Source organism: Pararge aegeria, chromosome Z, assembly GCF_905163445.1.
Source record: "Pararge aegeria chromosome Z, ilParAegt1.1, whole genome shotgun sequence".
NCBI lineage: Eukaryota > Metazoa > Arthropoda > Insecta > Lepidoptera > Nymphalidae > Pararge > Pararge aegeria.
Window position 1 is genome coordinate 23,499,815 of NC_053208.1, and position 250,202 is coordinate 23,750,016.

The 250,202-nt window shown below is 36.2% G+C and overlaps 6 protein-coding genes and 1 non-coding gene across 8 annotated transcripts; 4 read left to right on the forward strand and 3 right to left on the reverse strand.

The window, feature by feature from the left end:
* Positions 1-12,912: 12,912 nt before the first annotated feature.
* On the reverse strand, positions 12,913-51,435 carry LOC120636174 (carnitine O-palmitoyltransferase 1, liver isoform). Its single transcript, XM_039907517.1, has 17 exons — positions 51,180-51,435; positions 46,575-46,732; positions 32,607-32,743; positions 31,844-31,952; positions 29,165-29,332; positions 28,379-28,500; positions 26,131-26,329; positions 23,874-24,073; positions 23,065-23,243; positions 19,909-20,042; positions 18,733-18,758; positions 18,497-18,559; positions 17,691-17,869; positions 16,724-16,929; positions 15,483-15,681; positions 14,666-14,826; positions 12,913-13,876 (listed from the first exon to the last, which is right to left on the reverse strand). The coding sequence occupies exons 2-17, from the start codon at positions 46,713-46,715 to the stop codon at positions 13,766-13,768; spliced, it is 2,334 nt and encodes a 777-aa protein (XP_039763451.1). The 5' UTR covers positions 46,716-46,732; positions 51,180-51,435; the 3' UTR covers positions 12,913-13,765.
* Positions 51,436-52,500: 1,065 nt separating this feature from the next.
* LOC120636493 (WW domain-containing oxidoreductase-like) lies at positions 52,501-56,227 on the reverse strand. Its single transcript, XM_039907998.1, has 5 exons — positions 56,212-56,227; positions 54,604-54,857; positions 54,337-54,516; positions 53,975-54,242; positions 52,501-52,849 (listed from the first exon to the last, which is right to left on the reverse strand). Exons 2-5 carry the CDS (start codon positions 54,816-54,818, stop codon positions 52,628-52,630), a joined length of 885 nt encoding a protein of 294 aa, XP_039763932.1. The 5' UTR covers positions 54,819-54,857; positions 56,212-56,227; the 3' UTR covers positions 52,501-52,627.
* A 3,316-nt stretch (positions 56,228-59,543) lies between these two features.
* Positions 59,544-74,229, forward strand: LOC120636085 (ubiquitin-conjugating enzyme E2 G2). The gene is made up of 5 exons (XM_039907375.1): positions 59,544-60,048; positions 63,345-63,426; positions 67,050-67,168; positions 68,804-68,944; positions 70,995-74,229. Exons 1-5 carry the CDS (start codon positions 60,003-60,005, stop codon positions 71,114-71,116), a joined length of 510 nt encoding a protein of 169 aa, XP_039763309.1. The 5' UTR covers positions 59,544-60,002; the 3' UTR covers positions 71,117-74,229.
* Positions 74,230-76,213: 1,984 nt separating this feature from the next.
* On the forward strand, positions 76,214-85,584 carry LOC120636084 (autophagy-related protein 13 homolog). Its single transcript, XM_039907374.1, has 6 exons — positions 76,214-76,627; positions 78,514-78,865; positions 79,244-79,430; positions 79,618-79,783; positions 80,161-80,292; positions 85,027-85,584. Exons 1-6 carry the CDS (start codon positions 76,451-76,453, stop codon positions 85,249-85,251), a joined length of 1,239 nt encoding a protein of 412 aa, XP_039763308.1. The 5' UTR covers positions 76,214-76,450; the 3' UTR covers positions 85,252-85,584.
* An 11,034-nt stretch (positions 85,585-96,618) lies between these two features.
* LOC120635962 lies at positions 96,619-120,316 on the reverse strand. The gene is made up of 21 exons (XM_039907174.1): positions 120,019-120,316; positions 118,273-118,424; positions 117,033-117,219; positions 116,387-116,501; positions 114,830-114,960; positions 114,142-114,270; positions 113,236-113,365; positions 112,124-112,263; positions 109,692-109,846; positions 108,748-108,932; positions 107,781-107,944; positions 106,388-106,613; positions 103,783-103,894; positions 102,302-102,418; positions 101,834-101,945; positions 101,030-101,160; positions 100,215-100,322; positions 99,163-99,293; positions 98,083-98,143; positions 97,240-97,443; positions 96,619-96,717 (listed from the first exon to the last, which is right to left on the reverse strand). Exons 1-21 carry the CDS (start codon positions 120,314-120,316, stop codon positions 96,619-96,621), a joined length of 3,087 nt encoding a protein of 1,028 aa, XP_039763108.1.
* A 2,256-nt stretch (positions 120,317-122,572) lies between these two features.
* Positions 122,573-228,710, forward strand: LOC120636234 (nostrin). 2 transcript variants are annotated; one of them, XM_039907611.1, is made up of 14 exons: positions 122,573-122,774; positions 192,589-192,784; positions 208,697-208,782; positions 211,923-212,066; positions 213,284-213,365; positions 213,494-213,624; positions 216,950-217,141; positions 218,061-218,196; positions 219,469-219,633; positions 221,201-221,353; positions 221,913-222,065; positions 222,796-223,132; positions 224,035-224,187; positions 226,397-228,710. In XM_039907611.1, the coding sequence occupies exons 2-14, from the start codon at positions 192,704-192,706 to the stop codon at positions 226,510-226,512; spliced, it is 1,929 nt and encodes a 642-aa protein (XP_039763545.1). In that variant the 5' UTR covers positions 122,573-122,774; positions 192,589-192,703; the 3' UTR covers positions 226,513-228,710. The 2 variants fall into 2 exon arrangements, with proteins under 2 accessions (XP_039763545.1, XP_039763544.1); XM_039907610.1 differs by lacking the exon at positions 122,573-122,774 and adding an exon at positions 130,534-130,644.
* Trnad-guc lies at positions 197,294-197,365 on the forward strand. The gene has a single exon. It is a non-coding gene; the product is annotated as a tRNA-Asp (tRNA).
* Positions 228,711-250,202: the final 21,492 nt, after the last annotated feature.

Sequence of the window (250,202 nt, forward strand, 5' to 3'; positions counted from 1 at the left end):
TGATCATTAATTTACACGCAATAAAATTTAATGTAGTTTAGCTAGAATGCCTCGAACCCTGTTTCTTTTGAGTTTTTGATATAAAAAAAGAAACTATCTGCATTATATGAGGTTATTGTTTCCAGTGATTAAAAATTATGTTTCTTTACTACTAATTGTTGATTTTGGAAAATTATTGGTGAGTCGTTTCTCCTAAACTACATACAAAAAAACTCGGCTAAACAATAAACTAAAACTAAAAAGAATTTAGTTTTATGTCCATAATATAATCATTATAAAAATAAAACTCCATCATTTAAAGCATTGGGCACGGGTCCTCTCCGTAGGGCCGTACTCCGCCACGCTGGCCAATTGCGGCTTGATGGACTTGTCACGCCTTTGAGAACATTATAGAGAGCTCATGCAGGTAATCGTAAATCAAGTGATATTTAATTGCTTAAAACGCACATTACTTTGAGAAGTTAGTGGTGCTGGGGTTCGAACTCCGTCCCCTCGAAAGTGAAGCCGAAGTCCTTAACTTATTGTTTTTGAAAATTTTATTCGTTGAAGTATAACTTCATTTTTATTACATTTAAGCGCGTTGCATTCGGAAGAAAATAATTCGTCTTATTGCCATAACGCGCCAAAAGAAGTACAACTTCAAGCGGGGGTATAGAGTTTGCGACTCTAAAACGCAAAGGTTGTTGTTGCGGTTCTTTTTACTCATACAAAAAGAATTCAACTCATATAACTATCATCACATTTAATGTTACTCAAACAATTATGAAAGTCTGAATGTTATTTCGAATAAGTATTTGAATATGAAATGTTTTAATCCGGATAGAATTGGGAAATCATTCAAATGCACTTCAAATATCAGCTTTGAGGAAAGTAGTATTTTTTTTTAACACCATGCCTCCGAGGGCAAGTTAAGCCGTCGAAACCGGTTCTTGTCAATGGCAAATGATTTAAGATAGAATGACATCGTACTGTATGGGCACAATTCGTGAAGTAATGAGGCGGTTTCTTGACGGCTGGCGAAATTAGTATATTGTTGAGATCTAATTCCAAGGTTTTGTGCCGGCTAAGTCCAGCGTCTCGTTTGATGTAATCGATCCAGCCAACCAGTTGGAGGTTCTACTAACGTTGAAAATCTATAAACAGGTGGTAGAGTGATCGACACTGCAACACCTTGGGACTCTTTACCTCTTTTGTTAATGAGCGAAAACTAGATGTTAAATCTTGCTATTATTTGAGGTGCTTTTAAATACCAATTCTACCCTAAGGTAGTATTTCACTATATTATGGATGTATTTTAAATTGATGTGTCAAACGATTTTTCTAAAAATTTATAATAATTAGTGGGAGTTTTAACAATTTATTAATGAAAGGATAACTTTGCTATATTATGCCCTTTGTACTTATACGTTATAGTTTTCACGTAACGACAAAGTCTTAACTATGGCCTAAACGAAAATTTACCCGTGAGTGTATCGCATAGGATATTTTATTGATATTTTATTTTTTACACATAGAGCCAAATGCAGTAAAATTTTCCGTTCGAGAAATATTTGTTCCTACGTCCCAAACTTAATATTCTAGGCCTATAAACTTAATATTATTCTAATCGCGCCGTAAGGTCAATATCTCACTGGGATACCATGGCGGCGGCACCGTGGTTTCTTTAACTACCATACGAGAAACACGATCCAGACACCAGAATCGTTAGTTTCAAATGGACTTCGAAGAGCTCTTTGCATTGCCAAAGAGATGCCAAATAAATCTATGCTCATTTATGGTGGCGCTACTAAATTGGTTACGCAACCAAGAGGACACCAAGTGAGCTACCTTCCATATAGATGTATACATTTTGTTGGTGACGCGACTGGTTACGCCACCACTGGTGTCCTAGTGAGATGGTGACTTAAACGTGCATTCCTTTCCATCGAGAGGCTATTACTATAATTACCCGAATACTCAAAAGATCTAATTTAACTGAACAGAATTAAAACATTTTTTTTTAATTGTTATTTATTATAAGTGCGATTTTGTTAACTTTTTTATGGTTGTTATTTTTATATTGTTTTTGTTTTGCGTTACATTGTATTCGTAACATAAGTTAATATTTGACGCATTGTTAGAGATTAGGTAACTCGCACACTACGCGGCCAACCGCACTTGGTTTGCAGAAGTTATTATCAAAGTACGGCTAGGTCGTGTATTTATTTATTAGGCTATACATGAATATAAAACTCATCAATCATAAATAGACCTCTCTGATAGTCACCAAGGTAAGTAGACGGGTTAGTGAAGTACGTTAGGTGCATTTTAATCTGCCCCAACGACACGGCAAACTTATGATGATGCAAGAAATATTAGTTCCAACCATCGCTGGAATGCGGATACTTACAATATTACAAATTCATTACAAAACATAACATCAACTACTTAAAATCGTTAAGAAGGTTTTTTTTTTTAAATAAAGGAGCTTGCATTTAATTTACAGATACCTTTGCTACTTGCTTTTTTTGAATCCATGGAATAGCGCTTGACTGTAATCACACATGAAAATAATTTATGATGCGACCTAGGATTGAGCGCACTCGATGCCATTTCACTAATGGTATATATAACATCGCGCGGTCACTGATTATAGAGATTAGTTATCGCGAACCAAACGGTCTTAAAAGAACACTGGCTGCGCAGTATATAAAAACTGATTTCAGCACAGTCATAAGTGCGGGGGTATAAGGGTTTGCTCGGGATACAAACGTGTATCCCGAGCAAACCCTCATGTTTCTACTTCAGATAGTGCTACTTATTAACCACCCAACCGTCAAAGACGTAGCGTAGCGTCTCGATGCAAAGTAGAAACCGATTTTGGGGTATGGTGAGATGTTTATGTATACAATTTGCAGACAGGGTATACCAATCTTGTCGTAGACGTATGTGTTTAAAATAAGCTGCTACACCCCTAACAGATTAACCACAAGGTGAGGAAAAATATACGGCATATTGGCCTCTAAGTATGATCGTTGACGCATAGTGTGCGAGGTTATTATGTGATAATACCGTACCGTAGTATTATAGATAACTCTGCCAACCGGGGTATTCACAACCACTACTGTGAGAATACACAGTAATGTTTGTGAATACGCGCGCATGTCCGTACAGTTATGTAAACTACTTAACTATATTAAGTTAATTTTTACTTAGGGTCTCGCAAATAAACTTAGTGACGTCAGAAAAGTTATGCATTGTTTTGACACACTTTGAATTATACTCGAACCAATTGACTGGCTCGACGACCTCCCTGGTTTGATTCCCGGCAAGGACAAATTTGGGAATTATCAGAGCGTGACGAAACACTGATAACTAACACATCCGACGGTATTCCAAGTTTATCAGTGATTCCATCAGAGTTTAGTGAACTTACATTTGCAGATTATGGTCGAACTCCGCCATTCATGCTAAAATCCATTTGGTGCTTTTTATCGATTAGTTTGATAAAACTTTGGCTCTTAAGCTTCTGGTGCTCTTATTTATGGATAAAATTATAAACAAAAAATTTAATTTTTGCTGCTGAAAGCTGTATATTGAGAAATCTCCAACATGATACATTATGTTGTACACACAAAAACTAAGGAGAATTGATAAGGTCAAAGATAAATATATGTTGGGCAGCAAGACATATAAGTCCAGCCTAGTTAAGATTAGAGATTTGTTTACAACAAACTGTGCACTAATAACTCTAGTTTTTTTTCCGAGTAAACTGTCACAGATGCAGTTATTATCTATGGGAAAATGTTGTGATTATGTGTGGTTTGCGCTCGCTCAATACTCTGTGTGTCCCTCAATCCTCACTAATGTTTTAAATGTGAAAGTATGTCTGTTTGTCCTACCTTCACGCCCTGACTAAGCAACCGATAAACTTTATATCTAGCATAGTTTATAAAAAATAATAACGGACGAAGAACGCGGCGACAGCTAGCGAACCTTTAAACGAGAGTACGGGACACACTCTATTATTCACTACTCTATAACTTTCAGTTTAGTTTAAAGATTAATAAGAACATAAACTTTTTAAAACTATTTTTAACATCGAATTTTCTAAGTAAGTACCGCCATGTTTATATTAATAGATATACTTTTACTAGATGTAATTGATATTCAATACTGTACTTATTCTTATTTGCGCAGTCGTATGCTTTACATCGGCTGGCGAACCTATTTTCCTATCGTGATTCCGTAGTAGCAAAACAGTTTGATACTGTTTATTTTGTAATACAAAATATATATATCCAATAATCTAGTATACTTCATTTCCGTAGTTCCACTCGGCCATTATGATATCACACTTGAATGTTTTCTCATTATACAATTAATTTTCAAATATATATCACAGACAGAACCGAAGAGTTGACATTGAAACAGGTCTAAGATATCCTTTAAGGATTTTTTCCTATTATTCTTAACCAAAAAGTAAAAAATAAGTCTAAAATAAGTGCTAAAATTAAGTCGAAATGTTGTGCCAAAATTAAATCGTTAAGGAATTATTACGTCGGTCTAAAAGTAGGTAACATTGTGAATGTATGAATCAATACTCTTCTATTGTACACCGTAAAGAAGTCTTATAATAGATACTAATACAATAGAATAGAAGAGGTAGAAGGAACAACTGTGATACGGCTTGCACAAATTTCTTACCTGTCAAGTTTGTCAGGGGATGCACAAATACCTTACTAACTTTTAAAGTAAGGTGGCTATGGGACAGCTACTAGAGGCTAAGGAATGAAATTACTTTTTAATCTAAATGAATTTCATGTGATTCTCATTATATTCTTGGTTTGCAAAATATATAAACGATACATTTTGTTGCTTTTTAAAATAAAAATTTTATAAAAATATTTACTTGTTTTTTTATATTTTTAAACTATTGGACGGCCCAGTAAAATTCGTATCATTTATCGCGCGGCGTAATGGGATTAATGTCAAAGCATAGTTCAGCGGCGTGCAGCTATCTGAAGTGGAAATTCCCATAAAAAATATATTATCCAATTTTAGCTGTTCTTGTTAAATCTTGGCATGTAACAAAAAAAAATTTCAAATCGGTCTAGCCATTTTCCATATATATATAGATACAAGATACATGCCGCAATAGGTAAATTAAGATTAGATTTTATTTATAATTAAATTAATACCTTCATATTTGTAGCCCGGTATCCAAAATTGGATCTGAATGACATCATGTTGACATTTCTATTGGCCTGCTACTCGCCGAGATTTCGAAAGCGATAACAGCGACGCTGACGAAAAATACAGGGTACCTTGATAAAAGGTTATGGGCACATTATCACAAGGCACATATGTAAATTCGTTGTTCTTAGTGACTTATTATATTAATTAAGGGCATGTGTCATTGGTTCTTGAGGCAAGATTTGTATACAGAAATTTGCCAAAAAGAAAAGAACGTGCAAGTATAAAAGAGGTCAATGCGGATACATGTTCTTCTTTTCTTTAGTAGTATCATAGTATAATAGAGGTCAGTGCTGTTTCCGTCATGACGTAGTCTATGACTATTCTAAGAGATGGCGTTGATTTATTCGAAATTCACGACTTACGATATAGTAGAAATAGTTTTAGAAAAACTAGACGATTTTTGTATTGGGGTCCAGTCGACAAGTTGAAAATGGTACAAAATAGAGATACTGCTCTTAAAATTACGTGCGATAGCTCATTTGATCCGGAATGACTTGTATCTGTGATGCCGCAGCTGTGATTAAGGAATGTGTTTTTTTCAAACCATTCGTGTAGGATTTTCAGCAAAGAAATTCTTCGCCCGTCACTTCGTTTTCCTTAGATGAGATTGGAATGAATATTTTGAGGTTAATAATTAGAGGTTTTCGAAAGGGTCTGTAGGTATTAAAATAAAACAAAAAATAGAAGCTTCATAATATAATTTATACAATATTTATTTACAATAAACTGTTGTAAAACTTAAGTAACAAAGTGTTGTGATCAAATTTTATAAAGACTACGATTATTTCACGATTTATAAAGATAAATTTGCTTAAATTTGCTTAAAGTGAATTATTATTAGTAACAATGTTTCATAATAAGGCCACTATAAAGTAGTGTTGTTTTGTACATCATTTTGTAATAGTTAAAACTAACTCTAAGTTGTTTAGTTTAGGCTCACGCATGAGAGAAAGACAATTGGCTTATTTTTTACGACAGTGCATCACCAAAGGGTAAGCTACTAAGCTTGTCGTGGGTTTCAAGGCCTCATAAGCAAAAGAAAGCAGATGGTGATGCTCCTCACAATAGAGTTAAAAGCAAATCTCTTGCGAAAGTCAGCGTAAAATACTGCGCTCCTTTGCTATTATATATATTATATATATATTACTATTAACTTTCCTTTTCCCACTGAAATCTAGCTGCCACTGCTATGAAGCCAGGAAGAGATTATCAACACGCCGCCACGCGTATATAAGTAGACCCTATAAGGTATAAACATATTACACATAGTGAATACGTGATGCGTTCGCATTATTAGTCATACTGCAGCATACATTTGTTTTTACTGAACACGCGTGGCGTCTCGTGGATGGCGTGCTGTATACATACATAGCCTGTGACGTAAAGGTCCAGCATTACAGCTACTGTGTACTCGCACAGTACAATGAACAGATACAGTAGTTCGATACCTTTCATCTTGTGGTAAATGCCGACATCGTCAAGATAGCGTTGCGACATAAGGTGAAGGTAAGGTACCTCTTTTGCCCGCACCACCCCCACTTAGTCGAACCTCTATACTTCCTCTGTGGTAGTACGACTCCATGATTGTGGCATTACCTTCTGTCAAACTACGTGGCTATATATATCTGAGCAAGCAATACGCGCCGTGTGGTGGCGGCAGATCAGAACTCTCTCCGCTGGATTCGTACGAGGCGACTAAAGGAATATAACGGAGAAAACTGACAGCCGCGTTTTCTGTGCCACTACTACCCGATTGCCCAGCTTAGTGATGATGGGCAAAACCCTGGGAGAGGCCTTAGTCCAGCAGTGGCATTTACAAGCTATTAATGACGATTGATGAATACATAACGGTCATCGACCACGTACAGCATCTTGCGTAGTCTATTTTTTAGTTGCACTGTATTATCTCAGTATATGAAATAACACATTAAATGTAACTACATATTATAATATTTAACTAGGACATAATAAAAATATGGTGGTCTCACGTTGACGCACTCCAAAGCTATCCAAAGCGATACTCGGATGCTAAATAGGAAATTCACTCAATCACTATTGCTATAATCGCAATTAAATACAACGTGTGCAAAGGTAGGTTCATTGCGAAAGGCAATCGCTATCACCTTTATATTTTATAATGAACATAGGAGACAAATTGTAATTGCCATCGTAGAATCCAGATTAATAATTTCTCAAAACTTTATATTGCTTGCGATTGCGTTGCGCAATTACCTCGACCACCAAATTTGTATACTGTTAACAATTGGAGTTAAATAACTTATTAATACTTCTACAAACAGAATATATTTTTCTAATGTACAATAATAATAGGGCGGTTTTATTTATTTAAAAGATATATGTAACATACAACAGGGATAACAATAAGAGTTAAAATTATTGATTATATATGCTGCCATTAATTATTTATCGGTTTTATAGGTGTTTGTGTTATTGCACTTGAATCTAGAGTTACTTTCACTGGATCAGTGAAGAATTAAAATGACAAAATCGTTATACAATATGACTCTTTTGTCGCCATACAACAGTGATCCTGTTCTAATCTCGGTAAAAAAATAATTTTATAGAAAATTAAATTAATAGTTTGGTGTATAAAAAGAATCATATATCGAGTGTCAGTGGCGCGTGGCGGCGGGCGGTATTATTTCCATCAATTATGGTCGTTGGTTGCAGCTCAAAACATATTCGAATAGGTACTTAATTAGAGAAGCTTCTTTGTATCTAAATGCAGGAATTAATGTTTTTTTTTTATGACTGGTGTAGTAAACTTATTTTTTTTTGAAAATTGATTAAAGTAACTATAGATCGGACAGATTTAAGGGACTGTCGACGATAAAAACATAACGGTGTATTTCCATATAATGAACTTATATATTACAGAATATGTATTCTGCAACGACTCGGAAACGCTGGACCGATTTTAATTGGAAAGAGTGATTTAAAAATAGTACAAATCACGTAAACCATCATTATAATTTCAACAAAGCGCCATAGTAACTCTCAAAAATACAGGTTGTATATCAAAAAATACAATGGTATGTCAATATGTTAATTTTAGCCTTTATGTTATTAAATTTATTTCAACTGTGATTTATTTTAGCACTCACACCTTAACGACACGACTAATTATTCAATAAAATATAATCTTAATTTTATGAAAACATGTAAAATGCATTTAAAAGCAACCACGACAGTAAATTTACAATAATATGACATCGAGAACTCACATATGCATAAATGAGTTCATACCAAAATGTAGAAAAAACGTAAGCAACGTTTCTAACTCGGTAGCAGTGGCGTGCATAGAGGGTATGCACAGGGTATGCAGATGATATAAAATGAACAAACCCCTGTAGGAGTTATAAATACTAAGGGAAGGCTTTTTTTAACTCTTACAATGCCAATTCCTAAGTTTTTTCTAACTCTTCCTGGAGATTTTCTTCATTTTATATCATCTGCATACAATCTATGCACGCCAGTGCATATCGGTTGTTATATGATGGATATATCAAAATCATGAAAGAAACGAGCATTTAAAGTTGGCTCGATTATTTACCTATATAAGTCGACCCTGAACACAGTCAGTCATTGAGGCCAATCTAAGGAACCCAAACTCACCACCACCAACAGTCGACCACTTCTGATTTAATCATCATTCATCATTTATCATTGCCACTCTATGGTTCACCGTAGTAACATAATATGCAATTTTCATCTAAATCGTCTGCCGGCCCGTCCTTACGAAACATATTTCGAAAGACATGAACTAAGTAAGCTGAACAGGATGTCGAATAGATTACAAAAAGCTAGAATATGCAATATTCGTTTTCGAAAGGCAAATCAACCTAAGTACAAGATTTGCTCGTTCGAAGTAGAGGAGTCGTCCTCGAATTATGGAAGTACTTGAACATCGGAGTAAAATGGATCTTATTCGCATGGCATTAAAGCTCAAATATGCCTACACTTCTTTACTGCAGACAGTAAATATAAATCAGAAGTACAGGATTTGCGACTCTAAAACGAATCACATTAGGTCAATTTTACTTTGACGATGCGAAAACGACTCTTCGATTGCGAGCGAGCTATTGAAAGCGTCGGAAAAAAGAAGGCAAGGTGGAACATGGAATGGAAGGCTGGAGACAGTTTTATCTTCTGAAAGCGCAAAAGAAGGCAGTAAAGGTTGAACATTTAGAGATACTAAGGTAGGGCAAGGGCCACAATTCTAACTAATGGAAGCCCAACAACAAAAGTGAGAAAGGTGAAAAGTGAAAAGGAATTATGGAATCTCCTATTTCGAAAGGTACATTAGGAAATTATAACTATTAGGTATCCTAAAATTTCGAGTACGACTCAAAACTGCTTCAAGTAAAAAAAAGCAGGAAACATAAGTCAAATGAAGCATTTTCTTTGTCGAAAGGTAGATCGGGCATTTTATACTGATGTTTCCGTTTCACCTATCCTGGACTCTCGACTTCAGCAAAAAAGGCTCGAATTCAACCAATAATTCAAACAAAAAAACCTTGTCATGTCTAACTAATAATGTTAACATTGGCGTTTTAAAGGGCAATGTTCAGAGTCAGATCTGTGCCAGGCCAACTAAGTGACTTTTGGTAGACTCGCGTATTCTCGCTAGCAAAAAAATGAAAACTGAACCCTCTGTGATACCCTTTTATGCATTTGTGAGTGACGGACCTGACAATGTAAGCATCAGTAATGCTTCCACAAAGTAGACTAAATATGTACTTATTAGCAGAAAACCATAGCACGGTATTTACGCTTTAGTTGCGAGGGCGAAAATAATAAAGTAGATTTTTTATTCATTTTTTCTAAGTAATTCCTTCAGGCTATGTGTGGAAGGTATTATGAGTTTTTTCCAGAGTCCAGACAACTTATTTGTCTCTAGTACGTTGTACATAACTATCACACGCAGAAATCTTGTTAATAATTGTTAAACAACAATATCAAACGAAAATGACAAACATTGATAATGTTGACGCTGACAAATCTTTATGAACCTGTCACAAAACATAGAAACAATTTCATACATAACAAGCGTGGAAGCACTCTAAACCAAATATTAATGACAAAGCCTTAATATAACTGTATAATCAAACAGCACTGATTTGATGTATAACTGTTATGATTTATAACTACAAAAATAGCTTTCTTTTGCCTAACAAAAAAATATTAATTAAAAAATTTTTGAAGTGTGCACTGAAAGCTTAAAGGAAAATATTAACGCAGTTTTTTATTTTAATTTGAGAGAAATCAAGAATCAACCCGATAAAACGCGGCTGATGGAGTCCCATCTCTTTTGCACAATATAGAGGTGTGCGAACGTTAAAGGTAGAGAAAGGACGCCTATTATATAAAATCCATTCTTCAACAGCGCGGGTTATAAAACTTTGAAGTTACTCTTCAAGGTTTTATAGCACCGTTTATAAAATCATGTAATAAATAAAAGTCAATCAAAGAAATGTTTTTTCGAATAACCTATTTTTTTGAAGATTGAAAGGTGCTCTTAGATTTATGAAAAAAATTAGGATATTTAACAATATCCGAAAATTAGTACCATTTAAACTATAGCTACATATAAACATTATATTTTATAGATATACATGCATTTGATCTCTTCTAAAACAAAACAATTTTTTATACTTATCTTAAATAATTGAGATTAAATGTTATCAAACAAACAATATGTATACACACAGATAGAATTGAATTTTCTGTCTTAGATTTAAATATACCTGCCTCTTTTTTAACAACTCACTTTGTTAACATTTTGGTCTGTTTGTCTTTTAGTCCAGGCTACTACTTCGAAACCGCTGCACCAATAACGAAGGCATACAGGCTAGTAGGTGGAGAGAACAAGATCGGGTTTGCTATGTAGCTGTTCATAGAAGACAAAGCCTTTTTTTTAAATCCCTCGGGAACGTAATCCTTATGATTTTCCGGGATGAAAGTATTCTAGGTCCACCTCCATATATATAACCCGTGCCGTGAAAGAACAGTTCTATAAAAGACTGTCGATAACATGCTCTCTGTTGCACATGCAAGTGAGATAGCATGAGTTCTTTCACGGCACGCGGTTTGTACCAAATGTACTGAAGAATATGTTAAGAGAAATATTTATACACAATTAAATAAATTACATTTAAAAAGAAATATACACCTTGACCCAACCTAAGCTTATTACTTGTACTATCTAATGATTATTCTTTATAATTTAATTTTATAAAGATTTATAAACAGATTGAATATTTTTTTATATGCAAAATATTATTATATTTATAAATATTGATTTTTAATATGTAAATATTTTGATATTGAAGCGCCAACAAGTTGTGATGGCATTGAGACTGCGTGCTGGACATGTTCCTCTAAACAAATTTGGATATCTTATGAAAAGGGTCAGTTCACCTAAGTGTGAAATTTGTAATATAGACGAAGATGTCTTGCATTTGTTGGGGGAGTGTGTTCGGAATAGGCCAATGAGGGACCAATTAATATGTAAATTTAAAATAAATCTTCATGATGTGGGGATTTGGCAAAGTATCCTGGCGGCACCTTATTCAGAGGTAGCCAGAATTCTATTAGATTTTAAGTTAAGATAAGAGAAAGGAAGTATAAATTTTTGTAAAGGGAACGATGGGGCTGACATTCTTATTGTTAAGAAAAGTCCCGAATAAATAAAGAATAAAAAAAAAAAAAAAAAAAAAAAAAAAAAATATTTTGATATGCACGCAACCTATTTTTTCCGTTTAGATCGCTATTTATCCTAATCGATAACGACCGATGTACGTAAAAGTTTACTCTCAAGAAAATACATATCTCTTTTTACCAAAATATATATATGCATAGGGTGACCCTTTCGAATAATTTCCCTTTGCAATTTATTTGAGGAACCGCAATTAAATTTTAGATCTAATAGAATTTTACTAAGAGCTTTCTCGCAAGTTAATTAGGGAAAATCAGATTCAAGCTCAAGTTAAAAATTTAATATTTGATATACCCTCCAAGTGTAGTTATAGATAATTCAGTAAAAATATTATATTATAAAGAGTTATATTATAGAGTAGCTTACTAAATTCCAAGTAGACATTTCTTTTTTAACGGGATCTTTTTAAAATATACAATCAATTTTAAATTTTAAGACTTAAGGGCACTTGGGAATAAATTTCATGCGACAATAGAAAAAATCGAACAATCGGTCGCAATGGGTCAACCAGATATACACATAAATGTATAATAGTTTATGAAGTTTTATATAAAAAATACTCGGAATAAATTCCGCTTACGCCTGCTATCCACCAACGCGGAAACGTGTGGCGAAGATATGTTTCGTATGTAACCAGTGGAGTTTTTAAAACTTCTCTCCGCTTAGCTTTCACGAAGACAGGTTGCTAAGGGAGTGCCACCTCGTTACAATACTGTGTAACAGTAATGTCACAGATGGGATACCCTTTAAATCGTAGTTAACTTTCACGCGAACGAATAAGTAAACGCAGTAGAAATTCACACACTTGCCACCCATATCAAGTTTAGAGTTTTACTAGATGTCTTATACGCTTTTGGGATCACTCTTCCGCGATGATCTCTAAAAGTTATTGGAAAAATCCTGTAAAAACGCCACTCTTAGCATCCGTTTCCGCTTTGTTAAATAACGGGTCTAATAGTGCCTCTCCATTAGAGCTGCTGGATACTTTTGAAATTGACCTAGAGCATTCCTCCATTTTAAGCTTAGTGTGGTGGAGTAGGATCCAACTGAGTTGTTATTACTCACGCAAACTTGAGATGTGCGTTCGAGATGTGCAAGCGTGGTGACGGCAGTTCAGAATACAGTTCTCACCACCCCTCCCCTTTCCGCGGGTGTTGTACGAGACTAGGGGATATAAAGGAGAATGGACAGCAGAGTCCTTTATTTTAACTTGAAAATATCGCTCGCACATCTTTACTCTCCACTACACCGATTTGGTGACAAAGGTCTAATGTTATAGCTTAGCATCGCGTCTCAGCTCCAGTGGAAAAGCGACTTTATTTCTATAATCTGATCTTTCGCAGAAACTAAACATTCCTGTACAACTATTATGTTGATAATTGTCTTATACGTATACACCAAGAATACTATTGAAAAGTGTTATATAATAATAAAACATTTATATTACACCATTAAAACCCACAAGAAGTTATGCATTTCGTGTGTGTGTCGAAATCATGATTAATGACCAAATACACGTCGGAGAGTATAGTGGATATGACTCCCGCGAGTTAAAACCTTGTTAGAGACATGAATTATTATTATTATTAATATTACAAATTAAATCACAGTTTAAACGTTACAATAAATGTAAAATCTTTAAGAACGGTTTTACAAGAATGTTTACTTCTGTCTGTTTAACACCACAATATCCTTAACATCTAAAACAAACTTAATATCAACTAAAGCAATAACAAAACTGCACAATATCTATCTAAAATTATACTATAGCCTAAAACAAAGCGCACACTATTTGTTTTTCTTCTTGTCGACGCCGTTGTTCAGTTTTTTGTACTCGGCGAAAAGATCGCGAACATCTTTCAAAGACTGCTCGATTTGTTGCACGAAATTGGTTGAACTCTGTAATCGAACGTAACGTTTTATTTCACTTATTAAATAAATAAATAAATAGATATACTACGAAAATACACACATCGCCATCTAGCCTCAAAATAAGCGTAGTTTGTTTGATGGGTACTAAGATGACTGCTGAATAATTTTATGAATAATATAAATACATAATTATAAAATACAGATAAACACCCAGACACTGAAAAACATTCATGTTCAACACAAACATTTTCCAGTTGTGGGAAACGAACCCACGGCCTTGGACTCTGAAAGCAGGTATTCCATCTACGGAGCACAGTGTTGAGTGTTTTTTTTTAATTTGAACAGTAAGAGAAACCGATTAATGTTATGGCTTTAGTGAAACTGCCATACCCCAAACAGGTTGGCTCGCCACCATCTTACCATCAGATAAAATTGCAGTCAAGAATAACTTGTATTAAGTAAGATTAAAACTCAGATAGATTGTATCATCCTTTTTTTTATAACTTGTCTTATAATGTCTATAATCTTTTCGTTGCTTTTTAGTGTAAAGTATGTTTTAAAAATATAAAAAAAAAACAAACAAATTAAAAATATATTTTCTTGTGTTTAAAAATAAACGACTTACACTAAAAAGTTACAGAGATTGTTAAGTGCCGCTTAGTTTAGATGTAGGTAACTAAGTCCGGTCCACCCCTTTATATCATCTAAACATTTTCGTCTCTGACGTCCTGGAGATCTCTTCCCAACAATTTTACCTTCTAGTACAAGTCGAGTATAAGAGATACGATATATAACTGAAAAGTGTTTATATCATACCGTGACTGGGCAGTTAACTTTGCTGGACACGTGGAAGAAAAGAGTGTCTTCGCCCGCAATGATGTATGACACGCCGTAACCGTCGTCTGCCACCGGTCCGAACCCGCCGCCCGCGCTCACGCATTTCGGGTACTTTTTGAGGTCCAGTAGGCTTGTTTGACCTGCAGAACGCAAAGGTTAGTAAATTAGCCCTAATTATCTGTTTATAAGTTTTTTTTGACATAGTTATAATTGACGAGCCAGGAAAATGTCTAAGATAAGTTAACCTGATGTTTAGTTTAAAACCGTTCCCTATGAACAGAACAACACTTAGAAGAAGAAGAACCACGTCTTACATAGTGCCCGTTAAGCCCCATATGTGTCTGTAATTACACTACCAACCACGCCCTTCAGACCGGAACACAGCAACGCTTTTTGGCGGCAGAAATAAGCACGACGGTAGTACAATCATAAAAAGCTCTACTTACAACAATATCTAGAAATGTAACTTACAAAATCACAAATCAAATTAACATGGGTCGCTGATAAGATAGGCGCCAGGTTCATTGATCACTTCTCGCAGGAATGGAGAGTGAAGTTCGACGTACTTGGAGACTAAATATACGCAGAAAAACTGTCGTCAAACCCCTCTTTCTGTTATGACGTCCTGGTAGCCACCTAATGGTTCGATCCAGTACAAAAGTAACTTACCATGAGTCATCTAGCTGATAGACAGAAGCCAGGGTTGTGACAGTGGGTAGTCCAGTTCGAGGTTGATCGAGGCTTCCTAAAATGACGCCCTGGTAGCCGACTTGTGGCGCGAAAAAAAGTAACTTACCATGTGGCGTCTGACTGGTAGACAGGCGCCAGGGCTCATTGAACACTTCCTGCAGGAATGGGGACTCCAATTCGAGGTACTTGGAAACGACGTAAAGGCAGAACAAGTGTCTGTCAATGCCTCGCCCGGCCATGGCGTCTTGGTAGCCCAACTGGTGACGAGCCGCTGCCGCCCTTAAACGTTTCACGCGTTCTTCGACCTGCGAAAAAAACACGTCAGTACAAACAAACAAACGCCGTAATTGTTGGAGTGACATGTAGGGATAGGGAAATTATGGCTTATTTAAATGGTGGACCTTTATAATCTTAACGACAATGCTATTTGGTAAAATGATGTTGAGAAAGAGCAATCTGCTGAGTTTCTTGCCGGCTCTTGTCGGTGGAATCTGTCTTCCGAACCGGTGGTAGAGTCACTACAAACAGACTGACTTGACGATTCAAAAGTGCTTATTAACTGGGCCTACTTTAAATAAATGAATTTTGAATTATTGATGAGTAGGGTAAGATAAACTCTTAAAAGTTCTCTTGTAAATATCGCTTCGTCGAAAAGACCACTTTTCTAGGTTCTGTTATATGTCGGGGACCAATGCGTGTGGGCATTGTGGGGATTGTGGGCATGTTCTTCAGCATGATCTGATGATATGGTTGCGGGTACTCGGGCAAATAAAACACGAGAAACCGATTTTAAGGTATATTGCACACTATAGTTAAACTGGGTATTTCACAATAACTAACGTTGATAACAACGGATTTGGTGCGGCGGTGTAACTACCGACCATCCCATACGGAGCTTACAACTCAACTGCCTGGAGGGCACCAACCCCACTCTCGAATACGACAACTGATCACGCCTGCCACACGAACTCCATCCAGTTTATGATAATTAAATCAATTGAGGGATGCAATTAACCAATACTAAAACGTGATTCGGTAATAGATAACTAGATGGCGTTGTTAATAATAACAACTTTAATTTGAATCTCCGACATATATATATATATATATCATAGCCTATAACAGTCCACTGTTGGATTTAAGGCCTCTTCTAACAGGAGGGTTTACGCATAATCTCCGCGCTGGGCAGAAGGGTTGGTGAACGTAATAAATGGTAGTAGTAGCAAAGAGGAAGCTGCTGCCCGTCCCCGTTATATTTCCTTAGCCGCTATTCATGGCGTATTATAAAGTTTTCAACTGATATTACAAGGCAACCCTTGTTTAGAGTTTGTAACAAGTTTAACTCACCGATGTGGTAGGATCCTGCATAGCTTCAACCCAAGCACAGCTTTCCAGAGTACAGGAACGCACAGTCTCAGTACGACCTTCACGGTACAACCTCGTCATAGACGCCTCGTAGGTGAGACAGAAGCGATTCGCCGCGCGGAAATATGATAACTGAAGTATCATTTGGATGAAAGCATCTGGCGAAATGTGGCAACTCTTCATAAAACCTGATAAGAAAGATGGGCATACGATTATGACCTTGACGATGAAAATGAATGCTATTATACAAATTTTAAATCAAATAACTAGAACTTTCTAGAGTAAAACCCAGTGCTATAGATATAAAACGAATATAGGAATGACAAGGCTGAGTTTATGAGATAGACATTTTTTCCTTAGCCAATAAACATGAGGATACGCAGTTTCCGGTCAGGAATAGTAACGCTTCAGCGACGCGGTTTGAAGAATTCACTGCCTTCAGCAATTACTCGGAATGTTCTCGAAAGTAGCCCAGTGTCATAGACAAAGCCAGGGCATTTAATAACGTTTAACCGACACGGTAAGAAATAGTAACTGATGTCAGCAAAGTCTTAAAATGTTCTCGATTGAAACACATTGTCATAGACTTAGCAGAAAGAGATAGAAGATTACTATTTGAGATATTTACCTTTTCCGTAGCCAGTAAACATGAGGATGCGCAGATCCAGGTACTTTAACAACGCAGTAAGAAGTATTCACGGCCGTCGGCAATGACGTCGAACGTTCTCGATTGAAACACATTGTCATAGAATTAGCAGAAAGAGATAGAAGATTACTATTTGAGAAATTTACCTTTTCCGTAGCCAGTAAAAACGAGGATGCGGAGATCCAGGTACTTTAGCTACGCAGTATTCACGGCCGTCAGCAATGACTTCGAACGTTCTCGATTGAAACACATTGTCATAGACTTAGCAGAATGAGATAGAAGATAACTATTTGAGAAATTTACCTTTTCCGTAGCCAGTAAACATGAGGATGCGCAAATCCAGGTCCTTAAGCAACGCTTCGGCGACGCGGTACGAATTATCAACTGCCGCAAGTAATGGCTCAGATAGATCCCACGCTAGCCGTACGGGCGGTGGCGGGGGTGCCGCAACTATGCCACGTGCGTTTCCTGCTTCGTCGTATCTGAACAACATAAATATTAAGTTGCTAGATAGCAGACAGGTGAGCATAAAAGTTTGCTTTAATAGGCTTTGAGTTGGCTTAATAAGTTTTCCTTAGGAAGACAGAGGAAATATCATAAATATATAATCCCTACTAATATGATAAATGTGAATGTAAGTTTGTTTGTTATGCTTTCACGCGAAATCTACTGAACGGTTCTTCATGAAACTTTTTATTCATATTCTTGGAGGTATTAGAAATAACATAGTATACTTCTCATTGAAAAAACAAAATTACGTAAGATAAAAAAATGTTTGTGAAAATATCTCAAATCTCGCATATGACTATTGACATTGATAGAATATTGGATAGATTAGCGTTACTTTGCGGAATTCCATGATATATTAAGAAAAGTTTATTAAGATATATTAATTTTTCTGGCGCCATTTTCAAATGCTAAGAAGAATAATAAGGTCGCCATTGCAGGCAGGCAGGCATTGCCTTTCTTTTTATTGTTTTTCTTACTTGCGTACTTGGAGAGATTTGTGTATCAAATGCCTTCCTTTTTATTATTTTTTCTTATTTTCGTACTAGTAGAGATTTGTGCATAAAAGTCCGAGACCATTAAAAGAAAATAACCTAACTTACCCGTATTCTAATTCCGACCAGATAACATATTCCCAAAGATGGCCCATAACGGGTGCGTCCGCCCTGAAACCAAAAATTATACTATATCATGTGATTTAGCATTTCGATATGACAAAGTTTTGCATTAAGTTTACCTAGCGATGTTTTTTTTAAATTATTATAAAAATCACTAACAATGTAAGTTATACTTTTGAAATAGATATTAACGAAAGACTATCCTAATGCATTCAACTCACCACGTGTGTTCAGTATTAAAGCCAACCTGAAACAAAATTTTTGAGCTTTAGAAATATGCCTAGGTATTACAAATGGGGTACTAGGATGGCATAGGCTTAAGGAAGCCCGAAAGAAATCTCGTTTCCATCTAAATTTGTATTTTTCAAGTTATACTTCTTTAGCGGCGTTAGGAAAATATCACGGGAGTGAAATTATACGATGTAACGAAATGAGCGCGCACATGGTTAATAATTTAATAATTTATTATATTAGCTATTAGTAGTATGTACTTTAGTGTGTAAATTTATGTATTGTTTATTGTAATTGCGATTTCCCGTCTCTCATGTATATTCCTATCGTTAAGGTTACCTGGCACAGATCACTTTTAGTGATAAGGTCGCCTTTTGCTTTTAATTTTTTTTAAGTATATTTTTAATTTCTCCTTTACTACACAATAAAGATGTTTAAATAAATAAATAAAAGAAATAAAAATGGTAACACGATTTTAACCGGATGCGAAACCGAGTGAGAGGGGAATACATCGTCCGCCAGCTCACATTCTGAGATACGCGTGCACACCATCACTTTAAACCAAAGTGACACTTTAAGTTAGCTACAAGGTTTGACAGGGCTCATTCCGGTGATTGAATTGATTCAATTATACAGAAATATCAAATTTTAGTGTTCAGTGAAACATGGTGGTCCGATAATGTGATAACTGTATAATGCGTTTCAATAAAACTTTCAATTTATTTACCTTTTTTTCTATTGTTAGTGTCCATATTATTACAAACGTGGAATCAGGCGCATCTTGTTACGCCAAAGAAGTATAACTTGTAACGCGTGTACACAGATGTTTTTTTATTGTATTTATTATTGACGGCAAATTGGCGCAGTGGGCAGCGACCCTGCTTTCTGAGTCCAAGGCCGTGGGTTCGATTCCCACAACAGGAAAATGTTTGTGTGATTAACATGAATGTTTTTCATTGTCTGGGTGTTTATATGTATATTATAAGTATTTATGTATATTATTCATAAAAATATTCATCAGTTATCTTACCCATAACACAACCTACACTTACTTTGGGACTAGATGGCGGTGTGTGTATTATCGTAGTATATCTATTTATTATTTATTTGTCTATTGTGTGTAGATTTTTATTGTATTACACTGCGAGTTAGCAGCAGGTACTTACAGAGCCGTCGGTACTGAAGCAGAGATTGAAGGACTTGTCGAACCAGCGGTCGTATCCTTTACCGTGTAACAACACATGGCCGTAGTTGTCAAGCCGAGTCACGTCTTGGTCATCAAAGCCGTATTCCGAGTCATCTGTATAAAACAGTAATGTTTTATTACACACGCAAGATATCGCACTTATCACGATACTTGCTTCCTGTATACGAGACGTACTAAACTTGCATAAAAGACACTTGCTTTCTGTATATGAGACGTACTAAAATTGCATAAAAGACACTTGCGACATGTATACGAAACGTTCAGAACTTGCATAAAAGATACTTGCGGCATGTATAAGAGACGTCCTAAACTTGCATAAAAGACACTTGCGGCATGTATACGACACGTCCTAAACTTACATAAACGACACTTGCTTCCTGTATACGAGACGTACTAAACTTGCATAAACGACATTTGCTTCCTGTATACGAGATGTACTAAACTTGCATAAAAGACACTTGCTTTCTGTATACGAGACGTACTAAACTTTCATAAACGACATTTGCTTCCTGTATACGAGATGTACTAAACTTGCATAAAAGACACTTGCTTCCTGTATACGAGACGTACTAAACTTGCATAAATGCCACTTGCGACATGTATATATGAGACGCACTAAACGTGCAAAAACGACACTTGCTTCCTGTATACGAGACGCACTAAACTTGCATAAAAGACGCTTTCTGTATATGAGACGTACTAAAATTGCATAAAAGACACTTGCGACATGTATACGAGACGTTCAGAACTTGCATAAAATACACTTGCGGCATGTATAAGAGACGTCCTAAACTTGCATAAAAGACACTTGCGGCATGTACACGACACGTCCTAAACTTACATAAACGACACTTGCTTCCTGTATACGAGACGTACTAAACTTTCATAAACGACATTTGCTTCCTATATACGAGATGTACTAAACTTGCATAAAAGACACTTGCTTTCTGTATACGAGACGTACTAAACTTGCATAAAATACACTTGCGGCATGTATACGAGACGTCCTAAACTTGCATAAACGACATTTGCTTCCTGTATACGAGATGTACTAAACTTGCATAAAAGACACTTGCGGCATGTATACGAGACGTCCTAAACTTGCATAAACGACATTTGCTTTCTGTATACGAGACGTACTAAACTTGCATAAAAGACACTTGCGGCATGTATACGAGACGTCCTAAACTTGCATAAAAGACACTTGCGGAATGTACACGACACGTCCTAAACTTACATAAACGACACTTGCTTCCTGTATACGAGACGTACTAAACTTGCATAAACGACATTTGCTTCTTGTATACGAGATGTACTAAACTTGCATAAAAGACACTTGCTTTCTGTATACGAGACGTACTAAACTTTCATAAACGACATTTGCTTCCTGTATACGAGATGTACTAAACTTGCATAAAAGACACTTGCTTCCTGTATACGAGACGTACTAAACTTGCATAAATGCCACTTGCGACATGTATATATGAGACGCACTAAACGTGCAAAAACGACACTTGCTTCCTGTATACGAGACGCACTAAACTTGCATAAAAGACGCTTTCTGTATATGAGACGTACTAAAATTGCATAAAAGACACTTGCGACATGTATACGAGACGTTCAGAACTTGCATAAAATACACTTGCGGCATGTACACGACACGTCCTAAACTTACATAAACGACACTTGCTTCCGGTATACGAGACGTACTAAACTTTCATAAACGACATTTGCTTCCTGTATACGAGATGTACTAAACTTGCATAAAAGACACTTGCGGCATGTATACGAGATGTCCTAAACTTGCATAAAAGACACTTGCGGAATGTACACGACACGTCCTAAACTTACATAAACGACACTTGCTTCCTGTATACGAGACGTACTAAACTTGCATAAACGACATTTGCTTCCTGTATACGAGATGTACTAAACTTGCATAAAAGACACTTGCTTTCTGTATACGAGACGTACTAAACTTGCATAAAAGACACTTGCGGCATGTATACGAGACGCTCTAAACTTGCATAAAAGACTCTTGCTTCTTGTAAACGAAACGTCCTTAACTTGCATAAACTACACTTGCTTCCTGTATACAAGACGTACTAAACTTCCATAAACGAAACTTGCTTCCTGTATACGAGACGTACTAAACTTGCAAAAATGACACTTGCTTTCTGTATACGAGAGGTACTAAACTTGCATAAAAGACACTTGCGGCATGTATACGAGACGTCCTAAACTTGCATAAACGACATTTGCTTTCTGTATACGAGACGTACTAAACTTGCATAAAAGACACTTGCGGAATGTACACGACACGTCCTAAACTTACATAAACGACACTTGCTTCCTGTATACGAGACGTACTAAACTTGCATAAACGACATTTGCTTCCTGTATACGAGATGTACTAAACTTGCATAAAAGACACTTGCTTTCTGTATACGAGACGTACTAAACTTGCATAAAAGACACTTGCGGCATGTATACGAGACGCTCTAAACTTGCATAAAAGACTCTTGCTTCTTGTAAACGAAACGTCCTTAACTTGCATAAAAGACACTTGCTTTCTGTATACGAGACGCTCTAAACTTGCATAAATTACACTTGCTTTCTATACACGAGACGTACTAAACTTGCATAAACGACACTTGCTTTCTGTACACGAGACGTACTAAACTTGCATAAACGACACTTGCTTTCTGCATACTAGACGTACTAAACTTGCATAAACGACACTTGCTTCTTGTAAACGAAATGTCCTTAACTTGTATAAACGAAGCTTGCTTCTTGTAATCGAGACGTAAAAAACACTTGCTTCTTTCTAAACTTGCATAAACCATATTTTAATGCACTTTTCTTTTAACATTTTACAACATACTTAAAATTATAAGTAATAAGTAATTATTATACTTATGAATTATTATAAGTATAGATTTTTTCTTTTTATAGATTTAGTTTAGTTTTTAATTACTCTTTTATGTAATAGTGAAGATGGGTCATAGTTACCTAATAAAAAAATATTATATATATATATATATATATATATATATATATATATAAATATTAAATTATATATATATATATATATTTAAGTAGACAATAAATTTACCTAGTGACACGTGAAATGCGGCCCGCTCGATGCAGTGAAGCGATGTTCTGTTGTGTCCACGTTGGAACATAGTTTGCCTGACGTGCGCCCATTGCGACCTTTCTCCGGCAGTTAGCGCTGCGATCTTCATTTCGCCCGGCGCGGGCTCCGATTCGTCGTTCAGTATCTGTTGCAACTGGCTGCAAACCGACCGAATGAGCATTAGGTAAAACGTATTCTTATTGTATATTGGATAGAAGCAGGCGTTACTTTGCGGAAATCCACGATATATTATATAAATTAAGCTTGATTTGCTATACTCCGCGAAAACCAGGAGAATCTTTGGTGTAAATTATAATGTCATCAATCCTTATACTCCACACCAAACAGATCTTCGGCAATGTACCCTCTACGCAAGTTTTGCTCCAAAACCGGAGCATCCTCAGGAGAACTTTACAATTAATAATTGTTAATCTCCTGAGGAAGAATTGCACCACACAGATTCTCCTTCTTTTCGCGGAGTATAGCAAATGAAGCTTAATTTTCATAATATAGTATTCTTATTGGTCGATGAGTAACATATTACGTGATTTCATTGGTCGATAGATACTACACTACACAGGAAATATCTAAAAAGTCATCAGACATATGGCATCTTCGGTTTAGGTGGCTTTTACTGATTTTTATTTAAAATACCGAAAATTGTGTGTTATTTTTTATTAGCTTTAGATTACCATTCGAAAAGTTTCAGCTATTAAGCGTTGCCTTATTGGACGCTAGTGAAAACGGGCACGACCGACGGTCGTTACCGAAGCCGCGGCGGAACTCACATCTGTATCTCGGCCGGGTTCAGCAGGCGGCCGCGCGAGTACACGACCAGCTTGTAGTACTTCCCGCGGCAGTGCACAGACACGTGCGCCGAGTCCTGGTAATGCACAATGCGGTCCCGCTCCACTCCCGGCACCCGCGCCGTGTTGAACAGCCGCTCGTACTGCCACGAGCAAAGCGGCACCATGCCTTGGAGCATTATCTGGAGCAAGCGTAGCGGCAACGTTTATTACTGCACACCATTTTTTTCTTCACATAAAGCAGGGCTTCCCAGCCTGGGAGCCGTGGAAAGTACGGAGTCGAACAAATGTTAAAAGAAATAAGGAAAAATAATTTTGACGTGACAACGTCTTATAACACGATGGAGCCGGCTGCACGTACGAAAAAACATGACTCATGCGGCGTTACCACGCTCTGAGGCGTTCCATTTTAGGCTTGAAGTGCAAGCGAGAGCGCGGAACGAGCGACAAAGAGGCACAATTCGGCAGCGTTCGACATCTGTCTCCCTCCTATTTGAGTGAGCGATGCAACAGCTGCTATACAATAATACATTTACATCTTTTCGTCAAGTATGAAGTGCAGTGAAAAGTGAATGTGGTGTCAATTGTTTATAGCAAGGATACTTGCGGCGATAAAGGTAATGATTCTTTCAATATTAAATATATTATGTACATTGTAAAAAAAAATCATTATTGTATTTATGCATACAAATAAATGATTTCCATTTACCTCCCTCTCTATATCCATACAAAATATCTATATCAAACAAAAAAAATTAAGTTTTTTTTTTTAAATGCAACCATTCCATCGGTATTTTCTTATGACGTTGTCACGTTCAACTATCGTTAGTTAACCGACTTAGCAGACAACCGATATTTTCTGATAGTTCTCGGTTTCACTTTGTCAAATTGTGCGGAGACCACCTAAGCTCAGCAATCCCATTGCTGAGGTAGTTTTATGTTTCTCAATTCTTTGTTAGAATTTATTCAAAGTCAAAGTCATAGTCAAAAATTACGCTATTCAAGTTGGCCACTAGGTGGCACTTTTAATGCGTACATTACATTACATTGCGTATCATAACAATACCTGAGCAACAAGTACGTATTTACTTTAACAAGCTGGTTAGACCGCGGGCGCCGTGATTTTTTTTTGAACTTGTTAGTAATTATGTAAACATATATGTAGTAAATAATATATATGTAAGTAATATGTATGTATGTAAATATATATATGTAAGTGCCTGTATGAGGCCTACATGAATAAAATGATTTTAAATTTGAATTTTGAATTTAAGCTTAATTTTCTATACTCTGCGAAAAGCCGGAGAATCTGTATGGTGTAATTTATTATTTCTTCAATCCTTATACTCCACACCCAACAGATCTTCGGCAATGTAACCTCTACGAACGTTTCGCTCCGAAAATTATTGTTAAGAAGTAACAATTATATTGTAAAGTCAACATCTTCGTTGAGTTTAGAAAATTAAGCTTGATCTTCAAAATATCCCATGCTCAAGTTTTTATGTCCCTTATAATACAGCAGTTGCATAAATAACCAGTAAATAAATAATTAACAGGCGGCCGATTGGCGCAGTGACCCTGCTTTCCGAGTCCAAAGCCGTGGGGTCGATTCCCACAACTGGTAAATGTTTGTGTGATGAACATTAATGTTTTTTAGTGTCTTGGTGTTTATCTGTATGTTAAAAGTATTTATGTATTTCATTAATAAAAATATCCATCGGTCATCTTAGTACCCATAACACATGCTACGCTTACTTTGGGGCTAGATGGCGATGTGTGTAGTGTCGTTTATTTATATTTTATTTTATTAAATAACTAGCGTACCCAGCCCGCTTCGCCGGACTAGATTTTGCTTTATTTTATTTAAACAATAAACTTACATAATTAAATATTTAATTTAAGTCTCATAATATATTAAATCATTTATTTCTCTCCGTATTCATTCTCTTGTATTCTCTTCTCGAGCGGGTGAAGATCATTATCTACACCCATGTACACCCAACAATAGAATATCATCATAGTAAATAAAAGCTGTATTTGACAGTTTGACAGTTCAAAAATAGGAGTGCTCCGATCGTCACCAAACTTCACAGGATTACTCGCCAGGTCAATCCGGAAATTCCCTTAAAGTTTCATTGAAATCCGTCCAGCCGTTACGGAGCCTATACGGAACATACCGACACACTTTCTCTTTTATATATATAGATAGATACGAGGTCAGTGATGTAATAGGACTGACCGGTTCTAGCTCCTGCCTCTCGATGAGTCTCCGGAAGCACAGACAGTAGTGTATGATGGTAGCGGCTCGCGCAGCTTGCAAGCGGGTCGGCCTCAACAGGGTGTCAGTGCCGTAGAAGTTGGAGTTCACCATCAGCGGTGACCGGCCGCGTAAGTACACGTACTCTTCCCACCAATCTGACACGTAGTTGCTTGACCACCTGCGGGGATTAAGTTGCGTCAAAAGAAACCTTAGAAACAAGTCCTGAATCGGTGATATTAGGTAGTCGTCTGAGTGCAGAAAACCTTTGTGGGGCTTTTATAACTATGCTGTTAGGAGGAAAATCGATCAAATCCAATGTCCTATAGATGCTTTTGCAGATCCTATGGATATCAGCATTGGCGTGCATAGAGGGTATGCACAGGGTATGCAGATGATATAATATGAATAAAATCTCCAGTACGAGTTATAAATCGACGGCCGATTGGCGCAGTGGGCAGCGACCCTGCTTTCAGAGCCAAGGCCATGGGTTCGATTCCCAAAACTGGACAATGTTTGTGTGATGAACATTAATGTTTTTCAGTGTCTGGGTGTTTATCTATATATTATAAGTATTTACGTATATTATTCATATTATTATTCATCAGTTATCTTAGTACCCATAACACAAGCTATGCTTACTTTGGGGCTAGATGGCGATGTATGTATAGTCGTAGTATATTTATTTTATTTAGATACTCACAAAGCTGAATGTTTGTACTATCGCGCTATTTAGATAAATACTTAAGGGTAGGCTTCTTATAACACTTACAACGCCTATCTATCCTCAAGTTTTTTTAACTCGTACTAGAGATTTTCTTCATTTTTTATCATCTGCATACCCTGTGCATACCCTCTACGCCACTGGATATCAGCTCGTGATATGAGCAAACGCAACACGGCTGGCAAGGGCAACAGACAATTATCTTTCCGGGGAGAGGATAAAAATGTATCTTCTTCCACAGCTTTATCAACTCTCAGAGTTTTCTGGGTGCTTTTATACTCACCGTTTAGATGTGTTTGTTTTGTCTGATATTTTTTTTAATTTTTTATATTAACGATAGGCCAGCGCAGCGCACAATAATGCCCGTTAGAAAGCTATGATGAGGTCTAGGTTGGAGCACGCTTGCCTAGAAAAAGCCTATTCACTCTAGCCTTGAATGAAATTAAAAAAAGAAAAAGGAATGCCGCTCTTAATCGCCTACGTCGTGTCTATAATGTACTTGGCTCGCTCAAATAACAATATTGATCTATTTTGTCAAAGGCCAAATTATTTTAAATTTGTGCTATTGTTTTTGCTTAGTCAAGCAAAGCGGACTGACCTTTTGGATCATAATTTTTTATATTTTTTTACTAATTTCTTATTCTTATATCTTGTCTTGATTAGAAGCAAAACATTTGTAATTTTCCTTTAATAAGTATTGTGAACAAGCTTTGGGTGTTCCTTTAGTCCTACTAAAATTATAAATGTGAAAGTGTGTCAAAGTCAAAGTCAAAAATATCTTTATTCAAGTAGGCCCATAGGTGGCACTTTTGATGCGTACATAAGAATTACACGGTAGTGATATGATGGCGATAACCCCATTCGTAAACTTAAAACTAAAGGGTTCCAAACGCGTCCCGGTCCAAGAAGAAGCCCACAACAAACTTAGCCGGGTGTTTTTTTTTTTTGTTATCACCATCTCACAATGTCATTTTAAATTATTAGAAGAGCAACCTGGTTAGAGCAATAATTTACACCCAAGCTTTTTTATCGTTTACGTAGTCCTTTATACTATAATAGGACTTTTCTATAAGCTTACGGTTAATACAAACTTTGAACTTTTACGTACATTAAATTTTTAAATATGTACTAACTATACACTGTCATTATTTTAAAATCTTTAAATTTATCTCTCAATGACGTGGATGTTTGTTACTCAATCACGCGAACGGATTTGGATGAAATTTGGCATACATGTAGCCTTTGACATGGAAAAGAATAAAGGCTACCTTTTATCCCGTACCCTTAAGTAGTTTTTGAGGGAAATTCGAAAATTGTTTACGAGCTAAGCGGCGGGCAGACCGCTTTGAAATTTGGTGTGCATGTCACACATACACCTCATCTATAGACATACATTTTTCAAAGATTAAAAATTGTTAACCAGCGAAGCTTTAGACCCAATTCTGAAGTCCACACACATGAAGTCGCGAGCAGAAGCTAGTAAATAAATAAATAAATGATAAGTACCATGACTTGAGGACCAGGTATCTCTGCAACTTGACCGCAATTCCTTCTTCGAACTCCTTAGCAAGGCCTTCAACACGTCTGTAGTTCTCGTCATTCAAGAGTGGTTGCACGCTCAATAGATACTATAAGATAATAATTCACTGTTTTTAATCCATTCGATAAAATAATAAACGACTTATTTTAGAAAAATCTGTTTACCAAGTATTAAATTTTATTTATTTTTTATGAGGCTTAAAGGGGTTCTATTATATTTAGGGAGTTACGCCCGTACCTAGGAAACGCTTAATTCGGATGCCTAATGATTTAGATGTTTCTTGGAGAAAAAATACGTTTCACCAACTCTTACATGAGGCGCCATCGAAAGTTACGACCGCCGATTTGCCGGTGCGTATTCTTTAAGGAACTCGTAAACTGACATTTAACAGATGAACAAACTATAAAAAAAATGTTTTTTTTTGTTTAAATATGAGAATGCAAACACAAGAACCATAGACAAGTTAGGTTATATGAGTCTCCTAGTGAAATCGATTGGTGGAAGGTAAATGCAGGCCTGGGAATCTTCTTAGATTTGGTGTTACTACAACGCCTACATTGCCTTTTCTGTTGTTAGTGAAAACGGGCATTAAGATTTATGAAAGATGCGAAAGGAAATTTCTTGTGTAACAGCGAAATATTTTAAAGCAAACTAGGTGAAGGGAAAGTTGGTTAAAAGGTTTAAGCGGTCGTTCTTTATCATAAACAAAGATCTTTAAGAGAGTAAAAAGAAAAATTAAAAAAAAAACTCACCCGTCGCATCGTGTCAGAAACGTTCGGCAGCGGCAGTCGTGGCAGTGACCCTTGGAAGCTGTAGAGACGAGGTTTGTTCCAGCCAGATAGCACCTTGACCACGCTGGCCCATAGCATCGTCTTCAGAGACACCCTCGAACCGGGCGCGCGAGATTCATACATCCAGCCCTGTGTAAAGCACTGACTTTAGACGAAACCCAATATTCTTGGCTTAAGCGGTGTGCTTGCGAATGTAATAATTTGCGTTATTTTTTTTTCGTACAATAATTTCCTCCTTTTTTTTTTAATAGTACATGAATTTTATAAATTTAAAATGCATATAAAAATGCAGAGAGCGCGCTAGAGTGCTCACGTCAACAACTAGTCCGCATTATAAAGTGTTTTAAAATTATACAATTGAATTAAACAACTTAAAAAGTGCATAAAGGTGAATAATTATTACCAGTTTACGTGACAAAACGTTATCCAAGCTTAAAACCAAAAATATGTGCAGAAAAATACAATAACAATGGGTAACGGTCAAGGGCAGGTAGCCATAATACAAAATCAAGTGAGCGATGAAATGAAGCAATAAAAGTTGTACCAATCTGATTAATACCGAACTTCGAAGTGAAATATAAACTGTGAATAATTAGCAAGATTTAAATAAAAGACTAAACATAATTATCATCATAACCTAAAAACTATAAAAATGTAAACTTATAAAACAAATTTGTAAACGAAACTGCAGCGTTTCCTACTAGATGACGCTACAGTCGCTATGAGACTGATGTGAAAGGCATATACTAATTTCGGCATCGACGGTAGGAAAGCCGTAGCTTAATTGGAGTCAGCGCTCAGGCCGCGATTGCCAGGGAGTCGCAGGTTCAAATCCTGTCGGTTCCGAAATTTTTTACATGTATTTTAAATTTATAAAATTGATAATTCCTCCAAGTGTAGGTAAAAACACTAATAAAAATTTGAACACGAATGCCAGCATAAGGGGCGCCAAGAAAGATATGGATTTACATAATACTTTTGCCGCCCGCTGCTAACACGTATATGGCCAGTACAATAATATCGATTTATCTCGAAGAATTTATTTCATTAATTTTAAATCTAAAAGTCTATGCTGCTGTATATATGATGAGATACGCTAGCCTACAAATGAAATGAAAATGTATGCTTTCACATATTCATCATCATCATCATATCAACCCGCTACTAGGCACGGGTCTCCTCCCTCATTGAGAAGAGGGCTAAGGCCTTAGTCCACCACGCTGGCCCAGTGCGGATTGGTGGACTCCACACACCTTTGAAAAAATTATGTAGAACTGTCAGGCATGCCGATTTCCTCACGATGTTTTCCTTCACCGTTGAAGCAAGTGATATTTTAATTGCTTAAAACGCACCTAACTTAGGAAAGTTACGAGGTGCGGAACTTTCTGGTAACGAGGTCCTGGGAACTCGGCCCCTCGAAAGTGAAGTCGAATTCCTACCCACTGGGCTATCACCGCTCACCAGTACCTTAGCATAAACTTCTGTTGAGTATAAAACATGTGCCAGAAGGTCTCGATCTTCGTTATAAATATTTATAATTTTTTATTTTCGATATTCAAATTAAACATACAGTGCGTGTGTATTTGCGAGCGCTTCTCATATGCAGAACTGTGTAGTACGTGTAACCAATAAAGAAACAATTGACGTTTAAAGTTTAAAAAGAATACCACTAGATTGGAAACTAGGTTTATTGCAATAATGTGCTATATTCCACCAAAAAGAGAATCTCACCTTGTGCATAAGCAGAAGTTTACAACATATTGTGAAAGAATATTTAAGCTTAATTAAAACAACTGCCAATCAAAAAAAAAACAAAGGGCAATAAAACTTTTACATAAGAACTTTTTGTAAATCGACTGTATTTGTTACCAGCGTAAACACTATACCCGTATGTGTAACTATCAGTGGGCGAAAAATATAGAAAAGAGTAAAGAGATTTCAGATTTGAATCGATTGGCGTTTAAAGTCTTAAAAAAACAGTGTTTTTTACGCGCGATTGAAGTAAAACTTTATCATCATTTAATTATTGATGATAGAGTAAACTGGGACTCCGCCATTTTATTTAATATTCACTATTTCATTTTATATTCTATTTAAAATTCATTAATATCGCTTTCACATTTTATAAGTAAATATTATCATTTGTTAAATAGAATAATTAAGAGTAGAAAATTGCAGGTTAGATCAGCACATATCAATAAAACCTTGTCATTGAATATTCAATAGAAAGTCGCAATCGTCAGAAAATTTACTAACAATTTATTTATTACAAAAGCAATAAATAAACAAATATAATTAGAGATTCTCAAAAAACTTTGCAATTTAAAATATTTTTTTTAATACCATTGAATTTTTATTCACTTTGCTATTCACAATTGATCCGTTTGTAAATATTTGAAATAAATAATCCTTATTGATTATTGATATAAGTCAAGAACCGTGGAGTATATGACATATATTTACGACCAATCCAAATGATTATTTTTAAATAGCGGAAACTACACAGACAAAAAAATCTGAGCTACTCCCTAGTCGCGCCTAAATAAGTTCTACTTCAAAAACACCGGTAGATTGGGAACTAGGTTTATCGCAATAATGTACTCTGTTCGAAAGTTTCATCTAACAAAAAGCAAATCTCACCTTGTACATAAGCAGAAGTTTAAGCGCGTACCGCATCAGAAAAATAACCGACAACCACATCGCCAGGGCGGCCAAGAGACAGGCGATGACTTGCCACATCGCCGACGTACTGGGAAAACAAATAACTCAATTATTTATTGGAAATGGCATTTGCGTGACTTAGTTAAAATTACAGCTGAAATCTTGTCTTAATTTGACAAAATAAAAAACAATTTATTTCATGTTGGCATAACATAAGCCCTTTTGTAATGACAAGTCAGTCTGTTTGTAGTGACTCTACCACCGGTTCGGAAGGCAGATTCTACCGGCAAGAAACTCAGCAGCGCTCTTTTTCAACAGTGTCATTAATAATCGATAGCCTATAGCAGTCCACTTCTGGAGTAAAGGCTTCTCCCAACGGGAGAGTTTGGTGGTCGCAGCAGATGCTAGAAGTAGAACAGAGGATGCTGCTAGCCGACACCCGCGGGTACAGAAGGGATGGTGGCAACGGTACTCTGATCTTTCCGTACTCATTTACGGTTAGCCTTTTTCTGCAATCTCACCTGCTGCTAAGAGATGATGCAGTCTAAGATCGTAGAGGGCTAACCTGTTAGGGATATGGCAGTTGTATTAAACCCATGCCCCTGATCGGTTTCTACGCGACATCGTACCGTAACGCTCAATCGCTCAACAGCACTACTTGGTCAGTTAGGTGGTGGTTGTCACCGGGCGAAAAAACCTACGCGGCGTGGTATCGATTATTTGTCGGTCGGCTGGTTCTCACCTCGGTAGTACAGTCAAGGCTTTCTGCACCAAACCAAATGGTATATTGAGGCCGGCGAAATGCGCCGCCACCAGCACGGTCCATAGGAAGTACAGCGACTGGAGATGCCCCGGGTACACGCCATTATGTATGCTGTTCTGTGAACAAATTAAATACATACAATTGATCAGCATGATCTTCTTTTGACGAAATCCCCTGCCCGAATGGTGAATACTGTGATCTTCTTTTATTAAACTCTAATAATAACCGGAAAAACGGAACTATGCCAAATATAGGAAACAACTGGTAAAAACTAAATTAATTAACCAATTCGGAACTAAAAAAAACATATCGTCAAAAAATCTACACACATTACAATTACAGCTGGTTAGATTAAATATTGTGTATGTATTTAAATACCACTGGCTTTATAAAAGCAGGACTTTAATAATAAATTGCGGCAAATAGAAAGCAAGCCATTACGTCAATCAATTATTAAAAACAATAATAAATAAAAAAATACTACGACAGTAATATAAAACTAGCTGACCCGTGCAACTTCGTTGCACCAAATTGGTTATTACCGGAAAACACGAATAAAATTACATTTTCTAAAAATGAATCCTAGCTAGATCGATTTATCGCCCCCGAAACCCCCTGTGTACTAAATTTCATGAAAATCGTAGGAGCCGATTCAGAGATTCCAATTATATATATATATATAAGAATTGCTCGTTTAAAGATATAAGATATGCAAGCAAACTGCAAGAAACGTAACAGAAATAATCAAGTAAATGATACTGAAACGTCAAAAAACGAAAAGAGCTTCTACGGCATCCCCGGTTTCCCTGAAACAGTCGCGCCAATACCCCTGTATGAGGAAAATAACGTTCAGAAACTCAACCCTAATGTTTATTTATAGTTAGATTAAACGTGCGAACTCTATCATTGGATAATAGACTAGTGGAAGTTATATGCAATTGGAAAATTGAAGTTGGATATCATTGGCATCAGCGTAGATAGAAGGGAAAACAAATCTATTGAAGGTGATACCGACTGCATACTGCAGGGCTAGCACGGGCAGGAGATATAAATTATATCCCCCGATTATATCCTCTATCAAGGGATATAATTATCTTTTCCCCTTGCCAGAGCACGGCAACAGGGGAGAGGATAAATTTATCCCCGTTTGACATTTCTCGTGGATATATATCCCCCGCCCATAGCATGGGAAGAAATGAAAGGGGAAAGACTATCCTTTTTTGACATTTGAAAGAGACAATTTTATCCCCGTCCTTAGACGTGGGTTTAAAATTCTGTTAACGAATTAAAGTCGAAAAAAACATGTCTCGTGCTTTCTGGGGCTCTTATTATTCAAGTGAAATGGAGAAATCTGAACGAAAATTACACCGGCGATCTATACGTGACGCCAGTAATCCGTTCGAATTTCCCGATGCAGAGTTCCAACACTTGTTTCGGATGGGTAAAAATTGTGTGCTGTACTCGTGCGAGGACCTTAAAGAGGCACTAACCACTAAATGCTGTCGATGGACTACCAGTGCACATAAAAGTAAGTTGTTATTAAGTACCTAAAATCACCTTGTGCAAAGACATCATCTATATATGAACGTAGGTTTAAAAAAAAGCATGGCTAATCACTTTTTGTCTAGGTTCTCACATCTTTAAGGCTATTAGCGGACGGTAGTTATCAGCGGGGACAGGTCAAGACCATGGCTGTTGCTCAAACAACAGTCAGCAAATAACTGACCCAAATTACTGGAGCTATTGTCAGTATGTGAGTATATATAGGTACTTACTTCCTAATAATTCTCATTAGTAAATATAAATCCCATCCTGTTCAAAGTGCAGTGATGTGATAACTAGTTTTCACTTTATAGCCGAGTGCCCCTTGTACGTGTTGGTAAGATGGGAACTACAAGGTAAGGATAGAATAAGTGAAGAAGACCTAGCAAACCTCACCTTAGGGGATATTGTTAGGTTCACCACAGAGACTGGTAGGTTTCAGGGGGGACCCTGCCGGGACACCAGTAAAACCTGTGTCTCAAACATGGGGAATAGGGTGGAACGGTCCTTACATAGGACTGATCACCCGTCTGGCAATGGCAGACATCCCCTCATCAAATATAGATATACTTACTTTAATAATAAAATTATTAGTCAGTACTTAGTACTTCAGTATAAGTACATAGCAAAGATATTCAATGCTAGGTACTTTAATTATTTTTCATTTCATTTTAGACTAATGCCAAAGTAGATATTATTCCCGGGAACAGACTCTGGAGATCCACGATAGATGTTCAACTGGTAAAGACAAATTATTTAGATCTAGAGTTTATCAAAAACTTAAACAATCAAGTAAGTTAATAATTTTAAAATATGTTTTACAGATTGTGGTGTGTGTCCATGACCAATTCATATTTATTAACTCTAAAGTAAAATATGAAAAGATACAGCTGTATGAAAGTAGAATCGGACAGTACTACATCTTATGTATGTTTTAAATAAAATGTGCAAACTTTCAAAACTTTACTTATTGTTGCCATTTACTAGTATAAAAGGGAAACAATGCAAATCAAAAAAAGTTACACACCTACCTATATCATTATATTATACTCCTCATAATTACCTAGAAATTACATGCCTAGGATTCTGCTGCATATGTTGTATACGACTAGTCTGGTAAATTATTTATATGAATATACAAAAAACAATGTCTCATTATAATAAAATTGTTTATTTGAGGAATTAGTACAAAAACTTGGCAGTAGATACTGTATTTAGTAATGAAATATAAGAAAATACAAAAAAAAATGTCTGATAAATTATTTAACATGGGCATGGGTTAATCATCACGTCCAAATTACAATGTAGAATCCTACATATGCATATATTTCTATTCAACATTTTATTAAAATCTTGGAGAAAATCTGAAAAAGCAAAACAAGTAGGAATTAATTTACATGTTTAAATAACAAAGTAGAATTTTATTGGGGACTCAGGCTATGCTCTAGAGCCTTGGATGATGACTCCGGATTTAGAAGCTGCACCAAATAGTTCTCCAGAGAAGTACACAAACTGGCACTGCCAAGTAAAAAACTGTGTGGAAAGGGCCAATAGGTACCTCAAAGACACATTTCGCAGCTTGGGGATTGACTGGGTGCTTCATTACAGTCCCGAAAAAGCATCTCCACTTATATATGCCTGCATAACACTTTATAATATTATGCATCATTATAGGCGTGTATTGTAAATATATACTTTAAATAATATTTAAGTTCCCATAACTTATTATTATTGGGCACATTAATGTTTGGTAATATTATAAAATTATATCTTATAATAATGGTTCCTTATAAATCATTGATCCTGCATTTTCACATACAATTTGCCCTACTAATTTGGGTCAACAGTATTGAGCATAATATAATTTGTATATTTCAGAACTCTAATGGAGCAAATGACAGTAAATTTTGTAAATACGAGCGAAGAACGACATCAGACATCAAATATGGATCAAACAAGATTGTTAACAGTTGCTCGACAAAAAAGAGAAAGATTTATAAATACATATTTTAATTAATAAAATTTCTAAATTAACCTTTTCATCCTTTTTAATTCATTTTTGTGTGATAAATGAGCATCCTGCATTCTTCCATCTATACCTACTCTGGAAAATAAATAAATTCTTCACTTGGTTGACTGTACAGCAACATGTATACTATGTATATGTTGCCTGTGGTGCTGCGTCCCCGTGCTGTTGCAGCTTTTTTAATGTCCTGCCACGTCTGCAAATAAAAGAAAAATTATGCAAGACTTGTTTGATGCCAACAACACTAATAAATAATTTAAATTTTTTGCACTTGCTTACTTTACCGCAAAATTGACTTAACTGTTTCCACTGATTGACCGTCCCGTCTGGCCCATGCTCCTTCAGTAATGACTAAGACTTGCCACTGGGAGTCTTCCCCTTTTGGCTCCTAAGAGTTCCTGTGAATTCCCCAGTGGCAAGGTGGTTGTGGGTTGGCATGAAATATACCAACATTTGCAATTGTATTTTATTACTTCTTGATCTGAATAAACACAAATTTGTCAACTAATGGGCCATAGAAAAAGGCAAGCACAACTTTAAATAAAATAGTACATGATCAATAATTTGATATGTAAACAGGATTGGATCTTGATGATTAACGTCTCTGTTTACTTTCACTGTAAAACATTCATTCATTAGGTACGCTTCTAAATCAATAGGTAGTCACTTTTTCAAACATTTTATAATAGAAGACTTACTTTTTAGCACTCATTTTATTTTCTCGAAAGGTAGGTTTTATACCACTTTGAAAAATTCAGAATAAATAATATAAACAAACAGCCGCAGACGAGGAACATTTATAGATAAACAAAACAATAAAAAACTTAGACAACTAAAACAAAACAGAAAACGAAAAATTTATTTGTCAAAACCATGAGCACAGATTAGAATAATTAATTTGTGACATTTACCGGGGGTTCGTCTTTCCCCTATTATATCCACCGTGGATATATTGTCCACCCGTGTGCCCATGCTCGGGGGGTGGATATAAATGCGTGAGGGGATAAACGTTATATCCTTTCCCCGTGGAGAAGTGTCCCCCGCCCATGCTAGCCCTGCAGTATCCAATTTCACGACCCAAAAACAAAGAATTCATTGTATTTATAATTAGCTTTCCAGATGCTGTACAACATATTAATATTAATTTAAAACAATTGCTTATAAAAAAAAAAACAAGGATATAAAACTTTTACTTAATATATACTGGAACTTAAAAATTAATTCATTTTGTGAGTCGGTAGTATTTTTTACCACCGGTACGCCTGTGTGTGAAACTATCAGTGTGAGAGAAATATTTTTTATTTTTTATTCCACTACTAGTTAGCCCTTGCCCTCTCAGCTGTTGGTAAGTGATGATGCAGTCTAAGATGGTAGCGGGCTTACCTGTTAGGAAGTATGGTAGTCGATATCGCCCCGGAACTTAAAATCGCTTAGCGGCATTTCTTTGTCGGTAGGATGGTAACTAGCCACGGCCAAAGCTCAGACCGGGAATCGAACCCGGAACCTCGTACTTAAATTCTTGGAGTGGCTTGAGAGCGAATCTGGTAACCGACTCATAAAGCGAGGGACGGAGGGCTAAATCTTAATATGTGACGTGGTAATTATAGACTTTTACGAAGAGGTGTAAAAATGTACGTCACAGACTGCAGTTACGGTACAGAGAATCAGGGTCCTTATATCAATAACAACGCTACAACATTCTATAAGTACCGTACTTGGCACGTGAATTACTGTCCCCCTCTTCTGCAAAATAGCGTCGACCTTCATAGTGACCTAGGGACCTAGTGACAATGTTTCTTTCAACGATCGACTATCCCTTACGCGTTAGCTCATATAATAGCAATCGCAAGTTAAAATGTAGTGTTATGTGTAATTATGAGTTTTATTGACTTTACAAAAGCTTTCGATAGCTCTAGGACATACAGTGATAAATTTCAACGTACATTCGACTAATGCAAATTATGCATTATGTACTGACAAAGTAAAGTTGGAATGAATAATTAGATAAAGAATTACAAAGCGTGTAAAATCCCTAAAATTGTTTATTTCTTAGGATTTATTCAATAGTTATCGCGAATTAATAGGTTCAAAATACCGTGACCCCATACTTAGTAGGCTAGTCAAAACGGGCTGGAAGTCGACGACAAAATAACAATAAGGAATAAATTATTATTTACATAATAATGTAATGATACGAAGATATGAACGCGTGTCTAGTGAATATATTATCGCGTTGCGTACTGGTGGTCCATATAATAATGAACGTCACGCGTATATTAGCCAAGTTATAGTTAATTTCAGGATATCTTGTACACAAAAAAATCCAGGCTAATTTGTGCTGTAAAATATGATAATATTGAGCTTGCACCCTTCTTTGTATCGGAATAGCACTAGGTAACATACTCGGGGGATTTTTAAAAAACCTTTGTTACCTATGCATTTTATAATGCAGCTTATTAGGAAATCCCTAAAATTTCTCCTAAAAAATAGCCGGACAGTAGCCGATGTGATGTGAATTTCTGTTTTTCGGTACCCAATTTAACTTTTTACGCTCTTTAATCAAAAGCTGTTGCGTGCATAGAGGGTATGCCCAGGGTATGCAGAAGATATAAAATGAAGAAAAACTCCAGTACGAGTTATAAATACTTAAGGGTAGGCCTTTTATAACACTTACAATGCCTACAAGGTTTTGTAAAACTCGCCACTGATCAAAACATGCTCATTTGAAGCGTGCGTATACATTGTGGAAAACCTACAGTGGTATGCCTTAATGAGGTATGTCCCGGAAAATTCAAATCGTTTGGCAACGTTTGATAGATTACACGAGTAAGATTATCGTGAGACGTCTGACACTAGCAGGACGCGGCCTCGACGGGCCGTTGAACGCCGTCTGCCTAGACAGATATACTGCTTTGTGAAAATTCAAGATTTCCTTGCAGATTGGTTTGAAATAAGGAACAATAAAATTTACATAACAATATAATACAGACGTAAGCGGGGTATCATATCATCTCTGGCTGCCTTGGAAACTCGGGACGGTTGACAACCCCAGAGATAACCGCGGTAGATAAGTGTGCGACCTCGTGCTCTAATAGGTTGTCGAATCGGTGTCTGCTACAATCACCTTTTAATCTACTAGTCAGAGACTTCTAGGCTTCTTGCAAGCACATCGCGGCTAGTATAGTATAGATACATCCCTTTATCCCCCGATTATATACCCTTACAAGACATAAAATTAAACTTTCCTCATACCAAAGCCGGGTAACAGGGGTATATGAGAGGTCTACTTCCATTTTTTATTACACGTTTGGATGTTATTTCCACTTGTGTGTCATTACTGGGAGTGTTAATAAAACTATGGGATAAGACATTTGGTTCTTTCCCTTGGAATGTCTCCTGCCGTGCAGGTGGACATTGTAATGATATATGCAGGTCACGTTATCTAAGCGTGCCAGCTTAAACTTTATCATGATGGCTCCGGTAACGCGGGACGTTTGGCAACCCTAAATACATCTGTCGCTGCCGACCTAGCATTTATACAATCTACACCCAAGATGTTCAATCAATCTGTTAGACTGCAAGGTTTCAATTGCGTCATAACTCGTAGGGGAATAGTGTTTGTTGTTACTTGTTAACACAGACCACTGTATAGTGTATATCCTTACCAATATTTTAAATGCCAAGTTGTTTGTTTGTTAGTTTCTTAGTTAGGCCTTACTTTACGTTCTAACTAAGCAACTAATCTTACTTTACGCGCTAAAGAGTTAGTTAAAAGGACAGAGTAACAAAGGCTACTTTTCGTCCCAGGAAAGCTACCAGGACCACGATTCCCGTGGGATTTGTTAAAATCCTTAATAATCGCGGACGGATATCGCGGGCAATAGCGTAGACTAAAAACACTTTTTAAAAAAATTGGAGAAGGTATTCTGTTAGGTTCCACTCTAAGCTATTGCACTAATTGCGAGTAATTTGATTGTATTCGTTACAAGTTCAAATCAAAAAAACTAAGAGGTTCCTAAATAAAACTATATTGGAATATACAAATCCTAAAAACAGTAAGAATCTTAATCTTCCCAATAAGTTTTCAAAATTCAAACTTTTGAAACGTCAAGTCAGTCTGTTTGTAGTGACTCTACACCGGTTCGGAAGGCAAAATTCCACTGAGAAGAGCCGGCAAGAAACTCAGCAATTTTGCTACTACATCTTGCTTAGATAGATCTCACAGCTCTGGAAGGTTTTTTTTTTTTATTAACTATAGGCCAGCGATTGACGACAATCATGCCCGTTAGAAAGCAATGATGAGGTCTAGGTTGGAGCACGCTTGCCTAGAAAAAAGCCTATTCACTCTAGCCTTGAAGGTACTCAAATTATACGTGGCAGGAAACACAGTTGCCGGGAGGGCGTTCCACATCTTACCGGCACGTATCAGAAATGTGGATAAAAAAACGTTTCGTGCGTGTTGATGGAATATCAACCACATAAGGATGCCACCGCTCAAGTTGTCTCGCTGTTCTGTGGTAGAACGGGGAAGGTGGAACAAGATTTTGAAGTTAATGAGCACACTCACCGAAGTATATCCGGTAAGGTACACTAAGTGAACGGTTACACAAAACTTTAACTGTAATAGTATACTCTGAATTTCTCTTTTTAATTCGTAAGTTTGATTGTTTTATCTGCATGTCGTCATTTTACTTCGCAGTCGGTTCGCTCTTGTCAGTGGTCATGGTCGTCACTTAAGTGTCGTGGCACGCTTGACTATCCATCGCCACTCCTCTCTGGCAGCCGCTTTTCTGGCACACTCATGTAAGGGGACAGCCACTGCAGCTTTTATTTGGTCAGCCACTCCATGGGCGATCTTCCGCGTGATCTGGTGCCCTCGATTCTTCCTTGGACAAACAGACGTTCAATGGAGTCGTTGTCTCTTCTAGATACGTGACCAAAGAAAGAGAGAATACGAGCCTTGGACTTTGTTGGACCGGAATGCATTCCAAGGTATTCTTAACATTCTTCTCCAGCACCACATCTCACTCTCCCGCAGGATCCACGTTTCCGATGCATAGAGGAATATGGCGAACACAAGCGTTTAAACGAGTGTTAAATCGCGAGCTTCTCGTACGTTTCATGGTAATTTAGGTAACCTAACCCTTTTTAAGGATATATAAGGATTATATGAGCATCCTTTATAAGGATGCTCCGTAGCGAAACTTGTGTAGAGGGTACATTGCTGAAGATCTGGTTAGTGTGGAGTATAAGGATTGAAGTAATTAACTCTCCTGTTCTCGCGGGTGTCGTACGATGCGACTAACGGGAATGTGCGACGGGCGGCCAACTACCGCGATCATTCACCCTACTGCCCAGCGTGATGATTATTGGCAAGCGCTCCCGTTAGGAGAGACCTTTAGTCCAACAGTGGGCAGTGGACTGTTGTGGAATAGGCTAGTGACGAACGTTCAGCAGTTTAACGACATAATGATTTCATGACCTTATAAACTCAAGAAAATTTAATGATAGTAGAAGTACAAGCCATGGGCGGTTTTACACTTGATCACATACTATACCGATACCAAATTTTCTTATCACGTTTGTTTTTGCCTTAATTCAAATTGATTTTATAATCATAATCTTTATGTGCGTTCCAAGCAATTAAATAGCACTTGATTTAACGGATTTAACTACTTGAGTAAAGCTTTACGCCTGAGGGATTTTCATATTTTTCTGGAAAGCATGCGAAATCTAGTTTCAGGATTCAAAAATACTTTTTTAAATGTTAGTTTACGAGTTCCTTAAATAATACGCACCGGAAAATTGCGATCGATTTTTACGATCGATGTTACGACTCGCGAATCGAGTCGTAACTTTAAATGGCGCCTTACGTCGTTAGTCACTATGTAGTTGGTGGAAAGTATTTTTTCTCGAAGCAAAATCTACATCATTAGGCATCCGAAGCGTTTTCTAGGTTTAGTGAGAACGCGCATAACTCCTACTCGTAACACCTCGATAAAGTCAATTGTTTTATTTCTCGTTTAAGCGACCGATAACTCTGTTACATTTGAATTCGAGCTTTTAAACTTTGGGTTAATGAAGTCCAACTTCTAATTCGACATACTTTAATCATTTAAACCGTAATCATTGAACTATTTGAACATTAATATGTAACCATTTAATCATAGAACTGCTATACACTCAATCATCGATTTAATTCTTTACAACCAAGGAGGCGCCATATTATATAGTTTTACTAGCTTCTACCCGCGAATTCGTCTGCGTGAACTTCAGAATTGGGTTTCAAGCTTCGCTCGATAATAATTTTTAATTCTACCACGGGAACTATTAAAGAGATCGGTATAGAAAGTACATGTTCTTTTCCATAGCGTAGATGACATCCATACCAAATTTCAAAGCTGTCTACCCGCGGCTTAGCTCGTAAACAATTTTCAATTTTCCCTCGGGTCCACCCACCAGCATGCATTGGAGCATTGTGGGTCTATGCTCTAAAACAGTGTCTACTACGCCGGGCGAGGCCTTTGCCCAGCAGTGGAACGTCAATAGGCTGCAGATCATGATCATGATAGCGTAGTGGTTAATACTTCGGCCTCCCTTTCGCTGGGACCGAGTTCGATCCCCGGAATTAGGTGCCTTTTTAATTTAAGGAATTAACTATAACTTGCTTTAACGGCGAAGGAAAACATCGTGAGGAAGCCTGCATGCCTAAGAAAAACGGAAATAGACGAATTGATTGAAAAATTCAATATTAACGCTTATGAGCACGCCAAAATAACCTTGAGCGCATATTGATTTGACGTGCTGCAGCGGGGTTCTTACACGTAGTCCGAATCGGGCGCAATTATATATTTATTGAAACTATCGACCCGCCTCGGGGTGGCACGGCTAGATATAAATTTTGATAATACTTTTATAATATCGAAAACTACTCTATGTGACTTAAATATAACTGAAGGAACACATAATTAATTTAAATTATGGTTATAATGTCAAAGACAATAAGACTGTAAATTTGCCTGTTTCTTACAAACAAAATATAATCCAAAAAATGCTTATCAAAGAGTTTATTTGCGTGTATGTGTCAAATTTTTCTTGCTTAGTGTTAATTCAGAGTAGATATAATCTATTTCTATTCTAGATTTAAGTCGAATTAGTTTTTGGGTGAAAGAGTAGCCAACATCCAATCATACAAACTTACATTTATAATATTAGTAGGATTAGAAATTAGATAAATTTATAAAAACTACCTTCCACATTAATAATTATTTCTTGTAAAGTTAATGTTTCACAAAAACGAGACACATACGAGAATACCCAAGAGTATCCGAGGTAAGCTGCGAACGGACAGATATATAATACGGACGGACATAGCCAAACTATAAGTGTTCTGATAGAAACTTTAAGAAGTTGGCATAGCTAGAACTAGTTCAATTTATAAAAACTATCTTCCAGATTAATAATTATTTCTTGCAAAGTTAATGCGTCATAGTTACTCTCAAAAAGTTGATGCAATTCCATGCTTTTTAAGGATTCTTTTAAAAAACGACCGATACTTTCAAACGTACTATCATGTATTGTAAAAAGTTCACTATTTTATATAATCACCATAATTATTCACTACTATCGGTTGCCTGGGATTTCGCGTTCGCTTTCTACACTAACTTTTAGCAGATACTTTGTGGTAATTTAAATATTAAATATTCAAACTTAAAAATAGTCTTGCAATACAAATCCTACATCACTCCCTGAATAATCCTCTACATGCGTCAATCGTCTCGTTGAAATCCGTTTACTAAACATGTGTTTTCAAAATGTATGTTTCGGTTAAACTAACCATATTGTGAACTCTAATAGGAAGCATTTATTTGTACTGCAGTGTACTAAAAAGCGGCAATTATTTCATAATCACAGGCGGTCACTTTTTTCCAATAATTTGTAAACATTCGCTACAAATACTTTCATCCCTTACACAAAACTAACCAAAAACCGCGTGAAATGATTAATAAAGAGTAACTTTTTTCCAAAATAATTCGTATGGAATTATTATTGCGAGTCTGGAAAATTTGTTTTAATAACATAAACCTTGTAAGTTTGATAGGCAGTGCGACAAGAAAATTACATATTTATAGTTCGATCTCACCGAGAGTCCATAACTGGTAAACAATTCCCAAAAGCTTCCACTGTTTTCCGCCATAGCAAGAGAAACGGAGTACTCTAGCTCGGTCCAATACACTAGTGGCCAGGTGTATGAGCCCGGCACGCGTCCGTTTCAGCGCGCACTGATGATCCACTTATATGTATGGTATAAGTGATGCTGATTGAGGCTTTACTAACGACAGTCTATCGATGGAACACGGCAACGTGTAGTTTATAAATTACTGCTATTACAAAACTATCATTATTATATATACTACACATCGAATTGTGTAAAGAATCGATATTACCAATAGTTTTCGAACAATAAATACCTATATATCGCAGCGGAGACGTCATAATTGAAAGTCGATACTCAGTAATCTATCGATAGCCTATCGATAGTCTACGACCAATCAATAGTATACTATCAATATTATAGTATGAGGCAACAGTATCGATATTATCGATACTATAGATCAGTCTGCATGAAAAGTTTTGATACTATCGACATTATCAATGGTTCAGACTTATGGCTTTCCAGCTGAATTTCAATAATATCAATCAAATATCTATAATCTTCCGGAGTAAAAGGCACTACGTATCATTATCTTAAATAATATGCCAAAAAGCTCAAATTAATATATCCTCCTTAATCACATAATTATAAATTAAAATCAAACACAATGCGCAAATGTTTTAGATGTCAATATTTTTAGTTTAGGAGTAAAAGTGATTACTTTACCCTTTTAACTATTACTATATGAAGAATATCCCTATTAAAATTTTCTTAAGTATCGATACTAAAGTCATACAGTTATCGATAGTTCAGCATCACTACAAAAGGAACACAAGATTCAAATCTTACTTCTGAAATTGTATTTTAGATATTTTTGCAGTGATCTGTAAGTATTTCCACCGGCAAGAGATTGTTGTTTAAGGTTTGTATTTTTTTATTTCTTACATAGAGGTAAAGAAAATTGCTGTTCAAACAGATTTTTCTTTACCTTTATATTTTTTGATTGACTAAACGTGTCCCTTCAAGTAGTGAAAATTAATTATTCTGGGTACATACGAGGTACCAAAAGCGTATTTTTTCATGATTGCATTTTACCACACTGTCGGTGTAATTATTGTGTACACAAGAGTATCCGAGGAAAGCTGCGAACGAACCGACCGACAATACGGACGGACATAGCAAATCTACTAGTGTTCTTGTTGTCTACAGAACCCTGATTGTAACTTTTAAGACTATGCTATGCTGACTATGCTATGCTATGTATAGCTAGGACAACTTAGATGATATTTTAAAGAAAGATGTCGATATTGACGTTTCGTATTCTCCGGGTTTCTCCACCAAAAACCGATTGGATTAGAAAACCGAACCGATTTAATTATAGAATTTTAATTAAGATTAACGTCGTTTTCTCTTTCCGTCTTGTTTTTCATTTTCATATTCGTCTATGAGACCTCTGAACATGGTGGTAAGGACGGCTTATTATTGGTCATTTCAGACGGTCATACTTTCTATAGAACTAGCTTTTCAACAAAAAAAAATGATAGTCAAGTGTAGACAACACTAGGCTTTGATTTGATAGAAGATTGAAAAAATTGATTGCTGGAGACTCTGTAGAGGCATTATCCAGGTAGGAAATGGAGGAATACATTTGTACGGCGAATCCCGCCTACCGTACCGTAGGCAGCGACCCTGCTTTCTGAGTCCAAGCCCGTGGGTTCGATTCCCACAACTGGATAATGTTTGTGTGATGAACATTAACGTTTTTCAGTGTCTGGGTGTTTATCTGTATATTATAAGTATTTATGTGTATTATATTCATAAAAATATTCATCAGCTATCTTAGTACCCATAACACAAGCTACGTTTACTTTGGGGCTAAATGACAATGTGTGTATTGTCATAATATATATTTATAAATGTGTTATTGTGTTCTTTTGCTTGTTTGTCGTTCCTTTACGCACTAAGTAAGCTACCGATCGACTTTATTTTCGGCGTAGAGTTGAAAGGTCGGAGAATATAAGAAAAAGTTTTTACGGGTGTTGTAGAAAACCATAATAACCGTAGCAACCGTAATAAACGCGGGCAAAGAACGCGGGCAACAGCTAGTAAGGATTTTAATCTGAAAGAAATTAACAAAGCAATAATGTTCTAAGCGTTGGTAGTATGTCCTCTGAGCACACTAATCGGACATTAATAGACTGGAGCATGATCTAGGATGACTCACCCTGAATCGAGCCAGTCGCTTCTTCCACGAGCGTAACCCCGACTCCCACACCAAGTAGAGGACCTCGCGGTCAAAGTTCACGTCCCAACCGTCGTGGGTGATCGCGAACGAGAACGCGACCGCAGAATGCGCTTCCGCCATGTTGGTTCACGACCCACCTGCAAAAGGATTAAGCAATAACTTATTTGACTACACTTTTACATACTTTGACGGGTCTGAATATAAATTTCAAATCCAAGATGGCGGCCACCACAAAATGGCGAATTAGTTTTTTTTTTCTTGGCTTCTTCAATATGTGTATCAAATGAAAGGGTTTTACTAGTTGACATTTACAATATATTTAAAACCGTAGAACTTTTAATTCTTAAATTATATTTATAAATATTGGACAGAAGCAGTCGTTACTTTGTGGAATTCCATAATATACAAGATTCAGCTTCATTTGGTCCGCGAAAGGATGAGCATCGGTGCGGTGCAATTAATAATTCCTAAAATCTTTATACTCCACACCAAACAGATCTTCCGTAGTGTACTGCCTAGGCACGTTTCGCTTGGACACCGGAGCATATCCAGAAGATATTGACTTTACAATAACAATTGATAAGATATTTAAAGACCCCATGGCCTTCGCGTACCATATATATCAAGGTGCAAGGACGTGTTCCTTAGTGCGGACTTTTGGCCGTAGTCGCTATAGGGAAGCGAGGCCAAAAATCCTTTTTTAGGTTTAGATATTTTTATATTTAGGTCACAGTTTCTTAAGATTGGTATTATATATTGCCTGAAGCCAAATAAAAAATATCAAACTCATAATAACGACTCAGCACCAAAAATTGGACTTAAATTAAAGCACACCTCGAATTTTTCTAAAAATAAAATTTTCTACTATATTTGTTCACAGCTTCTATGATAAAATATGCTGAAAGGAAAGGAGATCAGTCGTACTACTGAAACTTTACTCCATTATGTCATAAGAGATGTTAAATTTTTACTCCTCTAAACTTATTTTTCAGTGACTATCTCGGATCGCACTTTAATATATGGCATTAACAGTCTTCGCTTGCAGCACTATTATTAACGTGATTCATTCCTGTCGCTCACAATAAATGTAATAAGATACCATAGAAACGTAATGTAAACAATAATAAATATGAAGCAGTCTAGCAGTGAACATTGGTGACTATTCTGGTGTGAACAATTGTTTAAACAAAATCAAGTGTCTGAATTGTGCTTTACTTTTACAAAATTTTTTACAGCATTACAATTGTGTTAATAAATTATTGATTGCTCTAAATATTGTGCAATCCTTTTCACTATGTGCTTTGTGGGAAAGGACAATACTATTTATGAACTTCTTATTTAAGTTTAGTTTGTTGGGAAAAGATAATTGGCACCATTGGTTATTATAAGACAATTTATAAGTGTAAAAGTGGTTATAACAAATTATTTCAGTACCGGCGGAATGAGTGCCGAAGCTCAGTCGTAAAGCGCTCAGGCCGCGATAACCAGAGAGTCACAGGTTCAAATCCTATCGGTTCCGAAATTATTGTGCAGTTTTTAATTTAGAAATTTGATATTTCCTCCCACTGTTGGTTAAAACGCTATAATTAAAATAATAAAATCATGAGACATTTACTTGTATCACGAAACGTGATCCAAAAAACGCGAAGCAAAACGCGAGCACGTTGTGATTATCAGATTGCGATAATCGCTATTGTTATTGGCTGAATTTGTAATGACACTCAAGTTGCTTATTTCAGCGAATAGGTATAGTTGTGTATCAGGAAGCTTTGTCATGAACAGTGTCTTTGACATCTGACCCCCAGGATCACGATAAATATTGAACGTGTTGCAATCGAATTTGGAAGATCTAGACAGGCATTCACGGGAGTCTTATGATGTAAATGAGACTGCCACATATTGTTAAACTGTATCTCATACCCAGATGGATGAAAAATATCATTTAATTATGTTCCGTAATAAGAAATATATATTCATAAGTGTATAGGATACACTATATACTATGATAAAAAAGATAGACTAAACAAAGGACACAGCATAGGGATGCTTTCGAAACAGCAGCTCCACAAATTCTTTGGTATTTTCACACACCAGACATAGTAGTGCGAAGCCACACTAAGAAGCTCAAATCGCTATGCTTTATAAAGTGAATAGACTAATACAGCTGGTTATACTCAATATAGTTGTTCGCAACCGCAATATATACTGTGTGGTAGTAAATCATTCGCAAGAAATCTGTATATAAAACGCAAAGACTCGCTGACTGATCTATCAACACACAGCTTTAACCACTTGAAGGATCGGGCTGAAATTTTGCACACAGATAGTTATTACAACATAGGATTTTTGAAAATTCAAACCCTAAGAGGGTTAAATGGGGGATGATTTTTCAAGTTACATCCAGAAAACTTTGGTTTTCGATTAAAAATAACGAAAACATATTGCACAAATTTAAAAAATTCCATTCAATGGCTAATAGGGGATGAAAATTTATATGAAGGTCTCTGAATTTTTAAGTAATTTACGTTTATATTTTTCTATTAGACATTTTTTAACTAACAGTAGTTAAAATTTACCAAATCAAAAATGTAACTAAACATGAGTGAAGTTTCGAGCAAAACCTAGTAATATATATTTTCTTCAAAAGATCATAATAGCCCTAATTTTTTTTGTATTTGTTTTATTAATATTCAGACATTCCCTACTTTCAAGATATGAGTGTTTCTTTTTTAAGTAAGAAAAATAAACTATCTGCTCATTTATCATTTAAATTTTCCTAATTTTTAAAGATCATTTTGGTTGAAAAGGTATTTCTTCCCCATTTTTATACCTGCCTAAGTTTGTACCCCATTACAGGGTACGGGTCTCCTCTCAGAATGATAAGGGTTTGGCAGCTTAGTCCACCATGCTAGTGTGCATCTTGGCAGAATACACACACTTTGAGAACATACAGAGATATCTGGCATGCAGGTTTACTCACATTTTGCTTCACCATTAAAACAAGTAAGTAGTATTTTAATTTCTTAAATAATTATATTGTATAATATTTAACAAACCAAATCCTATTATTTGTACTAGTATAATCATTAAAAAATTATGCAAATTTCATATTTTATTCAGCAATGTCATAATTACAAAGAAATTCATACCATTTGCATATCATTAATGTAATTAGTTTTTTCACTTGATTATATTTTATGATTAAGAGAATCTTATTTCAGAAAGTTTTTACCGTTTTTAATAAAAAATTTAATAAGAGAAAAGAGTTAGTCTTAGAGAAACTTGTAAATAGTGTGGCATTTTGTGGGGCTAAAGAAGTTACCTTTGAGTTTGTAACAAGCAGTTAAACAAAAAATGTCTAACGTTTGTACATATATAGTAAATAAAAGCAAAATATAGTTTACAAAAAAGTAAAAATGTAAACTAAACCTAACAGTTATGAATAGTAATGCTTTTTCTTAAGTTTTTAGCAAAAATGGCAAGTGTAGTTTTTATAACAAATTATTATAAGTAATGTTTAATGCCACCCTCACCAAACTATTCCAAGTTGACTAATTAGAAATGAAGTATAATGTTATCAATACATAACAGTTATCATACATATATATAACCTGGAGGAGACAACCTATGTGCTTAGTGGGAAAGAATAGTATTATGAGGAGTTGATTTGGTAATTGATAATTTCTAAATTGCCTCTAAATCTTAACTTACATCATAGTACTGTGCCCATAATTAAATATCAATACTAATATTACAAGTACAATAGAGAAATAAACTATTTGTTTTTTTTTTCTATGTACTATTCAACCCCTTCGCTAATCTTGATAAAATTATGCACTTATATAGTTTGCATCATTAAGATGGACTGGGCTCTTTATACCAGACAACCACCAATATTAAGGTTATTGTTGTGTTAATGATTTTGTTATTAAAAAAATACCTAAGCCTTGTTATCTATGAATAACTTAAAAATTAACCAATTTTGCCAAAAATAAGCATAGATATAGCTTCCTGAAGATGTTAGGAATTTATGTCGGAATCAAACAGTTCCCGCGTGATTAAAAAAAGGATCAAAGTCGCCTTCACTGCCAATATAGGAAATTCAAGCTTTTGTGCTTCAAAAACAAAACAAAAATTATTAAAGAAATCAGATTTTAAGAATATAATAACATAACTTTTTATCATCGAAAGGAGCGAGGTTTTAAGAGAAATCGTTCCAAAAACATTCGCGTAGCCGACAACCGGACGTACACATTCACAGCACACACTCACACATGCAGATCTGGTGTCAAAGTCTAATCTGAGAACGTTACCGTTCTACTTTACTTATGTACGTGGTTAGTATCGCAATTAGACGACAGCATCGCGAAAACATTTTTAAGAATAATCGTTTCTTACCGAACAGATTTTAAATAAAACATCGCTAAAAATTGATGATATACGATACGTATGGAATCGCTAATACAAAACACATGCATAGAAAGTTATTCTTCGAAACATATTAAATTCGAAAGTATAAGGTACTATAATAAAATAATCTCTGATTAAGTAGTTACCTTCTCGTAGTAAACAAGATTCACTCACCTATGATAGTAAAACTTAAACGTAGTACAGCTACGTCGTTAGTTGTCGGGAATTAGTAGTGTACAGTGTTGGTTATTTCTTACACGATGCCTTTTGGCACCATACTGAATACTAATGAAAAGCGACCATCTGAATTGATATTCTAAATAAGTTCAACCTGTTACCTAGATATAAATAATAGAAAATTTTAAAATGAGTTTATAAAAACACAATCGAAAAATTTAAAGCGGTCGCCTGAACACAGGCATCAGGCACGAAAGCACGTGCCACAGACAAACAGCCATAAATAGATGGAGGCATAGATAACAAACTAAAACCATATGATACTTAAAGATACTGATTAGAGGATTAAATATTTTAACCTAAGAGTTTATCACACAAACCCAAAGAATAATTTTTTTTAGCAGTGCTTTTAGATCGAGATAAACTTAAATAAATCAGAAGCTGTACACGGTTATGGTTCCCGTGAGAACTCAGAAATAAAAAGCACAGAATATTAATAAATAAGGTTGGCTCCTTAAAAATTTATTAATTATTACTAGAATATTCTATGTTCATTACTTAACCCTAGATCCCTATCCATAATCTGCATTGACCTTTCTTACGTCTACGGAGCCTGAGCACTCTTTATTGTAATTGGTATATTGCAGAAACACATTTCTCTAAACTAAATTAACATACCTAAAAATAGTGCTATCCTTTTCCACAAATAACACAGTGAAAGAGATAGCACTATTTCAGAACTTTCTGTTTTAATTTAGTTTTTTTTGGCAATGGGCATCAATGTTGCCGATCCTGTTAATGGTTTATCTACCAAAATTATATATTTTCTATTTTTAGGGTAGTAAAAACTACAGTTATCTTGGTTCTTGACACTAGGTGCTGTTTTATAAGGCTAATTTTAGATTTTATCATCAGTTTCAGTTTGCCATTTATCATTCAGCCGCATTCAGCGAGTATTGTTTGTCAAAGTAGGCTAACATTTTCATTGTTTAGTCTTGAAATATTTTCGTCTATAGAGAATGGTAAATAGAAAAATAAACAAAGCTGTGCTGCAGCAGAGGAAGTCTCTGCCTAGCTATAGGTAATTAATAGGCTAAGATCTAAAAATCTCTGGAACCTTAATGTGATAATGTTATTATCGCATTTTATTTTTAAATCGTCATAATTTACCCTTCCCTGTAACCCTATACTAAATTGAATACGTGTTGCATTACATCACTTTACGAATAACAATTTAATTTACGAATTGGTCAATAATCTACTTCGCAACATAAAAATAACAAAGTATTCTGCTTATTGATTTATTGAAACTCGAAAACTAAGACCGGACTCGACAATAACCTACCTAATATACTTTTCACTATACTGGTAATCAACAATTAATAGGTTAATAATTAGGTACGTCGGTACATAAATTAAGTCACGTTATAAATGGTCCGTTATATTTAAAGCTTTCGACTAGACTTAAAGTCACACAGTATCTTGTCGAAGTCAGCAACGCGTTCACGTAATGTATCAATTAATAGATCGTGAATTCTATAGGACATGCAAAAGTTTTTAGCCAGATCGCTTTCGTCATAGGGCCTACAGTTTTTGAAATAAGCTGCAGTCAATCCTTTGAGTTCTGGAGAGGTTGCACAGTAAATAATCGTACTAGCGCCTTGAACCTGGAAAAAGAATATTATGAATAAATCATATCGAAAATCACACACGAACAGTATAGGCGCTTACACAAATCTTTAAAAACAAATTCGCAATTCAGGAACTGCAACGTGAAATGCTACGATGCAATTACCTACATTCTGCAAGGCATCTTCCTTATAAGGACCAGGCGAAAAGTCCCTGGACTACCGTAAGCTTTACTGAATGTATTTTGTACTGATCGCATTTCGATAATATAATATTAAAGGTAAATAAAGGTCCTTTGCAACTTCCTCCACGTGTAAGTAAAACCTTAAGAGATCGACATATATCGCGGACTTTATTTAGAACTTTTAAACGATTTTATCTATTTAACCGTTTACACGCAGCAGAAGCTCTCAAAAGGAACAAAATATCCCGATATTGAAGCTTTCTTCATTATATGCTCCTATTAGTCTTAGCTTGATGATATATAGGCTAAAGCCTATAGCCTTCCTCGATAAATGGGTTATCCACAACTGAAAGAATCTTAAATCAAATTTGAAGTTTCAAATTGGAACAGTAGATCCTGAGATAAGCGCGTTCATGTAAACAAACACTCTCAGATATTCTCAGATATTGATAAAACTGTAGACATAAGAATAACCAAGATGTTAATAAATTGGGGAACAAGGAACAACAATTACTTGTTCCCCAATTTATTAACATTTAAATTTTTAATTTATTTCTGATAGAAAGTAATTTGAATATATGACTCTTTGGGAACATGAAAGATTTGTTGGGCAATAGAAAATTTTAAAAGTAGATTTTTCCAGTGCAATTGTCCAAAAAGGCACGAAGATATTATAGCAAACTGAAGCTCACAGACCGAGATTTTCATTAGGTCTTAAATTCAGTGATTGGCTTTTTTCTCGGAAATTGACCTACCTAGCTGAACTGTAATATAATAAATATACTATAAATATACTACGACAATACACACATCGCCATCTAGCCCCTAGCTTGTGTTATGGGTACTAAGATGACTGATGAATATTTTTATGAATATAATACATATAAATACTTATAATATACAGATAGCTGAACTGTGACTTCCGACTCACATCTAATAACTATCTAAGTATATGTATAATATGGTACTTAATACTTACAACAGACTTAGTAAACGGAATCATAAAGATGTACAGCAACTCGTAGACCCACCAATTGCTACATAAACCAGTCTTGATAAAAGAGCCGGGGTGTGCGCAGAACACAGACCTCTCAGTGCTACTCCACTGGTTGCTCAAATAATGCATTAGTAGTATGCCGCACAGTTTCGATATATTGTACGACTTAATCGAAGTATACTCATGTTTAGGTAGCGATACGTTGTCTAAAATTGGCAGTAGAATATTTTCCGATGGCCACCTTATGTTCCTGAAAAAATATTTTCTTCTCTAACAACTAAGTAAACGTATATTATCCATTCCATAGCTAAAGATAAGATAGAAAGTTGTTTAGTTCTACTAACCTATGCGATTCAGTTGAAGTGAATACAATACGTGCATCAGGAGCGAGTATGTTTGACACTAGAAGCAATAAATAATATTGGCTGAGACAATTGACTTGAAACGTTGTTTCAAGTTTATCTTCCGTTAGTGTCCATGGTATACCAAACGTTGCCGCGTTTAGAATAACAATATCAATTTTCCTACGAAAAATATCTCGATATTACCTACTATGCAAATAACAAATAGTAATTTCCTTTTTTAAATGTAGTAAAAGAGGGTTAAATTACTTTTCATTTGCAAGTAAACGATTCGCGCACTCTCTTACTGATGCTAAAGATGCTAGGTTCACATCGTAAAAAGTGAGTCGTTCGTTTTTCTCGCAGATTTTTTTTGTGGCCTGTGATGCTTTATATACATTTCGACACGCCATAAGAACTTTGCAGTCACGTAAGCTCAGACAGCGTGTCAACTCTAATCCAATACTTCCACTTGCACCTGTCATGAGACACGTCTTGTTCTCCAAATTGACTTCCTTTACTAACTGAAATAAGGCTTGAATACAGAATTAAGACCATACGGAACCCTCATTCCGCCATTATTATGTCCAAAAACAGTGAAAACGCTCCACGCACGTCTCACTTCGCACCCGCAAATGTTGCTAGCTCACAAACTTTTCGCATTTTCCCCATTTTAAGTTAAACGATTAGAACTCTGGAGGTAAAATAATTAGTAACTGCTAAATCGAATGAAGTGGATGGTTTTTAATGCTTTAATATTAGTCGTGTTCCCAGTTTTTGTATCTCTGGGCTTGAATGAGGGCTTGCTCCAATTAATATTAAAGCCATAATTACCAAGAACTAGTTTTATTAATTTATGTTGCCCGCGTTCTTCGACTGCTTTTATTAAAATGGGACAAAAAGTAGCCTGTCTGTATTTTAATAGATTATTTTAAAACATTAAATTTTTGTATCATAATCATCATTTCAAGGAGGTTTTTTAAAAATATCAAAATAATATAGCATCGGTCGTCAGACGATCATAAATTGTAATTTACCTACTAATGTAGGTACATTTCAATTTAAGTAACATATTGAAGTATTCAAACCCCTTTAATGTTTAATTAAGAGACTGTTACGAAATAAAGAAAATGTCCGTTATTATTAATGTTGCCACTAAACAGAACATCACAAAGACTCCATTTTTTTTAAATATGAACAAGCTTTTACTTCTTCAGCAGATGGTCCAAAAAACCTTTTTAGCTCTATGCTTCTTGGAATTTGCTTGAGATAGTTTTCCCAGACATTTTCTTTCCATATTATAGTACTGATATAGTTTCTATTAATTCGAAGCGGAGCATGACTGTAACAAATAAATTTATTCTACGATAGTCTGTTCAGATGGCAACAATATGGATCAGTTATCAGCTTCAGAATCTGTCTGATTCAAAATCAGAAAAGAAAAATAAAATCAGAAAAGCTTGGAAATATGGACCCCCATTCTTGGTACTTTTCCACCGACAAAAGGACTTGTATACCACCTAACTATTTGAATTAATTCCACTACAGTCGCCCTGCTTTTAAATTTAGTTTCATCACGCCGCGTTTTTTATTCCTATTATAGTAACTAATATTATAAATAGAAAAATTAAGGTGGACGGCATTTCAGAATATAAAAATAAGCCAGCAGATGCGAGTACCTATGATGGCTTGCGCTGTCGTGCCGTTCTATTAAAAAATACAAACTTTGGTTAGACAACGGCACCACGCCAACGTTTGGGATATTTAAATAAATTGCCAAGCTTTATATTACCAGAATTGCATGTTAGGAAGGACAAGGGGCCAAGGGCCACGAGAAAGCTAAACATTGTTTCGTGAAATTAAAATGAAATCACCTACCGCAAAAAAGTAAATAATTTTATCATATTTCCGTTCTATATTTATTAAACTAAAATATTTATCGCACTATATATAACTTTTATTAATAACTGTCACCTAGCCATCAAAATTTCTCGTAGTTTTCTACGTGGCTTTAATCATGCAAAGTTTGTGGGTGCGGTTGTGAGTTTCTCTACTCTGAGGTATACGATAAGAAACGATACCTAAAAGAATTATTGCACTATTGTTTACATGCTCATTGCATTAAAGTAAGGATTAAAGTGGTGCTGATTATTTTGTAAAACTAGTTAAAATTTTCAAATCATAAAATAGTGCCACTCTTTTCTCTAAGTTCTTTATGGAAAAGTATGTCACTATTTTTTACCTGACTAATATAAAACTAAACTAAGTTTAGAGCTATGTGTATAGCAGGTTTTGCGCCATTATCCTGTTAGGTTAGGGCCACTGCTTACTGTTTTATTAATATGAAAAATACGAAAGTTCGTTTGGATGGATGTCTGCACGTTTATTTCTCATTCACGCAAAAACTACCGAACGGTTTTCGATAATAGTTTACAGTAGAGCTTTTACACAGAACAGAACAACCCAATTCAACCCCACAATTTCAAGGAAAGTTAGAGTCTAATATCTTGTTTTTCATCATACAGCTCATAAGATTTATCGGTTGATTGTATTTTATTTACCGAAATATCCATTTTAATATCATTTGAAAGAAGTGACGACTACAATGCCACATTACCATACACATATCTGAATCACAATGGCTGGATTTCAGACAGCAACCTTCAAACTATATGTAATAAAATTCAGTGGCAGATATTATTATTTGTGTGTCTATTTCTATTGAATGTAGCCCTGATATAAAATTATCTTATAAAAACCTAATATAACATTTTCTTCTGTATAATAATTGCCGGCAATAGGATGGTGAAAATAAAAGTTATAAATAGAGTAAAATTAGCTGATCGGCATCACCTTCTTTGTCGTCACTGAAAAGGTGCATAAATGGGTTAAGGGATATAATCGAGCCTTACCTAAAATCATGAATGAAGAACTCAACTTTCACCAAGTTTGTCACTTAGTGTAATACCAATACTGTGATTATGAAACGGACAAGGACAGGCAGAAGAATATGGTGAGCGCGACACTCAGAGCTTCCAGACGAGCAGCACAGTGGCTGACCGATGTGTTCTGCGAACGTTGGGTGCTAAATAACCTTTTCAAGCTAAAACACCGACCACGTAGATACAGATCAACGACCTCGTACAAATCGTTGACTCTGATCTGCCACGCAAAGTATGAGTCCGATGCAAAAGCAGCGCTGAGTACTCGGGACCGGATGAGATGGTGCGAGCAGCTGTAGACATCTGGATCCAAGTTTGCGGTGGCCGGTGAGAAAGCTGGTGTTGCTGCTACTAACTACAGGCGAGTTGCCGACAAAATATGCGACGGTGGAGATATGCGGGATATCGAAAAGATTGTTTAAATAGTACATAGGTAAATATTATAAATCAAGCAACACAAATTTTATTTGGTGACCGCTAAGAAGATACGGTAATAAATACTTAACAACGCAGCTTTAAATTCGGTTTGCAAAAACTGAAATATATAATAATAAATTCAAAAAAATAATATATTCAAATTAAAAACTGTATTATTCTTGTAGTAGTGTAGAGTGTCATAGGTCAAAGGTATTTTAAACTGTAAAATTAAAAGACTTTTTCGTGATAAGATCGCATGAAACCGTTTCTTACGAACGCTGCTTTAACGATGACAGATAAATGACTGTCTTTTAAAGAAAAATATGTAGAGCTTGAGTGGCATTACAAAAAATTCAGCGACAAAATATCATACAACGTAAAAACATAAAAAATAAAGTAAAACTTTTATATTTAAGTAACAAAACGTAGTTTTTGATTTTATCTTCCTACATAGGTTATTAGGTAGGTATTTTTGTTTTTTTTTTATGTAAAAAAAAATCAAACATTATGAATTCTTATACAAATAATTTCATCTCAATTAAGAATGTTTCCGCCCAAGGACAGCTATTATAATGTAGTTTGATACAGAACCATGACATAATTTTCCTTGAATGAATTACTATTTTCATGTAGGCAAGTAAATTGCACTAATTACAAATAACTCAAAACATTCCGAGCAAATTAAAAATAAAAGCGGCTGAATTTCGGCCATGTGAGTGACTATAAAACTCAGAAAAGGAGTAGTCGCGTTGTACCCATGCTACCACTAATATCTTAATGTACTTTCATAATCGCTCGTTTGTATAGAATGTAAACACTTTTTCACGCAAAAACCAAGGGTGTTATAAGGTTGACTGTCACGTTGGGCGTTCGTGCATGCGTGCGTGTGTATGTGTGTGGTGTGTGTCATCTGTGTGTTTGTAACATCGTAGCTCCCGAACGGATGAACCGATTTTGCCTTTTTTCTTTATTGAAAGGTGAAATAGAGTGATCTTAGGTATAGATTTTTTTTCAAAACTCCCTAAAAATGGGTATCAACTGCAAGGATTTCACAAAGGAGTTTTTCAAACGATGTCAAATTTCAAGTCTTACATGGTCACCACCACAAATTGATGAATTACATTTTTTTTCACAAGTCCCTCAATATTGTATTAAAATGTACTTGACACTATGAAAAATTTCAAACTTAAGATGGCCGCTATTTTAAAATGGCCAATTAGGTACTTCTTTCCACAACTCCTTTGACTTCTCTCGATCAACCCAGATATATTAGTTAAGTAAAGCATCTATAGAGATTAGTGCACAACAGAATTGACTGTTTGCACCAATATATCCAAATTTCATTCATGTCCTAACAAAATTGACCTTGTAGTGCCACCCTTTTTACAATATCCCTCAAGCTGCAGTGAGCCCTATTTTTAGACTTATCAAAAAGTAAAGTGATTCGTGTACACAAATCTCTAAATTAGATTGACAGGTATAAAATTATAATCATCCTTTTCTAAATGAACGACTCAAAACATGCTATCCTTCATATATTATTTTTCAAACCCGTGCATTTAGTTTAGCGATATAACATGCACAAAAAAATGGTATATTATCTTTGTAATTTTATGTCAGAAGGGTACTATGTGTACAAAACAATACATTTTGATACACTGACCTCTATAATTATAATAGAGGCCAGGGTTTTAATATCATCATAATTTTTTCACTATTTTCTTTAAATAACAGAATAGCATTATTTACACTAGTTCTTTTAGTTTAGAGATATTCTTAAATATTATGCAGAAAAATATTGGTACCATTCTCTTTGTAGTTTTATGTTAGTACGGTACTCTGTGTATAAAATTTTCGTATAAAACAAGAAAGTTACATATTAAATTTAGTATTTAAACAAGAATTGAATTTTAGTATTAAATCAACGTATACAACTAATTATTTTGATTTTGCTCAACGTGGAAAGGCCACATCGGCCTTGAGTCCATGGCCGTAAAATAAATTAAAAAAAACCCTTTACGGTCTACATTTAGCGTAATTTAGTTATAAATAGTTACCTACGTTTTCGGCCTTCTGTGGTTACGTTTACGTATTTCTTACGCATACGTATTACTTTTTGCGTTTTCCGATTTCAATTTAATTTGTTTAAAATTGCTACTGGTTGATTAAGTCTCATTATCAGTATATCAACGTTATTTGTTAACATATTATCAGTGATACTGTATTAGCACATTCAACTAACTTACGGGATACAAATCGGTCTTCCACATAAAATAACTGTGACTTGTCATAATAATCGTTAGGTTCCTAATGATGGCTGGGTCGGCACTGAGGAGGCTGATGGCCGAATATAAACGTATGTATTAATTTAATATTACTGATTTCTAAAGTTACTAAGGTCTTAGGAAGATTGGTTTTGGGTTTTTGGACTATTAGGTATTGTGTAATGTTGCTGCTACACTGCAGGTACCAAATTTCAGTAAACATTTGTTCATTGAAATTTTGTCACTAATCTTTACAAATTATTTCATGTTATGTAAACATTAGTTAATACACATAACATACATAGTGACAAAATACCTATGTTAGTAAAGTTAAATTCAAGTAAAAATATAGTTTATTGTTTGAGTAGATTTCTAAGAGAGATCTTATTTTAGGTGTTAAATATTGAAATTATACACAATTACATTATTTGAATTATACAGGTATTTCAATTTATATTTCAAGTAAGAGCAAACAGGTAGTTTACACTATTAGACTAAACCTATTAATTTTTCCTTTCTTCTTATTTTAATTATAATGTAAGCATTTAAAAAATCCACTCAACCAAAAAATGCCATCAAGTATGAAGTTTTACCTATGTGCATGTTTTTATTTATTTTATTGTGTGTTGTTAAAGTATTATAAAAAGCAAAGCCAATACAATACTTTAGCATTCATGGTACAGCCTGGAATCTGTTCCATGATGAATTTGTAATTTATTTATGAGGAGTACTTATTTACAAAGCAGCTTTCATTGATCACTTACAGACATAGGCCCAGGAATAAAACAAAAATAACAAGTAATCTTAAATAATCTGTATAATAACCACTTAATTGACAACCAATTGGCTGAGTCCAAGGCAGTGGGTACGATTCCCACAACTGGAAAATGTTTGTGTGATGAACATGAATGTTTTTCAGTGTCTGGGTGTTTATATGTATATTATAAGTATTTATGTATATTATTCATAAAAATATTCCTCAGTCATCTCAGTACCCCTAATACAAGCTAAGCTTACTTTGGGGCTAGGTGGCAATGTGTGCGTTGTCGTAGTATATAAATTATAATAAATTGTAAACTTAATTCTAAGCAACACCTGACATTGTAACGAACAAAAAAAAAATTGTGGTTAACAAAGTAATTATTTTTATATATGAATATTGCAAGCAAACTATGGATTGTGTTCAAAGTAGGACAAATTCAAATAAGTGGTGGCAATGCTGCTATACACAAATCTATACTAATATTATAAAGAAGAAAGATTATTTGTTTGTTTGTACTAAATAGTAACCCAATGTAGCTAAATTTGCATGTAAAATTCAATACTGGGTGATGATGATGCATAAAAAGATTGTACTACATAAATAAATTACTCATTATTACCTACAAAAATGTCCACAAGGTATCTCTTTATATATAATTAATAATTATGTTGTAACAGCTTTTGTGTTCTAAAATTTTCTGGCATTAACATGTAAGTTACATTAAGTATTGCAGTATTAATTCTTATTCAAATAAATAATGTTATCATTGGTATTAAATTGCAGTAAAATACTTTTTGTTTATTCCAATTGGACATTTAATGTTGTTGTGTAAAAAATTGTAAGGACTACACTGAAAAAAAACAGTTCTATTTACAGATACATTTAATTGTAAAAGTTTTATTTAAAACTACACCTGATAATTTTTTTCACCAATACACAAATTAAAATAGGCTTTAAAAATAAAACTAAACATTGACAAAGTTGCGGGCAATATATAGTCTTCCCTAATGAACAAGTCTAAAAAAGTGCTATCATTTTCCACAAAGATTATACTAAACAGGATGCACGACAATGATATGCCCCCCCACGATTTATCCTTCAGGCAATGGTGCCATGTAGAAATCTAATACCTGATACTCCTATTAAATTCCTCCTAATAATTTGGTTTTAAATGAAAATAAAACTAAGTGCATAAAATTCACATTACCAAATGTTAAACATGTAAAAACCACTATACTACTTAATAATGAGGAATTGAATCCGGTTGATACAACAGTATTTCTAGGAATAACATTAGATGCTAAACTTCAATGGGGCCCGCATGTAAATAATTTATCGAACAGGCTTAGTTCTGCTGCCTATGCAGTAAAGAAGATACGCCACCTGACAGACGTAGAAACTGCTAGGCTAGTCTATTTTAGTTACTACACAGCATTATGTCATATGGAATTTTACTATGGGGTAATGCTGCTGATATTGGCACTATTTTCGTGCTGCAGAAGAAGGCTGTTCGTGCGATCTATAAAATGGGTCCGAGAGAGTCATTGAAAGATAAATTTAAAGATGTTAAAATAATGACACTCTATAGCCAATACATATTTGAAAATTTAATGTATGTTCACAAAAATATATCAAAATTTAAAAGAAAATGTGACTGCAATAATTTGAACGTTAGAAGCAAAAATAAACTTGCAGTGCAGTACACTTGACTACACAAAATAAGCAATTCATTTAAAGGAAATTGTATACAATTTTACAATAAATTACCGGTTGATATCTTGGGGATGTCACTAAAGAAGTTCAAAGTTTGTATTAAGCGAAAGCTTATAGAAAAAGTCCTATTATAGTATAAAGGATTACGTAAACGATAAAAAAGCTTGGGTGTAAACAATTGCTCTAACCAGGTTGCTTCTTAAATATTTTCTAATGACAATGTGAGATGGTGATAACAAAAAGAACACCCGGCTAAGTTTGTTGTGGGCTTCTTCTTAGACCAGGGCGCGATTGGAACCCTCGTAGCTTTAGTTTTAAGTTTACGATTGTAGTTATCGCCATCACTACTCACTGCTATGTACACATTTTGTATATAATAACGCATCAAAAGTGCCATCTATGTGCCTATTTGAATAAAGAAATATTTGATTTTGACTTTGACTTTGAAATTCAAATTCAAAAATATTTATTCAAGTAGGCTTATCACAGGCACTTGAGAAGTGCTCATACATATATGTTTACATAATTGTGAGGTGATACTGATTCACCAACTAAAACCTAAAGCTACAACGGTTCCTAAAGTGCCCTGGTCTAAGAAGAACCACATGTTATATAAACTTTGAGCTTATTGTGAGAATCTCAAAGATATCATTAGGTAGGCTCAAAGGTATCTTAGACTGCTTGATAAAAATATTACTATCCTGCTCATGCTCGTAATACAATAGTATAGAACTATTATTAGATGGATTAGTTAAGCTTAGCTTAGAGATTTTATACAAGAGAATGAACACCAAAATATCTCAGTGAAACTGTTTTATAAAAAGAAATATTAGAAAGAAAGAGGTTACACTTATAGTAAAAATTATTTTATGTTATTACAAAGCATGTTCCAAGTAACTTTTTTTTTTGCAGAACTAACACTTAACCCACCAGAAGGGATTATAGCAGGGCCAGTTAATGAAGAAAACTTTTTTGAGTGGGAGGCTCTCATAGCGTATGTAAAAATTACCCGGAAGGAGGAGCTACTGGGTAAAAAATACCACAGAGGTGTTGTTTGTCTATGTAATTTATGTCTAGCTTATTACAGTTTATCTCAATTGCTTTATACCTATAAATACATGATACACTCTTCACTAAAACCAAGATGTAACTAACAATTATAAATTACAGACTTCCTATATCTAAATGGCTATTTTTTACCCGGTTTGTATAATCCATTAGTTATTTATTACTAAAGCTCTAAATAATTCCAAATGCTTAAATTGTTTTTTGGTTTGTTCACCCTGCACTCTTGTGATTTTGATTTTGACTAAATAAATATTTTTTTGTGTTTACAAATCATAAGTTTAAGAAAGAATAATGATAGTTTACAGTTAATAATCTATCATTATTTTGTTATTTTAAACTGATATTCCTCATTTAAATAAGTTAAGTATTGGAAATCACAAAAATGTACTTACTTGTCTGCCAATTTCTTTTTCTTCATAACATACATGAATCAACAGCTGGCACAATTAAAACCAGAGGTGTATGTGATATAAAATCTCGCATGTCTGGTGGCGCCATCGGTGAAAAGTCAGTACATATATAACGAAGTTCGCGATAAACTCATAAACACCTGAGCGTACCTAGTTTACACTGTCGACAAACAGAGTATTACGAAGTATAATTAATTTATGTATAATATATACGAAATATTATGTTGAAGATTTCGGAAAATCGAATGTGACGCTCCGAGAGATAATAACAAATATTTTTTTATTTTTTGTTATGAGTTGTGTGTGTTTGAAAATTCTTTCACCAATAGAAAGCCACATTTTTCGTGAGAGCCACAGACACAAATATATTAACCTGAAAACTGAAAAGACCTTTTCGTGGCAGTAAGTCTTAGAAAAAAAGTTCGAACGAAAACGTTTCTTACGATACTGCTCAACGATAAGAGATATTGAGATCTAGAGAAAGAGAGTTGACTTGTAGAGCTTGATAATTAATGCCCACGAAAAAGTAAGCGACAGTATATGTACCTTATATTTTAGTAACAAAAAGTAGTTTTTTATATTAATAAAATAAATTAAATCTTTAGGTCATGTAATTGGTAATATTGTAAAAAAATATGAATTCTTTTCGGAATAACTAAACTCATCGTTTCAAGTAGTTTAAATAAAAGACTTTTCCCTTTTTTTTCATATAATTTGGACGAATGGTTAAAGAGATACTATGATGTAGTTACGATGTAGGTATGGAACCGCGACAAAGTCGTAATCTTTTGAGTGTTATTAATGATATGAGACGGTTTTTTTTATTTGTTCAACATGTCAATCTATTGAGAAAGATTCTATGTGGACTCTATATCGGGTTGGAACTCCTGAAGGACACTATAATATTTCGGTACCAAATAATAACATAACATCTAGTGTAATCTATAATATAAAAATAAATCGCTGAAAGTGTTCTCGATTCGCTAATTCTTTGTTTAGAATATTCCTAGAGTGGTTTTTACGGAGAGAAAAATTAAAAAAATTGCCTGAAAAAGTAATAATACTTAAAGGCAATTTGAACTTTAATACCATAGCATAAAGTTTGTGTTAGTGGAAAAGTTACGACGGGTAAAGACATATAATATACTAGCTATTGCCCGCGACTTCGTCTGCGTTTGATTTTGTTTTTAAAGTATTCAGTATCGCTAAGCCTTAAAAGTGACTATTGTAATAAATATATATATCTTAATATATATAAATCTCCTGTCACGATGTTTGTCCGCGATGGACTCCTAAACTACTTAACCGATTTTGAATTAAATGGGCACACCGTGAGCAGTCTGGTCCAACTTAAGAGATAGGATAGCTTAGATCTTTAATTATAGTCGCAATTTTATTTTATTGCAAATTATTTGTCTATAATTAATTGACAGTCACATGTTATATATATATAGATACTACTATAATCATTTAAGGCTTAGCGATACTGAATACTTTAAAAACAAAATCAAACGCAGACGAAGTCGCGGGCAACAGCTAGTTTATATATATATATAACATGTGACTGTCAATTAATTATAGACAAATAATTTGCAATAAAATAAAATTGCGACTATAGTTAAAGATCAAAGCTATCGTATCTCTTAAGTTGGAACAGACTGCTCACGGTGAGCCAATTTAATTTAAAATCGATTAAGTAGTTTAGGAGTCCATCGCGGACAAACATAGTGACAAGAGATTTATATATATTAAGATTTTCGAAATAAAACTGATGCGTTAGGTGGCACTGAAATTAGGTTCTAGGTTCTTTTAGATATTAAATCCGACAGTAACCGATTTGGTGCAGACGAAGTTGTTCGGGTCTCTATATACAGTTTTTAACAATAAAAATAAATATTATTTATTCAATCCTAATCATTTAACTTTCTTATTTGAAATCCAGTAACATAGCCAAATTGGAATGCAAATACATACATAGGTACATATGCAGTAAACATTTAACCCTCGTTTTGGAAGTTTATCATAGCACAGTAGATACTTCTGACCACATAATTTTATCACACAATGCGTCAAAATATTTAAAGCCCAATGAAGTGGGGATTGGTCAGCTATAGTATTACAAAGCTTTTGTGTTTGTTTGGTTGAACGCGCTAATCTCAGGAACCTCTGGTTCGAAATGTTTTTTTTTTGCATTGGATAGTCTATTTATCGGCGGCTATTGTGTAACATCACGCGACCTATAGCTACCATGACCACGCTAAGATCATCAATGAGAAATATTGCAGAAATTGGAAATACTTACAAAAACTTTTTGAACTTATGCATTAAATCAAATTTTCTGTATTATATCACCAACAACCATTTTGTGCTTATAAAATTCTCACTATCTGTATACTTCCTTTTGTTCCGGTCAATTAAATATATAATAAAGGATTTCATGTTTTAAAAAAAAATTGGCAGACGGTAGGCACTTTGGCAGGCTCCGTACTAATAGATTTAATTCTTTTTACTTATTATTATAGGATATTTCTTCCATAAAGAAGATCATTCAAAATGTACCAAAATTTGAAAGTGCCAGACAAAAATTTTGAGTTTTTATTTCGATAGAGGGATCCTCCCTCTATCGAAATAAAAACTCAAAATTTTTATGTTTATTCTTAACATTTTTTACAATCGCAGCAAAGTTGTACGTACGAGCGTTACTTACGCTGATATTGAAGTTTGGAAATATGGATTTTTCGTTATAAGACAAACATGGAAAACTTATAAGACAAAAATGGAAAGTTGATGGATGATTTTTTATTTAAAAAAAATTTTATAAATCTATTATGTCTCCTCTAATTTTAAAATCACATATTCTAGACCTTCTGCTGGAGGTCTTACTGCCTCTTCTTCATCGTAATAGCATCATCTTTGACCGAAACTCTTAGAACTATGAAAAAACAAGATTTTCAGCCTACAATATCTTTGCTAGTAGCGATCTTACAGCTTAGCTGTAATAGTAAAATGTGATTAGAATGACTACGATCTATCGAAGGAATTACTTAATTTTTTTTTCACTCTTACTTTTTGCTATTTTTTGTATGCGCTGTGAATGTGGTGCTGGTGCTTGAAATTACTACATTTCTTACATCCTCAGAGGTCCAGAAGGCACGTGTTTCGAAGGTGGCTTATTTCCAGCCAAGCTCCTGTTCCCACCAGACTACCCCCTGAGTCCACCGAAGATGCAGTTTATTTGCGAGATGTTTCACCCCAATAGTGAGTGAATATTTATTAAAGCCAAAGTTAAGTTTTTTTTGCTCTGTTATAACAGGATTTTATAAAAATACACTGCATGTGCTTCTGTACAGTTAAAAGCGATGGCTCATTAGTGCGTTGCGTTGCGTTTTAGCAATGGATCAACACATTGTAACCATACCAGTGTTGCAACGACCAACGCTTTCATACATACATATATGGCATGTCATCTATACATAGTATAAAACAAAGTCGCTCCCACCCCTGGTAAGCTGCGATTTTTTAAAGTACGAAACGGATTTAATGCAGAGTTTAGCAATAGATAGTAATTCAAGAGGAAAGTTTATATAAACGCCAAGTTAAAGATTTGCAATGTGATATTGTGACAAACCTACATTTGTGCGCTTACATATTGCAAAAGCTGGCTAAACCTTACGAGATTCATTAAATCAATGTACCTACTACGGAAGACTTAACTACCTACTAGTACTTACATAAAAACATTAATAAATAAGTCAGCGATGGTATATGTTTATCTCCAAAGGGGAAACCACAACAATTTTTGTCTCTTACTATTTTCAAAAAAAGTATGGGTTTGAACCAAACTGTTTTAAATAATACGGTATTATTCCTATCAAATACATTATACATAATAGATACGTCGTGCATATCATTAAATTGAATCCATTAGCATTACTGTTGAGAGACGATTCAAACACTGTCTAAGACACTTTTTTGTATCAGCCGATGCGTGACATTAACAGCCGCAATTATGGCAGTTGAACCCTTCGGAGCAATCTGAAGAAGCGTTGGTATGTTTTCGTATCCTTATTTGAGCAAGAACACCAAACCAAGCTTCGTCATAGACACAGCATCCCTCTTCAACGCTCTTTCTTGCTCTTGCCGTCGTTCATCTCTTTCTTACGCAAGCCTGTCCGAATGTCTAATTCAGTCACTTCTTTTTTGGCGCAGTCTTTGAAGCTTAAGCGCGGACGGTCTGAAGAAGAACCTGTCGTAGCAAACAAGAAGGTTCCATCCGGTATACATGGCCTAGCCAGCGAGAGCGTTTTTTTTAGTTGAGCTTAGAGACTTAGGGACTTTATTAGGGACTTCCTCATTGGTCACTTTGTCCTTCAATGTTATGTCTTCCTTATAATTACGTGATCCATGTCTCAATGTCTATCTTAGAGCATACCAGAGATATAAAAAGAGGAGGCAGAGCTGCTGGCGGCCCGACGTCCGTCTCAGGTTGGCAGTACGCGCGTCTAATGATTATAACATTACCAAACCCTCCAAACTGCCCCACATTAGTATTGCACCCGTGCGAAGCCTGGGCGGGTCGCTAGATTAAAGTAATTTGGAAAAAAGCTGTGCGATGGCGCAACGCAACTCAAAGTGTCAGAACTGTAATGAACGATATAACGAACGAACTAGATGAGAAATAATTATACCGTCTTCTAAACTATTGCAGGTTCGTATTGGTTCGACGGAAATTTTATTGAAATCGGTAGAACATCGTACTTTACTGTTCCGGAGTGTTTATTTTGAGTATCATACAAATTAACATATTAAATGAAGACTGCAGTAGTCTGTTGACACCTTACCTTTGTGTCACTGGTTGTGAGTCGTGGCTAATAGATTCCATCATTATCTCAGTATATGCAGATGGGAGAGTTTGCATCTCTATTCTTCACGCACCGGGCGATGACCCCACGGGCTACGAGTGTAGTGCAGAACGGTGGTCTCCGGTACAGAGTGTCGAGAAGATCCTGCTCTCTGTCATCAGTATGCTGGCAGGTAAGCTTTTTTCTTTCCTACTTACAAAATATATTCTTGACGAAAACAGACAACGGCAGTTAGAAAAAGAGTACTCAGTAAATAGAGTATGACAGTATTCATAACCTTAAAAAACATATGGGTAACAACGTTTTCCTGTGATGATTAGTTTTAGAGAAAACAGTACAATGTACATCAGCTGTGTTAACATTAAAGGTCAATCGGGTCGCGGATTACTACGGCAACAGCGAAAAAGTCGTCCTAGATAATGTTTAATAATAATAACATACACGTTGAATGTTCATACCTACACTTGTAACGTGTAATTACGACGACGGTTGTCAATTTGTATTGTAATTAGAAAATCATTTTTTTTTTGTCTCAATTGAGTATATGATACTTTGTATGGGTGGTGTCTTAAAAAACAACAATGGTTGTAAATCTAAGGCTCTAAAAATAATACTTTTGCCATTTATAGATTTTCGTCATATAGGGAGTAATTTTTAAACTGAAATAGACAAGTACACAGACAAAAAAAAGTAAATATACAATTTAACAGACACAAGTAGGGAGACAAAACTACATTTCGCCCTGTTTGGCCCATTTCCGTAAAGCATTCAAACACCTACCCAGATGTAAAATACAAAAAATCGCATTACATTGCATTCGCCGTCCCGTAGAGAGGGGACGAGAGTAGAGTTCATAAAAAACCAACCTGATATAACAAAATATATACTTAACAAAATTATAAATTAAAAACTCCCTATAAATAAATTGTGATTCGCCATTTTGGATTTGAATTGGTATCTGTCATAATGTATAGTACAAACATCAACATCATAACGACCGATTACCCGCCCACTACTGGGTACGGGTCTCCCATATGTGAAGGGGTTAAGGTGAAACTTTTTATAATTGCCGAGTAAAGTCAAAAGTTCTCGAAGCCTTACATTTGTATTGTCGTGAAATGAAAGGAAAACTCCCCTCGTCTTTTGCCACGAGCAAGAATCTTATCGTCATCATGATCACATGAACCTATTAGCGGCCCACTACAGTGCACAAGTCTCCTCCCACAATGAGAATAGGTTAAGGCCGTAGTCCACCACGCTGGCCCAGTGCTGATTGGTGGACTTCACACACCTTTGGGACATTCTGGAGAACTCTCAGGTATGTAGGTTTCCTCACGATGTTTTCCTTCACGGTTGAAGCAAGTGATATTTTAATTGCTTAAAACGCACACAACTTAGAAAAGTTAAAGGTGGCTGGGATTCGAACTCGCTCCCCTTAAAGTGAAGTCGAAGTCCTAACCACTTGGCTATCACCGCTTCACTTCCGTAGCACACTCGTACACACTCTGAAAACCCCGTTCTTTTTAAATTCCATTCCGCGTGTCATTGTTAAATTCCACGCGGACGAAGACGCGGCTGCAACTATTGTCACTAAAAATATAACTTAATTTAGAATGATATAGTAAAAATAAAATGAAATTAAGTAAGTATCATAATGAAAAAAAAAAACTAAAAAGTTAAAGAATCGACTGTTAGGCGGAACGAAGTTCGCCAGGTCGGCTAGTAATATTATAAATGTGAATGTAAGTTTGTATGTTACGCTTTCACGCGAAAACTACTTAACCGATCTTGAAGTACACATATTCTTGGAGGTATTGGAAGTAACATAGGGTACTTTTATCGCGATTTCGATTCTTCATTTAATGATTCCTATCCTTTGTTAGTGGTATAAGGAGCTGAGACTGATCAGACCGTTCTTTTTAGATATTATTTATGTGAATTGAAAAATTTATTTTTAAAAACTACACCAGTTTTTTTTTTTTTATAAAAATACGCAACTTAAAAATTTCAGTAGAACTACACCTAAATTGAATGGCACATGGCTCTAGAAAAACAAAAACAAACGCATATATATTTTGGTGTCAACATCGATATAAGTCAATAGGTATTAATTAATAAATCATTGCAATATAGGTAGATTTATTTAAACAACACATTACAGTAGGTCCAAGTCGTTTATTAAGGTTACTGATAATAAATTAATATAAAACAATAAATTCCAGAACCGAATGACGAGAGCGGAGCGAATGTGGATGCAGCGAAATTGTGGCGCGAAGATCGCAAACAGTTCAACAAGACGGCTGAACGATTGGTTCGGAAGACCCTTGGCTTACCACCGCCTTGATAGTATACGCACACTGAAATCCATTTCCTCTTAGCACCCTACAAACCCTTATACATTTTTTTATTTTAACTTCGATCAATAATAATACTAGATGAAAAATCAGGAACAGATACGTCGGTCAAGTAGCTAAACACACAACACTCTAATATTTTAAGATACTTATGCCTGTTTTCACTAAAGACAAACAAGGTAACGCCTAAGTACATAACGCCTAATCAAAGTAGATTATTAGCATATATACATTTAACTTTCACAAAAAACACATATAACCTGACTTGTCTATGATTCTTGCCACAAGGTGTGGTATTTTGTGTTTGTATTTTCGATTTTTTTTTCATCAGTCAAGTGTCAGTTTTCGCCAACGCCAACCCTTAGATGATGACTAACGCTCAACGTCGTTAGTCATCATCTAAGGGTTGGTGTAACGTTTCGTTCTCTACGCATCACCCAAATCATTAGACGTCGGATTTAAGCGTTTCCTAGGTTTAGTGAAAACGGGCATTATTGTGTATATTAATAGTATAAGGAATTCTAATCTTTATCCTTCACCAAGTACAATAACTTTCTTTGCGTTCGAGCGTGCTGCGTTAGCCAATCGTGCGTGAATACTGTGAGCTGGACGTGCGATCTATTTAAGAAGCCCGAAAACTAGTCTGCCAGTAGCCAAGATTTAATGTCATCATCATCGTATTACCGACCCACTACAGGGCGCGAATCTCCTCCCAAAATGAGAAGGACTTAAAGCCGTAGTCCACCTGGCTCACTCCGAATTGGTGGAATCCTTACCTTGAGAACATAATGAAGTACTCTCAGACATACAGGTTTCCTCGCGATGTCTTCCTTCACCGTTGAAGGAAGTGCTATTTTAATTGCTTAAAACGCACATAACTCAGAAAAGATACAGGTGCGTGCTGCGTTTCGAACTTGGCCCCCGAAAGTGAAGTCGAAGTCCTACCCTTTATGTACGACAAGGAAATTAAATTACTAGAAAAAGAAAAAGATAATTAATTAATAAAGCAATTATATTGTTATGTTTTATATATAATTATATTATAATGTTATTATACCTACCTTTTTTGGTGATTATATTGCATGGAATAGTTAGGTAATGATGTCGGATGGAGAATTTTCCAAATTTTTTTCTGGTTACGATAAAAAAAACATAAAAATCCAAATAAATAAAAATTTCAAAAGACTCTTTGGGTCGTAAATAGCTTAGATCATTATAAAAAAAATCAAATAAATAAAGAAATTAAGGCCACACATCCAAGTCTTCCGTAATAATAAAATGTATCCTTTTTCATTGCTAACTGTTAAGCGCTGCATATGGTAAACATAGGCTGTAAAGGTGCAATATAGCAAGTTTTTAATATTTTTCCTAGACAGGCTTAAACTTAGCAAAAAAAAGGAAAACGTTTTATTAAAAGTGCCACTTCAGTTTCCAATTGATTCGAAGCAATGTGCGACTGAAAATAAATTGGCACTGACCCATAAATCTCACCCAGAGATTACCGACGCAATAATTACTGCTTTAATAATAATACAAATTATATTCTTTATTTACAATACAATAATATTCATTGCATTAGTTTTATAGGCAGGTAATGTAAGTAGTGTCAGTAAAAATGGCGACTTATTAATGGCGGCATATTATGTTTATATGTTATTGGGCATACCTTCCATTTACAGAGCACTGATGATACATGCATGCCCAAGAAGTGCTGCGTAAATGGATTTTCTTGCTTTTCTTAAAGCGTATTCAGAAAACCGATGGAGCTTCCGTGCATTCTGCTCATCCTGATGCTGCCGTTTTTTTTAAATATTATAGAAATCATCGGTTCGAGCTTTAGCAAGCATCAGAGACGCAATACAGAATCGCGGCAACACCATTGACACTCTTTGTCTATTATTACAATGGACGCGCAGGTCGTTGTAGGCGTTTATTCACAGGCTACACATGTAAAAAGTTTGACAATAAGCCTCAAAAAGTTTGAGTTTTACCTCTTTACTGCAACGTGCGAACCTGCGAGCTGACATATTGAATCGGACTGCCAACGCCCTACGCTCCTCGTTTTCCCTCTCATCTGACAAGTCCTCTGTTATAGTTTAATTAAGTTTGACAGCATATCTTTATGCCAGTTTCTTATGTCTTATTAATTGACCGATTTGTGTTGTGGTTTTTGCATGTCATTTACATATCATTGTTGATGGTCCTTTTTAATATTTTATGTAGTTTATTTTCGTACAGGTTTTATTAAGAAAAAAAAAATTACTTGTTGCGTTTATCGAAAAGCAACATGGCGGACATTATAGCTACCAAAATCGAAGCTAGTCTACACATTCTTATAAATGTTAGTAAATTATGACTTTTGATTTATTTTAATGGGACTGTTGGGACAATACAAAATAAATATGGTGGCGGTATAAAACAATAACAAAAAATTCTGACGCCCTAAAAATGTTGAATTATTATTAAAACATTTAATGAAATCATAAGCAATAAATAGAGTAGCAGGTTAGTGCGTAGTGAACGAGGTCCCTAATGACAAAGATAAAGCAGCGTAGCAGCGCAACCTCTGCAGTTGCGTAGAATTTTACGACCAATCACAAAACGCCTAAGTTTGAGCAACGCTCCCATGATTGGCCGCAGCTAAGACGCAGTACTAGACGCAACCGCAGACGTAGGTTAGACTCCTTAGAGTGGCCTTAACTTAATATTCTCCGTCGTAATTATCTCAAACCTGGTACGTCGCCGCTGGATTTAGTTCTCTCGAAGGGATTTAAATACTAGAAGATACCTTGTTCTGCAATAACCTTACACAAAGAGGACAATGATAAAATGATCCATTTAAATAAAATTCAGTATACATAAATATTATTATAATAGATATTTGATACGTACATAATATTCATATTGAAAAATAGAATTGATAGGGATGTAAATCTTTGTTGCGTCAACAGCTTTACACGCGTATCTGAAGGTGTTCATACGTTAGTTAGTTAAAAAAATATATTTATTAGTCAAAAATTTATGTGTGAGGCCCTTTGTTTTTTACTATGTTATTATGTATTAAATAGGTATATTTTCTATGAATAAAGGAGATTGCTATCATTCTTCTGTTTTTTTTTGTTCCTATGTATATTATAATCAAAAGTTATTGAGTAGTGGATGAATAATTGTAGATGTTTTTTGGTATTAAGTTTGACAGTTAAAATTGTAAAATACATGATAAGGATTTGAAAAAAAAAACATCCAAAATGAGTTAATTATAGGCGGAATAAAGGTTTGTTTGATAAAACGCGCTAAACTTAACTTCCATTCCGTTTTTTTTTGTTTTTTTTAATAGCCTAATTCTTGTGGAGTGCACAGGCTATTTTAAATCACGCTAGGACTTTAAGTCATACGTTCGAGCAAGAGGCGGGTGATTATTAATCGTGAAAGTTTTTATTAATTGATTTAACATAATTTGTAGGTAGTAGTAGTAAAGTAAAGGAAAAGAAAATTTAAAAATGAGTGAACTGCCACACACAAGCAAAATTTTAAAGTGACATTTAAATCCGAAAAACGTAAAGATAATTCGAAATGGAAAGTCCTGCAAGAAGATCATCATGTAAGTGATAGTGACGAAGACGGCCATGGACTGGTTTGGTTTAATGTATTGCGATTTATGTTCCAATTTACAACCAACAGAGCCAACATTTCATTAAGCCAATAAGCCATTTTTTTCGTTAAATTTGTAAAGTTTTCATGCAATCATTGTTAAATGTCAGATGTCAAAAACATTAAGATTTCGTACCGATATAAAAGAAACTGTAATAAACTTTTCGGTAAATTGTGCCTTATATATTTTAAACATAGATACCTTTTCAAATAACATTACATTATTAATAACGGATGTTGAAAACGTAACAACTTGCCTCACCTTCGTGGGGCGGGTTGTTCCTCGTCAATTTTTTAAAGAAAAACTGTCCTAGGTAAAAATACATTATTATTTCAACGAATTCGACTATAATATAAAACTAGATTAAATTCTGCATCTTTTTATATAGGAATCAAGGATTACAAATATTTCTTTAACTTTCATATTGCGTCCTATTCCGAAATCAGAACTTTGGTCCCCGGCCTCCCGTTATAATCTTTCATTTATTACTTTTAATTAGAGATGACATTGAAAACCACATTCATAAACTAAAACGAAGTAACCTTTATTTATAAGGGTTCCGAACGCGCCTTGAAGAAGATACCCAGCCCGATAAGCATTTCCACTCGCATACGTTCTTTGATGTTGACTTATCCAACTGAATCATTAACAAAGTTGTTAGACTCAGAAATATTGCAAGTTAAACAAACAATTGGTAAAAATAACTGTCAAGTGTTTATATTATCTTCGATTGATAACACTGACCTTTATTAATATTAATTATTATAAGTATAGATACAGGTCAATGGATGATTACCAGTGATATGCTGCTGTTTTATCCGTTAATAAGCTATGCTTACAACTACATACCTTGGTACTAAAATTTTGGTTAAAACAGATCTTAATAAATTTTACTAAAAAAATAACATCTAATTTTGTGTTCTACCGATACCAAACCTGTATTAATGTGGTAATGCATGGAGGTGGATGATTCGTAAGAATTGTCGTTAAACTATGGTTTTAAAGTTCTAAAGAATCTATGTATTTGCTCTAAGATTGCAATCTATGTGTAGATCAACCACCAAAAAATGTTGGCTTAAAAAGTAAATCTTGTCTTGAATTACCAAAAAACTGTGATAAAATATACCTACTAAAAATGGTAGACGTATACAATCGAGTATTCAAAGCCGGCCGTGGCCGTAAGCCCGTTGTTGGTCCCATATTATCGATGTTTATTCCAAATCCCAACCCAAACTTATAGATACCGTATATCTGCTTTATCTGAGATGTAAATCAGAATCACATCATAATAATATAATGTCACATAAATTATTATTAGATATTAGAAATGTTTTGTATCCTCTTTGTGAGTAGGCACAGACTAGTGATTCTATTCTCTTTGGCTACAAGTGTAATTATTAATCTGCGATTATTCATTCCTTGCCTGTGGTTTTGCCCAATATTTTGGAATTTGGTGACCTATTTTTCTTTCTAGGTGCCTAATTCTTAGTTATTATACTGCTAAAGCTGAAGAAATCTAAAATATCGTAGTTTTTGAAACAAATTAAAATGTAGGCGTCTGATATGTTATCAGTATTTGACTCTTTCCGAATGCGTAACATTCCAAAATTTGTGTACGTTCTTTTCTTTAAATTTCTTTTAGAGCTGTAATCAGCTCGTGAAACCATTTATAATGGCATGCGCTACAGCAGATATGCAGGATAGAGTGAAATTGTATAAATTCACTAAGATTTTGACTTTGAAAGTGGCGCAGATTGTAGTGCAAAGTAGACAAGGGAAAAAAATAGGCCATAATATTATAAAAGGCCACGAAGAGGGCCGGCCGGGGTCTCCTCACAGTTTGCAATGGGTAAGTTATTTTCTTTTTATTGTTGAGGTATCGTAGATAAGCCCAGATACCTAAAAAACATGTCAATGTTTTCATTTTTATTGCTATTAACGCCATTAAAAGACTGAATTTACTTAATCTGGTTCTAATTGCGTATTATGGCCAATATTAAAACAGTATAAGCTATAAACATTCGGTAATTTTCCACACCAACAACTACACACTTCACTAGTTGTAATGATCCACACTGGTCTGGTGTACATGGACTCCTTTTCCACTCAGCTAGATAGATACTCTAGCCATCAAAGCTCATTCTGTAAACCTATATGAATATCACAAAGCAACCAATTGAGTGTGTTGTGATCCTCAGGCTCAATTTGTAATTACAAACCCATCTTTATTCTTCCCGTTATTCTATGTAATGTGGGGTCTGTACAATATTTCTTTTTCAGACTTGCTTTAATTTTATTTTTATCTCAAAGTCAGTCTATGCATCCTCGTGATACAGGTTACTGCATGATCTGAACAAATATATATTTTCTATCATCTGCCCGCTTAGTGCATACTCTGTATGCACACCTCTGGCACTAGGTTTTTCACGAATATGCTGTAGATGTAGAAAGGCATTTTGGAGGTAAATTGGTGAAAATAATGAAAACTTCATATATTTCATTAAGCCAATTTAAGGATAGAGTAGTAAAACACACTCAGTAGGGTTGAAGTGCATCGGCCAAAGCAGACCCACTACAATATAGATAAAAGATAGATTATGATAGATAGAAGCACTGAGCTATTGAATTCAAATCTTGGGTGATACAATAATAGTAGTTCGACATTATTAGTAGATAGTGGGACTCCCTACAAAAGACCTATGTCCAGCAGTGGACGTCAATTTGTTGAAATGATGATGATGATTGGAAAATAATTCAAAGATTTCCTTCATTTTCCTTGCAACTATTTCAATATAGGTTATGATTATAGCTTACAATTCATACAATGTTGTACGGAATGGAAAATCTCGATGGAATAATAAATAAGATAATGAATAGGTAAATAGGCAGATAATGAATAGCTTGGAACATAAATGTAGGTAAAGTTATGTTCATGTTTTGCATAAATACTAGGCTTTTAATTTGATATTGCCTATTAATGACTGAATAGATATAATTCTTCCTATCTCTTTTGTGCTTAGTACTGTGGTTATAAGTGGATGTCGTGGAGTGGAAGTTGTGGATTCCACACCGGCTCATCATACTCTTTAAATTTCTCTATTTTCTTTGGTCTGGTCTAGTGGGATAAAGGGTTTGGCCAATTCTAACAACAAAGATACGAATATGTTGCAAAAAGATTAAGTGTCCCATTACTATTTTATGTGATAACCAATTAGGTGGTATGGGCTTAACTAATGTTAACATTTATCATTTACTACCAGATGAAATTGCAGTCAAGGGCTAAAGAAAAAACTTATACAACTAAAATTGAATAGACACATTCCCCAAAAGCTAAAATTAGACTAAATAAGTATACTACTTTTATACAATACTTTATTTAGGACTTCTTCTATTTTTATATAAATATAAAACAGATCAGTCAAGCCGTTTCTAAGTTTTAGCAAGACTAACAAACAAAAATTCATCTATGAAGTGTTTATACTCTGAAATAGTAAAAAAACTGACAGACACAATGTGAAAGTATCACTCTATGCCACCCTGTAATCCCAGTGATGTATTAATCTGTCCTTCGCAACTTGGGCGGCCTGCCAGGCTTCTGGAACAAGCTTTGGTACAAGCACAAACATACAAAAAAGCAAAGAGAAGAAAGCAAAGTTAAAGCGCTGGACAGAGGAGAAGAAGAAGAAGAAGAAGGATTGCTCTTGCTCTAATTATTTTGCTTGCTTTATTTTTTAGTTCAACTTATCCATACCGGATGTGCCGGAAGTGAACAGTGACACTAAACGAGTTCTAAATGGCGAAGTGCTAGAAGCACTCAGCAATGTTCTTTGTATCGAGATAGTGCTGAGAACAAATGACGGAGATGAGATGGTACTAGAAGTCTGGACAGTTAGACTCACTCCAAGCTCCACTTGTGACAGCATCTCTTCAGTCTCAAATATCTACTATCGTATGAGCATCATGCTGAAATCTACATTGAGCATATCACGGATAACACCAGCATACAAACTTTCAAGATTACAAAATAGAGATTCATATCAAATATCTTATAAAATTTACGGTGGTCTACCAGACCTAGACTTTTTAGGTGGGTATAAAAATAATAACAATTATATTCTGTTGTTTGTTTGTAATTCTAATATTTTGTTGATTGTTAAAGGGTTCTACTTCCTGGAGTAAGGGCTAATCCCATCCTGTTCAAAGCTTTTCAGGTTCATAAGAGTTCTGAGCTCATAAGGTTTTAGAACATAGATACACAATGCTGCCTCAATGCAAATTGGTAGGCTTTAACCATAATTATAATTAGTGATAATAAATAACCGTGGCCAATGGTTTAACTGGTCCTCTGAGGCACAATATCAATTTTATTACAGAATAACTTATTATTGCCACAATGCAGAACTTTGTGGTCCGTAATTAAAGTTTTTGTCAAAATAATATAATGTACTTATACAAAAAATTTCAGGCGAAAACCGTAAATCTATAAAAGTGAGTGAAGTCAGCACACCAATTGGAACTATCCAGATAGAGGTGGCCTATCGGACAAAAATGAACATACTTCCAGAGGACCATAAGCCTATGGAGAAGAATGTTTTACAGACCAGCGACAACATAATGATAAAGAGCGATCATTTTCCAAAAGAAAGTCCAAGGTATACTCTGACCGTAAATTGGTCCGAAAATCGACCTTAAGTCATAGCTAAATTAAGTCTAATTTCTAAATTAGATCAAAATGTTTTGTTTGCACTAGATCTTGATGCAAAATTAGATCTACTTGTTTAATCTGTGCTAAATTACTTTTTATTTGAATATAGAATTCCAAAACTGTTTACTTTGTAGGAAAAAGTTGAATGAAAAGAAGGAATTAGACTTATCGAGGCCATTAACAGCTGGAGCTTTTGTGGATACAATCAAACTTCAAGAACTACATGATGCGCTGAGTCAACAGATTCCTCCTGAGCCACCCATGGTGTGGCTTCTTGCTGAAAAGGACAAGATGGAGAAAGTTTGTACTATCTTTTATTTCAATATATATAGGTACATACTCTTTTTCAAGTCTAATCTAAATAGATATATGTATAAAAAAAAAATTAAATTCAGGATTGTCTTTATTCAAATTGATTGTCCGCGCACAATATCACTTAACACTAATTTGCAATCTAGATAAATTAATAGGTACCCAAACTTTTGTTATGATATAAACAATAAAAAGTAATTCAAAAATATTTCAGTATTCTTTGAAGTTATTGAAAATAAACTTTATTACATAATGTCATCCGGAAATTTATCCTAAAATTTAATACAATTTCCTTTAAACGCATAACAAGTTTATGAACTTTACTGTTTGTGAGTGAAGCTAATAAATAAAAAAATACTTGACAGAAAATGAAGCTCTTATCAATGGAGGATACAAGCGAGGCGGGTAAAGTCGACGAAGCCTGTTGCTCTACGGCACCAAGCCGAGCCATAGACGTCCCTAAGCCGAATGACCTCAACAAATACGGAAGCCTCATGGTAAGCTTTTCATATGTGTAACCGAATTTCGAAATACTGTTGAAAGGTGCATTAGTATATTTCTCTTTAATATTAATTTAATGTTCCCTACAAACTCATTCAAAACAGTGTTTAGTTATGACAACCCTATTGAAGATAAAATACCGACACGCCCATAATACCTACGCTACGCGAAACGTAAAAATAAAGACACAGGAGTAACTTGATTTTAATTTTGCATGTGATGTTTCATGTTAGGGCTGTATCTTATTACTTTCAGTAAAAACTATGGCAGTGGTAGAAGCTATTAGCATTTCGTTTTCACAGATAAGTCTCAGAGACCGTAAACTATTGTACCTCTAAAGCCTGTGACGTAAATATAAATAATAAATGTATTTCCGTTTACCTTCGCGCACGACTAAAAAACCGTCGCGTCATTTTCCTTAATTAACATTTTTGTTAATATTTTCGCTTTGTGATTATTAATAATTAAAAATGACTAGTTCAACTTGGAAAGCAGATCAATAGTAGATTTTGCAATTCCGGGAATAATAATCGTGGCACGAATCGCCTGTTTCAACCAAAATCTTGAGTGCGGCCTTCGAAGCTTTCATATAGTGAAAAAATACCAAAAAGGGTCAGTAATTTTCTGAGAACGTACTGAAAAAAATATTTATCCCTTTTTTTCCGCAATTGTGTAGAAGAGTCGTATGAAACTGTCGGCTTCCTTCGCTGTTAGTTCGCGCGCCTAATAATGCAAAGACTGTAAAATGCAATGTAACCGTACTTGGTACATAAAATACATACAGTTGACAAAATACTGCTTCACTTTACTTGTCACATTTTCGCTTCCTTATAACGTCCTGCTAGAAATACGTCGAGTTACCTATAACCTTGTGTATTCTTAGTAAATTTATTAAGTTTAACCGCTTCACTGTTTTTTTACTGGATTTTCGCTGAGTTCAAAATCCATCAAATTTAAACTTAACCTACGCAATTTTGGAGAAATTGGTGTATGTACTCCAGCCTACGCATTGAATTGAGAAACCTTTTAAAAGTTTTGTTAAGGCACGAAATATTTCTTTTTTACTTTTTTCCTTTTCATCATAGTCGTCATTGTTGGTACGGTGTAAATTAACTCTTTGTTTCCCGGACGAATGTTTCTTCAACGTGACGCTTTGTTTTCACGTTCCACGTGGCCTCAAAACTTTGCGATTGACCAATTGCCGAACTTTTCACGTTTCGCATTGCGCAAAACGCTTAGCAAACTTTTTATAATTGCCGAGTAAAGGCAAAAGTTCTCGAAGCCTTACATTTGTGTTATTGTGAAATGAAAGGAAAACTCCCCTCGTCTTTTGCCACGAGCAAGAATCTTATCGTCATCATGATCACATGGACCTATTACCGGCCCACTACAGAGCACGGGTCTCCTCCCACAATGAGAATAGGTTAAGCCCGTAGTCCAACACGCTGGCCCAGTGCGGATTCGTGGACTCCACACTACTTAGAAAACATTATGTAGAACTCACATGCATACAGGTTTCCTCACGATGATTTCTTTCACCGTTGAAGCAAGTGATATTTTAATTACTCAAAACGCACATAACTTAGAGAAGTTAGAGGTGCGTGCTGGGATTCGAACTCGGCCCCCGAAAGTGGCGTTGAGCTATCACCGCTTTTCGCTACCACGGCTTTTCTTTAAGATCTCATACTTATGTGAAATCTTAACGTCTGAAGGGTGTTGCTGGTGTAATTATAGGCGAATGAGGCTTAACACTTATTCCTAAGGTTAATGGACACAGGGCGACACTTTCTAGGATGCTTCCTTGCCCTGCGAAGTGTTTTTCTGTTTATAGGCGATGGTTTTATACTTAACATCTACTTACCGGTCGGTCCATCTACTTGGTCCCGTCAAAATCATAAAAAGTCATGTAGATTGATTGGCTGTGAACAAAATATAATTATAATAATTGCACGCCTCGTAAGCGAAGCGTTGAGGTGGCTGTTACTGTCAGTTTACGCACACCGAGTGATTCTCCAACTTGAAATGTCACTTTTTACACGCTTTATATTAGCTTCACTTGTATGTTTGTTTGTAACCGACTTCTTTGGGCGCGATTTTGACCCACTTTAAACGGTCAGATTTCTTTCAAACTTTGTAGACATATCGAGGACCGATGACAATACACTAATCTGAAATTACTTTTTAATGGCCTGTTTTAAATAATAATTAGAACTTGCATTTCGAGAGACGGGCACACTGAATAAAAAAAAAAATATTTTATCTCTTTAATGGTGGATGGGTTACCGATTAATTTTGCTCTAATAAAAATAATAGATCAAGAAAAACTAAAAAAAATCGCTATTATGAATAAACTAAAAGAAATAAATTAGTTTAGTTTTTTATACCAAGCGTGTTTTTTTAGTTTGTTTGAACTATTTAATTAAATTATTTACTCTTTATTGCTTTTATAAGTGAATATAAATAGACAAATGAATTTCAAATTCAAATTCAAAATTCAAATTCTAATTCAAAATTTCATTATTCATGTAGGCCTATCACAGGCGCTTATGAAGCGTTCATACATATTTGCTTACATAATTGTAAGGCGATGGTGATAACTTCGTTCGCCAACTTAAATCTAAAGCTACGAGGGTTCTAAACGCGCCCGAGTCTAAGAAGAGCCCACAACAAACTTAGCCGGGTAATTTTTTTATTTTTTATTGAGAGACATCTCAAAGATTTCATTTGGTAATCTTATATATATAAAAGAGAAAGTGTGTGGGTATGTTCCGTATAGACTCCGAAACGGCTGGACCGATTTAAATGAAACTTTCAGGGAATCTCCGGATTGACCTGGCTAGTAATCCTGTAAAGTTTGGTGAAGATCGTAGCACTCCTATTTTTGAACAGTCAAACTGTCAAATACAGCTTTTATTTACTATGATGATATTCTATTGTTGGATGTACATGGGTGTAGATAATGATCTTCACCCGCTCTAGAAGAGAATAGAAGAGAATGAATACGGAGAGAAATAAATGATTTAATATATTATGAGACTTAAATTAAAAATTTAATGATGTAAGTTTATTGTTTAAATAAAATATAGCAAAATCAGGCTAGATTTGTCGAAGCGGGCTGGGTACGCTAGTTTGTTATAAAATGATATACAATTGCCCTTGAAGTTTCACTATTTACTCAAATTGCAAAATGACAGTATGAATACGGTTGCCAAATTGTAATGCCATCATCATCAATCGTTATCGGTCACCCATTCTCAGTCCACTACAGGGAACCGGTCTCTTATCAGAATGAGAAGGGTTTAGCTTGCACTAGTGCACATTGATAGACTTCTCACTGCTATTGAAAACGTTATGGATGGGCTCACAGACATGCAGGTTTCCGCACAACGTTTTCGTTCAGCGTAATATTGTAATTGCTTAAATCAAAAACGCACATAACTCCGAAATTCCAAGGCTACCGGCTACCGCTTCAGTCTTTTTTTAAATTTTTTATTAAAGTAGCCCGTGCTGGTAATTGATAATACAGTCATAAGTTGGTAGCGGGCTAACCTATTAGCGATTATAGCAGTTATATTGAACGCATACCTCTAATCGGTTTCTACGCGACATCATACCGGAACGCTCAATCTCTAAAGTCTTTAGGGTGGTAACTAACCACGGCCGAAACCTCCTACCACACAAAAATAGATCGTCTAATGCGGGCGGTGTTAGCCCAGTGGGTAGAACTTTGACTTCACTTTTGGGGCGAGTTCGAATCCTAGCAACTTTTTTTTTTCTCTATCTTTCCTATAGTTATTTTCGTTAAGTTATTAAAATAAAATATCACTTGCTTTAACGGTGAAAGAAAACATCGTAAGGAAACTTGCATACCTGAGAGTTCTATTTAATGTTCTCAAAGGAGTGTAAAGTCCACCAATCTCACTGGGCCAGCGTGGTGGACTACGGCATTAGTTATGAAAATTAAGCTTAGTATGCTATACTCCGCGAAAAGGAGGCGAATCTGTATGGTGTAACTTATGATTTCTTCAATCCTTATACTCCACACCAAACAGATCTTCGGCAATGTACCCACTACGCACTTTTCGCTCCGAAACCGGAGCATCCTCAGGAGATGTTGAGTTTACAATGAATATTTGTTAAGATGACTTACATTACATTACTTTAGTATATATTTACATACAGATTCTCCTGCTTTTCGCGGACTATAGCAAATATATAAGCTTAATTTTCATAGTATGTCATGGATTTCCACAAAGTAACGCCTGCTTCTATACAATACGGCATTAACCCCTTCTCATTAATGGGTAATGGGTTGACATGATGAATTTATTTAATGGACAATCAACAGGTTACAACAACAACTCTTATAAAACTAAACAAAAAATAAAAAAACATATAAATGTAATATTGTAGACCCACTTAAAGACTGCTACAACTTCCGAATACAAAACTATATTGTCAGTTAGAAGGAGAAAAACGATTAAGAGAGACATGAGAGTACTTATAATCTGTAAGATGCATCAGGCTGTGACATAAACTTGACGAATGTAGCACCGCGTACAAAAACATACATTTAGAATAAATTTAAAAAAAACAAATACTTAAATTATATATAAAATAATATTAAAAATGTTGACCCCACTAAACTACCACTAAACTAACACAAAGAAGAGCAAAGGAAAAAAATAAATATGAATGCAACAGTACAGGTTATGTCTCGTTATCAACAGGAATTTCCGTTCGCTGACGGCAGCCCTATCGCCGAACTGGCGAACTTCTACCGCGAGTGTATGCAGGCTCGTTCGGCATCTAGCGGCGACTCCTGGGCGAGTGTAGCCCCACCGGTGGATAGGGCTTCGGTCGCGGCGCAGCTGCGGATGTGCGAGGAGGCAGTTCCCGAGTTCGACAGCCTCGTGGCGGCCCTGTATGGCGAGGGCGATCCAGACGACCGCTGAACCGTTTAAACCTTTTAAGCCAGATTTTATCTCAAGCTTCGATAGATCCACACTACCGAGCAGTCGGGACGTATTGGGGCCAGGCGAATGCGCTATACAGTTTTGTACATTTTATATAGTAGCTACCTACTATAGGTCCCTATTCGCTTAAATCTTCTGAAATCTACTTAAATTTTCCCCATACGTACGTTCGACATCCTAACCAAGAATTAGGCTATTCGGGATTTTTGTGATTTTTGACACTGCCATTACGCTCATTTACGTTTGTGCTATTATATAGGCAGTCTTTTCATTACATTTTAGTGTAAGTACTACAAGTATGTTAAAATAAATAAAAACAGGAAAAACAAAAAGAGATATTCTCTTTCATTGTGTAATTTATAAATTTTTTAAAAGTATATTTAAAAGTAAAGAAAAAATCGTTTACAAAATGAAACAAGAGGGAAAAAATGGAGTTTAAATCGTTTGGTCATAATGTTTTTCAATGAAACTTTCGTAGCGCTTAAGTGACGTGTGTTAAAAACCGTAGAGAGTAGATATCGATGCGTACAACAACTTGTATAACTTTATCAAAAAAAAAAAAAAATTGACTGGTAGTTTTTGAGAGCGTGTCCGAACATGCAATCGTTTCAGCTCTATACACTAGGCCGGTAAGACAGCAGAAACTACGCTTGACGTTTTTTGCGTGCGTTGCGTGAAGAGGACGCAGATATCTTCTCTCGCACGCAGATAACGTCAAAGCTTGTTTCAATGTTTTATTGCGTTGCGCTGGCCTTTAGAATAGATGTTTTTACCCCCACTTGGCGTCCCTTCCGCTTCCCCACTGCACGGTTGCGTAGATACGGGGCTCTGATACTGTGTGACATATCGCCAGCACATAAAATATCGTATAGGTATAGTAACTGTCAAACGGCTTTTGAATATTTTAGCTCACTGGGCCACCATTTTTTTTAACAAAATATCAGGTAAATCCGGTCAGGTGGCGCCCTCAGTCATCAGTAAATAATAAATCGTGCAAATCGGTTCTGAAGTATCATTTTTCGACATTCATGTCTCAATACTAGGAGTCAATTTGCACGATTCATTTCAATTATAATTGTTTATTGTTGACTGACGTACTTATGAAAAAAAAATAATTCTAAAATTAAACTTAAAAATTTGTTCTGAGGTATTAAATATCACTAATGAACAAATTCAAACGTTTATATACGCGACGGGGCATTAATAAAACTTTAGAACATTTTGGTCTGACATTTTGACAGCTAATAAATAGATACAAGAATGGCCGCTGTTAAAAAAAAAGCTAGACTACATACTAAAATAATCAAAACCCGTTTGGCGTCAAAAAATGCATTTCCCTTAGAGTGGGGAAGGTTCTCATGTTATACAGAAAAAGGGCCCCGGTCAGTTTTGAGTAAGAGAGTCATTAACTGTTAATATGTAAATCGGCCATTTTACCCATAATGTAGTTATAGTAGATCTATACCACAAAGACCGTTCAGCCTTGGCTGTAGTCGCGCATTTTGCGTGTATTTCTGTGTGTTAACCAAAGTAGTGTTTTAATTAAAATTTATATTTATTATTTTAGTTATAAGAAATTAATCATGGCATTTTAAAATATTATATGTTTGTTGCCGTATAAATGTGCAGGAGGCATAGAAATTTTATCTTAAAAACCGTATACTTGTAGTGATAGATATACAAATGTACAATATCATTTATTATACGATGAAGCAATTTGCGTGCACAACATAATATAAGGTGATAATGATTTAATCTAATATTTATTTATGGTAGCGTATTTCCGCGCGTCTCAGATATTATCACTTTGTAAAAAAACACTTTTTTTAACGTTAAGTATATTTAGCATATGTTTTAAGTTGACACATAACACTAACACTTAATGAAGATTAGTAAAAATGGTTGCAAATATAAAATCGATTCGTTTGATATGTTGGCTCTACTCTCTCTTGTGTCTCAGAGATCCGGTTAACCTATCTGCCCCGGACTAGAGCACTAGTTTCTTTTCAAATCTTAAGCTTGCTAATCCACATTGGCGGCCTCTAGCTCCCTTTGGTTGGCTACGTAAACATAAAACCTATTTTATTAATTTATTGAGTTTATGACGATAATTCATAAATAGTTTTTCGCGTGGCTGTACTTTTGTCGGTGGCATTCAACCGTCCATTATAAATTTTAAATAAACTACAGTTTTAATTCTAAAATAATATTACCAATTGGAAATAAAAGGAAAAAAAACTACAACCTAATCTTCGGTCCAAAGTACTACAACTATTTTCAAAATTGAGATTTCATTTATATAAAAAAGGCCTAAAAATAAGCACTTTTAAAACGACAAGTATGTCTATTGCGGTTTTCCAACATCAACTATTCAGATTTTAACATAAATTTTTCTATCTTGTGAGAGATGAAAGCGGAGCCGGATGCTTCCAGAAACCTTGGCACTAAGAAATTCATCAATTGTTTATATAACCTCGCTGTAATAAATCTGTTTTAACATATTCTTTAAACTTATTATAGATATTTAAGGTAATCTTGGTAGGTCCAAAATTACCTTAGGAATTATATTATAAAAGCGTATACTCAATACCACAAATGACTTCTATACCTTTCGCAGATGACATACAGATGACACTAATTTATGACCATGTCGGCTGTTTATTACATTTACCACAACTACTAACTTCTATTTACCAAGCAGAAACAAGTATCATATGCATTCATGCCACTAGTTTCATGTGCATGCATGCAACTAGTTTCATGTGCATGCATGCTACCTTAGCTAAACGGTCTTCGTGATATATATCATCCATACGATAGACTTGGTATACCCACCCCTGTAACTTATTATTTTAAGGTGATTAAGGAGTAAAATATCGCTGTGCCTAACGATTTGCTCCGTTTAGGTTTTATTTCATACTTTATTGCGTATGCTGTATACTGTTGCTCGCGACTACGCCCGCGATTTTATCGGTTAATATTTTTGAATCCCTCGGGAACTATAAACTAAAATCTAATCCTATATATATATTTAAGTCTTATTGATTGTACCACCTACCTCTTTTGTTTGTGTGTATCACCTATATTTTTTACTTTTACGCCTTTGGTTGCCTGGAAGAAATTGCTATTTAGCGATAAGGACACCAAATTGTACTCTCTTGCTCTGTATTTATATCTCTGTAACTACTTTTTTTCTTGGTGTACAATAAAAGTGTATTCATTGATTCATTTATTCATATATATATATAACTATAAAATAATCCTATTTCCATCACACAGGGATTTTATTTATGCTTTTTATTTGTACACCACTACAAAGTTACGAAAATTAAGAAAGTTTAAAGCAGAATTTAAATAGCCTGCACATATGTGCAAGCAACCTTTGGATTAGGACAACATAAGCGAGAACAAACAGGTGGTCTGAAATTATTCTGTGAAGTAGTAACAAACATAGAGACACACTCTTATATGTAATAATACACCCGATGATTCTGTTTTCATTTCGTTTACCTAATCCTAAGGTTTGTCTTATAACTTTTTGTGGTATACCAATAAAGATAATAATAATACACAAATTATTATAAAACCCTGACGAAGTCGCGAGCAACGGGCCGTTTAATATAGCTCGAAGAGATTATTTTTAATTGCTGTGTGCCAATTTTGAATATTTAGTGCTTTTTTATATTGTATAGCGTTCTAATTATTTAAATAGGTATTTTGTCACAAAATGTAAGGCTGCCCGCCCATCGGTGCAAATTGAGTTTAACACCTCACACTGTGCTACGAACAGAATGTTATGGAGGACCAGGGGCTTACTTCCATCACTTAAGCAGTATTATTATAATATCGTTGACGATCTTGTTTCATAAATTCAAACTGGTGGAAAGCTTTTCCCGAGGCCAAGCAATTTAATGTTCCAATACATGTCGCGTAGTAACCGATTAGGGGTAAAGATTTAATATAACTGCCATGCCGCTTATAGGTTAGCCCGCTAGCATCTTAGGCTGCCAAGTCCAAGCTGCTGAGTCCAAGGCCGTGGGGTCGATTCCCACAACTGGAAAATGTTTGTGTGATGAACACGAATGTTTTTCTGTATATTATAAGTATTTATGGGTATTATATTCATAAGCTATCTACGTACCCATAACACATGCTACGCTTCCTTTGGGGCTAGATGGCGATGTGTGTATTGTCGTAGTATATTACACAGTAGGGATTCTTTTTTGCAATCCTTACGTTAAGGTGTCAAGGTTTGTACATAGTAAAGCTGCTTTAAGCAATGACAGTAAGCCCACTGAGTCCTAGATTAGATAGGATTCATTATTCATTATTCTACTTTCTAGACTGCCTAAAACGAAAAAGTAGCCAATGTCACATAAGCGGTCAGGTAAAGGTAAATGAGTGTAACACTTTCTTGCCTACTACGGTATCACATAGTTTATTCATCTTCTACGCTATCACATAGACCGTGTTACATTTTAAACTATCACTACAGAGTGTTTTTAGTGCATAATGGTCGCTAACCAATCAGCAAGATTTGCTAGTGTTCAACTCTTATGACATAATTTTACGGGATAATTAACTACTATATGTATGGAATAAAAAGAGTTCCATCTAGTTAAAACAATGAGCAACAGTATTCGCTCATTCACTAGATGGCGCTCTGTCGCTTCCATACAAATCGTAGTTTACTCTTACGTTTAGTTTTATGTACAAACTCACACTAGACACCCTGTTCGCTTCCATGGAGTGTCGGAGCTGGGTCGTTTGTATAAAAAATTGCAAACCTTTTTTTTTTTTTTATGTAAAACACTCAGCAGACTAAAATATACCTTATGTGAATTGTTTTAAAGTAAGTAGCGTGCGCAACACGGATTTATATTTTATAATGTTTCACTTTATGAAAGTATCTAGAGGAACTTTAATTTTTTTGTAATGATTTCGCGGATCCAGCGCTCGCTTTTTGGTTTGCGATCAGCTAAAAGTAACATATAAGAATTTACCGTTGTTAAAAATTAGTCAAATTGATGCATAGATGTAGTACTTTATTATGTACTTATATATTATGTAATTGTTATCGACGATGATATACAAAATGTTTACGCATAGACATTTTAAAACACGATGTATTTATTAAGGTTGTACTATGAATTTTTTACAGAATATATTCGGTAGGGTCAGCGCTCGTGGTGGGGAGCAATGGCTATAACGGTAGTTTTGTGATATTCAGAGAGCTTCTGTTGGATGCGTGGCCAATGGGTGATCCACTCGTTCATTAGTCGCGACAAGCACAAAATCATTGAAAATTTAGCTTAGGTAATTAAGGCTCACATTCCAATGCCTCAATTTCAGTCGAGTCTGTGTTGAGTCGACATGGTGTGCGAACGCCATTAGCAACTTCACTGGCAATCAAGCTGTGATAGATAACAAATCTATATTATTCAAGCTTAAAAAATCTAGGGCCTAATTATATTGTATCTATGATATTGAAACTTAACTACGCGTAAAAATGATATTGTTGTGTTAAAAAAAAACTAGTCAACAACGCGTAAAAATGAGCGTGATTTAAATAAAAAATAATCTGGTCCTGATTATATATGGCATTGAAGCTTTCCTGCACATAAAATTTAGTTAATTATATTAAAGAAAAATCCGGGCCAAATTATCTACGATATTCAAGCCTACGCGTAAAATAGATATTGATATTAAAAAAAAAAAGAAACTCTATGATATTGAAGCTCAACTATATTATGTAAAATCGATTTTGTGATGAAAAAAAGTAAACAAAAATCTGGACCTGATTATTTATTATATTTAAACTTAAATACGCGTTAAACTGAGTGAATGATATTAGATCTATGTTATTGAACCATCTATCTATGTTATTGATATTTATAATAAATTATGCATGGTTGATTATTTATCTACGACATTGAGGCTTGAATACAAGCAAAAAAGACACTTATGTAAAAAAAAATACTGGACCTGAATATATATGATATTGCAGCTTTAATAAGCGTAAAATCAATTCTAGAACTGCGCACATGTGTACTTTTGCTCGGCTTAATACTTCAAAGTACTATAATAAGTCAAACAAACTAATAAGTCAAATCGAATCGATTCAATTTAAATGTGTGACCAAATATGAATCTGTACTTATTTTACACGGCAGTACTTATAAACTTTAAGTGAATAAAAAGAGCGTAGTTCATTTTGTCTTATCTGTCTTATAATATGATCGCGTTACGTTTTAGTTTAAAGTACGTTATAATTTTTTTTTTTGTAAAACTTTGTACAGAGCGTAGCTTTTGATTTTATATAGCACGCTTGCCTTGTTTTATATTTTTAAAACTTACATACTACGGATGGTGACGAAAAGTAATTTCTACATTATAAGACAGTTTATCAACGAATCGAGTGTATTGTGTTAACCATATTAACAAGGCATGATTGTCAAAGACATTAATAATGAAATTATTAGAATCTTAGCAGAACTATGCTTACTTATCACACTTGTTATGTACTCGTATGTACTGAATTGATGTTACCTATATGTGAAATATTTATCTACATGTTGCGAAATGGAGCGCAGTTTTTCCTCAGCACACAGAGTAGGACAAATAATGACATATATAGTATAAAATAATAAATGTTTATATACGAAATCTTATTAAAGTTAAATCATAAATTGATTACCAATTGGCCAATGTATACTAGAATATACACCATTTAGAGGTACTAATAAACGTTGAGGAACTGGTGTTGAGCTATACAATGTTTTATCTATATCAATATTTTAATATCAGAGAGAAGAAGACAAAACATTGCGTGTCTATGCAACCGCTTACATTTTATTAAAGGGCATCGATGTAAAAGCCTTGTTTTGGCATTGTTGGGTAATACGGGGGTACCCACAAACACACACACTCATACATACATACACACACGCACACACATACATACACACACACACATACACAAACACACACACAAACATACACACACACACATACACATACACACTGTTGGTTTCTACTACAAAAGAAACTGAAGTATTTAAAAAATAATTAAATAATACTGGCGTACACATATATCAAAATATTAGGAAACTATAGCATATGATATGAAAAGAAAAATAGCGAAGAACTTTTGCCGCATTGGCGCTGAGCCTGTTAAAGGTTGCTATTTGAAAGTGCCTGAGATGTGAAGTCAATGTTATACAATAGACACCGGAGCCTTATTACTTAAAATGCTGACAAATACAGGCAATCGACATATGATTTTTACAAATGTTATGTAAAACTTGCTACTATAATGGTGCCAATCGTCGCTGGGCTTACAATAACCACGCAATTCAAATTAGAATATTTTTTTGAAGATAGCGTAAACAGTTCTTATTATTTTATACAAAAATAGCAAGATAAACCTATCTTTCATGTTAAACATAAAGGCAAAAAATTAAGAACATACAGAACCCGCATTCAGCCGTTATTGCATTATAAAATCGGCATAATATGCTCGTCAAAACTCTGCTCCGCTTTCGCCGTTTGTTCACTCAAGATGGCCGACAGCGAGGACGCGTTGGTATCTTTGATTGCATTATATTATTGTTTCATCCAAATTAAGAAGAAGAACAAACGTTACTGGACATCAAACTTATTTAAAAACAGAGGCGTATATGGTGGTTTGTCATTGATAGCAATTTTAAAAACCAAATGATGTCTCCGATCGATTTTGAAGAACTCGTAAATTTAATTGGACCAATTCGGGACGACTTGCAAGAGCGTACTGACCGAACCGCGTGAGCAACGAGCGGCTCGTTGCTCGCTGGTTTCCCCGTAACACGACGTACTGACTGCACGAATGCTCGCGATGTAACACGTTACATTACGCGTAACGCCGGTCAGTACCCACCTGAAGACCTACTTTGAAAACGCTCCACTTATACCCCCGTCAATACAATGTGTCCCAACAACACACACACACAGCAAACACAGCATCTTCGCCGGCGAAGGCGAGGGCTCCGATTTCTGACGTCATCCGGACGTGGACCCTTACCACGGTCACGAAAGCGCTCGGACTAAACAATGATTAGTCCAAAAGTCCACCAACAGTCAGATTAAGATCGAACCGGGTCGACGTCTTCCCGATGTCGTCGAGCCCTGGGGCTCTTCTCATGGCGAGCTCTCGCGCTCCCCCCACTCAACGGGGGTTGACGCCGTAGTAACCCCTCAGGTGGTAACCGGCAAGGGTCAATACGAAAAAGAATAAAAAGAAATGTTAGCTAAAAATTTTTTTCTTTTTTTTCCCCATTTTATGGTTTAGAACATTAGAGGTAAAATAGTTATAGTCAACTGCTAAATGGATTGAAGTGACTAACCGTACGTTCGAGAAACACTAAACTGGAGTGGTTTTTGATGGTTCAATATAATTCACGGTTTCTGTATGTTCTTTATTCTGTGCATAATGATTTTCGCAATATTAATGGGTTTATTACCTATTTGATTTTGTTTATTATATAGTAAGAGAGTATATTATCAATTTTGTTGTGAGTTTTTGTATGTCATAAAAACTGTACTAGTAATTTCACTTGCGTGGTATAATTACATAACTGTCTCTACTAATATGGCAGGTGTAAAAGTAGTGTTAATCTTGTCAATTTTCGTGTTACAGAAAAAAATTAGCTACATTTGTCAATTTAGTTTATTACAAAGATAAATGTACAAAGTTATTGGCACAGTTACTATTTAGGGCGTAATTTATTTTTATTTCACTATTTTGTTACTTATAACTCAGATAAATATTTTGTCCAAATCCACCAAATAAACATAATCATGTAGTTATGTGAATTATATTTTACAGAATTCTTTTGCTAAATTATTATTTACTAATTGTTTGTGATACAAGATATGAGGTTTGACATATTCTATTATATAATTTATGTCCTAATCCGGCAGATATAAAATGTTTTTGAATGTATCATTAATAACATAACCGATTATCCTAAGTGAGCAACAAGCGAAAACACGACAAAATGGACCGTCTTGATAATCTTTTAGCGCGAGGACACGTTAATTGCTGGTCAGTGGATATAATTATTATCTCCTGCCTCCTTGCCGTGCTGTATTTAGTCTATGGTGTTGATAGCACAATTGCGCGCGGAACGTTTGGACGTGAATTTTAAAACCACTACATATGAGGACTCCCAATAGGCATGATGAAAGTAACGCAGAATCACTAAAATATTGAATTTATCTAATGATAATATTATAATATAGTTTGGTATTTATTTTCAATAAATAACACTGCAAAATCTTGAGATCCGCCATGACAGTTTAAACGCCGAATTAAACACTACGACTTTACTTCTACATAAATATAATTTTGTACAGCTTGAACTTTGAAAATTTCTGCAAATATAAAGTATTATTGCTAGTTTTGCTATCAATACCGAAATCAATCATCTTTAGCTATGAAACAAGGACAAACTAAAGCTCTAATTTGTCAATGCCGTCACGAGTACGCCTTGGCACTCGACGAGCGTTTTCGCGGGAAATAACTTTAACTACAAAACTAAGATATTTTTCGGATATAGTCGATACTTCTTAACATTTAAGGACAGTTTTATTACGTCAGGGAATGTTTTCTGTTAGGAGTGTATTTGAGGAATGTCGCATCGTATCGTTTTCTGTCGCTCACCTAGGATAATGGTAAGCGTGCGCTTAAGAATGGACAGGTTCAACGTTCAGAAATACTACTCATTGTTTTAAGTGAATTGAAGATTATAGTAGCGGTTGCAAAAGAGTTCTTTATTTAACTGAATTTTTTTGTAAGACTGTTTTATTATTTATAATACTTTTACGATATGTTTGTAATTAAAAAGTTTTTCTAACGTCCAGGGGTATGCCCACTACCATCGCTTAGACTTCTTCTTTTTTTCTTAATACTTCTTTGATCGATGGTAGTAGGCCCAAAGCGCGCGTCCTAAATCCTAAGAAGTCATTACCAGCATTTTCTCTGGTCGGTGGAGTGCAGGATATATATAAAATCAATGCCGAAAGCCCTGTTTCGGTGAACTATTTTCAGTGCTATGTAAAACATTCGAGATACGAGCGTTAAAGCTGGTGAATTATACTTGATTTTACCCGCCTTTCGGTGAAGCCCATTTACTGTTTATCAGCGGGGAATCCCCGTGCCCGGTAAATCGACCAAAGAAAATGCGCGTTTACCTAACAGACTTAAAGTACGTTACAGCAACGTGCCTCAAGCGACGCATTTTTAACAGCCTTAAAAATAATAAGGACAACATCGTCCACCGAGTACAACTAAGAGATTTTTAGTTATGACCATTTGCTAATTGAATTTCTTTCATTTTATTTGTATAACACCCGAAAATTGTAACACGTTTGACAATTCTTAATTGCCGTTTACATATCATGTCAAACATAACAACAAAATGCATTTAGTGTGTGTGTGTTGTCATCAAACATCAGGTTGCAGTGGGCACTGAAAATTCTTTCTTAAGGCGCGTGTGATACTTGCGTAGTGTAATACGCTATGAAGCTTAATACAAATATATATATATATATATATCTATATATATATATATATTATAGTATTAGGAATTGTTGATAAATTGTACTTATTGGCGTTTTCTAACAAAATATCGTGGAAGTTGATACCCACAGATATTGGTTTTGGATATAAAAATAAATAAATTTAAATATGTACCTAAAAAAAGTTCTTTTATTTTGAATATGTCAGGTTGGGTTACAGTTTTGCGAATCGCTGTTGGAGTCGGATATAGACAGTGCGAAACTCTTTTGCATTCTAAAATCCGTTACAGCGCTATTTAAAAAACTGTCCTTTTAGGTTCGTTGAGAGATTTAAATACGCCAAAGTTCCTAGATTTTTTCTACACTCAGCGGGACCCGAGATCGGAGGAGAACACAATAAATACCCAAGTCAGTTATTTAGTTCTAGATTTTTTGTATCGAATTGAATTAAAAAATGAATTTGATTTAGGGAAATTAATGACTTTAGGTTAATAAGTATGGAATGATAAACACCATCTTTATTCTTTTATAACATCATAAGACTGGTATTATGTTGAGATATGAAACATCACTACTACAAAAAAATGACTAGTTCCCTCGTAGGTTCACACGTTTTAGGATAATATGACATAATTTTTCCTAACTTCATAAGACTTGTCTTATGTCATATAGGTAAAACTACACGATGAATCTCATTTGTAGTTGAGTGTTTTAAGTACCGGCAAGTTTAATAAAAAGTCAAAACTATTTAATAACAAGGTATATTCCAGAAAATAGACAGCACTAACATTTAACGACAACTTAGATTGGAGTTGCGACTCGTAACATCGTCCTTTGTTTTTTTCTTGGTCGGAATGCTTTGCACTTTGACATACTGGCCCGTCATGTTCTGAAATGAAAACAGGAATATGGAGTAGTAATGCAGAGGGAACCTTAGGCAGTTGGGTTGCTGACCTCTATTTCCTTGGGCTGACTAAAAACGCTGGGGTTCTAAAGAACTGGAATGGCAGTAGTAAACGCGAAAGTTGCAAGAAAGACTGGAGGAGTAAGTACTCTAGTAAGGGACGGTTGAAAAAGGAAAAATGAGGAAAGATGAGGCTTATACATAAATATAATAAATTAGATAAGCTTTATTTTGACGGCCGATTGGCGCAGTTTGCAGCGACCCTGCTTTCTGAGCCCAAGGCCGTGGGTTCGATTCCCACTACTGGAAAATGTTTGTGTGATGAGCATGAATGTTTTCCAGTGTCTGGGTGTTTATATTTATATTCTAAGTATTTGTATATCATTCATAAAAATATTCATCGGTCATCTTAGTACCCATAACACAAGCTACGCTTACTTTGGGGCTAGATGGCGATGTGTGTTTTGTTTGTAGTATATTTATTTATTTATTTATATTATTACTAACAAAGTCGTCGAGCGGCGGCTGATATGTAGGTATGACAGAGTTGCCAGACAAGTCTTCGGGGGTATGCGGTGGCTGGTGCGGCAAATTACGCGTGCGTGCGGCGCCCGAGCGGCCGACACAACGCACCTCCCGTAGTGCGTCCAAAGCATTGTTTAGCCGGACTTGCCCCAAGAATGCGTATAGGGATTTCTCTTCACGATCATCCTGGTCATAAGGAATCTTAAACCTCTTCTTCGTCTTTGTTTTGTTTTAATAGAAAGGGGAATTAGTCAGGAGTTTTTTTATCACAGGATTAAGAAGATACAGAAGCCGTGTACAAGACTAATATTGAAGCATGAAAAACCACTTCACTATTGTAGTGTTACTGAAACAGGCGGTTAGTCACTTTACTCCATTTAGCAGTTGACAGTAATTATTTTACCTGTAATGTTCTAAATTTTTATATAAAATGGGTAAAAACGGTAATGTTTGTGAGCTAGCAATACTACGTTGCTGTAAAGTTAGACGTGCTCGGCCTTTTTCACTGTTCTTCAAGAATAATGTCTGGGGAAAAGTTGGCATGCCTACTAAGTACGAATAAAATTATTTCCTCCGCAAAGTACAAAAAATATTTATTAAATGAAAACTTCGGAGCAAACGAACTATGTTAAATTTTATTGGACCAAATGACAACTATTCCGCATAAAACTAAAAAGAGGATCACGTGAAACGGATCATAAATCACAGCGTGATCGGTGTACGCACATACAAAAAAATGATCAATGTCCTTTTTAAAGTTGTCAATAAAGGTTGAAGATTAAACCTTTTAACTTTTGAATTTAAATAACATAATATGTTATCTACCTCTTGGTTATGCTTATTGAGTATATCTTCCTGTCGCCTCTTTACTTCTTTTGCCCAGCCACTGCAACAGACAATTAGGTAAGTACTTAGTTTGTCACCGCACATTAAACAATTCGTGGAAATAATCATGGGCGTACCCGGGGGGTGCCAGGGGATGGCAGCTGCTTCCCGTGGAAATCTTGCATAAAATATGCAATGAACCATTCAAAAAAATGTATGGCGTCCAGACAGACAAAAATTAAAAAAAAACTACCGCTTTGGCTTCAGGACTATCTAGACCACCCGCCGTTGACCTGAAGCAGGTGGGTACGACCATGGGTAGAATCCTCACATACTTCGATTAAACTGTGCTTTCATAGCGTAATATGTTGGACAGTTCTTTCGCTACAAGATAGCCCTTGACTGCAGTCTCACATGCTGGTAAGTTATGATACAGTATGATATGATAACGGGCTATCCTGAGTAGTCATGTACGGTTAGGGCACGGGTATCCTCCCACAATGAGAAGGGAAGGCCGTAGTCTACTACGCTGGCCCAGTGCGTATTGGTGGACTCCACACACCTTTGTAGGCACATTATGTAGAACTCTCAGGCATGCAGGTTTCCTCACGACGTTTTTCCTTCACCGCTGAAGCAAGTGATATCCCACGCTATGTGCTATCTAAGTCTCGTCACTCCTCATGGTGGTTATCTCGTGAGCAAGGTCCAAGTATTATGAGACTTTTTCTTTTTCAGTTTTCAGCAAATTGCACGGCGCACTGATCTATCAACTGTTACTATATCTGTCTATTAGATGAAATTTACCTGTCAGTGATAATCGTTCTATCCCAGGAGAGAAATGCTCTGCTATTTTAAAGAACTGTGTCCTCAATTATTATTATTATGAATAAAGGGGGAAAAAGTCACCAATAGGTAAATGTAGTACCAATAGTGTATTTATCAACACCAAGATTTATAGCCCGGTGTCGTCATTTAAACACGAAGTGATCACTGGCAATATTTTGTTTCGAAACCTAAAAGCAACCTATTTATTAGGATAGTTAGAGTTGGTAAAGTCAAGATAAAATTACAAAAGCTAACCCGTTTATTTCAATAAACTCATCTAAAACCTCCTTGTCGTGTGCGAGTAGTTCACCAGTTTGAATCTTAGCTTCCGTCCACGTTTCGTTTAGTTTCAGGGTCAAGTAGTGTGAGCAGAGCATCAAAATCGCCTGAAAAAAACTGCCATTAGAAGTGCTGCAAGAAACCGCAAGGCATAGATAAGCCGTTTATGGAGTAAAAGCCGCAAGAAATTCAAATGACAATAGAGACAAGTGACGCAAGAAGATGCAAATGACCAAAGCAAAAAAAAAACACCTGTTCAACTCTATGTCCGCCTTCTAGTCTGACAATCTTCGGAACAGTTGAACCGTCTGCCCAAGTAGATGATAGAGGTTATACCACTACAGAAGGGCTAGCATGGGAAGGAGACAAAAATTATATCCCCCAATTATATCCCCGGATACTGGATATATAATAAACGTGTTCACATGCTAAAGCACAGGAATATGGAATAGCAGAAGTTTACCCCCGTTTATTATTACATATATTATTTGGATATTATTTCCACTTGTGCGTCAGTGCTCTAAGGGTTAATGAGGCTGTGGGAGAAGATAAATTTGTATCCTTTTCCCGGGAAGATAATTGTCTCCTGCCCATGCTAGCCGTACTGCGGCGCCGCTCCTGTTATATGTGGCAGGAAACACAGTTGTCGGGAGGGCGTTCCAAATCCTAGCAGTACGTATCGGAAACGTGGATAAAATACGTTTAATAAGGATGCCAGCGCTCACGTCTTACAGCGCGGGAAAGACTGAATCGATTCTGATCGAAATTTTTGAGCTACGTTGGAATATTAATTTGCGAGGACATGGTGAGTGGGTGACTAGGTGGTGGGACAACTTCCGGAAAGTGGCAGACATTGGACGCAGAAAGCTGGTAATTAAACAATTAGTAGAAAGAGTTGGCGCTACTTAAAAGAGGTCCGATGATGATGAATATGATAAGATGTCTAAGCTACATAATAAAGCGGGAAAGAAGATTGCATGTAGTTAAATAACTTTTAGGTGCCAAGTACTACTAATTACTGTACCTACCTCCTCCTGAGCTCCCAATTTAACGTTCTTGTACAAGTTGTAGGCGTCGTCAGCTATTGACACTTTGTACTGTAAATCTTCGGAAAGCATATGTAAAATTGCGAACGCCTGTAACACAGTCATGGAAACTTTTGTATGAAATTGAACACCTAATCAATTCTTAATACAACGACTTCGTTTACATATCGATTACTTAATAAAAATCTGCTGAGTTTCTTGCCGGCACTTCTCGGTAGAATCTGCCTTCCGAACCGGTGGTGGACACACAGACTGACTTGACGTTTCAAAAGTGCTTATTAACTGGGCCTTCTTGAAATAATTGAGTATTGAATTTTGAATTTTTTTGCATTAAATCAAAAAGTACCTCCTCTTTTTGTTGGTTTATTACCTTTCGGGGAACATAGGTCGATGAAATTTAATAAAGAATGCAGGCAGCTTGCAGTACTAAGACGATTGATGAGTATTTTTATGAATAATACACATAAATACAGATAAACACCCCGACACTGGAAAACATGGAAACATGTTCACCACACAAACATTTTGCATTTGTGGGAATCGAACCCAAGACCTTAGATACCTGGCTAAGTAAGTTGTGGTCTCTTCTTAGACCAGGGCGCGTTTAGAACCCTCGTTGCTTTAGGTTAAGGTTGGCGGACGAAGTTATCACTATCCCCTTACAATTATGTAAACATAAATGTATGAACGCTTCATAGGTGCCTGTGATAGGCCTACTTGAATAAAGAAATTTTGAATTTGGATTCAGAAAGCAGGGTCACGGCCCACTGGTTCAATCGGGCAATTGTATTCAGAACCTTAGACATCCGCGACGCGGCCATATCAGCAACCGCCAAGCACACGGGAGGCTGTTCGTGAGGACCGTTGCAAAAGTCTGGATTCTTCAATTCCTTGCGTACTTCAGTAGACATAAGCGGACACTCCAGATCTATTTAAAATTTTCAGTGATAGATTAATTATACTATTAGTCATCTGTGGTAAGAGTCATGTGTGACGCCGAATTCGAAACTATTACGTCACTTCTTTATAAACATAGTTTTGCAACGCTTGAACTACGATTTCAAACTATCAGTGGATTTTCAAATACTCTGATTTGCTGATCACGAGTAGGTACGGCCATGACACCCAGCGAGCGCTTTCACCGGAAATAACTTCTTAAAATATAATTAGCAATTTTTATCAACAAAATCGTTATTTTTCGGATATAGTTGATACTTCCGAACTTGAGTAGTTTTTCAAAATTAGTCATCTGGCTTTTCTATTACACATAAGTAGACAAAATTCTAAAAGAAGTGTCATCACGACAATTGAGAAAAGGGGTAGCACTATTGTATTGCAATACGTTAAATTCATTCAGGCCTCGTCGTCTATGTTAAACGATTGACGCGGATGTTTTCCTCCACCGTTGAAGCAAGTGATATTTTAATTGCTTAAAACGCACGTAACTTAGAGGTGCGCGCTGGGATTCGAACTCCCCCCCCCCCCGAAAGTGAAGTGGAAGTCTATATATACCTTTAATGTTAGTTGCATATAATATAGAACATGACGTTTGATCTGCTACTTACCCAATGACTTCAATCACAATATATCGATTTACTTACCCTGTACGACGCCGCAGTGGTCGAGAGGCACACCGATCGCCAGGCAGTCGTCTCTGAACAAAGACGCCAACAGGCTCGCAATGGTCGCTCCTCGCTTCACCACGCTAGGATACTGTCATTTGAAGTACAATAGAACAGAAAAATTAAAATTAAAATTAAAAAATCAATTGCTTTAACGGTGACGGAAAACATCGTGAGGAAACCTGCATGCCTGAGAGTTCTCAAAGGTGTTTGGAGTCCAACAATCCGCACTGTGCCAGCGTGGTTGCCTACGGCCTTAACCCGCTTTCAGCGGAGCGGAACTTTAGACCCAATTCGGAAGTCCACGAAGACGAAGTCGCGGGCAGAAGCTAGTATTCCTATAAATCCAGCCAGTGGATGCTCACATTGCATTGCATTGCAAAACCTATGCAGAAAAAGACGATAATAAGTTGTTTTATACGGAGTTGTAGGTAAATTAAGGCTCACCGCATTGGAGGCGCCGAGATTGGCGCGCCAGGTTACGAGCTGCGCAACCGCATCGCCAGATCGTGCCAGGTCGCACACCAGTGCCATAGCTATGCACTGAACGGGGGGCTTGGACATCTGAACAATGTAAATATAATAAGCTAGCTGTCCCAAACGTAGCATATTCGGGCCACGTAATGGCACCAGAGATATAACTCTACTAGCTACTTATTATGATTGGCAAAGTTGGTGGAAGACGTAGACGTAGAAGGAACGAGATCTGGCTGCGTACAATTAGAGACTGGACTGGAATCGCGAGGGTAGCAGAATCATTTCGAAAAATAAAGAAGCTGAAGAAGGTCCCAACGATTGACGATTGACGCAGTAGCCGGCGTCATGAGCCAAGTCCAAAACTCAATACGATTGGGTCCGATTCGCACAGCCGGAAAATGTTTGTGTGAGGAACATGAATGGTTGTTTCAGTGTCTGGGTGTTTATCTATATATTATAAGTATTTATGTAGGTATATTATTCATAAAAATATTTAACACATCATTCATCCACCCATATTTACAAGCTACGCTTAGTTTTGCGCTAAGTGGCGATGTGTGTATTGTCGTAGTATATTTTATTATTTATTGTTTTACGTATTATTAATATAATAACAATCATTTATTTGCATGAATGTTAGTACCTACATATATGATGGTTAACACAATTTTGTCTCATCCTCATATAGGGCTATAACATTTAAACTAAATCAACGGTGTGCGAATTTATGATTAAAGATATTATTAGAGTTCACCAGTTTCATCAATTAAAATCAACAACATCAATTTATGTGAGTTTCTTGTTTCTACTTCAAAATTGAGTTTCAAAATTTAAAAGTCCGCAATAATGGATTTAATGTGACGCCACTTTATTTATCGAATTATTTTCAGCCAATAAGTATTGTAGGAGTGCATTAAAAATAACAAGTCTCCCATCTTGGATGTGCCGCCATATTGGATTTAGAAAGACATCACATGCATTGCCATCCAAACTGAACGTATCTGCATAATTTCAGCCCAAACGAAATACAAGCAAGTTAAATAAATCCTTGTACAACAACAGGTTTTTTAATCGGAGTTAAGCGCGTTCTAGGATAATTATTTTCATTCACTATTAATTAAAGAGGTTTAAATTAAAATAAATCCTGAAAAACAACTTTTATTATAATTGTCAAGTTTTTTTTAGTTTTTTTAATGGCGTTTATCAAAGACGTCATTGTCTTTGATAACAAAAAAAACTAAAGTACAAGTACATCACCAATATATTTGTTCAACTACAAGTTAATAACCTTGATTGCAATAAACGCCCACGAATAATTTTTGTATTTTAGTTATCATTGTAAAGTAATGCGTCTAGGTAATAATATACCTGTGCACATTAATTTACTTATAATTTTGGGAGATTACGAGTGTGGGACCTAGGTATTACCTATAAAGATAAGATTCACTCACCGTTATCATATCCAAAAGATTGTACACGCCGTTTTTCAAAACGAATTTCTCCCTGTAATGGTTCTTCCATATGACCGCCTCCCAAATTAAATTTAAAATTGAAATGAGCCATCTAAAATAGAAAAAACATTACATAACATTACTTATTTGATTTCCTGTATAATTTTGGCTTCAAAACGATTTTAAGACTTCCTTAAAATCATCAGGATTATAGTACCAACTAGCTGACCCGCGCAACTTCGTCTGCACCTAGAAAAAAACCTAGAAACTAATTGCAGCGCTATCTACCAGGTGGACCTTTTTAATTTCCAAATTATGTTATTCTATACCCGTCGCAACTTCTAAGCGATAGGGCCAATTTGAATATTTTAAAAATGAATTTGCAGGTAAAGATCAATCTTAATATTTATATTACTTTATTTCTTTCGCATTTATATTATTATAGTCTTAAGTAGGATGATACGCATGTATTCGATCGTTGTCCCATATGCCTCGCGACTTGCTGTTATCTGTGAAGAGTTATGTCCTTTATCTCCGACAATATTTATCAGATCTTCATTAAAATTAGATATGAAAAAGAATTATAAAAGTCGGTCAAAATTTAACGGAGCTATGAAGTAAAAGTGATAAAAAATTTCATCCCATTTCCCAGAGGAAACTTATTGTTTATCGGTGTAAAAAGTATCCTATATGTTGACCCGGTATATCAGCTACCACTATACCAAATTTTATTAAAATCCGTTCAGTAGTTTTCACGTGCTGCCCGGTCAGACAGACAGACAGACTGACAAAAATTAAATAAAAATCTGTTTTGGACTCAGGTCAAAATTTTCAAAATATATTAAATGTACAGAAATCTTCCAGTTACAGTTTTATTATAAGTATAGATTATGAAGTATGAGCGGTTGTGTTACGGCACCAATCGGCAGATTTCAGGGAGCGGTATTCGGAAAATAAAAGTCAGCTGCGGTGCATAACTAATGTTTAACAAGTTTGTACGTAATATTAAGGAAAATATCTCTTTTCCCCGACACTACTGAGCCTCCAATCTAAATAGAAATTTGTAAATTGATTTATATTTCCTTATTAAACATCATACTCGTATATAGTTCACTTTCAGGAAAATTATAACAGGTTATCTTCGTTAGGAGAAGCCTACGGTAAAACGGGAAAAATGATTTATTGTTCAAGAGCATTTTACTCTGAAGCTCGATATTCATATTCATATCAAATGGATTTTTTAAGGATGACAGTTAATAGGTAATTAAAAGTTTAGGTAAGGATGCCTTCCTTTCGAGATCCATCAATCGGTCGTGTGTAGAATGCAATTACGTTCGGTTAAATAGTTCGGCTTTCGCTACTCCAAGTGTACGTGATCGGCGGGCGTCGGCTACTCTAAGACAAGGCACGCCGCTGGTGTATTTAGTACGTGCGTATTTTGTACATTGATCTCCTTGGTGTTGACATTACAGCTAACATCAACTTTGGTAGATCCATAGAATCCAAAGCCCAAAATGCCGTCAAAGAACTTGGTATTCTTAATTAAGTCAAGCGGTACTTCGCGATCAACCAAATGAGTAATCTTTATGATGGCTCCCTTAAGTACCAGTTGGCCGCTTTGCATAATGTGGATCGCCGGGAGATAAGCGAGGGTTCACTACTTGTGGTAAAACTCCAAAGTCTTGATCATCGCCGTAAGGTATCCAGTCTGTCGGTGTTTTATAGAATAGGAGAGTGTGCTCAGGAAATATTCGATCTCATCCCCTCCTCACCATTCTGCTATCGCACTGTTTTGGGCGGGCTATGTTAGTATGTTGTTAATATCCCAAAAAATCGCAAGAAGCGATTTGCATCTTCTTTTCTCATACGCAGGGCTGGGGTTTGGAACACCCTTCGGAGTTCTTTGTTTCCTAATCCTTACTCGTTGTAATCATCGGGCATCTCTAAAACAAGAGTGAATAGGCATCTTCTACGCAAACGCGTCCCATCCAAGGCCACATCTACACTTTCCATCATGTGAGATTCTAGTCAAACGCTAGTCTACCACTGTTAAAAAAAAATTAACTATCCAGCGATTCCGGAGATTCACATGATATATATATACTTAGTATTATTTTCCGTGGTTCTATTCTAGCCGAGCTAAGCTTTTTTCGATGTAACCCTCACAAAGCCTCCCTTTGCCCTCTCTTGCTCCTCTCTATAAGTCCTAGTGTTGGTCGACCTCTTCCCCTCTTTCCCCCTACTTTAATTAGTTTATGAAGTACTCACAGGTTGAATAATCAATAATATCATTAATGGCCTATGAGAGCCATCATCATCATATCAACCCATTACCTGCCCACAAGAGGGCACGGTTCTCCTCCCACAATGAGATGGGGTTAACGCCGTAGTCCATCACGCTGGCCCACTGCGGATTGGTGGACTTCACACACCATTGAGAACTTTATGAAGAACTCTCAGGAATCCAGGTTTTCTCACGATGTTTTCCTTCACCGTTGAAGCAAGTGATAATGCTTACAACGCACATAACTTGGAAAAGTTACAGGTGCGTGTTGTGATTCCAAAGTAGTGTGTGGGTAGAAATCTTTAGGAGCCGACGCTGTACCTGTCGCTGACAAATAAGTGTTTTTCCAATGAGAACAACGCAATGTCCAACATCTTCGTGGCCAGGGTGTTAATGGAGGCGGGCCATTTGACCAGCGGATATACGCAGCAGGTGATGCACCGGTCAGCGGTCACCGCGTTGGTCAGCAACCGCACGGTCAACGCTAGCACCACCTGACTCTTTTCCACCGGTGGACAACGTTGTTCAAGCAACGTGTAACATAGATCTGAGAATCAGAATCATTAAAGTCAAAGTCAAAGTCAAAAATATCTTTATTCAATAATATCATTAATGGCCTATGAGAGCCATCATCATCATATCAACCCATTACCTGCCCACAAGAGGGCACGGTTCTCCTCCCACAATGAGATGGGGTTAACGCCATATATTTATGCCCATAGGTGGCACTTTTGATGCGTACACAAGAATTACACGGTAGTCAGATGATGGCGTTACACATTCGTAAACTTAAAACTAAAGCTACGAGGGTTCCAAACGCGTCCTGGTCTAAGAAACTTAGGAGGACAATTTTTCAATGAACGTGCTTATTTAAACAAGTCACTGGATTAATATATTAGATACCAGAAAATGTTTATATGTAAGTCGGAAGTATTGGACTCAGGCTTTCCCGTAAAATACCTATGTAATTTCTCATTTCTTTTATTTTTAATCTTGGATTGACAAGAATAACGGGTGTGTATCAATATAGGCAACGGATACGGTACTGTAATAAATTATTAGTTGTCTATGATAACTGCGAGTCACCATCATTTATATTTACTTATTTTTATTTTATTTATTTATTTATTTATTAAGAAGCCAACGTGCATACAACCTTAATATATGGACACATTTAAAAATTGCTTTATAATTTTGTAAACTCCACTCAAAGGCTAATTCAGCACGCATAACACAAAAGACACTAACTAATAACTTAACTTAACTTCGGTTTACAACCAAAATTCCAAAAAGATCATTACATCATATCAACCCATTAAAGGTCCACTACAGGGCACGGGTACCCCACAATGAGAACTTCGAGTACTCTACGTCAATTTAATATAATAAAGAAAAATAAATAAAAAATCTTAATAACAAGACTTTAGAAATGTTATATGTACGGATCACATTATCGCCTCGAACGAGACTCAGAACACTCAAATTTTAACAAAACATTTGTAACAGTTTGCGACTTAATTGTAATTTTTAAACTACATTGCCTCTTACGCTCTAAAGTAACTAGTGTACGCCGTTCTAAAAAAAACAGAAATTTAAGACTCTAAGAATACGCATAGTGATACAGCCGTAGGGAGCCTTTGGCCGTTCGCGACAAGTGTGTTCTATACTCAAAGCGCATTTCTAGTGTTATTAAGAATGCTATTGCGGTGTTTACGCATCAGTATTATGATTCCGTGTGTGTCGAATAGATCACGGAGGGTGTCGGGGCGCGTCGTCTCGCCTCGAACGCGGATGGCTGCGTGCAAAAGCCTCACGCACCAGTACAAAACAGGCAGCTCGTAAGGGTTCTCAGAGTACCATTCGATGTACCACATTATTCTGCGAAAACAAACTCGTAACTTTTTTTTATTTTGCACACTATTATATCAGTTCCTTTGCGGTAGATGGATGACACCAGAGCAAATGGACTAACCAAATCTGCCAACCGACCGATTGGCAGAGTGGACAGCGATCCTGCTTTCTGAGTGCAAGGCCGCGGGTTTAATTCCCACAACTGAAAAATATTTCTGTGATGAACATGAATGTTTTTCAGTGTCTGGGTGTTTATATGTACATTATAAGTATTTATGTATATTATTCATAAAAATATCCACCAGTCGTCTTTGTACCCATAAAACAAGGAACGCTTACTTTGGGCTAGATGGCGATGTATTCGTATGTAATGTCGTTGTAAAAAAAAAATGTGCTGTGGCACGTTCCTTGCATGAGTGTTCCAGGATATCAATGAGCAGGAAAAAATAGCAAATGCTTGTTTACATTAAAACAGTATCTGATGATGTTAGGCACGACGCTTATATTTGAAAGTCACTTACTCCTTACCAACAGATTGATATTTACGAAGCAATAAGCAATTAAATTTTGCAGTGTGGCTCCGGCAGATCAGAACTCAATTGTTTCTACTCCATCTATTCCCGCGGGGCTCGTAAAAGGCGACGAAGGGTTGGGTCTTAAGGATATGAAAGAAAACTAGCAGCGGCTTCCTCCAGTTACTGCAATCTCCAACCCGACTGCTGAGCGTGCCAATTATGGGCAAACGAGACTATAATAGACTTTTCATTTTGCAGTAATAAAATGCCATTTTTGTCATCTTTAAGATAAAGTGAATAATGTGGGTTACATACCTTCTTATTATTTCATGTCCTGTGACCAGTCTCGTAGGCATGAGGTGTAATGTGCACACTAGAGCTTGCAATGCAGTTTTACGGATTTCTGCGAAAAGTGCAGGGGTCCACCTCGCTCTGAGATGGCACAGGTCAGGGTCCAGAAGGAACATCATACCTAAGAGCCAGTGTTGTGATTCCACCATCTGGAATAGCAGAATATCATTCAGATACTCACGCAGGCGATGGAGAGAGCAATGTTGGGAGTATCTCTACGTGAACGAATCAGGAATGAGGTGATCCGCAGAAGAACCCGATTTACCGACTTAGCTCAGCTAGTCGCAAAGCTGAAGAGCTGGCTGCGATTGAGACACCCGTAAATAAAAAGTATCGGAATTTGAAGTCAAAAGGCCCGAAAACAAGATGCTAGGCGTAATAAGATAAATGCCAGACCGGTACGGCCATATATAACAATATAATTGGTGGAGTACTGACGTTTTGGCAGCCACTTGAGAGCACATAAGGTACGCTCATTATAGTATCCAGAGGAATTCGCTGTGGTCGGATACGGCCAAGAGGAATAAATATACAAACATATACTTACTAAATATACATGTGCTTGACGTTTCAAAAGTGCTTAAAAAGTATGATTGAATTTTGAATTAAAAATGGAGAATGGTAGAAATCTTCAGGAGATGTTGACTTAACAATTATTCGTTGTAAAGTGCGTATTTATTGTTATACACGTGCGTAGAGGGTACATAGCAAATTAGGCTTAATTTTCATGACACTCGTATATCATGGATTTTCGCAAATTAACGCCTGCTTCTATCCAATACAACATTTTTATCTCCAAGTCAATTTTTAATTCAGAGGGCTTTATCTATTGAGTTCGTTTGCGCAAGGGTGGCCGCCTGATTGTTTCAGAGTTGTAATATGCTGAAAAACATTTAAGAAAAACTTACAAAAGAATTATAGGGAAAAATTTTGAGAAAATCAACAGAGAGGTAGATAAGGCTTTTCTTGAATTGGACATCCAGTTGCGACGTATTGAAGCCGACGCTCTGGATCCAGAGTTGTTTCGGAGGAATCTCAGTAAGCACCGAAAGTGACAAAACATCTGGAAAGAGATTTTATAGCATTGTAAGCTGTAATATATTTATTTATTTATTTTACATCTTTCTAGATAAAACTACATAATTTATGGATAGATATGAGATAAATTAATGAAAGATAAACATTATAAAAGCCATGATATAAATATAATTAACTATAGTGATACTCTGCGAATATTGAAGTAAAGGTCATTCAATATTCTCAGAGTATCTCAACAATTCAAAATTCCTAATATAAGCACTTTTGAAACGTTAAGTCTGTCTGTATGTAGTGTCTCTACCACCGGTCCGGAAGGTAGATTCTACCGAGAAGAAGGCAAGAAACTCAGTAGTTGCTCTTTTCCAACATCAAAATTTACAATCATTTTGCTATCTTGCGGGAGATAAGAGCGAGGCTGGCTGCTTCCAAGCAACCTTGTCATTAAGAAATTCATCAATTGTATAGTAACCTCGCTGTAAGAAATGTGCATTGGCAGGTCCAAAATTATCTTAGGAATCATATTATAATAGCGTATACCCAATCCCAAACCCCTGTACCTTATGCAGACGATTTGCAGATGTCACTAATTTATGATCATTTCTTGTAAGTCGACTGTTCATATCCACTCTTTGTTTATAAAGACTAATATGTTGTATTTACACAATTCACGAAACAATGCTGTCCACCCCTTATATATATATATAACTAGCTGTTGCCCGCGACTACGTCCGCTTTTGTTTTTGTTTTTCGAAAGACATGTGCCTCATAAATGTGGCAGCACTCTATGTATTTAGGATAGCTAAGCCTGGTGTAAAATCTTCAAACACTTTCGTCCCCTCTCCCAAGAGAACTGAGCTTAATTTCGGGATAAAAAGCATCCTATATTACTTCTAATACCTTTAGGAACTGTAGTTTTTGCATGAAAGCGTAACAAACAAACTTACATTCACATTTATAATATTAGTAGGGATATATATACCAGTAACCAGATAACGGATTGATGTAGTGCACTTATATATAAAGCCAAGGTGGTTGTGGATATAACTATATGGCAACCACTGAGACTACACCAGATTTGACATGTTAATAAAATGTGAGCATGTTAACGTTCTACTACATGTATCTTTTTCATTGTTTTGCTTATATTGTTAACGTTTAAACGCGATTTCTTAAGTTCCTTAAGTTCATACACATTCACACGTAATTAAGCTCAAATATCATAAAAATATAAATTATAATCATCGTCATTATGAACGCATTACCGACTTACTACAGGGCACGGATCTCATATCAAAATAATTAAATAGTTCAAACAAACTAAAAAAACACGCTTGGTATAAAAAACTAAACTAATTTCTTTCTTTTAGTTTATTCATAATAGCGATTTTTTTTAGTTTTTCTTGATCTATTATTTTTATTAGAGCAAAATTAATCGGTAACCCATCCTCCATTAAAGAGATAAATTATTATTTTTTTTAATTCAGTGTGCCCGTCTCTCGAAATGCAAGTTCTAATTATTATTTAAAACAGGCCATTAAAAAGTAATAGCTAACTCCCTCTACCATCTAGTAGCTTAGTGTTTTCTGTGGAATTTGTTAGGTACGCGAACGCCATAGGTTTTTACATTTGGGTCTAGATGGCGCTGTAGTAATTAGTAAAAAATCTTATTTTTTATAGTGAAAATTGGAATAATCTTTTCAGATAAGTGTATTGTCATCGGTCCTCGATATGTCTACAAAGTTTGAAAGAAATCTGACCGTTTAAAGTGGGTCAAAATCGCGCCCAAAGAAGTCGGTTACAAACAAACATACAAGTGAAGCTAATATAAAGCGTTTAATAAGATATTTTTATAATTGCAATAACGTATTCGCTGACATCACAATCGTAAGATTCCCAATCACGGATTTTATGACCGCTGTTGTTTCTACATTTTATACCAATGACAAATTATTAATTACCAATATACAATGGCAAATTACGTGACATTGCCGTTAGCCAATAATGTAAATTACAAAAACATGGTTGCTATAATAATACAATGAGTATTAAGCGCTTCTATTGGAACCGAAGCAATGTATGCTTCGGTTCGGAAGAAAAAAAATTAAAAGCTATAATTATAAAATAAAAAAAGTAAAAGTGGTTATATTATTACGAGTATGATGAAGTAACGCAACACAACTCACTGTAAGTTGCGTGGAAGTTTAACAGCTTAAAAGAAATTTATCAAGTATTTCACAGATTATTTTACTGAGGACTTCCATTACTTGAAATGATGATGAGTATGAAAATGAGTTGTTAGGACCTGGCATCATCAAGTTACAGAATGCTGTAAGGCGGTCTCCAAAGCAGCTGAGCAATGCGTGAGCGATCACGGTCAGGGTTATCCTTTCGTGTCGGCGCCCCCTCGCACGACATTCGTATCGGTACGCCCATAGGAAGCACCTGTGACATACGAAGCGACTGAATCGTACTGGTACTCCGATATAAAAGCTTCTCAGAAAGCGTTTGAAGCAACACTAATGATGATATTATTGTTACGTATCTATATAATTAAGTATTGTGTAAGTTTACCGTAGCATATATTTATCATAAATATCTATTCTAATGTACTTTTATTCCTGTATTTTTGTAGTTGGTACGTAAATATAGTATGTACGCTTATGTAAGTTTATTTTATCAATTTTTTTTTTTTTTACTTTATGTACCATCAACTTTCCACCATTATATCGGCTTCGCACGCTCGGGTTGCCATGAAAATGTCACTATTAGTGATAATGTCGCCTTTGCACACTAACACTAAATACTATAACTGTTCTCTTTTTGTTTTTCCTTATGTGTTTTCCTGCAATATTTTTTTTTACTATTCTATTTTTCTATTTGCTAAAGCGCATTTGCTGACACCACAATCCCAAGATTCCTGATCACGGATTTTATGACAACTGTTCTTTCTACATTTTAAGACGCAGCATTTATTACCACTATAAAATGGCGAAATTATGTGTTATTGGCTAATCTATGTAAAGCCAGAAGGGAAAAAAAAAAATGTGAAAATTGCAAATAAAAAAATAAACTTGCCTTATTACGCTAAAATTACAAAAACAATAAATATAATCTAATTAAAAGACATCATATTTTTTGGAGGCTGACGTAATGATTAACATCATATTTTTTTCGTCCAACTCCTTCACATATTCCGTTATGCGGAATGTATTGTAGCCCTGTAAGTATACATTTAAGCGGTCCTATTGGAAACGATGCAATCTATGCTTCGGTTTTGGCCATAATAAATATTCATTACGAACCTAAGATTATAGCAAGTATGTACAATATACTTGCTTACTGCTAATACAACAAACGTTACATTAAAAAAAAAAAAATACCTGGGTAAAATAAGAGTTTATTATTTTAACCTACCGTTGAGCGTAATAATCTGGACAGGGGAACGTTCTGTGGAAGTCAGGATTTTCGTCCAAAAAACTTTTCAATGTTTTTAACAGAACCAAGAGCAATGACAGTGTTGTAGAAATATGGATGCTGCTCGAACCTAAATTTAAAGGGGCAACTATAAATCTCCCATGACAGCTAGCGTGGGCAGGAGACAGTTATCTCCCCGGGGAAAGGATAAAAAATTACCCTCTCTTTAAATTACCAACTTTTACAACTGCATTGGCACACAAGTGGAAATAATATCCAACTAGTCGTTGGATACACGTATTGGAGAAGTAAGTATTATCCCATTTTATATCATCTGTACACATAATCCAGTTATCTGTACCTGCGTAATGTCCAATCTCGTCGTTTTCTTATTTCATAGATAGATTCCTTAGTAAATGACCCTAATCATTTCGGATTAAAGGATTTCGGTTTTCCGCAGAGACACCTAGCTTTTTTTAACGCTTCCCTAGAAGTACCCTCTAACCTTATAAAATAACAAAACTCTACGAATGGGTATTGTTAAGTCTATATCTATAAACATGGCAATCTTAACTAAATAATCTAAATAAACATCACTCTAACTAAAAATCTTTAAAACCACATTTATGTATTTGATAGCCAGATATTCGAGGCAGATTATAGTCTATTTAAAATAACGCTTAGACGCGTTGGAGCAGACAAAACTAAATTATAGTGCTTGCGGGAAAACCGGCGCGGTGGGTCGGAGTTTATAGTATAGAATAGCGGAGGAAATTTAATAGTATGGACAGTGATTAGAAGTTCTTAGTGTACTACGTCGCGAGGGGCTGCTACTTTTTTTGTTATAATTTCTGCAATGACGGGTTATCTCACCTAAAAATTTGTAGGTACCGATAGAATATTTACCAAGTTTAACGTTGCAATCCTGTGGGTCCAAAGGAGTGTCTTCATAATCAGGCAAATCTTTCATTGGGAAATAGGGGTTGAAACGGTAGAAAATATTTTCAATAACATTTTCCCGAAACATGTCGATACCTGTGAACTTTCAAGAACATTACAATATGTCTATTTACAGATCTGTCCTATATATGTAAGTATGTCCAAATATTTCAATGGTAGAAAACCTTTCACTGGACTATTTAGCGTAGAAACCGATTAGGCTCTATAACTGCCATACCTTAAACTGCATCATCATTCATCAATAACCACAAGCTGAGAGGGCTGGAATCCGGTTATAGCCAGTTCTTTAAATTTAATACTAATATGAATATAAAGACTTTGTTTGTTTGTTTACTTGAATTGCAGGAACTACTGGTCCGATTTGAAAAATTCTTTCAGTGTTGGATATCCCATTTATCAAGAAAGGCTATATATGATCACGCTAAAACCAATAGGAGCGTAGCACCAATGAACAATGTTTCAAAATCGGGGTTTTGGTTTCCTTTTGACAGTTTCCGCTGCGTTTGACAAAGTTGTTCCCCATTACGATTTCTAAATAAAAGTCCGGAACAGCATATGTCTATCTTTTAACGTTGACTTATACGCGGAGGAAGTCGCGAGGTACCGCTAGTGGTCGTATAAAGAATGAGCTTACAGCAGTCGACCGAGTGGCACGCCAGCAGCAGGGCGATCCGTTGGAACACGGGGAAGCGTTGGGGCGAAGCCAACGCCAGCATGCGCACCGCGGTGGTGAGAAGGTGCGTGCCAGCGGCGGACATCGCGTACCTTTGAATCCAAGGCAATGGAATTGACAAGTGACAACGTTTAGGGTCAGTTAGTAATTTAAGACTAAGCTAATGCGAGCACAGATTTTTTCTATATTTTACCCTCAAATCTCTTGTCCTCTCCAGAATTGATGCGTTTGAAATGTGGTGTTGGCGTGAAATGTTAGTGTACTGCGCATCGCACAAACGTGTCGGTCCGAAGTTTCGAGCTGAAGATCTAACTCGTCTGTCTAGTCGATACGCTTAAAGACAGCTCTCATTTTTTAGCAGTTAAGACCGTCTTATTATTGTGGATCGCGTGGAAGGAAAGAGAAGCAGGGGAAGAGAAGAGGAGAAGTGTGCGGATGGAGAGGATTTGTAAACGGATCCGCGAGAATATCCAAGACTTATTCAGAAAAGCTCAAGATGTATCTTCTGCCTGACGACCTTTAATAAGTGGATGGTCACGGCGCACACCCCAGAATAAATTTACGTACCTTGGGTTGAGATATTCTCCATATGTCTTATCCGAAAAAGCGACATTTAGTGACAAGAATGCTTCCCACTCTTGTTATTAGATGGCTGTTTCGATACCATACAAAACGTAGTTTAGTTTAAAGCCATTGAATTAGTCAACGTAGGTAGGTATTCAATCTCGCACAAGGCAGTTCACACAGATAAGAAAAAAATGGATATAAGCAGGTAACGCCTGCATATATCCATTTTTTTTCTTCTTTGCGGAATTCCATGTTATATTATGAAAATTAACCTTAATTTGCTATACCTACTCCGCGAAAAGCAGGAGAATCTGTACGGTTTAATTTATATAATTTCTTCAATCCTCATACTCGACACCAAACAGATACTCGGCAATTTACCCTCTTCGCAATGTGTAGCTTTTTATACATTTCTTACCGAAGGTCTGTTTGGTACAGAGTCTAAGAATTGAAGAAATTATATATTACACCATACAGATTCTCCTGCTTCTCACGGAGTGTAGAAAATTAAGCTTAATTTTCATAAGGTAAGAATAATGCCATCGACCCAGCCGTACGCGACTACTTACTGTCCCGAATCACAAAAAGCAGGAACTTCTTATCTTAGTGTATATTCTTAAATACATTGTCTAAACTTGTTTAAAAACTTGAAACCTTAGTGGTTTGCGCTTCGGCCTCCCCAGAACGCACCTCAACTTTCCGGAGTTGTGTGTGTGTGTTCAATTAAAGCAATTCAAATATCCCTTGCATTAACGGTGAACGCAATCATCGTTAGGATTCAACATGCCTGAAAGTTCTGCATAATGGTCTCAAAAGTGTGTGAAACTACCAATCCGCGCTACTTCTCATTCTGACTGTATCAACCCATCGTTGATGATGATGTTACAGTTCGCAAAGTCAGTAAACAGAGCAGATATTAATATGTGGTTTGTGCAAATAAAAAAACTTTACCTGCGGGGTAAGGCTCCCGGACAACGCGTTTCGTCGCTGGCACACAACTGCCAGAGTATCGCTCGGGATACCAGCTCAAAGAGATCATCTTGCTCCACTCGCAGTAAGAGGTAACCTGGAGTCAGTAATATCTAACAATGAGAAAGTGAGCAATCTCTCAGTCAGTCAGGATTGTTGCTATTGTAAGAAGACCCTTAGCTTCTGAATAAAATACCCTTAAGTAGTAACTAAGTAACTGCAGTAAAATTAGTAAGAAAATCTATGGCCCAAAGCTAAACAACGTGGCCTGAACCGCTAAAGAGATTTCGACGAGGCATGGTGTTCGGATCCTGCCGAGTGGAAATGCGACCATCAATTTATACAGGAAAATTTTTTTTTTTAAACTTTTAAACTTGCTAATGAGGAGTAGGGATAATCAGAATAAAAAAAAGGTTTGTGGTAATATTTGTTGGTATCAAGCATTTCAAACAAATTAGGTAAAGGTAAGTATCTCTATTCTAGAAACGCCCAACGGTCTTAGTTCGAACAGATCCTATCCGATTCCCAGCTTTACTAGAAAAAATCTTAGTGGAACTTTTTTTCTGTGTACTGAGAAAGGTTGTGTACCTACAGCTGCGGATATAGTTGAAAGAATTGTAAAACTAACCAAGGAATCCTATATAGTTCTTAACAGTTTCGATCTGAGTTTCAACATCCGAAACAGCTGTTAACAAAATAGGCTTCTCCATGTGGCGCAAGAGAGAGATGAGAACCTCTCGCAAACTGGGCCTCTTCTCCAAATTCTCCACCAAATAGTCTATTATGGTGGTCAGACTATTTAAAACATAGATTTTCTGGATATTATTTAGATGTAGGAGTTTAATTTTCAACTCTACTTCGTCAGCGTGCAATTTGTAATATTCTAATTAGTTGAGAGGTTTATTTGACGGCCGATTAGCGCAGTGTGCAGCGACCCTGCTTTCTGAGTCCAAGGCCGTGGGTTCGATTCTCACTACTGAAAAATGTTTGTGCTATGAATATAAATATTTTATAGTGTCGGGGTTTTTATCTGTACGTTATAAGTATATTATTGAAATAAATATTTAGAAGTCATATTAGTAACCATAACACAAGCTACGCTTACTTTGAGGCTAGATGGCGATGCCGATGTGTGTATTGTAATATTATAATTATTTATTTATTAATATTTTATTTTTATATAAAATAACAATTCCAGAGGTCCGATATTTTGATATTATCTTAGAATCCCCGTTTTACCACTTTAGACGGCTAATTTTGGAGAAATTTAGTAACGCCTACATATCACCCCTTTATGGATAGATTTACGGTACAATAAGTAGCCATGTTTCTGTTGTTTTGACATTAAACCAACCAATCCGCGCTGTTGTGTCCAGCCTTAGGCCTTAGCCCCTTCTCAATATGGGAGGGGACCCACGCCCTGTAGTGGGCCGGTAATGGGTTGATATGATGATAATGACAGAAACACAGAGTTTTCAGAAATGTATTCGCTTGTCTTAAAGTTTCTTCATTTTATTGTCATAGAAACTAATGATTAAAATAAATACTAAATATACTACGACAATACACATCGCCGTCTAGCCCCAAAGTAAGCGTAGCTGTGTTATGGGTGGTTGACTGATGAATATTTTTATGAATAATATACATTAATACTTATAATATACATATAAACACCTGACACTGTTAAACATTCACGTTCATCACACAAAACATTACGGCCTTGAACTCAGAAAGCACGTTCCCTGCCCAAAGCGCCAATCATTAGTCCAAACGGGAAATGGAAGCATAGAAATGGTCTAATAATAACGAACGTTTTAGAATCAATTCGAAAGTCATAAATTAAAATCTGACAAAAACAAAAAGGATACATATCCGCAGCGAGCTAAAGTAGCGAAGTCGCGAAGATGTTCTTCGAGTCTTTCGGTAGTCTGGCTGCCTCCGGGATCTGTCACTAAGAACTCTAAAGTGGCTGCAATATCCCATCCATACGCTGGAGGGCAACCGTCCCTCCACTTAGGATCTGCAATAGATCACAGACAAGATGAGAGTATAACATGACAGAAGATTTATAATATTGTAAACACTATTAATGATATATATCCTGCAGTGGACGTTACTGAGATCTATGGTGATGATGCTCGACCAAAAATCTAAGTTCGATTTTCATTAATTTTTAAGTAGGACAACCGAGTTCTGAAGTTCCTAATAAGGTGTTGTCATTTTACTTGTTCGAATCGAACCCCTATTTCACTAGACGATTTCTACATCTATACACATAGTTTACTTACTGTCTCCCTCGGTTTCATAAACGTCATATAACGTTATGGAATTTTAAAAAGGCTCGTTATATTAATTAATTATTATTTTTTAAACTATGCGATCAAACAACATGGTGCAAACTGCAAGGGTAACTTTAATCTTTAGGTAAGTTATTTGTAAGGATTCACATTTAACGCATAAAAATGATAATTGTTTTTTTTTCGAATGAAATTAGATGTAGCATAAAATTGCTGTCGAATGGTGAAAGAATTAATACAATCAGTTTCGGAGTTTTAAAGTTTATCACACAAGTTTCAAAGTTACAAATGAACAAATAAATCTTTACTCTTCATAACATCAGTAGATGGATAGGGGCATCAGCGTAAATTAATATATTAATATAATAAAAATTGGTAAGGGCATCAATTATTTGTAATATAGCTATGGAAAAGGCAGGCCGTTTTAGCGGGTGTTCTGTACAACTTCATTAGTTATTATTTTTTAGTATCTTTCCACTTTCCGCCCTAATACAACGAACAATAGAAAGGTTTGCGGGTCAAGAGTGCGGACGCGAGAAATCTAATAAAAATATGGCGTCCAAAGTAAGGGAATGTGGGCTAAGGAAAGTTTAATTTCAACTGTGCAAAGAAGGATCTACGTATCACTTTTATGTACGAGCACCTACGTGCTTCACGCATGCGTCTGGAGAAATTATAAACTGTAGATCACCATGATAGTCTTATTTTGTTAACTTTACTGCCTTTTGCAAGATACCTATACACGGATGCCGGCGGCTTTTAAATTCGCACAAATATAAGAGAAAGCCGCCCAATCATTGCCTTCTTATTAGGTGCATATGCCCTCTTATTCAGCAATGTTTCCGACTGTTTTCTGGCCAGTAATTATATGTATATTATTTGTAATACCTTATCCATATTTAAAACAAATAAGGTATGTTTGTTTCTGCGACGCAAGGTACATAGAAGAACCAGGGAGGTGGTATCAGTTCAAACAAATGCTTATGAGAAAATATCACAAACCCATTACCGGCCCACTACAGGGCACGGGTCTCCTTGTAGACTAAGAAGGGTTTAGGCCGTAGTCCACCACGCTGGCCAAGTGTGGATTGGAGCATTATGGAGAACTCTCAGGTATGCAGGTTTCGTCACGAAGTTAGTTTTCCTTCACCGTTTTAAAGCAAGTGATATATAAATACGGGGTACGTAACGGGGCTCGAACTCTGATTCCACGAAAGCAAAGCCGAAGCCTTACCCCACTAGGCTATCACCGCTTCACCACTACTCATAAGTATTACAAAGTTTAATTAGGACATTGATTCAGTGAAAAACGGTCACCTGTACGCAAAGGATCCAATTCCTTAATAATGTTTCTCTCCAGTTGAGTTTTTTCAGAGTATTGCCTGCCTTTAGGGCCGTGAACGCATCCGAAGGAGTCAGAACTTCCCGAAATAGATTCCGATATTCCCAAATACTCATCACTGGTAATTCTCTCGTACTTTCTTTCGATTTTGTTTTGTCTGAAGATTTGCGTGTGCGATGAGCTCACGGAACCTTTGCAGTGCAGTTTGACCTTCTTCGAGGTTTCCTTCGACTTGGGAAGAGAACCAGTATAGATGGAACACTTTTTATCCATAATCAGAAGCGAATTAACTTATTTTTGTGTAATAATTTTTAATTGGAAACAAGGAAGCTATTATTGTTTGTTTACATAAATTGACGTAATGTTAATGTCAAATAGAGCATTTAAATATAAAGTCTAAAGAATATATGCAATGAGGTTATTTATTAGCGAACAAATAAAACATTGTTCGCTGATGTTACTAAATTCAAAATTCAAAATTCATTTATTTCAAGTAGGCCTAATATAAGCACTTTTGAAACGTCAAGTCTGTCTGTGTGTAGTGACTCTACCACCGGTTCGGAAGGCAGTTTCTACCGAGAAGAAGCCGGCAAGAAACTCAGCAGTTGCTCTTTTCCAACATTAACAATTTACATTTTACATTTAAAAATTCATTTTTCTATCTTGTGAGAGATGAAAGCGGAGCCGGATGCATCCAAGCAACCTTGTCATTAAGAAATTCATCAATTGTATAATAACCTCGCTGTAATAAATGTGTTTTAACACATTTTTTAAACTTATGCATTGGTAGGTCCAAAATTACCTTAGGAATCATATTATAAAAGCGTATACTCAGTCCCACAAATGACTTCTGCACCTTTCGCAGACGATATGCAGATGTCACTAATTTATGACCATTTCTTGTAAGTCGACTGTTTATATCCACTTTTTGTTTATAAAGAATAATATGTTGTCTTACAAATACTATATTGTTATAAATATATTGTGAGGCTACCGTAAGGGTACTTATTTCTTTTAATTTTTCACGGAGGGATTCACGTGATTTAAGTTTATATATTGACCGCACAGCTCTTTTCTGCAATATGAATATAGTTTCAATATCAGAAGCTTTGCCCTATATATAGATCCCGTAAGACATCACACTATGAAAGTACGCAAAGTAAACAAGTCTTGCTCTACTAAAATATATGATCACTTTTGAGAAAAGGCCTCGACAGGGTTTTAGATTATAAATCCACCACGCAGCTCCAATGTGAGTTGGTGTTTTTAACGATTTTTAACCGAATGATATGTTCTAGATAATAACTGGGACCGGCTTACCGTGGTCTCCAGAGGCTTTGAAGTGGACACTAAAATTTTCCTAACTTCTTAGAATTAACAAATCTGGGCCCGACTCGGAAATTAAAATCAGGACTTCCAGATAAACAAATTAACATGCCAAACTATAGAGTATAATCGTGCTATGTATCTAGACCAACGAGGTAGCTCAGATAGTACTACTATTTTAGTATGTTAGTCTCTGCTTTATTGCTTCGTTGGCACCGTTGGACAATTAGCCCAGTGATGCAATGATACGTTGGTAGGTACCTTTTGTTTGAATGGGACCGAGGCGAATCGGTAGCACATACGCGGGCGCCGCTCGCAGCTGGTCTCGCGTGAACACGTTGATATTTAACCGCGTAGATACTCACAGTACCGCGAGAATACAATACGGTTTTGTGTCTTACATGACGCGACGGGTGATCAGAATACAGTATATAGCAGTTATCTCATGAATTTTAAGCAGTATCATCATGATCATGCATGATGCAGCATTCCTAATTAAACAAGTACGTTTTTTTGAAAGATGTAAAACATATTTTTTTACTTGAATTTTTCATTTTGTGAGTACTATGCAGTACAAAATATACTTTAATCAGCAAATGTTTACGTAGGAATACGACTAAAACAATTAATTTATTTTTGAAATGTCGTTATTTTGAGTTTTCACTTTAGTCCAGATGATTATTTCTGTTTTGTTAAAGAAAATGGTTTTTACTCAGATTTATTATTTTGTAAATAAGGCAGGAAGGAGTAATTATTAAGGTCATTATTTCTCAAGCACGTTATAATATATTGACGTTTGGTAGTTTTTAAAAAAATAACTAAACAAACTTCTATGCATACTTGAACTTGACTTAGACCTACTTGAAATTTATTTTATTACTTTTTACTATGAATGTGTCTTAGGCCTTACTGTCTTTCCGGGTGATTGTTCACATCAATGAAAGTTTCTTTTTCTTTCATTTTGTTTGGATTTTGATTTAATTTATGAAATGCCTTTTCATGAAAAAGATAAAGGTCTAATTACACCTTAACTCACACTTTGCCGTATTTTTTTTAGAGAAAGGCAAACGTAAACTGTCTATCTTTGGTTTCGTATACCAACGGTCAAAGACCAAAGCGACGCTCACCGCGCTAAAAACGCAGCACTCACTAAAGTTAATGAAGTGAACGTAACGTAAACTCAGTTTTACCTCGGCACCGCTCGCCAGCGGTTGTGTGTTGTGCGACCAAACGCTCTCATTCCGTTACGTACTTGCCTTCCGTACCAATACAATTCATTTAAGTTTTCCCCTAGAGAAAACCAAGTGAAATAACATATTTACGCTTAATAATAGGCTTTCCCAGTGAATTTCATCTTAAAGTGCTATTTTAAACGGACTTTCGAAACTTCGCGTCTTTTTTTTCGGTAAGTGATATAAAATTCTATGTCCTACACATACGATTACTAGTAATATAGGTATTTGTCTACGGTATTTTAGGTACATTTATTTGCGCTGCAAGCGTTTGTAAAATATTGACATGGTGCGATCGCAGTAATTTAATTCACGCTGATCTCAAATGTATTACGGCCCTGTGAATACGTATAGACAATAATCTAAATATAGTTCGTACGCTGTAATACTTTGCAGTACACCCACAGGCAGTTTTGGAAAGTATGTGGAAATAAATATAGGTATATTGTTTTTACATTAATTTGGTACCATAATGAAATAGCAGAAAATCAAAACATTAGAACGTGGTTTAACTTCGAAGAGACCTCCCGTTGGGAGAGGACTTTATTCCAGCAGTGGACTGTTATAGCCTATTGTTGTTGCAGTGTTCTGTCACTTTTTTCAAATGTCAGAGTGTTAATAATTTCCGAAGGGATTCCGAAGTTATTCGACATTTATTTTTAACGCCTTATAATCTGTATTCTCCGAAAAATTCAGTGTTTATTATGAAAGTTTCGCTGTTAGTTCAGCGCGATGCACCAATATGCACTGCGACTGTGCAGCACTTGTCAAATGGCGAGTATTAGAAGTAGCCTTTGGCGCCTGCCCGCCATAAGCCGCGACAGCTTCGAGTGCAAACTAGTACTAATTACTACGGGTGTATATTTACCTTTAATGTTCTAACAGACCGAGTAAAAGCAAAAGAGTTAAGAACTATACAGGTATAGGGTACGTGGTTAGTATAAATCATCATCGTCATCATCATCATCACATGAACCCCTTAACGGCCCACAAGAGAGCACGGGTCTCCTCCCACAATGAGAAGGCATTAAGGCCGTAGTCCACCACGCTGGCCCAGTGCGGATTGGTGGACTCCACATCCCTTTGAGAACATTATGTAGAATTCTCAGGCGTGAAGGTTTCCTCGCGATTTTTTCCTTCACCGTTGAAGCAAGCGATATTTTATTACTTAAAACGCACATAGCTCAGAAAAGTTAGAGGTGCGTGCTGGGATTCGAACTCGACCTTCCAAAGGTGAAGTCGAGCTCCTACCCAATTCGCTATCACCGCTCTTAGAAGTATTAATAGTTTGTGATAATTTTCATTGAAACCCACCAACCCGCATTTGAGCAGGCCACCACCCTGCTCTGTCTCTGTCTACCCTGTCTTCTATGAGGCGGCGAATGATAATATTAATATTAATAATGAAACAATGTTAATTAGGTATACCAACTCAACTTCGGCATAATATCTTCATGGTGCAGTAGATATAAAAGCGAAAGTGTGTTTTTACATAGGTAGGCTACGCGAGGATTTGTTTGGTGGAAATACGAAATACCCTGACCGAAAAAAGTTGCAACCTCCCTCGAGGGCCTTGACGAACTCCCTGACTCAGTGGTGAGCGCTGAGGTATGATAAGCGGAAGTCCGGGGATTGATCCCCGACAGGAGCAATAGGGGAATTTATTATATTATGTTTGTTTTCCTGGGCTTGTCAGTCACCAAACGATTTAGCGTTTCGGTACGATGCCGCGTAGAAAACCTAATAAACAATTATATAACTGCGCTAATAGGTTAGCCCGCTACCATCTTAGACTGCATGCCACGACGAAGTTGGGGAAATAAAAGAATTGAAAAACAAAGATGGCGGATGTATTAGCGATCTTTGCTTAGGATTATCATAAATTTAGCAAGAACAAACACCAATTACATACGAATGTATAATATGTAAGTCCGGAACTGTTCCACCGATTTATATGATATTTTTATGTGCATTTAGTAGGCATGAGAATATACAAACATATCGTGATTAGAGTGTCCCTATATAGATTAATTCAAGCAATTAAATATCACTTGCTTTAACGGTGAAGGAAAACAACGTGACGAAACTTGCATGCCTGAGAGTTAAGCACGCGATAGTGTTCTCAATGGCCGGGCGTGTGAAGTCTACAGAGTCGCACTTGTTTGTCATTTTGCTGCGATGTTGACGAAGAAGATGATGACCAGATTTATTGAAAAAGTTACATACAATACAATACCTGCGAATACAGAACCTAAACTCTTTAAAGAATTTTGTTAAAAACCGTTAGTTATTGTACGATCGCAGCTCACGTTTTGTAAGAGATGAAAACAATGTTATAATCACCTATCAGTCGCAAATACTATGACTAGAAGGACAGGTGTATGAATGCCGGCTATTATATAGTACGTATTACTTATCATACAGATATGAGTACCTATAAAGCATAATGCAGTGAATGAATGAGTCTGACAGAGCAATTGCGCACAGAAGCATAGAGAAACTCACGGTTGAATCACATTGCTATTATTAGGTACTTGCATTGTTCATCTTAATTCATGAAATTATCATTCATTCACATACATAGTTTATATTTGTTAAACCTACAATGTGAACATCTGGTTTCTGGATTTATAAGTATACTAGCTATCGGTCCCACGCGACGAACCTAAAAGATGCAGATATATGGTGACGCTGAATTTTTTTTAGAATTTTTAAAGCGGAAAAGAGTCTTCGTAACTACATTATTTCGACGTAACTTTAACCGTTTACGCATCACACGTATCGGAAACTCTTAAAAGTATTTATTCCGGTTTCTGCTACCTTTTACATTGATGCATCGCTCCTATTGGTCGTAGTGTGATGTTATATCATAACCGTTCCGCAATAAATGTGCCATCAAACAAAAGATTTTTCCAACTGCAACCAGAAGTTCCACAGATTAGCGCTTGCAACCAAACAAACTCTTCAGCTTAGTATTTTAAAATTAGATTTTCGATGCCATATTTCTTTGTTCATAGATCATTTAATTATTTATTTCAATCATTTAATTTTATTAATTTATAAACTTTTAAGAACAACAGTTGTTTATGTTATAATGTTATTTGCCAAGATATTCCTAATATCAGCTGGTGTAAGGAAAATCTTGTTGTTTACGCCCATATTCACCCACGCCACGTATTGTAATCGGTTGTCTTAAACACCCTCGCATGGACGTGGGTTGACGGTGATGGTTTAATCTCATCATCACCTAGCACGGGTGTCCACCCAGAGAAAGGTTTAAAGCCGTAGCCACGCTGGCTATGTACGGATAGGTGGACCCCGAGTTCAAACCCCGACAGGTACCTCTAGTTTTTCTAAGTGAGTTGCGTATTGTGATTAATTATGGAGGAAAATATCGTTGGGAAACCTGCATGCCCAAAAGTCTTCCATATTATTCTCAAAGGCGTGTGATACGCGATAGGTTTCCCAACGATATTTTCCTCCATAATTAATCACAAAACGCAACTCACTTAGAAAAACTAGAGGTACCTGTCGGGGTTTGAACTCGGCCTACAAAAGCCTCTAGTGCTTCATTAGTCTATGGACTCTAAGTAGATAAGAGTGGGAATAAGCGGTTGTAGTGTTTAGTCATAGTAACTAAAGGAAACAAAGTTACGAACTAAGTAAATGGCTAAAGTAATCTATACTTATAATAAAGCAGAAAACTTTACTCGGTTATTTTTGTTTGTTAGTACTTATCTCTGGAACTGTCTTGGATATTAAAAACATCACGCCACTTCCCATAGGATTCGAGAAACCGAAATAAAAGTGAAGGCGAGTTTTGTGAACCGGTTGGTCAGAGTATATTGCGAATGAAATTTTGTCTGGAAAAAAATTACTTAACAAATATACGCCACTGCAGTCGCGTGGAATCGCTAGTAAATTATAAAAGAATGCGAATTAATTCCATGATTGTTCATTTCAACGCTATTTCAACATATAATACTCGTAAGAAGGTAATGAGAATTTAAGTATTTTTTGCGAAACCTCTTTATTTACTAGAATTTTTGGACGCATTGTGCATACCTAGAAGATACCGTAGAATCAACTCGAAAAGACCTCTTTCTTACTCTAGCCGATGCGTTCTTTTTTTCAATCTATGGTACTACACTAACTAATTGATGATATATATATAACAGTTTTATAGCAAACCTATTATTGAATTAAAGACTGTCGATTCGCGCAGTGGGCAGCGACCATTTTTATTTTTTTGGCGTGGTATAAAAGCTTTATTCCTACCGACCCTTGGGCAGGACGGAGGTAATGTGGGACTCTCCCCTCTAAAGGGGCTATACCCAAACTAAAAACCACCATGACCCTCTTGTTGGCTTTGTTTGACGCCCGGGAAACCCGTTGTATTTCTCCCGGACAGTGGCGACCCTGCTTTCTGAGTCTAAGGCCGTGGGTTCGATTCCCATAACAGGAAAATGTATGTGTGATGAACATAATTGTTTTTCAGTGTCCGGGTGTTTATATTATATTATAAGTTTTTATGTATATTATAAGCCATCTTAGTACCCATAACACAAGCTACGCTTACTTCGGGTCTAGTTGGCGATGTGTGTATTGTCGTAGTATATTTATTTAATTTTATGCAAGTTAAATGTATACTGAATGATCTAATACTGAATGATTTAATGTATACTACGCGATCTATTAAATTTAATCCGATGTGGAAATAGCTAATTTAGTTACTCTTTCGATCTATTGGTTATTTCTGACTTAAGTACCAGGTCTGTCTAACCATCTTCTAGTCATTGATGTCATAAGCTATTGACGATTTGATGTAATCGCTAAATTAGTATTTTATTTCTGTGCAACAATCCCCAATGCAGTTATTTAAAGAGTTTTAATTCAATGTTTGTCACTCTGAATTCATTCTGATGCGGTGATAGCTCAATGGGTAGGAGCTCGCACGCACAACTAACATTTCAAAGTTATGTGCGTTTTAAGTAATTAAAATATCACTTGCTTCAACGGTGAAGGAACACATCGTGAGGAAACCTGCATGCCTGAGAGATCATGTTTTCAAAGAAGAAGAAACACTTTATTGCACGTATAACATACAGGATACAAACACTTTATTGCACGTATAACTTTAAGGAGTATACAGTAAACAATAAAGACATACAAAGGCGGCCTTATAGGCAACCTTTGTAGAAAGGACTTACAGCAAGAGAACGGTATAGTGCCAACAGTGGTTCCACCAATCCGCACTGGGCCAGCGTGGTGGACTACGGCCTTAACCCCTTCTCATTTTGGAGAAGACCCGTGCCCTGTGTTAGTCGGTGATGGGATGATATGATATAAATTGACAGCTCGTAAAGTTTTGCTAGCTTTTCACAAAGTGCTGTGGAAATGTAACAGATTACTCTTGACCCCTATCAATTACCTAACTTTCAATTATAAAATCATTTTCGTTTTTAAAGACAAGCATTGTCTTTAAAAACGAAAATGATTTTATATATATATAACGCCTCTCGACTACCATTGAATTTAAATTAAACGTTTCGTGAATGTTAATAGTTGGAAGTTTCACTTCGTAATTTCTTTTGTTGCTTTCTTTCTATAGAGCAGCGCGTCAGGCGTGGTAAACACTGACTGCCATTTCTGGAAAGACTAAAAACCTGTCTAAGTAATTAACTAATTTGCTTATATGCGAATTTCAGGTGTACATACACCGCGTTTTCTTACAAAATGGCAACATTTTGGGGAAGTGCTTTTAATATAATATTTATAGCTTCTTTAGGGTTGAAATTTCCCATGGCGAGCACATAACTCTCATATAAGAGAGGGATTTCGGGGTAAGACCCACCACGTTGTTTTAATTCAGGCATATACATATATATTTACATAGGCAGAATGTAATAGAAATAAGCATTTCTTACGCAAGCGCACTAAACGTAGGTATACCTCATTATTGCTCTCCAACAAACGTGATAATTGATAATCACAAGCCTATCTGGTATAAAAAAAAACCACAATATTGTTTCAGAAAACATTGTTATTATATTCCTTTTTTAGCGGCTAAATTATTTAAGTTGTGATAGGAACACAAAATCGGTATGGTAAAAGTATGAAAGTAGTTAGAACTTTCTAAATTGCTTACTTACGGAGCGTAAAAACGAAAAATTATTAAAATGCTGTGCATTTAATTGTATATAAAATAATATGGCAGTGTTATACAGATTTTAGACGGTCATGTTAAAAATAAAAGACACTTTTTTGAGTTAGTTAATAAAAATGTGTGTGCGTCAAACCTTTACGCGCGAATAGAATAATTGAGAAATTTGAAGGTTAGATCAGCACATGTCAATATAACCTGTTAATATACTTGTTTATTTATTACAAAAGTAATAATAAACATGTATATTTAAGATTTTTAAGCGTTACTTCCGTCAGAAAAAATCTGAGTTACTCCCTAGTAGCGCCTGAAGTTTAGTAGTTTTACTTACAAAAAAAAAAAAAACCTATTTAGTACTTTAGAACTACTACAGTTGTTGTAGGGAAAATATTATTTGTTTTGCTGTATATTTATAGCATGGCTCAGGTGGCAACCCTTGCTGTCACGCTAATGTCACGCTTATTACGTTTGTACCCAAACAGTTGTAACTTGGAAGACGTCCAATACACTGTTTTGATTATGCAACTACTAGACGATAATAATTACTTTGTAAGTTTTACTAAACATTAGGTAATTTTTGTAGAAAAACGTACGGATGTATATTTTATCACTCTTGCTACGGTATTTATATTAAAGATTAAGATATTAATGACAAAGTTAAGCTACGTACAATCTATACTCGCCCTTAGAGAGATAGTTTTTACTGTAAGAAGTTAGATCCAGCCCTAACGCCACATGCAGAAGTAAAATTCGAAAAAAGTGACTCCTGCCACTTTATTAAGTATGCGTCACATAGCGGAGGTACTATGCACGTGTCGTGCTTTTATCTTAATAGGGTTGTCATAAGTAAACACGGATAATGTTATGAATTTGTTTGCATGGGTAAATATGCTTCTTTTTATTCAATATTTTAATAGAGTGATTCCTTATGAAATAGATAAAATGCACTCTTCAACAGTATTTCGTAATTCCGTTACACGTTGTATGGCCAGTTGATTTTTAAATTTATAGTTTATTCTAATCAGCAAATGAGTAAAGGTTGTTAGACTGTTTGTAAGTTTCCACGTGATTCTGCAATGAGAGATCTCGTATCAGAGGCGCGAGATAAGTTGTCTTGTCCCATGATTGACGTGTTGTTCTTAGATTAAAGTCGATAAGGTTGAAAGAACCCCGATCTGTCACTGATAACAATAAGTTAGGGTTGCCTCTGTACTTTTTATTTTGAATTAAAAGTTCTATATCGTTCTACACAGCCAAATAATGTGTTATTCTTGACTATCACTGATCACTGACCAAATGGTTACATGTTTTCATAAAATTACCAAATGGTTACGTGTTTTCATAAAATTTTCTCTATTGAAAGGCAATATGAATATCGTCGTTCGAAGTTATTTATTAAACATTGGGATAAAATTATAATACCACACAATACCGAGTATTTGGGTATTTTTAAAAATTTAATTTATACTAAACTTGATTTGTCCTCGAAATCATTAACAATTGAAGCAAAAAAAATGCAAACTTTAACTTCGTGCACTGAAATATAATCCGCTTATGTCTGCAATACCACATTAAATGAACCCAGCGGTTTTTTGCATAAGTGTTAGCAAACAAACTTATAAACACACGTCACAAGCTGTCTACAGCAAAACCTCTAACGCCTAAAGCGTGCACTGTTAGCATACGTTTCCGTCGTGAATGAAAAAGGTGTCAACCCTGATAACAGTTGGTGCCGATAAGTTATAACTTTGTAAGAGAGGCCGCCGCGTAGTAGTTGTTCACTCGCCAGTTTCGGAGTGTGATAACTGATAATGTGTGTGCAAAAACTATTAGTGCTGTGGTTTTGAGTGCTAATTTGAAATGGCGAGCTTGTTGAAAAGGTAACATCTTATTTTTATCTAGTGTTTAGGGTCTACTGTTTAGTCTTTTATATTTTCTACCATTTATTGATTTTCATTTTCTTTTTAAATTCTTAACAATGCTTACTTAAAAAAATACACCATTAAAAAATTAAAAAAAAAAACATTCACCCTCCGCAACCGGCGATCAGGGCTCCAGAGTGAGGAACCGCCGTTTCAATGTCTACTGTCTTCTGTACCCCTTGATCCAATAACCAAGCGAAAGCTTCTTAAGATGATGGTCGAAGCTTTTCGCGAGAAGACGATTGGATTGAAACGACGATCGGAAAAATAACGGTCGACTTAGTCTTTTATTATAATATCAGTAAGGAACTTCGGAATGTTAAAGACTAAGTATATATAAACATTTTCAATTAATAATGGAAGATTTGTGTACAAAATAACAAGTCAATCCATGAAGTTCTTTTTGAGATTTGCAAACACTAACATACGGAAGATTATTTTTTATATTATACTCGTATATGCAGATTGAAAGTATCTGATGTTACAGATTGGTCTGGCCTAGTTACGGCACATAAGCAGCGTTGTTTCTATGCACTAACTAAGTCCCATTTCATATATAAATTAATAAATATACTACGACAAAACACACATTGGCATCTAGCCCCAAAGTGAGCGTATTAATAATGTATATTTGTATGCATAATATACATAAATACTTATTATATACAAATAAACAACCAGACACTGAGAAACATTAATTATTCATCACACAAACATTTTCCAGTTGTGGGAATCGAATCCACAGCCTTGACGTTGCCCACTGCTATATATTTTTATGAGTAACGAATGAACCGATAAGACAGGCTTTTGCGCTCGGGTAGATTATTACGAAAAAAATATCTATATCTCTTGTTTCGAAACTGGTTCAGTCGGAAATCGAACCCGTTTTAGTTACAAGTCACTGCAGCGCTGCGCAAGCGAGTTCGTTAAAGCATTTATTTGTAACGCGTACGTACGGACACAGTCATTCCACCCCGCCGCTTAATTTATTTTTGGTCATTTACTCTCACGGGCGGTCTATATCTGCCGTCCGCACCGTTGCATTGGGCAACGATACTTCGAACCTAATTATGGAACTTTTATTTTCGCCCTAATCCCAAGCTCAGTGTGACACAACATGATTACATGATATAAAATGCAGAAAATCTCCAGTACAAGTCATAAAAACTTTAGGGTAGGCTTTTTATAACCTGTACTGGAGATTTTATAAAGTACATATCATATGCACGCCACTGCATTAGTACAAAGTAATAATACTTACTCCTACGTTACTTCGCATATTGATGGCGAAATGTAAAACATTGTAAAAAAATAATAAACAAGTGTAAAGTATTTTTGTAGCTTTGATTTTATTTATTATAGTATAAGCTTTATTATTTCTTATTTATAGTACGAGTAGTAGTAGTAGTTTACCTATAAATAAATCATAATAATAAAGATACTTCTGTAACTCTTTATTTGCATACCTTGTTCCATGTAACTAAGGAGTTATAGAAGATTTGAAGTAACAAAAGAAGAATAAAAACACAAAAATAAAATGAAATAAAAGTGAACTTAATAATAAAAATATGTAAAATCTTTAGTGTTTTAAAAGCTCCATTTCGGATTTCTTTTCTTCTTGCGCTACAAGTGAGTCTTTGACTGCTATGTGAAAACAGATGATACAGTTTGAAGATGATAAGAGTATACTTAGCACTTCTTCCACTCACTTCTGTTAGCCTCCAACTCACTCTCCACTCCTTTTATAAACATATACACATTTAATACTAACCACATTATCTTTTATGGTTTAGCTTTTTTTTTTTTTAACAATTTGTCCTTTATTTAAATAGTTTTTACAAATGCGTGAACTGTCTGCTAAGAAGAGTGGTTAGCATTTTCAACTAAGATGTCTTATGTTCGAATCCCGGGTCAAGCGAAATTATTTAAGGTATTGTGTAAGGTATTAATTAAGGTATGGTGTTAAGGCTAAATTTATCCCAGGGATTTGTAAAACCCGTAAAAAACGCGCACGAAGAACATGGGCAACATTTAGTTAAAATAATTATTATACACATATTAAACCTTCACTGACCTATACCCATACCGTCGTGGATGGCTCTCATGCCATCATCCTTAAACAAACTGGCAGAATTCAGTTGTGCAGGGAGGGAAGCAGGTTAAAGCGCGGACTATATCATTAATAGCACTGTGACTACACAAACGGCCTGCACTTCGATAACATCGAAGCCCACGGTGACCCAATTTATATACGATTGCTACAAGAGTAGTAATGTAATAATTAAAAACTATCGATGCTATAGATAACGATATATCGATTTTTTTTTTTTTTACTAGCTGTTCCCCACGGTTTTAGTCGCGATAGTTGATGTGCGATTCCTTACTCATAAACGTAAAGCCCCGAATCGAATCGAAACGAATTTCCAGGTTCTCCTACTCTATGCGACCAAGTAACATACTGCTAAGGGCAAGCTTTATCTATATAAGATTGTCATGATATTATAATGTTTTTTTTTTGTGATTATTTTGTGCCTAACAATGGCGATTGAAAATTATTTTCCACTTAAATCTTAAGACTGTCGCGAGAGTCTCTGCCAGTGAGCTGTATCTCATGAACCGTAATCAGTACATTTGAAATTTTCAATACAAAATACAAAAAGGAAAGGTGAAAATAAAAATAAAAGGTGAATGACATTAATCTTCATTTTTTGCAATTCCAACTCGCACTTCATCGGTTTTTTTATTTACACACACACATTAAGCATGCAAATGTCTGAACATTCAGTGTTTTTCTTGATAACTTATCATAAACGTTATGTTAACCCATTATGTAAAATGTGTTAACTTAAAAAAGTTGTGGGATTGGAACTCGGCCTCCCGAAAGTGAAGTCGAAGTCATACCCACTGGGCTATCATCATCATATCAACCCTATACAGGCCCACCACAGAGCACAGGTCTCCTCCCACGATGAGATGGGGTTAAGCCCGTAGTCCGCCACGCTGGCCCAATGTGGATTGGTGGTCCTTTGAGAACATTATGTACAACTCTCAGGCGTGCAGGTATCCTCACGATGTTTTACTCCACCGCTGAAGCAAGTCATATATTAATTACTTAAAACGCACATAACTTAGAAAAGTTAGAGTTGCGTGCTGGGATTCGAACTCCCGAAAGTTAAGTCGAGTTCCTACTCAATGCGCTATGACCAAAATGCGCTTCGATATATCATAACGTTGTTAATAAATTGAAACAAACTCTGTCACGAAACTCCGCTATGGAAGTAAATAGAGCACAAAACCTCACAATAGATAAAATAATCATAATTAAATAAGTGAATAGATAATTATAGCGTTTTATAAGGCCTCTTTATATCATACGTATACTGACGTGATTTCTAACCACGGTCTCGGGTTAACGGACTAATCTCAATAAAACCATCGCATTAGTACCAATGTTACTCTAAAACCACTATTAATAAAACTGCATCAAGCTAAGATTGAGACATCATGCTTGAGACTTTATTTGAGAACCCGTTTTCAGCTCCACGTACGTTTATAAAACACGAAATTGTGGCTTGATTCGAGTCATATAGGAGAGTGACTTGGTATGGCGTTCTTGCCGAAGTCAGGTGGAAACCTGAAAGATTTGGTGTGGTGGGAGGCTTTGGCCGTGGCTATTACCACCCTACCGACAGAGACGCGCAGCTAAGCAATTTACGGGTAGACACCAAATAGGGGTATGAGTTATGACTACCATACTCCCTAACAGGTTAGCCCGCTACGATCTTAGACAGCATCATCGCTTACCACAAGGTGAGATTGCAGTCAAGGGCTAATTTGTAGTGGAAAAAACCCCAAACACTTGAGATCTATCAAAATTCATTTATTTCAAACAAGCGTACTATAGAAGCACTTCTGAAATGGAGTGAGAATGGAGTCTGTTTGTATTGACTCTACCAACGGTTCGGAAGCGGTTCGGTATTTATTTTTCTATACAAACTTATTCAAAACATGCTCGGTGTTTACTTATGACAACCCTATCGAATATACAAGACCGACACGTGCATAGTACCTACGCTACGCGAGGCGTACCTAATAAAGCGTCAGGTGTCACTTGATTATACCTTTGCATGTGATGTTAGGGCTGTAACTAATTTCTTTCAGTATATACTATGGAAATAGATTACTTAAAATCTACAGGTAAGTCTCAGAGACTGTAAATAGTGTACCTCTAAAGCCTCTGAAGTATTATTACGGTTTTCATTTACACGTTGTACAAGTAGTATGAACTCTACAAAATAATAGAGCACGCAAAATATAACACTAAGCTAAAATAGGTCGAGGATAATACATTATTTTTTTCATCATCCGTTCTATATTTTTAATGAATCGATGACCTTGAAACGCGTTCGTTGCTACCACTTCCACCAAAACTGCAACACTTCAAGGCGGGCGAGTGTTATTTCTAAGAAAATACCTACTTTAATTGTAAACACCTACCTAATTATTAATTCGGGTCGGATTAACAGACAGACGCGTTCATGAGGCAATCATCAGTAAGCTGAGTGACCGCTTGCCTAAGCGTTTGTTCAGCCTAGAATGCGATTTTTAAGCTTCTCTCTCTCTGTATGGAGATATGCTTTTATTTTTAAAAAGTAATTATAGTCGGACCTAACAGATGTCCCACTGAATGTGGAAATTCAACGCCTGTAGACAGAGCAAAACTTCACAGGGTATGCGAGGGACACATCCTGCAACGTGATGCCCTGTGTCCCTCAATCTGAGGCATAGGTCATAAGCCTCATGCCCCTATAATTACACCGGCGACCACGCTCTTCAAACATAAACACAGCAATGCTTTTCGGCAGAAAAAAGCATGGCGGTAGTACTACTATTATTCAGGTAGATCTATTTTCCCCGGCACGGGACTCGAAAGTAGGACCTTTTAATCCTCAGAGGTAAATGCAGAACACTAGAACGAAACCTTTTTATTAATAGATTTAAAATATCGGAATTAACATAATGAGACCTTTTATTTTATGCGAAATTCGATAGATGCATTAGTCTTATTTTTTTTCCTGACCTTGTTTCGTCGGAGAATTTTTGCACATTTTAACGGATAGGTATAACTTTTCTCAACATTATCTTTTATCTTAACATTTCCACGGACATATCTCATTACTACCTACTTTTGATAAGTATATTTGAGAAGTTTGACCTTTCATTACATTTACGAGTGACAATCATTTTAATAAATTAATATAAGATAAGGTCATTTTTTTATAATAATAATATGTATAGGACTAACTGTTTATTATTTTGATTGAATACAGTTTAAGGACATGAATCCTGTTGCTCGCCTTGCGCTTAAATTTCCTAACAAACTATAACATACTTATTTATTATTATATATTGTATAAATGCCCGTAAATAAAAATCCTGAGGTTTTATCTCTTAGTTGTTATATACAACGTGTAATTGAAAACCGACATAATTCTAAACTGGCTTCAGAGGTGCATTATGCACTGTCTCTCAGACTTATATGTGAACAGAACCGAAAACCTTATAGTTTTTTTGTAAACCGCTGCCATAGTTTTTACTGAAATAAATCAAATACAACAATTAAAATCATGTGACTCTTGTCACTTAATTAGGTACACGTATTATTAGTGATCGATAAGTTAGGTACTGTGTGCGTGTAAGTATTTAGCTTCAATAGGGTTGTCATAAGTAAACACTGAGAATGTTTTAAATTCGTTTGTATAGAAAAATAAAGATGCTACTTTTGATTTATTATTTTTACAGGGTGATTCCTTATGAATTATACTTATGCATCCTGCAATATTATTTCGTAATTCTTTTACACGTTGAATATTTAGTAACTGTTGAACTGCTGAAACTGTTAAATGTCTGAACTACTAGCCATATTGGAAAAGCCTTTTGCTTTCGGTAGACCAGTTCTCGAAGCTAATTTAAATCACACTACAACGACTAGCTATTTAGATTTTGAGCAACACGAGGGCTAGGCGACGCGGTAGGTCGTAGAATGAAATTTCATCAAATTTACTTATGAAAAGTTGTGCTAGGGTGAAATCGCGGGCACGTTGAATATTGAGGACAATCGTCCTTATAAAGTAGTAAATAGTTGACTGCCTAGTTTATATGTTTGTTCGACATAAAATTAATCAGTTCTAATTTCCTTTTTTTTTATTGATACTTATACATTTTTTTTATACCACTACAAGTTAGCCCTTAACTGCAATCTCACCTGGTGGTAAGTGATGATGCAGTCTAAGATAGTAGCGATCTATCCTTTTAGGGAGTATGGTAGTCACTGGCTTCTACGCAACATTGCACCGGAACACTAAATCGCTTAGCGGCATGTCTTTGTCAGTAGGGTGGTAGCTAGCCACGGCCAAAGCCTCTCACCTGCAAAAATTTAATTACAAGCTAAAAGAACGCTATAATCTGGGAAACTCATACATTTTATTGTTATTAATATGTTCAAAGAACGTAAATAATACTAAGGTTTTTGTTAGCAAAAGCAAAATGCATTTAAGGTAGATTCATAATTATTTTTGTCCCATAACGCTGTTTTTCCCACGAGATAAGGAACGTGCTGTTATGTCTTGTCTCAATCATTGTTTAAAATCTCTAAAGAGTAATCTGTTCTTGCGTAATAGACAAAAGGCCCGGAAGCGGTGTAAGTACGCACTTCTAACTTTACTTGCGAAGATGGACGTACGTCTGTCTTCATTGGAGACATCCTCAAGGCAACCAAATGGTCACCTAAGATATTATGTAAGAGGCCATGTTGAATAATGCTTAGGAGTCAGGAACCAACTTACGAAAATTGAAGTGTGTTGTATATGTGTAGTGTATGTAATATAACAACTTTTTACTAAATGCTTATCTATCGTCATCATCATCATATCAACCCATTACCGGCCAGTGGCAAGTGGCCCGTGCCCTGTCGCTACAGAGTACTTGCCACTGGCCGGTAATACGCTTACATATTAGGTTATAATTTTTATTTTAAATAGAGATCCTTAACAAAATTGCAATAATGTAACCCCAAGTAGTAAAATATTCCCTATAAAATTCATTATGTGACGTGCACTGAGAAAACCATTGATGATAAATAAAAATAATAACATAATTAAAGCATTCATCCATCATCATATCAACTCATTGCCGACCTACAGGGTACAGGTCTCCTCCCACAATGAAAAGGGGTTAAGGCCGTAGTCCACCACGCGGGCCCAACACGAATTGGGGGACTCCACACACCTTTAAGAACATTATCGCGAACTCTCAGTCATGCAGGTTTCCTCACGATACTTTTCCTTCACCGTTAAAGCAAGTTATATTTTTAAAATCGCTCATAATTTAGAAAAGTCAGAGGTGCTGGGATTATAGCTCGGCCTCCCGAAAGTGAAGTCGAAGCTGTACCCACTAAGCATATCCATAAATAATTAAGGGAAAAACCATACCACTAATAATCATATAGAATCGGTTAGCTGATTCTTAAAAACCGAACGGTTGCATCGGATTTTCGAATGGAGCGTTTGCACTAAAGTGTATTAGAATTTTAAATACAAATATAGCTAAGATCAATAGCTATGTGTTAATGTGTAGATAGATACCTGCTTCGGCGCACGCGGCGGCTTGACGGCGCTGCGACAGGTGATCCAAGTCAACCGAAGGGCACTTGTTCAAATTTCATTGACCCGACGCTTAGTTGAGCATCAAGCTCGTGCCCGGGTACTATTCCATAAATTCAGTCTCTCATACAACGCTGTCGCATCGACGAGCGTTTTAATTGATTCTAAATACAACCGATGGCTCTTCATTGTCGAGCAATAGAGAGCGTATATAAAGTAGGTATCTATTTGTTCAAATGTTTTTGTCCCACAACGGACCCCTAAAAAATGATAATAAAAAATTAAATAAAGAAAGTGTCTGGAATGCCCGTTATTCCGATTTTGCGACACCTATCATGTACGTAAACATTCAATTCAACGGTTAATATTTGTAGTCCTTTGGTTGCATAAATGAATAAAGCGATAAATAATAAATAAAAATATTTTTACTAGTAAAGCCAACGCCGGTCAAATAAGCTTTACTGTGAAATAAAAAAAACACATAAAAATGAAAAGGTTTAGAGACCTATATATAGTAGGTACAGGAAGTTTGTCTAATTTTTTCCTAAGTTTGGTTACAGTAACATATTAAATCAATGGTTTGGTTATCTAAAGACTGAGAAATTAGCGCCTGATCGGATAATCAGTTACAAAGCAAGGGTAAAGGGTGTTATAAGAATTTAATTTAACTACAAAACAAGCCCCCCAGGACCGAGGATTTTGGAACTCCCTACAAAAGACCTATGCCCAGCTGTGTCATGCCAATCAGTTGAAGTTTTGATAATGGTGATAAGAGTGTCGTCAGCAAAATCGTGCTCAAATCATTATAACGTTATTACTTAGTTGTATGAATTCCATCGTCTGTAAATACAAATCCTAAAAGTGCCATTAAGTCATCGACATAAATGAAGTCGTTGTTTTAAACATGTCCAGATAAGTTCTGAGGGCGAGTGCAACGACGAACACTGCGTTTTACAAAATATGTCGGCAGCTCTGTTGCAAGTTTCGTAATATTGTTAACGTGTTCTATATCGATAATAATATGTCCTCAGAAAGCTTACAAAATCACAAAGTATTACCGAGTATTAACTCTTTCGTAGTCGTTGCTGTAATTTAGTTCTGAGATTTTTTAATTTGATACCGTAATTGTTTTTTCTTTAAATTTATTGTGCATGTCATCTTTTTCGGAATTCACAAAGAAACAATAGCGATTGTTTAGTATATACATTAATGTTTATATACTCTTTGTTTGAGTATTGAATGCGATAGATTGAAATTATTGAACGTGCTAGCAAGTATTTCATATCAACCGTAGGATATATAATATATCTAATTTTAAGGCGGTAAAATAAACTTTACTTTATTTTAATTATTAATTTTATATCCATTACGTGATTCCATCATATAAATGTATCCAGCCAAGATCTAGTGAGGGACCTGGGTTGGATATCGGGCCAAATATCATATAACTTCTCCCACAGCTTTATCAACTCTCAGAGCACTGGCGAAAAAGTGGTACTAATATCCAAATAATAATAATAATAAAAATAATAATAAATAAATATACTACACACACCGCCATCTAGTCCCAAAGTAAGCGTAGCTTGTGTTATGGGTACTAAGGTAACTGATGAAATTTTTTATGAATAATATACATAAATACTTATGATATACATATAAACACCCAGACACTGAAAAACATTCATGTTCTTCACACAAACATTTTCCAGTTGTGGGAATCGAACCCACGGCTTTGGACTCAGAAAGCAGGGTCGCTGCCCACTGCACCAATCGGCCGTCAATAAATAATACTAAACGGGGATAGACTTCTCCTATTCCACAATCCTGAGCTTTAGCAGGTGGACACGTTCATTATGTCCCTTGTCCGGGTATATAATTTTTGTCACTTGCCTGTGCTAGCCCTGCTGTGGGCGCTTCATGAGAGGCCGAACCTCGGCTCTGGCGATTGGAGTGACGAGTTTTCACACAGTGATAAGTCCGTATGCTTCCAAGGCCGCGGTGTTTCGTTAGGAGTCAGGTACCTCGTCTTCGCCGGCGAGGACGCTGTGCATAGGTTAATTGTGTGATTGCATTGTCAGTAGTCATCTGATCGTAAGGGTCGTGAAGGATATGTTTACTCTCAACAACAGGGGGTCTCTTGTTGAGAGAACAGGAGGCCTGTTGAGAGTGGCGAGGGTTTGGATTTCGGATGGCCTTGACCTTCGATAGATTCCTAGAGACCTAGCTACATTAATTTTTTGTTAAATAAAATATTCTAATAAATAAATATACTACGACAATATCGCACATCTTCATCTAGCCCCACAGTAAGCGTAGCTTATGTTATGGGTACTAAGATGACTGATGAATAATATACATAAATACTTATAAAATACAGATAAACACCCAGAAACTGTAAAACATTCATGTTCATCACAGTTGTGGCAAACCCACGGCCTTGATCTCAGAAAGAACTGTCGCCCACTGCGCCAATCGGCCGTCACATTTGTGATCAAAGAAAGTGTCAAAACAAATTTTTACAATGAAGGATAATAGCTTGTGGATACTATAATATATTTTCATAAAGTACAGAAGGAAACCTTGTACCATTTTTAAGGTTAGGCTATAAAATGTATAATTTATAACAATAAAAAACTATACCAACGCCTTACATTTGTCGGTCATTGAATTTTAAACATTTTATCTCAATGTACACAAACCAGACGGCCTTAGTTTATAACAAGTAGATTACGTTACAGAGATGGATAGTACTTTCGCAGAAAAATTCTTGATCAGTCCGCAGTAATTGAATTACTTATAAATATAAATAGCCTGTTCAAAAATATTCTGACATAATGATGCCAATTCAGTTGTACACGTTGTCGTAACTTATTTGATAAACCTAAATCTAGTAATATCCTTTTCAAAATACATCTTATGGTAAAGAAGCACTATTTTTTGATCTATGAATTTAGTTTATAGGTTTATTGCACATGAGAATTCATTATCACCATCGCAGCATATTAACGACCGACTAATGGGCACAGCGACTATCAAAATTCAAAATCAGAAAAATGTTTTATTCATGCTATCACAGGCACTTATGATGCCTTTTTTATTTATTAGTTTATCAAGGTTAACAAACAGAAGGTACTTTTACACATAAGAGTAATGCCGTATTTTTACATACACCAATGAAGTTTCCACAACTTAGTGCTCTTAGTACTCAACTTAATCTACGTTAAACACATAATTTTTGACCATTATAAATGTAAGCTGATGGTTATAACTACATTTGTTAACTTAAAGCAAAAACTAGGAGGGTTCCAAACGCGTCCTAGTCTAAGAAGAGCCCATAACAAACTTAGACGGGGTTAGAAGTCATTGGAGAGACTTTAGAAAAGTGGCCCACCTGGATGGCCCACCGCTGCTCCAATTTGGGTTTGTGGGCTTTAAAGCTTTGCAAATGCTTGTTAATAATAGAATAATTGGAACCATTTGTTTTAAGCTTGTTGCTTAGATTAGCTATTTAAAACGAAAGACAGACATGTAATGTCTCAGCTGCGTCTGTTTTTCTCTACGTGCAAAAGTGAATAGGCATTTTGCAATTAGGCAAGCGCAGTCAACTTTACGCCCCAGTTCCCATCAGATGCCGGTCTCGCTATCAATATGAAAATACTTAAAAACTACGATTTCAAAAGCCACTAAAAAGTTAGTTAGTAAATAATTAATTTTGTTGAAGAATTTTGCAATTTGTGGCACGTAGAAAATGATGAAGATCTAAACAACAAAATGCAACTGAAACCAATAAAACAATTTATATATTTTTTATTCGCAGTTTATCAACGGATATTAAAATAAAATATTTGTTATGCTATTTCACAAATAATCTTGTGTTGAAAACTATTAGTCGAATTAAAAAAAATAAAAAATTTAAGTAACTTAAAACAGGTCAAATAATTACGATTCGAAGTAAAGTTTAGGGACTCGTAAACTGACACTTGAGAGATGAAAAAAAAATGTAAATTCGGTTTTTACTAAATAACCTTGAATCGCAAAATGATAAATATGATAATACAAACACAAAACATCCATACCTTGTGGCAAGAACCATAGACGTTTGGAGAAAGTTAAATTAATGCCTGGGAATCTTCTTTGACAGCCGATTGGCGCAGTGGGCAGCGACCCTACTTTCTGAGTCCTAGGGCGTGGGTCCGATTCCCACAACTGGAAAATATTTGTGTGATGAACATGAATGCTTTTCTGAACATGAATGAAGTGTCTGGGTGTTTATTTTTATATTATAAGTATTTATGTATATTATTTATAGAAAATATTCATCAGACATCTTAGTACCCATAACACAAGCTACGTTTACTTTGGGGCTAGATGGCGATGTGTGTATTGTCGCAGTATAAAAAAAAAGTTAGTGTACTTATGTACGCGTAAGAAGTGATACTTTGGCGTAACAAGATAAGAATCTTTTCAAAAATGATATATTTCGCCTTATTCTCAGTTTGCAGAAAAAACGACACTCACAATAGAAGAATAGAGTATTTCAATATCACAAAAAAAATATCTAGAAGAAATGGACATAATAAACATAATTAAATTGGGAATACTCACTCATTATATACACACATTAGACTCATTATTGGAAAACCAAGTTTCACTCAACATTAAAATTTGAGATTTTTGTACAATTGAACCAATTAAATCACCGGAATGATTCCGCAAGACTTGGACAATTGAAAGTGTACACTATCAAACCTTATAGGTAACTTCATGGTGTCGGTTTTTTGTGATTAGGTGCGCGAATCGCAAAATTTATTCTCATCATTTTTCCATAACGCGTCAAAAGAAGTATAACTTCAACAAAAGGCGTTACTTACTTAGGCATTGCCTTGTAAAGTTTTAAGTCGTTAGTGAAAACGGGCGTAAGAGCTTTAGCGGTTGTCTTCGGAAGCCGCGACTGTCTTTGCGGTTTACTTTCTAGGAAATTAACAACAATACTAGGTATACGACTGAACCTAGCAATATTGTCTGCAATTTCCTGCTAGTCGGCTAGGTAGTCAATAGATCGGTTGCGATTCGTTTAGTTCCAATAAAGTGCTGTTAACAGTTTCAACTGGCTTTCCATTTCATAGCACTGTTATGTTAATACCTATTTTACGATTTTTATGTGCCTCTATGCCAATTACCTATTTTGGCCTTCAGGACGATGGTATAGCTACATCAGTGGCGTGCACTTCATACAAGCGTAAAAGCACTACCTACCCAAATTATTTTTTATAACTCTTATGTGAGGGGAAATTTTCCATTTTAAGCCATGCTCCTGCTTAATGCATACCCTGGCCAAATACCCTGTGCACGCCACTGAGCAACATTGATTTGTTACTGCTGACTACTGTATCATCATCATCATCATTTCAACCAATGGACGTCCACTGCTGGACATAGGTAGGGAGTTCCACAATCCACGGTCCTGGGCCGCTTGCTGTCCACCGCTTTGGGGGCCAACCTACGCTGCGTTTACCGGTGCGAGGTCGCCATTCCAGCACCTTAAGACCCCAACGACCATTGGTTCTCCGAGATATGTGCCCTGCCCATTGCAACTTCAGCTTCGCGACTCACTGAGCTATGTCGGTAACTCTAGTTCTCCTACTGATCTAGAATAGTCAAATTATTTTCAGCTGTCCCAATTACGCGTACAGTTTGTATATGAAGCATCCTATTCCGAGAGTAGATAACTAACAATGTTAAGATTATTCACAGCGGTCAGTATGGCACTTCAAATTATATTCAACGGTATCTTAAACAGCTATTAAAATTGATTGTTAAGTATCCAAACAACAGGAAATATAGCAGTTAATTCCGAGAGTAGATCGCTCGACGGCCGGCCATTGTCTAGTGAGTGGTAGGTACTTGCGATACCTACAGCTATTGTGTTTGTCGGCACACTGGTCGACCCAGGAAGCGGGGGCCGCCGATGCAGGTTGCACGCTATGAACTCTCGATTATATCACACAATTGAAACTCGGTCAATTTATAACACTTTGATTCACCTATTTATTGAAACCCTACTTAAAATTGCGAAAGTGCGTTTGTAGGTTCTTGCAGAAACAGATTGACAATTGACTCCTTGCGGAATGAGAAGGTGCAGAGTAGTCCACCACGCTGGCGAAGTGCGGAGTGTTAGACTTTACACGCCCCTGAGAACTTTATGGAATACTCTTATGCGTGCAGGTTTCTTCAAAATGTTTTCCGTCACCGATGAAGCGAGTGGTATTTAATTACTGGTATCTGTATCCTTTATTCTTTTATTACCTCTCAATTCTTTTACCCTGTTATAGTTTTGATGAATGAAGATTTAGTATTGCAATGCACTTTTTACGGCGGACGGCACATCTTCATTGATTGTTTACATTGGTATCTTTTGTCTTATCACATAGTCTATTTAAAGTTATATTTATATATATACATATTTATATATTTGTAAATCTTATTTATTGCACCACCTACCTCTTTTCTATGTTTTTTCCTTTTACGCCATTGGTTGCCTGGAAGAAATCGCTATGTAGCGATAAGGCCGCCAAATTGTACTCTCTTGATATGTATTTATATCTCTGTAACTAATATTTTGGTGTACAATAGAAGTGTATTCATTGATTCATTCATAGTCTTTAGAGTTCCTTTAAAATAGGTACACTTTACCTATGAGGGACATATGCAAATTTTTTGTCGGCTTACTACCAGTCCGAATTTATACAACATCTTTTTGATTTGATTGCTCAATTATTAGTTGTCAATATAGTTGGTTGACATGGTTGGCTCACATTCAAACGCCCACTTCAATAATAATAATTATAATAAAGCCTTTATTAAGACACAGTTTTTTTTCTTTTTTACAATTAACACTACTAACGACTCTGGTGAGTCTAAAGACACCGACAACTTAGTCTGTTTGCCCAAAGTCCGTTGGCAAAGTCCTCCCCCATTCTTTTCCACTCTTATCTGTTTAAGCTTCCTTAGTCCATGTTTTCCCTGCTACTGCTTTTCTTTTCGTCTTCCCACCTTCGAAACTGTCTAACTCGATTCCTTTGTCTATTTCTTGGGTATCAAAATTAAGTATTTTTGTTCCATTTCTCGATTCCTCTTATTATATGCCCCGTCCATTTCCACTTAAGTTTTCCCCACTTCAATAGATATACTTCATTTTCTTTCTTTCAGGGATTTCTCTCCCTGAAACTCATTTGGTGTTATCTGTCTACTTCATTGTTGCGAACACTCTGGTGTAGTGGTGAGCGCTGCATAAAAGTGAATGACCCGGGATTCCTAGAAGGGACGTTTTGGGAAAAAATAATTCCAGAAATTTCTCGAGGAATATATTAACACGGAATAACGGATGGTGGTCGGGTCCAAAAGTTTTATATAGTTATAATTGAAGCACCAAGCAGTGGACAACCATCGCATATGAACAGAGCAACACTTCACAGGGCATGCAAGGAGCACGTCACGCAACATGCCGCCCTGTGTCCATAAATTTGAAGCCTAGGTGTTAAGCCTCATGGGCCTATAATTACACTGACGGCGAGTGGCTCGAACCAGCTGGAAAAAAGCTGCCGAGGATCGTCGATTGTGAAACGTCCATCGGTGATGCCTGAAGTGTTTGTTTGTTTTAAGTCTTTATTGCACACACACATTTTATATAAATTAAACAACAAATAGAGAAGAAACTTAAAATAATAAAATTAAAATAGAGCGTGCAAAGGCGGTCTTATCACTAAAGCGATCTCTTCCAGACAACCTTTGACGTTAGAAAAAAAAAAACGAAGGAACGGGTTGGTGCAGCAATTTAAGTATAAAAAATATATATTTATATATATCCAAAATAATTTTAATAAACTACTTACTCATAAATTCTAATACTACATACATATTATACATAATATATATAAGTATATACATATTTAAGCAATATACTACATAATATAATATTACATAGATAAGAAATGGTTTTCCAAACGCTTCTTGAATACATTTAGGGATTGAGCATTTGAGATCTACACAAAGTTTGGGCAAAATTAAACACATATTATAACCTCTTTAGTACAAATATAATTATTTAAATCGATTATAATTTGTCTGAGTTATGGTGTAAAATCGTTAAACACTTTCATCCCCTTTCCCAAAGGAACCGAGCTTAATGTCGGGATAAAAAGTATTCTATATTACTTCTATCACTTCCAAGAATATGTGTACAAAGTTTAATAAGGATCGGTTAAGAAGTTTTTGCGTGAAAGCGTAACAAACAAACTTACATTGGCATTTATAATATTAGTAGGGATAGGGATAGGGATTCATAAGACACAACAGCAATTAATTGTAACTACATTCATAAAAAAAAAATTTGTGTTAGAATTACAAATTCTGACACATATTCTGTTATCGAGATGGAAATCGTTAGGATAATCATTATTTCTATAGAAAGTGCAAGATGAGTCGATCTTCGTGGAAATGGAGCCATAGGTGTCGTGTGTTCACGCTTAGCTAGGTACCTGCACTAGGTACTCTGGTTTCCGCTCCCGCAGTGTAACTGTATCGGAGGCTGTTGATACTTCACTAGTCAACTCGTCACTGAGAGACGTTAATGAAAACGGGGTCAGTGGAGCCTGCGACCATTAATACCCCGGCATACTTAAAATATGCCATCGGACCGACGCGACGTTCGATCAAACCGAACAGTAGTATTTTCTATTTGGTGATAACAAAAAAAAAGTACCCGGCTAAGTTTGTTATAGGCTCTTCTTAGAAAAGGACGCATTTGGAACCCTCGAAGCTTTACTATTAAGTTGGCGAGCGTAGTTATCACCATTGCATCATAATTGTGTAAACATATATATATTTACATCGCTTCATAAGTGCCTGTGATAGGCTCTACGTGACTAAAAACTCTCAGTTCATATGTCGTCCAATAATAAGGATTATAATTCGGAATTGTGGGACAGAGTTCCATTCCCGACACGCACCTCTTAACTTTTCTAAGCTTTGTGCATTTGAGATATTAAACATCCTGGTTAAACGTCCACCAATCCGCACTTCTCATAGTGATCAAAAGTAAAATAGTTATGAAACAAAACGAAAACCATAATAAAAAAGTACTGCTTTAAGCGATGGTAGTAAGCCCTTGGATTACGTACTATATATACCGGACACCACTTGGCGTTCAGCTATTTTGAGTTTGTGTGTGCAGTAGATATATGGATATATATAATTTATCAGACAAGCGAAAACAGGAGTTGAATGACCCCAGTCAAAAATGCCAGATGATCAGCGCAGTGGGCAGCGACCATGCTTTCTGAGTGGGTTCGATTCCATCAACTGGAAAATGTTTGTGCGATGAGCATGACAGTTTTTCAGTGCCTGGGATGTTTATAAGTATTAAAATGTATTGTTTTATTACATTATACGTATTTATGTATTATTCATAAAAATATTCATCAGTCATCCTAGTAGCCATAACACAAGCTTACTTTGTGTATTGTCGTAGTATATATAGTAATTTATTATATATGTTCCTACTATACCTTTGTCATCATCATCCTCAGTCTCACTGCTGGGCACAGGTCTCCTCTCTCATAGGAGAGACGGTTTTAGAGCATAGACCCACCATGCTGAAAATTTATATCATACTTTTTATTAATTAACTACTAGTTACACATATATGTGAGCTATATATGTGCCTATTACAGACACGATAGTATGTTCTTTGAACATCTAACGATAGATTGAACCCGATTTGAATCCAAGAATCTTCGAAACGGAATTATAGAATTTAGAATTTTACAGATTATTGAAAACAGTGCCTAGCTTAGAAGTTAGAGCGACGGGGGACTGGGGTCATTAACCTTATGTGAAACGGCCACTTTTTTCGTCATCACTTATTATCACTGACGTTTCGAGCTGTAATCTGAAAGCAAGATATTGAATTCTTCAATACGTAGCATACATACATACATATATGTTTACATAACTGTAAGGGGATGTTGAAAACTTCGTTCGCCAACTTATATCTAAAGCTACGACGCTTCCAAACGCGCCTTGAGCCCACAATAAACTTAGCCGGTTATTTTTTTTTGTTATCACCATCTCAGTAAATATAAACATTAAGATTGCTATAACTTCATAGCTTAATTAATATTAAGGTATGAAGTTAGAGCAATTCACACCCTAGATTTTTTATCGTTTTATATGCGGAATAACTGATTCCTGCTACGCTGGTTAGCAACACTTATCAAACTTTTGAATGTGGTACTGTTGGTATTTATAAATTATCTTCACTGAGTGTATTGTCCCACACATATTTTTATTATCTTCACTGAGACACACACATATTTTTAACAGTAAGCAATAGCTGCAAAACAAATTCATGCAAATGGCCACCAAATGTCCGTAGTTCGTGCACAGATCGGATCTCCATAGGCCTCGTACGATAGCTAATCGCTTCAAACGGCTCTCTAAAAATATTTTAAGAGAGCCAAGACTCATCCTAACCCGTTAGTCGTGAAGGCGTTTCACACGCCCAATCCAAACGTCAGCAATCCTTATAGGAGACTGCCCCAACGCGTCCGTAACGACCTGGACGACGACATAACGACGTACAACGCTGCTATAATAATAATAATAATAATAAGGATACGAAGTGAGGTTAGTTCCCCCCTCTGTCGCCCCATAGTACGCACGCATGACGCTCTCATTTGATTGAGACCATCTCATGCGACGCACTACACCACCGGTAACGGGAGCATTCGCGGGAGCCCGTAGCCCCTGTTGCTCCAAGCTAGCCGATGTTGAATGGTCGTCGTCCTTTTTATATTGATGTCGTCGCGTGGTGCCGCCCCTGCATGTCCTTCGTACTGGAGGAGGCGTCACATCCCCCGCAGATGTTGGTGGGGTTTTAAATTCATCCAACGACGACGACGACGACGACGATGACTCATGTTTGGATCTCGGTTGTGCGCATCTCGTTCTGCCACCACCGCGTCTCTTTTTTTTCAATCTTGTACATTATTAATTATTTTTTCTATTGTTTACTATTTGATTTCTTGTATTAAAATTGTGTAAAATATTATAATTTTGTTGTAATAAATAACTGAGAAAAAATTTTACATATTCGACGGGTGGCGGGTGACATAATAATCATTTATTTCAGGCTTTACCCATACAATTTAAGATCAGTTACGACATAATGTTGAATGCAATTAAAATAAATACATGTCAATAATAAATAAACATAAATTAAAAAAAAAAAAAAACTTATTTAAATAAAACTAAATTATCTATGTCCCCTTTCGTAGGGGACCAAGTTTGATCTCCGGCACGCACCTCTATTTTTTTGTGATTTTTTTACTTTAAGCCATTTAAAATATCACTTGCTTTGAAGGAAAACAGCGTTGCCTGCAAGCCTGAGAGTTCTCTACAACGTTCTTAAAGGCTAGCGTGGAATGTGGCCCTTCTCATTCTGAGAGGAAACGCGTGCCCTATAGTGAGCCGGTAGTAGCTTGATAACGATGACAATGATGTTATCTAGGCAGCCATGCGAAAACTATTAGGGTTCTTCTTCGACTACGGAACCCTGAGTACAAGTAGGTAGGTCCAAGAACATTAGAACGTGAGTGTGTAATCTTTAACAGTTGGACATTTCACATTAGGATACAAACGTTAATTTAATTATGGCGACCTTTCTATTGGAGTCAATTGCGAGTGAGCTGGCGATTGTCGAACTCCAGGGTTGTGACAGATCCTTCCTACATTTGTAATACCGTTGTGAAACAGCTGACGGCCGGCCGTTAGTGAATCGACGCATAGCGAATACGCATAGGGTGACCAAAATGCGGAACCTACGTTCCTACCTACTTACGTTGTCTTTTTCCTCACTCACAACGTTCCATACGTTTGACCGGCTAGTATATTTCAATTTGCCAATTCTAATGTGGCATTTTGCTCTACATACGACTTACTTCTGAGCAGGTTCTTACAATTATACAATTAATAAATATATACACACATCGCCATGATGAATATTTTATGAATAATATACATAAATATTTATAATTTATAGATAAACACCATTCATGTTCATCACACGGTTTCCGGTTGTGGGAACCGAACCCACAGCCTCGGACTCAGAGAGCAGGGTCACTTCCCACTGAACCAATTGGGGGTTTGGAACGCAGCTTTGGTCGGCATCGAACTCTGGAGTCTCTGGAGGCCGCTGGAATAGAATTATGCCCAGAATTTGTAAAATTTTGGACTTGGTGTCGATTCAAGCATTTTACTACTAAATTGCGATTACCCGCGAATTGTTGTATAAGTAGATATCATTTTCACCCGGTGTTATGTAACCGCATTATACCTCAAAACATCGCATCGCCCGCCCTCACTGTTTCTTCATATCCTCGCGTTTTATAGAGTCTTGACTTCTTCAGAAGAGGTTGGTTATTACGCTACAGTACGGTTATTTAAAAGAAAATTGACAAGGCATATAAGGTTAAACTTCACAGTTATCATCAGAGTCTGAACACTGTTTGATCTTTAAACGATGCTGCATATTTAATACTCGCCGTTTCAAATTGGGAACTCTACGTGTACTACAAGCAGGAGATATTGTTATCCCCGGGTAAAGAATAACATTTATTCTTTTCTAACAGCGATATAAGATCTCCGAGCAAGAATATACCTTTCATTATAAATAATTTTTTACAAATTAAATTTAAAAAAATTAAATTCCCTGTTGGAAATTAACGTGTACGTTAATTTGATCCCTTGACATAAATTATATATCATTCTATGTTAGCTGTCTAATGATTTTAGCTTCAATATAAGTTTAATTTATTCCACCCGTGTGGTTACACTATCGATTGCACATGCGTCGTCTTTTAACTCGATCACTATTATAGTAATTGGCGAGCGATTAGGAGACGAAAAGCCGGTGCGGGTTGGCTGACATACTCGTAGCTGCGATTTGTTTGTTAGAGAGGTTTTTTCACAACACGCTATCTAATGCCAGGAGTGTTATAGCATAATACCTATAGATAGATAGATAGATAAATTCTTTATTGCACACAATTAAGGGATATAGATAATATATATTGAAAACATAAATACTAGAAAAATAAAAATGCGCAAAGGCCGATCTTCAGCACTTTTGTTCTTTATGGTTTTGTACCGTTCCCGTTGGAACCGTTTGTTTTTTTGACAACCTCTGGCGATGTGTTGAGCGCTGTGGTTTATAAATCCCTGATTCTAGCCTTGGTGGATTTGGAATATTCATAATTTAAGATTTTTCTCTTCTCTGGTCTATTGGAACTGTCCGCCTTGGTTAGTGTCCACCCTACTGACATAGACATACTGCCAAGCGATTTAGCTTTTTGGTACGATACCGCGTAGAAAGAAACTTTTGAAGGGAACGGGTATAAATAACTGACATACCCCTAACCGATCAGCCCGCTAACATCTGTGATGAGACTGTATCTTAACTTAAAATGAAATTTGGAAAAAAGATAGCTCGCGTCTAATAGAGCAAAGCTGAGCGCCGCGAGATAATTATGTCCACTTATCTCATTGAAAATCGACGAGAAAATGTATATGGACAATGGTTACTTTTTATGCACGGCTGACGCGTTAATAGGTAAGCCTGGCATATAAAAAAATATGCCGACGAAGTTGCGTGCAATAGCCAGTATAATAATAAACAGATAATCGTTTTAAAAAATTAAATGAAACCAATTAATTGTTGTTTACAATAACAGGTTGGATTGAAATATGACAAGGTCCAACTGATCTTTGCGAAGTCGTTTACAGCGGACGCTGTAATTAAGGTTGAAAGGAAAATACCCTGTAAATAGTTGAATAATACAATAGTTCAACATTCAGTCAGTATCCAATTCAGGGCTCCGTGCTAAAAACACAGTTTCCAACTATTCATTTTGTGTCCTGAAGGTTGTTCATGGATTGACTACTATCGCCTAAGCCACTAAGTTGCTTTACTTAGTTTACAGTTTTGGCAAAACTGTCTGCTAGATCTGATTATTTAAAAACACCTATTCAATAAGTAAAGGAAACGATCTCTTACTTACTCTAAGAGAAGCAAACACATAGCGTCTTTTAAAATATAAAGAAAAGCAATATATGAGGATATTTTTGATTCCCTTACATTTTGAGAACCTTTTTATACTTGAAAGGGTTCGAAATCAATAATGTATCCCAAAGAACGAAGAAACTACTCTGATTTATCTAGAATCTAGATAGACCCAAAACGATTGTTCGCGTAATTTTTAAACACCCTTGCGGCGCGTCAACCTGTTGGCAATGACAGTTTTTTATCGGCCGCTTGTTTTTGTCGTTCAGACGCCAATATAAGGAAATAATAATGAGATTGTGACAAAAAAACTTTAAACATCTAGCTAGAGATATTTTCAACGAACTCTGCAATGTTTTATCGCTGTGCCTCGGAAACCTGGCGTTAAGGTTTCATTACAAATTGGCTGCCTGGTCTGGCTCCCACCTGGAGTATATCTTTATAATTGTATACTTTTTGTTAAATTTTTATTTATAATTTTACTATATGTGGTGTACCTACAATAAAAGTTTATTCATTCATTCATTCATACCTGAATTGGGCACGTAAAGAATTCCAGCATACACCGTCGAAGGGTTGTAGCCTAGTTGAACTTCGTCCCCTCTGCCTCTTTGCGGCGTACTACTCGCAGTTAGGTTTGGGTCGCGTCACGTGAACCAGCTCATGAATAAGAGCGCCGGACGGGTTCGTTACTACACTGGCTTACCACATGAGTTCGCCGGTTAACGTATTTCCGTCACGACAGCTTAAACTCAGAAATAGTTCTTACCAACTACGGCGATAGTTGGCCTAGAGATTATAACTCCAGCCTACCTTTCGGAGGACCGATTTAGATCTATCTACAGCTACTACTACCGCGAATACTTCGTAATGTTCTCAAAGGCATGTCATCGTCAACATCATCAGATCAACCTAATAAAGGCCCACTACAGGGAACGTGATGAATGAGAAGGGGTTAAGGTCATAGTCCACCGCGCTGGGCCTCGCTGATTGGTAGACTCCACACACATTTGAGAACATTATGGAGAACACTCAGGCATGCGCGGGAGCCCCAGCAATGCGATAAGTGAGGGTGGTTGGTAGACGTCTGGGAGGTATACAACGGTGTTCCCGGGCGTCTAACAAAGCTAACAGGAGCGTATAACAGAGCTTTAGAAGGGGGAGGCCAACATAACCTACGTCCTGCTCAAGGGCGCAATAAAGCTTTTCTACAACGCAAAATAAAAAGCATGCAGGTTTCCTCACGATGTTTTCCTTCACCGTTGGAGCAGGTGATATTTTAATTGTAAAAACGCACATAATTTTGAATAGTTGAAGGTGCGTGCTGTTAAAGTTAAAGTCTATAAAACTCGGCCAGCATGGTAATTAAGGCCTTAACCAGAGGTTATTCTCGCATCCTAAAAGAAAAACCGCGTTATGTAGTATCATGTGTGTGCAGTAAATACTACCACTTCGTAAATAACAATTAGTTGGAGGTGCTGTCAAGCGATACCGATTTCTAGATATGACTAGTTTATGACTGCCTACCAGGTAACCCCGCTTTCGCCTCACAAGTTGTCATCGAGTAGAAAAACCTTAACCTGTGATTAACAGCAATCAACGGTAAGAAAGGATGTATCTATGTCCACGTTTGTGAAGTGTGAACGCCCTTCCGCCTTCCATATTTCCTGGTACGTATAATTTAGGTACCGTCCTACTTTAAGCCAAGACTGATTAAATAGGTTTCCAAAGCCATATCTCATATTTGACTACGAGTATCTCTTGTTTGTGATTGTTCAAAGTCAAAGTCAAAAATATCTTTATTCAAGTAAATAAAAAAATATACCTACTAGGACAATTCATACAACGCCATCTAGTCCCAAAGTAAGCATAGCTTGTGTTATGGGTTCTCAGATGACTGATGAATATTTTTATGAATAATATACAGAAATACTTATGAAATGAAATGAAATTTGAATTTTTGGTCTTATTATAATATAACATTCCTCCATATTCTACTATTAAGCATGCGAAATGTAAAGTGCACAACAAGAACAATCATTACACATGTCTGCAAAATCTTGTTGAGCAAGCATTAAAAAGTTAATAATTAAATTAAACAGGTAACATTAATGTTATCATAATAATGTCAAAATAATGTTATTTTTAATACGAAGTCATATACTCTGATATTGTATAGAAACATTTTGTACACAGCCAATGCGCCAGATTGTTCTTAAAAACACGCTTAGGTTGATTTTTTCGACCTGCATCTAATTTATTGTAGATTTTAACGCACATAGCAAAAGGGGGATTTTTCGGTTTGTTTTAATTTATATTTATTGTTGCACAGCCGAATTTTACTCCTCGTTTTAAAATGGCTTACGTTCAAGAAAGTTATATATATTAATGAGATTTATTTATTTAGGAAAACCAACCGCTAATACATTTTTTCTTGTCCAAGTTTTTACGTTGTGAGCTAAGTGAAAGTTCAGCTTATTACAGGTTTTCACAACGTTTGCAAATAATTTCAAAATTATTTACATTTTATATATAACTGCATTACAAAATAAATGTCTAAAAATATTTTACTAATTAATAAGGTTATAATGAGATATATAAATAAGAGACTGATATATATATTATAATATACAGAAACACCCAGACACTGTAAAACATTCATGTTCATCACACAAACATTTCCCAGTCGTGGCAATCGAACCCACGGCTATGGACTCAGAAAGCAGGGACGCTGGCCACTGCGCCAGTTGGCCGTCAAAACACGAACATTACATAATATGTCGTTTGTTCCACGCTACCTCACTTTGTATTTAAAAACAACGTTAACAACCCAGTAGCTACTGACTGGCAAATAAGGGTACTTACTGCGATGTTATACTTTGATAGTGTTTTCACGGCAGTTTGGCAACTTTGCCAAAAAGTTACGCCACTGGAATGAATTGCTAAATACAGAGAAGCAGATTGGGCTGCCAGCTGCAACGTCTTCGCGCTTCATACCTAATTATTACCACGGGCTAAGCAGAGCAAGAGAAGGGTAATATTATATGTTTGTATCTATAGATGTCGGATTGACCCTTACCCTATTTTCTATTAATAAATATTTTCTTAGTTCAAGTAGCTTCGCCTACCAAACTTCTTTGTTACGTTTTGTATCTACCTCTGATATAGGACATCAAGGAAGAGAAAAATTTCTCCCCCGATTATATCTACTGACCAGGCATAAGAATAGGGCAACAGGGAAAAGTGGAAGTACTCCAGTTCAAAATTACACGTCTATTATTTCGGCAAGGAAGCAGTTAGGCCAAGCAGTTAGTTACTTCTTTCAACACGTATTGATAAATGATGTGTCGTTTGTATCCTCTAAGCGTTTCGCCAGTACAGGCTGTATTCAGTTATGCCCAATTCAATATAGCGGATATGATAAAAAAAAAAGCAAGGACATCTTCGCTCTTATGTCAATAGTAACGCTTTACTTAAATAAAAACAAATTGATACAATAATATTACAGGCGCTAGATTACGTACATACATTTAAACAAAGCAAAATAAATACAATCTTCAAAAACCGTCTTTAAATACTTTTTCAAATTCAATTCAAATTAAAATATTCTCTATTCATGAAGGCCTATCACAAGCACTTATGAAGTGTTCATACATATATAAACTTTTTTATTTTTTTATTCCACTACAAGTTAGCCCTTGGCTGCAATCTCACCTGGTGGTAAGTGATGGTGCAGTCTAAGATGGTAGCGGGCTAACCTGTTAGGGAGTATCGCACTCGCACCGGTACACTAAATCTCATAGCGGTACGTCTTTGTCGGTAGGGTGGTAACTAGCCACGGCCAAAGCCTCCCACCAGACAGCAGACTAGACCAGAGAAAATTCAGAAATTATAAATTCCCAAATTGCCCCCTGCCGGGAATGGAACCCGGGACATCCTACTTAAATTCACAGAGCTCACCGTTACGCCAGGGATCATCAAAAACCGGCCTAGCCAGCCGGCTTAGCCGGGTAAATTAAGCTTAGTTTTAATTACTTAATTATATTTGTACACGTATATTGAAGGCAATTTTATTCCTATCGCAGTAAAATATTAAAGCAATGTAAAAAAAGACGAACATAACTTTTTTTACTTAGCTTTCAATCGATATTCGAATCGAATACAAATTTATTGTTCGTATCGAGGCCCTTAACGCCAGAGAACTGTTAATTTACTTTAAATAGGTACCTACTTACTTAATAAAGGCGGACAAAAGTTGTAAATGGGTTAAAATTACGCAATTCCGTCCGAAATTGAAACTTATCAATTGAGAGTGCGCTATGCCGAAACCGAAACTGGACGTTTTGCAACACTGCGCAACTCACAGGGTTGGCGACTTACCGAAATCTGTAACATATTTTATAGTAATTCCAAAATTTATAAAACTTATTTCCAAATTTACCTTGTGGCTTCATTTCGAAAAATCATGATGCGTTAAGCGGTGATAGACCAGTGGGCAGGACTTCGACTTCACTTTCGGAAGCAGAGTTCGAATCCCAGCACACACCTCTAGCTTTTCTAAGTTACGTGCGTTTTAAGTAATTAAATTATCACATGCTTCAACGGTGAATGAAAACATAGTGAGGAAATCTGCATGCTGAAGTCCACCTAACCGCACTGGGCCAGCGTGGTGGTCTACGGTCGGAACCCCTTCCAATTGTGAGAGAAGACGCGTGCCCTGTAGTGGGCCGGTAATGGGTTGATATGATGATGAAGATGATAATTCGTTAATTTCTTAGAAAGGGTGTACTTTAGTAATAAGATCGCCTGTGCATACCAATGTTTGTAAAAATGTATTCCTTCTTTTGTGTTATTCGTAACGAATTGTATCTGACTGCTTATAAAATGACTTTCCATGTCAGTGATGCCATTTGGTTTTTAAATATACAGGTAACGCTTTGAAGTACACGATTTATTCTTCTACGTACCCTTCATGATTCTAGTAGCATTTAATATATAGATGGTGGTTTGATGAGAAGTTACGATGACAAAGTACATTAAAATAAATATCGCCTCATAGGTTTCTTCATCTACTTTCTTAATGGCACTTTGTGTTACGACCTCTTACTTAGGCTTTACATAGTGTATTAAAAGTTTGTGTTCGTTTTAATTATAAAAATATTAAAAGTTACGCCAACTACGCACTAAAAATACTTCCTGCATTTCCGCGTTGAATGGCCAGTTTGTTGACAGATATTGCGCCAAAAGTCTGAGCCAACCCGTCTGTCTACAGCAGAAATAATTGAAAAGTTGTCTAATAGGTTATGGTTCATTAATATTCACATTTTGATTGAAATTATATAAAAAAAAAAAATAAACATGATAAAATAATTATTTATTTTAAATAATTTACTTGAAATAATATTTTTTTATTTTTGGTACATTCCTTAAATCTATTGGATATATGGATGTCTCTGTCTTGAAATAACACTATTTTCCTGCAGAATATGGTAAATGGTATCTATTGCAATTGTTTTATTAGTTCGTTCTACCTCTTTATTAATTTAAATTAAAAAAAAAAAACCGTCAGGTTGATTTGTAAATAATTATATCAATTAAATAAACGAGTGTTAAAGTAACGATTTATTTAAATTTAAAATAAATATATGGCACTTGGCCAACCCTAACGGCGAATGTTGTCACCGAATCCGAATTGCGATCGATTCACATTTAACTGCTTCTGATGGACATTCACTTTCAGAAACTGTAAATTGTTTAACATTTTATGCTTGTTACGGATATGCCATATACCTACCGAAAAACCGATGTGTGTTTTATTTAAACCAGAACATATTCTTGTGTAACAGTTGTTCATAACCGTGTAGCACAATTTACAAATACAATTCTAAGCGCTTAGTTTCGAAGGTAGAGATAGCTAAGAGATTAAATTCGCCTTGATTTGAAGGTAGAGATAGACGCCTTCTTGTTGGAAGCGACTCAAATAGTAAACCTTTATTTGAAGGTAGATAGAGACGCCTTAGCGGTGAAGTTACTCGCTTACCAAGCCTTCTTTGAAAATGGAGATAGAATTCTTAGACACTCGTAGACTGTTGAAATTAGAGAGATATCTACCTCTTCATTGTTTTGAAGGTAGATATAGATGCCTTAGCGGTGAAGTGACTCGCTTACCAAGCCTTGATTTGAAGGTGGAGATAGAGTCCTTGGACATGCCTAGACTGTTAAAGGTAGAGAGCTACATAAATCATAAGAAGGCTAGAAGACAATCAGCGAGAAGTTTAGGAGATCCAGAAATAGATCTACCTACATAACTCAACGAGTCGCGAAGCTGAAGTGGTAATGGGCAGGGCACATAGCTTGGAGAACCGATGGACGTTGGGGTCCTAATGTGTTGGAATGTAGACCCCGCACCGGTAAGTGCAGCTTTGGTCGACCCCTGACTAGGTGGACAGATGACATCAAGCGAGTCGCTGGGAACCGCTGGAAACAAGCGGCCCAGGACCGTGGATTTTGGAACTCCCTACAAAAGACCTATGTCCAGCAGTGGACGTCAATTGTTTGAATTGATGATGATGTTGCGGTAGTACGGTCTTATTTTCAGTGGAGCCCTTATGAACATCATACGTTTGAGTGACTAATCAGAAACCTGTTTCATTTTCAGTAATGGGCGAATGCTCTCTGATTTGACATAAAACTAGTTTGCAAAGCAACTTTTCGAAACAGAGTCGTTATGGCAAAACTAATTAATATATTTCAACAAATTAAAGTTATTTGTAATTTATATATAATAACGTTAACTAGACTAGAATGCTATTTATATTTGAAATCTTGTATTTTTTGATAGTTTATTTGCGCAAGTTTCATGTACAAAGGTCATTTTATTGAAACAAATCATTTTGCATTGAGTAGCTTGATTTTGAGTAACTTGAAGGTAATGATAAATCGAGGTGTAGCTTAGCTGACAAAGTCGAATAGCTATCTATTATTATAGTAGGAAAATAAACTTACTACTGTAACCTTAGTTTGCTGTTTTTATATAAATAAACACTGCGCTCTCTCTCGACAGCAGTTCAGGGGAATTACCCCCATAGTCCGAAGTTCTTCAGCAACCATGGGGATGGTGAACTCTGTGAACTGATGGATGGGTGTTTGTAACCTCGAGCGTAAACACAAACATGAATTACTTATTAGTTTTAATTGTTACTAGCAGACACGCGCGACTTCGTCCGCGAATGAGTCGACTTAAAAAAAAAGTTGTATGTCCAATATAAATGATTCTGAGATTCGAATATAAATGAATTCTAGCTAGATCGAGACTAGATTTCATAAAAATCGTTGGAACCGATTCCGAGATTCCAATTATATATATACAAGAATTGCTCGTTTAAAGATATAAAAGATAAGATATATACTTTCTTCTTCTTCGACTTAACGTTTCCCATTATGAGGGGTCCGCTTCCTGGCATATCCGAGCCCACTTTGCCTGGTCTTGAGCAAGTAAATATATATACTTTACTATATATATGATTATCTCTAAAATATAATTTTTATTAATACATAACTATAACCTAAAATAAACTATTTAAAAACTAAATAAAATCTAAAACGTCCTCGAAACCACCGCAGTGAGGCACAGTTCCTAAGATGCTGGCAGCATTGCCCCTCTGGATGGCCAAACTAATTCGTTGGCCAAGGTAACTGCCCGCTCTAGGATCACCGGTAGACTCGATAACCCTTTTCGATAATTCTTTGAAAAGGGCTCTTGCCTCCGGACCCCACGGTCCCAAAGTCTCTACTCCAAAAGGCACAAAAATGAAGCTGCTATCCAGGTTTTCATATTTACGCCTCTTGGCCTGCTTGGCACTGGAAGCAGCCGCACCTACCATTGACGAAGTAGCCTGGATGTGTGATGCAGCTAGGGTATCAACACAAGTTGCATCCCACAGAAGTGACCTTCCAAGCCTCCAAGGTATGAGCGTCATACCATCAGGTCTCTTGCCATCGCTCCGCGCCAAACCAATAGGTTCTAATACAGCTGGTACGTGAGCGGTAGCTAGAGAACGTCGGATGATGTCGTTGATGGTGCTATGGCGAGAGAAGCGACCAGCGCTTCTTGAACAGGAGAGTCCATGGTGACCGTAGGTGTCAACGCTGTCACCGCAGTGGCATCGATGAGGCTGAATTATAGAGGCGCCAAGCCTAAGACCAATGACCACCGATAGAGTGGTGTGGTCTAACATAGTGCCCAGGTTAGCTGAAGGGAGAGCATGTAGCCAGTAGCCGGACTCCTTAGCAGAGAGAGCGAGAAGACGAGCACGGTCTCTTTTAGATGGCATTTGGTCTAAAAGTGTGTCAAAAGTTTTTTTGCAAATAATGTCGTCCCACTGTCTCTGTGAAGAAAAAGAAACCGGCAAAATACTGGGACTAAGAGCAGACCAACTATTTCTTGCCTCTGCCAAGTATGACACTTCTATGGAACCCAAAGAATTGGATATAATTTTTTGAAATAGAGTGTGTGTACTGTACACAGAGGAAAGAAAAGCTGGCAGCGAAACACTTGAAATTTTGCGAATTCCAAGACCGCCATACCCTATCGGAAGTGAGGCCTGGGTCCATGCCTGATTACTTATGGGACAATTTAAAATATTAACAAGAATATCTTTTATAAAAGTATCCAATTTTTCCATTAAAAAATTAAATCTCCAAACAGGTGAGCATCTAAGAAAATACGTAAATTTTGGAACAAATAAACAAAAGCGAATAATAGTTAGAGCCATATGTGGATTAATTTCGAAAAGACGATCGGAAGTGTTGCTAAATTGGGAAATTAAATCGTCAATAAACTGTGGGACTGACGTTTCCAGTATAGGTGCCCCTAGGAGACGAAGTGATTTATCATTTAAAACTTTGATGCCGGGAGCCAAGTTATTAAATTGTTCTAAAATGTGCTGTTTCGATTCATCCGAAAATGAATTTGGAATAAATATTTCACATATATATATATTACTAGCTGTTGCCCGCGACTTCGTCTGCGTTTGATTTTGTTTTTAAAGTATTCAGTATCGCTAAGCTTTAAATGAGTATAGTAGTATATATATATAACATGTGACTGCCAATTAATTATAGACAAATAATTTGAAATAAAATAAAATTGCGACTATAATTAAAGATCTAAGCTATCCTATCTCTTAAGTTGGACCAGCCTGCTCACGGTGTACCAATTTAATTTTAAATCGGTTAAGTAGTTTAGGAGTCCATCGCGGACAAACATCGTGACAGGAGATTTATATATATTAAGATATATATTATAGGTAACTTATGTTTTTTTCCATGTAAGAGTCTATGAATCATTTAATATGAATACCTGTGGAAACCAACTGTGACTATAGTTATTACTTTCGGATGACTCAGACCCAATATAGTTACCAAGTTAGGGTAAATTTATTTTTATATAGTGTGACTCAGAAATGTGACAAGAAAAATAGTTTTCGATAAGGTAAATCGGACACCACTCATAAACAGAATTATCATTATCACATAGATAACTCAATGTTATACTAATATATAAAGCTGAAGAGTTTGGTTGTTTACTTGAACGCGATGATCTCAGGAAATAATAGTCCGTTTTGAAAAATTATTTCAATGTTGGATAGCCCATTTATCGAGGAATGCTACGAATATGTATGATCACGATTAGACCAATAGTACCATAGCACGAATGAAGAATGTTTCAAAATATTGTTTTTTTTCCTTTTGAGATCTTCCGCTGCGTGCGCGGCTATAACATCGACAAAGTTGTTAAAATTTAAATATTCTAAAAAAAGGCCATTCCAGCATAAGTCTTATATTTTAAGGTTGACTTATACTCGAGCAAAGTAAAGTTAAATTTATGATACTAGCGGTAGTATTATAAATTTAAACGAAAATAAAACCATTTCAATGTAGGTACTAATGTAAAAGAGTAATGTCCGATTAAAGGGTGTAATTTAATCGGTCATTACTCTAGATTTGTTTTGTGAATTACCAACATCATAATTAAACTGATTCGATAAAATTTAAATGAAAGCAGGTAAGTAAGTTTTAATGAAAGTAGATGAATGTAGAGCGAAATTTATCCTTTTATCAAATAGTGCGTTTTATACGTACATCGGTAAAAACAAACCAACGTTCTAATAATAGGTAGGTGTCGAATGAATACGCACTTAGGAATTATTTAATACTAGTTGTCCCCGCGACTTCGTCCGCATATAAGACAATCTTAAATGATTGACAAAGCTTTGAGTCCTGGCCTCTGTTACTGCGCGCCAAATCAGCTGTCTCTTGGTACAAAATGGTTGCAATAAGTCTAATTTCGGAGCCTCGGGTACAAACAAAGAAACAAACAAAAAATATTTCCTCTTTATAATATTAAGATTTATGTATATCGTATGATTTATATCTTAGTAGCTCTACATAATGGTCGCAAATATCTTGAATTAATATTAGGCGGCCATTTTTAACGCTTTTACGAGACAAAACTTTAGATAACAAATATTTCTTGACATTATCTTTGGTACTTTTAGTACGAGATTGTACTTTTCGAAAGCGTTTACGATACTTGATTTTTTAATTCATTCCAAGTTAGCCCTTTATTATATTATCAGCTGGTGGTAAGCGATGATGCAATCTAAGATGGTAGTGGGCTAACCTATTAGGGGTTATAGCAGTTATATAAGGGTTGTAACCCTAATCGGTTACTACGCGACATCGCACCGGAACGTTAAATCCCTTAGCGGCAATATTTGTCGGTAGTGGTACTAGCCACGAATAAAGTATAAGTAGTATAGCAAGTATACCATCTAGTATGTAACAGTAAAACCTGATTTTTGGGAGTCATTAAGAAAAATAGTAAATTTACTAAGTTCTTGATATTGGGCATTTTAATTTCTTGCTTGATCAAAGCATTTTGGCTAATCCTTTGCGAGTTTTAACGATTTTTATCATATTATCATCATCATCATATCAACACATTACCGGCCCACTACAGGGCGTGGGTCTCCTCCCAAAGTGAGAAGGGGTTAAGGCCGTAGTTCACCACCCTGGCCCATTGCCATTGACTGCTTTCTGAGTCGAAGGTCGTGGGTTCGATTCCCACAACTGGAAAATGTTTGTGTGATCAACATGAATGTTTTTCAGTGTCTCGGTGTTTATCTGTATTTATGTGAATTTTATTCATCAAAAAAAAAATATATTCATCAGCTATCTTAGTACCCATAACACAAGCTACGCTTAATTTTGGGCTAGATGGCGGTGTGTGTGTTGTCGTAGTATATTTATTTAATTAATGCGGATCGGCGGACTCCACACCTTTGAGAACATTATAGAGCACTTTTGGGTATGTGGGTTTCCTCACGATGTCTTCCTTCACCGTTGGAGCAAGTGATATTTTAATTACTTAAAATGTATATAACTTAGAAAAGTAAGAGGTGCGTCCTGGGATTCGAACTCGGCCCCCCGAAAGTGAAATCGAAGCCCACCCACTGGGCATCACCGCTTCATTTATTATTATCACATGGTTATAATAAAAAAGCGGTTCAAGTGGCGATAGCCTAGTGGGGTAAGGCTCCGGCTTTCCTTTCGTGGAGACCGAGTTCGAGCCCCGGCACGCACCACTAACCTTTCGGAGTTATGTGCGTTTTAATTTAAGCAATTTAAATATCACTTGCTTTAAATGATGAAGGAAAACATCGTGAGGAAACCTGCATGCCTGAGAGTTCTCCATAACGTTCTCAACGGCGTGTGAAGTCTACCAATCCGCACTTGGCCAGCGTGGTAGTACGGCCGGAACCCTTTCTGTTATTATTCTTATAATAACGGGTAATTGGGTTGATGGTTGACAATCTATTCTATATATATATATATACATATAAAAGAGAAAGTGTGTGGGTATGATCCGTATAGGCTCCGAAACGGCTGGACCGATTTCAATGAAACTTTCAGGGAATCTCCATATTGACCTGGCGAGTAATCCTTTAAAGTTTGGTGACGATCGGAGCACCTCTATTTTTGAACTGTCAAACTGTCAAATACAGCTTTTATTTACTATGATGATATTCTATTGTTGGGTGTACATGGGTGTAGATAATGATCTTCACCCGCTCGAGAAGAGAATAGAAGAGAGAAATAAATGATTTAATATTATGAGACTTAAATTAAAAATTTAATGATGTAAGTTTGTTGTTTAAATTAAATAAAGCAAAATCTAGCCCGGCGAAGCGGGCTGGGTACGCTAGTAAATGTTATTTTTCTAACTTCGGGTCGGTACTGAGATCTTCCAAAAGACCTACTAACACGGCAATCGAGCCAAGGACCACGTGAGGCGACAAACCCTACACCAAGTACCAACAAGGCGATTTCTTTAAAGTGCCCTCGAAAACCATACAAGCTCTCGCTAATTTCAATCGTGCTAAGGTACAGATCTCCCGCGCCCCGCGCCGCGTTCAGCTTGACCTTCGAGCCTGATCACTTTTTATTTTTATTGAGAAACCGTATATGGAAGGTTGCTGGACAAAGTACCCACGCATACGAAATACTTGTTTTAATTTAAGCAAGATAATTAGGGTTCTTTGGGTGTCATGAAGATCGTTCTTTGGGGCAGTAACGGAACACATATCCATTCCAATTCCTCCAACAGAGTGGTACGTGTGAGGTATCTCGTATCGTCTCGTATCGAGGTATCGTCGTTCGTATCAGAACTATTCAAGAAGGATCATGGTGAACAAGGGCAGTACAAGCACTGCACTGCATACATGCACAAAAGCCCGTAGTTACTGAATTTAGTGGTGCCCAACGATTGCCATGCTGTTTAGAAATTTAACTTTTTTATTGTTGTCTCTATATTTCTCTTCTTTCTACCTTTTGTACTACTTCAAAAGAGGCTGGTATCCTTTAATGAGTGTTTCATTCACTTAAAATTATTGATAATAAATAAAAAAAAGGTTATAATTTAACAATCTGCGTTCTGGAACGCAGCCAAAAATATGTCCGAAAATATTTTTACCGATTGTTAACTTTACGTAGTTAATTACGTCAAAAGTTGGAAATGTTATTTAATTTTTTTTTTCGTATTTGGAGTGCGAAGAATATATTACCAAATATTGTGAAGTAAGAAAAAGAGGCTTAGAACCAACATCTGCAAATAGTGGTGCCATTTGTCTTAGAAGATCTGGATACCTGTGCAGTGCAAAACAGCATTCAAATCGGTTTATCCGTATGAACGCAGACATTCAGAGGCTTAAAAAAATAAGTACCTAAACAGGTACCTACTCGTAATTTTGTTACGTATAATTCCTATCCTAAAACCGTAAGAATTATGTACTGGCTACAACACAAAAGAAACCTTACCGATGCAAAACCAACTCTGCTTAGCTTGCATTCATTAATTAAGTACCCAATGATTAACTTTTTCCTTGCAATGCAGACCCGATATATTTTACTGATTACTTATTTATAAGAGCTTTAAAAATCGGAATATATTTTAATTTTTATGCAATCGCTTTGTATTTACTCTTAATATGGGATGAGGATCGAAACGATAGCTTTTAAAGTGATGTTGAAAAGAAATGGTTTGGTAAGTTATGGGTTTTGGGAGTTCTTTACGTTATACATCTGTTATTACCTGACTTACCTACCCTACCCAAAAAAAAATACATAAGGTTAGTAACCTTATGTATTTTTTTTTGAACCCAGAGCCCAGCCGGGTCAATTCATGATTTCGTTCGAACCGTCTGTTTTAAAGAGTCACTGAATTAATGACGTCGCATTGACAGCATTACGTTATATGATAAAAGGGTCTTAACAAATTACACATAGCTGATTGATTTGAAATGAGGTAAACGTAGGTACCTACTGCCATTTTGTTGGTATTTCGAAGACTTACAGTGTCTTCTTAAGCACAGTAGGTATAGCTTGTTTGAGTAAGAGTATGTTTTAAAGTTAGGTATATCGAGGCCTCATAGTGGGAAAAAATGTAGCTCATATCGATACTTCATATAACTTATGTAAGAATTATTTAATAAATATATTTTTTTATGCGTACGTTATTATATTTATATATTTATAGCGAGGTAAACGTTGTATAACAAACGTGTTATGCAACGTTTACTTCACTAAGAATATATAGTATATTGCTTACTTACTGTTGAATTGAATCAGAGTTTTTTTTATCAGGAAAATCAGCTCTTCAGCAAATTTAAACGGGGCCAACTAGACAGACGTCAACCGTCTATTAACTTGCAACTTAATTTTAAAAAGACAAGCTATGCACAGTAGCTATGTGACATAATTCTAAATCCAATATGGCGGATATTTATATTTCTGATGAGCGCATCATGTGGGGAGGCAATAAATATATAAAGGATGCATTGAAAAAAATTAAGGTATTTAAAATAAAATTCATCATCAATCAAAGAAATACATAATCTTTCAATAAAATATTTATGTCTCACACACACTCACACATACAGCGAACGATTCAGTTCGCTAATCTTATATTAATTAATCCAGAGAAATGATGGAAAACGTAACAGTTATGTTATGTATTATAATTTTATTATTGTTATATAAACAAACACAATGTTTGATTTCTGCCATCGCATATGTTTTCTAAACATTTACGGTGTGTTAATAACAATTGTATTATTATGTAGATGTAATTACAAAACAAATAATTTGTGTTACAACATTGACACACTATTTCTTTGAACTCATAAGTAATCAATTATTTGTTTTTTTAAAGAATAGCATTTGGCAGTCAGGCTATGGTGACTGGTGAGGAGGTTTTAGAATTATGATATATAATATATGTTGCTGTTCGCCGCGACTTTTTTCTTTGTTATTCTTTAAGCATACATGTTTTTATTCGAGAGATGTATGATGTGAGACATGCATGCAATTAAGGTGTAAGGTGCAAGGTTCCATAGATATTTTTAAGTTTTTATTTTTATAAACGGTTGTAATTCTTTAAAAGTACTTTTTGTATAGTACTAAGTGTATCTTAAATAATAACTGCTTGGTTTTAATCGTAGTTCTTAAATTGTTAAAACTCTCGATAACGTTTAAATTAAATTTCTACGTGACACCGTTCCGGAACGCTAAATCGCTTTGCGCACGTCTTTGTCGGTAGGGTAAACATACTAGCCGCAGCCTAAGAGCCTCCCACCAGACCAGAGGTAATTCAGAAACTATAAATCCCCTAATTATCCCTGTCTGATAGTACCCAGGACCTCCGACAAATAAGATCACAGCGCTCAGCACTCCGCCATGGAGAATGTGAGGTTATGGGAGGCATGGAACACAGCGGTAAAGCGCTTCCGAAATACCTATTAGATATATCCACCAGTTCAAGCATGGACGCATGGCTGGTTAAATTACCCATGTGTCGATATGTATATCCCTCGGTATATGGGATCGTACCTCGAGCATGGCGACCGCTAGCGGAGGCCCACGCGCCATTGCGCAGGCGCAGCCAGCGTGGAGGATGCAAGCGTAGAAAAACATGCAGAAACCCTGCTATGTGTGCCGTTAGATTTCTCGGATTAGACCTACTTTAGGATGTTTCAATTGAATGCACTTTTATATCAAATTTAAAAATTGATCAGTTCCAGGGTATTCTTAAAAAGTAAAGCTTTTAACCTTTTTAGTTTAAGCAATTAAATATCACATGCTAAAGCCTTCATGCCTGAGGTTCTCCATAATGTTCTGAAAGGCGTTAGAGTCCACCAATCCGCAATTGGCTAGCGTGGTGGACTACCGCAGTGGGCCGTTAATGGGTCTAATAATGATAATAGGTTTTTTTTTTATATTATTTAATTACAAGGTAGTTCATTGTCATCTGCCACCCGGTGGTGATGTGCAGTCTAAGATCGTTGCTGGTCTAACCTGTTAAGGGCATAGCAGTAATAGTAAACACATATAATCAGTTTCTATGCGGCATCGTATCAGAACGCTAATCAGTTGGCGGCACCCGAAGACCATCCCTATCCCTAAAACTTTGTACACATATTCTTGGAAGTTTTAGAAGTAATATAGGAAAATTTTTATCCCGACATTAAGCTCGATTCCTTAGGAAGAGGGGATGAAAGTGTTTGACGATTTTACACCATAAGTCTGACAAATTATAACCGATTTAAATAATTATTTTTGTACTATAGAGGTTGTAATATGTGTTGATTTTGCCCAATCTTTGTGTAGATCTGATGAATGTGGTTGGAGATAAAGGACAGAACTTTTCAGCGGAGAGCAGCAAACCCCTCATTTAAGGCTTAGCGATATTGAGTACTTAAATTTTTTTTAGAACTGCAACTAAATTTACATTTCATTTCATTTCATTTATTTCCTTTGTACACTTCATGTATCTTATGTTCACAATCAAAATTTATAGTACATATATAATAAATACATTTAATGCCACATGAAAAAACTAAATCAAACGCAGACGAAGTCGCGGGCAACAGCTAGTCCAATTTAAAATTCAGATATTAAAAAAGCTCGATCTAGCCCGGGACCTCCGATTTATAAGAACATAGTGCTCATGACAGTAGCTCAGTGGTTAGGACTTCGCCTTCACATTCGAGGGGCCGAGTTCGAATCCCAGCAATCACCTCTTAATTTTCTAAGTATGTGCTATAAAAGCAATTAAAATATCACTTGTTTCAACGGTGTAGGAAAATATCGGTGGAGAAATCTCAGCCATGCAGGTTTCCTTACGATGTTTTCCTACACCATATCAGTCTGTTGTACCATATACTTATTAATACTTCTAGAGACACTGATATGCCGGCTTAGTCGCTTCAATGAGCTTAGAAATTCGCTCTAGAAAATTATCATAAAAATTAAGAAAAAATAAATAAAGTGTTTCATACTGGCTTTTTGCCGTTTCACATTTTTTTTTGAATTTATATACACAACGTATCTCTCTTCTCGGATTTAAAACTCTTTAAAAAAAACCTTGCTCCGTTGCTGCGTGAAATAGGACAAACTAACACATAAATGAACTTATGCGTATTAAACACACGGAATTGTCTAAGCTATCCCACGCTTGTAAAACGTATGCCATGCCAGTAACCACAATATGTCCAGAAAGTCACCTCAAACGGTTTATCCAGCATCGCATTTTGAAACGCTATATTGTTATTTGATCCTTAATGCCATCGCTTTTAGGGTTCCGGAGTCAAACGTATCGACGAACTAACGATAAGGTTCGTTCAAACAGTTGCAAAAACTGGTTCTCTTTATGAACTAGCGACCCGCCCCGTATTCACAATCACATGTCTCCTCCAACAATGAGAAGGGGTTAAGGCCGTAGTCCACCACGTTGGCCTATTGCGGATTGGTGGACTTCAGATATCTTTGAGAACATAATGAAGAACTCTCAGGCATGCCGGTTTGCAAGTATTCCTTATTCGTAGTAATGTTTTGTATGAATAAATGAATACGTAAATCTAATTAAATAATATAGAATGTACTTGTCTATAAAAAGTATAACTCCAAAGAACTATTTGAGAATAAATTAGTCGGCTATTTCGAATGTCACCGGTTCTTTCGCCACACTAAATTAGTGTGTTCATATGAAATCGGATGAGATAACAGCCGACCTTGAAAGCCTTATGTTTGCGTTATATCTTACGGTCATCCGTGGGCAGATTTAATAAGACCTTTTTGGCTGTGTTTGTATATGTTTACCACCTATTTTTTATATTATGATTTATAATCTATTATACAATAAACTTGTTTAGAAAAATAATTTTTGCATTTTATAGCCCATTTTTTAAGGTAGGTCATAGACTATTGACTATTTGACAACACGCTACGAGCATCAGTAGCCGAGTAAGAGAAACAATAATGCGGGCGGGTGATGCGTAGCGGTAGGTCGGGGTATGTTGTGGAAATATTTACATCCAATAATTCGTACGCGAACCAAGTCATGGGGAACCGCTAGTCCGGACTTACATTATAATTAATATTATAAATGCGAAAGTGCATTTTTTGACACTACTTGATTTTTTTTTGTAGATTTACATGAAAAGACGCAGAGTAACATGAGCGTCTATCCCAGGAAATCAACGGGTTCCACCGGCAATAGCTAGTTAATTTTGACGACCTCCCAAGCGCAACGGTGAGCGCTGTGAATTTAAGTAGGACGTCTCGAGTTCGATTAGGGATATGACTACCATATACCCTTACAGGTTAGCCACCCACCAGGTGAGATTGCATTTAAGGGCTAACTTGTAGTGGATTAAAATAATAACAGTTCTCCAGAATCCAGAGTTGTAAACTATGGCCTAATTCCTTTTCATCCTGAGATGAGAGAGAGGTGCCCTGTACTCTTAGTACGAAACTAGTACGCTCGAAACGGTGCATGTCGGCGTAAAATGGAACTTATCTTCATAGTCATAAAGCTCAAATTTGGGCTCAATCATACAGCTTTTAAGAACATTTGTAAAATAAAATAAGTAGTTCAGTATTTGCGACTAAAAAGACTAGCGTCTTTGGGTCCCTTTTGGATTAGTTATTTCGATACGCGAGAGTCATTCCTCTTTTGCGAGCATCAAATCTCATACTAAGGGTGCGATAAAGGTAATTGTGCTAGTGGGCCCATAATAGATTTACAATGACGATGATTATGACGCTAATAAGGTTAGGTTTCGCGGATGTATAAATAAATATATAAAAATAAATATGCATAAGTTTAAAGAATGTGTTAAAACACATTTATTACAGCGAGGTTATTATACAATTGATGACAAGGTTGCTTGGAAGCATCTGGCTCCGCTTTCATCTCTCACAAGATAGAAAAATGAATGTTAAAATATAAAATGTAAATTTTTGATGTTGGAAAAGAGCAACTGCTGAGTTTCTTGCCGGCTTCTTCTCGGTAGAGTCTGCCTTCCGAACCGGTGGTAGAGTCACTACACACGGACAGACTTGACGTTTCAAAAGTGCTTGTATTAGGCCTACTTGAAATAAATGAATTTTGAATTTTGAATTTTGAATTTTATAAATATATACTACGACAATACACACATCGCCATCTAGCCCCAAAGTAAGCGTGGCTTGTGTTATGGGTAGTAAGATAGCTGATGGATATTTTTAATGAATATATTACACTTATATACTTATAATATACAGATAAACACCCAGACACTAAAAAACATTCAGTTATATGCAAGTATGCAAAAAAAAAAGTATGTTATATAGTCAGAAAGTATGCAAAAGCGTTTCCGTAGCCAAGCCACCAGGCGACCGGTCTCAACTCTTGATATTACGTTATTTTCGAGCCGGCTCACATGAACCCCAACGTCACAGCAATTGTCAAGGAAACGGAGCGCAACGCTACAAACATCGCTTCCATACCTGACTTTGATGAACCGTCATTATGTAAAATAACTTGGTAAATAAAATCTCTCGTTGTTACTAAAAATCAACAGCACAAAACAATAGCTTGTTACGTTATCATCGATGCAACTCGACAAGTAAGATAATTATGGGAAAAGAGATGGAGACAATTATGTGCGCAAAGATAATGTGCGTTTGATAGTACGCTTGCAATAATAAAAACTAATAAAGACATGTCTAAGTATAGAGCTATCCTATTTTAAAAAAAACGCTCTAATTTTAAACCTGTCTGGCTTAATTTTGTTTAGAGATTCGTGGAAGGATTACCACCACGGTCGTAAGTTTCCTCAGGGAAATGGGATGAAATTTTTATCAATTTTACTTTATTGCTCCGTTAAATTTGAACCGATTTCAATAATTCTTTTTTTTATTTGAAAGTATATACTATCAAGCATGTACGGTCTTATTTTAATAAGGATCTGATAAATATTGTCGAAGATAAAGAACATAACTCTTCACAAATAACTGTTAGTCGCAAGGCATATGAGACAACGATCGAAGGATGGTAACCCTACTAATATTAAAAATGCGAAAGTTTGCGAGGATGGATGTAAGTTATCAACTAAAACACCACGTAAAATAATAGTAAGTAAATAGCTACTCACGAGTCACGACGACTACGATGTTAGCATCAGATATATTCTAGCATCTCGATTGACTCATACGCGGACGAAGTCGCGGGGGTCCGCTAGTTTCTAAATATAAAGAATAATTAATTTTAATAAATATTTCACCTAGTAACAGGTTTTGTAGGAAAACGTTAAATATAATGCTGGTGCCGATTCAAAATATTTTTTTTAAACTGAATTGACTGGTCTTAAAGCAGTGTTCTCCTTTACACAATGTACTCTATCGAAAAGGATAGCAGTATTTTTAGAGATCGTCATTTAGCTAACACAACGTTTCATGACGTAATCTTCATGACGTAGATATGCCTAGCGATAGTGGGATTTTGTTACAATGGTACAATGGGGCTGGTTGAAAACCAGTGCTGCGCGTTTTAGTTTGCAGCTATACTGAGCCAGCTCCTTTGTCACACATTTTTTTTTATTTTTTTTTATTTTAACAATTATTTTATTACACAAATGTGTGACAATAAATACGATTTTTCTTTTTTCTTTCTATACTACCCTCATATTTTTGTATACTTTTAACGGATAGCTGCATGTGAATTAATTATTTTGGCATGTTGAATTAAGTCTTTTTTTGTGTAGCACGCTCTGACTTGCAATCTCAGCAAACCTTATAATGTAATAGCTTAAATTTTCATGTAGTGTTCTCATGAAAACAATAAATTTCTTTAACCGCAAGCTATTGAAAAACACCAGCTGATAAGTCTTGTTTATATAGCATCTGGCTTTTGCATCGGTAGTTTAATCACTACAAACAGAACAACTATACGTTGCGGAGCTCAAACCTACGTAAAATATATGAAATTAGTTTTTAAATGTTTGTGTTAACTCGTTTAGTTATGTCGTTAGGTAAATCTACTAAGGACCTTGTGATTTCTGATTTGGTCAATGAATCAATGAATAATTAAATATGCTCTTAATGTGCATCACAGAGCACAATAAATTATTTATGTATTATTATTTATTTATTCTTCATCTTACATTTTTGTGATTACGGGAAAAATTTATCCTAATACGACAATGCAGCATGTTATGTAAATTTTAATAATATATATAACTATAATGTATAATGATAAAATCCAAATCGCTATATTTGTGTGTTCACTCAGAGTGCAACAAAATAAATCCGTCTTCTCGGCTATCAAATTGAGGGTACGGAGTGCGCGCGTCAGTGGCGCCTCCTTCACTAGCTTTGTACGCCCGTTCGGCACCGCCAGCAGCGATAGAAATAAATGAATATTATTAGTAGGTTCCCTAAATAACCTTGACCTAATGCTGCAACAGCAATAGTTTGCAGAATATTCTCGACAAATTCAGTGGCTGTGTGCATTGGGTCATATAAGTATCTAGTAGAGACACTGTGTGTAGCTCTCATCGTCCATGTTACGACCATTTCTCGCAGCTATACGAAAATTTGCACTCTTGGAATATTCCAAGAGTGGAAATTTTCGTATAACTCCGAGATAGCTCGAATAGCGATATAGCTCGATATAGCTCTATTCAGATCTTAAAATTCAAAATTCATTTATTTCAAGTAGGCCTTATATAAGCACTTTGAAACGTCAAGTCTGTCTTTTTTTATTGACTCTACCACCGGTTCGGAAGGCAGATTCTACCGAGAAGAAGCCGGCAAGAAACTCAGCAGTTGCTCTTTTCCAACATCAACAATTTACATTTTTCTATCTTGTGAGAGCTGAAAGCGGAGCCGGATGCTTCCAAGCAACCTTGTCATACGAAGATCTAAGATAGATTTTCGTATGACAAGGTTGCTTGGATCTGAATAGAAAAATGGAGTAATAAACTCATAACGGCCAAGAGGGTCCGAAGATATTAAAATATTCGATCACAGACAGATTAATGAAGACGTGAGTGACCCGGGTTAAGAGTATGGGATTAATGTAACAGTTTAGCCCGCTAGCAAGGCAGGAGACAAATATTATATGCCCCGATTGTATCCCTTGACAGGGGATATAACTAACTAACTAACTTATTTCCACATGTGCGCCAGTGCTCTGAGAGTTAATTAAACAGTGGGAGAATATAGATTAGATCAATTTTAATCCTAGCTTGTTCCTAATGGAATAAAAAAGTAAATAACTATTGTAGTGACAATATACTTCAATGCAAAGTATAACCGATAATCTGAGCTCAGGATAGGGGGTCCTTGCAGTGCAGTGGCGAGCGCTGTGGTCTTAAAAGCGTGAGGTCCCAGTTTCGATATCCGACGGAATTTACAATTTCTGAATTTCTCCGGTCTAGTTAAGTTAAGCGCACAAGTCATGTGCGTTATTCAATGATGTTACTAGCTGTTACCCGCGACTTCGTCTGCGTATGATTTTGTTTTTTGATGTGGCATTCAATTTAATTGTAGTTCTAATAAAATTCAAAGTATTCAGTATCGCTAAGCATTAAATGAGAGGTTTGCTGCTGTCCCCTGAGGAGTGCTTTCCTCTATCTCCAACCACATTCATCGGATCTACACAGTTTGGGCAAAATTAAACACATATTACAAGTACAATAATAATTATTTAAATCGGTTATAATTTGTCGGAATTATGGTGTAAAATCGTCAAACACTTTCAACCCCTCTCCCAAAGGAACCAAGCTTAATGTCGGGATAAAAAGTATACTATATTACCTCTAACACTTCCAAGAATATTTGTACAAAGTTTCTTGAGGATCGGTTAAGTAGTTTTTGCGTGAAAGCATAACAAACAAACTTACATTGGCATTGCTTTTATAATATTAGTAGGGATAGGGATAGGCATAGCACTTGCTTCAACGGCGAAGGAAAACACCGTGAGGAAACCGGCATGCCTGAGAGTTCTCCATAATGTTCTCTAATGGTAAGAGGCGTGTGGAGTCCACCAATCGTCACTGGGCCAGTGTGGTGGATGACGGCTTTAACCCCTTCGCATTGTGAGAGGAGGCCCCTATAGTGGGCCCATAATGGTTTGATATTACGATGATGATGAATTTCTGAATTTCTCCGGTCTAGCTTGGTGGGAGGTTTTGGCCGTGATTGGTAACCCACAAAGACCTGCCGGGGCACGATGTCGCTTTGACACCGTTTAGGGGTAAAGGCTTATAGGTTAGCCATCTCTGACTGCATCTTCCAACTATATACCTACTATACACTTTAGACGGCCGATTGGCATGGGCAGCGACCCTGATTTCTGAGTCCAAGGCTGTGGGTTCGATTCCTACGACTGGAAGATGTTTGTGTGATGAACATCAATGTTTTTTAGTATCTGAGTGTTTATATGGTATATTATAAATATTTATGTACATTGTACATTATTCATCAGTCATCTTAGTACTCATAACACAATCGACGCTTACTTTGGGGCTAGATTGCGATGTGTGTATTGTCGTAGTATATTGCACGACTCATGATGCGAAGCAAATTTTTTCGCCTCATTTCGGCGGCTATTTTTATTATTATAGCCTTGTTAGTTCACGGAATCAAGATATTTTTTTTAACTATTGTCGAGATAATTTAATGGAGATTAATTCCATACTTTTAAAAAATTGATTTACTGCAATAGAATTGGAAAAAAACACCAAAATAGGTCAAACAATTTTCCTGTCCGTCATGTGTGAAACCCGAAAACACTCTAACTTGTGAAAAAATCCATTATTTGAATTAAATTTTTTAAAAAAAAATTCTCATCGACGATTGTAGGTCACTGAATGCGAATGATTAATTAATTCAGTGTAGTTTAATTGCAATTAATAAAAAACGAAAACTGCAAGACTGTATATCTATATATATCCATGTAAAATTAACATGGATGGTGATATATCTATATCTATAGATATTATGTACATTTTATTCCACCAGGGGCGCCTGTGCATCACTTTCCTAGTACAGCTGTTTTAAATTTTTTTTTTTTTCAATATTTGATAATTAAATGAGCATTATGAGTCGTGCACTTTTGGATTTTCCAAATTTTTTATTTATTTACTTTAACTATATCGTGTGTAAAAGGGTCACTCACGGAAGTTTTGAAACCCGACGTGTTTTTGACGACCTCGCTGGCGCAACAGTGAGCGCTGTGAATTGAAGTGGGAGGTCCCGGGTTCTATTCCCGGTAGGCAATTTGGGAGTTTATAATTTCCAAATTTTCTCTGGTCTGGTGGGAGGCTTTGGCCGTGGCTAGTTACCACCCTACCGAAAAAGACGTGCCGCTAAGCGATTAATGTTGCGGTGCGATGTCACGTAGAAACCGATTAGGGGTATGACTACTATACTCTCTAACCGGCCGCTACCATCTAAAACTGAAGGATCGCTTAATACCAGGTGAGATTGCAGTCAAGGGCTAACTCGCAGAGAAATAAAAAAAAATCCTTATAACATTGTTTTCATATTTTGTTATTTAATACTAACACTATTAACGAGCCGACACCAGTTGTGGCTATGATAACAATCATTTATTGAATTATTGAATAAAATTATTGTTTGATTAAGGTTACGCTTGTCACTTATTGTCACCGAGCCATAGAAATGGCAAATCTAAAGCGACTTCCGGTTTTATATTAATTATACCGTTACCCGTTAATGACACAGGCTAATGCGGCTGGTGACGTAACTCAAATTAACATTCACTCGGTTCAAACAGGCGATTGACTAAACAGTGGAATTTAAAGGGAATCTTGCATTTTGTATTCATTTATATCGCATCGGATTAGAGCGACTGTAGCCTTAGTACAAGATGTGCCCATTCGCAATCGAGGCGTCTTTCTCGCATATCATCTGTATCGTCAAAATAAAATTGATGTAACTTTCATTCGTCGTAAAATCGTTCTATTTCACTTACGACGAACGAGGCGATGACTAGCTAAGTAATGTCTAATCAACGAAGATTCCTAGGCATAAATTAACCTATCGATTTTCGGCGTTAGCCCAGTGGGAAGGACTTCGACTTCACTTTCGGGTCCGGGTTCGAATCCCAGCACGGAATCATAACTTTTTATGTGCGTTTTTTATCAATTGGAATATCATCTGCTTTAAAGTTGAAGGAAAACATCGTGAGGAAACACTTTAAGGGTGCCGAGTTCGAATCCCACCACCTCTTAATTTTATAAGTTATGTATGTTTTGCAATTAAAATATCATGATAATTAAACTTAATTTGCTATACTCTGCAACTGACTAAAGATCTGTTTGGTGTGGAGTATACGGATTGAAGTAATTATAAATTACACCATACAGATTCTGCTGCTGTTCGCGGAGTATGGCAAATTAAGCTTAATTTTCATAATATATTATGGATTTCCGCAAAGTAACGCCTGCTTCTATCCAATAATTAAATACGGTGAAGGAAAAGTTCATGAGAAAACATGCATGCCTGAGAGCTCACCATAATGTTATAATTTTTATTAGTGTTTTTACCTACACTTGGAGGAATTATCAATTACAATATACCTATATTCGCTATAAGACTGATGTAAAAAGGCATATACTAATTTCGGCATCGATGGTAGGAGAGCCGTAGCTTGATTGGAAAAAGCGCTCAGGCCGCGATTGCCAGAGTCGCAGGTTAAAATCCTGTCGGTTCCGAAAAAATTTCATATGCTTTTTAAATTTATAAAATTCAGTATAATGCTCTGAAAGGTGTATGGAGTCCACCAATTTAAACTTGGCCTGGTGGACTACGGCCTTAACCCCTTCTCATTGGGAGAGACCCGTGGGCCCCGTAATTGGTTGATATGATGATGAAGTTGAATATGCTGGCCAGGAGTCACTTGGTAGTGGCGAAGCTACTGAGTGAAAAAAAAATTCAGAAAATCCGCGCAATCTTAATCCGCACGACGCGATTTGTCCCGTGGCCAGCAAGTAAGATGGCATTGCAACAATTCATATAATTTCGTAATAAATTATCCGACCCTGGCGGTACCAAATATGAGGCGGAAATTAAAACGCGATCCAATTACTTCGATCGGGTTACACAAGGTCATCTTTTGACAGCAGCGAGAGAAGGGGAGGCAGTTTTTAAAGATAAATATAAGTCTTTTAGTGTATAACCTCTGGCGTTTTTCAGTCGTCACCTGATATAAAAATGGTATAAAACAGATACGGCGGTTTGACAGTCAGTAGATTTATAACGTCGAAGTATGAATGAATTTATTTTGCGAACGTATTAGTGAATGATCTTAATCGTATTACGATTGCATTTAAAATTAAATCTTAAGAAGCATGTATAATCTAGATTAAATGGACCAAAATAGTATAATTTTTTTTTATTTCAATCAGAACGCTTATCCGACTATCAAAATGCATAAAGTTAAAATATTTTATTACCTACTCTTATAAGCGGAATTTTGGATATTCCGAAGGAAGAATCCAATCAATGTTTCCTTTATCATTTAATTACAATTAAGTGTATTTAAGTCTTTCGTTAAGAAACTTTTTGTGGAACCTTGATCTTAAAATCTGATTTCGAAGACAAAATTCTCGCATTAATACTGTTGTAAATTGTTCCGAGCTGTTGAAAAATAAATTATAAGGGAAGGGGTAGTAAATAATTCATCATCATCTTCCTCGACCTGTTGATGCCGTTGCTAAGGTTTTACAATCATTCAGATAGATTCATAGTTATTTTGTATCATTATAATTTAGATTCAGTGTTGAAATAACAATGTAAGGGGGTGTGCAAGTAAAGCTGGGCGGTGAAGCGTAGCGAAACAGCGAGTGAACAGCGTCGGCCGTGAATTTAAACTGAACAGTAAGGACAGGCGCATCCGTAAGTTATTTACTTTCGAGGGCGATCCGTGTTCCACGGAATAAAATAACTCTTAAATAAACATAAGTGACTGCAAATTGCAATCCTATCCATACTATACGTACCTACGAACTAGGTAGTATGTATACGATAGAGTGTGTTTATATCTATTAGTCGAAAGCATTCGGTATAAAATTATTAAAGGTTTTTTCTATTTTTTAAGTTATACTTCTTTTGGCGCGTTAGCAAGCGTGCACCAACCTAGATCTTATCCTTGCTCTAACGGGCATGATTGCCGACAAGCGCTGGCCTATCGTTAATAAATAAAAAAACGTGTGTGTACTTATCTACACGCGTTAGAAGTTATACTAGCTTGCCGTAGAGAAACAAGATAAAAATCATTCCAAAAATGTTTATCTTGTTACGCCAAAATTTATTTAATGAATGAATACAGTTGTGAGTTCTCACGCAAACATACGTAGATGTCCCTACTTTTACTTTGACAACTAGAGCTAACTTCAGGGTGTCGGTTTTTTGAGATGGTGTGCGCGCGCATCGTAAAAATTTAATTTTACAGTCGGATAAAAAGGGTGTTGATACGAATTGTAAGTCACATCTCGCGATCGCCTGTTCGGTTCATTAGAGGGAAATCGCTAGGATCGCCCTCGAATGACAATCGATTTGCGCCAACGAAAGTGTTGTAGATCGAAGATTGGATCGATTTGACGACTTTCACTTCGTATAGTTTACTAGTCGCGCCTTGAGGGCTATTTTACATTACAATAAATATCACAGTAGTTCTCACGCGCATAAATAAAATTTAAAAAATACTTTCGCAGCAATACCTGTCGTCATAATAACCTACAACAGTCCAGTTCGATAAGTTTTGCCTTATCAACTTTGTCACCTTAGTCGCCTCGAACAACACCCGCGGGAAGACGTCGGGTGTTGACATCTGTATTCTGATCTGCCGTACCCGAAAAGGTGCTTTCAATTGAAGCGTGACAAAAAACTGAATAACCATTCCGACGTTATGCCATGTTAATGAATAAGGGATACAAGTATGATGACCGCTAAAACACTTCCTGACGTAATTTGAAACAGGAAGGAAGCAACATTGTTTTTGTGAAAAACGGGTCTTTAGCTCCAATTAATGTAATACAAGGTCTTGTTACTATCAAACGCTCGCGCAGTAGTGCTATTCTGATTAATTACTATCTAAACGAAAGCCTTCAACGTTGTGGCATCGACGGAATGGAACAAACAGAAAACCGATAATTGTTTTTCATTTTATTTATATGATCTACCTGTAGCAAAATATGTCTAAAAACCAGTTTTTTGTTTACAAATGTTTATCAGTTTGCATAACTTTGTCAATATAGTTTTCTTTTTCTTTTTGCACAGCCATACATGAGTAAATTTGGTATAATTAAAATAATTTAGCCACATCCCACACACGTTTCTTCGCACGTCCAAAAGTATACTTTGGCAGAAAAAAATGTTTTCATATTGTCAGTTTGACAATATGAAATATCTTGTAAGGGCTATCAAATGCAAATTTGACTGACAGTTTTAGAGATACAAAATAAAACTCTTCAGCTGTGAAAATTTCACAGATGATTTATTTCTGTTGCCGCTATAACAAACCATATTAACGAAATTAAGTACATATTTAAAGGGGCAGCTATACAACTTACATGGTTTTCTTCAGTTTTCGTCCGCGTTTATGACGGTTTTTTACAAATTCCGTAAAAACCGTTGGTTTTCCTTGGATAAAAAGTGACCTCCGTCCTTTCAACTAACTCTATGCAAGATATAAAGTGGATTGCTTGTTAGGGAGTAAAGTAAGGACAGACAAACAAACACACGTTTATTATATAAGTAGTAAGACTCGCACTTGGCCGTTTTTATTTTTCTTATTGTTAATTCTTCGCGAATATCACCAGGAGAAGTTCGGATTGAGTTCAATAAAATAATATATCGGTGAAGTTTACGATGAATGCGACCTAATTGTTTTACTGAATAACCCCGTTGGCTTTGGTTTCGGCTGCGAGGCATTTGAGAGGTTGCGTAAATTAATTCGGCCGTAGTTGGGTTCACCTTTCTAAAGGCGGCTTTCCACCGGAGCCGTGCACTAATACCTTTACGAAAATAGACAGAACATTGTTAAGGAGAAAATGGTTAGGCGAAAGATCTTTCACACTCATATGATTAGTGAGAAAGTGACTATGTTTATTTGTTTGTTATATATAGATGTTATCATTTTCTGATTCGCGCATATTTTGTCGTTCACATCTACGTGCAAATATAAAGCATAATATTAAGTATAATGTCAGTATAGGTGATAAGGTTAGGTTAATATCATCATCATCATCATCACATCAACCGATAGACGTCCACTGCTGGACATAGGTCTTTTGTAGGGAGTTCCAAGTTCCACGATTCTGAGCCGCTTGGATCCAGCGGCTACCTGCGACGCGCTTAATGTCGTCTGTCCACCTCGTTGGGGGCCGTCCAACGCTGCGCTTACCAGTACGGGGCTGCCATTTCAGCACCTTGGGACCCCAACGTCCATCCTTTCTCCGAACTATGTGCCCGGCCCATTGCCACTTAAGCTTCGCGACTCGTTGAGCTATGTCGGTAACTTTGGTTCTTCCACGAATCTCCACATTTCTGATTCGATCACGTAGAGATACTCCGAGCATAGCTCTCTCCATCGCCCGCTGAGTGACTCTAAGCCTTCTTATGAGGCTCATAGTTAACGACCATGTTTCAGAGCCATAGGTCATGACTGGCAACACGCACTGTTCGAAGACTTTCGTCTTCAGGCACTGAGGGATTTTTGACGAAAAGATGGCACGAAGTTTCCCGAACGCTGCCCATCCGAGTTGGATTCGGCGGTTCGCGAAATTGGACCTACCTAACTGGATCGTGTGTCCTAGGTATACGTATTCGTCAACAATAAGTATAATATATATCTAGTCAAATATTTTTGTGCACTGAAAATTCCTTGACTGAACAAAATGAACTTTTGTGAGAGCCATTTCTTCAAAGCTGGTTTGAACTGCTGGTTTTGAACTATTGCCTATGCTTATTCTGCCGCCAAGCCGCATTGCTATGTTCGCGTCTGAAGGTTACCGGTATGATTACAGACACCTGAGGGTAACAACCTCAGATTGATGGACACAGGGGGGCCACATTGTAGGAAGTGCTTCTTACATGCCCTGCGTAGTGTTGCACTGTTCAAAGGCGATGGTTTGCTTAACATCAGGTGAACCAACTGTTGGTCCATCAATTATAACATTAAAAAAGGCAGTGTTCTTACGCATATATGGAGTGCACTGCAGCGGACAACTCTCAGTGGGAAGGCAGCCTAACTGTGTGTCCATTATGAAACCGACCCCGGTCACTGGTATTAGTTACGTACGTGATGTCATAATAATAATAAATATTGTGTTGATAAATGTTGCATTATTGACTATTCTATACATGTTTGATAACTTGCGTTTCTTTCCTAAGTATTAATAGATTGAACGGTTCAAATTATGAACCGTGCGTTATTTTTTGTCTATCTTACTATAGAACGGGACAGTGTCAAGAGTGTTGTTAGATATACATAAATACCAAAATGTAAAGATACAAATACATATATAATTTAATTATATAAATGTAAACCGTATTATTTAAAAATAAAATATACATAATATATATAAGTAGATTTTACTATACATTTTAAAAGAAAGAAATATAACGAATCATATCAGAGAACGCTGGTGCCCGTGCTCTGATATACATATTCCCTTAGTCACCTCGTACGACACCCGCTGTAACAACTGGGACGCTGATATCTGTATTCTAATCTGCGGTCACCTACATACATACACAACCCTCATACATAACCTCCGACAGCCGACTGGCGCAGTGGGCAGCAACCTTGCTTTCTAAGTCCACGGCTGTGGGTTCGATTCCCACAACTGGAACATGTTCGTGTGATGAACATGAGGGTCTGGGTGCTTATCTGTATTTTATAAGTATTTATATATATTATACATAGTAATATTCATCGGTCATCTTAGTACCCATAACACAAGCTACGCTTACTTTGGGGCTAGATGGCGATGTGTGTATTGTCGTAGTATATTTATATTTATAACCCTCCTTCTTTCGCAGGCGGGTAATAAAGAAGTGCGTTAAATGAATTAGCTGCTAAATATAGCATATTTTGAATACTTAACTATTTTTCTACTTGTTTTTGCCCGGCGTACTACAGTCTATATTGGACCAACAGTATCACTGGTATTAACAAATGACGCTCCCTCTTGACCTTGGGGCCCCCTTCAATAGAAAATATGATAACAGGGCACTATTCTGCCTGAATAATCTGCACGGGTGTAATGATCTACAGTGGCGATCGCATTTGTAAAAGATTAGGTTAAAAAAAAGTCCACTGGATCATACTCGTATATCTATAAAAAAGCCACAATGATGCATTCGTTTTCTTTTAAGTCGAAAATAACATTAGGATTTGAACCTAAATAAAACATAACTATAACCTAAAATAAACTATTTAAAAACTAAATAAAATCTAAAACGTCCTCGAAACCACCGCAGCGAGGCACAGTTCCTAAGATGCTGGCAGCATTGCCCCTCTGGATGGCCAAACTAATTCGTTGGGTCATGCCCTTACTCATATACACTTTTGGCATTCTAAAGTGGACTCAAACTGAACTGGACACCCTGGACTGTAAAGTTCGCAAACTGGAAAAAAAAACTTGGACGTATTTGTAATCATCGAATCCCAATGATTTCCTTACACATACCCATATTCATTCTAAGAAAATGATCTCTAAGATTGCACACCTCACGATTATGAAGGTTCTTGGCATTCAGAAGACCACGTCCTCCACACTTGCGTGGGATGTACAACCTCATTACAGAGGAACGTGGGTGATGTATACGGTAAGCCGTCAACAGTTTGCGAACTTTACAGTCCAGGGTGTCCAGTTCAGTTTGAGTCCACTTTAGAATGCCAAAAGTGTATATGAGTAAGGGCATGACCCAGCTATTAAAGGCACGTACCTAATTACCACCTGATAAAAGACTCTTTAGTACTTTTTTTAGGCGGCTAAAGAAGCGTTCCTGCACTACCTGTTTCATGTGCCCTACCTCAATACCAAGTGCTTCTGACATTCCAAGATATTTATAGGTCTCCCCTTCACGAAGTGATTAAATAAATAAAACTTAAATGTAAATAATTCTTTATATAAATCCAGCTTGAATACTATGTAGTCTAGCTTTTAGTCGCGACTAAGTATGCAACTACGAGTAGTGTCATCATTAGTATCTACTTGCAATCGTGTAATTTTGACTGATTGCAGCGACCATGCTCTCTGCGTCCAAGGCCGTGGGTTCGATTCCCACAACTGGAAAATGTTTGTGTGATGAGCATGAATGTTTTTCAGTGTCTGGGCGTTTATATCTATATTCTAAGTATTTGTGTATATTATTCTATTTATAAAAATATTCATCAGTCATCTTAGTACCCATAACACAAGCTACGCTTACTTTGGGGCTAAATAGCGATGGCGTGCATTGTAAAAAAAAAAAAAAACTTTGATGTAGCCCAACATTTGCGATCGCGATGGACTTCTATGACTTAGTTGCTTCGGGTCATCCTTGAATTATACAATAGTATGTAAGTATTAGTTGTAGTATTTGGTTCTTATTTAGTTTAATCTTAAGGTTCTCACTGTGTAGGTTACCATGGGGCTCAAGGATAAAAGTCCTCCAAAAAAAAAGGTAGAAAAAATAAGTTACTTTGATAGAAAATGTTGGTGTACTCAGATATACTAAGTACATCTACGTAACCCTTTCGAGTAGCGTACAGGTGTGTTGTTATGTTGTGTAATTGCGTAAACAATGCATATTTATGCGATTGCATTTCTTGAGTAACGTTGACTTTTCCCGACACTCACCTAAGTTAGACTAGTTAGACCCCCTTTGGACAAAATAAAACTCGCAAATCCGTGTAAATATGACGCAGTTTTGTCCGATCATAAATTAAAAAATATATAAATCCTTTTTGAAGCCGGCTATAAAATAAAAGTCATCATTAGTAGACAAAGAATATAATTCCTCACAAAAAAGTGTAATTTACATCATGCCATATGGACGTATTTGTAATCATCGAATCCCAATGATTTCCTGATTTGAACAGCTGATTTTCTATGAAGTTATACCAAAGTTTTTCTGGTCGTCGTGCACAAGAGGTCATGATCTACGGAAGTCAAATTTATTGTTAAAATCGATCGTATTGAGTTATCTCCAGCAGAATTCCTAATCTACTTGGGATACTACGAAATAACTGCTCTTGATACTTTCTGACTGACTGACTGATAACTTTGGTGAGTATCCCACGGCAATGAAGTTACCGTTGAAATGTATCAAAATTCGCGTTTTTTTAATCCACGCTAATCTCGGGAACTACCAGTAGAAAATAGAAAATCTTTTTTAACATTTGATATCCCAATATGGAGTCGAAGTACGCAATTCTTGTACGCAGGAGAAGAAGCGAAGGAACCGCTAGTCCTATGTTATAAAGTCCTAATAATAATTGCGCACGCGCACCTAAGTTCGCGACCGTTTGTGGCGGTTAACATTATGTAACGGCTCGGTCGAGGACCGGCCTCGCCGTACAAATCTTCTAATACTATCTGAACCTTTGTTTCGACACTAACTACCTACGATAAATGCCAACGGCTACTCTGTATAATTGTTTTCAATCTCAGACAATTCCTGGACTTTTCGATGGACAATACGGCAAAGGTGCCAAAAATCTCTAAAATTACTAAAATAGACAGGTCTTAAAATTGTGCTTTCATTTACCATAGCAAAGTTTTTGAATCTGATCCAATTTTGGATAGATGTATATTTTTTTAGACCTGATTTTATGTTAGTTTAGAACTAAATTTAACATAATCAGCACCAGTCTGAATTTAACTTGCATACAAACTTTCGATTTATTCATACTACTTAAAGAATTAAGTCGCCGATTGGCGCAGTGGACAGCGACGCTGCTTTCTGAGTCCTGAGTCTGTGGGTTCGATTCCGACACAACACAAGACCGGAAATCGTTTATATGATGAACATGAATGTTTCTCAGTGTCTGGGTGTTTATCTGTATATGATAAGTATTTATGTATATTATTCATGGATTTATTAATCAGTCATCTATACCCATAACACAAGCTATGCTTACTTAAGGGCTAAATTGTGGAATACTAATATTACTAGTAAAAAAGGGCTAATATCTTACTGTTATAGTATATATTAGTTTATTATTATTTTTTATTTTTTAATATTTAATTTATTATGTATTATTTTATTTGTGTAATCTAGTTTAAGTATTAGTATGTAGTTATTAGTATGTATTTTTTTTTTAATATGCACAACCTGCAGTATGTTATCCTTTTGTTTTCCTTATCCTAAGGTTGCCTGGAAGAGATCGCTACAAAGCGATAAGGCCGCCTTTTGTATACTTCTTCTGTCTGTGTTTTTTTTTTAATTCTTTTTTTGTATTTTTATTTGTGTGCAAATAAAGAGTATAAATAAATAAATAAATAAATAATATCCTAGTGATTAAGGCTTCGGCTTCCCTTGCGGGCCCGCCGAGTTCGATCCACGACACGCTCTTCTAACTTTACGGAGTTACGTGCGTTTTCAATTTAAAAAACATGAAGTAAGTAACCGGTAGGTTATCGAAAACACCGCAAGGAAACCTGCATGCCTGTGAGTTTTCCATAAGTATGTTCTCAAGGGCGTGGTAAGACAATCCGTTACCTTTCTCATTCTGAGCGAAGGCTTAGAGTGCCCCGTAGTTGGCCGGTAATGAGTTCTTGATGATGATTTTGATGATGATTTTGATGATGATTATTGGGTGATGACGGCAGGGAAGACGTCGTCCTTCCCAGAAAGTCAGTGCCACAATAAATAGGATATTTTAATCAAATCTATATAGGTAACATACCGACAGCAATACCTATCGGGTCCAATATATAAATATTTTTGATCTCCAATAAAAAAAATTCAAATTCAAATTCATTTATTTCAAGTAGGCCTACTTTATAAGCACTTTTGAAACGTCAAGTATGTATGTTTGTGTGACTCTACCACCGGTTCGGAAAGCAGATTCTACCGAGAAGACCCGGCAAGAAACTCAGTAGTTGCTGGCTGCTTCCATTCTACCTTGTCATTGAGGAATTCATCAAATGTATTGTAACCTCGCTGTACTAGATGTGTTTTTACACATTTTTTAAATGTATGCATTGGTAGGTCAAGAATTTCCTTAGGAATCATGTTGTAAAAGCGTATACTTAACCCCACAAAGGAGTTCTGCACCTTTCGCAGACTATATGCAGATAAAAAACAAGTGTCGGTAGTATTTTTCTCAGCGGCAACTAGGGACTGGTAGTAGTAACGTTCATTGGTAGACCATAATATAAATCAAATAACCTGATTTACGTTGATACCTGATAGGAAGTCATCCTTATTTGAGACAATAATGGCTTATATTTTACGACGAACCTGCAGTTTCTACATGTTTCTACATGTTTCTACATCTTTCTACATGTTTCTACATGTTTCTACATGGTTAGCACAGGTAGGAAACAAAAATTATATCCCCCGACTATATCCCCTGAAAAGGGATATAATTAACGTGTCCACCTGCTTAAGCACGGGAACATGGAAAAGGAGAAGTTCACCCCCGTATTTTCTATCATTTATTGATACACATTTTTTTGAATTCTTAACCATGCTTACTAAAAAAAACATTATTAAAAGTTTATAAAAAAGAATATCCACCCTCCGCTTACGGGACTTTTGAATGCTCAAGCAACCGGCTTGCGGCGGTCAAGACTCCAGAGTGAGGAACCTCCTCTCAATACGCGCCGTTTCAAGGTCTACTGTCTTCTGCATCCGACCCTTGATCCAACCAAGCGAAAGCCTCTTAAGATACACCTGTATATTATTACACATATATATTATTTGGATATTCTTTCCACTTATGCGCCAGTGCTCTGAGAGTTCATAAAGCTCTGGGAGAAGATAGATTTTTATCCTATTCCCGTGGATATCCCGAGATAATTGTCTTCTGCCCACGCTGGAAAAATATACAGTTGTGGGTTTGCTGTAATCATGCCCATGCGAGATACCAAGTATTTTATAATTATTTACTAATATTGGTAGATGGTTTGGTTATCGTAGAGGTAGTCTTACCGCACTGATAACGCTTTTACCTAGAAGAGTGGTTTTGTTGCCCAGTTCCGTCCACCAGAGACTGTAAGTCACTAGGTTTAATACACGGGCAGCTGAAATTTGCAATGTTGGTAGAAGTTAGACCCCATTGTACTTAATGATCAAAATGTAAGCTTCAGTGCAACCGCTAAGCGTCCGACACTTGTTTGTGTAATGGTTCTTTTGGTACATCGTGCACCAAGGTCGATTGTCATAAAGGTCCGAGCGAAGCAATCAAATCGACTTTCTAGCCAAACATTAAATTAAATGTTTTAATATAAAAAGACCACGGTATAAATTAAATATCAGAACTTGAGCAATCTGCCCGAACTTGTTTGCGATGTGATCTTGGGAGTTGAACAACTGACGTTATCTCAACGGTCATCAGTTAGCACTAAGGATGAAATTATCATGAGAGCGTTTAGCGGACACGTTACTCAATATACCTAATATATTATAAGTCTTTCTACGACACTGCTAATTGGGTAGCTCCGATGTCTCATCTTATGACTGCAAAATACTGTCATTAACTACATGAGCCTGATAACAAATCTGGGTCGTAGTTTCTCGGAATATTTCTTCGTGATCAAATCAGTAATATGAAGAGCTTAAGAATGTAGCTGCGAATCTAAAGTCGCTTCAATTGCCAAGCCCAGGCTACTGAGGATATAAGTAAGGTACTTAAATGTTTTAGTCATAAAAAGCCGCTTGACATATAGAGTGGACCCCAAGAGGCAATAAAAGAAGCGTGTGCAGAAGTAGACGTTACGTGTCATCATTTTGAAATAGACATTTGCCACTTTGACGTTGATAGCTAGGTGCTAGGATGCAGCGGGTTATCCTCCCACAATGAGAAGGGGTTAAGGCCGTAGTCCACCACGCTGGCCCAGTGCGGATTGGTAGACTCCACACATCTTTGAGAACATTATGTACAACTCACCGTTGAAGCATGTTATATTTATTCAGCTATACGAACATTGTAAATATTTTAGGGTATGCAGAGCTTTTGTGCATGTATGAAGTGCTCTTGTTGCACTGTCTATAGGCGATGGGCTTCAGATGGGCCAACTGCTTGGTCCGTCAACTATTACAAAAGTGTAGATTAACTCATTTATGAATTCACACGGGAGTTTTTAATGTGCTAAAACACATGATAGCGTCATTCTGTAACCGCTTTCTACTTATAATTTCTAACTTGGTTCATTCACAACTAAGTGTCCCCGTACACGGGCCACTGGCCAAAATCACAAAACGCTGCTCCGGCATATTGTTATTTATTATTTAATTATCGTTTATATACAAGAAATTGTGATACAAAAATATATATATGAAGTAAGCAAAGGAAGGCTTCTCTCTATAAGAGACCTCTTCCAGCCACCCCAGGATTTGAGTAAGATGATTTTATAATGTGGTACAGGTCAAATACTACATAATTTATAATTAAGCGCTGTAAATACTCCGTTATTAGTAGTGACTACGATTTTGCGGCGCCTCTCTGTGCCTCTCTCCGGACACACACAAAAAATCCCAAAAAGTGTCCCAAGAATTGGTCTAGACGTCTGGTGACCCAAGTGTTGGCGCTTATTTAGCCCAACGGCTAAGTCTAGCATTTCAAAGGGGCAATAGCGCCAGCATTTTGGATAGCCCATAAGTGAACGCTTAGAAGGCTTATTTTACTTATAACTTAAAGTCTGATTTGTAAAGAAAAGCAAATAGAAAAAAATATATAATATAGGTAACGACTAAATATACAATATATCTTAACATTGTCTATTTTAATTTAGTAGTTATCATTAATGAGTGCACCATATTATGACATGCCTACTAACATATTTTCTGGATTGAGCGGCAGTGACTATTTGTAACGTATGGCGACCACCGCGGTTTAACCGGTTTTTACCGGTTGCGGCGTCTTGTGTTTTAACCGGTTGAGCCAGTGGCTCGTGTGCGGGAACTCTAATGTTTAAATGATGGTGCAGTGACCGATCTTGGCGGAGCAAATAGTGTTTTTGCTTTTTCAATAATTTTAAGGCAAAATATGCATAATCTTAAAATTAGGATTTCTCATAACTTTCTTATAAAGTCAAACTTTATTCTCAAATTTGACTTTATCATTCTTCAGCCTTTCTCCCATGAATGGGGAGAGTTATACTCAGCCCAGGTACATAAATCTGTACCTACAATGCTGTCAAATTACTTAGTTAAGATTAAGAGCAAGCCATGACCGGATTCTGTTTCAGAACGTTGCAAGTTAAAACGCGACCTAAAATAAGACCACTTTTTTTGCAATTTTGAGTTGCATAAATAAAATTACCCATCATCATCATCATCACATCAACCGATAGACGTCCACTGCTGGACATAGGTCTTTTGTAGGGAGTTCCAAGTTCCACGATTCTGAGCCGCTTGGATCCAACGGCTACCTGCGACGCGCTTAATGTCGTCTGTCCACCTCGTTGGGGGTCGACCAACGCTGCGCTTACCAGTACGGGGCTGCCATTCCAGCACCTTGGGACCCCAACGTCCATCCTTTCTCCGAACTATGTGCCCGGCCCATTGCCACTTAAGCTTCGCGACTCGTTGAGCTATGTCGGTAACTTTGGTTCTTCTACGAATCTCCACATTACCGTAAAATTACCCATAACCAAAATAAAAATTAAATGTCACAAATCACTAAATGGAATGGTATAGAATGGACACGGTGGATATTTGTTATATATATGTAATGGACAAATATCCACCAGTATTTCCTGTTCGATGGACGTCGATGAATAACAACGAACGTTAGGACGACATGATTCTTTATACCGACATTGCGAATCATCGTAGTTACGTCTAAGTTAATTAGATTAAGCATAGAGTAAACAGAAGATGAACGGAACCCTCAGCCCTATTTTCATAATCTTTCTCTGTCATAAAACAAGAAAAAAAAATTTATATATCTAATATTTATAGTAACATTAATTAAAGAACATTCATATAGATTTATCATTACGAACATATGTATTTTTTTTTTATTATTAAAACTCAATAAGTTTGATTGTAAATTTCGCTGTATTCTAACTTTTTATTGTAATGTAAGAATTTTAGAAATCCATTTGTGGCATAATATAACTCCGTCAAATTTTTTTTTATAGTCTCTGCACTATAACCTTACTTAGTAGGTACGGTATAAGATGGCACGCCTCGAAAGCTCGATCTAACTGGCAAGCGCTTTACTTCCTCGTTTCTATTACGCACCGTAAAGATCTGGAATAGCCTTCCGGGTTCCGTTTTCCCCACCACTTATAAGACTTCTGGCGTGTTGGAGGCAAGTGCGCTTCAACCATACGCTGCATTATCCGGTGTGAATGTCAAAATATGCAAAACTATAATTGACTGTGACATTTCGGCATTCGAAAACTATCATCAGAATGAATTGTATTAAGTCCCCATCAAATTCAAATTCAAAAAATCTTTATTTACAGACACTTATGAGGCGTTCATACGTATACATAATTTGATGGCCGACTGGCCGGTGGGCAGCGACCCAGCTTTCTGAGTCCAAGGCCGTGGGTTCTATCCTCACAACTGGAAAATGTTTGTGTGATGAAAATTAATGTTTTTCAGTGTCTGGGTGTTAATCTGTATATTATAAGTATTTATGTGTGTTATATTCATAAAAATATTCATCAGCTACCTTAGTACCCATAACACAAGCTACGCTTACTTTGGGGCTAGCTGGCGATGTATTTATTGTACGAGTATATCTATTTATTATTAATTATTTGTTTATAATTATTGTAAGGTGATGGTGATAATAAAATGAATGAGTAGTGATAGTCCAGTGGGGTTGAGCTCGTCGTCACTTTCGGGGGGCCGAGTTTGAATCCCAGCACGCACACCTCTAACTTTTCTTAGTAATGTGCGTTTGAAGTAATTAAAATATCACTTGCCTCAACGGTAAGGAACTCGTAACATCGTGAAGAAACCTGCAAGCCTGAGAGTTCTACATAATGTTCTCAAATTAAAAATATTAAAATGTTATTTTGATTGTTGCAGGACCTTCAGCAGCACAAGCGGCAGTAGCAAGGAAGCCATTGGTAATGCGGCGTCCCGGCAAGAGGCGGAGGATGGTGCGGCTGTGAGTCGCGAGGCTTCCAAGCCAACCGCCGGCATGGACCGCTGGCAAACCACGTTAGAGGAGATGATCCATCTGCGCCCATCTAATAACCACGCCTTCAAAGATAATTATTGGGTAAGCCTCTTTTAATTATACTACATCTTTTTCATCGTTGGGATAGGCAGTGCTTTTGCGCATGTATGAAGTGCACGCCACTGACTGCTGGACATAGGTCTTTTTAGGGTGTTCCACAATCCACGGTCCTGGGCCGCTTGCCTCCAGCGACTCCCAGCGATTCGCCTGATGTCTGTCCACCTCGTTGGCAGCCGCTGCGTTTACTGGTGCGGGGTCGTCATTCCTGCATCTTAAGACCAAAACATCCATCGGTTCTCCGAGCTATGTGCCCCGCCCATTGCCACTTCAGCAGCGCGACTAGCTATGCTATGTCGGTAACTCTAGATCTTCTAGGATCTCCTCATTTCTGATTTGTTCACGTAGCAAACTCTTTGCATAGCTCTCACCCGCTGAGTGACTCTACGACTCTGCGACTCTGCCTTCTTATGAGGTCCATCGTAAGCGACCATGTATCGGATCCGTAAGTTTACTGTAAGCAAGCGTTACTTTGCGGAAATCCATTTAAAGCCAATAATAACCACATCTTTAAAGATAATTCTTGGGTAAGGTTTCATTAGTTTGCTCTACATCTCTCGTCGTTGGACAACAGGTGTTACTTTGCCGAAATCCATGTATCCATAACCCATAGTATGTATCTCCACAAAGTTTAACATACTTATTCGTGGAATTTTTTTTTAAGAAACAATTCCGTCTTTACTATTTTTGCGTAACTTGAACAATTCTCGCAACAAACGCCACCAGGAATCTTTTTTCACGTTTTTACAACTCTCTTCATTAATTCTCCGCTCCTATTAGTCGTAGCGAGATGTTTTATTCGTTGGATTGATTATCCAAGAAAAAAAAATCTTTTCGAACCAGTAATTATTACCTTAAGCGCCATTCAAACAAACCCTTCAGCTTCATTATATTGAGAATAGATTGAGACGTAGCGTGTCGAGCCAATTTCAAGCCAAAAAAAAGAACTGGCGACGCATCAGCCGTCTGTAATACACGAACCATCGAGTGTCTTTTGTCATATTAGTAACTCAACATTTTAATAGTCATGAGACGTTCGTTCTTCCCATGCAACACATTTCTCAAACTGCATTAAGTATGATGATTCATTGTTGACGTAACCGCAAACAAAAAAAAACAATTAAAACTATTATTATTGTTCTCTTGCCGCAACGCGTTACATCGCGAACGCCAGTGAAAGTGACTTAATTGGGGTAAAAGTTTACTCCATCAAACACAGTTGGGAGTGAAAGGATTTTTGGTAGCATACACGATAAACTGTGTCAAGGAAGCCCAGTTGTTGCGGCTTCCTGCCTTGGTCAAGCTGGCAAACGTCGAGGTAGCATCTCCCATTCGTTTTTGAAGTTATACTTCTTTTGGCGCGTTAGGGAAAATGATGAGAGTAAATTTTTACGATACGCGCGCACACCGTCCCAAAGAACCGACACCCTGAAGTTAGCTATAAGGTTTGACAGTGTACACTTTGAATTGTTAAAGTCTGCGGCTTAAATTGTACAAAAATGTCAAATTTTAATGTTGAGTGAAACTTAGTTGTCCGATAACGATTCCATTATTGTTACAAATTAAATTTTGTTTATTATTTCCATTTCTTTAATTATGTAGAAATATTTTTTGTGATACTTAAATAAACTTTATTTAACTACGAAAGAAATGTTTATTATAACGCACTATGCGTTATAATAAACATTTCTTTCGTTTTTTTATAGTTATTCGTTTTTTTTAAAACTTAGAATAAGGCAAAAGGTAAAATTTTTGAAAAGATTTTATTTAGCTACGCCAAAGTAGAACTTCTAACGCGTGTACACAAGAACACGCACGTTTTTTAATTTATTAACTACTATCTGTTGCCCGCGACTTCGTCTGCGTTTGTTTTTGTTTTTGTAAGGCACGCGGCATTCAATTTAGGTGTAATTTTACGAAATTTTTAAGTTATGTATTCTTTTATAAAAAAAGATTTGGTGTAGTTTATAAAAAAAAATCACATAATAAACAATATCTAAAAAGAACTGTATAATCAATGTCAGCTCCTCCTTTCACTTACAAAGTATAGTAATCGTTAAAGGAAGAATCGAAATCGCATTTCATATGCTAGACGTAATGAAGAACATCTCTGACAACTTTTATTTAGTCCTATCACTGTGGGTCATAAATGTGGGTATAAAGCCTTAAATGACGGGTTTGCTGCCACCCGCTGAGGAGTTCTGTCCTCTATCTCCAATCACGTTCATCAGATCTACGCAAAATTAAACAGACATTATAACCTCTAAAGTACAAAAGTAATTATTTAAATCAGTTATAATTTGACGGCGTTATGGTGTAAAATCGTCAAACATTTTCGTGCCCTCTCCCAAAAGAACTGAGCTTAATTTCGGGATAAAAAGCATCCAATATTACTTCTAATACCTTCAGGAATATGTGTACAAAGTTTCATGATGATCGGCTTAGTAGTTTTTGCGTGAAAGCGTAACAAACAAACTTACATTCACATTTATATTATTAGTAAGGATTATTATTATTGTGCCCAGCGCTTGACGCTCATCACACAGTAGTAGTAAAGTGTTTTGTGAAAAGGCTCGTCCGGGGAACTGGCCCAGAGCGGATTAGTGGTCTTCCAACGTAAATACGTTTTAGGAACATTATGGAGAACTTTTTACAAAACGAGTAGTTTTTTCTGATTGCTAATAGAATTTGAAAAAATTCCTCGCCGCAAACGAGTTTTATACAAACCCTGAGGTAGACAGTGCTTTTGTGAATATGTTATGCACGTCACTGATCGCATATCTACCCTAACAACCCATCTGCTTGTAGTCTGCCGATTCGGAGAACAAAACGAAAAATATATTTGAATTTAAAAAACCTTATTGAGGGAGTTGTGGGAAAATATGTAACCCGCCATTTTGTAGCAGTCGCCATCTTGGATCGAGTTTCACCAAACAGCTAAGAACACTCCCGACTATTACACCTTTGAAACAAAAAATGACAAAATGAAAATACGTTTATCAGTTGGGGAGCTACGATTCTAAAGACAGACACAGACACACGTCAAAGTTATAACACCCCGTCGTATTTGCGTCAGGGTTAATAATTGCGCGTTAAAAAGTAACAGAATATGCAGGTATAGGTACTTAGCGGCCATAGAAGACAGCGGAAGTTAGTTCACGTTTGGAGTTTATTTTGATTCACGACACCCCAAGTGGTTTCGAGTTACACCCTTGACCTTGTAACAACGTCATACTTTTATTCCTTTATACCATTGGTCCGGCTAGCTAAAGCACTGATATTCCCCATATTTTTCTACGCTTCGGAGACGTGGACCCTGAGGGAGACTGAGAAGAAAAGAATAGATGCTCTTGAGATGTGGTGCTGGAGGAGAATGTTGGGAGTGACCTGGAACATGTTTCGTACAAACGAATCAATTCTTGACGAACTCAGAATCAAACAGCGCCTTTCTTCTGCAGTTCAGGTGCGAATTCTTAGTTTCTTCGGTCACGTGTCCAGGCGTAATGACGTGTCCATTGAGCGACTTGTGGTTCAAGGTAAAGTAGAAGGTACCAGAGCACGCGGAAGATCACCGATGAGATGGACGGACCAAGTGAAGGCCACAATCGAGGCTCCTCTACATGAATGCGCAAGAAAGGCATCCGTTAGAGAAGAGTGGCGAAGTATTGTCAAGCGAGCCACAAAACCCAGATGACGACCACGACCAGTCTGTCAAGACTGAAACGACTAAGAAGAAGAAGAAGATACCATTGGTTGTTTGAAGTTATCCGGCGGGCTATCCTGTTAGGCAGTATGGTAGTCATACCCCAAATCGGTTTCTACAAGACATCGCACCAGAGTACGAAATCGATTAGCGGTACGTCTTTGTCGACAGGGTGGTAGCTAGCCACGGCCAAAGCCTCCCTCGAAACCAGAGACAATTCAGAATTTATAAATTCCCAAATTACCCTTGCTCGGTAAAATGATTAAAGTACATACTCTTAATTACTTTTAAAAAATGCGCGAGAAACACATCCTACTGTCATAGTTGAGCCACAATAAACCATAGATTTAAGACTAAGAGCCGGCCAATATTAAATTTTAACTTAATTAGTTCACGCGGGTGAAACCGCGGGAAACAGCAAGTCTGGTATATAGGCAAGTGTAGGTACTGTCTGTAGGTAGAGTAATAAAGGAAACTAAATTTTTGTAAATGAATGTTTTTTTATTAGTAGGAATTATAATGTCATTGTTCAAGCACTCGGACACATTTTTTTTTTAATGGCTACTATTGCCCTATTTCCAATCTCACCTGGTTGTAAGTGGTCATGCAGTCTGAGACGGTACGGGTAACCAGTTAGAGGTATTGCAGTTATGTGACACCCTCACCCCTAATCGGTTTCTTTGTACGCGATCGATATCTCTTGGCGGCACGTCTTTGTTAACAGGAGGGTATCGAGCCGCGAGCCGTAGTTTCCTATAAGAGACTCCATAAATTGGATGTAGCTCTCATGATCCTCGGTAGTATAGTGGTCAGTATCCCCGCCTGTCACGCGGGAGACCGGGGTTCGATTCCCCGCCGGGGAGAGGCAACTTTTTATTTTATCTTTTTTTGTATAGTTTCTTAAAGTTGTGTTTTAAATTTTTAGCATATATATTTGTATAAAATCTATCTTGGTAGGTTTCATTTTATCACTCTTACTTATATTTCTTGAGTTCTGCCCTACGTTGCAGAGGGTCAGCAATGCATATCATATCTATTCTGAAATTATTCTAATCAATGTATGTAAAAAAAATTAAACCAACTGTATTGCAACATTTAAGTAATGCAATCTATTTGTGTACCAAAGAAAGATACGCAGTTTCTATTAGATTACATATTTTTCAGTTATTTTGATTTAAAAATAAAACGAAGAAATTTCACCGAATTTGATGATTTTATTTCGATAGTCCATATATCAAAGTATATAATACAACCCAGATCGGGTTGGACATGACACCTCAATCAGAACCAAAAAAAAAATTTTGGAGTAGCCCCGTGTCTCGCAGAGCACGTTAACCGGTTTGTCTTAGTACTAATTTCAAATTTGTATTTATTCAAATTTCAAAATAGTAATTTTTCTCAGTATTCAAATTCAAATTCAAATTCAAATTCATTTATTTCAAGTAGGCCTACTTTATAAGCACTTTTGAAACGTCAAGTATGCATGTTTGTGTGACTCTACCACCGGTTCGGAAAGCAGATTCTACCGAGAAGAGCCGGCAAGAAACTCAGTAGTTGCTCTTTTCCAACATCAACATTTACAATCATTTTGCTATCTTGCGGGAGATGAGAGCGAGGCTGGCTGCTTCCATTCTACCTTGTCATTGAGGAATTCATCAAATGTATAGTAACCTCGCTGTACTAGATGCGTTTTTACACATTTTTTAAATGTATGCATTGGTAGGTCAAGAAATTCATTCAAAATTCTTTATTGCGGACTGCGGGCTGCAGTGGCTGTACATACATCCGTATTCCTTTATATTTAAAAATACATGCTTAGAATGACATGAATGAATGTGCCATTTATAGTCAATAAAAAATGGAAAAAAAAATGCAAATTATTAGATTTAATTATAAATTCAGAGAAAAATAGCATTAATTGGTGATTAATTTTGGAGCGGCCATTATTTATCCGATAATTATTGTTGAATTGCCCCATGCCCATGACTATTATTAGAGAAAGTTCAATCACTATTATCTGAACATTCAAAACTGGACCAAGAAAGTTGCGAAATGTTTCTAGCATACCTGTGCATTTATAAGCAATAAAAAAAAAAGATTATCCACATCATATTTCATGGCGTTTCAAATCAAACGATTGCTAAGAAGATTTACTAAAAAACTATATCAACAACTCTGATTATTACAAATCTACTAGTTTTATTATAATTTTGAGCTAAATTTAATTTAAAACTAATGCAGATTGCAGTATACTATGTTTAATACTTTTCACATTACCTCTTAACAGCGCAATCTGGATTTTAGAAAATGTATTTTTCTTATTTATTTTACATTAAATTCGAATAATATATAATAAAAGTAGTAAATTAGTAATAATCAGAGTTGTTGATACAGTTTTGTAGTTTATCTTCTTTAGAATCGTGTGATTTGAAACTCGATTAAACGAAAATGCGGCACGATAAAGAAACAATCACATAAATCTTATAGGAAGAGAATGAGATACCTATTATATAAGAATACATTAAAAGTCTCTCATAGGCTACTGTTCAGATTTTTCACTTTAAATGCATCATTCATAATAATATATTTTATTATGAATATATATTTTTCGGAAAGCACACGACTTCAAAAATATATCATCCATTGCGACAGAGGTCGCAAATGGTAAACTTATTTGAAACAGTTAGAAACTTATTAGAAAACGATAAACTTATTAGAAACATTGACTGACGACTACATGAATAAGGTACCTTAGGTAACAGAAAAAGTTGTCAAGTCGCTACAACTCTCCACAAATAAGAAATTTTCCGAGTTAGGAACTTAGGTTCCATTTAGACAGGCAGCTTTTATCCGTATTGGATAGAAGCAGGCGTTATTTTGCGGAAATCCATGATTTATTATGAAAATCAAGCTTAATTTGCTATATTCTGCGAATTGCAGGAGAATCAACAGAGAACAGATCTCGGTGTGGAGTATGAAGTCAAAGTCAAAGTCAAAGTCAAAAATATCTTTATTCAAGTAGGCCCACAGGTGGCACTTTTGATGCGTACATAAGAATTACACGGTAGTGATATAAGGGTACAATGAATAATTGTAAAGTCAACATGACCTGAGGATGCTCCGGTTTCGGAGCGAAACGTGCGTAGAGGGTACATTGCCAAAGATCTGTTAGGTGTGGAGTACACGGGTTGAAGAAATTATAAATTACACCACACAGATTCTCCTGTATTTTGCGGAGTAGAGCAAATTAAGCTTAATTGGCATAATATAGCTTTTATCCGTCTGCACCAAAAGGATTTTGCAGGTGTATCTGATGTCCGGTTTTACTATCGATGAACAAGGCAATGCGTAAGCGAGTAACACCTAGTCTAAGGAGATTCCTAGGCATACACTTACCTTTCACCAATCAATTTTTAATGGGCAACTCATATAACTTAACTTGTCTACGATTCTTGCCACAAGTTTTTATATTTTTTCGTATCGGTTATGACAAATATCATAATACTAACGATACAGTATTTTGCTTTTTCTGATGCCATTACCCGTTGCAAGCTAGTTGCTATTAAATGGTATATCGTAACAAAAATGTACTTAGTGAAGACTGCAAAGAATACTGCAGTTCAGCGATAGACCGTGACGATTTTTTTGCGATTGATCGGAGCGACAGATCGTCCTATGTTTTGTGTTTTTATTCTTCATTATCATGTACATAGAATATTTCATTGAGTGAGGATAAACCAAAAACAAACAAACATTTTGGCATTTATAATATTAGTATTGATATAACAGTACACGCGAGTAAAATCGTGGGGAACAGCTATAGCGATATGAATTGTCCGCAATGGAGCACCGATCAATCCATTTCTACGTTATAATGTCGGTACCACACTTCCCGCGACACCGGAAGTCAACATAGCACTCGTCATTCCACTCACGATGTCGACGAAATCGCCTTAACTCTCATTTCATGTCACACGAATATGAATCTTAACGCCTTAAATTTAAGTCACATAACAGTACGCGGTGAAAGCCTATGGTGTAAAGAAAGTTAAAGCGCGTTGCAGTATATGGTTTATATATAGCTTCATATACAATCATTTAATCCATTGATGTATTCCGTTTTGGCGCGTGACTGACGACAGCTAAAGAATTTATTGTGAGTGACGTGAATAATATATAAGCACATCTGTATTTATATTACTGTGTATGTTTATAAATGGTTATACTAGACCAATTTACTTTCTAAGTACATTTTTCCTGTACAAAAATTTCATCCTCTATTCTAAAACAGTATTTAATTCGCGCGCGCGGTTACTACAGGTTAAATCAAAATGTTTAATCGTCTTTCCCCTATTACTGCAAAAAATTCCCTATCTGAATCGTATTTTGTCTACAACTTTGGGTTTAATTTCTTTTATTGCAGAAAAAGCGTTATTTTCTATTTGCCAGTTTATGAAAGGCCCGTCCAAATTTTATTTTTCTGAGATTAACAAAGCGGAACAAACAGACAGACTCCAACAAAAGTTTTTAAAATATTTTTTTTTGTTATACCTATGTACCGTATACTTTTTTATGTACTTTTTTACTTATTTACTTATTATAGTTATATAGTAAACGCTTTTATTATGACGTTACATATGTATTTATTTGTTTAAATTTTTTTGTCTGTGCGTTTCTACTTTGGTTCCGAATTGGCCCCAATCGGTTCAGCTAATGCAAGACTGAACTAAGTCTAAAACTAACTGCAGTGATGTAGTAAGAAACCTTAGCCAAACATTTTCAAATTTAAAAATGGCGCTATACAGCCGCCATATTATAATTTTATTCAGTCAAAGCTAGTGGGAAAGGGGTTCTAATAAAATCCCATAGATATTCAAATAAATAAATATATAATATAATATGTTTTATGGGTAGTAAGATGGCTGATGAATATTTTTATTGAAAATATACTTATAATATACAGATAAACACACAGACACTGAAAAGCATTCATATGCCTGGGTGTTCATAAAAATATTCATCAGTCATCTTAGTACCCATAACTCAAGCTACGCTCACTTTGGGGCTAGATGGCGATTTGTGTATTGTCGTAGTATATTTATAATTTATATTAAGTATTCATACATAAAAATTAACCTAAAAAAATTACAGTTTTTAGGCAGTCGCGTTTAAAGCAGACGAGAAGACTAAATTGAAGGTCGGTTGAAGTTGAGAGTATACAAAAACGTGTCTAGATCACGTTTGAAACTATTTCGCCTAATTAGCAATTAACTAGCAAATACCTATTATAAATGTTTTTTCATTTAACTTAAGAGTAAAAAAAGATAATGGATAGAAGCAGGCGTTCCTTTTCGTAAATCCATGATATATTATGAAAATTAAGCTTAATTTGCTATAGTCCGCGAAAAGAAGGAGAATCTGTATGGTGTAATTTATAATTTCTTCAATCCTTATACTCCACACCAAACAGATCTTCGGCAATGTACTCTCTACGCACGTTTCTCTCCGAAACTGGAGCATCCTCAGGAGATGTTAACTTAAAAATTATTCATTATAGTAGTAAGAAAAGAAAGCTGGCAATTGAGTGGTCACGGGTCAGATCCTCGGATCTCCTAGAATTTCTGAATTGCTAGCATCTGTCGCTAATACCTGAAAGTACAAACATCCATACACTATCCATCTATACAAACTTTCGCATTGGTAGGAGTAGTATAAAATAAAATAGTTTTCCAACATCAAAAGATAAGCAATAAAATGGCTGTTCCATTTTTATGGTTAGATTTACAGCCGGTTGGCGCTGGGCGCAGTGACTCTGCTTTCTGCGTCCACGGCAGTGGTTTCAATTCAGACAACTGGAAAAATGCCATCCCAATTCCCGATGGTTCAGATCTGTTTCATTTTAAAATGACAGTTTAATATGTGTTAATATTTATCCTAGTTTCACCTAGGATAGTCTCTGAAACAAGGATTATAATAATTGACGTCCGATTGGCGCAGTGTGCAGCGACCCTGCTTTCTGTGTCAGAATGTTTGTGTGGTGAACATGATTTTTTTTCAGTGTCTGGGTGTTTATTAAAAGTATTTATGTATGCCATTTACATGGTCCGTCAATTGCAACCATAAAAAGAGACAGTCTTCCGCGCTTAACCTTTCATCATCATCATATCAACCCATTACCGGCATACTACAGGGCACGGGTCTCCTGCCACAATGTAAAGGGGTTAAGGCCGTAGTCCACCACGCTGGCCCAGTGCGGATTGGTGGACTCCGCACACCATTGAGAACATTATGTAGAACTCTCAGGTTGCCTCACGATGTTTTCCTTCACCGTTCAAGCAAGTGATATTTTAATTACTCAAGACTTTTAAGTTAACCTTTATGTATCACCAATCAATCGCAGTGACACAAATTCCAATCGCACTCAACATATTTGGGTTAATTTCTCTGCGGTCCCATAGCCTGATCAGTCAAAATAATGATAGTATGTAATCTATTCATCAAGAGTAATGAGACAGCTGTTTCATAATATGGAGAGACAAAAAGAAAGTATCTACTTGAATATGACGAAAGGCGTAATGTTATGAATAATGCATTTGAATGGCGTCAAATAGAGCTTCGTTTTTAGGGTTCCGCATGTTATAGGTTTAAAGAAATTTATTTATTTATTTAAACAACTTTATTGCATAATAAAGGAAATACACAGGAACACTTACTTCAAAATAAATTATGTGCAAAAGGCGGCCTTATCACTAAAAGTGATCACGTCCAGGCTACCTTTTTACTAAAGGAATATAATTACATAGATTTACACACTATAAAAATACATAAATAATTAAATAAATTATTAATTAAATAATACCATCATATCAACCGATAGACGTCCACTGCTGGACATAGGTCTTTTGTAGGGAGTTCCAAATTCCACGGTTTTGTGCCACTTGAATCCAGCAGCTACCTGTCTAATGTCATCCGTCCACCTCGTCGGGGGTGGATCAATGCTGCGTTTACCAGTACGGGGCTGCCAATCCAGCACCTTGGGACCCCAACGTCCATCCCTCCTTCGAACTATGTGCCCCGCCCATTGCCACTTCAGCTTCGCGGCTCGTTGTGCTATTTTGGTAACTCTGGTTCTTCTACGGATCTCCACATTTCTGATTTAATCAGGTAGAGATACTCCGAGCATAGCGAACATAGTAATAATATATATAAATATATATGTTTATATAATTTATATACATAAATAACACATACATACACATATTTATAGTAACAAACAGTGCCTCCTTACACGATGTTAAAAATCGCAAAGGACTTGAGCGTCGAATGTCATCACGGAGTGCATTCCACAGCTTTTAACATTAGACATTAATTATTCTCAAAAGAAACGGTTTCACTTAATGAGAAATTTAAATGAACATAAAACAGTGGTAATATATTATCTGGTATCTAGTTAGTATGATTCAAAACTAGCAGCTTATACAAATAACAGCTTTTGGTAGTAGAATAAAATAAAAGGTGGCGCGTTTATAAGAAATTTAAACAATGCTTTTTTAGCTTATCTTTAAACGATTTAAAAGATATCTCGCAAAAAACTTTAGGTAGACTATTGTATAGTAGTGCTCCCTCAACTTGTTTTACTGCCATACTTAGTTCTAGCCTTGGGTAATCTTAATTTTTGTCTATTTCGTGTATTTAGATGTGATTAAGTTTTAAAAGTAATTAGTGTTTGTATGACTTCGGTAAGTATTTTTCTAACTATTTTGCATGTTTTATTTATAATACAACTGGCTAAGGGAAAGTATGTTAGTTTTTAGTTGGATAGCGAAAATCTAGTTGGAACAAGGTTTCCAAGAGTTTGTTTTGAGAAATTTGAATAATATTATAGGTTTGTATCACATGCACTTCTCCATATTTCTATGAGGTATTTTTATAAGGGGCTAACGAATGATTTGTAAATAATAGTGCGGAATTTCTTGTTTATACATCGGGTAGATCTACCAGGGCTCCAGTAAGTGATACTATCCTAGCTTGGATGTATTCTATATGATTACGCCACTTTAATTTAGAGTGTAAAACTAACTATGATAGCAACCCTAACCTTAACCACAGATTAGTATAATCAAATACTACGATACATGTATAACATTTTATAGCATTATCTATGGTTCTTACCTACATAGTTTTGCTGGTATTCGAAATGAACGTATGAAAAATTTACGTGCCCATTTAATTACGAATTAAAACCCATCTTCTCTTCACTCTCTCAATCTTCTCTTCTCTATCACTATGTAGTATGAAACAAAGTCTCTTCCCGCTTTTGTCTATTTATCAGCTAACTCCTTCTAAACCGCGAAACGTTTCTTATTGTCGCTTGCGCAAAATTGTAATAAAAGTACCTAAGTATACAGTCAGTTATTTGTCTTCGATACTTACTTTACACGACTAGCACTATTTTACACTGTTTGAAGCATTTATTTCATATGTTAATCTGGATTTAAGAATTGATTTAATATGTAGCATATTAAATACCGGTTCATCGGTTTTAAACATAAACATAGGTTTTACGTTAGTGTGAGTGCTCCCTTCGAATCGTAAACTATTATTTTAACGAAATGTTAAACTTTAATTGGCATTAATACTCACAAGTACAGTACTCAATATATTGATTAAACAATAGAAAATGTTGAAGGTCATCTCAACGATTAGTTACATCAGTACCGACCTACTTCCTTGCCACTTCTTGTAGGTAACCAATGAATATGCAGTAATCGTAATAATAAAAATCGCGTGCAATGAATAGCTCTGGAAATTCAATAACTTACTAGCTCTCCTTTTGTCTTGCTCTGCTCCGAGATTTCTTCTCATTAACATATTTGCTTACGGCAGCCTTAGTACGGTAGCACAGTTCGAAGCGTCCGCGTCAGTACTTTAGAGTTTCGAATGGAGTTCGTTTGTAGTTATTTCACGATGACGTAATAGGGATTACGTCATCGTGAAATAACTACAAAATTGCATTAAAAAGAAAACCCCTCACATAAACAGTGTTACTACCTTCCTGCTTTTCAATAATGTATAATTTCCAACTGTAGCCTGCCTGGACTTCTCGTGAATAGAGTTTTTGTAATTTCGAAACGCTATAATGTCTATTATAAGCATTGAATAAGAAAGAAAGATTTATTTTGAATAAGAAGCTGAATATAGTGGGTGAAATTTAATGACAAGTCATCATATTTTACTCTCCAAATAACCTTTTGCATATTAAGCATTTGTTTATTGTCCTTTGTCTTACCTAATTAATTGTACCTTTTAAAATTTATAAGTATAAGCACGATTAAATTGCACAACTTTGTGGTATTATTAAAACACTGACAATATTGATTGAGACAGGCTGCGAAAGCTTAACATATCCTTTCGTTTCCGCAATCTTGATCATTAAAAGTCACTTCGCAATATCCAACCGAAATTGGCACACATATGCAGTTTTAGAAATGTGTACACGAAAGTTACAGTGACTGCACTCGAAAAACATTGACGTTTGCGAGTCGTACTGTTTCGTACTAAAGGTAAGTACAGACACAGAGCGCCTGCGACGATCGTTGTTGAGATAGCAATAATGGCTGCGACAATTTACTACTAATCATTTATTACTGTCGATTGTTGCGACTAGTTTCACTGGACGCTATCTTATTCTCATCTATTTCGTATTGCCCTGCATCTGTAGCCATAAAATTTTAATAATATCATAGTTTGTCCATTTATTTTCTTCCGTTATAAATGAAAACAACTGGGAAGCTAAATAAGTATCGCTAGCGAATGTTATTTTTTATCGCAAAAGCAAGGGAAAATGCAAAAATGTTAAAACGCTTTAATTTTATTTGCGTGTTTGTTCTCATGTTTTTTTTTTATTTACGCCTTGTTATAATTTTCCTTAAATCTTTAAGGCGCCGATTGAGACAGATATCTCATTGAATACAAAAGTTATGATAAGGACCTAAATAAAGAGGTTGTTTTCTGATAAGGTTAAGAAAATTAAAAAAAAACATAAATTTTGTTTTTATTTAAATTCATACGAAAAATAAAATATTTGATAATACAAACACAAAATACCAAACCTTATGGCAAGAATTATAGAGAAGTTAGTTTATGTGAGTTGCGTATTGAAAATGGATTGGTGAAAGGTAAATGTATGCCTAGGAATCTTGTTTGATTAGGCGTTACTTACTCACACACAGGCTCACACGCACCCCGTCTGACTCTTACAGCTCTTGCTGTTCCAAGGTTTCTAGGGGCTCTTGCCCGATGCGATCAACAAAAGCCGAGATGTGTGTGTCCTCTCCTATGCGTGCGATTCATTGCTTTTAAACTGACACATGACAATACTTTCACTAAAGGTCACGATCGCCACGAATGTCAATCAGGATTAAGATTATCAAATAAATCTATTGAACAATCCCAATACTCCCATTTAAATTAATCTCTCTTTTTAACTGGGCTCTTTTTAGGGTTCCGTTTCGAAACAGTTAATATGAACCAACGTCTTATTTCATAAAATAGTTTTGCGTAAGATTATTAGATAAATTTCCTTACTGCAAATTCTAAGCGGAGGGTGATGATGAAATACATGGACAAGCCATGCACCTTTCCATAGTTTTATTTGACCGAGTGGTCCTGCACTTTGGCAGAGAAGAAAGTTGCGTATAGCACCTCCCCTAGAGAGGGGGGGTGAGATTCCAGGGTCAAAGAATGCGGCTCCAAGGCTTTGGCATTTATTCTTTTAGTAACAGCTGCGTGCCGACAGACTTAAACAGTGGTGATAAAAACTTGAAATGGCTCTTCCCGCCAGCTGCTCTTTAAATCAGTTGCTTAATGACATAGATTTATATGCTTCATGATATAGATATATATGTTTAACATATTGGGTATGTAGTTTTTACTAATGGCTGTATCAAATGTCATTCGCTTCTTTCGTCAAAAAGAAAAGTCGATGGCTTCTTTGAAGTACTGAGACTTTTCGATTAAATATTTTTATTGAATGTTTTTTATTTTGAATCTATTAGAGAAAGTAAACTAGGCATATTTCTTCATTTTCTGTATGTATTATATACTTTAGTTACTCATTTGTTTTTCGTTACAATTCAATCAAAATCATAAAAGATCAATCGTTCGGTTGAATTATTAGGTAAAACGTGCACCGATATCTTTCAGATCCTCCAAATTCAGATTCTTCATTGATGGACAGTTTAACACAATATGAATTTGCATACAACGATCCATGACCAATTGTATTCATTAACAATCCTTGAATAACTGGACATGTTTACATAATCGCCCCACTGATTGGTCAGTTCCTGCACAGTGCATGTCAGTTCCCTGACATGGCATGACTGGTGCCGCCGCGGCGGATTCTAGAGTCAATACGAACAGTTGAAAACGGCGGCCTTGGCCTTCAATTACTACACAAATGAGCCGCCGACCTGCAGTCAAAGAGCGGCGGCTTTATAGCGTATCTTATCGGTTCTAGATACTAGCGCCACGTTCCAAAACCTGTTCCAAAATTTACGAGGGGCTTGATCCAGCGTAGAGATATTAAACTGAGAATCCTTAGAATAAATTATAAGTCAGAATTGTACTTTAGCAAGAAGGTTAATTGATATTCAGTAAAAATGGAGACTTGTCAGAGGTGACCAAGTTGTTTTTGGGCGTCAGCTAGTTGTCTTTGGAAGAAGGTAGCTTAGGTGGCCAAGCACCTAAGCAAACTTTTCCCCTGGAAACGCTACTGTGGTGGTAGTTTTATGAATTTCATCATATCAATCCATTACCGGGCCACTACAGGGCTCCTCCCACAATGAGAAGGGGTAGAGGCCGTAGTCCACCACTTTGCCAATTGCCATGCTGGTTTTTGAATGATTTCTATCACCGTAGAAGCAAGTCATATTTTAATTGCTTTAAACGCACATAACTTATAAATTTATAGGTCATATATAGGCTGGGATTCGGACACGGTCCCCTGAATGTGAAGTCGAAGTCCTATCAACGATTCGTGATTTTATAAATTTGCTCACTTTAAACTGGAGAAATATGGTTCAAACGCGGCCTAAAGTAGTCCGCAACACACTTAGCTTAAAGTAACATCAGCTAGTTTGATCAGGAGTTTTGATCATTGTGTTTACTATGGTTTATTTTCATTGTTGCAGGCACAGAACGGCTTCGACGAGTTACGCCGGTACGTGAAACAGGGCAGCGACTTCAGCAAGGAGTTAGCTTCCATATTACAAGAGAGGTAGGTTCTACTAAGTAGGTAACTGGCTCTGCCGAAATCGATCTGATTGGCTGAGACAGGTATCCTTTGACAAAGGAGGCCTATGTCCAGCCGTGGGCCGTCAAGAGGCTGATGATATTGATTACGGGTAATAGTCAACGTCCCCAGCGCCTAGATGACTGCCTGACTGGTGCTTTCCGTCCGTTTTGCCAGAACATTGCCAAAGACCCGCCTTCTGCGTTTGCTCGTTATCAAACATGTATAAATAAGGTGCGTAGACTTCGAACTTACTTTCAGGAAGACAATGTCCACTGGCCACTGCCGGCCTTCTACAGGGCATAGCTCTTCCACTCAGAATGAGAAGGGTTTAGGCCGTAGTCCACCACGCTGGCTAAGTGCAGATTGGTAGACTTAAGACACCGTTGAGAACATTATGGAAGACTCTCAGGCATCCAGGTGTCCTCACGGTGTTATCCTCCACCGTTTGAAGCTAGTGATATTTAAAAACGCACATAACCCCGAAAAGTCAGTGGTCCGTGCCGGGGCACGGTCTCCATGAAAGGAAAGCCGATGTCACTAACGAATCTCTTTAATTTTGTTAATGTCACTTGGCTAAACGGTGACGGAAAATATCGTGAGGGAACCTGCATGCCTGAAAGCTCTCCATAATAGTCAGCGCGGTGGCTGTGTCTTTAGCACTTATCATTCTGAGCCCGCATACCCTTTTTGGACAATTATTTTCATGGTATTCAATGGTGAGCCCCTAAACAATCGACTGAACAGAAATTATTAAACAAAATGTTTACAAGACTTTAATTCGCGACAATGTAAGTCGTTTCGACGGGCTCGTTATCCATTTTAGTGTTTTTTTTTTCAACGTGTAGAGTGAAATATGCGTGCTTGACTATAACAATGATACGCGGATTTTGCTTACCGATAGCTTTGTTTATAGTATCTACCTAGAACTAATACCTACCTACAGAAGATAAGCAATCTTATCGCCTCTTTGCAATGTTCGCTTTCTACAGTTGCGGCAATAACACAATACCTTATTGTTTATGAGATATAACTATGTATACATAGTTTCAAGTACTGAAACAGTAAATCAATAATATTTGATATATTAGAAGAAGTGCCGTCTTCACATCATTACGAATACGAAAGTCGGTTTCGTTCTTATATTTTTCGTTTTTTAACCTATGTTTGACTCAATTATTGCAACGATCTTTGAAAATTTGGTATGTATAATATACATAACTCGCATCCTGGAGTTTTAAAATGTGTCTTTGTTTAAATTGCTCCACATTTGACGGAGTTATAGCGAAACGACGCAAAAAAGTTTTAACTGGCCATCTTGCCTTTTAGGAACAAATGAAAAATACATAATTACTGCAAAATTTTTGATGTGGCATAAAATTTAGTTGTAGATCTAAAAAAAATTAAAGAATTCAGTATCGCTAAGCCTTAAATGAGGAGTTTGCTGCTGTCCGCTGAGGAGTTCTGTCCTCTATCTCCAACCACAGTTTGGGCAAAATTAAACACATATTATGACCTCTATAGTACAAAAATAATTATTTAATTCGGTTATAATTTGTCGGAGTTATGGTGTAAAATCGTCAAACACTTATCCCCTCTCCCAAAGGAACCGAGCTTAATTTCGGGATATAAAGTATACTATATTACTTCTAACACTTCCAAAAATATATGTACAAAGTTTCATGAGGATCAGTAAAGTAGTTTTTGCGTGAAAGCGTAACAAACAAACTTACATTGACATTTATAATATTAGTAGGGATAGGGATAGGGATTACCTTTTAATAATTAGAAACATACTCAAAAGTTTGCACTAAATCGTGCCGAAAATATTGTATACTGGTAAAAACAGTTTTGTTTACAGTTCCACCGACAACGCTAATGCAATCTAGGAAAAAAGCGAGACAATCCGCGACCCGTGATGTTAGGCCACAAAAACAGAAATAGATCATCGAACGCGATGTGCCAAGTGGGCCACGATATAAAACGACAGCATGAAGTTAAAAACTGAAATAACTATAGTAGATTAACCATACTTTAAATATCATCATCATACACCGATTCTACTACCCATTATAGGGCCCGGGTTTTCTCTTGTAGTTAGAAGGGTTAAGGCCGTAGTCCATCACACTGGCTTTGCAGATTTCACACGCCTTTGAGAACATTACGAAAAACTCTTAGGCATACAGATTATCTCAGGACGCTTTTCGTCACCGTTAGAACTAATGATATTTAAATGCGCAGAGTTAAGAAAATATAGAACCCTCATTCAGCCATTATTATGCATGCAGTGCATTGTGTCCAAAAACAGTGAAAACGCCTCGCGCACGTCTCACCTTACATTCCACGTAATGTTGCTACCTCACAAAGTTTTCTTATTCTCCCCATTTTAGGGTAAACGTTTAGAATATAGAGCTAAAATTTTTACTGTCAACTGCTAAATGGTGTGCAGTAACTAACCCAGGCGGTTCACGAGAAACACTACTAAAGTGGACTGGTTTTTGATCCTTCAGTATTAGTTGTGTACACGGATTCTTCACGTTCTAAATTCTGTGCATAAATGCTTAAAACACCTAACAAGTTAGAGGATACATCAGCCGTTCGAACCCGATCACCCAAATAATATTGTTTGTTGCCGTCATACAGGTCTCCTAGGTCAGCTGCAACTGTATTTAACACCAGAGTATTGTGACACGGTAGAACTATTTTACCTAGTTTTTTTTTTATTATGTACTGTTTTTGTTATTTTTGTTATAATAATAATAATAAATAAATAATATAGGTTGGTTGGTACTTAAACCTAATTTTAACGATTGTATAAACATTCATTTTTCAAAAGTACTATGAAATGGGAGCTCGATTTTACTCGCTTATTGCCGGTCTGAAACTGTTTCACGACCAGTAAACATTGTGAAAAATGGTCAAAAAGGCACCGATCCCAGATGTATACCTACGGTTGGAGGCCCGTGTCATTTTGCTCCTCCTCGGACTTTGATTGACCGACCTAATTCAAAGTCCGGGGAGGAGGAGCAAAATGTCACGGGCAGACTGGAGGATCTTGACATTATTTTTTCTTATTAGATATTTTAAAATAAAAATCAAATTTGAATTTGTGTTTTTCTTTCTAGGGTAGAGGCAGAGAACTACTACTCGAAATGTTTATCAAAGTTGGGCACGAAGTTAAGCAAAGCATGCAAGGAAAGCGTCGGTTCATGCGCAGACGCGTGGAAGCACGTCGCCATCGAGATGGAGAAACGATCAGAAATTCATAGGTAAGGACTGATTAATGCCTTGTTGGTCCGGTGGCTAGCATGTATAGACCAATAATTGTTAAGTTGAATGACTTAGAGGAGACAATTCGAATGTCCGTCATTTTGTTTCGACCAGATGCAGCGTGCATGCTTGCTCTTGAGCGTGCGAAAACTTGTGATTGAAAACGTTCAAATGCTGTAGTTCCCAAGCTGTTTTATTTTAACATCAACAGCCCATTACTGAGCTACTTTAGGATACATGTCTCCTAAAGGCCGTACTCCACCACGCTGCTATCCAAGTGCATATCAGTAGACTTATCAAGCCTTTGAGAACACTATGGAGAACGTTCCGGCTTGCAGGGATCCTCACAATGTTTTGCGTTACTAATACAGCAAGAGATATTTCATTGCATCAAACGCACATAGTTCCGAAAAGTTTGAAATACGTGCGTGGATCGAGCTCCGACAACCTCCCGAAGGGAGGTTAAATACCTTATCACAAGGCTACCGCTTTGTGTTATTAGTACAAAAAATATGAACTCCCAGGTATTGCAATCTTTCCAGAAATTCTCAGTACCAGATATATAGAAATAGGAAATGGGCGTGATCCAGACCCGTGCCTCGGAGAACTATAAAATATCTCTGTACATATCATCACGTGAATCCGTCGCTCCATGGCTGCATGATTGAAGGACATACAAACCAAACAATAAACACCTTCGTATATCGCGTGAGGCCAACGAGCGTAATTTTATGAGTTGTGAGTCGCATAATTTCTGCAGCATCCGGTTTCATATATAAGTCGAAAACTGTCCCACGACCAGTGGCGTAACAATAGGGTGGTAAAACGGCTAAAAAGACAACGATCCCGACCAAATCCGACCGTACTGGAGAATCTTGCTATATTTTTTTTTACAAAATTGAGCAACACTTATTACGTTAATTTTATTCAACAAAAGAAACGCAATACCTGGGCAAAATCGGTAATTGACAATGACATTAACTTAGACGCTGGTGTCAGTAATGTCAGTGAAGATGAAGATATCAGCGTGTTTTAACACAAAGTCACTTAAACCGTACAAATTGCATACCGTGGCAGCTGTCTATTGTTTTCCGAAATGAAATAATAATTCGAAATAAAAATAATTTTTAAATCCCTTGAAATCTGTCGCACAGGCCACACCCCCAAAAAATCGTCTCAGTATAAAACTTAAGTAAAACGTTATTCAATTTTACAGAAATTATTCCAGTGCTCTATCAGAAGAACTAGTAAAACCAATGAAACATGTCATCGACAGCCAGCTCAAATTACGGAAGAAGGTAAAGAGAATCCAGATATATTTATACTCTTTGACTTTAGTATCTTACCATAATGGGGAGGATTATTTTTTTGTTTCCTGCATATGCCAGCCGAGCGGATGTTCAAACTGCTTTGTCTTACTTCGCAGATCGAGGGTAATGTAGACAAGATGACGCGTACGCTTACGGACTGCAGGTCAGCCGAGGCCAAGTCGAAGAGGCAATCTCATGCAGCTGCTAGAGAAAATGAAAAACTACAGGACGCTTCGTTGGACATTAGGTTTGAGCCCTTGTAAAATCTCGACAGGACTGATGACGGTCCTTTGACCCTACCAATTGGTATTAAAAAATTAAGCGTAATTGCACTTCATCAGTTTCCGACGACAATTCCGTAAATTAATTGAAGGATCCTTCAGTCTATATGCGATGCGATTATTTAGCTATGCGGCGATTCATTGCCTTGCGACTGTCATAATGTGGGCTGTGAAGGCGAATTATTATTAGATATCTTTTTTATGGAGTGTTTGAATAAAGGAAAGGCCGTTGCTATTCAGTATTCACCTTTATATTATAAGAACTTCTCACGCTTGAAATAAACTTATAATTTGCCATAGATTATTTTTTACTCTAGTCGTGTTACTTGGAGTGGTATAAGTTAAACCCTTGGGATCTTTAAAGAGTATATTAAAAACTATTAGTTGATTACTAAGCAGTATATTATCTAATTTATACATGCATGATGCAATACTCGTGTTATCTTATAAGAAATCTATTTCAAGAAGTTCTTACTTTGTAAAGGCACTAACTTCACTTGGTTCATCACAACTATACTAATAAGTAAGTAAATGCACTAAGCAGACGTTCTTTTAAAAATGAAGCTATAAATTTTATTAGGCCTTTTTAATTTTGTTATTTCTAAGACACTCGACAAATCTAAGCTGAAACTGTATTTTAATATTATAAATACGGATTTTTTTATCTATCTGTTTGTTTATTTATTTGTATAAGCCAGCCCGGGTTCGGAACCGGTTTCAATTTACCGGAAAATTTTGATTCATAACCGGTTTTTTTAATGTTCTTCGTTATACCGGTTAAATGATTGAACGAACCGAAATGCTGTAGGTTACCGTTCTTAATGAGCGAACCACGTAATGTAATCGCATTACGTTTCTTAAACCATAATTAACCGGTGTATGCAAAGCGCGCTAGTCTGTTTCACAAATGCCTAGCCTAATTCGTGACGCGTGCGAGTCCTAGCCGCGGCAAAAATTAAAAATAGTATAAATTATATATTTTTTTAAATAGATTTGTGTCGATTCTTATAAATGAAGATGTCTAAATAGAAAAGCTTATTTTTGGAATATAAATACCTACTTAGGTACCCATAGTATGACGACACTTTTGGCTAATTTCAAAGAAAAAGCAAGCAATTTAAGAACAATGTTGTGCATGGAATAACTTATGACCATTTTTAAATGTCCTGGCGCTTCAAATTACTTGTACTTATTGCAGCGCGTGCAGCAAATCACAAAAATAACTGAAATTCAAGTTCGTAAAACCGGTTTATTTCAATCCATTGAGCTACATTAAATAAAAACCGGTTTAGCTGTTTAACCGGTCAGAAAAACAAAACCGAAACGGTTTAAAATTTTTCCGGTTTCGGAGCCGTCGATCTTGCCAAAATTGGGTTAATTGAAATAAACAGTGGCTTCAATGTTTTTAAAACACGTAACATAAGGAATATTTTAATATAATGCTAGGTAAAACTTATCATTTTTCAATATTATGAACCATGAGCTGCAAAGCAAAAGTCCGACTTAAAAAAAGTAAAAATGGCTTTAACACAAGTAATCCTATTTAAAACTACTTTCATAAAAAACGATAACCTACCTTTAAAATACATGATTTCGATTTGTGAGTAGCATTGTTCGATTTGTAAGTTGAGGAGAATATTTATTTTTAGACCATTATTAATAATAACACTAGCGGACCCGCGCGACTTCGTACGCGAATACTACTACTGAAGAAAATATTCGTATGTTGTCGCGGACTGTTTTATAATAGAACTTCAAAGAAACAACAATTCCGACAATTTCAATATACCTACCGTTTACCGTTCACGCATCTGACGCATCTCTTAAAAAGGATATTTTTTGCAGTTTTTTTCCCGAGTTTACCATATAAATGAATCCTAGGTAGATCGATTTATTGCCCTCGAAACCCACTGTATACTAAATTTCATGAAAATCGTTGAAGCCGATTCCGAGATTCCAATATTATATATAAACAAGAATTGCTCATTTAAAGATATAAGATTATTCTAGGTACTGTAATGTGACATGCAAATAAAAAAAATTAAATGAATGAAATGAATACTTACGCATATTTTCACTTAGCATCAACGCTAAGATTCCCTCTTGAATATGTCTAATAATTAGTGTAATTTCCTACCACCAGGAAATTAACCTAAAATAGAATAGAAAAACTTTACTGCAATACAACAGAATAGGAAAAACACAAGGAAAACAGTAATAGTTAGAGCTAGGGTGCACTGGCGGCCTTATTACTAAAAGTAATATTTTAAAGGCAACCTGAGCGTGCAAAGTCGATAAAAAGGTGAAAAGTCGGTGCATAAAGTATGTTACAAAAAATAAAATCAACTTACATGAACATACATATATATATATATATATATATTCATTGACATAATAACTACAAATCTATATATACTAGAATATAAATCTATATATATATATAATGTTATGTTGGTTTGTGTACGCTTCAAAAACTCAAACAGTTCTGAACAGATCGAGCTGAAATTTTAGCATAATATATAATACGCATCAAGGATTGTTTTTATCTATTTTTCTCAACAACAATCACAATGTGCCACAGAGAAGCGTGGCAGGGTACAGCTTTTTAGGGTACAGCAATTACATAGATAAGTAATAATTTTTTAAGCAATGTTTAAACAGGTGAATAGACTCGGACTGACTTATTTCCCAGGGAGCGTTCAAAGTGTTACAGCTTTTAAAGTGAATATCATGTTATAGCGCTGAGAGGGTATCTCAGATAATTAATTAATAATAATAATAATAATAATAATCTCTTTATTAAGACAACTAAGGTCCACCTTTGTTAGTAATACATCTTAAACGACTATTTTAGTATTAATTAATTATATTAGATTAAAGAATAAATTCAATATAATTTGCTTCACCGTACAAGCACCGACATGAAGTGTTGCAAGATAGGTGAATCAAACTTTCCCGCTAACATATTCAGGATACTGTTTGAGCTCGACCGCAACCTTGTCAGGAGGGATGCCGTCTTTTTCCTTATAATGGCGTAAAAATTACGATTCCTGAGCGAACATCCCAGACGCTGAACAGAACCTCGGCAAACCCAACAGTATCCTAAACCCATTATTATACTGTACACGTATAATAATTAAGTTTCAGTAGGTTAATTTTCTAAGGTATGCTTTTGAATTCTGTTACACTTCGAACTTAGATGAACCAGTGAGGTAGGCGATTACCTTGAGATGGCAATAGCTCAGTCCTTTTCTACTTAGAACAGCTTTTTACTTAAACCACGTTCAACAGCCGAATGTCCCGGAGCTCAAGTGTGGGTCACATACCCCACTCGATACTGAGCGCTGCAAGAGCAGAGCGTGGTAACCCTACGAGTGAGCGAGACGTCGCTAAACTGCAGGTGAAAAAGAGGAAGACAGAAGACGCTGTCAAGAAGACCGAGGTGGAGTACTACAATGTCTGCGTGCAAGCTGAACGGGCTAGGTAAACTACTGTGGTTTTAAAGCTAATTTTATTTACATGTAGAGGAGTTTGCTTCTATGTTTGTTTCTTATTTGTCTCTCGAACTATGAATGAATGAATGAGTACACTTTTATTGTACACAGCATAAACATATAGAAAAATTATGAATAAAAATTTTACAATTTTTACAATTTGGCGGCAATACAAACTATCAATACAACTATCATAGATATTGGGTTTAAAAAAAAAATTATGGCATAAGATAGCTAAGCTCTCCCAAGAGAGGGATAGTCTTTATGTTATGGTCTTTAAGTTATGGTCTTTAAATGTTGAGCAAAAGAAGATAAAGCGCGGGCAAATGACGTCAAAGACGTTCGGTCAGGGCATAATAGTTTCATTTCATTTATTCAGAATATTGGTAAGGGTACAGAATTGACACAATAAACATGGTGCCACGATAACTGTTGCAGTAGTATAAACTGTGTCGCAACAATTAACGCCCACCTCCAACAATAAATGTATAGCACCAATAAGACAAAAGTAGAACACAGTAAATGCCAATAAAAAAAAAGGAGAATAAGAGTCAATTAAAATAATAAAAACATGCGGCGACTTATTTAGTGCGGGTGTGTGTGTGTGTGTGTGTGTGTGCAATTGTGTGTGACTGTGTGTATATGCATGTGTGTTATGTGAATGTCTATAGATTGGGCCTATTTAAAAAAACCTTATACTGAGTAGAATAGTGGTTAAAAGTTTTTATTGGGATAAATACTTATCTACCATTAAAGCAAGTGATATTAAAATTGCTAAAAACGCACATTATTATACTTAACCCTAGGTCCTACGGCTAGCATCTTACTGCAAAACTAACGAGTCATTTCGGTAAATAAAGCTTGATATAACTTCGATATAATGTGTTGTTTGTCGATGCATCTTCCAGGTTGGAATGGGAAACGAGCGTGGTGAAGGGCGCGGGCATGCTGGAGTCCCTTGAAGAAGAGAGGCTTACCCAGCTGAAGAGTTCTGCGGACTGTTACCTGAGGCTTACTGCCGCTGTACCACCGCAATTAGCAGAGGTAACAAACGCCTTTTATGGAACATTGGAATAATGAATTTACCTCAACAAATACGGTAATAGTCAGCTTGCCACCACAGACTTGCTCCATGTGTGTCAAATCGACCAAAATGGGGTCAAGCAATGGCAGTTAATAATAGATTAACCTAACCTAACATTTATTAAAATGAAAAATTAAATAAAAAATTGAAAGATCAAGTGGTAAACATTTGGGAAAATCTGAATCACTTGTATAAATTTAAAAATAACGTTTAAAAATTTTGGAATTGACAGGATTTGAACCTGCGACTCCATGGCTATCGCGGCGTGAGCCCTTTACTATTAAGCTACGGCTCTCATACAAGAAATTATTATATAATGTTTTAAATCGGTCTTATAGCGACTGTAGCGCCATCTAGTATTATTAATTGCTTAAATTATATTGCTGTTTCGATCTACTTTTCAAAGGTCCTTATTACATTATTTATTCCATACTAGTTGTTGCCAGTATTCTTTGTCCCAACGGTTCCCAAATCCCATGGGAAGCGTTTGTTTCTGGAATAAATTGGAACCTATGTTACTCTCCGTCGTTTCAACTAACTCTATGCCCAAAAATCAAGCTGATGCGTTACTAAGTGAGGGCGTGAAGTTACCACAAAAAAACAAACAAACTCACTTTCGCTTTTATAATATGAGTAATATAATATTAACAAGGATATTTAAATTTATAAAAATGGTGAAAATTGTGGTCGGTGTTTGTGTAGAACGGAAACATACCTTTAAAATCTATTAATCTATCCGTATATCTATGTACATATTTAACACCAATAAACGGGCGATTCTTGTATATATGTACCTTTAAATAAAATCAGAATCTCGGGAGCGGCTCCAACGAATTTTAAGGATTTTAATAAGCAGGGGGTGTTGGGATTGGATTAATTTTTAGTAAACGTCATTTTCTTCGTGTACCTCGAAAGTACGAAGGTTAATTTTGGCACCATCTAAAAAGTTTTTTTTTCATTTACTTAGCTAAGCTCGGTCATCCTGGTATGCCAAATACTGGTTCTTTTTTGAAGTGACGTCGTCGTATAAATCGCTGGCAGCACGCACGGAAAAGCATGACTCATTGTCACGTTCCATATGAGCCGAGCGTGAGCGCGGAAAAGCGACAGAGTCGCACGATCGGCCTAAGCTTTCGGCCTGTGACGCATTTATCTTTTTCCTGCTGGAACGCTCATTATAACGTAAATTTATCTTCCTAACCGACTTTACAGACAACTAATTTTTTTTAAAGGCTACGAACGCGCTCGCTGCCCCTATAGCCAACGCGAACGCCAACGTTGACATGCGCGTGGTCCGCGGCGTTCGCTCAGCGCCCGCTGGTGCCAGCGAGCAATTGCTACCTGACTTCTACTGCGAGCACACAACGCTCGCCATGAACCGGGAGCGACGGAAACAAGTTAGTATGCCGCAAAAGATAGTAAATAGAAATAGACTTTTTAAATTAGTAAAACACAGTTCAGCAATCATTGGAATCCTGACCACTAGGCCGTATCTTAAGGGCATTGCCTTCCCAACCAGTGACATTAGTATAGTAGAAGTACTTTAATTTTGACGGCCGATTGGCGCAGTGGGCAGCGACCCTGCTTTCGGAGTCAAAGGCCGTGGGTTCGATTCCCACAACTGGAAAATGTTTCTGTGATGAACATGAACTTTTTTCAGTGTCTGGGTGTTTATCTGGCCTCATGCGGGTTGATATTTGATATCATAATATTAGATATTAGATTATAATAATACATTGTACTTATTAGTCTTAGGACTAGATAACAATTTTAGTGAAGTTTGTAAGGAAAAAAGTAATAGAACATAAGTAAATAAAGTGTCCTGTCTTTTCGGCAGAAAATTGAATTGGTGATTAAACCCCGTTTTACTATATCCGAGTTCAACAAAATATTTCATTTTAAATAAGTAGATATACCTACCGATTTCTCAGTACCGGGATATCTAAATCTAATTGCTATTTGATCACTAGAAACGTGCAGTGATTAAAAATCACTTTGAAAATAATAGCTAAAACGATCGTTTCTAAAATATTTGTAAATTGGTTTAGGTATAGTTTTCAATGTGGATAATAATCAATCGGTCATCGAGGCCGATGTAATAAGTAGAAATCAGATGATCCGTAAAATTTTCCATTGAAGGTTTCTACGCTCTAGCTGTACAGCGGGCAAATTTTTTACACAATACGGTGTAAGTATTTACCCAACTGCCGATATGTCGATCTTACACCTTAACAAATCTCGTATCATCAGTAGTCTATCATAACAGTCCACTGCTGGAATTAAGGCCTCTCCGAACGGGACGGTTTGCCCATAATTTCCACGCTCGCCAGACGGATTTGGTGATCGCAGTAGGTTGATCGCACAGAGGATACTGCTGCCCGTTCTTCGTTATCTTTATATATATACTAGTTGTTGCCCGCGACTTCGACTGCGTTTGATTTTGTTTATTGATGAGGCAAATGAAAAATAATTATTTAAATCGGTTATAATTTGTCCGAGTTATGGTGTAAAATCTTCAGACACTTTCATCTCCCGCATGTGTGACGGCGGCTTATCTTTGTCTCCGCTTTACCGCCTGTCCATTCCATCTTAATACCGGAACATATTTTTTGCATCTTGATTTCTTTCTTAAAACAGAATTTCGACCGTCCAACTTTTTCATATTCCAAATATATATGTGTTCAAATTGCGTGCCAAATCATGCCCTGGTGGTCATGACAGTGTCAAGACATTCTGCATAAGTTCTATAATCTATTACGCTTTTACCGATAGTATCATTTTATACCAATGGCTTTTACGAGATCCGTACTGCCTTGCTTTTAACCTGACGTCAACATCTCAAGCAATAGGCGTTAAAATCTTGACATATATTTCAAATAAGTTTCTACACAGCACCTACCTGTGACTGTGACTAATATTATGTACTAATTAGTTATTTATTAAAAATGTGACGTTTGTTCAAAGGCCCTGCTAAAGATTCTCCAGCTCGTTAAACAAGACATCGAAAGGGAGCGCAAATCCAAGCATGGCCTTGAAAAACTTTCAATGGCTATGAAACAGACTCCAACGTTCGGCAGTGATGATTCACAACAAAATGTAGCTGATAAGTTATACCATGTAAGTAGCAATTTTATTGGTCCTTCTTTTTCTGGGTGTTTCTCCTGAAGGTTTTTATGTACTATAAAGAACGAAAGTCGTGCAACATTCAAAAATAAGATAGTGGTTAGATCTTCGAACTTATACGGTGCTGCAAAATTCATAAAAAAACAGCCAGGAAGTCTAACTAGGTTTTTCGTAGGGTTTCAGGGAAAACATCAGTAATGGCTTCGTGGAACAGGTCAAGAAACTATAAGTGGCATGCCTGGAAGCTGGATCTAATTTATCGTGTTTACCTGTAATCTGTTGTTAAGAACACTTATTTATTCACAAAGCCTTGGAGACAAGCGCTGGGCAGGACCCATGTGTAAAATTTAGTGTGGGCTCTGTGGACTAAATATACCTCTTGCAGCGGAGAAAGCGCTAGGAATCCGCAGTTTGAAAAGCTTACTCCTACCATTGTCACAGTTAGATATAGGTTGATAATCTTTTTGATTTCTATTCGACAATTAACAACATCTTGATTGAAGCCTGTATCTTTATAGAGTCTAAGCTAAGTCATGTTCTCCCACTTTTCCAGATGAGATCAATGCTTACATACCTAGAGGCAGTGCGGCACAAGATAACGTCAAGTCTGGCGGAGCTTGACAGCCGTCCACCGGCGCAGCACCCACTCTCGACGCACATCCACGTCGTGAGAGACAAGCAAGGCCTCCAGCAGAGCATTCTTAAGGTATATAAAATAGAATACCAATTCTTCTTCTTCTTAAAACTTCTATCTCATATTCGTTTTGTGTGGTAGTGTTGTGATGTCGCAGAATGAAAAAAGGACAGTTACCCTCTACCTGGAATCAATACCACCTTGTATGCTATGAGTGGTGTGAAATGGCTATTGACTCTAGACCAAAATTCTGGTAACTGGCAAAGAGAGATTTTTTGATTTATTTTTTCATTGACGACGTAAGGACTGACCAGGAGAAAGTAGAAGCAGTTCAAAAGCGGCCTATGTCTATAGACAAGACAGGGGTACTGGCATTCCTATGCTTGTGCTCATACTACAGACGTATCGTTAAGGGATTCTCTGAAATCACAAAATCATTACATCAATTGACAGAAAATATAAGAGCATTCTGGTGGGACGAATGGAAGGAGCCCTCGCAAAGGCTTAAGCTTAATTTGCCATACCCCGCAAAAAGCAGGAGAATCTGTATGGTGTAATTTACAGAAGAATCTTTATACTCCACAACAAACAGATCTTCGACAATGAACCCTCTACGCACATTTCGCTTTGAAACCGGAGCATCCTCAGGAGATGCTGACTTTACAATGAATATTTGTCAAGTAAATAAAGCTTAACTTTCATAATATATCACGGAATTCCGCAAAGTAACGCCTGCTTCCATCCAGTAATCGACTTCTCTAATATATGGTGTTCTATAATAAGTGGTGTTTTTCGATTTCAGGTCCCACCGTGGCTACAGACTGACTATCAGAATGAAGTTAACAAAAACCTCCAACCGAGCTACACCGCGCTTACTAGGAGTGTTACTGGCGGGGAGGAACGGGAGCGCCGGGATTCCATCATGAGCAGAGCTTCCAGCAAGTTGCGCATAGAACACTTATCTTTCCGAAGGCATGCTGATCACAGGAGTGCACCAACTACGCCAGTTTGTGTGGAACTGCCCCCAGTTGCCAGTAAACCTCCGACGCCTGACGCGCCGCTACCACCCGATAGCCCGTTAGATTGGAGTGAGCGCGGCGCGGGCGATGGACTGTCCAATCAACAGGATAGCGATTTTGGTAATTAATTTATTTTGACAATAATCTTACATTTTTTCTTTAATTATTACGTGCTAGAGTTCGAGGATTAGGACACTTTGATTAGCTGAACACACTTACAATATGCCACTAGGTCGCCATCGAATTATAATTTCTGGTGGAATTGTCTGAGCTCATCCACTTTTCTGGCTGCTTCGTGATGAAGGTGTTTTTATTAAAAAAGTAACGTGTGTTTACTTATGTACACGCGTTAGAAGTTATACTTTTTTGGCGAGAAGATAAAACTCTTTTGAAATTTTTTATCTTTCGGCCTTTTTCGTTGTTTTTTTTACAAATGTTATTCTAAGTTTGTAGAAAAAACAACGCAACAATTATCTAGTTATCTCATTATCGAACAACCTAGTTTCATTCAACATTAAAATCTGGAATTTTTATACAATTGAATCAATTGAATCACCGGAATGCGTTCGCAGGCTTTGACAATTGAAAATGTACCCTGTCAAACCTTTTTTGAAAAAACTAAAATGTTGACTTTAACCAACTTCAGGGTGTTGGTTTTATGTGACGGTGTACGCGTGCATCGTAAAAATTTACTCTCATCATTTCCTCTCTGCCATTTGTAGCATTGTTAACACTCAGTTTCTCATAAAAGTTTTCGACAGAGTTTGGCTTTTGCTTGTGCTACTACTCTCCTGGCCTTTTTTTTGCGTTACGATGCTTATCATGGTCTTCCTAGATATTGCTAATCTGCCATTTCTTAAAAAGCGTATTTTAGATTTCAACTATTTCTTTAACTTCATCATGCCACAAGTTACCTTCCTTTTTATTTTTGAGGTGTCAATAAATGTATAAAAATCTCTTTCCACCACCAGAACCAGCCCGTGTGTTTTTTTATTTTTAAACAATCTTTAATCTACTTCCAGACGAGTTCTCATCACAAAGCGACAGCTCGTCAGACTTGCAAGATGTGGACAAGAATGAAAATGGAGACGAATCGGTTCAGAAGTATATTGGAAAGTGCCGGGCGCTGTATACGTATGAAGCTAGACTAGATGACGAGCTCACTTTGTCTCCAGGTTAGTATTTTTATTGTCTCTTCTACAATGCTTTTTCACAGCAATTACTTTTAATTAATCATGATAATAATGTATTTTTCTCTTCAATTCTATCGCTCTCGATAAATAATATTTTTTTGTATTCTTCCACTACATATGATTTGAACCGCTGTTAGCTAGCGAAATCTTATTTTGATGATAGTAATAGCAAAAAATATTTGTTGGAGCATTGCACAAAACTGAACTTTATTTTTTTACAATTGACAGTGAACTTATACTATTTCTGCAATACTCGACTTTCATTTTAAATGCACGGTATTCTTGTAGTGTAATGTCATAAACTTGTAGGACACTAAAATTGTGGGGGTGTCTAGTAGAGTTTTAACTCTGAAATTCGTCTTCTTTTTCTTGCGTTATTCCACGTTATGTGGCATCGCGTCGGCACAACAAGTCTAGGCTAAGTTGCCTAGTATAGCCGTCTATTGTAACCGTATCGGTATTCTTATATGGGTAATTTTATTTCTTGTTTGATTATTTCATCATCAACTCAACCGATTGAAGTACACTGCTGGACATAGGTATTTTGTAGGGAGTTCCAAAATCCACGGTCCTGGGCCGCTTGTTTCCAGCGGAGGGGAATGCTACTCGCCAGCTTCTCATGAGAGGCGGCGAGTAGCATTAGGCTAGCTACACGTCACTATACAAGCCTCTTTACGGTCTAAGGGGGGATTCATGCTGTCCTGATCCCCTCCTTTTCTAGCGCGGGAGCCCTAACAATCGGTTGGGGTGGTTGGTAGACGTCCGGGAGGTATTCAACGGGTTCCCCGGGGTCCAACTAAGAGGGACATGCCGTGGTGGTTTTTAGTTTGGGTGTACCCACCCTTTGGTTATCAATAAAGCTTTTCCACCACGCCAAAAAAAAAGGCTGCCGGGTGCTAGAGGCTGTGGTGGCTCTTTACTTCCCTTATCAAAGTAATGCCAATAATCGCGACGCTTGGTATGCGGGTTGGTGATCGCAGTGTTGGTCCTTATAACGCTGCTGCCCTGGTAGGTTAAAAAATGGTTCAACCGCCATTGGTCGGTTGTCAGAGCTTCGTTGGTAAGTCGGCAGGGTGCACCACGGGCAGGTGACGTTCACGGTTGGGAAGGCAGACTGGTCCTCCTTGATTATTTGGTTAAGTTTAAAGTAAAACAAAGATTACCTTTATTTCATTTCATGTTTTTGTTTTAGTTAGTTGTAATATTTTAATTTTCTTTGGTTTAGCATTATTGTATTTAACAAATTTTTAACTAATACAGTTGTTACAGTTACTTAGATTATAAGAGTCCGTTGTAAATGAAACACAATAAAGAAATTAAATTATTCTTGAAAGTTATACAAACTGGGTTAACTTAAATATGGTTTTGCCATTATTTTTGCGAGCAACCCCGGTATAGGAATGTTTTCGTGGGTGGAATAATCATCACCTTTCGCCAAACTTGTTATTTAGTCTTGTGATTAAATAACTAGTTTTGCGAAAGTTAAGGCATTTACCTACTGTATTTGTATACAGTACCTAAATCCCTTTACATACCCTTTCGGAGAAGATTCCCCACTTACTCAATTATTTTAGCTAGAACGATTCCAATGCAAGTTTATTGACCCCCGAGCCCTATAATTGGTTTCTACGCGGCATGGTAATTGAACCACAGAAACGATAATAGTACTAATTTACCGAAACCCTAAATGCCTTGACGCTACGTCTGTAAATTTTTCGCTTGATAAAAAATACAGTATCTTGCAAAACATCTATTTGCCATGTTGGTATTGAATTGAAACTATTCATTATAAAATATGTACTAACAAAAAACTATTGCAACTAAAAGTGTGGTAAAAACCCTATTCTCCGGCATTTTTCTATTTGTTCTCATATTGCTTTGCGATTTTTTGCTCTGCCGTACAAAAACTGGCCACATTATTTCCGCCAGAAAAACATTTCACCTCAATTTTTTTGTGTCTAATTGTACTTATACCTAACTGTTCTATTATGTTGACCAGTATCTTATGGTTTTATTCATAGAGTTTTTGTTTTCTCTTGTTTGTACTATCAGGCGACTAGAAAAGCTTGGACCTTTAAAACCAAGCCAATAAGTCGCGAGATAATTCCAAGTGGATGATTTTCGCCGGACTTTTTATAGATACACATATTAATTACCGTGCTTATATATTTAATAGAACGTTTGTTAACAGGTGATGTTATAAATATATTTGAAAAGCAAGACGACGTCTGGTGGAGCGGCGACCTCAACGGCTCCTTTGGAATCTTCCCGTCGTCGTACGTTGAAGAAATCACCTCTTGCATATAGCACAAGATCACTGAACTTATGTATATTAACAATTTTGCAGAAGTTTCCGTTAAAGTTTTGCAATGGGGGTTTTGATTCTCTATGACATTGCAATCGTCACAAAAATAAAAATGACTGTCAAAATATGAAAAAGCGCAGTGTTCTGAGGTCGAAGCATCAAAATGTACGCCACAAAATGCCTTTGCGCAAACATGCGCGTGCGCAAGTAATATTTTTTTGAAACGGGGAGGGGGGGAGCGCATTTGCGGACTAAATCCGAACGCACATTTGCGCTCTAAAACTTAAACGCAACGAACTCTTTAAACCAGAAGGGACTGTGAAATGTATGGACATTTGGGGATTAGCGTGGCAGAGATAGTCTCTGGCGCTAACTCGAGGGATGTAAGTATCCTGCCTCAACTGAGTCATATCTTATTTATCTTAAAGAGTCACGTCTCCCTGACGCATTGCGACTTTTGAGGTATTGGCGCAAACGGCTCTAACTCAGCCGATCCTACTGTTGTTGAGGCAAGTACGATTTTTAGCGATTTTTCCTCATACGACGATGTATGCCTCGCTCGACCGCTGCCGTACCTGTATTTTTAGTTGGCTGTCAGTTGGCGAGATACTGAACGATGAATGTATTAGTAATTAATAAATTTTTGTAAAATAGCAAGTTATTAATCATGGGTTAATGGCACACATTAAAAAACATAATTAATTAATAGCGAGGAGTAATAAATCAGCCAAATTTAGTATAGGAAAGTCATAGCAAATGGCTTCGTAAGATAAAAAAATATCAAATCATCATTTTTATTATTTTGATAAAATTCGAATATTGTTCTGAGTATATTGTTATTTAAATTATAATTCATAGTTATTTTTATAATGATTACGCAAAGTAAGTATAATAACTTTTTATGTTTCCCTTATTTAACGCAAGCAAAAATATGCTGTATGTCAGTCTTTGTAAGAATTAGTACAAAATGACTTATTTCTTTTATAAATAATGAACGTTTCAAGTTTGAAAAAACATAAAAGTCATTTTTCGGAAAAATAAATCTTGTAGGTTAAAAACGAAAGGTCAAAAAAGCGAGCCGTTAACCTTTCGTACCCAAGCTAAATAAAATATAGGTAGGATGTGCATGTTATAACAACGATTTATGCAATAAAAAATTGTATTTAATTTAAGGTAAAAATATATAGGTATGTGTTTTTTAATGACCATAATGTTACGTTTCTTGTATAGAGCCGAAATAGCGTTAATTATTGTGTAATCTAACACTTTAATAACTGCCCAAAATGCAAACATTAGGTTTTGCACACTCATCTCCTTTATATAATAGTACTTTTCTGTCCACGGTATTCTCTTTAACCTTTCTTGTTGAATAGTTTCATTTCTAGATTCTAAATAATTGGGTATGATTTTCAGACTGCAATATTTTTTCGTTATATAACGTACGATTTAAAGTAGGTTCAGTTTGACATGTTACTAAAAGAAAAATCACGTGTTTTTTTTTATTTTCACTAATATCTCAATATTTGAATTTGGGCAGTGACTTAAATGTATCCGGTATATAAAGACTACATAGACGGTGCCGTTTTGGTTGCAAATTAATCGTTAGGAGATATTGCATTTACATTTTAAAAATAAATGCCTTATGTTTCAATAAAGAACAAAAAAATTACCGGTTTTATAGTATTGCAGATAGTTGTAGTCAGTGTACTTTGGAATTTGTTTACAACTGATTTAGCACCGATCTATGTATCCATCGAAATATTTTTGTGACCAAAATTGTAAATACTCATTTCACACCATAGGAAAATAACATTTGGCCTGTTATTTGTGTTTGTGTTTATAGAGCCTAGGGCAGGGATGGCGAACCAGGTGGCGGTAAACTTGGCAACGGCGCTGCTGGGGAACTAACGGTAGCACCGACCGGGTTCGCCACCCCTGCTTTACCATTGGTGACTGTATCCATGAGAAGGCGCTATTGTACTGGGTACATGCTACGTGTGTGTAAGCCGACTTTTTATGTAATATTATGAGAATTAAGCTTAAATTGCTTTACTCCGCGAAAAGCAGGACAATCTGTATGGTGTAATTTATAATTTCTTTAATCTTTACACTTCACACCGTACCACACTCACACATGAATCATTGTAAAGTCAATAACTCCTGAGGATGCTACGGTGTCGGAGCGTAGTGTGCGTAGAGAGTACATTACATCTGTTTTATGTGGAGTGTAAAGATTGAAGGAATTATAAATTACACCATGCAGATTGTCCTACTTTTCGCGGAGAATAGCAAATTAAAAATAATTTTGAAACTATCATGGGATTCCGCAATGAAACGCCTGCTTCTATCCAATGTTTTATGTTAACTGAAGAGGTAGAACTATGCATTGTTCAATTGTTGTCACGGCAACGTTGTGCGTCACGTATTGCAAAACCTGAACGCACTCCTCATTGAGCGAATTTTGAGTTACGTGACGGTTGCGATACCCGTTGTGCGTCGGCTTTATATTAAATGTATATTAAATAGTATTATGTTAAATGTAAATTATTACTTGATGTGTAAAATTAAACCAAAGTATGTTATGTAATAAACAAAACGGTGATAACATTTTCTGTCAGTTTTTATTTAACAAAACCCAATATTGTAGGTACGACAAAAATAATGTTGCTATCTGTCTAGTGCATAAATGTATATCTGTAGCAAGATCTAGTCGTCAGGGTTGATAGCTATAGATAATCTCTTCCGACAACTCTTGCCCGGCCTTTACTGATGCCAGAACCAGCAATAGCGGAACAAAAATAGACGTCACGTCAAAATGTCATGAAACGAAGAAAGAGGATATGTGAAGGGAGCGGTAAACTCATTTCTTCAAAACCTAAGATATTGGTTGTGGTAAAGTTTTATGGACAGATGTAAACTACAACACAGACATTTTGTCTTAAAACCAAATTGACCTGACATTACACCGAAAATGTCTGTCTGCGTATATTGGATTAATATGTCTCTGAAACAACTTAAAAACAACAAGTTGCCACTTCACAGACGATGATGGAATCACAGCTAAACTCCTGAAAGCAGGTAAAAAGCCGATACATAAGTGCTTCAGACATTGTTTGAATTTCGTCATTCACAAGCACACTATATTGGCAGTCATAGCACAGGGTGTAGCGGTTCTGTATATTCTACTGCCAAGCGGCATTGTTGCAATGCTGTGTCACGGTCTTAAGTTCATGGTTGCCGGTGTAATTACAGTCAAATGAAGCTTAACAGATACACTTTGATGGACACAGAGTGTTACATTGCAGGACGTGTTCCTTGCATGTATGGAGGGTAGAGGCAAGGAGGATCATCTGTGTATATGAAAAAGTGTCGTCAAAATGTATTAAATTAGGATGGCGCCACATTTGCATCAAGGTAACTCTTAAAAGAAGCGCCAAATATAAATATTGTTAGAGTAGGCTTGAAAAATAAACAAGGAAGTAAGGTTATATTTACCACAATATTTTGTACAACGTAAGTTGTTGAAATTCTCAATAATTAACTACTTTAGTCGATAATGACATTAAATTTTTTAACTCTGCATACTTCAATTCATCTACGATTGCTACATTCATACCATACCCTGTGCATCCACCAGCGCCATTGTGGAGGATTTTTGAACTGTTATTTAGCGCATACAACTGGACACTTTTTCAACTTTTCTCCCATATAAGATGACTCTCCTTACCTCTACCCTCCATACTTGCTTGCCTGCAAAGTGTTTTTCTGTTTTTTAGCTATATTTCCCACTGACCAATAATTAGGCCATCTGGTTGGTTCGCCAATTCAATGACACAGGCCATAGACCATTGTCCAACCACTCTGCTGACTTTAAAGTTGTAGAACTTGATCTTTATCACATTTTAGTTACTACTACCGAATATTACCTTATTGGTGATGAAATAAAACACAAATGGAGATGACAACAAATTATTTATTAAAATAACGTTCGTAGATTACAGTATTGGCAAGAAAGGACTGCAGTCCAAAAATATCTACTACTAAATCTTGTTAACTTATCTTACAACGAGAATGTTTTAGTATGAGGGCGGCTTACACACTTGTTGAAAAGCTTTACTATTTAGTCTCATAGGGACTTATTAATATACGTGGCATAACGTCGGAATAGCTATATTTCGACGTTACGCACCCTTTATTTATACGGCCTAAAGTGTATAATTCTAGTGGTCTAGGTGTGCGACTTTAACATTTTAGGGTGGATTTTTTCGCGTGTGATTTTTTTGTTGCAGACCATGTCCGGTTGAGTACTACCAATACGCATATTTCTGCCGCTAAGCAGCATTCTTGCAATGCTTTGTTCCGGTCCGTAGGACATGGTTGCCGGTGTAATAACAGGGACATGAGGCTTATTACCTACGCCTCAAGGTGGGCACGTTGTGGGACGTGTTTGTTGCATGCCCTGCGAAGTGTCGCCCTGTTTATGGCAACGAATTTCCACATTCTCATAAAACTAATAGTATTACTATAAAAGAAATTGTACCTAAAAGTTTAAATAATAATATGACGTTTCGACACATGTAAAAATAAAATACTATAATCTATTTGTCTAAAATTATCTTACAAATTAGAATATCTGAAGATAATTAGAAATCAGTCCTATACATGTTATTGAAGTCTGTAAGATCTATCAAAGATATTTACGATTACGAAACAAAATTTACAAAACCAAAACAAAATACAAACAAAATTTATTTAAAATAAAATATCATCTGAAATCAAAACAAAGTTTGCATGTACATTTTTTTTTTTACTATACAGAGTTAAAACCAGAATGCTCTCTGCCTGCAGTTGTTTACATTAAAATGAACAACTTTTGTTCTACGATATTTTTTAACTAGATATTTCGTGTAATATTAAAAAACAATAATTTATATAGAATCAATCAATAATATACTATAGTTGTCACTACTCTGTAATGTAGCATCGGCAAAAGCGCGCGAACCACGACGCTATCGTGCGGTCACTGACCCGAATACGCGACGTTTTCGCATCACATGTTTTAAAAAATACCATGATTTATTAATTTCGAAGTCGTAGAACAATAATTGTTAGTTTTATTTGTATTGCGTAGTTTGTTGTGTATAATAATTTTGTAGTGGCGGCAATCTAAGTACAGTTGTCACTATCCCTTTTTCCCCAGGTGTCGACTAGAGGAACATAAGGTAGCAACGACATCCGTCACACTGCTACCATCTACTGTGATCACGAAGTCGTCTGCCCAGCGCGGAGATTATGGGTAAACCCACTCATTAGATCAGTAGTCCAGCATTGGTTTGTTATGGACTATTAATGATGTTCACACTATTTTCTGCGACGCATATCACGTCAAAACTCGATGGTCCCGCGATTTGTACAATGCAACATCGCGGAAGAAGAAAATAACGTTTTTTGGGACTTATCAGGGCATCCGCTTTTGCATGCGCTAGTTGTAAAGTTAAGATAAAAGTGTCGCTTAGGTTAGGCATTTATAGAAAAACCACAGAAAACTTAAGTCGAAACGAAAGAAAACCTAATCAAACCAGAATGTTATGCCACGTTTATTAATAGGGCCAAGGGTTTTACGTCCAGTAATGTAGTAGTACGCCGCGGACGAAACCTCGCAGCAGACCAGATCAGAGGCAATTAAGTTTGTTAATAAATTGGCTCTGATTATAAAATCAATGATCTCCCACTTGAAAGGCTATACTTAATACCGTTACCCAAAACGGTCATTGTTAGTGTGATAGAGGAATGTAATTTTTATAAATAAAACTTTCTGTGCTGTTTAATTCTTTATCTTGTTTTACTTTATGTGTTACATAGAAGATAACACGTAACTTCCTACTTTGAATTATTCTTTAGCCGTCCTCGTACTAAAGCCATCTATGGTTTGATAAATCGCAAAACATACAATATTCCTTATTTCGAAATGGTTAAAGACAGATTGTACTCCTTAAGAAAATAAAATATACCTACGTCCATTATCGCTTAATACTATTGTACCAATTAATTACCACAATTGCAATAAATATGTTCCTACAGCTTATGAAGTGGATACCTTGTTTAAAGATAAACACTATTTATGTAAATACTAGCGTGATTTAAAAAAAAAAACCAAAACATATGCGGTCGAAGACGCGACTTACATTATTATAATAAGGACAGCGTAATCTGTCGGGCTGATTTGTGAATCTAAACCATCCTCGGTGCCACCCAAACACATAACGAAAAATTCGTTCAAATCGGTCCAGCCGTTTAGGAGGAGTTCAGTGACATACACACGCACACAAGAAATATATATATAAAGATTACCAATTATGGCACTCGGCGAAAGATACTCAAAAAATTCAAAGAGTGCTCTATTTCTTTGTTTTTATTAGACATAATCAGACAAATACAAATCTCGCCATTCCTATTGCGGACAAAAATGGAACTAACCATTTAACTCTGTCAAATGTATTGTCATAAAAAAATGGTGACCCTAGTTTTACAGACCCGGTTTAATATTTTCCTGGTCCTGCTTTATACTGCTTATTACAGGTCAAGATTTGTCTTTAGAAATAAAGCCAATAAAATAATATTACAGATTTTAGCCGCTGTTAGGGGTAATTGCCTCGAAATTTGCCAAGAATTGTCGGTCGCGTAATTCTCTGGCATTAATCAAATAGGAAGATTACGGAGTACGGCAGTATGCGATCGAATAGAGTCTTCATATTGATGCTGACCGCAGATCAACTAAGTAGTTTGAAAAAAGCTATAGGAACATATTTATTTCACAAACACACCTTATAAGTAAATAAGACGATAAGAAAAGAATTTATTTCGATGCAATTCCTTTGCACGTAATTAATACACAATTCTTACATCGTCTAAGATAAAACGGCAATAATTAAACATATAAATATTATTACACGTACCTATTATACATAAGAATGTAACGGCAAGGATTAATTCTCACGAGTGCCTTTGGATCGGATGGTGTTTTACGTACTTAGAGCGTATTTCTTGGATCTAATGGTAACTAACTCAAAGCTTAACTCAATAATTCGAAATTTCTTATTGTAGCTAACCTACCTCCCTTACATCTTTGAGCAAATCGATCGTGAAAATGACAGATCACTACGTATACCGTGGGCAATTATGACGCAATTACTATGTCTATAAGATATTGTTACCCAAAAACATCGAAACACGTGATTTTCAGCAACTCTCTTCCAATACTTTTCGGGCCCAAACTAAAAACAACGGACCTACGCGAGTCACATCTTAAGTAACATAGTCCAAATCTTAATATTCGAGAACTACTGTTCACGAATATCTCTGTGTTCTGTTTCACGAATCCCTGTGTGACTGGGTTGATTGACCGCTCGTGTTCGATCTCACACATGGCAACGCGGCGGGGTGTGGGAGATCGACGTGAACATTAACGATCTTTCTTAGTTTCTGTGTCACTTGCGAGAAACTAGTTAAAGAGCGGTTTTATATAATATCTTTTCTAATAGTTTAATACCGGTTTCAAGTCCGGCGTAAGAGCGTGTACAAAAAGCCTTCTTGCAATCAACGATAGGTATTTAATACAAATTTTACTACACTATCTAACGTGGCTAGCGACTTTGAACCTATTACATAATCTCACAATGCGTGTACATTATAACTTATCTCTCTAAACGTATAGACTATACCTATTATTGTCCTGAGTGGCCCAGTTACAAACATAACATTTACTAATGATATTTTTTTTACGATATTTTAATGGCCAAGGTACGATTGATTATATTTTACGCATCGATATCTATCCATTTTCACAATCAACATAAGTGACTGAAACTGGTCTGAATATAGATTTACTGTACCTATACCAATTGAGCAAAAGGTATTAAGTATTTAGTACCTACGTATTAGTACGTACTCATAATAAATCTATGATTTTAAGGAAGTGACAATCTTCAGTTGTTTCTTTGCTTATAAGGATATTATAAGTGCCCTAGATTTATTTACTGCGATCGAATCATGAATATACAAAAAAAAATGAGATGGTACTGAGAACTCACCGCTAGAAAACCACGATGGCTTTTTATGATGACGCCTATAAATATGTGCTATATTTTATAACAAATCAGGCAAATGTCGCTATAGTTAACGTAATTCTCAATGTAAGGTAGGTAGGTATAGGGAGTGTCATGTAAAAAGAGAGCTGACAATTTAAGCAATCACACGAAAGAGTGATGTTTTATTAGTTAATATATTTGCTTGGCGTAATGAACCTTCATCATTTACAGCACCTTGGTGTCGCACTTAAGGGTACAGTCCTCCTCTATGATTTTTAGAGATTTAGCTGAAATACTACATTGTAGCTCATTTATGCGGATAGCTTTAGCGAGTATTATACAAATTTCCAAACTCCGTGCTGGTACTGAGAACTTTTTGTCAGAAAATTCAATAGCCCGCATTCGTAACTTGTTGAAAATGCCAACTACCTAGTTCAATCTGTCAATGAATATTACGTTAAGCAAATAAATACTATACGATTATACATTAGCGAATAAAACGCACACCGCGCAATAATTCTAGAGTTCCCGTTTGCGTTTGTTTGTTGCGTTTGCAACAAAATTAAAGTGACACCTTGGTTTTTATTTTCCATAGCATATGTAATGTAATCATAATGAATTACGTAATTGATTTTTTGACATCAATTGTAACACTTCTTAATACAACGACTATCAATTTTACTCATTACAATGAATGATCACATAGAAAATACGGGATTGGGATGCGTAGTTGGGTGTCGTTGTCACTCTCGCTATTTGAATGAACTAACTAGCTACGATCGTCAGCATCTTTTTTACGTGACGCAACTTATGTATATTGATAGATATGCGAGACTTATTTTATTTTGTCTACTCTAGCAAAGTTCAGTATCAGAAAAGTGAAGATATATAGACATGTTGAAATATTGTGTATACTCATATTATAGCTATTGTAATAAGTGGAAAAGCAAGAAAAACAAAATATAATACACAAGTACAATTAAAAAATTACACGATTGTTCATTGCTGAATATCTGTTTAAAAACGTAATTTTTTAATTTTGAACATTATTTCTTTTAGACGAGTCATCCTAATTCGGTGAGTTACAAATTGTAAAGTTCCTAAGTCCCTCGTATGCTGTAACTTTTCTGACAGTTGCTAACTAATGGCAGCCTGAATCTTTTTATATATTCTCGCAACCTTTGTAAAATACCCGCTCGCAAAAAAACACCGTGAGCACATAACCTTTGACAAATTATTTCTGATGAAATCCTGGATCTAAGACTGTATTGTAGACCTAAGAAATAATCCCATAGCCCATAGCCAAATCGCGTTAAGAAAATAGCCCGGCCTCTGACACATTGAAATTACATATCAGGAAGCCATAAATTAAAAAGTTTAGTTCACGGTGACCTTTTGTGCATGTTCGGTTCGAAAGAAAAATGTTTTCGATTTCTCAATTTAAATAAAAAATAAATAAATATACTACACAGAGCGCCATCTAGCCCCAAAGAAAGCGAAGCTAGATGAATATAATACAAATAAATATTTATAATATTTAGATTAACAACCAGACACTGAAAAACTTCCATGTTCATCACACAAACATTTTTCAATTGTGGGAACCGAACCCACGGGTTTAGACTCAGAAAGCAGTCGGTGCACATTGTGCACGGTGCACGGTGTCGGCTGTTAAAAAAAAAATGAGTATCTTTTTGAATCTCATCTTTCCTTATAAAAAAAAATCTGTTCTTTAATTTATAATCCACTGCGAATACAATTTAACTTTCAGTGTTCACTATTTTCTTAACTCGAATTGAGTTCTAGTTATTATTTGTAAATTACTGCTTTAAGATCACCGATAAGCAATCAGACAGAAAAGTTACATAAAACCACTGAAGGTCTTAGTTATATCATATTTTTTAGAACGTTCCTTGTTACAAGATTATAAATGTATTGAAATCAAAGTAGGTACAATTATTATAAATAATGTTTTCACATACTAGTAAGTAATATTATATGAAAAATCATCTTAATCACCTAAATAAGTAGTTATAATATAATAAATATAAGATCTTTCGGATTCGGAAAGGAGGTACTCACTAGGAAACAATAAGACGCACTAATATTCTGTTTAGAGTTCAGTTTTCATACAAATTAGTAACCTACAGAAAACATTGTCAACCCTAACTAAAATGATTTATTACGTTTATTTATAAATAAAATAATAAATCATTATTCCTTTAACAATATGGTGACAACTATCAAATGAGTTTGTCAGCATCTTCTATGTGAAATACAGGTAAAATAATATTATGTTTAAAACTCCATTCAGTTAGGGGTTTTTTCAGCGGTTGTCTATGAAAGACAAAACATGTTCGTCCAACATGCAACACATAAATATTCTTGTTAGATTTTAGGGGACTGTTTACCTTTCGACTGTGAAATCCAGCGTTCATTTTTTTATCCAGCCGCGCAATGCCAAGGAGGGTAATGTGTTCATCGGTCTGTATGTTTGTTTCTATGCTGCGATCTAGAGGCTGAACGCGTGGTTTTGATGATTCTAACGTCTATCGATTGGTCATAACCTTGCGAGTGTCACTTAAAATATAACAGTAGTCAAAATTCACCAGTGTCACAACCAGATATCAATTTTCGACAAAACTACAAGAGCTATGGTAATGTGCTCCAGTGTAACAATAGGAAGCTCTTTCTCCGAGCGGGTTTTTTTTTTGTTATTCATATCATAATCACGATGCAGGCAGCACGATCTTTGTGGCGCCATCTAGTTTGATAATGCGTAGACAGTCACAGGTGTATTTCTGAATGTTAAATAGGTAGGCCGTAGTAATCTGGAACCGCATTCGACTTTTGATATAATGGTTGTCACCACGAACATTTTTGAAATCTTTGTACAGCTATTTCTGTACATACGTACAAGGACAACGTGTAACCGAATTACAAAATACTGTTGAAGTGTGCATTAGTATAATTCTTATCTTTACTTACAGGAATCACCTGTAAAAATGTTAAATCAAAGAAGCATATTAATTTTCCATACAAACTAAATTCAAAACATTCCGTGTTTATTTATAACAACCCTAATGAAGGCAGACCGACACGCCCATTGTACCTACGCCTACCTATTGTATATAGTATATATGACTAAAACAAAGTATTTACTTAATGGTGTAACCTTATTCCATTGTTATCGCCAGTCCTTATGAGTTCCTATATTTTTTATTATCATGAATACTGTATTATCCCATAGTACATACCCCCTTTCCAAAATGCCTTGAATGGATAGATATATTATGTAAATCACTAATTAGTTAATTACTATAAAAACACCAAAAAAATAATGCATTTTAACTGGTTACCAGACATTATATCTCAGATATATACAATTATAAGAGTAGCACATATAAAATTACAATAATTGTTCGTATTAATAACATATTATAATAAACATGTCTTAACATAGGTATTTGACGAGAAAAGATCACGTTCTTAATTAGTTTTACTAATCAGTTTTGTATTCGGATCTTGAGGACAACGGCAAATTAGCTATTTTATTATTTTCTAGCATGCGAAATATAATTTGGCATTTTTCGAAATCATTTATATTTCACTCGCTAGGACTCAATTGGACGTAGATTCTTGGTCGTAGGCAAGGGGGTGGTTCTCCAATTTTGAATAACTCGCAATGTGGCGTCAAGATGCTAAATACGGTTTATTCTTTATTTAAATCTTATATTCGTATTTTGTTCGTGGAATCCTACGATATGTTTGCCTAATTTTTATTCTTTATCCTTCCCATAGGGTAAAGGCAAAGGTATATCACCGTACAGCCTTATTTTTGTTCATCTCAATCTCATATAGTTATGCGTTCTTACGAGCGGTACCTATTCATGATTGAGAAAAATAAAGAAGAACATTGCCCGACATGCTCCCGCATTTTAAGATACACAAATATAAAATATGGACTGAAACATTTGTGCTGGAACGAGGCACAATTTCAGAAACGGTAGACACTTCATCTGTGGATTGGAATGATTTTGAATTCATCTGGGTACGTCAAATTGAGAAATAAACGTCAGATATGTTGGAAATATCATGACGTCATATGACACGGGGAATGCTAAACAAAACCAAAAATGATCGATTAATAAAAAAAAAGATTTTTTCAAGTTACGATACAGTTAAAGTAACTTATGAGCCATTACCGCCTACTTAGTGAACCGAAAAAACGGAATTTATACAGGGGGGAGGTTTATTTTAAATATTGTTACAATGCTTATGGGTAAAGCCTGAAATAAATGAATATAATTGTTATTGTTGTAAATAAGTGAATGAATATTTCACATATGTGAATTATTAATTGAACAATTTAACGTATATCATTAAATTTCACTTGAACTGCCCACTTAACTGTATAAATAAAACTTCAAAACGTATTTTGACGGTTACAATAAGCAGTACTGTATAGTAATGGCTCGATATACAAACAGACTGTTAACTATCGAATAGTGACGTAAAACTCCTCAATTAACCGACGCCACGTCGTCAAAATCCGAATTAATCATACACAAAGAGATGTTATTACCTCGAAAGCACATAAACGTAACAATACTTTACTGTCACATATCGGGCGTTAAAACGCAAACGTCAGGTGGTATCAGTACAAAAGCAGTATAGGTACATAGATTAATATTTTAGGAAGTGGTTTTTAAGTGGTAATTTATATCGACCAATAACGTAAAAAATTATATGTTATTGGTAGACATAAATTCTACACAAGTCGTGCTCATTATACAGACAATACTTGTTTCTTGACTTTTCAAACTAAATCCAAGGTCGACAGCGAAATATGTACTTAAAACAAATATATTTTTCGGTGGTAGTTCCTCCAATAGTGCCAATCACACGACGTGTAATTCTACATTCAACGTTACAATTCATGTAAAAGAGGTAATATCATCCCGGAAATTTTAGTACTCGAATGATGAAATCGTTTATTTAATATTATTTTTTAAATATAATCTTTCCTCGTCGTCTACATTCATTATTTACAAAAATATGCTTTTAATTTGATCGCAGACTGCTGCAAGAGGTGCAAATATTTTACGTACACTGTACTTTGTTGTACGTACTCTGATGGAAACCATCTAATCCATTATAACTTTATTTTAGCTCGTAAGACCTTTTATTTTTTTTAATAACTAAAGAATTAAATAATTTAATGTGTTTGTGGTAGGATCTAACAGTGCCAAAATAAGTACAAAAAAATTGCTGAAATGATACGATAATAAAAAGGTAGAGTAACGCATAACTACGTCTATTTTAGAGTCAACTGCATCAGGCACGTCTAAGAATGCGGGTGACCTTTGTACACAACTGGTAAGTAATTAAATTGAGAGCACAAAAAGTAATGCTATCCTTTGCACAAATGTTCGCTTAATTGAATTTATTTTAGATATTTTTGTACCCAATACATATTCATCACAGAGCATCACAAGGCACTCTCTCGCGGCAGTGTGCGATCAATTTAAAACTACACCATACATTTTATTTTTGTATCGAAATATCACGTGACATCGCTTCTCGGGTAAATGCCTTCTGTGCATTAACTACTTTTTATTTAGCACAGTTTAAAATACATTTGAGTACTAGGCAGCATAAACAGCTATACCTATGCGCAAACATTACTATGAAGTCTCACTGAGTGTCCGAGCGCAGTGTGGTAAATACCGGTGGTTGAAACATCGTTGTTTACTATCGATATCGACCAGAAAACAACGATGCACCTAGCAAATGATTGTAGAAAATAAAACTAAAATCATAAAAAATAACTTAACTGAACTGAACTACTTTCGATGGTCTATAATAACTGGTACTGGCAGTACGTAAATCTTTCATTGATTAAATATTATATCCAATAAAAATAATATTGCCAAATATATGAATATATTATATCAATCAATAAAAGTATCAAAACATGTTTTAACGATTATAGACAAGACAAAATGGGCCATCAATGCCAAATATCTGATAAAAGGTATATTAAAAGATTCCATAATCTGTATATATTAATCGACAATGACACTTCATAGTAGGTATGTATCTGTATTTTGTGCATACGTCTTACAAATACATTTTTATTTCATTATAATGTAATGTTACAATTTATTACTTAATAACATTCATTTTACCCGAGTCAGCTCAACCGGAATAAAACCGCTATCAATATTTTTCCAACTAGCACGAAAAGTTAACAATAACGGTAAAAACTCGATTAATCTATTTCTACGCTGAAACTTTTTTATCTGTTTCAACAAGCTAATCTCTGAAACTGTCTTTGACTAGTAGCCAAACCAACAGAGTTGTAGCGTAGGAGGCCACGCGACGCGTTAGGTTTGGACTCATGGCCCGATCCACCGCGAAGCGAAGAATAGCGGATGAAGATGAATTCAGATATTGCAAGCGGACGAAATCGCTACTTAGAGATACGAACTATGAGAACGCTAATATATTAAACTCTTATTGTCAACTCCTTGTGCTACTTCGGTTCTTATCAACATTAAGAATTTGATGTCCAAAATATAAATCACGTTAATTACATACTTATACACATATTATAATAGGTGCACATTTAAACTACAAATCGAATTAAGTTAACACTACTAAGAGCCCGCGTGGACGACAGACTTGATCGGCCGGTGTATTTTAGTCCAAAAAAAATTACATAAGACAAACTCTAACTTGAGAGTGAAATGGACCTAAAACGTATCGTATTAAAGCTTATATCTGTATTATAATCTGTACGTCTGCAGCCCGCGCGTTTATTGCTGCGTCTAGTCCTGCGTGGGACCAATCACAAACGAGCCAGTTAGACAAAAACGTGTTGTCATCGATTGTCAGACGTAAATATTCACGTCACCGCAGACGCAAGGTCAGTGCGTCTTGACGTTGCGACTTTAGTGAGGTGAACGATTACGTGACGTGACAAGGTGATTATTTATTTGATGTTTCGCGTGCTGTTTGTCTTCTCACAGCGTGAGAGCGTTGATGGGATTTTTTTAGGTTGAAGGGCCGGGCATTAATCTGAGCTACCCATTATACCGGGAAAATATCCACTTGGATAAAAGGTTTAATACCAGCCCTAAATAAATTAAATGTGGAGGAAATTATTTACTATATATGCTTTTTTTGTACCCAGATATATACTTACGTTAAAATATCGAATGTCGCACGTATGTTTGCGAGTCAATTATCGTTAAAGTTGGCTGAAATATTGGGAATTTAGCGGCCATCCAAAGCTATCAATCGAGCTATAAAACGTTACGTTTGCGTGATCTTCTCAGCGCATATACTCTCGGCCAGTCTAGTATGCTGCCCGCGGGGCTCTAAATAAAATATGATACTCTACTCAATACACGAAGATGATTCAACATCATTCATGTTCATTAGAAGTGATCAATGTCACTGTGCACTGGTGAATGCCATTTAAATTAAACGTTTCCAAAAATAATCACTCCACGAGCCAAAATTACCGAAAAGGCTGAAATTTAGTCAACAATGGGCATGCAGCATTACGTCAAGAATATTTACGCTTCAGTTGTCTTGAGGTCGTTAGATCAACCTTGCCGCGGACAATGTCAAAAGAATAGAGAATTCCCATGCATTCATAGCGCTGGTGTGATCTAGGCGTATTGGCTTTTATTAATACTTGAATTTTCACCAGAGATGTGGGAGTGACGTGTGCTCGATGCTCAGTTCTTTTTCCTATCTTCACACTGCACATATTTTTTTTGTTCACTCGCACATCTCCGGTGAATATCCAGCATAGGGTTGTTGATGAAGCGTTCCAAGCGTGCATTTTCGAAGCGCGATGCTGTATAAGGAGAAAGGGGGACACCAAATCCAGATAATTTAGAATTTAGTCGCTCAACCTAACCTACCAACTAGCTAGCAGATAACCACTAGCCAGCCTAGCACGCCGTAGCCTAACCGTCTTAAGTAGACGAACCTAATTTAAAAACAATAAATCTAAACCATAGATGTAACCATATAAGATTTTAAAAACCATATAAATGCATATCCGATAATGATAAACAATTCATTCGTGAGTCAATATCTCACAAACTGCTTTAAATATTAATAATCTCGTTTAATGTGTATAATTTCCAAATTTGTGTATAATGTGAAGAACATTTTTTATCGTCTATGCATAGTAGAATAATAATGCCCAAAAACAATTTAAATTTTCCGGTCAATATAGTACTTATACCTAATTAAGACGAATGTATTCGAGTAAATTAACCTGGAAATAGCTAGCTTAGTTAATCCAATTATAACCGGCTAAATGTACTTACCTCTCTGAGATTTGTTATTGTACTGATTATAAGATAATAATTATAAGTAAAAAAAATAGTACGCTATATGCTCTTACACGTAGTCTTATACTTAAGGACAAAGCATGAAATGTATTTTATTCGAAACTTATTTCAGTAATATAAAATCTAAATATCCGTCGTATCGCTTATAGCAAATTTAACAGTATAGTAAAAAGGCAATAATGAGGATAAAAAAATAAAACAAAAAAAATAATACTTAACAAATAAAATAAATGTATTCACAAAATATTGCAATACAAAAAATAAAATAATTCAAAATAACAATTGTTAAATGTGCATGTCGGGCATAGTTTATTGTAATGCAAACCCGGCATTTAATGTAACGACTAGGTATTCTATACAATGACTAAATTGTAAGAAGCAACAATGCAATGGTACCTATTTTATAGGACTCCAATTCGAAAATAATCAACATTTTCTATATCCGTCTGCGTCTGATGCAAATTTATGTTTGCGTTAATGCAATTCACGATGTCACCGATGTTGATTTAAAAATACAAGAGGTTCGCCATAATTCCCTGTATCTTGAATTCGAATAAAGATGTATTTCTTGCATCACTTTAATCGTATTATTGAATGTTTTAATACAATAAACGATTTATATCTGTTGTTAAACGACAGCATATCCCTTAAATATTGCAAAAGTAACATTTTTTAGGAAAATGTGTCTAAGAACTCAGAGCACACGTAGATACGTTAGTCTGTGAATCTAAAATGAAGAAATCTTATAAACTTAAACTGATATATCCCGATAAGACGAATGCTGCGTTAAGACAATTTTAAAAGTCATTAGAATAGTAATACCGGGTCCGTAAAGACGTTTTGAAAAAAGAAACAACATTAAAAATACATAAATGAATGCCTGCCAAAACTGTCAGTTTCGCAAAAATTTATTTGACAAGATGGCTGTCTTTTACGTTTGACAAGAAATCTATAGGTTTTACTTTTGCATAAGCACTACTTATGGAAACTTGCCCCGAATTGCATTTGTGAACTTACAACCTGTAGATGCGTACGAACGTATGGACAGTTTTCTTTAGTAATATTAGGAAAACCTTCAAACTTTTAAACTTCAGTTTTGCAAGAACACTGACTTAATCTTTTAACGTGCTGCTTCAAGAAACTCAGTCTGGGCATGCCTTAAAAGCATCAAAATTAAATATACTACTATAAAATTAAACAATAATAACAACAAACAAAATAAAGGAAGAAAAAAAAACGCCACATAAAACAGATTAAAGACTAGAAACTGAGCGTGCGGACTTACTCGTAAGTCGTATACGGATTTAAAGACGACTTTAGTTTGACCAGCTTAGCTGAACTCGTGCAGTGACCCATTTTTTATGGCTATTTGACGGACCAGGTAGATGGTCCATGATGCAGTGGCGTGCACTTCATACATGCACAAAAGCACTGCCTACCCCGAGATTGATATATAACTGGGATAGGATAGGATTTTTGCCGTTTCATGTAATTTCCCTGCTGTATGCATACCCTGGTAAGAAACCCAGTGCACGCCACTGACCTGATGGTAACCATCTATAAACAGAGCAACACTTCACAGGGCATGCAAGGAGCACGTCACGCAACATGCCGCCCTGTGTCCATCAATTTGAGGCGTAGGTGTCAAGCTTCATGTACCTATAATCAAACCGGCAACCACGTCCTTCAGACCGGAACCTTTAGCGGCAGAAATAAGCATGGCGGTAGTACTTCCCCGGACGAGCTCTGTCACAAACAGCTCTACTACTACTGGAATGTCTAAAGATCCTACAGCAAATAACTCGAGCAATACCCTTGGTTGTACTCTAACAGTACTCTGTTTTGAAGTGACTTTGGTGGTCTAGTCGTGTTAATATTTCTATCTTTTGAATTACCCCTTCCGGATCACTTACGTCCACCACGTCAATAAAATAATACGTGTGCCAGGATATCTACCTACTTATTATAATACTATATCTGTGGCTTGGAGACTAGCGTCTAATAGACGACATCCTACGACAGTATTGATTTAAAATATTAGGTTTATTGGAAAAGTTTCATATGAATTCAAAGAAATTACAAATTAATTAAAATTATTAAAACTATAAATATCATTCATCAGTTTCGTGAAGTATTTTTAGAAAAGAACCATTATGTGGTATATCAAAGCTTCATTTTTTTAGCTTTTTACTGTCAATAAACGTGATGAGAACGACTAAACGGTTAAATTTTGACAGATTTTAGTGTCAACCTCCAGTTGTAAAATCGAATAAATTTGTTTTATGTTCCGAAAATGTAATAGACATGTTTCACTTGGGAACAAATACATGTTTGTTCAAGCTGTATTTTTATTACTGTATAAAATATTTAAAAAAAAATCACAGGCATGATTTAAACTATATCACATGAGAAACGTGTAATATCGAACGAGTAAAAAAAAAAAATACAGCACAAGCCGCTAAGCTGGATCCGTATACAACCGCAAGGATGAAAGTTTGCTTTACAGAAAAAAATATCTCAACTACTACCATCTTAAAACCTATTCTTTTACACATATCAATAATTTTAGGTGCAGCTGTCAAGTTTATTTCGTAAACAAGAGCATTCAGAAATGCCGTTTTAGAAGAGTTCACTTACAACCGTGCAGTAAGAAAGCGATATGCGCGAGATAACAGACAGACATCTTAAAGATATCAACATACGTTAGAAAGTGTAATACTTAAATGACTAAGTTGTGTGTTAAAATGAGTGTGATATAGTCAAATGCGGAATTCACTAGTCATTCTAAATTCATTCAAATTGGCTCAGAGTTGTAGTAGAATGTCGGTTCCTATTTAACACTGCACGATCGTTTCCGGATATAGCTGAAACACCGTCAGTGGCAGCGCTAGGTCAAAGGTGCGCTAGACCAAACGGTAGCCAGGCCAAAATTCCATCAAGCCAAACTGCGCAAGTCCAAACTTAGACCATCAGTGACGTCATCAACTTCACGAGGCCTCATGCGTTTTAGGTAGATAGGGGACCTACGAGGTCAAGTGAATATAAATATATACATAAAATAGGAAATATATAACAAAACTGAATTTGCATACCAGTTTTTCAACATAAGTTACCATAGTCGAAATTGTTAGGAGCGGATCGAAGGGCACTTACGACTGATACTACAACTACAAGTTAGCGTCTGTCCACAGAAACACTTAACTGTCACTTAGTAGCATATGACGATGCATTCTAAGAGGGAAGCAAGCAAACCTGGTAGGGGTAAAGCAATTATATTAAACCTATTCCCCTAATCGGTTTCTACGTGACATCGTAACCACTAGGTCGTATGTTTTTGTCAGTAGGCTGGTAACATGCCACGGCCAAAGCCTCCCTTTAGACCAGAGAAAATCTCAATAGCATTCAAATTTACTGCGCACGATATACATTAGGCGAGAGTAATTTTGACACCTGTCCATAAAAGGACAGTTAAAACTAATGCATGGAAACCTTGTTTCAAACGTCCACGAGACCTTCTTTAGCGCAAACTAGCGCCACCACTGCATAGCTTACGATACAATATTCCTTACAGACGAATTAAAACTACGAATAATAATTAAGAGTTCCGCGTTCCGCTAGAACTGCATACTGACTCGAATATGAAATGATTATAATGTATAAACAACAATATAATACACATTGTACAGTCAGGCGCTACAGTTTCTGTAATGTACAATTTACAACAAAACTCTTAATATTTGATGTGCGGTGTGAAGAACCGTACAAGTAGAAATCTGGACTTTGTGCATTCTAATTTACTCTAAATTTTCTTATAGAAATTATCTCTTTCAGTGTTGTTTAATTTTTTCCACGATATGTGAAAGGGTTAGTGTTAATTCAATTCAGGGTTTGTCTATGGTTTATGTAACAGGGCGGGTGTGTTTATTTTAATTTAACAGATAAAGTTTTCACCATAATGCACAAAATATTTGTGAACGCATCACAATTCCTAAGATACTGTTAGTAGGTTATTTGAGAAATATATACAGTCTACTGCTACTGACTGTACTGTAATAAGCAAATATATAAAGCGGATTAAATGCAAGTAAGATACTATTTTTCCACAAGCTTACATGATTCCAGCATCGATATGTTCCCAAGGTTGCTTCTCGAAAGTTATATCAGCATGTGGGTCCCTAGTTTTATTATTATTGATAATAACGACGCACTTTCATCGGTCGATTAGCTTGCGGGGAATCCCCGCATACTGTGTACCAACCGCCGGGGAATCCCTAAATGCAACGAATCGATCCGAATCGATAAAAATGCGCATTTAACAGTTGTGCTCTAAGCGTTGTAATTACTAAAATAAACTTTGGCCAAATGTTAACATAATTATTCTTACTCGTCGCGTAAAGTAATCTAACTGCGTAACAGGATGGCTACCGTTTGAGCTCAAAATCGGGCAATTTCTTGGCATACAGATCTAATGAAAATTCCGATTTTTATAAGTGTATACTCAAACCTTACTCAGGATGTATCTTAATCCTAATTGTTTTAAGTGTCCATGCGTCGGAGATAACCCAACGCAATCTGATGAAATTGATCAGTGATTGTTCACGCCAATCATTTAAATATGACGTGACTCGTCATCTTAAATTAATATTCTTGGTAAAAATTAGGACACTAAAGAGGTAATGTGTCATACAGGTGCAATGTTAGAAGATGAAAGCTTTGTCAGATTATTAACCCCTCCACAGTTTCTACGCGGCATCTTTACGTAACTTTCATTTATCTTAGTGATACTGGTGTACAGGTTGAGTGATAAATAGCCGTGGCCAAAACCTCTCGCGAAACCATATTTGAAAAACTTAAGGAAGTCGAAATTCCGAAAAAGTTACTCAGGAAATCGTACCCAAAACCTGTACGAGCAACGGCGCACACCTGGAGAGGTATCTGCAAGTTTTTTTTATTATTAATTGGCGGACCAAACACATGGGCAGATGGTTATAGGAAAACCATCGCCTATGAACAGTGCCACACTTCGCAGGTTATGGCGGAAACACATTTTGTAACCTGCAACCTGCAGGTTGACTACGTATCGCACGATATGCTTGCGATAGGCGATCTGGCGATCTTTGATGGCAACCGTCACATGCAAGGCAAGCAAGGATTGCAAGATTTACGACTGTCGCAAGCCTGTCGCGAGATGAGAAATCACCCTGTGGAGGCATAGGTGTTAAGCCTCGCATGCCCGAAATTAAACCGGCAACCACGCCGTTCAAACCGAAACACAGTATTGCAACAATGCTGCTTTGCGGCAGAAATAAACATGGTGGTAGTACTTCCCCGGACGAGCTCTGGCACTTCAAGCTCTACTACTACTTGAATTGATATATTTATTGATTGTGTGCTGCGTGCTGCGAGCTACATTAGATTTTAAGGTTATATTGAGGACTGTATCATTGGTCAGTCTGGCAGTCGTTAGCATCTTCGGATACAGATTATTTAGTTATTGGGTTGGACTGTCGGTAATACTCCGGGTATTGTCACTAAAGTGCAATAATAATTGTCAAAGCTAACCGAGCCGTATTGGAGCAGCGTGGTGGATCTATGCAATCCTTCTCTTCTTTGAGAGAGCATGCCAGTATTCAGCAGTGGGAAGTAAATACGACGATAAGCTAATATAATAATAATGGTTGTGATCCACAGCAAAACGTGCTCTAGTCGTCGTCGTCAGCATGCTCAAATACGGATTTAGGTAGGACTTCCTGATCTGGTCAAAATTTTTAAGGTATTGGGTTTTTTTTTTAAGTTTTTTAGTGTTTCTGGAATTGTGAATTGGTTTTGACCACCCTCGTGGTTGACGGGGGAAAGGTAATGACCAAATCCTGTTACGGTCTCGGATTAATGATTTTAACAAGGTCATCATCGCCTAATGCAACGCGACATTCTAAATCCGACTTGACTGTACGCTTTCGTAACGCAAAAAGTAGCCTTAAAAGTCCACAATTCGATCCCCTAATCTACTGAGGCTTAATTAAAAACAACTTTATGCTTTGCATTGACACAGTTAAAATAAAACATGCCGTTCACAACAGGCCAACAAAGTTGCAAAAACAATTAAAACAAATTCTCTTTTCATTATCCTTGGTTCCCCGGAATCCTTATAAAATACCTATCCTACACTCTCAAAGAGTTTACCCGTTCGCGCTCGTTCGCTTTGTGCATTTACATGACGAACGAAAAACATTTTAAACCTTAGGCTAGACGCAATCTTAGATATTTGATTAAAATAACGCTGAGTTCTATTGTTCTTTTCAATATACAAGCTGTATATTTCGCTTCTTTGCGTTGATAGTAAAATAGTATGCATTTTATAGACCAACTAATGTAATATATCAAACAAATGAAAATATTGCAAAATTGTTTGATATCGACAGAACCGCACTGCCATCTAAAGAGACAGATAAAACTACACTGACTTTCGAATGCGAGTGCTGAATCTTATGTAAACTCGTATAAGAACTTTTTTTTTGAGTTTAGAAAAGCAGCGACTCGTTAAATTATATAAGATTATAAAATCCTAAATAAAACTTAAACACTATCAAAGCAGATATTAAAAATAACAGCTTCTAACCATTTTTGTGCAATTAATATTTGTCTCACATTATTTATTATTTCTTTGCTAATATACAATTAGCATGCATTCTGAAAGACGGCAATATACTCGTAAAAAAAGATACTGCGGCTAGCCTAAAACTAATAGGCAAAAAAATGAAAATTGATTTAAATCTTCAAGATAACGTCGCAAATAAATAAAATCGAAATGTGATATACCTTCTGATCATCTCTTATTTATGGATGCCATCCACATTCACATAGAAAACAAAAGTAAATTAAAATTAAATAACGTAATAACTAATATTAATAAATAAAATCTCTTCCTCTTAAAAGGGAATGTTTTTGTTTTTGTATATATGAGTTTTTGTGGTATATTTGGCGTCAACTGTCACACCGATAACAATGTGGTTGCAAGCAGCTATGTTTTAACAGACAACTATAGTATATAGCTTCCATTAACATTGATTTCATTTTGTGCGCGTTAATTTATTCAGTCACACCACCGTCCAATTATAGAGCAGTTAAGTGACAAACTAAAGTGATTCGTGATTGGTTCTCCCCATTTCATTTTTAATGAAGATTTACTTGCTCAACTAAAAATGATCCATTATAATCGCTAAAATA

Excerpts from the sequence above, each read along its gene's own strand:
- LOC120636174 (XM_039907517.1), bottom strand. The coding sequence starts at position 46,715 with ATGGCGGAAGCGCATTCTGCGGTCGCGTTCTCGTTCGCGATCACCCAC. Across the intron at positions 18,560-18,732 it reads TTTAATACTGAACACACGTG|GGCGGACGCACCCGTTATGG; the intron begins GTGAGTTGAATG and ends TTTTGGTTTCAG. Across the intron at positions 17,870-18,496 it reads TGGTCGGAATTAGAATACGG|ATACGACGAAGCAGGAAACG; the intron begins GTAAGTTAGGTT and ends TATGTTGTTCAG.
- LOC120636493 (XM_039907998.1), bottom strand. The coding sequence starts at position 54,818 with ATGACAGGTGCAAGTGGAAGTATTGGATTAGAGTTGACACGCTGTCTG. Across the intron at positions 54,517-54,603 it reads CGTTTACTTGCAAATGAAAA|GAAAATTGATATTGTTATTC; the intron begins GTAATTTAACCC and ends TATTTTTCGTAG. Across the intron at positions 54,243-54,336 it reads ACTTCAACTGAATCGCATAG|GAACATAAGGTGGCCATCGG; the intron begins GTTAGTAGAACT and ends ATATTTTTTCAG.
- LOC120636085 (XM_039907375.1), top strand. The coding sequence starts at position 60,003 with ATGATGGCTGGGTCGGCACTGAGGAGGCTGATGGCCGAATATAAAC. Across the intron at positions 60,049-63,344 it reads GCTGATGGCCGAATATAAAC|AACTAACACTTAACCCACCA; the intron begins GTATGTATTAAT and ends TTTTTTTTGCAG. Across the intron at positions 63,427-67,049 it reads GAGTGGGAGGCTCTCATAGC|AGGTCCAGAAGGCACGTGTT; the intron begins GTATGTAAAAAT and ends TTACATCCTCAG.
- LOC120636084 (XM_039907374.1), top strand. The coding sequence starts at position 76,451 with ATGGCATGCGCTACAGCAGATATGCAGGATAGAGTGAAATTGTATAAA. Across the intron at positions 79,431-79,617 it reads TTTCCAAAAGAAAGTCCAAG|GAAAAAGTTGAATGAAAAGA; the intron begins GTATACTCTGAC and ends TTTACTTTGTAG. Across the intron at positions 80,293-85,026 it reads ACAAATACGGAAGCCTCATG|GAATTTCCGTTCGCTGACGG; the intron begins GTAAGCTTTTCA and ends CGTTATCAACAG.
- LOC120635962 (XM_039907174.1), bottom strand. The coding sequence starts at position 120,316 with ATGGATAAAAAGTGTTCCATCTATACTGGTTCTCTTCCCAAGTCGAAG. Across the intron at positions 108,933-109,691 it reads TTTTTCCCTATAATTCTTTT|ATGGTGGAATCACAACACTG; the intron begins GTAAGTTTTTCT and ends CTGCTATTCCAG. Across the intron at positions 97,444-98,082 it reads TCAATAAGCATAACCAAGAG|GATGATCGTGAAGAGAAATC; the intron begins GTAGATAACATA and ends CCTTATGACCAG.
- LOC120636234 (XM_039907610.1), top strand. The coding sequence starts at position 130,625 with ATGGCGAGCTTGTTGAAAAG. Across the intron at positions 218,197-219,468 it reads TACCACCGCAATTAGCAGAG|GCTACGAACGCGCTCGCTGC; the intron begins GTAACAAACGCC and ends TTTTTTTTAAAG. Across the intron at positions 219,634-221,200 it reads ACCGGGAGCGACGGAAACAA|GCCCTGCTAAAGATTCTCCA; the intron begins GTTAGTATGCCG and ends GTTTGTTCAAAG.